The sequence below is a fragment of the Orcinus orca genome, chromosome X (genome assembly GCF_937001465.1).
Source record: "Orcinus orca chromosome X, mOrcOrc1.1, whole genome shotgun sequence".
In the NCBI taxonomy this organism is placed as follows: domain Eukaryota; kingdom Metazoa; phylum Chordata; class Mammalia; order Artiodactyla; family Delphinidae; genus Orcinus; species Orcinus orca.
Window position 1 is genome coordinate 114,304,646 of NC_064580.1, and position 288,358 is coordinate 114,593,003.

Here is a 288,358-nt window from a genome sequence, read left to right on the forward strand (position 1 = left end):
TAAAAATTATTAGAAATAAAAAAATTAAAAAGTAATAAAAAAAGAAAGAAAGAAGAGAGCATCCAAACCAAAAAACAAATCCACTGATGATAACAAGTGCTAAAAACCATACTAAAAACAGACAAACAAAAAACGGACTGACAGAACCCTAGGATAAATAGTAAAAGCAAAGCTATACAGACAATATCACACAAAGAAGCATACATATACACACTCACGAAAAGAGAAAGAGGAAAGAAATATATATAAAAAAAGGAAGACAGCAACCAAATCAATGAACAAATCTACCAATGATAATAAACTCTACATACTAAGCTAAGATAAACATAAAACCAGAAACAAATTAGATACAGAAAGCAAACTCCAAGTCTACAGTTGCTCCCAATGTCCACTGCCTCATTTTGGGATGATTTGTTGCCTATTCAGAAATGCAGGGTACATCAACTTGATTGTGGAGATTTAATCCATTGCTCCTGAGGCTGCTGGGAGAGATTTTCCTTTCTCTCCTTTGTTCGCACAGCTCCTGGGGTTCAGTTTTGGATTGGCCCCGCCTCTGCATGTAGGTCACTTGAGGGTGTCTGTTCTTTGCTCAGACAGGACAGGGTTAAAGCAGCAGGTGATTAGGGGGCTCTGGCTCACTCAGGCCATAGGGAGGGTGGGGTATGGGATGTGGGGTGAGCCTGCAGCGACAGGGGCCAGCATGACGTTGCAACAGCCTTAGGCGTACTGTGTGTTCTCATGGGGAAGTTGTCTCTGGATCACGGGACCCTGGCAGTGGCGCGCTGCACAGGCTCCTGGGAGGGGAGGTGTGGATAGTGACCTGTGCTTGCACACAAGCTTCTTGGTGGCTGCAGCAGCAACCTTAGCATTTCGTGCCCATCTCTGGTGTCCACACTGATAGCCGCACCTCATGTCCATCTCTGGAGCTCATTTAGGCAGTTCTCTGAATCCCCTTTTTGCGCATCCCAAAACAATGGTCTCTTGCCTCTGAGGCAGTTCCAGACTCTTTCCCGGACTGTCTCCCAGCCAGCTGTGGCACACTAGCCCCCTTCAGGCTGTGTTCACACAGCTAACCCCAGTCCTCTCCCTGAGATCTGACTTCCAAAACCAAAGGCTCAGCTCACAGCCCCCACTCACCCCAGTGGGTGAGCAGACAAGCCTCTCAGGCTTGTGAGTGCTGGTTGGCACTGATCCTCTGTGCAGGAATCTCTCCTCTTTGCCCTCTGCACCCCTGTTTCTGCGCTCTCCTCCACAGCTCCAAAGCTTCCCCCCACCACCCCCTGTCTCCACCCGCGAAGGGGCTTCCTAGTGTGTGGAAACTCTTCCTCCTTCACAGCTCCCTCCCAGAGGTTCAGGTCCCATCCCTATTCTTTTGTCTCTGTTTTTTCTTTTGCCCTACCCAGATACCTGGGGAGTTTCTTGCCTTTTGGGAAGTCTGAGGTCTTCTGCCAACGTTCCGTAGGTGTTCTGTAACAGTTGCTCCACATGTAGATGTATTTCTGATGTATTTGTGGGATGGAAGTTGATCTCCATGTCTTACTCCTCTGCCATCTTGAAGGTCTTCTCTGCATGTCTTCTTTGGAGAAATGTCTATTTGGATCATCTGTCCATGTTTTTGGTAAGGTTATTTGTGGGTTTATTTATTTATTTATTGCTATTGAGCTGTAAGAGTTTGTCATATATTTTTGATATTAACCCCTCATCAGATATATGGTTTGCATATATTTTCTCCTATTCTGTACGTTTCCTTCTCACACTGTTGATTATTTTCTTTGCAGAAGCTTTTTGTTTTGATGCAACACTGTTTGTCTATTTTTGCTCTTGTGCTCGTGCTTTTGGTGTCATATCCAAAAAAATCATTGTCAACACCTATGTCAAGAAGTTATACCCCTGTATTATCTTCTAGGAATTTTACATTTTCAGGTCTTATATTTAGTCTGTAATCCATTTTGAGTTGATTGTTGTGTATAATGTAAGAGAACGGTCCAAGTTCATTCCTTTGAATGTGAATATCCAGTTTTTCTAGACCATTTATTAAAGAGACTATCCTTTTCCCATTGTGTATTCTTGGCACCTTTGTTGAAGGTCAGTTTTGACTGTATATGTGTGAGTTTATTTCTGGGCTGTTAATTCTGCTCCCTTGGTCTATACATCAGTTTTTATGCCAGTACCATACTGTTTTAATTACTGTAGCTTTGTAATATGTTTTGAAATCAGGAATTATGATATCTCTAGCTATGTTCTTCTTGCTCAAGTTTGCTTTGGCTATTTGAGGTCTTTTGCGTCATGAATTTTTGGATTATTTTTTCTATTTCTGTAAAAAAAAAATGCCATTAGGATTTTGATAGGCATTGCATTGAATTTGTAAATCACTTTGGGTAGTATGGACATTTTAACAATATTAAGTCATGTAATCCATGAACATGGGTGTCTTTCCATTTATTTTTGTCTTCTTTAGTTTCTTTCATTGTTTTGTAGTTTTCAGCATACAAGTCTTTCACTTCCTTAGTTAAGTTTCCTAAGTATTGTATTCTTTTTCATGGTATTGTAATGGATTTTATTTTTTTGGCCATGCTGGGTTGCATGCAGGATCTTAGTTCCCCAACCAGTGATCAAACCCATGCCCCTTACAGTGGAAGTGTGGCATCTTAACCACTGGACTGTCAGGGAAGTCCCCTGGAATTGTTTTCTTAATTTCTTTTCTGACTTGTTTGCTGTTAGTACATAGAGAATGCAACTTATTTTTGTATGTTGATTTTGTATCCTGTAACTTTACTGAAATCATTTATTAGTTCAACAATTATTTTATTTGTTGTCGTTTTTTTGTTTGTTTCTTTGGTTTGGTGTGTGAAGTCTTTAGGTTTTTCTATGTATAAGAACATGCCATCTAAAAACAGAGACATTTTTATTCCTTCCTTTTTCATTTGGATGCCTTTTATTTCTTTTTATTGCATAATTGCCTTGGCTAGGACTTCCAATACCATGTTGAATAGAAGTGGCAAGAGTGGACATCTTTTCCTTTTTCCTGATCTTACAGTAAAAGCTTTCAGTTTTTCACCATTGAGTATAATGTTAGCCGTGGGCTTATTATATATGGCCTTTATTATGTTGAGGTAAATTCCTTCTATTTGTAGCTTGTTGAGAGTTTTCATCATGAAAGGGTGTTGAATTTCGCAAAATGCTTTTTTTGCATCTATTGAGAAGATCATATGATTTTTATCCTTCATTCATACACTGTTAATGTAGTGTACCACATTTATTGCTTGCATATGTTGAGCCATCCTTGCATCTGGAGATCAAGAAGGTAAGTAGGAAGTCTCAAAAAAAACAAAGTAGTGTGTTCGGCAGTCTCACTGTGCTAAGTAGATAAGGATTAGTGTTCAAGATCTGCCAAGGGTAAGGGCTTCGTTGAACACACCAGATTATCAGCAGAAAGTTCTGGACAGTAATGCCTTAGAAGCAGGGGCAAAAGTAAAGTAGACAGGCTTTACCAACACTGAACCTGGTTTTGATTCAGCTTAGTCACTGATTCAGTAAAGGTGATCTGCCCTTACTTGATCTGCTTAACAGAGAAAGGAGTGCATCCTCTCTGAGGGAAGATAACATCATCTGGAGCCTAGATAATTATTTATACACAATTGGTTAACACTCATTCAACACTATCTAGGAATTACAAGAGACAAGGTCATATGACTGAAAACCTAGGAAGAAAAACACACAGTAGACACAAACCCACAAGTGATCCAGATATTTAAGTTAGCAGATAAGGAATTTCTAATAACTACATATTCAAAGAATAGGGGAAAATGTGGAGAAAATACATGAAAAAAGAATTTAATCCAATCATTGGAATCTATAAAGAATCAAATGGCAATTTGGCCTGTGACTGGCAATAACCAATAGAATGCAGCAGAAGTGAAGTTGTGCCAGTTCTGGGCATATTCTTTAAGAGGACTGGCAGTTTCCACTCCCTGTCTCTTAGAACACTCTCTTTGGGGGAATGTTGTAAGAGGTCTGGCTCCCCTGCTGAAGGTGCCATGTGGAGAAGAGAGTCCTTGAACTTTTATGTACAGGAAGAGAGGGCCAGACATCTCAGAGACCCAGGTGAGCCTCTGGATGACTCCAGCTGCATCTGACTACAACTTCATGTTAGACCCTGAGTAAGACCAGCAGAACTGCCCAGTGGAACCCAGTCAACCCACAGAACAGTGGGAGAAAATAGATTGATGTTTTAGCCATTATATTTTGGGGTAGTTTGTAAGGTGACAATAGGTAATAGAAACACTGTCTTTCATAACTTCTCCATACCCCACACTATGAGGTAGGATAATGGAGATCTGATATCTGACCCTTCCTCAATGCACAAGGCCAGTTTTCCTTGCTGGAAACCTGTTCAACTCTACAAGAAAAAGGCTTTGCTCCTGGATCATCCACACTTCTGTGTGAGCCAAGCCTCAGTACAGTATCTTCCCAGAAGGTAGTATTCCAAATATCCTCTTGAGTTCTGCAAGAGAGACTTCAGTCCCAGATGCTGGCATTTCTAGCATCAATAAGCAGGTGAGGAAGATCTCTGAATGATCAGTCACCCAAATAGGTGGTCTCTTCCCTCTACTTGTTTGCCTGTCCAGAGGCTGATAATTGCTCAATGGTATTACCTTCCTAGGGAACCATATTCACCCACTACCACTGCATACCCTTACAGGTCCTGGTTTCACTCAAAAATTCTCCCATATGAATACATGATGTCATCTTGAGTTCTGCATCAGATTGAGTTCAGAGGCATAATTCTGCCTATTTAGAAGACATATCACTGCAGGCTTTATTTACTAATTTTCATTTCCCTAAGAATTCCACTTCAGCAGGTCCTGTGAAAACAATTTGCTGCTGTAATAATTTCAAAGTATCTTTTGGAGGCAGCTGATAGGCATATCATCCAAGAAGACCACTTGTATAAAGAAACCTTCCTTGAATTGTTTTACGTGGAATGCATGTCTTTATTTTATAAATATAGCCAACTCGGTTATCTAGGCTATTAAAGGGCTAGTGGTGTAAATAATCTAAAATATTGGATAAAAGCTCATTTATACCTGTTTTGGGACTGTAGTATCAATTTTTTTCCAGCAGCAGCAGGTGTTCCTAATTATGATTTTGCTTAGGCTAATACTAGAATGAACTCGCACACTCTGAGCATATATGTACCAAAAACATGTTGGTAGCTGAGCAGGGAGAGCTGACCCAAGATTCTTTTTTTTTTTTTTTTACATCTTTATTGGAGTATAATTGCTTTACAATGGTGTATTAGTTTCTGCTTTATAACAAAGTGAATCAGTTATACATATACATATGTTCCCATATCTCTTCCCTCTTGCGTCTCCCTCCCTCCCACCCTCCCTATCCCACCCCTCTAGGTGGTCACAAAGCACTAAGCTGATATCCCTGTGCTATGCGGCTGCTTCCCACTAGCTCTCTATTTTACGTTTGGTAGTGTATATAAGTCCATGCCACTCTCTCACTTTGTCACAGCTTACCCTTCCCCCTCCACATATCCTCAAGTCCATTCTCTAGTAGGCCTGTGTCTTTATTCCTGTCTTACCCCTAGGTTCTTCATGACATTTTTTTTCTTAAATTCCATATATATGGGTTAGCATACGGTATTTGTCTTTCTCTTTCTGACTTACTTCGCTCTGTATGACAAGACTCTTAAGAAGGTGTTTGTTGTACAGTTTGCCTACAGAATCTTGAATCCTCTTTTAACGGATCTATCACGTTTCCCATATGAACTGAGAGCTGGTCCTCATTTTGACAGGCTGCATACCTATTCCAAAGATGCTATCATTTCTCACATTCTCAAAATCTCTCTTCATGATTTACCTCCAAAATCTGCCCTCCTTGTTTTCCCCTGCAGTCACAAGAGAATCTGGGCTGCTGTATCTACTCATCAATTGTAATGTCTGTCCCTGATGGACTTTGGGGGCCAGTTGCGAGGCGTGATAGGCAGGCAAGGAAGGCTTCACTGGGATCAGCCATGAGCCTGCATGGCTTCAGCCACCCTCTTTATCCTGATTACTCCTAAATTCCTATACCTGGCTCAGACCTCTCTCCCGAAATCTAGTGGTGTGTGGATATGCCTATTTATCTCCACCAAATGTCCCACAGGACCTTCACCTGAACTTCTGTCCCTCACTCCCTTCCAAATCTGCTCTTATGTTCTTTACATCAGTGGCTGATACCACTATCCATCTAGTCCTCAAACTAAGAACTTAGGAATCCTCTTTGTCTTTTCCTTTTCTGTCCTTACCCACCTGCTCCAGTTCTTGCTGATTTACTCCCTGATTATCACTTCTGTCTGTCTACCCCTCTCCACACTCTTTTCCCCTCAGACCAAGCCTCTATTACCTCTTGTCTGTTCTGCACAAACATTCCCATAACTGGCTTCCTTGCATCGAGTCTTACTCCCCACCCTCATCCATCTGCCACATAGGAAAGACACAGAAGCACTGTTCTAATACACATATCTCATCAAGTCACTCTATGGCTTCCCATGGCCATCAGGACAAAGTTCAAAATCCTTGCCTTGCCTACAAAGGCCCTGCACAAATGTGACCCCTGCCAACCTTTCTAGCTTTATGTTATGTCTCTTTTCCCTTCTGTCTCTCCACTTCAGCCATGCTCTATTTTTCTCTATCTCAGAATATACCAGGCTCTCTCATCTCTGGGCCTTTTTCAGGGTCTTTCTCTATGTCTGAGGTACCCTTTCACTTTCCCCCTCATCTGGCTAAGTCTTCCTGCTTCTTCAGATCTGGATCCCAATGTCACTGACTCAGAACAATTTTCTCTGATGCTCTAGACTTTTAGGTCTTCTTGGTTTATGCTCTCATAGCACCCTGGACGTTTCCTTTGTAGCTCTCCTCAGACTGTGAGGGCCACAAGAAGATAGGACATGTATGTCTGTGTTCCCTGCTCAAGTCATTAGCACAGTGGTTGGAACAGAACGGGAGCTCAGTAAATATACTCTGAATGGCTGACTAAGCAATAGCCCCTTAACTTGTCTCCCTTCCTCCAGAGTCTCCCCTTCCAACCTGTCCTTTCCACTGCCCCCAGGGTGATCTCCTAAGCCTAGGATCTCCATTCAAGTCACACTTGAGCTAAAAAAAAAATCAATTCTCCCCCTCTCCTACTGAATGAAGTCCAAATGCTTTTGTATGATGTGACGTCAAGATCTTCTGTGATCTGGTTCTAAACAACCTGGCCAACCTTATTTGTCTTAGTTTCTGCTTAGAAGAATAGCCTACACTCCAGTCAAAAGGAACTGTGCACTTTTCCCTGCCCTCACCTTGCTCTTTCTAACCTCCGTGCCTTTGCTTTTGGTGATACATCCTCCTGGCAAAGCCCATACCGCGTCCTGCCTACTAAGTCCCATCTCTCCTTCATGAGCCCGCTTAAAAGCCTTCTCTGAAGTTTTGGCAGTTCCGCCTCCCAGCTGGAAATGACCACTTCTTCCTCCGAACATCCCCAGCCCTTTTTACCTCCCTCGTGGCACTGATCCCATTACATGCACACAAGGTGCATTCTCCACTAGGCTGCGAACTACAGGAGGGAAGGCCCTGGCCATTTCTGTGTGGCTGACAGAACTCAGGCAACAGGAGCGGTGCAGGGTCTATTTGCAGGCCTACTGCTTGCTTCATAGCCTCGTACTCTTAAGAGTGGTCCAAAGACGAGCTGCCTCGATATCATCTGGGGGCTCGTTAGTCATTCAGTCTTAGGCCTCTCAGGCTTCCCAAGTCAGAATCTGCATTTTAACAAGATCCTCAGGTGATCTGCATTTACATTAAAGTTTAAGAAGTCATGCACTGTTTTATTACACAAGGGAACGTGCCTCCTCCAGAAAAGACAAACACCACATCTTGTAGTTCGTTGCTCTCAGACCTGGGACCAATTTACAGATCAGCTGCACAGTGTGTGTTGCTGTTTCCATTACCAGAAGAGCCAATTTCATCAGGCTCTTAGTTTGGGACCCTCCCCTTCTCCCACGACTGGAGGAAGCTTATTTTAGGCAAGGGAAACCTTTCCTCCTATTAGAGGGCTGTGGATGCACAGAGCTGGCCCCCATCAGGGAGGGAAGCTGCGATTCTTCACAGCTTGCCTTAATCAGTTCAGTCTCTGGCCAAGCTGTGCATCAGGCCTGGTGTCCTCTGTTAATCATCAGTGAAAGGAACACCACGGAGTGATGTCAAGTGAGCTTTGGGGCTAACCACTCCTAGAAACATCTGGAGCTGGCAGCAGATCGTGACTATGAATACGGATGAGGGGAACTATTGAACAATTTGAGTTAATCATAGTTTTCTGTGTCTTGTACAAAATGTATTTGGGTTTTGATCTAAAGAGGCAAACAAGTAAGCAATACTTGAGCTTCCTAGGGTTTAGAAGAAAGGTCAAGACTCCATCAAAAGAACTTTCTTTCTCCCCAGATGGTTTGAGGAAGAACACCCTGTCTTCTTCCCTAGGCCTTACTTAATTATCAGCATAGCTCCAGTGCCGTACTCAGCGCCCATGTTGTCTACGGGTGCTGATGGGTCATGTGGAGCAATATTTCCCGCTTCCCTGCAGAGCAGCCTGATCACTGGAAGGGCCCTCAAGTCCAGGCAAAGAAGCTCAAACTGGGAAGCGGCAAAACCTGCTGTTTTTGCCTCAGGCGTGTATTTGCTGATGAATTCCTGCCCAGGAAACCTCCTCCAGCTCTCTTTGAGCTGCTTGGCTTCTAATCAGAACCACACCCAGACTGAGGCAGGAGTGGCTTCAGACTAGCTTCTGTCTGTCACTGGGAAAGAAAGACAAAAATGTCCCCTGCCACGGAGATGACAGGAAAAGCAAGGCTTGTTAGCAACCATGCTGTCACAGGCCCCTGACTGTGCATTTAATCAGCAGTGTCTATCGTCACATAGGGCATTGCCAGGCAAAGAAACAACGGGTTTAAATGAGAAAGTGGAAGATGACAAACAGGCCACTGATGGAAGCTGATCTTCTAAGAAAGCTGCCCCTGGACGAAATCGGGAAATAGACACATTGCACATTTTCTCTTCACCTATTTCCCTTTGCTAGGTTGATCGGGAATATATATATATATATTCCTATTGGTATGTATATATATCTTTCTTGAGAGAGAAAGAGAAAGAGGGGGAGAGAGAGAACAAATTGAGATTTTAAGGAGTTGGCTCATAAGCTTTTTGGGGCTGGCAAGTTCAAAATCCTTTTGGCAGGCCAGCTTGCTGGAAACTCAGGCAGGATTTCTCTGGTACAGACTTGAGACAGATTTTCCCCTTCTCCAGTACACTAAGGCAGTTCTGGCATTTCAACTTCATTTAGTAAAGGCCATCTTTTGGTCCATGTTTTATATAAACAAACTGCTAGACTGGGCTAGCGCCAGCTCTCCTTTCTGATTATTCAAGGTTGTTGGACTGGTCCACAGAGGAAATATCGTGGGGTTCCCTGTAGAACCAGGAAGCCAGGAAAGGTAGACAGGGACATTTGTCTGATGCCCCCAGCATGCACAGCAGGAATCTCTGGGGCAGTGTCAAGAGAGCCAAACTCACAGGTTGTCATGTCTGTCAGGAGACGTCCATAGTAGGCAGCGACTCAAGAGCTATTCTAAGGCCATCCTTTGCCTTTTAAGTCACAATAGTTTGGCCCTCCCTGTTCTGTACTGCCCGGCCCTGCTAAGCTGGCCAGCTTTTCTGAATTGAAAGAGTACTCACTAGTCTCTTCCAGCTCTCACTACTCTAGGGAGCCGGAGAGTTGATCTGACTGTGCCTGCCTGTTCCCAGGAGAAAATTGTTGTGATCTCAGGTTCGGTAGAGTTCTTAGATATAATACCCAAAGCACCATCTATAAAATTGAAGTGATAAATTGGTCTTCATCCAAAAAAAATGTTTATGCTTCAAGAAAAGGATGCCACCAAGAATGTGAAAAGATAACCCACAGAGTGGGAGATAACTTTTGGAAATCATATATCTGATAAGGGTTTATAACCCAAATAAAGAAGTCTTACAATTCAATTATAAAAAGACAACCCAGTGAAAATTTAGACAAGGATATGAATAGAAAATTCTCCCAAAAAAGATATAAAATGGCTATTAAGTACATGAAAAGATGCTCAACATCATTAGTCATCAGGGAAATGCAAATCAAAATGACAAGATACCATGTCACACTCACTAGGATAGCTATAATCAAAAAGAGATAGTGTGCGTTGGCAAGGAAGTGGAGAAATTGGGGCCCTCCTACATTGCTGGTGGGGATGTAAAATGATGTAGTCACTTAGGAAAACAGTCTGGGAACTCCTTAAAAGTTGAGCATAGAGTTACCACATCACTCAGAAATCCCACACATGGGTATACACCTAAAAGAAATGAAAACATATATCCATACAAAAACTTACACAAAAAAGTTCACAGCAGGGACTTCCCTGGCAGTCCAGTGGTTAAGATACCATGGTTCCAATGCAGGGGGTGCGGGTTCAATCCCTGGTCTGGGGACTAGGATCCCACATGCCGCACGGTGTGGCAAAAAGATTTTTTTAAAAGTTCACAGCAGCATTATTCATAAGAGCCAAAAAGTGTAGACAACCCAAATATCCATCAATCGATGAATGGATAAATAAAATGTGGTACATTCATACAGTGAAATGTTATTTGGCCGTGAAAAGGAATGAAGTATGTATACAAGCTACAACATGGATGACCCTTGAAAACATTATGCTAAGTGAAAGAAGCCAGTTACAAAAGACCACATACTGTATAATTCCATTTATATGAAAATATCCAGAATAGGCAAACTTATAGATGCAAAAAGTAGATTAATGGTTGCCAGTGGCTGGAGAGTGGGGGGAATGGGGAGTGACTCCTCATTAGTATGGGGTTTCTTTTGGGGGTGATGAAAATACTCTGGAATTAGATAGTGGTGATGGTTGCCCAACTTTGTGAATATACTAAAAACCATGAATCATATAGTTAAAGGATGTAAATGTGAATGTATGGTATGTGAATGATATCTCAATAAAACTGTTACCAAAGAACAAAAATGTCCACAGTTCTCTGTTGCTCTTAGCATTAAGTCCCGAGGTTCATTGCCTGGAACATTAGAGCCTTCACTCCTACATACATGTCCAATCCCTGGCGTGCATTGTGCCACACCTAGCCACACTAGATTGCTTTATCTCCATTCTCCCAACAGGCTGTGCATGACTACACAACTGTGCCTTTGCTCCTATCGTTCCCTCTGTTGTCTCCTCTGCCTTGTGTATTTGGTGAATGGCTACCTATTTTTCAGAAAGCAGCTCAAGTCTCTTCTCTCTCCCTGATCTCCACTCTCTTAGGCCAAGAAGGGTTACTCTTCCCTTCTCTCTGCCTCAACTGTTCACAGCACACACCTCTCTCATTGCACTTCTTTACATTGTGTGGCAGTTGTCTGTGTTTACCTATTTGTCTGTCTCCTTAACTAGGTGATGAGTTCATCGTAGGCAGGAACCATGTCGGATTTAGCTCTCTACATCCAGCACCTAGCAGAGGGCCTGATACACAGTAGGCTCCAGGTACATATTTGTTAGTTGAATGAATGAATTTAGGTAGACTATCAGTTACTCATATCCTCTTGTCACTCCATTTTATCAGAGTGATATCCAGTGACTCGGGAGCTGGCAACAAGGTCTGAACACATGGAAGAGGAGGGCAGACATATTTGGGGAGCATGGAGAAGGCAAGTCTGGCCAGAACACTGTAGTGCAGAACCCTGGGCAACCAGAAGGCCAACAAAGGCATGTGGCCTGGAGAGAGGATGTTGTCCGGGGGAGGGGGTCACTGGGGTTGAAAAAAGTGGATAGAAAGGGGAGGGAACATCAGCACCCCAGCCTTCTCTTAATCCCACTTGCCTGCAATCATTGACTCACTGGGTGGGGAGCTCCTCAAAGGCATGGATCGTGTCTGATTCCCTTCTGAAGGTCTGTGCCTAGCACAGAGTGGCATCAAATAGCTGTTTGATGAATGGAGGATCTTTGGTTGCCTCTCAGGGTCATAGCAAGTTTTCTTCTAGAAGTTTTAGAGTGTTGGCTCATACATTTAGGTCTATAATCCATTTTTAGTTAACTGCTGTATATTATGTACACTAAGAATCTGAATTCCTCTTTTTGCATGTAGATATCCAATTGTCCCAGACCATTTGTTGAAAAGATTATCCATTTCCAATCGACTTGCTTTGCCATGTTTGTCAAAAATTAATCACCCATAAATGGACTCTCAATTCTCTCCTACTGATTTTTTTTTTGGCCTACCCTTGTCCCAATACTAAACTTAATTGATTATTGCGGCATTATACTAAGTTTTGAAACCAGATAGTTCTTCGTTTTTCAAAATGGTTTTGGCTATTCTAGACCCTTTGTATTTCTCTACAAATTTTGGGATCAGCTGGTCAATTTCTACACAAAAGCCTGCTGTGATTTTGATAGGGCTTGCATTGACACTATACATCGATTTGGGGAATATTGCCATCCTGACAATATTGAGACTTCCAAACCCATGACCATGGATTCTATCTGCATTTATTAAGATCTTTATTGTTCTCTCACTATAATGATTTATAGTTTTCAGTACACTGGTCTCTTTCACATCTTTGGTTAGATTTATCCCTGAGTAGTTCATATTTTTGATGCTATTGTAAATGATATTTTAAAATATTTAACTTCTGATTTTTCATTGCTAGGATATAGAAATATAAGTGAATTTTGTATAATGATCTTGTATCTTGTGACTTTTCTAAACTATTTACTAGTTCCTATATTTTTATGGATTCCCTGGGATTTTCCACATACAGGATGAAGTCACCTGCAAATAAAAACAGTTTTACTTCCTCCTTTTCAATCTGGATGCCTTTTATTTCATTTGTTTGTTTGCTTACCACACTGTCTAGAACTTCTGATTCAATGTTGAATAAAAGTGACAAAAGCATAGACTCTCACTTTGTTCCCCATCTTATAGAAAAATATTCAATCTTTCACCATTAAGTGTGATGTTAAGATGTTGTTTTGTTTTGTTTTTGAAGATGATACCTATTAATTCTGACCAAATCGTTTATTCCTAGTTTGTTGGCAGCTTTTGTCATTAATGGGTATTGGATTTTGGAAAATGCTTTTTTTTTGCATCTATTGAGATGATCATGGTTTTTTCCCCATTATTCTATTAATATAATGTATCACATTAATTAATTTTCGAATGTTAAGTCAACCTAACATAGCTGGAATAAATCTCACTTGGTCATGGTTATAATACGTTTTATACGTTGCTGAATTTGGGTTGCTAATATTTTGTTAAAAATTGTATCTTGACAATGGGTGATATTGGTCTGTATTTGTGGGTTGTTTTGTGTGTGATGTGTTTCTCTGGCTTGGACTCAGGGTAATCCTAACCCCATAGATTGAGTTGAGAAGGGGTCCCACTACTATTTCTCGGGAGAGATTGTGAATACTTGATATTACTTCTATTTTAAATATTTGATAGAATTCACCAGTGAATCCGAGTCTGGACTTTTCTTTGTGGGAAGATATTCAGTTACTATATCAATTTCTTTACTGGGTATATGTTTAGTCAGACTTTCTATTTCTTCTTTAGTCAGTTTTGGTAATTCATGTCTTTTTAGAAACTTTTCCATTTCGGCCATGTTGTCCAATTTTTGGCATAAAGTTTCTCATGGAATTTTCATAATCTTTTAAATTTCTGTCATGTTGAAAGTGAAATCTCCTCTTTAATTTCTAATGTTGGCAATTTTTGTCTTCTTTCTTTTTTTTCTTGTCAGTCTAGCTTATTATTTGTCAATTCTGTTGATCTTTTTGAAGAATCAAGTTTGATTTAATTGTTCTTTAGATATTTTTACCTATTTTACTAATTTCTATGCTAATTTTAATTATTTCCTTTCTTCATCTTGCTTTGAGCTTAGTTTGCTCTTCTTTTATTGGTTTTATAAGGTGACACATATTATTGATGAGACATTCCTTCTTTTCTGATAGGCATTAAAAACTAAATTTTCTGCTAAGCTCTGCTTTAGCTGCAACCCATAAATTTTCATGTGTTACATTTTCATTTTTTCAGTTAAAAAACATTTCTCATTTCTTTCAAGCTTTATTCTTTGACCTATGAGTTATTTAGAAGTGTGTTGTTTAATTTTCTAGTATCTGGAAGTTTACCAGATTTCTCTCTGTTGTCAATTTCTCACTTAATTCCATTTTGTTATTAAATATACTTTGTATAATTTCCATCCTTTTAAATTTACTGAAGCTTGCTTTATTGTCTAGAACATGGTCTATACCGGAGAATATTACTATGTGTTCAAAAAAATATGTGTTCTTCGGTTGTTGGGTAGAAGTTCTTATATATATATATATATATATATCAGTTAGGTTGAGTTATTTGATAATTTGTTCATGTTTTCTACATCCTTGCTGATTCTCTGCCTAGTTGTTCTATCATTATTGAGAATGAGGTATTGAAATTTATAACTATTTCTCTTTTCAATTTTGTCAGTTTTCAATTCATGTATTTGGATGCTTTGTTATATAGCATCCAATTTATAATTGTTATAATTCCTGATTTATCCTTTTATCATTATAAAATGTCCTTAATTATCTATATAATATATCCTGTTTTAAGTCTATTTTGTATGATATTAATGTAGCTGCTTCAGTTCTATTATGTTTGCTGCTTGCATGGTATATCTTTTCTCATCATTTTACTTTAAAATTATTTGTGTATTTGAATCTAAGTTGTATTTATTCTAGAAAAAAACGTAGTTGGGTCTTGTGCTTGTATCCAGTCTGACAATATCTGCTTTTTGAGTGGAGTGTTTAAATTATTTACATTTAATGTAATTATTAATATGGTTAGATTTGCATTTACCATTTTGCTATTTGTTTTTTTTTTTTTTTTTTTTTGCGGTGCGCGGTTCTTTCACTGTTGTGGTCTCTCCCGTTGCCGGAGCACAGGCTCCGGATGCACAGGCTCAGCGGCCATGGCTCACGGGCCCAGCCGCTCCGCGGCATGTGGGATCTTCCCGGACCGGGGCACGAACCCGCGTCCCCTGCATCGGCAGGCGGACTCTCAACCACTGCGCCACCAGGGAAGCCCGCTATTTGTTTTATATATGTCTTTTAAAAAAATATTAACCTTTTGTGCTCTTCCCTAACTGCCTTCCTTCACATTAAATACATAATTTTGAACGTACCATTTTAATTCCTCCAGGTTTTTTAATAATATATTTTAACTGAGTTCCTTTATGATTTCTCTGGGGATTACAAGTACATTCTTTTAACTTATCACAGTCTACTTAAGATTAATATTAACTTAATTCTAGTAAAATATAGAAACTTTGCTCCAATATAGCTTCAGTTTCTTCCCCTCCTCTTTGTTATTTTATTGTCACATATACTGCACCTCTATATATGTTTTAAACCTAATAGTACAGTATTTTAATTGTTGCTTTATAAAGTCATGACTTTTAAAGAACTTAAGGGACAAAAAAAATCTGTGTCTATAAGGTCTTTTATGTTAACCTGCCATTTCTGGTGCTCATTAATTTTTCCTGTGCATTTAAACTCACTGTTTGAAGTAATTTCTTTTTGGCCTAAAGGAAATTCTTTACTATTTTATATGACGCAGATCTGTTAGCAATGCATACTCTCAGTCTTTCTTTATGTTGAAAGGTCTTTATTTAACCTTCATTTTTTAAGGATAGTTTTGCTGTATATAGAATTCTTGTTTTTTTTTAATTGAAGTATAGTTGATTTACAATGTTGTGTTAGTTTCTGGTGTACAGCAAAATGATTCAGTTACATATGTGTGTATGTATATTTTTTTCTTTTCATATTCTTTTCCATTATGGTTCATTACAGAATATTGAATACAGTTCTCTGTGCTTGTATATAGAATTCTTGACTGGCAGGGTTTATTTTTCCTCCAGTGCTTTGAATATGTCATTCCACTGCCTTTTGGCTTCAATTATTTAAGATGAGAAATCAGCCATTAAGAGTATTGGTGCTCTTTGGTATGTGACTAGTCATTTTTCTTTTGCTGCTTTCAAGATTTTATTTTTCTCTTTTACCAGTTTGACTATGATATGTCTAGATGTGAATCGTTTTGAGTTTATTCTTTTTTCTCTTCTTTGCGTTTATTCTACTTGGGATTTGTTAAGATTTTTAGATGTGCAGAATAAAGTTTTTCGTTAAATTTGGGAAGTTTTTAGCCATAATTTCTTCAAATATTTTCTCTCTCTTTCTCTTCTCTCCTTCTAGTACTCCAGTTACACATGTACTGGTATACTTGATGTTTCCCCACAGTTTTCTGAGTCTCTGTTCGTTTTTCTTCAGTTCTTTTCTTTCTGTTCTTAAGATTGAATAATTTCTATTATTGAGTCTTCTAGTTGACTGATTCTTTGTTCTGCCACCTCAAATTTCCAGAATTTTCCTTGAAAATCCAGTATTCCCATTTGGTTCTTATTATGACTTATGTCTGCTATTGAGAATTGAGAATCTCTATTTATTAATTTATTGTTGTCATTCTTTCCTTAATTATTTAAGCATACTTTCCTCTGGTCATTTGAACATATTTGTAATAGCTGCTGTATCATCTGCTAAACACAATGTCTGGGGACACTCAAAATTTCTGTTTAGTGCTTTTTTTCCCTCTTGACTATAGATCACACTTTTTTCCCCTTTATATGTCTAATAGGTTTTTCTGGATAACTGGAAATTTTCATTAATAGATTATAACAACTGTGGATTCTGATGTTTTACCCCTGAATGTCATTGTTGTTACTGGGTTTTGTTTGTTTGATTGTTTCTTGATTTAGTAATTTTCCTGGGCTAAATCTATGAAATATGTCTCCTCTACCCATTTGCAGTTGCTAATATCTATTTTTTAAACTTTATTTTTTTTTATTGTTAAACCTGGTTTTCTAAGGGTCTCCCTGTGTCTGCATAGGTTAGTGGTCATCAATCATTGGACCAAGATTGTGCTCTACGACCTTGAGCAGTACCCAGCTGATGAAACTGTGTGCACGTAAAGGAGCACATTAAATCTTTATGCTGTTTTCAAGTATGCCTTTACTTTTTCTTTCAGTTAGACCTTTACAGATCTCCTCTACACATTGTGCAGCTTCAGGTTCAGCCAGAAGTGTACGGTTTGAACTCTCTCGGGTCTCTGATGCACATGCGTGCCACCACAGTCAGGAATATACTTGTCCCAAACATGCAACTTCTGACTGGTAGAGATGTTGGCCCTCCTCACACCCTGGCTGCTCATGTGCTCTGTGATTGTTACCTGTACTAACAATACTGTTAGACATAGACATTGCCCATCACACTTTTGACCTTGTCTGAGAAGCTGCTAGTCCTCATGGTCTGCTCTATCTTGCAGAACTTCCATGCTGACTGAGCTGGATGGGAAATGGGAGCAGCTCCAGGCCAGACACAGATTTTATTGTTCTTACCTGAAGTTCAGAATTTTTTCAAACATAAACGCTTCTCAGATTGTTGTGTGACTTTTGTTGATTTCCAAGGCACTAAACTTGTTGTTTTTGTCAATTTTGTTCAGTTGTATAGTGACTTTTGGGGAAGATTTGCCTGTCTTATCATTCAGCCATAGGCATGTGGAAGGTAAAAGAAGAAAGTGACATGCAATGGTTTGCGGGGTTGAAAGATCAATCTAACCAACATATGGAGCAAGGCCTTTGTAGGACAAGTTTGAAAGCAGAGAGACCACTTAAAATGCTGTTGAAGTAACACAAGTGAAAGATAATAGGACTATGAATGGATTGTTGCCAGTAAGATGAAGGAAGGTGATGGAATTGGGCATCGATATCAAATGCTGAAGCCACAGGCCATTTTAGTAGTCCAGTTGAGAGGGTATAAGGCCAGAGCCAGGACAGCGTAAGTAGAAATGGAAAGTAAGAAATATTTTGAAGATATATTGCAAAGGAGGCGTTGCAAAGACTTGATGCCTGATGGGAAAACTGGAATGTGTTGAGAAGGAGGGAGGGGAGAGTTTGGGTCTGGATTACTGGTAGGATTAAAGCACCAGACACAGAAGGAACAAAAGAAGGACTGGTTGTGGGCAGAAGGAAGACAGTTTTGGAAAAATTTAGTTTTGGAAAGCCATGAGGACATCCAAACAGAAATGCCCAGTAGGCATAGGAGATTTAGATCTGTAGGTCAGGAGCAAGACAAGGCTGCAAATGTAACAGGACAAAAGACCTTTCACATTCATATTTGGATACAGTTGTCTCCATAAATCAGGACATCTTTGGTGTTACTGTTTTCAAAAACAATGTTTGGTCCTCCATATAGAATCTCTTTTTTTAAAAAAATTAAGATACATTTTATTACATCTAGAAGATAGGTGGTCACTCCCTCCTTTTCAAAGACAAGACCGTGAAGAGAGGTAAGAAGATTCTCCCAAAGTCACAGAGCTGAGTATCAGAGCGAGCATTTGAACGTAGGTGTTCTTATTTATTTCTATTAACCCAGATTTCCACATCTTTAAAAATGAGAGTGATGATGATATTAAATAAGATAAAGCCTTTGAAAGTGTCCTCTTCAATGGATTGTTGTTAGAGAAAAGGTTGGAACAGGTAAAACAAAAAACTGTTGAAAAATTCTAGCAGGGAGGCAGTAGGTTTCAGTGTTGGGAAGCCCACAGATCAAGATTCTTGATTTCAAAGGATTCAAACTGACTCTGGCCAAGTGAAGCAGCAAAGAAATTTGTTGGTTGGGCATTGAGTGGCTCCCAGACTTAGCAGGAAGGCTGGGGAGACTGGTTCAGGGAAGAGGCAGGAACTAGGGAAGCTGAGTGGCCATATTCACAGCCACAGGGACCTCCATAATCTCTTATATTTACCCACAATCCCAAGAAGGGTTTTTGTTGTTGTTTGGTTTTGTTTGTTTTTGTTTTAAGGGAATTGGCTAGAAAGTGGTCATGGGGGAGGAACATATAAAGATTAGGTAAAAGAGTGAGATAGAGGGAAGAAATTGGGATCATATGAGAAAGAAAGGACATAAGGCATACCAGAAGCTTCTTCTATCATCAATGTCCTAAATTGCGATGTGAGAACTAGACCAGAGAGCAATTGTGTTCATTCTCCCCATCCCTCACTCCTCAATTTTCAACAAAAGGTTCACCTAGTTTCATGAATATCTGTGTTTATGTCTCACTTGCTTTGGCCTTGTCTTTGTCTTTCTTAGTTTCAGGGGCTTTTTTCATTCTTCATCAGTTCAATATTTCATCCTTTGGCTGGCCCACGTTTCTCCAAAATGCTGGCAGCTCCATCTGAGAATGCAAGGGCCAATTGCCCCCAATATACCTCTGAAGTACCACTAGATGGCAGCGTCTGGGAACTCTGCTAACTTGGCCTAGATCTTCACAAGTGCCTGACTGCTGAGTGGTGGGGAGTTTCACTTCGTTATTCTGCTTTTACACTCTTGCAAACAATTGCTAACAAAAGGAATTATACCTAGCAGGATTCCTTTGTCCATCACAGAAGAAAACTGTAAAACACTCAGGTCTGGGAAATCCTGTTCTCTAAGCTGGTGTTTCCCCCCACCCACCCACCCACCCACCTCAATTCTCACACAAGTTCCTAGCTGCAAACCTTCCCTAGATGTCCTTTTATTACCTCTTCAGCTGTTGTTTTTTGTTTGGTTTGGTTTTGTAGGCAGATTCACTTCCCCTTCCCTCCCCAGCCTGGTCATCAAGCTGAGTTGATCCTCTTTCCTCACTTTGAGCAGGGGCTTGTAGAGTCATGTGGTGTCAAAGCCTCAAGGGTTCTTATACTTCACTGAGTCTAAACCTATCATTTGCAGACAGGGCAACTGAGGCATATAAAGGAGCAGAAACTTGTTCAAGGTCATATAAAGAATTCAGGGCAGAGTCATATGGGTCAGAGTCTCTTGACATACTTGTAAAAAAGATCAACAAAACAAACATAAGATCATTTTGATCCACAAATTGTGCTAGCAGAGCTATATGCCTGAGGAAGGAAACAGAGGCAAGAGTTGTAAGATGCCATCTGTCCTCCAGGCACTTAGAATCTAGTCAGGAAGCCAGACTTATATACAATAAAAAAGAGATAAGGTGGTAGAAAAATGCTAACGTGGGTGAGTTGGCTCAGGTATTCAGAGAAGAGAGAGCTCTAAGGGGAAACAGGGCCATGGATGGAGGCGAAGGGGTAGAGAATTAGGTAAAGCTTGGAGGTGAGAAATTCAACAACTATAATTATTCAGAGGTCAAGGCCTAGGCTGACTTAAGCAGATGATTCTCAAAGACAAGTAAGAGATAAGGCTAGAGTGGTGGGCTGGGACTAGACTATTCAGGCTTTTAAATGTCTGGCTAATTTCCTACTAATACTGAACAGGAAATTTCAAAGGCTTTGGATCTTCAGATTTTCTATTTTCAATGGGAACTTTCCACTAAGTTTGATTCCCTAAGAAGCAGCCTCTTCGCTTTGCCCTACTTTCCCCCAGTAGTCTCAGCCCCACAAAGATGAAGTTGAACCAAAAATTAGGCTGGTGCTTGTTTCCACTATACCTGTTTCCTAGCGACATAACCAAGAGTAATCTGGACATTCTCTGGCTCTAAACCCTATTTACTTCATTTCCATCCCCCACCCACTCGTAGGAGTCTGAGCAACAGGGCTCTGTATCCCACAGCTCCCTTTGTCACCAGGGGCCTTCCAAGAGAGTTGGAGAGCTCCTAACAGCTGAGCAACACCTAAAGGAGGTGAGCATGGTTTCACATAAATTCCAAAAGAGGCCTCCAAACAAAAGGTCTCTTTAAAAGCAGCCTGAACATGGGAGCAATACAAGAGCCCTTCCAGATTGTCAAGAGCACATCAGGGCCCAAGCAGTCTGACCAGCCACATTTCAAAGCAAAACAAGGCTGCTCTCTGAGCTCTCCCTTCATATCCAGGTCTGTTTTTCTACCAGGATACAGTAGATATTCCTACCTCAGAACCCTCCATCTAGTTTTACTCCTGCCATTTGCTGCCTCCCCTTCCTTCTCCCCAGAATACTATGCCTTACATCTTGGCTTCTGCTTGGTTCAGGGCCTGGCACATAGTAGGTGCTCAATAAATGGCATTCTCTTCCTTTAGACAGGTCTTAGAGATTATCTAGGCATTGGACTCCATGGAGTCACTTCAGGGGCCATTCGGGATACAGGTCATTGGGGAGCAGGCAGGCTGCAGGTCCCCATGCCTGAGTCAACAAAAGGAACTCTATTTTTATATGTTAAATAATAGTTTGGACACTGGATAGGATTTTGTTTTGGAGGGAAAGGGAATGTTCTCACTGATCTAATGTCTTCATTTTCTAGATGAGGTCAGTGAGGCTCAGAAGCACTTTAAGTAGAGTCAGGAAAACAATCCCATTTACAATAGCAATAAAAAGAATAAAATACTTAGGAATAAACTTAACCAAGGAAGTGAAAGACTAGTACACTAAAAGTTATAAGACGTTGAGAAAGGAAATTAAACAAGACACAGATAAATGAAAAGACATCCCATGTTCATTGATTAGATGACTTAATATTGTTAAAATGTCCATACAGTCTTAAGTTATCTACAGATTCAATGCTATCCCTATCAAAATCCCAATGGCATTTTTTTTACACAAACAGAAAATATCCAAAAATTTATATGGAAACATGAAAGACTCTGAATAACTGAAGCATCTTAAAAAGGAGAACAAAGCTGGGGACATCACATTTCTTGATTTCTAAATATATTACAAAGCTACAGTAATCAAAATAGTATGGCATTTTATACTGGCATAAAAACAGACATATAGATCAAGGGAACAGAATAGAGAGCCCAGAAATAAATCCCCACATTTACAGTCAGTGGATCTTTGATAAGGGTGACAAGAACACAAGATGAGGAAAGGATGGCCTCTTCAATAAATGGTCTTGTGAAAACTGGATAAACATAGAGAGAAAAATGAAATTAAACCCTTATCTCACACCATATAAAAAAATCAACTCCAGGGCTTCCCTGGTGGCACAGTGGTTGAGAGTCTGCCTGCCGAGGCAGGGGACACGGGTTCGTGCCCTGGTCTGGGAAGATCCCACATGCCACAGAGCGGCTGGGCCTGTGAGCCATGGCCGCTGAGCCTGTGCGTCCGGAGCCTGTGCTCCTCAACGGGAGAGGCCACAACAGTGAGAGGCCTGCGTATAGAAAAAAAAAAATCAACTCCAAATGGATTAAAGATTTAAACATAAGACCTGAAAATGTAAAACTGCCAGAGAAAAACATAGGGGAAATGCTTCTTGACATTGGTCTTGGCAATGATTTTTTTAGATATGACACCAAAAGCAAAAGCAACAAAAGCAAAAATAGAAAGGTGGGACTGCATCAAACCTAAAAGCTTCTGCACAGCAAAGGAGACAGTCAACAGAGTGAAAAGGCAACCTATGGAATGGGAGAAAATATTTACCAACCATATATCTAATAAATAATATGTAAAATATATAAGGAACTTGTACAACTCAATAGCAAAAACATAAATAAATAACCCAATTTAAAAAATGGACAAAGGAATTGAATAGACAGTTCTCTGAAGGAGACATACAAATGGCCAACAGGCATAGGAAAAAGATGCTCAACATCACTAATTATCAGGGAAATGCAAATCACAATGACAGTGGAATATCACCTCACATCTGTTAAAATGGGTATTATCAAAAAGATGAAAGATAACAAGTGTCGGCAAGGATGTGAAGAAAAGGGAGCCCTCGTACACTTTTGGTGTGAATGCAAATTGCTACACCTATATGGGAAACAATATGGAGGTTACTCAAAAAACTAAAAACAGAGCCTATCATATATACCAATTCTGGGTATATATTCAAAGGAAAGGAAATCTGTATCTTGAAGAGATATCTGCACCTTCCTGTTCATTGCAGCATTATTCACAGTAGCCAAGATGTGGAAACAACCTGAATGTCTGCCAGTAAATGAAGAGATAAAGAAAATGTGGTATAACTATACAATGGAAAATTATTCAGCCATAAAAATAAAGGGAAATCCTGCCATTTGCGACAACATGAATGAAACTGGAGGGCACTACACTAAGTGAAGTAAGCCAGACCCAGAAAGACCAAAATTGCATGATTTCACTTATATATAGAATCTAAAAGAGCCAAACCCTTAGAAGCAGAAAGTAGAATGATAGTTGTCAGGGGCTAGAAGGAGGTGGAAATCAGGAGATGTTGGTCAAGGAGTACAGTTTCAGTTAGGCAAGATGAATTAGTGCTGGAGATCTAATGCTCGGCAGTGTGAATGGCGTTAGTAATACTCTATTGTGTACTTGAAATATACTAACAGGGTAGATCTTAAGGGTTCTTACCAAGAAAGAAAGCAAGGAAGAAATAGAGAGAGGGAAGGAGGGGAGGGAGGGAAAGAAGGGGAGGGAGGAAGGTAGAAAGGGGAGAAAGGAAGGAAGGGAAGGAGGGAGGGAGGAAGGAAGGAAGAAAACGGTAACTATGTGAGGTCATGGATATGTTAGGTTGATTGTGGTGATCATTTAACAATGTATACCTGTATCAAAATGTAAGTTGTACACCTTAAATGTATACAATTCATACTTGTCAATTATGCCTCAATAAAGATAAAAAAAGGGAATTCCAAAGAATCTTTATTTCTGTTTACCACTGGCTTTTAAACTAAGAGCCTAGGATTTCCACTGTGTCCTAGTGGTTAGGATTCCAGGCTTTCACTGCCGTAGGTCAGGTTCAGTCCCTGGTCAGGGAACTGAGATCCCACAAGCTGCATGGCGCAGCCAAACAAACAAATAAATAAATAAAATTTAAAAAATAAACTAAGAGCCTTATAGCCCCCCAGGGCTTAGTGGAAATGCCTTAGGTCTTACTAAGAGAATGATTCTATCCTCTTCCCCACCCCCCATCCAAACAGCTTCACTTTTATCTGTTTTCTACATTGTAATTATACATAGAGTTCATTTAAACAAAGTGGTCCATGGCTAAACATGACTGTTTCTGCCCGTGAATCAGCTTAACCCTAAATACCAAAGGGAGAAATATCTAGACACCAAAATAGAAAGGGCATTTCAAAATCAGGGAGCAGACTGCCGCCAAGAGACCACCTCAGACATGATTTAGTAGACTGCTTAACCAACCCAATGCATCTGAGATAGGGGGCAGAAAAAAAGGTTAAGTAACTAAAAAGAAAGAAGTTATATTGGTGCCATGGCTTTATCTGGGAGGTAAATAGGATACAAATCTAAATGAGGAAGCAAGGGAAATGGGTACAGTGATGTTAAGCTAGGCAAGAATGACATTCATGGGGCCTGAGAGAGTTTGGATAGCCTCTGTCTGAAAATAAGCAAACTGAGGCTGTCACGGGCAGGGGCACAGGTAGCAGGAACTGCCCTTAATGTTCTTGCTTTGCCACACACTTGCTACCACACAACCCTTCCAATCCTAATTTTCCTCCTTTTCAATTGACAATAAAAATCCTTGTCCTTTGCCTCACAGAGATTGAGGGAGGCTCAGGTAAGACACTGGATATAAAAGAGCTAAAGATGCTTTGGAAGGCTGTGCAAATAGTAGCTACTATTATGGTCCAAGCGTTCTGTTCTTCAGCTGTTTTTGTTTGTTTGTTTCTTTGTTTTGCTTGGTTTTAAAGCTGATGTATAGGTGTAACTTGAATGTCTGAGAAGGGTTTCCTGCTGCAGACCCATCATATCCGCTGGTCTGAAGTCCCTAATTCGGCCATTCATCAGCTATTAACACTGTATCCTGATTGAGCTTATCACATAGCTGGGTACTGGGGGAGGGCGCTGGTTCAACAGTGGGAGAAGGGGATGCTGCCTAGAGAGGTGCCCTCCCTGGAGAATATTCAAGATCTGGCATCAGGGACAGAATCACAAATGGTCTCTCTCTCTCTCTCTCTCTCTCTCTCTCTGAAAGATATTTGCTTTATATATATGTTTGTGTGTATGGGTACAGGTATATATATACAAACATTTATAACAAAATAAGGAGGACAAAAACTGGTCACATAATCGTAGCTGTTATTTATAACAACCTTCTACTATTCATTCCACATTACTTTTGCCTTCAGCAAGCACCTCAGCTGGTTGTGGTTCTTTACCTGGTGGGGTGGCCCAAATCATTCCTGAAGGGTCTGTGCCATTATTAGTCCTGCCTGGATTGGGTGTTATAGTTTTCCTTTGACTTTAATCATAGGTCACAGTAATATTAAGAGACACTCTAAGGAATCTCCTGTATTACAGACATAGTCTTCCTTGCCTCTGTTGTGGAGGACTGCTCCAATTTCCCCTGGGTAGTCAGGATCACTCATCCCAACCAGTACAGTAACTGTCTTCTTTGCTTATGGACTCAGAGGCACAAGGAGCCCAAAATGGCTATATTGCTACAGCTGTCCTCTTTGGGGTAGTGCCTGTATATCATGCAGAACTATCCATAAACCAGAAGAGCCTTTTTTTCCTTTGTCAGCTGATCGTAGGGAGCTCCCATGAGGCCATAGGTACAGATTGGGAGAATAAGGTAGTGAAGCAGGATTGGGGACCATGGGCGTTTGGGCCACTTCTTTATGTAACTCACTTGTGCCTTCAGGGCCTGCTTGGGCCCAAATCATGTATATGTCACTTCCATCTGATGATGGATGCTACTGTGCACGCCCAACTTTATGGCTTGGTGGGTCAGATCACCGAGTTCATGATGGGCAGCTCAGGTCACATGGTAACTTGGTGGCCCATGGTTAAGCGTTCAGTCTCTACAAAGGCCCAGTAACAGGCTAAGAGCTGTTTCTCAAAAGGAGAGTGGTTATCGCAGAAGATAGTAGGGCTTTGCTCCAAAATACTAAGGGTCTGTGCTGTCACTCACCTGCGGTAGCCTGCCAAAGGCTCTACACAGCATCCCTATCTGCACTGACACTTCAGGCACCTTTGGACCTGCTGGATGCTCTGGCCCAGGTGGCAGAGCATCTTGCATGGCAGCCTGGACCTGGTGCAGAGCCTTCTCTTGTTCTGGGCTCCACTCAGAGCTAGCAGCTTTTTCAGGCTACTTGGTGAATAAGCCGGAGTAACACACCCAAATGAGGAATATGTTGCTTCCAAAGTCCCAAGAGACCCACCAGGTGTTGTGCCTCTTTTACGGTTGTGGGAGGGACCAGATGCAACAGTTTAGCCATCACCTTAGAAGGGGTATCTTGACATCCTCCAAACCACTGGAATCCTAGAAATTTCACTGAGATAGAAGATCCCACAATTTTTGTTGGATTATTTTCCCACCCTCTAACACGATGTCACTGTACTCTCTTTCCACTTACATAATGTCCCACCTGCTGGCATCTATATCTTTGTTCCTTAACATAACATGCTTTTTTCTCTGGCTGCTTTTCAGATTTCCACTTCATCGCTGGTTTCGAGCAAACTGATTATGATGTGCCTTGCTTTAGTTTTCTTCATATTTCATGTGCTTGGAGTTCATTGAGCTTCTTGGATCTGTGGGTTTACTGTTTTCTTCAAATTTGGAAATGTTTCAGCTATTAGTTCTTCGGATATTTTTTCCGCTCCTCCCCCCGCACCGAGGCTCTGATTATATTGTGTATTAGGCCACTTGGTGCAGCCCCAAGGTTGATGCTCTATTCATTAATTTTTTTCCCCTCTCTTCGTGTTTCATTCTGGATAGTTTCTATTGTTATGTATTCACATTCACTAATCTCTTCTGCAATGTGTACTTTGCCATTAATCCCAAACCACTGTATTTTTCATCTTAGACATTGTCATTTTCATTTTTAGAAGTGCAATTTGGCTCTTTTTTATATCTTCCATGTCTGTACTTTTTTAACATATGAAACACAGTTATAGTAACTGTTTTAATGTCCTTTTCTGCTAATTCTAACACAGTTATTCTCCTCATTATGGGTTATGTTTTCCTGCCTCTTTGCATGCCTGGTAATCTTTGATTGAATGCCAGCCATTATGACTTTTACCTCATTGCATGCTAGGTAATTTTGTATTCTTATAATATTGACTTTTGTTCTGGGATGCAGTTAAGTTACTTGGAAACAATTTGATCCTTTCACAGGCTAGCCTTTACAATTTGTTAGGAGGGTCTGAAACAGTGTGTAGTCTTAGGGCTAATTGTTCCCCACAACTGAGGCAAGGCCTTCCTGAGTACTCTACCCAATGCCCTGGAATTTGGAGGTTTTCCAATCTGGCTGGTTGGGAACAGGCACTATGCTGGCCCTGTGGGAGTGCTCAGCACTGTTACTCCTGATCCTTTTGGGTAGCACTTTCCCCAGCATCAGCTAGTTTCCTCACATGCCCTGTATTTGGTATTCAGCTGAATATGGTTGAGGAACCCTTTGTAGACACTGAACGTTCTCTCTCTCTGCAACCCTCTCCTCTCTGGTCCTCTGTTCTGAGAACCCTAGCCTCCTTACTGTCCCCGTATTATCAGCTCCATCTCCTCAACTCCGGGAGTCTGTCAGCCAGTGCCTGCCCCTTCCTGTGCCACGGCCTGGAAGCTCTCTCAAGGTAGTAAGCTGGGGCAATCACAGGGCTCACCTCATTTATCTCGCATAGTTCAGGCATTACTGTTCTTCATTTCCTGATGTCCAGTGTTTTGAAGAATGTTGTTTCATATATTTTAATCTAATTGTTTTGGTAATTTCACGTGGGAGGGTAAGTCTGGTTCCTTTTACTCATCATAACCAGAAGCAGAATTCCATCTTCAAGGAAAGTTCTTCTAAGAATCTCTCAGCTTCTTCATTCATGCTGCCGGTGATCTTTCTCTTGAGCTTTTCCCAGATCTTTCATCTAGTTGCAAACCCCTCTGTACCCATGGGCTACATTCAGGACACACACAGAACAGAGGCCCCTTTGTCTCTAAACAAAAGGATATATCGTACCTCTCCACCCTGATGGACACTGTCCTTGTCTCTTCAGATTGGCAAACTGACATCTCACTTGGCTGTAGGCTCTGACAATTTCCTCAGAATGAAGTTTGGTGCCTCCTCCCCCCAAAAACTGCATTCCTTGATTTTTCTAGTTTCCTTCCTTTTAACATCAGGCATACTTAGAAAATTACCAGGGGATTCCACTGGATGCAGTCACGTCACAGGGCTCCTAAAATTCTACTCCAACACCACCCAGTCCTAGAGGGGAAGGATGATGGAGGGGAAGTTGAAATGGAAAACTGTAGTCTTAACTGATTCAATTTAAACTACTTTACTTTTGCAAATTGTATATAAACATGTCCATGGGAACAACAGTGCTAGGTCCATTCCCAGGGCCTTGGAAGGAGTCTACACATGAGGGGCCCTGAAGATTTAAAGTTTATTAGCTACATGGTAAATGCACCTCAGCATACATCATTTTGACATTCTGCCTTAGTTCATATGCTGGAATCTTCCTTTTAGAGCCCATCTCTGTCTCTCCAGTGACTTCTTGCCAAGCAACTGATCTCCACATTTGAACTTTTAGTAATTTGTTTTGGCCACTCAACTACCTGCTTTCCAAAACACACAAAGAAGGTCATTTGCTCTTGATTAAGTTTTGAAAAACAATATGTACAAATGTGAGATGTCCTAAGATAATTTTCAAGGAGACAATGATCCATGTCTATGAAAAATTTTGTCTTTACCCACCCATCCTCACAGTGGTTATGGTGGACGAGTATGGAGCTTGGCTCTTGAGAAGATGGTAGGATAAATTCAAGAAAAACATCTTTGAAGTGAATACAAGACTAAAGAATAGAATAGACCAGTGTGAATGGCATGACAAGGGTGATAAATGAAGGATAGAGTCCAGGTTCAAGGACCAGGAAGAAATTGGATCTCAGTGGACGCATATCAGGAACAAGCACATATTCTTGGACACGAGTTAGTGTTCATAATTCATTTTTATGGGCCAATGGCTGTGTGGTAGTCTCATGAGGTTATTCAGTCCATTAATATAAAAAACTAGTCCATTCATGTAAACAAACCCCCACGTATCCCAAATCTATCCCTCTTCATGAGAAGTGAGCGTTATTACTCTTTGGCTCTAGCTTTTAACCACATCTCTAGAATGAACTTTAAGCAAATTAAAGATAGAAATTATTATTTCATCAGCAACTAGCAATGACTAGAAGAGAGTAAAAGTTTAGTGACTATATGTTGAAGCAAATTTATTACTCTGTATTTTACTGACTGTACATTCCTGTCTCTCCCACTACACAGGGGCCATTCTTATTTATTTTTCTACCCTTTTTGTCTAGCACTATGCCTGGAACTTTGTACATTCTTTTTTTTTTTTTTTTTTGCGGTACGCGGGCCTCGCACTGTTGTGGCCTCTCCCATTGCCGAGCACAGGCTCCGGACGCGCAGGCCCAGCGGCCATGGCTCACGGGCCCAGCCGCTTCGCGGCATGTGGGCTCCTCCAAGACCGGGGCACGAACCCGTGTCCCCTGCATCGGCAGGCGGACTCTCAACCACTGCACCACCAGGGAAGCCCCTGTACATTCTTGATAAATGATTTCTGAGTGAATGGGAAACCTTAAAAGTACAATGCAATGCTTTGTGAATCACTTCAAGGTCACAACTTGCAGCAGTGTTTAACACTCCTCCAAGAAACTAACCTAAAAATGTCCCCTCTACTTCTTGAGAAGGAGAGAGCTAGGGTTGATTTAAATAATAAGAGGGAAAATGGAATTACCTGAACCAGAATTTCAGGTGTGCCTTCCTCACTGTAGCTCACTTGCCCAAAAGGAAGTGGAGCCCATACTATAGTTAGCTGTCGTCACCTTCTTCAAGTTCATTGATCTTTTCTTTTGCAGCATATAGTCAGATATTGGCCCATTCAGTGAATTTTTCACTTCAGATATTGTATTCTTCCATTATAGAAATAATTCCATTTGTTTTTTTATATCTTCCATTTCTGTCCTCTTAGTGTTCATGTTTTCCTTTCATTTTTTACAATGAAATGCATTCATAATTATAATATTTATATTTATAATACCCTTTAAAAAGTCCTTGTCTGATAATTCTATCATCCCTGTAATTTCTGAGTCTATTTATATGGACTGATTTTTCTCCTGGATATGAGTCACATTTCACTGCATTTTCTGTGTTAGTAATTTTTTATTGAATGCTAGACATCATGAATAATACATTGTTGAGGGTCTGGATTTTGTTATGTGCCTGCAGAGTGTTGAAGATTATCCTGGCAGGAAGTTAAGTTACTTGTGGATCATCTTGACCCTTTCAAGGATTTTTTAAAGTTTTGTTCATATGGGTCTAGTATAGCCTCTAGACTAGTGCTAATTTAGCCCACTACAAATGCATGACCCTTTCATTCTTTTTTTTCTTTAAGGATAGTTAATTTATGATGTTATGTTAGTTTCTGGTGAACAGCAAAGTGATTCAGATATATATATATACACACACACATATATATATATGTATATATATATATACACACACATGTATATACATATATATTCTTTTAAATATTCTTTTGCATTATAGCTTACTACAAGATTTGAATATAGTTCTCTGTGCTATACAGTAGGACCTTGTTTTTTAAAATATTTTAATTTTATTGGCATACAGTTGATTTACAATGTTGTGTTAGTTTCAGGTGTACAGCAAAGTGATTTGGTTATACATATATTCATTCTTGTTAGATTTTTGTCTCATATAGGTTATCACAGAATATTCAGTAGAGTTCCCTGTGCTATACAGTAGGACCCTGTTGTTTATCTATTTTATATATAGTAGTTTGTATCTGCTGATCCCAAACTCCTAATTTATCCCTCCCCCTTTCCCATTTGGTAACCATAAGTTTGTTTTCTATGTCTGTGGGTCTATTTCTGTTTTGTATATAAGTTTATTTGTATCATATTTTAGATTCCACATATAAGTTATATCATATGATATTTGTCTTTCTCTGTCTACTTACTTCACTTAGTATGATAATCTCTAGGTCCATCCATGTTGCTGCAAATGGTATTATTTCACTCTTTGATGGCTGAGTAATATTCTATTGTACATATATACCACATCTTCTTTATCCATTCATCTGTTGATGAACACTGAGGTTGCTTCCATGTCTTGGTTATTGTAAATAGTGATGCTATGAATATTTAGGCAGATGTATCTTTTTGAATTATAGTTTTCTCTGGATATATGCCCAGGAGTGAGATCGCTGGATGATATGGCAACTCTGTTTTTAGTTTTTAAAGGAACGTCCATACTGTTCTCCGTAGTGGCTGTATCAATTTACATTCCCACCAACAGTGTAGGAGGGTTCCCTTTTCTCCACACCCTCTCCAGCATTTATTATTTGGAGACTTTTCGATGATGGCCATTCTGACCAGTGTGAGATGATACCTCACTGTAGTTTTGATTTGCATTTCTCTAATAATTGGTGATGTTGAGCATCTTTGCTTGTGCTCATTGGCCATCTGTATGTCTTCTTTGGAGAAATGTCTATTTAGGTCTTCTGCCCATTTTTTGATTGGGTTGTTTAGGGGGGGTTGTTTAGGGGGGGTTGTTACTGAGTTGTATGAAGTGTTTGTATATTTTGGAAATTAAGCCCTTGTTGGTCACATCATTTGCAAATATTTTCTCCCAGTCCATAGGTTGTCTTTTCATTTTATTGATGGCTTCCTTTGCTGTGCAAAAGCTTATAAGTGTGATTAGGTCTCATTTGTTTACTTTTGCTTATATTTCTATTGCCTTGGGAGACTGACTTAAGAAAACATTGGTATGATTTATGTCAGAGAACGTTTTGCCTATGTTCTCTTCTAGGAGTTTTATGGTGTCATGTCTTTTATTAAGTGTTCAAGCCATTTTGAGTTTATTTTTATGTGTGGTGTGAGGGACCCTCTCATTCTGCTCTGGGTGTTCAATATGGCCTCACCACTTTGGTAAGAATTCAAAAGTCTCCTAGCCAGTGTTAGTTCTGGGAATTATTCATATTACAGTTCCCCAGTAGTTTTTCCTTACCTGACCTTGTGGAGTTTCAGCATATGCATGTCAGCTTCATATTTAGCAAAAGACTCAAGGGCATTTCAAGCAGTTTTCTGGGGTGTTTTCTCTGCATAGCTCCCTCTTCTCTGGTTTTCTGTCCCATAAATTCCAGCTGTTTCAGCCTCAGTGAACTCTAATCTTTGTCTTCTTAACTTAGCAAGACTACTGTGTTCTGCTTGAGGTTCCCCTCCCTGAGCCAATGGTCTGGAAAGTACATCCAGTCAGAAGGCTAAGACAATCACAGGACCTTATTTATTTCCCAAATCTAAGTAATCACAGTTCTGCACTTTTTGTTGCCCAGTATTTGACAACAATTGTTTATATATTTTGTTGAGTTTTATAATTATTTATGCAGAAGGTCAAATCTGCTGCCATGTATTCTGTCATGGCCAAAAAGACTTCTGTCAACTTTAGAATTCATTGACCTACAAATTTATATTCAGAATCTTCTGTATTCCGAAAACTTGCACAAGCCTCTTAGATAGCCTCATCCACCAAAGGGAAAGAAGCAGAAGAAAGAAGAACTACAATCCTGCAGCCTGTGGAACAAAAACCACATTCACAGAAAGATAGACAAGATGAAAAGACAGAGGGCTATATACCAGATGAAGGAACAACATAAAATGCCAGAAAAACAACTAACTGAAGTGGAGATAGGCAACCTTCCAGAAAAAGAATTCAGAATAATGATAGTGAAGATGATCCAGGACCTTGGAAAAAGAATGGAGGCAAAGATCGAGAAGATGCAAGAAATGTTTAACAAAGACCTAGAAGAGTTAAAGGACAAACGAACAGAGATGAACAATACAATAACTGAAACGAAAACTACACTAGAAGGAATCAACAGCAGAATAACTGAGGCAAAAGAACGGATAAGTGACCTGGAAGACAGAATGGTGGAATTCACTGCTGCGGAACAGAATAAAGAAAAAAGAATGAAAAGAAATGAAGACAGCCTAAGAGACCTCTGGGACAACATTAAACACAACAACATTCGCATTATAGGGATCCCAGAAGGAGAAGAGAGAGCGAACGGACCTGAGAAAATATTTGAAGGGATTATAATCGAAAACTTCCCTAACATGGGAAAGGAAATAGCCACCCAGGTCCAGGAAGTGCAGAGAGTCCCATACAGGATAAACCCAAGGAGAAACATGCCAAGACACATAGTAATCAAATTGGCAAAAATTAAAGACAAAGAAAAATTATTGAAAGCAGCAAGGGAAAAACGACAAATGACATACAAGGGAGCTCCCATAAGGTTAACAGCTGATTTCTCAGCAGAAACTCTACAAGCCAGAAGGGAGTGACATGATATACTTAAAGTGATGAAAGGGAAGAACTACAACCAAGATTACTCTACCTGGCAAGGATCTCATTCAGATTCGATGGAGAAATCAAAAGCTTTACAGACAGGCAAAAGCTAAGAGAATTCAGCACCACCAAACCAGCTCTACAACGAATGCTAAAGGAACTTCTCTAAGTGGGAAATACAGGAGAAGAAAAGGACCTACAAAAACAAAGCCAAAAAATTAAGAAAATGGTCATAGTAACATGCATATCAATAATTGCCTGAAACGTGAATGGATTAAATGCTCCAACCAAAAGACACAGGCTTGCTGAATGGATACAAAAACAAGACCCATATATATGCTGTCTACAAGGGACCCACTTCAGACCTAGGGACACATTCAGCCTGAAAGTGAGGGGATGGAAAAAGATATTCCATGCACATGGAAATCAAAAGAAAGCTGGAGTAGCAATACTCATATCAGATCAAATAGACTTTAAAATAAAGAATGTTACAAGAGACAAGGGAGGACACTACATAATGATCAAGCAATCAATCCGAGAAGATATAACAATTATAAATATATATGCAACATAGGAGCACCTCAATACATAAGGCAACTGCTAACAGCTATAAAAGAGGAAATCGACAGTAACACAATAATAGTGGGGGACTTTAACACCTCACTTACACCAATGGACAGATCATCCAAACAGAAAATTAATAAGGAAACACAAACTTTAAATGACACAATAGACCAGATAGATTTAATTGATATTTATAGGACATTCCATCCAAAAACCGCAGATTACATTTTCTTCTCAAGTGCGCAAGGAACATTCTCCAGGATAGATCACGTCTTGGGTCACAAATCAAGCCTCAGTAACTTTAAGAAAATTGAAATCATATCAAGCATCTTTTCTGACCTCAATGCTATGAGATTGGAAATAAATTACGGGGGAAAAAACTTAAAAACACCAACAAACGGAGGCTAAACAATACATTACTAAATAACCAAGAGATCACTGAAGAAATCAAAGAGGAAATCAAAAAATACCTCGAGACAAATGACAATGAAAACACGACAATCCAAAACCTATGGGATGCAGCAAAAGCAGTTCTAAGAGGGAAGTTTATAGCTATACAAGCCTACCTCAAGAAACAAGAAAAATCTCAAATAAACAATCTAACCATACACCTAAAGGAACTAGAGAAAGCAGAACAAACAAAACCCAAAGTTAGTAGAAGGAAAGAAATCATAAAAGATCAGAGCAGAAATAAATGAAATAGAAACAAAGAAAACAATAGCAAAGATCAATAAAACTAAAACCTGTTTCTTTGAGAAGATAAACAAAGTTGATAAATCATTAGCCAGACTCATCAAGAAAAAAAGGGAGAAGACTCAAATCAATAGAAATAGAAATGAAAAAGGAGAAGTAACAACTGACAATGCAGAAATACAAAGGATTATAAGAGATTACTTCAAACAACTATATGCCAATAAAATGGACAACCTGGAAGAAATGGACAAATTCTTAGAAAGGTATAACTTTCCAAGACTGAACCAGGAAGAAACAGAAAATATGAACAGACCAATCACAAGTAATGAAATTGAAACTGTGATTAAAAATCTTCCAACAAACAAAAGTCCAGGACCAGATGGCTTCAGAGGTGAATTCCATAAAACATTTAGAGAAGAGCTAACACCCATCCTTCTCAAACTCTTCCAAAAATCTGAAGAGGAAGGAACACTCCCAAACTCATTCTATGAGGCCACCATCACCCTGATACCAAAACCAGACAAAGATACTACAAAAAAAGAAAATTACAGACCAATATCACTGATGAATATAGATGCAAAAATCCTCAAAAAAATACTAGCAAACAGAATCCAACAACACATTAAAAGGATCATACACCATGATCAACTGGGATTTATCCCAGGGATGCAAATATTCTTCAATACACGCAAATCGATCAATGTGATACACCATATTAACAAAGTGAAGAAGAAAAACCATATGATCATCTCAATAGATGCAGAAAAAGCTTTTGACAAAATTCAACACCCATTTATGATAAAAACTCTCCAGAATGTGGGCATAGAGGGAACCTACCTCAACATAATAAAGGCCATATACGACAAACCCACAGCAAACATCATTCTCAATGGTGAAAAACTGCAAGCATTTCCTCTAAGATCAGGAACAAGACAAGGATGTCCACTCTCGCCACTATTATTCAACATAGTTTTGGAAGTCCTAGCCATGCCAATCAGAGAAGAAAAAGAAATAAAAGGAATACAAATTGGAGAAGAAGAAGTAAAACTGTCATTGTTTGCAGATGACATGATACTATACATAGAGAATCCTAAAGATGCCACCAGAAAACTACTAGAGCTAATCACTGAATTTGGTAAAGTTACAGGATACAGAATTAATGCACAGAAATCTCTAATGATGAAAAAACTGAAAGAGAAATTAAGGAGACGCTCCCATTTACCATTGCAACAAAAAGAATAAAATACCTAGGAATAAACCTACCTAAGGAGACAAAAGACCTGTATGCAGAAAACTATAAGACATTGTTGAAAGAAACTAAAGATGATACCAATAGATGGAGAGATATTCCGTGTTCTTGGTTTGGAGGAATCAATATTGTGAAAATGACTATACTACCCAAAGCAATCTACAGATTCAATGCAATCCCTATCAAATTACCAATGGCACTTTTTACAGAACTAGAACAAAAAATCTTAAAATTTGTGTAGAGACACAAAAGACCCTGATTAGCCAAAACAGTCTTGAGGGAGAAAAACGGAGCTGGAGGAATCAGACTCCCTGACTTCAGACTATACTCCAAACTACAGTAATCAGGACATTATGGTACTGGCACAAAAACAGAAATATAGATCAATGGAATAGGATAGAAAGCCCAGAGATAAACCCATGCACCTATGGTCAACTAATCTATGACAAAGGAGGCAAGGATATACAATGGAGGAAAGACAGTCTCTTCAATAAGTGTTGCTGGGAAAACTGGACAGCTACATGTACAAGAATGAAATTAGAACACTCCCTAACACCATACACAAAAATAAACTCAAAATGGAGTAGAGACCTAAATGTAAGACTGGAAACTATAAAGCTCTTAGAGGAAAACATAGGAAGAACACTCTGACATAAATCACAGCAAGATCTTTTTTGATCCACCTCCTAGAGTAATGGAAATAAAAACAAAAATAAACAAATTGGACCTAGTGAAACTTAAAACCTTTTGCAAAGCAAAGGAAACTACAAACAAGACGAAAAGGCAACCCTCAAAATGGGAAAAAATATTTGCAAACGAATCAATGGGAAAAGGATTAATCTCCAAAATATACAAACAGCTGTATCAAAAAATGGGCAGAAGACCTAAATAGACATTTCTCCAAAGAGAACATACAGATGGCCAAGAAGCACATGAAAATCCCCTCAACATCACTAATTATTAGAGACATGCAAATCAAAACTACAATGAGGTATCACCTCACACCAGTTAGAATGGGCATCATCAGAAAATCTACAAACAACAAATACTGGAGAGGGTGTGGAGAAAAGGGAACCCTCTTGCACTGTTGGTGGAATGTAAAATGATACAGCCACTATGGAGAACGGTATGGAGGTTCCTTAAAAAACTAAAAATAGAATTACCATTTGACCCAGGAATCCCACTACTGGGCATATACCCAGAGAAAACCATAATTCAAAAAGACACATGCACTCCAATGTTCATTGCTGTGCTATTTACATTAGCCAGGTCATGCAAGCAACCTAAATGCCCATCGACAGACGAATGGATAAATAAGATGTGGTGCATATATGCAATGGAATATTACTCAGCCATAAAAAGGAATGAAATTGGGTCATTTGTAGAGACGTGGATGAATCTAGAGATTGTCATATAGAGTGAAGTAAGTTAGAAAGAGAAAACAAATATCGTATATTAACGCATATATGTGGAACCTAGAAAAATGGTACAGATGAACCGGTTTGCAGGGCAGAAATAGAGACACAGATGTAGAGAACAAACGTATGGACACCAAGGTGGGAAAGCAGCAGGGGGTGGGGGTGGGGGTGTGGTGAATTGGGAGATTGGGATTGACATGTATACACTGATATGTATAAAATGGATGACTAATAAGGACCTGCTGTATGAAAAAATAAATTAAAAAGAAAAAGAGTTCACATGCCACAACTAAGGAGCTCACATGCTGCAACTAAGACCTGGCACAACCGAAAAAAAAAAAAAACCACAGTAAGTTAAAACAGAAAGAATATTCATGGCCAGAAGCAGCCTGTCTCCCTACAGGGAACAATTAAACAGCTCACAGTTCTTGTCCCCTGTGTCTCCCTTTCCTGAATCCCATGAAGGCCACCGCTTTCTGCAGCCACATTTTTTCTTCAGATGGAGCCCAGTACCATGAATTTGGTTTTTTCTTTCTGAGTTATAATCTCCAACCAGGCATGCTTCCTTTGATTGCACTTGATTATTCCCAAGCTTCCTTAACACATCTGCAATTCCTTCCCCAGATGGTGCCTGTCATTCACTGTGCAAATTCACCACAACTTTCACTCCTGAGTGATGAACTTCCATCTAACCTCCCAGGAGGCCCTTTACTAGCTGTGTGACTTTAGGCAAGTTACCAAACCTCTCTGAGCCTTATTTTCATCATTTATATTGTTGATACTGCTTACCTTGGATGGTTGTTTGGAATTAGAGAAAATTGTAATAATAGTAACAGCAGCAAAAGTTTATTAAGTTCTCATTGTGGCAGATACTATGGTCAGCATTTAACATGCAGTTATTTGCTTGAGTCATCTCAGCAATTCTATCACATGGGATCTCTTACTATCCACCCCCCCCCCAAAAAAAAGAATCTTCTGTATTACCATACTGTGCTAAATCCCAAATTATATATAGAAGAGAAGTAAAACAGCATCCCTGACTTCGAGGAGCTTACAAATCAGCCAAAGGGAAAAGATAAACAGGTACGAAGTCACTGTTCCCTTTACTTGGAATGTCCTTTGTGCTCTGCCTTTGTGCCTGGCCAACACTTCCTCATCTAGCTCAAAGACAACTTCCTGTATGAGGCCATTCCTTGGGTAGGACCAATAATACTTTCCTTTGAACCTAACATTACCCTACACATTGTACCTTTGTTCTTTAAACACTTTCTAATATTTCTTTGTTTAAATATTTGTCTCCCTCCCTAAACAGTGAACTCCTTTAAGACAAAGGTCATGTCTTTTCCCCAGCACCCAGAAGAGGTGGAGCATGGAATAGACATGCAAGACAATAAATAGTAGTTAAATGAAGGAATTAATGAGTAAATATTTGGTTGTGAGCTAATTAATGCAAAACGAAATGCTAAACAGAGTAGTACTCACTCTTATGCAGTAAAAATTGAACAAAAAGAGAACATGGAGCATTAGAAAAATCAGGAAAGTCTTTGGAAATAAAATGATCTTGAATCGGTGTGGTTGGCAGAATGATGGTCTCTCCCAAAGACGTCTATGTCCTTATCCTTATAATCTGTGAATACATTGCCTAATAGGACAAAAAGGAATCTGTGGATATGATTAAGTTAAGGTCCTTGAGATGATTAGATTATCCTGGATTATTGAGGTAGGCCCAATGCAATTACAAGATTTCTTAAGAGTCATAGAAGGAGATGTGCTGAGGAAAGAAAAACAAAAAACCAGAGTCGCACAGTATGAGAAAAACTTGATCTGCCATTGCTGGTGTTGAAGATAGAGGAATAGAGATACTAGCCAAGGAATTTCAGAAAGGGAAACCTCTAGAAGCTAGAAAAAGCAAGAAAACGAACTTTCTCCCTAGAGCCTCCAAAAGGAACAGTCCTGCCAATACCTTGATTTTAGCTCAGCGAGACCCGTTGTGTACTTCTGACTTTTAGAACTGTAAGACAATAAATCTGTGTTGTTTTAAACCACCAAGTGTGTGGTAATTTGTTACAGAAGCAATAGGAAACTAACAGAGTTGGACGTAGATGGTTGGGCTGAATTTGTACGGGCCTACAAAGGAATCTGGGCTGAAGAAAGAATTGGAGACATTTGATGAAGATCCGTGGGATTATCAGAGCAGAGATTAGCAAGTCAAGTGGAAGGCTTCTGGACAACTGGAAATGAAAACATAAATAGAACTGGCCTCCAAAAGTCATGCAGAAGTCAGACATTGGTCTTGACAGACTTAAAATGCAGGCACACAGACCAATATTTCCATGTGCAGAGATTTCACAGAGGGCAAGAATAACTATTTTATTTCACTCTCTCTTTGGGGGAGTTTTCTGAATCCTTTTACAAAGATGAATTTCGTTGCAACCAGTCTTCTCAAAGTGTGCTGATAGAATATTCATTCATGTACTTATCCATCCTCTGCCCAAATATTGATGAGCCACTAAATGCTTTCACTGTGGAGGCATGGTCCCTGCAGTCTAGGAAACCATATCTAGAAGAAAAGATAGATAACCTGAATATAAGTATAGTGGACAAGGTTCTTTTTCTCCTTAACTCTCTTCATTTCTTCTCCTCAGTTCTAGTGGGGAGAGTGCTTTTAGTATAATGATGCATCAAAGTCTTGCCATTAAAGGTAGTTCAACATTAGCAAGAAGGAAGGTCTTGCAGACGTAGAGAATGGACTTGAGGACGGGGTGACAGTGAAGGGTAGGCTGGGATGAGGTGAGAGAGTGGCATGGACATGTGTACACTACCAAGTGTGAAGTGGATAGCTAGTGGGAAGCAGCTGCGTAGCCCAGGGAGATCAGCCCGGTGCTTGGTAACCACCTAGAACGATGGGATGGAGAGGGTGGGGAGGAGACGCAAGAGGGAGGGGATATGGGAACATATGTATACGTATGGCTGATTCACTTTGTCATACGGCAGAAGCTGGCACAACATTGTAGAGCAATTGTACTCCAAGCTGTTAAAAAAAAGAAAAAAGAAGAAAGGTCTTACGGCTGCCCTATGCTAAATGCTTTGAAAGACCCAAGCCTGCTCCCAAAAGAGACTGTAAAGAGCCATTGGATGGAAGGATCCACCATCATACCCCCCCCACCACCAAATGAAAAATCCCCAGGCTTGACTACACTGAAAGCTTCAGACCGTATGAAAAGCCTGCAGGATGGAGCTGGGAAAAGCTGAGGGGAGAAGAGGGAGATCAGGGACTCTCATCACAAATGGGCTTTGATTGGACTGAAAGAAAAGCCCATGGGTACCATCCTCTGGAATCTGAGTGTGTTTATGATGGGATACTCTTTAGAAATGGGATCTCCTTGAAGATCATTACAAGATGTTACATAAAGCAAAATGTGCCAAGTGTTATAAGAGTGACAAAGTGACATGGGGGGGGAGGTTCCACATTGATGTAATCAAAGAAGTGCCAAGCATGATTTCCAACCCCTCAAATATCTCTCAGAACCTGAAATTCTACCATTGATCCCTAACACATCTGTCTTAAGCATTGCTTTCTTTCCTCATTATCTATTTGAAAGAGCAAGTCTCCCCAGTCTTAACGAGTTGGTGGAATGACAGATGGGACTGATAGTAAGATGGAAGATGTGCCTCTTTGTTCTCATTTGAAAAGGCTCTGCTTTTCATCATTTATATATATCTCACTACTTACTGCTGCTGATGTGGTCTTTGCACTTTAGAATTCCCTGAATATGAAGTAGAATGCACATTAAAATAGAATGCAAATGAATTGCTCTGTGCTAGATTCTGGTCAAGGGAGAGATTGCTGCTCAGGTTTTGGTTCAGTTGAAAGTAAATTTCATACCTTGGGTAACAGACGCTACTGTTTCTTTGTTGAATAGTCAGTACATTTATTCCTCATTTTGGAGGGGGTGTTTAATCTTTTAAAAATAGATTTATTGAGGTATAATTTACATACCATAAAATTCACTAATTTTTTGTTTATTTTTATTAATTTTTATTGGAGTATAGTTGCTTTACAATGTTGTGTTAGTTTCTTGCTGTACAGCAAAGTGTATCAGCCACATGTATACATATATTCCCTCTTCTTTGGATTTTCTTCCCATTCAGGTCACCACAGAGCACTGAGTAGAGTTCCCTGTGCTATACAGTAAGTTCTCATTAGTTATCTATTTTATACATAGTAGTGTATATATGTCAGTCCCAGTCTCCCAGTTCATCCCACCCCCTTCCCCTCTTGGTAACCATAAGTTTGTTCTCTACATCTGTGACTGTATTTCTGCTTTGCAAATAAGTTAATCTCTACCATTTTTCTAGGTTCCACATATAAGCGGTATTATACAATAAAATTCACTAATTTTAAGGTTTGACTGTGCAACCATCACCACAATCCAGTTTTAGAAGATTTCTTTTAAAAATTTTTTTAATTTATTTTTTAGACCCTACTATTTTAAGTGCTACAAGATTTTCATTTTGTGTGCTTAAAAAACAGGTCTCTGAATAAAGTTGGCTACTCAGAAAAAGCATAGCCATGACATGAACAAAATGATTATACGACCAGAGCAGCTTTCATTGTCTGCCAGGAATAGTAGGCTAGATGCTGTCAGTGAGGGACTGCTTTTGATACTTCTAGATGAACTTTATTCAGATTTTCCCTTCAGACTCTCCTAGAATGTTAGTGCTCATCAAGTCCCACATGAAAGTTTCTCTTTCCCTCCTTCTCTTGGGGTACATATCTTGGGTGGCGTCTCTGGTGAGGTCTATGCCTAAATGCCCCTCTGCACTATTCATGGGCAGAGGAAGTACAGCAGAGAGTGTAGGGAGCAGCTCACAGGAGACTAGCAAATGACCCTCAGGTACCCCCACGCCCCAGGCTTCTTCCTCTTTCCACTCTCAATCACATCAATCCCAATAGAAGGGATCCAGGCCTGAGTTACATGATTAGAACAGACTTTCCTTTGTCAAATTTGGCACTATCCCTTAGTAACCAGGCAGAAAGTAGCCAACGGCAGAGTAGTGGAACCATAGAGGCAATTTAAAGATACAAAAATGCCTTCAGAGACCCATTGTTTCTGCCCTGCTGACCCCAACTCATCTGGCTCAGAGATTTCTTTGGGGTTAGGGACTTCAGGAGAGCCTTGGGAACAGTTGAAGAGATTGGGCATCAATGATCCCAATAACTTCATTTCCTTCCTTTGCCACTCCACTTTGTTCCCAAACAGAACCCAAGAAGTAGGATCATAAAGAGGAAAGAGCATTTCTCTGGATTTCAGAAGACTGGGTTCTGATGTCCAGGTGAGTCATTATTTAGTTGTGTGACCTTGAACGAATACCTTTCAATTCTTTGGCCCAGTTTCTCCTTCTGTAAAATGAGGGGAAGTGTAGGCTACATTGCTAAGGATCTTGAAATCTCTGACATTCCAAGACTCAGAATAAAGCATACACATTTGCTCTACCATTTGTATCTGGCCTTGGGCAAATCACTTACCCTCTTTGCACCTCGTTTCTCCATCAAGAATGTGAGAGGCTGGGGACTTCCCTGGTGGTGCAGGGGTTAAGAATCTGCCTGCCAATGCAGGGAACACGGGTTCGAGCCCTGGTCCGGGAAGACCCCACCTGCCGCGTAGCAACTAAGCCCATGCGTCACAACTACTGAGCCCGCATGCGTAGAGCCTGTACTCCACAACAAAGATAAGCCACTGCAATGAGAAGCCTGCACACCACAACAAAGAGTAACCCCCACTCACTGCAACTAGAGAAATCCCACGCTCAGCAACGAAGACCCAACACAGCCAAGAAAGAATGTGAGAGGCTGGACTATGTTGTCACTAAGAGCCCTGCCATTCCTGACATTGTGTACAACATTTCTGAAGGCCAGAGCAAGTGCTGACTATCTGAGATGGCAAGTCCTCATTAGGCATTTTGGGAGCAGAAAGTTGTCTCGCCTCCCAGTGCATGTGCTCACGTGTCTGGCATAACTCACTAGGTTGGTCCAATTTTCCAATAGTCGCATTTTTGCTGGTTTGATTTATTGTCAGGACAAGTGTGCAATCCATTCTGGGAATGTAATTAAACAAGCAGCTAGAGATTCCAGAGGTTCTGATTCTCCCCAAAGGAGGAAATACATTTGCAGTGGGAGCTAGATCCCAAGGGATGCCTCCCAGGAGCTAGTGACTGCCAGGCATGAGAATCAGCCTTGTGAGGAGGTGACCAGCTACATATTACGCAGTGAGGATTGCCACTGCATAATACCATCTTCTCAGGTGCTGTTATCATGCCTTCAATGCTCCCATTTAAAATCCATCCATTTCAGTATTTGCAGATTTCAGCCAGAGGTTGCAAACTGGTGTCCTGGAGGCTGACTGCAGCCTGCCAACAGAACTTACTTGGCCAATACAATTTTAAGGAAGATTTGAATTTGAATACCTTTAGGCAGAGAAATGGTTCACCTGTAGGCCATATCTTCACCATTCCTTTTTATATTGCAGCTCACTGTTTTACTGTGCCCCAGGATACCTTAATGCCAGTGATTTCTGTGAAGCCAGGTTTCTGCTCCCCGCTTGGTAGCTCCTCCCCAGCTGGGGGTTAGGTACTTGGGAAGCTGATCTTCTTCCAGCCGAGCAAGAGGGTGCTAGGTAGGAGTTTAAAGGTTAAAAGAGATCTTATATGTCCCAATGCCTTCCTGGATTCCAAGGAGGTTTTTTTTTTTTTTAACATCAAGGAGGTTTTTATATCCTGAAATAACCTACTTACCTTGCCTCAGCCCATCCAGAGGGTTTTAATCTGTACACCTTGGGGCCTAAATGTGCAGCTCCCTGGTGGGGGTGACTGCTGGCTCTGGCACGGAGGCTCAAGCAACTTCTCCCAAGCCCAGCCCTGACTGGGGAGGGGAACTTCTGGCAATGGCCTCTGGCAACAGAAACATGTCCCAGGACTGGCCTTTGACTGGAGAGAGAGGAAGATGACAAAAAAGCTTGAAGAATTATTCCATATTCTGTGTCATTTAAAATTCTGTTTAACTTCTCAGAGCTTGGAAAGAAGCCTCTGGAAATGCCTTTTGGACGTAAAGGTCAGATTTTCCTTGGAGTCAGGAGAACTCTTTCAGGTCATGTGCAAAAGTTTCCTTTCAGTTTACCAGTCACTTAACTGTTGAACTTGTTTTTCCAGCTCTGTGCCTTCAAGTTCCCTCCAAGTCATCCTGGAGAAACTTGACAGGAGATAAACAGTATGTTATTTAGGCTTGAACTGCTTCCCAGATAAACCTGTAGCTTACCTCCTGCTCTACAGAGGAAGGTCCATAGGGAGCAGACACTGGGAAGTGAGATTGGGGCTAGATGTAGGGAAGCTGTTAATGGCGGAAATGTTCTGAGAGCAAAAGAAAATCCTCTGAGTCAGAATGGCAACCTTCAGGACCATTGGCGTAGCCACTTCCCACCCATTTAATTAGCATTTTCTCATCTTTTTCCTGGATAAGGCTGAGGAAAACAATACTATTCCCCAGTAGAAGAGGCCTATAGAAATCCCTGGAAATCTAAAAATGTCTGTTCCCAGTGTTCGGCACCTACCTCTACTTTCTAGCCCTGCTGCCCTCTCTCCAAATTTCCATCTCTAGTTCCCTTTGCTCATCAGAAAATGTTTAATGATATTTAAAGAAAGCAAGTAACTGCATAATTCATTTAATAAATTCTGATAAGACTGGTTTCAATTAGAAAGAAAAGTTTGGGTTCTTAAAGTTCATGGCTCAACTGCCCAGGTAACTTTTCACCTAATTCGTGAATATGTGTTCATCAGGGTTCCAAATCTAGCCACCTTTCCTTAGCACTATTTGTACCTCAAATACCGTATTTCCATGATTCTAAAACATCATGAATTGTAAGACATTGAGTCAACAATAGCTTTACAAAACTTCACTGTAAGACGCATGATTATTTCAGAAATACTAAAAAGAAAAAAAAATGCTGCCTTAATATCAAGGAAATATGGTAGAGAGGACCTTCAAGATGGCAGAGGAGTAACCTGTAGATCACCTTCCTCCCCACAAATACATCAAAAATACATCTACATGTGGAACAACTCCTACAGAACACCTACTGAAAGCTGGCAGAAGACCTCAGACTTCCCCAAATCCGTGCAGTTGACAGGGTCTTGGTGCTCCGGCCAGCTGTCAGGCCTGAGCCTCTTAGGTGGGAGAGCTGAGTTCAGGACTTTGGACAACAAGACACCTCCTGGCCCCATGTAATATCAAATGGTGAAAGCTCTCCCAGACATCTCTGTCTCAATGCTAGGACTGAGCTCCACTCAATTACCAGCAAACTCCAGTACTGGTGACCGCATGCCAAACAACAGGCAAGACAGGAACACCCCACCCATCAGCAGAGAAGCTGCATAAAATCAAAATAAGGTCACAGACACCCCAAAACACACCACCAGACATGGTCCTGCCCACCAGAAAGACAAGATCCATCCTCATTCACCAGAACACAGGCACCAGTCCCCTCCACCAGGAAGCCTACACAACCCCCTGAACCAACCTTAGCCATGGGGACAGACAGCCAAAACAATAGGAACTATGAACCTGCTGCCTACAAAAAGGAGACCCCAAACACAGTAAGTTAAGCAAAATGAGAAGACAGAGAAATACACAGCAGATGAAGGAGCAAGGTAAAAACCCAACAGACCAAACAAATAAAGAGGAAAAAGGCAGTCTCCCTGAAAAAGAATTCACAGTAATGATAGTAAAGATGATCCAAAATCTTGGAAATAGAATGGAGAAAATACAAGAAACATTTAACAAGGACCCAGAAGAACTAAAGAGCAAACAATGATGAAAAACACAATAGATGAATTAAAAATTCTCTACAAGGAATCAATAGCCGAATAACTGAGGCAAAAGAACAGAAAAGTGGCCTGGATGATAAAATAGTGGAAATAACTACTGCAGAGCAAAATAAAAAAAACAGAATGAAAAGAATTGAGGACAGTCTAAGAGACTTCTGGGAAAACATTCAATGCACCAACATTAGAATTAAGGGGTCCCAGAAGAATAAGAGGAAAAGAAAGGGGCTGAGAAAATATTTGAAGACATTATAGTTGAAAAACTCTGCTAACATGGGAAAGGAAATAATCAGTCAAGTCCAGGAAGAGAAGAGTGTCCCATACAGGATAAACCCAAGGAGAAACATGCCAAGACACATATTAATCTAACTATCAAAAATTAAATACAAAGAAAAAATATTAATAGAAGCAAGGGAAAAGCAACAAATAATATACAAGGGAATCCCCATAAGGTTAACAGCTGCTCTTTCAGCAGAAACTCTGCAAGCCAGAAAGGAGTGGCACGACATACTTAAAGCGATGAAATGGAAAAACTACAACCAAGATTACTCTCCCCAGCAAGGATCTCATGCAAATTCCATGGAGAAATTAAAACCTTTACAGGCAAGCAAAGGTGAGAGAATTCAGCACCACAAAACCAGCTTTACAACAAATGCTAAAGGGACTTCTCTAGGCAGGAAATACAAGAAAAGGAAAAGACCTACAATAACAAACCCAAAACAATTAAGAAAATGGTAATAGGAACATACATATCGATAACTACTTAAATGTAAATGGATTAAATGCTCCAACCAATAGACATAGACTGGCTGAATGGATACAAAAACAAGACCCATATATATGCTGTCTACAAGAGACCCACTTCAGACCTAGGGACACATACACACTGAGAGTGAGGGGATGGAAGGAGATATTCCATGCCAATGGAAATCAAAAGAAAGCTGGAGGGCTTACCTGCTGCCACAGTGGTTGAGAGTCCACCTGCCAATGCAGGGGACACAGGTTCGTGCCCTGGTCCAGGAAGATCCCACATGCCATGGAGTGGCTAGGCCTGTGAGCCATGGCTGCTGAGCCTGCGCGTTTGGAGCCTGTGCTCCGCAATGGGAGAGGCCACAACAGTGAGAGGCCCGTGTACCCCCCACACCAAAAAAAAAGAAAGCTGGAGTAGCAATTCTCATATCAGACAAAATAGACTTTAAAATAAAGACTATTAGAAGAGACAAAGAAGGACACTACATAATGATCAAGGGATCAATTCAAGGAGAACATATAACAATTGTAAATATTTATGCACCCAACATAGGAACACCTCAATACATAAGGCAAATGCTAACAGCCATAAAAGGGGAAATCGACAGTAACACAGTCATAGTAGGGGACTTTGACACCCCACTTTCACCAATACACAGATCATCCAAAATGAAAATAAATATGGAAACACAAGCTTTAAATGACACATTAAACAAGATGGACTTAATTGATATTTATAGGACATTCCATCCAAAAACAACAGAATACGCTTCTCAAGTGCTCATGGAACATTCTCCAGGAGAGATCATACCTTGGGTCACAAATCAAGCCTTGGTATATTTAAGAAAATTGAAATCATATCAAGTATCTTTTCCAACCAAAATGCTATGAGACTAGATCTTAATTACAGGGGAAAAAATGTAAAAAATACAAACACGTGGAGGCTAAACAGAACACTACTTAATAACCGAGAGACCACTGAAGAAATCAAAGAGGAAATCAAAAAATACCTAGAAACAAATGACAATGAAAACACGACGACCCAAAACCAATGGGATGCAACAAAACCAGTTCTAACTGGAAAGTTTATAGCAATACAATCATACCTCAAGAAACAAGAAACATCTCAAATAAACAAACTAACATTACACCCAAAGCAATTAGAGAAAGAAGAACAGAAAAACCCCATACTTAGCAGAAGGAAAGAAATCATAAAGATCAGATCAGAAATAAATGAAAAAGAAATGAAGGAAACAATAGCAAAGATGAATAAAATTAAAAGCTGGTTCTTTGGAAGATAAACAAAATTGATAAACCATTAGCCACACTCATCAAGAAAAAAAGGGAGAAGACTCAAATCCATATAAATTAGAAATGAAAAAGGAGAAGTAACAACTGACAATGCAGAAATACAAAGGACCATGAGAGATTACTGCAAGCAACTATATGCCAATAAAATGGACAACCTAGAAGGAATGGACAAACTGTTAGAAAACCACAACCTTCTGAGACTGAACCAGGAAGAAATAGAAAATATAAACAGACCAATCACAGGCACTGAAATTGAGACTGAAATTAAAAGTCTTCTAACAAACAAAAGCCCAGGACCAGATGGCTTCACAGGCGAGTTCTAGCAAACATTTAGGGAACAGTTAACACCTATCCTACTCAAACTCTTCCAAAATATATCAGAAGAAGGAACACTACCAAACTCATTCTAAGAGGCCACCATAACCCTGACACCAAAACCAGACAAAAAGGTCACAAAAAAGGAAAAATACAGGCCGATATCACTGATGAACATAGACACGAAATCCTCAAGAAAATACTAGCAAACAGAATCCAGCAGCACATTAATAGGATCATACACCATGATCAAGTGGGGTTTATCCCAGGAATGCAAGGATTCTTCAATATACGCAAATCAATCAATGTGATACACCATATTAACAAATTGGAGGATAAAAACCATATGATAATCTCAATAGATGCAGTAAAAGCATTTGACATCAACACCAATTTATAATAAAAACTCTCCAGAAAGTAGGAATGGAAGGAACTTACCTCAGCATAATAATGGCCATACATGACAAACCCAGAGCCAACATCGTTCTCCATGGTGAAAAACTAAAACCATTTCCACTAAGATCAGAAACAAGACAAGGTTGCCCACTCGCACCACTATTATTCAACATAGTTTTGGAAATTTTAGCCACAGCAATCAGAGAATAAAAAGATTTAAAGGGAATCCAAATCAGAGAAGAAGAAGTAAAACTGTCATTGTTTGCAGATGACATGATACTATACATAGAGAATCCTAAAGAAGCTACCAGAAGACTACTAGAGTTATTCAATGACTTTGGTAAAGTAGCAGGATAGAAAATTAATGCACAGAAATCTCTTGCATTCCTATACACTAATGATGAAAAATCTGAAAGAGAAATTAAGGAAACACTCCCATTTACCACTGCAACAAAAAGAATAAAATACCCAAGAATAAACCTACCTAAGAAGACAAAAGACCTGTATGCAGAAAACTATGAGACTGATGAAAAAAAATTAAAGATGATACAAACAGATGGAGAGATATACCATGTTCTTAGATTGAAAGAATCAACATTGTGAAAATGATTGTACTACCCGAAGCATCTACAGATTGAATGCAATCCCTATCAAATGACCAATGGCATTTTTCACAGAACTAGAACAAAAAATTTCACAATTTGTATGGAAACACAAAAGACGCCAAATAGCCAAAGCAATCTTGAGAAAGAAAAATGGAGCTCAAGGAACCAGGCTCCCTGACTTCAGACTATACTACAAAGCTACAGTAATCAAGACAGTATGGTAATGGCACAAAAACAGAAATATAGATCAATGCAACAGGATAGAAAGCCCAGAGATAAACCCATGAACATATGGTCACCTTATCTTTGATAAAAGAGTCAAGAATATACAGTGGAGAAAAGACAGCCTCTTCAATAAGTGGTGCTGCGAAAACTGGACAGCCACATGTAAAAGAAAGAGATTAGAACACTTCCTGACCCCATTCACCAAAATAAACTCAAAATGGATTAAAGACCTAAATGTAAGGCCAGAAACTATAAAACTCTTAGAGGAAAACATAGGCAGAACACTCTATGACATAAATGACAGCAAGATCCTTTTTGACCCACCTCCTATAGAAATGGAAATAAAAACAAAAATAAACAAATGGGACCTAATGAAACTTCAAAGCTTTTTCACAGCAAAGGAAATCATAAATAAGACCAAAAGACAACCCTCAGAATGGGAGAAAATATTTGCAGATGAAGCAACTGACAAAGGGTTAATCTCCAAAATTTACAAGCAGCACATTCAGCTCAATAACAAAAAAACAAACAACCCAATCCAAAAATGGGCAGAAGACCTAAATAGACATTCCTCCAAAGAAGACATACAGATTGCCAACAAACACATGAAAGAATGCTCAACATCATTAATCATTAGAGAAATGCAAATCAAAACTACAATGAGATATCATCTCACACCGATCAGAATGGCCATCATCAAAAAATCTAGAAATAATAAATGCTGGAGAGGGTGTGGAGAAAAGGGAACCCTCTTGCACTGTTGGTGGGAATGTGAATTGATACAGCCACTATGGAGAACAGTATGGAGGTTCCTTAAAAAACTACAAACATATGTCCATGCCTCTTTATCGCTTTGTCACCGTTTACCCTTTCCCCTCCCCATAGCCTCAAGTCCATTCTCTAGTAAGTCTGTGTCTTTATTCCTGTTTCACCCCTAGGTTTTTCATGACATTTTTTTTTTAAATTCCATATATATGTTTTAGCATACGGTATTTGTCTCTCTCTTTCTGACTTACTTCACTCTGTATGACAGACTCTAGGTCTATCCACCTCATGTACACTACCAAAAGTAAGGTAGTTAGCTAGTGGGAAGCAGCCGCATAGCACAGGGAGATCAGCTCGGTGCTTTGTGACCTCCTGGAGGGGTGGGATAGGGAGGGTGGGAGGGAGGGAGACGCAAGCGGGAAGAGATATGGGAATATATGTATATATATAACTGATTCATTTTGTTGTGAAGCTGAAACTAACATACCATTGTAAAGCTATTATACTCCAATAAAGATGTTTAAAAAAAAAAAAAAAAAAAACTACAAACAGAACTACCATAAGAACCAGCAATCCCACTACTGGGCATATACCCAGAGAAAACCATAATTCAAACAGTCATGTACCAAAATGTTCATTTCAGCTCTATTTACAATAGCCAGGACATGGAAGCAACCTAAGTGTCCATCAACAGATGAATGGATAAAGAAGATGTGGCACATATATACAATGGAATATTACTCAGCCATAAAACGAAACAAAATTGAGTTATTTGTAGTGAGGTGGATGGACTTAGAGTCTTTCATACAGAGTGAAGTAAGTCAGAAAGAGAAAAACAAATACCGTATGCTAACACATATATATGGAATCTAAGAAAAAAAAAAAGGTGATGAAGAACCTAAGGGTAAGATGGGAATAAAGGCACAGACCTACTAGAGCATGGACTTGAGGATATGGGGAGGAGGAAGTGTAAGCTGTGCAAAGTGAGAGAGTGGCATGGACATATTTATACTACCAGACGTAAAATAGCTAGTGGGAAGCAGCCACATAACAAAGGGAGATCAGCTAGGTGGTTTGTGACCACCTAGAGGGGTGGGATAGGGAGGGTGGGAGGGAGGGAGACGTATGAGGGAAGAGATATGGGAACATATGTATATGTATAACTGATTCACTTTGTTATAAAGCAGAAACTAACACACTGTTGTAAAGCAATTATACTCCAATAAAGATGTTAAAAAAATCTACAAACAATAAATGCTGGAGAGGGTGGGGAGAAAAGGGAACCCTCCTGCACTGTTGGTGGGAATGTAAATTGATACCACCACTATGAGGCACAGTATGGAGGTTCCTTAAAATACTAAAAATAGAACTGCCATATGACTCAGCAATCCCACTACTGGGCATATAACCTGAGAAAACCATAATTCAGAAAGAGTCATGTACCACAATGTTCATTGCAGCTCTATTTACAATAGCCAGGACATGGAAGCAACCTAAATGTCCATCAACAGATGAATGGGTAACGAAGATGTGGCACATATATACAATGGAATATTACTCAGCCATAAAAAAAAACGAAATTGAGTTATTTGTAGTGAGGTGGATGGACCTCGAGTCTGTCGTACAAAGTGAAATAAGTCAGAAAGAGAAAAACAAACACTGTATGCTAACACATATATATGGAATCTAAAAATGAGAAAGAAGTTTCTGATGAACCTAGGGTCAGGACAGGAATAAAGACACAGAGGTAGAGAATGGACTTGAGGACATGGCGGGGGGAGTGTAAGCTGGGACGAAGTGAGAGAGTGGCATGGACATATATACACCACCAAATATAAAATAGATAGCTAGTGGGAAGCAGCTGCATAGCACAGGGAGATCAGCTCGGGGCTTTGTGACCACCTAGAGGGGTGTGATAGGGATGGTGGGAGGGAGATGCAACAGGGAGGGGATATGGTGATATGTATTTAAATATAGGTGATTCATTTTTTTATACAGCAGAAACTAACACAACATTGTAAAGCAATTATAGTCCAAAAAAGATGTTAAAAAAATAAAGTAAAATAAAAACTAAAAAATATATATATATTCACCAGCTGCATTAGACCCCCGCCAAAAAAAAAAAAAAGGAAATATGGTATCACTTTTCTGTTGATACTCCTGTATGATTTTTGTTCTTCTTTGTTTTTCTCTTTTTTTAAATTGAAGTAGAGTTGGTTGTGTTAGCTTCAGGAGTACAGCAAAGTGACTTTGTTATATATATTGATACATACACACACTCACACACACACACACACACACTCACACACACACACACACACGTATATATTCTTTTTCAGGTTCCCTTCCCCTATAGGTTATTACAAAATATTGAGTAGAGTTCCCTGTGTTATACAGTAGGTCCTTGTTGGTTATATGTTCTATACGTAGTAGTGCGTATATGTTAATCCAAAACTCCTAATTTATGACTCCCCTGCCTTTCCCCTTTGGTAACCATAAGTTTGCCTTCTATGTCTGTGGGCCTATTTCTGTCCTATATATAAGTTCATTTGTATCATTTATTTTTAGAGTCCACATATAAGCGATATTATGTGATATTTGTCTTTGTCTGGCTTACTTCCCTTATTATCATAATCTGTAGGTCCACCCATTTTGCTGCAGATGGCATTATTTCATTCTTTTTTTATGGCTGAGTAGTATTCCATTGTATATATATACACTGAGTAGTATTCCATTGTATATATATACCACATCTTCTTTATCCATTCATCTGTCAATGAGTGTGTTCCAATGTTGTTTCCATGTCTTGGCTACTGTGAATAGTGCTACAGCGAACATTGAGATACTCCTGAACTTTTTTCTGCCCCTCTGACCATTCTCCTGAAGTATATATCTAATGCCCACTGGAAATCTTCATTTAGCAATTATTTACTGAGGACTTATTATGAGCAGGTACTGTTCGAGTCACTGGGGATGTAACAAGAAATAAGACACATAAAGTAACTACTCTTATGGAATTTACAGTCTAGTGGTAAAGACAGATGAAAAGAACACGAATCAACCAATAATAGTAATCATAATAATTGATATGCAGAGAATAAGCCCTGCTACTTAAATGGAGAGTGCCGGAGCGAGGGGATGTTGTAACTAGGGTGGTTAGTGAAGACCTTTCTGGTGAGGAAACATTTGAGCAGATTTCTGAATTATCAAAAGGAGCCAGCTATTGGGTGATCCAGGGAAGAGCAGTCCTGGCAGAGTAAACAACAAGTGTAAAGGTCCTGAGGTAGGAACATGCATTGGCATGTTTGAGGAACAAAAAGAAAGTCAATGTGATTAAAGGGCAATGAGCAGTGGTGGTTATAGAAGAGGTAAGAGAATTAAGTAGTAACTGGGATAGGGCCCTGCAGGCCAGGATAAGAAGTTTGGATTTTATTCTAACTATTCTTCATATAAGCATTATTAATAATAGCCAAGAGTTGAAGACAACTGAAATGTCCATCAACTGATGACTGGATAAACCAATGTGGTATATCCATACAATGGAATATTATACAGCTATAAAAAGGAATGAAGTACTGATAACTGCTTCACAGATGAACACTGAAAACGTGTTGCTAAGTGAAAGAAACCAGACACAAAAGGCCACATATTACATGATTCCATTTACATGAAATGTCCAGAATAGAGAAATCTTTGGAGACAGCAAATAGATAAGTGATTGCTTAGGGCCAGGGAGTATGGGGGCAGGGGTTATAGCTAAAGTGTGCAGGGTTTCTTTTTGAGGTGATGAAAATGTTCTAAGATTGACTGTGGCAATGTTTGGAAAACCCTGTGAATATACTAAAAAACATTGAATTATACACTTTAAATGGGTGAATTTTATGTTTTGTGAATTATATCTCAAAACTGTTAAAATGAAGAGCTGGGTTTGGGACATATTAAGTTTGAGGAACAGGTAGAGATATTAGGTAGGCCATTGTATACGCAATCTAAGAATTAGAGAAAAGGTCTAGGCTGGAAAAATAAATACAGGAGTTCTTTGGATTTTTATTTCTTCTCCTCATTCCTAATGAGGAGAGAGATTTTAGTGTAATGATAAAGACTTGCTATCAAGGATTCAATATCAGCAAGAAGAGAGGTCTTAAGACTAATCCATGCTGAAGCCTCTGAAAGACATCAGAGGGGACTGCAAAGAGCCATTGGATGGAAGGATCCACCATAACTCTACAAGAGTGATGACTTTCCAGCCCTGACCTGTATTAATTTTTTCATAGGATTCTTTTCATAAGTTCCATTATGGGCTTGCTGAATATACCTCTTTGTTTTCACGTTAGGGGGTTGCTCTAAGATTTACCATATGCATCTTTTACTTATTAGATCCTCTTTTCAAAAACATGCTGTATCAATTCACATATAATGTAAGAACCTCAGAATTGACTTCCAATATACTTCCATTTCCCCTCTCACCCTTTGCACTATTGTTGACAAAGATTTAATTTACATATTCATAAACCATATAATATATTGTTATCATTTTCTCTTTAAAGTAAATTATCTTTTAAATAAACTAAAAATCAGGAAAACAATTTGCCTATGTATTTACCATTCTGGAACTCTTCATTCTTTTGTTTAAATCCAAATTTCTATCTGTTATACTTTCCTTTAGGCTGAAGAACTTTAATACTTCTTGTATTACAGATCTATTGGCCAGGAAATCTGTTAGCTTTTATTAGGAAATAGTCTTCATTTTGTGTTTATTCCTGAAGGATATGCTCTTGAAGGATATTTGGAAGTTTAAAGACAAGTTCCCTTCTGACTTGTGTTGGTTTTACCCAGAAGCCTAGTCGTTCTTATTTGTGTTCTGTATGTTGTGTCTTTTTCTTGTCTGGCTACTTTTGAGATTTTTCTCTCTATTACGGCTTTACAGAAATTTTATTATGATGTGTCTGTGTGTTGTTTGTTTGGTGCTTATCCCAATTGGGTATATTGAGATTCTTGGATCTGTTGGTTTATAATTTTCATCAAATTTGGAAAACAATTGGTCACTATTTCTTCAAATATATTTTCTACCTCCTCACGTTGCTTCTTCCTGGGATTACAATTATGCAAATGTTAGGTTGCTTGGTATTATCCCACAGATCTTTGTTATTGGATTTGTTTTTGTTTTTACTTTTTAATTTCTTTTCTTCATTGTAGTTAGATTCTATCGCTATTTCATCAAAGTCACTGATCTTTTCTTCTGCAATGTCTAATTTGCTATTAAGGTACAAACTCTCAACAGTATACTTCCATTTCAGATATTGTGCTCTTCATAGTAGATGTTGTATTTTTCAGATTTAGAAGTTACATTTCTTTTAAAATATCTTCCATTTCTGCTCTCATTATGCTCATATATTTTCCTTTATTTTCTTTACCATATTTAAAATAGCTATTTTTCAAAGTTATTGTTTACTAATCCCATCAGCTCTGTCATTTTTGGCTTTATTTCTATTGACTGACTTTTCTCCTAGTTGTTGGTTATATTTTCCTATTTCTTTGCAAGTCTAATAATTTTTGAGCTGAGAATAGTATGTTTGTTGAATGTCTGGACTTGTCTTCCTTCAAAGAGTGTCGGGCATTGTCTGGTAGGCAGTTATGTTACTGGCAGTTTATTATGATACTTTTGAGTCTTGTTTTTAAGCTTCGTTATAGCAGATCTATTGTAGACTTTCCTCAACGCTTGTTTAGCCCTAATATAAGATATGCCCTTTCTTGGGTCTTTACTGAATTCCCTGGGTATTCAACAAGTTGGCTCTCCTCTACCTGTTTAGAACTCAAATGTCTCCTACCCCTGTGTGAACTCTGAATTTTTCAGCTTACAGCACCCTGGTAGTTTCCCTTTGGCCTGTGTAATTTCACCATATGTGTGTATGTGGCTTAGCATTCAGCAACGGCCTCTGTGGTACCACTATTGCAGATTTCTGAATGTCTTTTCCTGCATGTCTCCCTCCTCTCCTGTGCCTTGTCCAACAAATTCAACTCACTTCAGTTTTCCATAACTCCAATCCCTGTCTCCTTGAACTCAGTGTGTCTCCTGTGTTCTGCTTCACTTCCCTCTCTTTGCACTATGGACAAGAAAGTAGGGCTCAGCTCGATTGTTCTATTCTCTTATGGATCACATTCACCTCTTTTGTCCAGTTTTCTAGATGTTTATGGTGGGGCAATTGGTTTGATAACAATTACTTCACCATAGCAGCAGCAGAAGCCCTCTCAAAGTATTATTATTTTTCAGAGTATTATTTTTAGAGCACATTTCTGACTTGGGTTCTTTCTGGTCTCTGTGCCTTTGCTCATGTCCAAATCATATCCATTCTTCAGAACTCAGTGTATGCTATCTCCCTGATGCAACCTTTCATTTACCTTTCAGTCAGAAGCAATCTCTCTTATCTTTCTTTACCAGAGCACATCTAAGCATTCCTTCATTTACTCAGTGAAAAAATAAACAATCATATAATGAGCACTTTGTATGTTCTAGGCACTGTGATACACTCTGGGGATATAGAAATACAAAGTCCCTCTTCTTTAAAAACTCACATTTTTTGAGAGTGGAAGACCATGTTGTGATAATATTTGTGGCAGAAGGATGCTCACTGGACCATGTGAGCTTAGTGGAGGGACACCAAGTCCACTGGGGGAATCAAGATACAGATTTCTCAGTAGACTGGATGATAGCTGGAAGAGGTGGGAACAAAGAATGTTCCAGAAAGGAGGAACATCATGTGCTCTTAGCACTTTCTGCTTTGTATTCTTATGTCTGTGCAAGTCTGACCCCCACTGTTACTTTTCAGCCCCCAGTGCCTTTAAGGTCCTGGAGTCCAGGGATTGTGTTCTGTTTATCACCTTCCTATCCCCAATACACGCACTATTCAAAACATAATGTGCAGCAGATAGTAACTATTTAGTAAATATTTCAGGTATAAAATTGGAATAGCTTATTTTTTCAGTGGTGGAGCTATGGTCAGAAAATGACTTGGAAATGCCAAATCCTCTCAAATGGGGTACACCACTAAGGTCCAGAGAAGAATAATTGCTCCCCTGAGACTCACTGATCCCTAGGACATAGAGGCTTCCCATTTTTGAGCTTTATAGAAGAAGCATCTCCTATATATGGCTGAGAAATGGTATCCCCACTTGGCTACTACAGATTTTTGCAATGGCTTCAGACAATCCCTACAGACATCTATAAGCCATGTCTACAGGGAAGCTCTCAGGCAGGCATTTTGTCTCAGGTCAAAATGAATCTGTCAGGCAGGATAAATAATCTGGCTAATTCAGCTCAATTTCTGTGTTTCTGTCTTAACTATCCAGGTGATTGCCTGAATCCTTTGCTTGGGTTCTGACATAACTTCATTGCATGTGTAACATTCACTTCTGCTGGCTCCCCTATGGCAATCAACATTCTGATTGGTGTGTTACACTAGAAAGGGGTCTGTTAACCTGGGTTCTGTTTTCAGCTCTGCAAGTCATGTCACCTCTCTGAGTCTTACTTGGGAAGATGATAATAATACTTAGAAGCTCATTAGTTATGTTCATGCCTCACATTTGATGTAAAAGTATTCAAATCATATAACCTGCTTCAAGATGTTTGGAGAATGCTTATATATAAGTATGTATGGTTTTGGTATTAGTAGAGACATTGTAGTATGGTAGAAAAATTAGTAGTCTTATGGTTGTGACTCTGTAGAAATGAGCTTTGTACCCTTGAGGAAGTCATTTTCCTCCTTTGAGACTTAGTTTCTTTATCTCTGCTTTGGGCCATTTCTGGGTACCTTAACTGAAATGCTTCTTACCCTGTGGCATACAAACTGCTGTTAGGATGCTAAAGTGGTCTAGTTGAAGCCCGACATTTTTAGATATGCAGGTCCAATATTTAGATGTTGAGGTTCAACATTTTAGCCTTTAGATGATAAGAAAAGGCTCCAAAAAAGGAAAAGGAAAACTGAGACTTTTCGAAATGCATAAGGCTGAATCTGTTGACCCAGAACCCGAAGATCCAGCTAAGAGTGCCAAGACGGAACTGTCTAGGGAGAAGAAAGGAGTGTGATTCTGAGGGTTAGGTTTGGAAAGTGGATTTTATTTCACAAAGTCTAAAATGGAGGAGAGGAATACTTATGTCCAACCTTGCCCCATATAAATAAGAACTTTACATTAGACCATCACAAAAATAATAGGAAAATTATGGCTGGAGGCTTCCCCACACAGATGTGAATAAACCAGTGTCACAGCTTTGAGGAACATCAAAAGGCCAGCTAGAATCAGTCCACATGACCGCATTTGGGAAATAACACCTCCCAGAAAGGATGACTATTGGGAATTTTAATGGTAACAATAGGACTTGGAATGTTCAGTGACAGTTGGTATCAACAATGGCAAAAAAGCAGTCAGTTTGAAACAGACAGGAATGAAACATTACACAGCGATGAGGTGGATTCCCTAGAGCAACGGGTGGATTCCTCCTCACCCTTGGCATTATTAACATTTTAGGCCTGATCACTCTTCATTATGGGGAGCTGTCCATGCATTGTAAGATGTTTAGCATATACCTGGCCTCTACCCAGCAGAGGCCAGTAGCACTCCCCTAGTTGTGACAACCAAAAATGTCTCCAGGCATGGCCACATGTGCCCTGGGAGGAAAAATCCTCACTTGAGAATCAGTGCTCCAGAGAAGGACAGAAGAGTGAAGGTGGATTGAAGCTCAGGGCATCAAGTTGAAACATAGGTTCTTTGGGGCACCTGTTTTTGCACCCTTCACCTAGATGACTTAGGAGAAGTTGAGAAAACGACTGAGTAAACTAAAAGCCAATAATAGCCAACTGCAAAATGGAGAAGAAAGTAGTGAGTAAGGTATTGTAGGAGTCTCTCCTCCCTGCAAGCCAGGTGGAGAGATTTCTATTGTATAGTAGAAAGACTATGGGCTGAAGATTCAGACAGACCGGTTTGTAATCATAACATTCTAGTTGTTTAGTCCTAGCCAAGTGACATCGCCTCTCTGAATCTCAGTTTCCTCATCTTACCTACGAAAATTGGATTTTTATTTTAATATTTATAATCATAACTTCCTACTAAGGAGGGCATATCTTTTTATTTTATTATATATTTATTTATTAACATCTTTATTGGAGTATAATTGCTTTACAATGTTGTGTTAGTTTCTGCTCTATAACAAAGTGAATCAGCTATATGTATACATATATCCCCATATCCCCTCCCTCTTGAGTCTCCCTCCCACCCTCCCTATCCCACCCCTCTAGGTGGTCACAAAGCCCCGAGTTGATCTCCCTGTGCTATGCAGCTGCTTTGCACCAACTATCTATTTTACATTTGGTATTGTAAATATGTCCATGCCACTCTCTCACTTCGTCCCAGCTTAACCTTCCCCCTCCTCGTGTCCTAAAGACCATTCTCTACATCTGCGTCTTTATTCCTGTCCTGACCCTAGGTGGATCAGAACCTTTTCTTGTTTTTTTGTTTGTTTTAGCTTCCATATATATGTGTTAGCATACAGTGTTTGTTTTTCTCTTTCTGACTTACTTCACTGTGTATGACAGACTCTAGGTACATCCACCTCACTACAAAAAACTCAATTTCGTTTCTTTTTATGGCTGAGTAATATTCCATTGTAGAAATGTGCCACATCTTCTTTATCCATTCATCTGTCGATGGACACTTAGGTTGCTTCCATGTCTGAGCTATTGTAAATAGTGCTGCAATGAACATTGTAGTACATGACTCTTTTTGAATTATGATTCTCTCAAGGTATATGCCCAGTAATGGGATTGCTGGGTCTTATGGTAGTTCTAATTTTACTTTTATTTTTATTTTTTTTTTATTTTGTGGTACGTGGGCCTCTCACTGTTGTGGCCTCTTCCGTTGCAGAGCACAGTCTCCAGATGCGCAGGCTCAGCGGCCATGGCTCATGGGCCTAGCCACTCCGCAGCATCTGGGATCTTCCCAGACCAGGGCACGAACCCGTGTCCCCTGCATTGGAAGGCAGACTCTCAACCATTGCACCACCAGGGAAGCCCTATTTTTACTTTTTTAAGGAACCTCCATACTGTTCTCCAATTTACATTCCCACAAACAGTATCAATTTACATTCCCACCAACAGTGCAAGAGGGTTCCCTTTTCTCCACACCCTATCCAGCATTTATTGTTTGTAGATATTTGGATGATGGCCATTCTGGCTGGTGTGAGGTGATACCTAATTGTAGTTTTGATTTGAATTTCTCTAATGATTAGTGATGGTGAGCATCCATTCATGTGTTTGATGGCAATGTGTATATCTTCTTTGGAGAAATGTCTATTTAGGTCTTCCGCCCATTTATGGATTGGGTTGTTTGTTTTTTGATATTGAGCTGCATGAGATGCTTGTATATTTTAGAGATTAATCCTTTATCAGTTGCTTTGTTTGCAAATATTTCCTCACATTCTGATGATTGTCTTTTTGTCTTGTTTATGGTTTCCTTTGCTGTGCAAAAGCTTTTAAGTTTCATTAGGTTCCATTTGTTTACTTTTATTTTTATTTCCATTTCTCTGAGAGGGGGGTTAAAAAGGATCTTGCTGTGATTTATGTCAAAGAGTGTTCTTCCTATGTTTTCCTCTAGGAGTTTTATACTGTCTAGCCTTACATTTAGGACTTCAACCCATTTTGAGTTTTTTTGTGTGTATGGTGTTAGGAAGTATTCTAATTTCATTCTTTTACATGTAGCTGTCCAGTTTTTGCAGCACCACTTATCGAAGAGGCTGCCTTTTCTCCATTGTATGTTCTTGCCTCCTTTAGCAAAGATAAGGTGACCATATGTGCATAGGTTTTTCTCTGGGCTGTCTATCCTGTTCCATTGATCTATATTTCTGTTTTTGTGCCAGTACCATACTGTCTTGATTACTGTAGCTTTGTAGTATAGTCGGAAGTCTGGGAGCCTGATTCCTCCAGCTCCATTTTTCTTTCTCAAGATTGCTTTGGCTGTTTGGGGTCTTTTGTGTTTCCATACAAATTGTGAAATGTTTTGTTCTAGTTCTGTGAAAATTGCCATTGATAGTTTGATAGGGATTGCACTAAATCTGTAGATTGCTTTGGGTAGTATAATCATTTTCACAATGTTGATTCTTCCAATCCAAGAACATGGTGTATCTCTCCATCTCTTTGTATCATCTTTAATTTCTTTCATCAGTGTCTTATACTTTTCTGCATACAGTTTTTTTATCTCCTTAAGTAGCTTTATTCCTAGCTATTTTATTCTTTTTGTTGCAGTGGTAAATGGGAGTGTTTCCTTAATTTCTCTTTCAGATTTTTCATCATTAGTGTATAGGAATGCAAGTGATTTCTGTGCATTAATTTTGTATCCTGCTACTTTACCAAATTCATTGATTAGCTCTAGTAGTTTTCTGATAGCACCTTTAGGATTCTCTATGTATAGGATCATGTCATCTGCAAAGAGTGACAGTTTTACTGCTTCTTTTCCGATTTGGATTCCTTTTATTTCTTTTTCTTCTGTGATTGCTGTGGCTGAAATTTCTAAAACTATGTTGAATAGTAGTGGTGTGAGTGGGCAACCTTGTCTTTTTCCTGATCTTAGAGGAAATGGTTTCAGTTTTTCACCATTGAAAATGATGTTGTCCTTGGGATTTTCATATATGGCCTTTATTGTGGTGAGGTAGGTTCTCTGTATGCCTGCCTTCTGGAGAGATTTTTTGTTTGTTTGTTTGTTTGTTTTTTGTGGTACGTGGGCCTCTCACTGGTTGTGGCCTCTCCCGTTGTGGAGCACAGGCTCCAGATGCGCAGGCTCAGCAGCCATGGCTCACGGGCCCAGCCACTCCGCGGCATGTGGGATCCTCCCAGACCAGGGCATGAACCCATGTGTCCTGCACCAGCAGGCAGACTCTCAACCACTGCGCCACCAGGGAAGCCCTCTGGAGAGTTTTTATCACAAATCAGTGTTGAATTTTGTCAAAAGGTTTTTCTGCATCTGTTGAGATTATCATATGGTTTTTATCCTTCAATTTGTTAATATGGTGTATCACATTGATTGATTTGTGTATATTGAAGAATCCTTGCATTCCTGGCATAAACCCAACTTGCTCATGGTGTGTGATCCTATTAATGTGCTGTTGGATTCTGTTTGCTAGTATTTTTTTCAGGATTTTCATGTCTATGTTCATCAGTGTTATTGGCATGTAGTTTTCTTTTTTTGTGACCTCTTTGTCTGGTTTTGGTGTCAGGGTTATGGTGTCCTCGTAGAATGAGTTTGGGAGTGTTACTCCCTCTGGTATATTTTGGAAGAGTTTGAGAAGGATGAGTGTTAGCTCTTCTCTAAATGTTTGATAGAATTCGCCTGTGAAGCCATCTCATCCTGGGCTTTTGTTTGTTGGAAGATTTTTAATCACTGTTTCAATTTCAGTGCCTGTGATTGGTCTGTTTATATTTTCTATTTCTTCCTGGTTCAGTCTTGGAAGGTTGTGGTTTTCTAAGAATTTGTCCATTTCTTCCAGGTTGTCCATTTTATTTGCATATAGTTGCTTGTAGTAATCTCTCATGACCTTTCTATTTCTGCAGTGTCAGTTGTTACTTCTCCTTTTTCATTTCTAATTCTGTTGATTTGAGTCTTCTTTTTTTTCCTTGATGAATCTGGCTAATGCTTTATCAATTTTGTTTACCTTCTCAAAGAACCAGCTTTTAGTTTTATTGATCTTTGCTATCATTTCCTTCATTCCTTTTTCATTTATTTCTGCTCTGACCTTTATGATTTCTTTCCTTCTGCTAAGTATGGGGATTTTCTGTTCTTCTTTCTCTAATTGCTTTCATTGTAAAGTTAGGTTTTTTATTTGAGTTGTTTCTTGTTTCTTGAGGTAGGATAGTATTGCTATAAACTTCCCTCTTAGAACTGCTTTTGCTGCATCCCATAGATTTTGGGTCGTCGTGTTTTCATTGTCATTTGTTACTTGGTATTCTTTGATTTCCTCTTTGATTTCTTCAGTGATCTCTTGGTTATTTAGTCATGTATTGTTTAGCCTCCATGTGTTTGTGGTATTTCTGATGTATTTGTGGGGAGGAATGTGATCTCCACGTCTTACTCTTCTGCCATCTTGAAGCTCCCAGATATTCTATTTTGTCCCTTTTTCCTCTTGAGAGTACTATTGTACCCCACCTATTACTTTAAAAATTCTTCCTTTAATTCCCACCTCCACCTGCCATATTGACAGAGGATTATCAGTCTCTGATGTGACCTTTCAGCACTAAAAGGGTAACTTTGGAGACTCAGTTTCTCTCTTCCTAATCTTGTTCCCCTTGCTTACCATGGTGGCATTTCTTTGATGTGCACCTTGCAGCTGTACCTGTAAGATATTATCCACTGTGTCTCTACCCCTTCCCCAAGCCCTCAGCCATCTGGAAGGATGATTGCTTAATCCTTGTGCTCCACCCTCAGTTAAAGTCAGAAACCTTTGATCTGTCCTGTTCACTAGATCCTATATCATGACATATAAAACTCCTGACAACTACATTTTTATTAAATTTGCTTTCCTGGGTTTTAGTCGTAGCACTAAAATTCAGTCCCAACATACAATTATTTTTTAACCTATTATCAGTGTGATTTTACAGTTACTATAGCAGTAAAATCTGCACTCAACAGCATTATTACAATTTTCCCTTACTTAGAGGATATATTTGGTTCATGTTTTCAAGCCAAGGAAGGAAAGAAGTAAATAAAATGATTGCCATCAACACTACTGCAGTCTTTTGTATCCTTAACAGTCATCACCCGTGATACATATACCAACAGATTTCCTGTAAACACACAAAAGCCCTTCTTGGAAAAAGTGGGCTTTTTGTTTCCATCATGGTGAAGGCCAGGTCCTTTGGCAGGACAACTGATGACAAAGATAGGAAAGGATGAGAAGACCTACCTTTGTGCACTCTACACCAGCACCCTGTAGATACATGAACATGAACAGTGGCCTGACCCCTCTTAGCTTCCCGAGATCAAGTGACCCGGACTACAATTTGCTATTGATGAGTGGAGCAGCCCTGGGCTCTGGCAGGAGCAAGTGGGTGATAGAATCTTGCCCACTCTTAATTAATCTTTCATTTTACAAAATATTCCTTTGTGCAGGATGTTTAGGGGATGGTAGACTTGGCCAAACTTTTTATGCCTGTGAGTCTCAGTTCCTATGACTCCTGAGAAGCTGGGTGTCTGGACCTGGTCTGGTTCTCCTTTCTATATACCTGTAGAGGAGCAGGGATTATCTGTATGGAGATGGCTAGTTTGGAGAGTTGGTTTCTGGGTAATCCATGCTAGAATTGGGATATTACATCTGAAGCAACATGGGAAGCATTAGACAAGAAAATCAGTTAATACTAATGGAAAAGTCCAGAAGGCCAGTGGCAACATGAAGATTGAGGTTTAGTGTCAGTGAGAGACAGCCAATGGGTCCTCTTGGGTCTTTGCCCATAGCCTTGCAGATAGGTAGATGCATCGTGTGTGGGTTGCTTGGGTTGGCTTGGCTTATGGCCCCTGTGCATCTAAAAGCCTTATTATTTCAATTCTGTATATCTACTGCCTAGCAAATATCCACTCATCAGACTCAACACTAGGATTCCTTCAGGAAGGCAAAAAAGAGGCTCATTTTAATGGATTCCCTTCTACTGTTTTCTTTCAAGAATAAAACCCATGGCTCAATACCTTTGTTCTCAACTTCCCCATTCCTACCAACCCCCATCCGCAAAATTTGTTTCAGTTTCAGTATCGTAAAACAATAACTGTTTTTGGTTATTTTGAAAGGCTTTATTACATTTAAACTCTTAAAATATTTCTTTCTTTTTCATATTCTTCTCAGAGCAAAAGTGGATCAAAAAGAGCTAAGCAGGAAAAATGGAAACTCCACTTCCCTTCTGTCCTGTTGGAGGCCCCTGAAAAATGAATTGAAGTCTTGCCACAGAACTTCCATAGAGTTGATTCTAGATAAAGTTTTCATTAAATCGGACTCACAAATACTGAAACCCAAAGCAGGAAATAAATTAGTGTTAAAAATTTTTCAAATGTTGTATGTCAGAAAAATAATGCGTAGATGTGTGAATGATGTGACTTTGTGTAATAGAGGTGAACATCTAATCTACAAATACAGACTCATGTAAAGTTAATTAGTATAAGTAAGACATGCTTCTCCATGGCAATCTAGACTCAGGAACAGTCAGAGGCTTTAACACAAGGTCAGTGATATTTGGCTCTGAGCCCCACAGATTTTGGTTAATAGACTACAACCTTCTTCTTTGTCTTAGGCCTCTCATTTTCTGTTATAATCAAGGAGCTCTTTCTTGGCCTGAACTACCACTCTCTGTAGTTTTGCACTTGCTCTATTGGTCCGCACCTCCAAGGTTCCACTTCCAAGTTTCTACTTCACAACTTTCAAAGTTGGAGCACAATCATTATCCTTCATTGATTTCAGATTTCTTGGTCAAATACAAATTGTCTAGCATTCAAGAGACTACAGATTTAAGCTCCTTCTGTCCACTCTCCAACCCCCAAGAGTACCTTTCAACTTTATGGTCTTCTTTGAGGAACATTGGACAAGTTCACCATGAACCATTTGTGGGGACATTTTAGTGACACCTCTTCATGCTGCCCTGGGAATATTCCTCTCATCCTCCCTGACCTGGAACCACAATACAGGATGTTTTGACTTTCTGACTCCATGGTGAGTGATCTGACTTCTAAGGATACCATTCCATCCTCCTTCCAGAGGTTTTATTGAAAAGTCTTTTTGTGAATTGCTTCTCAGTGCTTAAATCCCCTTCCCTCTTGCTGCCAGGGTGCCCCTTGTAAATTGGAGTCCATTTGGCTGTTCCCTAATATCCTCAAGTTTCTAATGTATATTTCAAATTAGGGCCCCACACAAGAACCTTGCAGTAGTCTCCTCCACCCAACCTGTGACACTTTTACCGTCTCTTTAAAGCTTTCGCATTCACCCAATATCTCCCCTTTTAAATGATGTCCTTGGAAGTGTTTCTTTAACTTCACTATCCACTCCTAACTCTGCATCTTGGCATAGAGTAGGTACTCAAATATTTGCTGAATGAATCAATCAGTGATGAAATGATGGAAGGAAGAAATGATTGAAACAGATTTCCAAATGCCAAACAGTACTGAATAGGCACTAGAAGTGAACCAAGACAAAGGTTCACTTTGGGGTTCATCCTTCCCTATCTTTGTGTTTTTGTTTTGTGAAACCACAGTAGAGGGAACCCTAATAGTTTCCTAGTTTAGAGGTATGCTGTACCCTGCCGAGGTGGCAGTAGCTATTTCAAAGTTGACAGTGTTTTCCATAAATTAAAAGGTTTTCCTGATTCAAATCATTAGTCACTCCAACATTCTTGAATTTGTTCCCATAATCACTCCCTAATTTCAAGGTAGCCACAGACTGTGACTGACATGTTCGACTCCTGGTTTACAACACCAAGCCTAAGGGACCAAAATCCTAGATTAAAAATATGGCAAAAGACAATTAAGGCAAGGTCAACTTCACTCTCTGTGCTGATCCCATACCCTGATTCTTTTACCATCTCTTAATAAAGGCCATTGAGTTCAGACTGAAGAGAAACAGAGAGATATTAATGGTCACAGCCTACTTTCCCAAGGGCCAGGGAGATGTGGACCTCATGCTTTTCTACTATTTTGACTTCTCCCAGACACACCATACCTTCTGAAACACCAGGGGTAAATTCTGATTGCTGATGCATCCAACCAATAGATAACAAGCATTATCACAGTAACAACATAACAGTAAGTTTTCCTCAGAATTACTTGCTCTGTATATTTGAGTAATGCCTTCTCAATATCCATTTGCTCCTTTTTATTAAAAAACAGAACTCTTTATTCAGGGCAGCCTACCCTGCATATTAGGGGTAGCCATATTCAGAGCTAAGAGGGGTAGCCAGTTAAATGTAAACAGAAGTCTAATAGATAAGGCTATCAGGAAAGCTGTTTTCCTTCTAAGAAGATAGAGATTCAGCTATCATACACAGTTTTGCCTTTGCTCTTTCCCCCTTTTCCTTGTCTGGACCATGGATGCAGTGCCTGGAGCTACAATAGCTACCTTAAACCTACAGGAATAAAAGACAAATAGTAAGAAAGACAGAAAAGGAAGATTGGATCAGGACTGCTCTTGAGCAACTAAACCAACCCTGGGATGCCAATCACCAAACTTGTAAAAGGAGAAGGGAAAACTCCTTATTTGTAGCCAAACACTCCTAAGTGATCTCTCTCTTTAACTCTGAGAGCCAACGAATTCTTTCTCAGGGCGAATCTCTGCCATGCAAAGTTCTCACCTTCTCTTACCACCAAGAAAGGCCCTGTTGAGAGTTTCTGTGGCCATCTCAGTTACTTTTGTTGTCCCTCTTTTCACTCTTTTTCCACAGGTAGTTTTGTTTTCCATGGAAAGAGGTTGAGAGTCACACATTCTTATTCCACAGGGGGCGCTTCCACTGAAGTTGAGGGAACCCAACCTCAATCTAATACACAGACTCCCATTATCTATGGCAAAAGTAGAAAAATAGTGATTTGAAGGGGAAGATAATGTCTGTAGAAATATTTTGTGTTGGCCTGCTCAGTGTTTTAAGGCATCTGAATCCATTGCCAAGAATTACAAGTCATGGGCTTCCCTGGTGGTGCAGTGGTTGGGAGTCCGTCTGCCGATGCAGGGGATGCGGGTTCGTGCCCCGGTCCGGGAAGATCCCACATGCCGCGGAGCGGCTGGGCCCGTGAGCCATGGCCGCTGAGCCTGCGCGTCCGGAGCCTGTGCTCCACAACAGGAGAGGCCACAACAGTGAGAGGCCCGTGTACTGCCAAAAAAAAAAAAAAGACAAGTAAGAATATTTTTCATAATTTCTGTATTTCCAGCATCTCATGAAAAATCCAAAGAACTGACAACACTGGGCCCTAATGGCAACAACTGACTAAAGTAGCACCTTCTCCATTGAGAAGGGAGTATGTACTTTCCAGATTACCAGAGTTCCCAGCTCTCCTCCACATGGCCCGCTGTCTACTGACTGTGCTCCCTACAGCCAGTGGCAGGGGGTAGGGTGGCGGATGTGCTGCCTGGCTGCATCTCCAAAAATGTGTGTACATATTTGTCAAAACTCATTGAACTACATACTAAAGTGTGTGCATTTTATTGTTTTTGTTTCTGTAAAAGGAAGGAATGTTGAACAGATTAGACAGTAAGCATGTATGTCAATATAAGTAAACATTTTATGTATAAAATATTAATCATGTCTAATTTATTGGTCTAAAAAAAAGGACAAAACAAAATATTGGACCAAACGGCCTGTTGTTGGCAGGCATGGGAGGAGCATTGCTTGGAGTTAAAATGTACTAACATCCATGTTTTTTGTGGAGGAGGGAGATTAAGGTATTATTTTCAACTTTAGGCTGTGTTATGAAAGAAAACTGTACTGATAACGACTTAAAGAATATTACTTGAGGGACTTTCCTGGCCGTCCAGTGGTTAAGACTCCACACTTCCACTGCAGGAAGAACGGGTTCGATCCCTTGCCAGGGAGCTAAGATCCCGCATGCCACGCAGCATGGCCAAAAAAAAAAAAAAAAAAAAAAAAAAAAAAAAGAAAAAAATAGTACTTGATATATAAATTCAAACTGTTACAGGAAAAGGGAGTGGAATGTGAAAAAGAATAAAATACAATAATTTTACCATAACAATCATAAGAGAGAAAGAGAGAGAGAGAGAAAGAATTAGAAGAATAGAAAAAGAAGTTTGAATAGAAATGAAACAGTAAGATGGTAGAGATAAATCCAAATATATATAATCTCATTAAATAAACATTTCTAAGAAGGGTTGAAATAATAAATTATCAAAAGATATACCAGAGGGGGAAAAAGATGTACGAGGCAAAAGAGTAGAATAAAGAAAGCTAGGATAGGGGCTTCCCTGGTGGTGCAGTGGTTAAGAATCTGCCTGCCAATGCAGGGGACGTGGGTTTGAGCCCTGGTCCAGGAAGATCCCACATGCCGCAGAGCAACTAAGCCCGTGCACCACAACTACTGAGCCTGTGCTCTAGAGCCCGTGAGCCACGACTACTGAGCCTGAGCACCACAAATACTGAAGCCTACAGGCCTAGAGCCCATGCTCTGCAACAAGAGAAGCCACTGCAGTGAGAAGCCCGTGCACCGCAACAAAGAGTAGCCCCTGCTTGCCACAACTAGAGAAAGCCCGTGCACAGCAACGAAGACCCAAAGCAGCCTAAATAAATAAATAAATGTATTTATTTATTTATTTAAAAAAGAAAACTAGGATAGCAATATTACTAAAAGATAAAAAAGACTAAGACAAAAAGCATTATTAAGGCTAGAGATGGTCACCACAGAATAAAGGCTAAATTCACCAGAAATATATAGTAATTCTAAACTTGCTTGCATATGTATATAGCCTTGAAAATTCAGCAGTGGAGGAAGAGAGAAACAAACAAAATATAGAAAACAAATAGCAAAATGGCAGACACACAGTCCCACCTTATCAGTAATTATATTAAATGTAAATAGATTAAGCACTCCAAAGAAAAGGTAGATATTAGCAGAATGGATTTTTAGAAAATGATCCACTATATGCTCTCTAAAAAACACACACATTAAATTCAAAGGCACAAAGAGTAAAAGGAGAGATCAATGACCTAAATGTATGAGCTAAAACTATAAAACTCTTCAATGAAAACATAGGGATAAATCTTTGTGACCATGGGTTAGGCAATAGATTCTTAGAGAAAACACCAAAAGTACAATGTCAACAGAAAGAAATAGTGAAACTGGAATTCATCAAATTAAAAACATTTCTGCTTCAAATGATGCTATTAATGAAGTAAAAATTAACCCACACAATGGGAGAAAATATTTGCAAATTATATATCTGATAAGACTTGTATCTAGAATATATAAAAAATTCTTACAACTCAACATTAAAAGCAAATAAATCAGTGCTAAACTTGGTTTCTGGTTTCCCAAGTAAGGAACTTGAAAGTCACCACTACATCCTAACAACAGGTAAAAAGCTGAACAGACTGAAAAATCAACAACTTTTCTTAGATACGTAATAGAGAGGCGAGGACACAGGACAAACCGCTGCCCCCATGACTGGAGAGGCAGACAGGCAAATACAGGGAGTCATGGCTCACTAGAGCTGACTCACAAGTGAAAACTGCCGCGGCGGTGCCAAGGTAGGAAAACCCAAACTGTAATTGACAAATTGCTCGAGGTTCAGTGTAGACAAGACCGAAAATTAAAAACTCCAAGGGGGCCCAGTCATAGAGAGAACCCCGTGCTTTTGTGAGTTTTACATCCAGGAACTCAACCAAGTTCTCACAGTAAATGTTGGAGAAAAATTCTATAAAAAATTAATAAACAAAAACCTCAATTAAATAGAGTTAGGGGACCAGAAGGGGGAGCTCCTGTGCCCTGTGAAGATAGCAGAGCCCAACAGGAAGAAGAAAGACTCCTATTCTTTCCTGGCAAAGACTCAGCCAATGAAAACACATGGACTCTTTGTTTATTATAACCCTCCCAACTTCCTTTTCCTCTCTGTAAAAGAGTTCTCCTTCCCTTGCCATGCAGGACTTAGCTTGCTATGGTCGCAGACTTCTGAATTGCAAGTCTCTGCTGATCCCAAATAAAACTATCTTCCCTGAACAAATATCTGGCAGTCTGTTTGTGTCAGGTCAGCAATTCCCTTGTTCTTCTGGCAAGGGGAGAGGAAAAAGAAACCATTTAGAAATATGCCAGACATTCTGTTTTTCTTTCTTGTTTTTTTTTCTTTTATTGACTATTATATGTAGGTATAGTTTATTTTTTCTTTTAACATCTTTACTGGAGTATAATTGCTTTACAATGGTGTCTTAGTTTCTGCTGTACCACAAAGTGAATCAGCTGTATGTATACATATATCCCCATATCTCCTCCTTCTTGCGTCTCCCTGCCACCCTCCCTATCCCACTCCTCTAGGTGATCACAAAGCACCAGGCTGATCTCCCTGTGCTATGGGGCTGCTTCCCACTAGCTATCTATTTTACATTTGGTAGTATATGTAAGTCCATGCCACTCTCTCACTTCGTCCCAGCTTACCCTTCCCCATCCCAGTGTCCTCAAATCCATTGTCTACATCTGCGTCTTTATTCCTGTTCTGCCCCAGGTTCTTCAGAACCATTTGCTTTTTTTTCTTTAGATTCCACATATATGTGTTAGCGTATGGTATTTATTTTTCTCTTTCTGCCTTACTTCACTCTGTATGACAGACTCTAGGTCCATCCACCTCACTACAAATAACTCAATTTCATTTCTTTTTATGGCTGAGTAGTATTCCACTGTATATGTGTGCCACATCTTTATCCATTCATCTGTCGATGGACACTTAGGTTGCTTCCATGTCCTGACTATGGTAAATAGAGCTACAATGAACATTGTGGTACATAACCCTTTTTGAATTATGGATTTATCAAGGTATATGCCCAGTAGTGGGATTGCTGTGTCATATGGTAGCTCTATTTTTAGTTTTTTAAGGAACCTCCTTACTGTTCTACTTAGTGGCTGTATCAATTTACATTCCCACCAACAGTGCAAGAGGGTTCCCTTTTCTCCACACCCTCTCCAGCATTTATTGTTTATAGATATTTTGATTATGGCCATTCTGAGTGGTGTGAGGTGATACCTCAGTGTAGTTTTGATTTGCATTTCTCTAATGATTAGTGATGTTGAGCATCGTTTCATGTGTTTCTTAGCAACCTATATATCTTTTTTGGAGAAATGTCTATTTAGGTCTTCTGCCCATTTTTGGATTGGATTGTTTGTTTTTTTGATATTGAGCTGCATGAGCTGCTTGTAGATTTTTGAGATTAATCCTTAGTCAATTGCTTCATTTGCAAATATTTTCTTCCATTCTAAGAGCTGTCTTTTTGGCTTGTTTATGGTTTCCTTTGCTGTGCAAAAGCTTTTAAGTCTCATTAGGTCCCATTTGTTTATTTTTGTTTTTACTTCCATTTCTCTAAGACGTGGGTCAAAAAGGATCTTGCTGTGATTTATGTCATAGAGTGTTCTGGCTATGTTTTCCTCTAAGAGTTTGATAGTGTCTGGCCTTACATTTAGGTCTTTAAGCTATTTTGAGTTTATTTTTATGTATGGTGTTAGGAAGTGTTCTAATTTCATTCTTTTACATGTAGCTGTCCAGCTTTCCCAGCACCACTTATTGAAGAGGCTGTCTTTTCTCCATTGTATATTCTTGCCTCCTTTATCAAAAATAAGGTGACCATACCTGTGTGGGTTTATCTCTGGGCTGTCTATCCTGTTCCATTGATATATATTTCTTTTTTTGTTTCAGTGCCGTACTGTCTTAATTACTGTGGCTTTGTAGTTTAGTCTGAAGTCTGGGAGCCTGATTCCTCCAGCTCCGTTTTTCTTTCTCAAGATTGCTTTGGCTATTGGGGGACTTTTGTGTTTCCATACAAATTGTGAAATTTTTTGTTCTAGTTCTGTGAAAAATGCCATTGGTAGTTTGATAAGGTTTGCATAGAATCTGTAGATTGCTTTGGGTAGATTAGTCATTTTCACAATGTTGATTCTTCCAATCCAGGAACATGGTATATCACTCCATCTGTTTGTAACATCTTTAATTTCTTTCATCAGTGTCTTATAGTTTTCTGCATACAGTTTTTTTGTCTCCTTAGGTAGGTTTATTCCTAGGTATTTTATTCTTTTTTTTTGCAATGGTAAATGGGAGTGTTTCCTTAATTTCTCTTTCAGATTTTTCATCATTAGTGTATAGGAATGCAAGAGATTTCTGTGCATTAATTTTGTATCCTGCTACTTTACCAGATTCATTGATTAGCTCTAGTAGTTTTCTGGTAGCATCTTTAGGATTCTCTATGTATAGTAGCATGTCATCTGCAAACAGTGACAGCTTTACTTCTTCTTTTCCGATTTGGATTCCTTTTATTTCTTGTTCTTCTCTGATTGCTGTGGCTAAAACTTCCAAAACTATGTTGAATAATAGCGGTGAGAGTGGACATCTTTCTCTTGTTCCTGATTTCAGAGGCAGTGGTTTCAGTTTTTCACCATGGAGAATGATGTTGGCTGTGGGTTTGTCATATATGGCCTTTATTATGTTGAGGTAAGTTCCCTCTATGCCTACTTTCTTCAGGGTTTTTATCATAAATGCATGTGAATTTTGTCAGAAGCTTTTTCTGCATCTATTGAGATGATCATATTGTTTTTATCCTTCAATTTGTTAATATGGTGTATCACCTTGATTGATTTGTGTATATTGAAGAATCCTTGCATTCGTGGGATAAACCCCACTTCATCATAGTGTATGATCCTTTTAATGTGCTGTTGGATTCTGTTTGGTAGTATTTTGTTGAGGACTTCTGCATCTATGTTCATCAGTGATATTGGCCTGTAGTTTTCTTTCTTCGTAACATCTTTGTCTGGTTTTGGTTTCAGGGTGATGGTGGTCTCACAGAATGAATTTGGGAGTGTTCCTCCCTCTGCTATATTTTGGAAGAGTTTGAGAAGGATAGGTGTTAACTCTTCTCTAAATGTTTGATAGAATTCTCCTGTGAAGCCATCTGGTCCTGGGCTTTTGTTTGTTGGAAGATTTTTAATCACAGTCTCAATTTCAGTGCTTGTGATTGGTCTGTTTATATTCTCCATTTTCATTAATATTGTTTGATCATCCTGCAGTTTATTTTTTCTCTAACCCTTCTTCAGTATTTCTTACATGGTCATAGTTCTTCCGTGTACATCAGTCATTTACAGCTCTAAAAATATTAATCTCTTTTTTTCTTAATTGTGATCAAATACACATAACATAAAACGTACTATCTTAACCACTGTTATGTGTACAATGCGGTAGCGTTAAGTACATTCACACTGTTGTGCAACCAATCTCCAGAAGTTTTTCATCTTCCAAAACTGAAACTTTATACTCATTAAAAAAATTATCTTACATTATAGGTTATTACAAGATATTGAATATAGCTTACTGTGCTATATAGTAAATCCTAGTTTCTCTCTATTTTACATATAGACTTGCAAATACTTTCTCCAATTCCATAGGTTGCCTTTCCATTTTGTCTAGACAAATACTGTATGGTCTCACTTATATGTGGAATCTAAAAGAAAGTGAATTCATAGAAACAGAGATGAAAACGTTAGCTAACCTTTTTATGGTAATCATTTTGCAACATATACATATATCAAATCATCAAATCATACACCTTAAACTTACATATGTCAAATATGTCTCAATAAATTTGGAAATAAAGAGAAAAAAAGAAAAGTAAAAAAGAAGAATAAAACATTACTTCTGGTATCCGAATATTTACAGGCTAACTGGGAAGGGGACAATGCATGCCTTGAAAATAATCAGCATGGGAGTAAAAAGAAAGGAATGATTTGTGTCATTCCAATGCTGAGTTAGTGGATTTTGAGATAGGCAAAAACAGTGTGGATCAGAAAACCACAGAAGTGAGAGGAATGGCTCTAGAGTTGTCAGTAAAGAAGGTATTTTCATCAGTAGTCTTTTGTTTATGATAGAAGTCCTACTCTAGGTGTTTAAAAAATTATGTGGAGAAAGTTTTTTCATTTGTTCACACAGTTAAAAAAATTCTTGGAGTCAATCTGGCTTAAAGAAAAACTGGGTTTGGGGGCTCAATGATATCATCCAGGTGTTCCCCATGTTTCTCCATCTTGCATTGCCCACATCTCAGCTCTGCCTTTCCTTATGCTTACATCATTATCAGGCAGACTCTTTCCACATGATGACAAAGATGGTTATCTGCACCTCCAGGCTTAACAAACCCAGCAGAAACAGAGTGACATTTATTTCCTAATAATTCTATCGAAGTCCCACGTGTGGCTCATTTTGTCACGACTTGTGTCACCTCTCCATCTCTAAATCTGATACAGTGCCTGTTTGGTCTGTCCTGGGTCATATATCCCCCTCTGGAACTGGGTGGGGTATGGGGTAGGGGTTTGAACTCTGCTACAACTCTATTGATTGAGTTAAGAGGAGTTGGGGTTTCCCAGAGGAAAATCAGGATTTTGTTACTTAAAGAGGGGGAATAAGATGTTGGGCAGTTATAAATAGCAGTTGTTTATTTACAGTGTCTTGACAAAACATAGCCCCAGATTTGAGTCACTTACAGACTCTTTGGGAATAGAAGATTGTTAGAGGGAGCATTTTTCTTCCTTGTGTCTTCCTTCCAAACTTGGTCTATAAAAAGAGGGACTTTCACCCCTTCATCAATATTGAATAGAGCTTATGCTCTTTTTTCCTACCTCTCACTCACTGTTTCTACCCAAGAGGAATGACTTACATGTTTGGTGAAATTGGGAAAAACGATTGAATTTGGTTAGTTCAGACCTGCCTTCCCCCAGTGTGACAATCTCTAGGTCCACGTGGCTGCAAATGGCATGAGCAATGTGGTAAATGCACTGAGACTAGGCTTCTTTGTTCTTTGTCTTGGTACCAAGTCAGTCCAGTTTGATGTGGGAGAGGGGCAAAGTGACAGCCATTAGAATCCCATTTGTGGCCACAGATCCAGGCCACATTCTCCAGTCAAGCCTTAGCAACAATAAAGCTGATTTTTTCGTCTCTGACTCCTTATCTATTTTTCAGATGTTTCTAAATGAAGGTGGTCAAAGGGATATGACCAACCCAACTGGAACTGGTGTGCAGGGGTAAGAAGTATACCAAGTTGGAAATCAGGTGACCTAGGTTTCCAGACAAGCAGGTAGGCCATGTCTCTTCTCGGGGATTCAGTTTTCTCATTCATAAAACAAGTGAGTGAGCTTTGGAGAGCTCTAAGGTTATCTCCAGATTTAGCATGTCATGATTATCACTGGGCGATAACCTGAGTCCTGAAGGCAATATATGATTCAGATTTTGAAAGATAAAAAAGTGAAAAGTTGGGGAGAGGCTAGCAGGGATGAAAGCAGCAAAAGAAGAGTTAGCATGGTAAATATGAAGAATAGAAAGAGGAAGGACTGATTGTCCAGCCCAGGCATTTGCAGACTGATTCACCCTGACAACCATTATAGTTTACATAATCACATGTAGGAGGAGTTTCACTGACGCATGTCTTGAAAAATCTTCTACTGATCTGATGAGCTTTATGATCCGATCTTAATAAAGGTTCCAAGCAGGAAGATGAAAAGTATCACTAAATATACTTTAAATCTCTATAATTCCTATCTTAAAGAACAGCAAAGGGATGGGATCATGGACTAACCACTTGTGATTACGTTTTTTGCCTGGATTCCTTGTCTAATGAACATAGCAAGTTTTTTCCTTAGGCTCCATTTCATGAGTTTAACATTCATTATATCGGCTTCTCTGACCTTGTCCTGTCTTTGATTCTGATTCCAGATCTAACATGTCACTGTTATCATTGAGCAATGATAAGAAAGCAGAATAAAAGATATTATATATAGTTATATATAATATAATACAATGTATTATAATATATAATATATATCATGATACAATGTATTATAATATATTATATATCATATGTATATTAATGATATTGATAATATAAATATAATAAATGAGTATTAAAAATTTAATATAAATATAATATATATTATAATATATATATGATATAATCTCAGCTTATATTTCTTGCTTACTCAAGTCCTGCACCTAACAGCTCTGAGGAGCCCATTTGGGTACATCACACTCATTCACCGGAAAAGCTATGAATGTGTTGATCATGTCTCATCATGTCTTCATATCTTCAGGCAAAAGTTCTGCCTTCCTAACCTAGAATCCTTCTGGCTGGTACCAGGGTATATTCAGAGACATCTTTTATATTCGTCTTTAGTATTTTTAATTATTGATTTAATGGTTATAAGAACTCTTACTTGAGGCCATAATCATCATTTGAAGGAGAAATAGTGGCAAGGAGGCATTTGTTCACCAACAGAACATATTATTAAGTTGGGAGTTCTTTCTGAAAAAGACAGCATCTTACCACTGTAAGATGTGTGGAAGGGAGGGCCTGACCCGCTATGTAGCCTGACCTGATACTAGAACACTTCCTAAGCTCCAGCCAAAGCTATTTTCAAAAAAAATTTATTGGAGTATAGTTGATTCACAATGTTGTGTTAGTTTCAGATGTACAGCAAAGTGAATTAGTTATACATATATCCACTCTTTTTTAGATTCTTTTCCCATATAGGTCATTACAGAGTATTGAGAAGAGGTCCCTGTGCTATACAGTAAGTCCCTATTAGTTATCTATTTTATATATAGTAGTGTACATATGTCAGTCCCAGTCTCCCAATATATCTCTCCCTGCCCCAACCCCAGGTAACCATAAGTTTGTTTTCTACATCTATGACTCTATTTCTGTTTTGTAAATAGGTTCATTTGTATCATTTTTTTAGATTCCACATATAAGTGATATCACATGATATTTGTCTTTCTCTGTCTGACTTACTTCACTCAGTATGACAATCTCTAGGTCCACATTGCTGCAAATGGCATTATTTCATTCTTTTTTATGTCTGAGTAATAGTCCATTGTATATATGTACCATATCTTCTTTATCCATTCCTCTGTCAATGGACATTTAGGTTGCATGTCCTAAATGTCCATGCAATCATGTCCTCCCAGCCAAAGCTATTAAGTGTTCATTATTTACCATGATCCTGGGCTGTAGTCTTTGACAGTCCTAGTGACTAGCACTCCCCCAGCCACTTTCTGAAAGAAATCAGCCCCAGGATTCTTCCTGCATAAAGTTGCAAGAGCCTATGCCATATACATTGAGAGCAGCTAACCCTAGGAATAGAGTTAGCTCCAGCCATGATATGTTGAACAAGAGATTTGCACATAATTAAGGATAACTTTATCTAAGACTGTTTGGCTTGAAACACTGCCTTATAATAGTGTCCTATATTAAAATGTACTGGTAACAAGGGCTAACATCTATAGAATAGATGTGAAGACTATCAGTCCTTTTGTGGCTTATTGAGAAACCTGGTCTTACAGGTCCTATAGATGTAGAGGAGGTAGAGAAGAAGAAGGAGTCTCTAAGGTTCTGAATGAAAGCTGATAATCATCCAAGTCTAGGGATTACTGGGATCTAAAATACCTTTGTGGATAAGATGATAAGTTCCATTGAGAAGCAGTAGAGCCTAAAGGTGGGGTGCAGACTCAGGAGCCAAACTGCCTGTGTTTGAAGACTAGCCTGCCAATAGATAGCTATGTGATCTTATGTAAGTGCCATCAATTCTCTGTACCTTAATTTCTCCATCTGGAAAACTGGTATAATAATGGTATCTGCCAGACTGAATTGTGAGGCTGCAACAAGTTTGTACATGTTAACGCTTAGAACAATGGCTGGCACATAGTAAATGCTCAAAAAGACAAAAGCTCTTAGTATTATTTTATCCTGTTTCTTAAGTGAGGCAAAATTACTTGTTGAGGTGCTGTGTTTCTTTTCCCCCTATTTTCCCTTTCCTGTATTCTAAAGAGGACTCCAGGTCCTTTGTTCTCTCTTTCCTGGGGAGAGAGTGGGTTGGGGTTCAGGGCCTAAAGTCTGTCTTCCTAGCTTTTGTTTACCTGGAATCCTGAGCCTATTGTAAGGATTGTGCTCAAAGGAGAGGAAGGAAGTAGTTGACTTTAGAGTAGGCAGAAGGACTGTGATTTCTCCAAGCCTTGGGAAGAACTGACGGCTGCTAGTTTGGAAGTAGTAAGGATCTGGGGCCCCTTCCTGGCAGAACCCCTGCGGGTGATGTATCTGTGGTCAACCTTAGGAGGCTAACTAGACTCTAGGTACTGTGGCTTTCACCTAGGCATGGGAGAAGTGTAACTGCTTGCTTTTCCAGTACCATGCAGACTTGGACTAAAAAACATGATGGCCTGAGGATTAGAGATACTCTTCCTGTTTGACACTTGCAATGCAAATCTCCTGATCCTCAAGAGGGAAGAGAGCTCCAGGAAGTGACTGGAATTTAATTTTTTGCAATTCTGGAAGTGCAGAGATGTGGTGTTGAAATAAATTTGATTTAAAGAGAATAAAGAAATATAATAGTTTTTGTATACTCAAATCTGAGGAGTACATCGAAACCAATTACACAATAAACCATTATTACCAAAAGTAATTTAGTTTTTTATAGGGTCTTTTTTGTCATATTAGAAAGACTAAATGATATATAATTTTGTGCTAAGAAATAAATTACAAAGAAAAGATCCTTAAAGGGAATGAGAGGCCAGAGGGGTGGAGTGGGTAGCATCAAGGATCTCCCCACTTGAAGTCATTGTTTGTAATGGTGGACTCATTGATGAAGGTTTCCTTCAGAGTTAAGGTCAGGCTTTGGGGCACATGGCATCTGTCACTTTAGAGTATATATTAGTTTCCTAGGGCTGCTGTAACAAGGTACCACAAACTGGGTAGCTTAACACAACAGAAATTTATTCTCTCACAGTTCTGGAAGCTGGAAGTATAAAATCAAGGTATCATCAGGGCCATGCTTTCTCCAAAACCTCTAGGGGATAATTCTTCTTTGTCCCCTCTAGCTTCTGCTCTTTGCTGGTAATCCTTGGCCTATCTTGGCTTACAGATGAATCATTCCAATCGGCCTGCATCATCACTTCCATGAAGCTTCTTCACTGTAAGAAATGTCTTCTTCCTTTGCACTGCTATGACATCTAATTCTCAACTTTCTTGTGGTATATATGTTATAGCACAGTTATTTATGATTATTTCTGTAGTAGGCACCTTTTCAGTTGTCTGCTCAGACAACCAAATCTCTTCCTTGGAAATAATAGTACAAAACAGCAAGGGAGAGTTCTGTCTGCCATATTCATAGTACATGATCCTTGGCCCCTGATCGTAGCTCATTTGATGAGGGGTGGACAACTGACCAAATTGAATCAGTAAAATTCTCTCCCTAGGGAATTTGAAACTCAGGGATTCTGGTGAGTCTTAGTGCTTTTGATTAAACTGAAGATATGTTAACCCAAGCATTGCTAGGACCAGCAGAAAGCTCAGAGAAACAAAGAAAGTTTTTCTGAACAAACGAGAATGAAGTAGAGGTGCAAAGAGGGATGGCTGTAGTGTTAGGAGAAATTAGAGGGAAAAAAATCAAGATGTTGGCATTTACTACTTACCTTCTGTTGCTTTCACCAAAGTTCTACAGGAGAGGAATTAACTCAAACTAGACCTGAGGAGGTCTGCAAGTAGATATAAAAAGAGATACAGTATTTCTAAGATAAGTACTTTCTGCCTATAGACTGTAGTTTAAATTGACTGATTGTCCCATAATTTGGAGCCTTACAGGATTGTAAAAACCACAGGCTCCTGTATCTCAAAACTGAAGCTGGCACAATCAGTGGCAAAGAATGGCAGGCACAGCAGAGGATACAATTAGTGGTCTAGGCCTTTCTCAAGCAGGTTCTGTTAAAAAATCCTCTGCCAGACCAAAGGGAAAACTCTGTTGACAATGACCCAGATATGAATGATGTCTCATCAACCAAGGTTATTTTAGGCCTAGGGAAATCCAAGTGCAGAGATGAGTAGATAAAAAAGAGATACTTTAAAAAAAAAAAAAGAAAAGAAAACACAGTGGAGCATAATAATAGGGCCTGGAAAAATTCAGATCCCCCTGGTATCCCCCAAGCACCTACTTTTATCAAAAGGAGAGCCAATACCTCAGATGCCTCTTAAAATAAAGGGGAAGATTAGCTGTGCCTCTGCTACCCTAAGGTAATTGAGGGACTAGGGGACCTCGGCAGAGTCCTAGGGCCTGTTGCTAAACTTAAGACAGAAATTTCTAGGCTAGTGTGAAGATTCAAGGACGTGAGTTGACGACAACTCTTCCTTTGACTACCACCCCATGGAAGAGAATTTAAATCAAATCTATTGTGGTAGAAGGTAGAATTTTAATTGCCTACCCCAACATCTATTTTCTCCTTCTTTAGTAACAGATTCCCGGTTCTTATCTGGGCATATTGCCATTTGGAATGAAAAACTAGACAACATTTCCCTACCTCTCTTACTTAGACAAGGCCATGCATTTAAGTTCTCGTTAATGAGACATAGGCAATAGTGTTTTGTGGGCCTTCTGAGAAATCTGCTTAGAAGGGAGGAGGCTTTCCCTTCTTCACATTTCCCCATCCTACTGCCTGGAATGTGGATATGATAGCTGGAGTTCTCTCAGCCATCTTGGGCCATGAAGATGACAGCCATACCCTAGGGATAGTGGAACAGAGAGCCAAAAGGAAGTTGTGTACTTCATACCAGCTCTGGATGATTTACCTCCAGACTTATGAAGGAAAGAAACTTTAATCTTGAGTAGGACACTATTCTTTGGGTTGTTATCTTATAGGAAACTAAATTTAATACTAAGTGATATATCTACTAATTTTAAGGAAGTACATTGCCAGACAAAAGCAAAGCCTGGCCAAAACAAACAAACAAAAAACAAACAAACAAAATACCCAAAGGCCTATGATTTTTCAACCCCTAAGGCAATCCCCAAGTCACTGAACTCACATCTACAGGAAGTGAGTTGCTGAAATGGTACAGTCCCCAGAAGGATAAACCTTCCCAATGCCCCTTTCAGGAGTAGCCAAGTAGGAAAATGGACAAGGGAGATACTCTCAGAGAACAGAATCTGAGATATCCAGCTGGTTTGAACAAGAACTCACTCTATTGCCAAGTCAAGGAGCTCTTACTATTCATGTATATGGTACATAAATGGATATGATATTGTTTAAGTAATCTTTGTATATTGTATCAATTTTTTTCCATTTCCAAATGGGAGGTTTTATTTAGTTCATCCTGTTTTCCCTCTAAGGAACCAGCTCTCTCTCTTTCAATCCACAGGTTTGAGCAGAGATGTCCCATTCCCTGTCCCATTCCCTGGTTCAAAGAGTAGGTGCATAAACTCTAACCTGGCTTCAAGAATGGGCATGTGATCTAAGCTGGTATAATCATGTGCCCAAAACTAGGCCAGTGAACCAGCCCTTGGAATTACAGTGGAACTATTGGGAACAATGCACTCTCTTCTTCTGGATTGCTAATCTAGTGAGATCTAAGTGTGGACCTTCCAGTGATAAACACAGAGCTTGAGCACCAGCATACAGCTGTGCCTGAAACTAAACCATCCATGGACCTTTCAACTATATGACCTAATACATGCCCTCCTTTTTTAAACCAGTTTATTTTGAATTCAATCGTTTATAATCAGAAGAACTCTGACAAATAGACACCCATATCCTCGTAATGCACCCCTGCCCCCATTATACTTATGCTAAGAATCATTTACTGATAGTAGCTTGTGGTTTTTTCTCAGGGCTATTGGTATTTTTCCCTTCCATATTTATTCTTCCTTGTCTGATCTGCTTTTTTTTTTAAAAAAAAAAAAACATCTTTATTGAAGTATAATTGCTTTACAATGGAGTACAATTGCTTTAGTTTCTGCTGTATAACAAAGTGAATCAGCTATACATATACATACATATATCCCCATATCTCTTCCCTCTTGCATCTCCCTCCCTCCCACCCTCCCTATCCCACCCTCTAGGTGGTCACAACGCATCGAGCTGATCTCCCTGTGCTATGCGGCTGCTTCCCACTAGCTGTCTATTTTACTTTTGGTAGTGTATATGTCCATGCCACTCTCACTTTGTCCCAGCTTACCCTTCCCCCTCTCCGTATCCTCAAGTCCATTCTCTAGTAGGTCTGCATCTTTATTCCCATCTTGCCCCTAGGTTCTTCATGACCATTTTTTTTTTTAGATTCCACATATATGTGTTAGCATACGGTATTTGTTTTTCTCTTTCTGACTTATTTCACTCTGTGTGACAGTCTCTAGGTCCATCCACCTCACTACAAATAACTCAGTTTCATTCCTTTTTATGGCTGAGTAATATTCCATTGTATATATATGCCACATCTTCTTTATCCATTCATCCGATGATGGGCACTTAGGTTGTTTCCATGTCCTGGCTATTGTAAATAGAGCTGCAATGAACATTGTGATACATGACTCTTTTTGAATTATGGTTTTCTCAGGGTATATGCCCAGTAGTGTGATTGCTGGGTCGTATGGTAGTTCTATTTTTAGTTTTTTAAGGAACCTCCATACTGTTCTCCATAGTGGCTCTTCTGATCTGCTTTTAAGCCACACGTGAGAAGCCAACTCCCATCCTGTTTGTTGATGCTGCTTGTTTTTAAGCATTGCCTTGTGTAAAGAACTATTCTGGATAGTCCTAAAGGGAGAAAGAATAGAGGTGAAGGCTTGGAGATGCAAAAGACAGAGAAGGCAAAATGGGAGGAAGGTTTGGAAAACTTCCTGGGAGACCTAGAAGACCAAACAGGAGGAAGGGTATTCAATTAGGAAGCTATTGCTATTTTGTTGTGCACTCTGTACCCTCTCAGTGCTCTGGGGGATATGGCAGAACCTCGGAAGGAAATGACTGGGTGGTACAATGAGGGAGGCAGATCCTAAGAACTGTGGCTCCCAGTCTTGCAAGTGGGATTCTTATGTCCAAGCTTAGAATAGAAGTAGCAGTGGATTCATGTGCTTTTTTTTTTAATTGTGGAAAAATATACATAACATAAAATTTGCCATCTTAAGATGAATAAAGAAAAGGTTATATATATATATATATATATACATATATGTATACATATATAATGAAATATTACTCAGCCATAAAAAAGAAGGAAATCCTGCCACTTGCAACAACATGGATGGACCTCGAGGGCATTATGCTAAGTGAAATAAGCTAGACAGAAGAAGACACTGTATGATCTCACATATATATGGAATCTGAGTACATTGAACTCATAGAAGCAGAGAGTAGAATGGTGGTTGCCAGGGGCTGAGGGGTGGGGAAAATGGGGAGATGTTGGTCAAAGGGTACAAACTTCCGGTTATAAGAAGAATAAGTTCTGGGATCATAAAGTACAACATAGTGACTGTAGTTAATACTATATTGTATGCTTGAAAGTTGCTATGGTAGTAGAGCTTTCATGTTCTCACCATGACAACAACAACAAAACGGCAATTATGTGCGGTGAAGGATGTGTTAATTAACCTTATTTTGGTAAACACCTAGCTATATATATGTGTATCAAATCATCACATTGTACACTTTAAACTTACACAAGTTATACAACAACTATATCTCAATAAAGCTGGAAAAAATTTACTATCTTAACCATTTTTAAGTGTACAGTTCAGTGGCATTTAAGTTCGTTCATGTTATCGTGAAACCATCACCAGCATTCACTTCCAGAACTTTTTTCATCTTTCAAACCTGAAACTCTGTACCCATTAAACAATAACTCCCCAGTCCCTGGCAGTCACCATTCCATTTTCGATCTCTCTAGGTGCCTCATATAAGCAGTATTTGTCCTTTTGTGACTGGCTTATTTCACTTAGCATAATGGCCTCAAAATTCATCCATGTTGTTGCATGTATCAGTATTTCCTTCCTTTCTAAGGTTGAATTATATTCCATTGTATGTATATGCCACATTTTATTTATCCATTCATCCATTGATGGACATGTGTTGCTTCCACATTTTGGCTATTGTGAATAGTACTGCTATGTACATGGGTGTACAAATATCTGAGTCCCTGCTTTCAGTCAAGTCATTTACTTTTAAAGAAACATGAAAGCTTGGATAAAGAGCATATTTGTGGCGACTAGTGTGGACATAAGACCAGAATACCTCTCTCTGAATGTTTATGGCTCTGCAAAACACTCAAGGTCCTTGAATGAGCATCTGGGGTAGGGGGCAGTGGTGGGGGAGTTTTTAATTCTTTACCAGTCCATCAGGTGGGGACTCAGAGAAGATTAAATTTAAATTGGAGAAATAGGGAAATTCCTTATGCCCATTTTGTAGAGTATTTTCATAGCTGCTATACTGATTTGACTAAATTTTCATTACTTGCTGCAAAACGAGACTTGACTCTATTTTCTCCTCTCTTAGTCTATAAGGTCTTTGCAACAGAATCCAAGTCTGAGCAGTTTCTTTTTATTCCACATAGGAGAAGTATCACACACAAAAAAGGTTAATTGAAAAAAAATAAAAAGTTTAATTGTATGACATGCTCCTAAGCGATCAGTGATAAATCTCAACTCTAAAGCTATCAGAGAGGACAAAGGGCCATTCTATGATCTTTCATTCAACATAGGATACTACTTTTTAAAAAGTGTGGTTACATATGTTTATAGCGTAAAATTTTAACAACTTTAAGTGTACAGTTCAGTGCACTACATTCACAGTGTTGTGCAATCATCACCACCATCCAGATCCAGAAATTTTCCATCATCCCTAATAGAAATCCTTTACCCACTAAACAATAACTCGCCATTCCCCGCTCCCCCTACCCCCTGGTAACCCCTATTTTACCTTTTGTCTCTATACATTTTCCTAATCTAAGACCTAATGTAAGTGGAATCATCCAATGTTTGCCTTTTGTGTCTGGCTTATTTCACTTAGCATAATGTTCTCAAGGTTCATACATGTTGTAGCATGTGTCAGAATTTCATTCCTTTTAATGGCTGAATGTATTCCATTGTACATATGTACCACATTTTATTTATCCATTCATCTGTTGATGGATAATTGGATTATTTTCACCTTTTAGCTATTGTGAATAATGCTGCTAGGAACACTGGTGTACAAGTATCTGAGTCCCTGCTTTCAAGTCTTTTGGGTATATACCCAGGTGTGGTATATACTGCTAATTCATATGGTAATTCTATGTTTAAATTTTTGAGAAACTGATGAACTGTTTTCCAAAATGGCTATACCATTTCACATGGCTACCAGCAAAGCAGAAGGGTTCCAATTTCTCTACATCCTCAGCAACACTAGTTATTTTCCATTTTAAAAATTATAGCTATCTTAGTGAGTATGACGTGGCAGCTCATTATAGTTTTGATTTGCATTTCTCTAAGATGATGTGGAGCATCTTTTCATGTGTTTATTGGCCATTTGTATATCTTCTTTGGAGAAATATCTGTTCAAGTCCTTCCTTTGACCATTTTTGAATTGAGTTATTTGGTTTTTTGTTGTTGAGTTGTATGATTATGCTTTTAAAATCCCTAAGTTAGGTGCTGGAAATATAGCAATGGGTAAGACACAGACTGTGTCCTCAAGAAACTCACAAGCTAGTGGGAGAAGCAGACAATATTCTAATGCAGTGTGGTGAATCCAGTGATAATTGTATGCTCAAGGTATTATGAGAGTTTCAAAGAGGGGTACACTAGTGGAGGTGGGAAACAGACGTGGAAGTTTTCTTGGGCGATATGGTACTTAAACAGAGTCTCAAAGGATGCTAGCCAGGCAAAAAAGGGGTGGGGTGCACATTCAGGCAGAAAGGAAGTGATGAGCAATGGTTTGCAGGCATAGAACAGTAGGGGATGTGCTGGAAACTCCAAGCATTTACCTGCTGTTGAAGTGGCAAGTCCAATGTAGGCAGTGGCAAGGGATGAGGCTGGAGAGCTAGACAGGGACTGGTCATGCCAGATGTTGTAGGCTGTTGTAAGGTGTGTTTATGCTTTATCCTGAGAGCTATGGAGAGTCATTCAAGGGTTTTAAGCAGAGGAGTTATATAGTGAAACTTGTGTTTTAGATCAGACCTTTCCAATCTTTCTTCATATTCCATCATGGTATACATAGCATGATGAGATTTGTGTGGCATTCTGAGGTAGGTGTACTTGCAGCTGCATGCTGCTGGAGATGACAGGACCAGACTTTAGCTGCCCCAGGTCCAACACAGCTGTCTCAGGAGCTAAGGATGGGAAGGTGTTTTAGATAGATCATTCTGACAGTCACGTGAAGAACAGATTGGAGGAAAACAGCACCGGAGGCAAGCTATCAACCAGGTATAGTAGGGATAGAGAAACTAACTAGGAGATAGAACTGATGGGACTTGCTAGATTAAAGATAGAGGGTGGGGGAGGAGGAGTCAAAAGTGATTCCCAGGTTTCTCGCTTGGACCACTGGGTGGAGGAGCAGCATATTTAAGAGGGAAGATTATGATTTTAGGGCTGGATGTAAAGATTTGATTTACTTTGAGATGACTGGCTGGAGATGCCCAATAGATGGTCATTATGTTCTTATTGGCTCTATTGGCTATGGAGAATTGAGCTGCAGAGACCAAGAATCCAGTTCAGTGTGGAAATTCTTATGGGAATGACTATACCAGAGATCCACCTTCTTTGAAAAGTTTTCCATTCCACAGCCTCAAAAGGGCAACCTTTTGTATATGCCATGTGACTTCACACTTTGTCCACAGCTGCGTGTTATAGGGAGAAACATTTGACTCATCATTCAAATGATCTCTCATGAGAATCAGGCATTGGGGCCCCATGACTTAGTCAGTTTGGTGGGGAACCAAGCTTGAAGGTCCAATAGATCCATCATTCTCAAATTGCATCCCCAGATTATCAGAATCATTTGAGAACTTGTTAGAAATTCAAATTCTCATACTTCATCCCCTAGCTACTGATTCAGAGACTCTTGAATGGGTCCCAGTAATATATGTTTTACAAACCTCCCTTCTGGTGCAGGCTATCATTGATAGAGACTCTTGGGATAAGACTGCCATTCTGAGAGGAACCCTGATGAATCACCCAAGTGCTGATAAGTAAGCAGAGGAAGCTGGTTTGCAGAGAGAAGCAGGAGACTGAAAAGAGACAGACAGACAGATAGACACAGAGAAACAGAGGCAGAGAGACAAAGAGAGGAGAAACAAGCTACCTGATAACTTCCCGGTAACATGAGTCCCAGTTGTTCTTCCTGCAACTGGAATTTGTGAAATTTCCCTGCATCACTGCATAAATCCCTTTTATTTGAATGGGGTTTTCTTCTTTATAATAAAAATGCCCCGATTTCTTAGTCGATTATTTTTCCAAAAACATATTGTGCATTTACTGTGTGGCCACTGTACAAGACATCATAAATGATAGCAAGGTCGGGCTTCCCTGGTGGCGCAGTGGTTGGGAGTCCGCCTGCCGATGCAGGGGACAGGGGTTCGTGCCCTGGTGCGGGAAGATCCCACATGCCGCGGAGCGGCTGGGCCCGTGAGCCATGGCCGCTGAGCCTGTGCGTCCGGAGCCTGTGCTCTGCAACGGGAGAGGCCGCAACAGTGAGAGGCCCACGTACAGAAAAAAAAAAAAAATGATAGCAAGGTCAGCAAGGGTTATTGCCCTTGAGAGGCCCCGTTTAATGTAGGAGGAATATAGATAATGTTAGAAGCCCTGTAGGGGAGGTGGCTGCTGAGATTTGAGATTACTTGGTAAGAACTAAATAAATACAGATCTTCCTTAACTTACGATGGAGTTACACCCCCATAAACCCATTTGAAGGTGAAGATATCATAAGTCGAAAATGCACTTAATACACCAAACCCACCAAACATTGAAGCTTAGCCTAGTCTACGGTAAACGTGCTCAGAATGCTTATATTAGCCTGCAGTTGGGCCAAGTCATCTAACACAAAGCTTATTTTATAATAAAGTGTGGAATATCTCATGTAATTTCTTTAATATTGTGCTAAAGGTGAAAACCAGAACAGTCTTATGGGTCCAGAATGGTTGTGTTTTGGATGGTCACCCTCGTGACCACGTGGCTGACTGGCATTGTAAGATCAAAAAATCGAAAGTTGGGAACTATCTGTAGTAGCTGCATCTCAGTGGTATCTAGTAAGGTCAGAGGAGACTCCAAGGAAGAGGCGATAGTTGATATATACCTTGAATGATGAGGGCAAAGAAGAGGAGGAAGAAGAGGGGAAGATGTTCCAAATAGAGAGAAAAATAGCACAAAGATATGGGAACCGATGGGGTGCGTGTGGGAAACGGTGAGTGGTGTAAGGGCAAATTCAGATTAAAACTAAGATGCTTAGTTCTCCTTGTTGAAAATAAGTGAGGAGATGTCTCCCATTTCTTTCCAAATTTCTTTCCCTGTCCCTTACAAATGAATGTAAATCTCAATAATGGCTAAATCAACCTCTCGATAGTCTCACAACTCCGGGATGTTTCCTCAAGGATCTGGGAGCCATCTCTTTGAAATGCAAACATCAAGGGGGATAGAGCCCCATCTTTCAGTTGCTGTGGGAGTTTAGGAGCCTAACTTCCCTGGGCACCTTGCTCCAATTTGCAAGAGTATCTTTGATAAAGATATGATAAGTTTGTTTCTCCTACAGATAAAGTCAACACAGGTGGCCTCCCCAGTGGATGAGAAAGTTAGGATGAACTCTGAATGACCACAGGTGCCGTCAAGTCCTCTTAGTTGAGGACTAGTTATTGTTTACCCCGAAAACAAGTATGGAATGGGTTGTATCTGTTTGATTACATGAGGGGGGTGAGATTCCTTTCTGTCTCTGCAATCACTTAGTGGGGTGCCTCTGATGCTCATCCCATTCCACTTTAATGTTCATTCAATAATAAAAATGTTTTCTTTCATGACTACCTTTGTGGAGAGGATTTGGGCATTGGAAGATCTCATTTTTTCAATTTCCCCAACAGAGGTTTGGTTTGTCTAGAGTGTACAGGTTACAGAAGGCAGGGGAGAGATGAAACGAGAAGGTGAGCATAAGGCCAGAGCACAAGTGTGCTATGTGAGCAGGTCAGTGTTATTCCACAGGCAGGGGGAGGAGCTATGGGAGAATTTCAGTCAGGGAAATGACGTAATGTTCGACCTTAGAAAAATGACTCCAGCAGTAACATATAGGGTGGGTTGGAAGGGAGAAGGGTCTAGTGTCATAGCACTGCATGTGGACACAATAATAATTGAAAAATACTAGTTAAGGGCTTTCTTAGTGTGTTACTACTCATAGGTTATTCTTGGACTGGCCTTTCCCTAAGCCCCCTATGAATATCTGGATTTTTGTTTTGTTTTGTTTTGTTTTGCGGTACGCGGGCCTCTCACTGTTGTGGCCTCTCCCGTTGCGGAGCACAGGCTCCAGACGCGCAGGCTCAGCGGCCATGGCTCACGGGCCCAGCCGCTCCGCGGCATGTGGGATCTTCCCAGACCGGGTCACGAACCTGCGTCCCCTGCATCGGCAGGCGGACTCTCAACCACTGCGCCACCAGGGAAGCCCTGGATTTATATATTTTAATCAGGGACATTTCTCCAGGATGTGGAGAGTAGTGTCTTCAGGAACTAGACTATCTCTGATGATTTCCATCAGGAGAAGAGGAGTTGCTTATTACAGTGGTCTCTGCCATTGGCTGGTGCTGAGTTTATGATAAACACTTGCTTGATATTCAGTGAGGTCCTATACACCAGCCAAACTGCGGTGTGCCGGTTAGCTCAAATGCCTCATTTATTGGCAACCCCTGCTGGAAGCCCCCAACAGTTACCATTGATTCATGTGAGTTCAGGCTTTCCTAGTATAACAACCCATAAATGGATTTCGGCACCTGGGACTTTGTAAACAGAAATTGAGAAGAATCAAAACACTGTGAATGAACTACATACACATTTATTAAATAGTTAACAAAGGCACATCAATAACCACTTACTATATATATATATATATATATATATATAAAACACAGATATGATTCTTAACTTCCAATTTCCTCAACAAAGAATTGTCCGACTCTTCAGGGCACGAAGGCTAAGGGCAAAGTCTCAGTCCTGACCTTATTATTCCCCGCCCTCTTCTTGAGAACTGCGTTGATCTTCAGAGTTAACCATCATTTTCTGTAGCCATAATGTCTCTAGGAGCATGCTGGCTGCAGAGACTCCTCAGGTTCTTTCTCCATCCTCAGGTCCAGTTCACGAACAGGCTGTGTCTGCTTTAACAGGTGCTGTCGCTACTGCTTGCTGCCATTCATCCAGTTACTCTATGATTTTTCACCAACTTCTCTCTTTGCACTCGGACATGCATGCTGTGCACTGAATCACTTATGGGGTGAAACCTCCCTCTCTCTCATCAGGAAAATCTCTGATTTTTCTTGCATCTATCCGTTTTGCCCCAGGTGTCCTGCCTGCCTTTGCACTGCACTCTGTTTACGTGCAAAACACGAAAATGCTGGGCTGACCAGAACTTCCTTCTCATACCAATTGCTACATCCACTTTGGAATGGGGCATCTATTTGAAAGGACAGGAATCAAATCTCTGTTCCTTTCACAAACCTCACCTTTCTGTCTGGGTGGCTGCCCTTCTTATCAGTGGAGCCCTTGGCTTTTGTTCCCCAGACTCCCACTGTCCTCCTGCTGAAGGGAGAAGTCTAAGTCCAGGCACAGAAAGGAAAAGCTGGGAGGGCTCAGTTAAATGGGCACTTCTAGTACAGGGAAGAGTCAAGTAAAAAGTCAGAGTATGTTGGATATTAGCAAGCACAGGCATGAGGCTACTCCAGAAATGTGACCATTTGTCAGGCCCATCACTCTGTTATGCTCTTTACTACAGAGGTGGACCATGGCGTGGATTCAGGTCTGTGGAATTCGGGGATGCTCAGTATCAAGTCAGTATTTTAGGTTCATTATGGTATCAGAACTTTCCTGACAATAACAAAATGACAGGAGCCTTCCTTTTTCGGCCTTCTTGATGTGGTGAATGACGGTACCACCCCTCCATGGGAATTTGGTTGCTGGTTAAATGCTGTGATTCAAGTGCCCAGATTTTTGCTTCACTAAAGCATTTCTCCGTCATCTACGCATGTGGCCGTCTGATATTTGAACACTGGAGAGTCATGACTTTTTAAATACAAACACTCCCAGGAGGGGCCGTGCATTAAGCACTTCTGGTCTATAACACCTTAGTGTGATTTCTCTTAGCAGCTATGAGCTGCTCTCCATAGCCTGAGATGCCCACCAGGAAAGTTCTGAAGGAAAAAAATCCATTATGTATCTGGGGAAGCAGGCCTGATAAGCTGCTACCATGGGGCTTCTAGAAGGCCAGAGGCCACCATGGGGATGAGAAAAGGAGGGGCTTAAAAGGATGCTGGGAAAAGGCTGAAAAGTGTCAAGGTAAACTTGGTTGACATCTGGTTTTGCCCCTGAGTCAACTTTCTTCTGACCAATAGAAACTCCATTTTGATGACCATGGAGAATGCCTGCCCTGAATTCTTCCTTCTATCATTCAGCAGCTTCAAAGAGAGGGACATTAGCTGAATTATTTAGAGGCTAAAGACCTCTTGTAAATGTCTATATACTGAACTGGTTTTAGTGCTGGAATTATGAGAGTCACAGAAACATATCAAACACGTCAAAGGGCTCAAAGTTGGCTAATCAGGAGATGCCACAGCGGGAACCACACTTAGAAATAGTCAAGCAGGGCACAAAGGGCAAGGCAGCTAGTAGCTCTGTATGATTCAGCTGATATTGGACAAGGACCCAACCTCCTCCCTGGCCCTTTTTACTGTTCTAGACACGTGAATAATACTTTACTCTGTTACAACCTCTCATCCAAAGTCTCTTCACATCACTTTTCTATCAGCCTGACTACTGAACAGCAGCGATATGGAGAAGTTCCTGATTAGTGTTTTTAAGTGTTTACAAATCTGACCGGATAAAGAATTACCAAGTTACATTTTGCTTTCTTTAAAGAACAAAACCGATTATCCGTTCATTCCTGTGCCATTTGTTGGAGATAACCAATTTTAAGTGAGATAAAACATTTTAATGGAAAAAGTCATGCATCCCGTTGTTATGAGACCATTGATGCCCATCTTGAAAAGAATAAAATGAATGACACTGGTTTCATATGTTACACTCAACATGCAGGATAGAAATGAATAATAGGAAAATACAAACTAATAATAATAATGTATCTTAGAATATGCCTCAGAATTTCTGAAGCACAATAGAAACCAGTAAGCGTTATCACAAAATTTTTAGTGTTCTTTTGCTAAAATATAAGTGTGTCTTTCTTGTGTATACATCTAATACAATGGATGTATTAGCTATATAATTCAAAATACTGAAGGTATATATTTAGTAATAAATTTATTCTATGTATGAAATATAGCACTGAACCAAATCAAATCTTATATTAGAATTACTATTAGGATTAATATACTAGAAGACAAATAGCTTTTAGGTGAACTCGTAATGTGTGAATATGGATTCATAAAAAAAGACAAAACCAAGAAATTTACACATTTTATTGAAAGAACAAAAAATAAACAACATAGAAATAGCATACTAAAATGAATTCCATAATGCACACTTCTAAACACAAACAAGCAGTACAGCACTATAACTTGGGGAAAAAACACCCCAAAATCAAAGCATCTGCCCTATTGATAGCAGTTGAGGGAATGAGCTATTGCATTTTGGAGGCAAAACATTATGGGAACAGTTTACATTTATTAAATACAGTGATCATTATTTAAATCTATAAGTGTTGCACAGGGCTAATAATTTTCTTATTGATAAGTATTTTTAAATTGGCATTTTTCTGCCCAAAATATGTGCTTCCATTTTCTGCATTATACTGGATTGTTGTTATACAAATGCATAAAATTAGCCCTTTAAAAGAGTATATTTTGGAGCCTCTTTTAAAGAAAACTTATTTAAATTATTGTAATTTGGGGGCATGTCACAAATTGTTCATTTTCTAATAATTAAAGCAACAACAATAATAAAAGGAAACTTATTTTGAAAAGGGCAATCCCAGAGTCCAATGATATAATGGTCATGTAATTCTCTCAACTGCTAGACACAAAAGACACAGCAAGAAAATAATTTGGTTTCCATCATTAACAAACAGCATCTGTATACCGGAATAAAGCTTTGGAATCATGCAGTTCTGTGACAGATCAATGTTGTAGGTTGTGTGTTTGGGGAGAAAAGAGCACTGCTTAAAGTTGGGTTACTTTTAGGTCTTGTTACAGGGTTTTTTTTAAAAATTAAAGTAATAATGATATACCTGTGACTTATTTCACAGTGATATGCTATAATTGAGGATGGGTTCTATTTAAAGATAAAATTCCTCTGGAATAACCCTGCTCTGGAGTATTGATGGGTGGTTCTCTTTCAGGAAAGAACAAGTGGAGGGGCTGGAAACTGAATTAGTCAAACTAAATCCTTTCCTGGGCTTAATAATAGAGGTCCTTTCATTCTCTAATTTTACTTACTTAAAAGACAGCACTGTGTTTAAGCTCCAAAGAGTGTGACATAGTGGCTGTCAGTATGTACCACATGCCATCAATTAACTGGTTATCTTTTGTGATGCTTCTAGGTTCATTCTTACTATTTCATAGGTGATTCTGCCTGACTTAAAATCTTACTATATTTCTATTGACCTTATGAAAATATATTCGTGTGGCTTATAGTTTCACAAGGAAATGTCAACACAAGAACATGGGTTAAGTTGGGGAAATATGTTGGTGATAAGGTTAAAGTTGGAGTTCCTAACTACAGAAGGAGTGAATGCTTACATTTTCTATCAATGGAAATACGGGTCAGATGGTCAGGCTGTTAGCTGTATGGCTGACTCTATGTGGTTATGGGCTCAAGGGGGGGGGGGAAAGGACATTTCTAACCAACTGGCCCTGAGCTATTGGACAACTGTAAGGCTTGGATTGCTTTCTGGCTTTGGCTTATTTTCCTGTCTCTGTAAGTGAGAACTATCAAAATGGGTAGCAATAGTAATAACAACTCCCTCAATCCCAAGATGGGCTCCTTCTCCAGGGCAAGGACAACAGGCCTCAAGATGGGAAGGACTCAAAGCCCTCATGGTGATCTATCCTTAAACCTTTCTAACCTCGACCTTTTCTAGGCCTCATCGCCTGGAGGCAACAAAAAGATAAATGGTGATCTGTAGGTGATGTGGGAGCTGAAATTGGCAGAGGTGATCTGATTGAAACATTCTTTTACAGCTCTGATGTACACAAGATTTCGGCTAGTTCTCTTCTGTTTCGTTAAAAGAGTAGGAGGCTGAAGTGGCACAGTGAAGCGCTGTCTCATCTGGTAAAGGTAAGTCAGAAAACAGCCGTTTCTAAAATTGTGCCAGAAGCATTTTTTCCTTTGCTGAAGGGAATGAAATGCTCTGTGCTGGCCATACTTAACTGTTCAATTACACCTTTCAGTAGTTGCCAATTTGGTTTCGGCTTCTGGATCTTGAAGGGGAAATAGTGGCAAATGTTAGCAATTTGTCACTTAAATACATATTGATCGATGTAACCGATATATCTCAATCGACCATTTTCTGTGAAAGATGAAATCTATGTAGATCAGAATGGGAATATCCATCTTGCAATTTACAACTCCTTGCAACCATTGAAAAAAGACCTCAGCCAGAAACCTGCTGCCTGTGTGTGTGTGTGTGTGTGTGTGTGTGTGTGTGTTTACAGTGAGGATTAATTTAAAAACAAACGATCTCTGCTAGCAATCTTGCTAAAAGCTGAAGTACCTTAACTTTTGTTTAGTGCCGTTAGCTCAAGTTGACGTGTTAAACTGTAACCAGTCTTGTCTTATGACGAGCCCTAGCAAACTAGAAAGCCTCCACAACAGCAAAGCAACATCATGTTTTAGTTAAGTCTTGTAGCAAAAAAAAAACAAACCCTTCTTCTCAAAGCCTTAGAAATAACTCTCTCTTACTAACTTTTCCACTATTATCACAGACTTCTTATATCAAAAAAAAAAAAAAGCTCCAAGGATCGCTCTCATGGACTATGTACATAAGTGCAAAAAAGGTGTGTCTCACACGTTCGCACCCTAACTGAGACCATCAGTTAACTGCAGCATATGTCTCTTCAACACTGTTATGGGGTCATTCCACAGTATCTGTATGGATGGTTTCACAAAGATGAATTAATTTAATCTGTGCTTTTGTCATTCTTTAACCCTCATTTGGATAGATTTGTAAAAGAGAATTTTTGTAGCTACAGCTATGCCACTTGAATAGAATGATTCTGAATAAGTAAGGTTATGGAAAGAGATCGGGGCATATTATAAATACGATTGTGTTTTGGAGTCTAAATACTGTGGAATAACCCTATCCACACAACAAATTCTATCAGCTCTAAAGCCTGATTCTAGAATCCAGATGTTGTAAACTTTTTGCTCAAAAAAGTCACACAAGGACACAAATTCAGTTTTCACATGGGAATTTGGATTAAAAAGAAAAATCCACCATATCTATTTCTGAGCTTTGAGCTGTATCTGCTACATGCTCACACTGTCAAAAACCACAGAGTTTACAAGTAAAATTTTCACGCACAAAAAAATGTCTAAAGGTAGCCATGTTGTAGGTTTGTTGCTAAAGCAACAACTAAATACAATTAGTTAAAAATTATTATTTGTATATAAAGTTAAGTTTGTTCTTCAACTGTGAACTGTAAGGAATAGTTATGAACTATACTCTATACCTTGTTGTTTTTCAGTGTCAGTTGAGGACCTATCTAGGCGGGTTGAATGCCTGTAGTAAAATCTTAAAGCTTCTCTAACTCTCCTTCAAAATTAAATTCATACTAATGATACTTAAAGATATGAAAAGGGAATAAAATAAAAACTTTAAAAAGTAATAAGAAAAATGAAAACGTGGCACCAGTTAGTGAGTTGGTGCCCAGAACCTCTATTTGTCATTATATTTACAGTTTGATTAGGCTGTCAACTAAACTTGCAAAAAAACTTGTCATACTCTTTTACATAGTGTTTATTCTATTGCCTTTGACAGGCACTGGTAAAATTAAAAATGAGGCCACTATCTTCCTAAATCTATTCAACAGAATTGGGAAATCATATTTCCCTCAATCATATTTCCCTATTTCTATTTCAAAGTGTGTGAAATGTAGAAGAGATCAAAGAAAGAAGATTCCAGTTTCAATTCGTTCTGTGCATCACAGCCTACCCTACAGACTGAAATAACTTGAAAACGTGTGGCTGCATTTTACCTAAGAGCATCCTCATGTACTCTCCAAAGGAGTGGAGGAAGGACCAAATAACATTCCAAGTAGCACACAGGCCTTCCCTACGTACTATTTAATAAAATTTGATGTCAATGCTGTCCTTAATCAGACATCACTGTGCTTACTGGTCATGCCATGAAAAAGAGATTCATGTTGTAAAGATTAATTTTATTTGGTTCCTGCTGATGGTAAGGAGGAGGTACTTGCTTTGCCCCCATTGGAGAGCTGGTGAGCTGAGGCTGCCCATTAGTGAACACAGCCTAGTGGTGGAGGACAACACTTATGGCAAGATCAAAGTGCTTTAGCGTGTTCAGAAATGGATGGCAAAGACTGATGGAATAGGGAGAGGATAGCTTTTCATATCATGATTAACTACAAATTAAAGACTCTAATTTAGACAAATGCAATGAAATGCGACAGCTAGTTGAGGAATCATGCTCCAATTGCAAAAGCAAATACTGCACGGATTTTATGAATCCATTTAATTTAAGTTTCTTAATCCTCTTTAGAATATACTTATGTTGTGGTCACATAGTGCTTTAAAAAATCTGACACTACTAAAACCCTCTTAAAAGAAAACCTTTAGATTATTTTCTCTGTATACATGACCTGTTTTATCCAAGTTTCAGCACGCTTGCGTATTTTTGCAAAAGGCTGAGAGGAATGGACAAAAACAATAATTTTGGATAAATAAAAAGAGGCCCTTGTAAATTAAAAAGCTTATAAAATGTTAACTAAGAATCACAAGTGATTAGAATTTTATATATACAGTCCATCCAGTAAATTGTTGTTTAGAGTCACTGATTAGTTTTGTGACTTGTCTTTTTCACCAGAAATTTATAGTCTAATGACTTCTTTTCTTTTCTTGAATAAAGATCACTTGAATAAGTCATTGCACAACTAGTTAAAGAGTGCTATCTTAAAATTGCATTTTTGTCAAAATTCTTTCACCTCTGATCAAAACCTTAGTGCTTTGAGTTTTCTTTCTTTAAATTCACTCACAAAGCAACTTTTAAAATGCCAACAATATCAAAAATTGTTGCACCAAAAATACCACTACCCTGAATATCTCTCACTGAACCTCTTACTAAAAAATACATCATTATTCATATCTTCCAGTGCTTAAGGCAACATGCAAACAGCTGTACTCTAGGTTTACTGTCCATGTACATCTTTGTCAGAAGTTTAAAAAGTTAAGTGAGACAGTATGCTGTATCAAAATGTGAAATGACAAAAAAGTTCATTTCACACTGAAAATGTCTCTCTTTTAAGGAATATATCTAGAGTAGCTCAGGTGCATCCCTCCTGGATTCATGTGATCAAATCTGCCCTTCCTGAGAGGCACCAGCACAGGTTTTACAAAACTCAGTTCCAAACACAAGTAATTTCACAAAGGCATATTCTACTTTCTTCTCTAGCAATGTCAAGATTTTGGGAAACAGAAATTAAGTAGTTCAAAGGACCAAAAGGTAAAAGTCAAGACACCTCTTGCTCTCTAACTCCAGACAATACTGTTAGCAGATGACAATGGCTCAGTACAAGCAAGACCATTTAGAAATCCCTGATGATCATGATTTGGATTGATAATTAAGATCAACAGGATATCAGCTACTGAGGAGTTAATTTTGCTCTTTTGTATTCTGAGCCAAAATGATCTGCTTTGGGATGGAGTCTCAAATGTTCTGAAGCACAAACAATGTGAAAAAGGTGAACAACCAGGAGTCAGGAGATATTTCTGGGTCCAGCTGCTACCAAGTAGTTAGGCAGCCCTGGGTGAATCACATGCCCTGGCTGTGAAAAGGTTTTGCCAGTTCCACTGTTCTGTGATTCAAACACTACTAGCCGGCTTAAGGTATCCTAAATCAGATTTTCCCTTTGCTTGTCATTTTCATGAAGGAGAAAAATAAACTTGGTATGAACATCAAATTTGATGATTTTATACTTTCCAGTGAGAGAACACATATTTAGTAGAAAATATTAAATCTATCTAAATCAATGCAAACTATCATATGGTTCTACCACTGATTAATAATAGTAACTTTAATTACTGAGTAGGGTGGAAGAAGTATGTGACATACCATGGGAATTAATTGCTATTTTACTTGGTTATACAATTATTTCAAAAGTATTAGTAATGTGAATTCAGGTCAGCTCTGTGGAGTGTAGCCACTCTGTCTCATCCAAAGGGTGTTACAAACCTCTCTATTCGTCTCTATTATGATTTTCAAAACATATAAAAACAAAGAAATCCAAACAAACAAAAAAAGAGGCTTGGTTATGATATGAGAGATTCTGCTGTTAATAAAGTTTGGGAAGGGCAACACTTAACATATCACAGGCACTTGCTCCTTCACTGAAATGTTTAACAAAACTGGAAACTCAGCTGAACTGAGGCTAAAGACAACTGTGGACATCCTTCTTAGAACTTTTAAATAAATCGAAGAGTAATTTCAAATGGCTCCCTCCCTCCCTCCCCAGTCCCGCCATTTCTCCAAATCTATACTCAGATTCCAGCTGTGATGAACAGAAGAGACTGTCCATTTGGGGAGGAAAGGCCTCACTTGGAACCAATTCTCCTTCACCCTGACTGACTTTTCCAGACTGCATCTTACTTATTATTCAAAGAGTAGTCTAAAGAGCGTGAGCCATTTGCATTCAGAAAGTGGCACTTGTATCAAAGGTTACATTGCAATGGTTTTTACACACTTTCCTCCAATATGTAAAAACTAGCTCCAAGCCCCCCTCTCTCTGCTTAATTTATAACCTGTCATTAGAATACCTTTAAGCTTCCAAGAACCAATTTTTCAGCTGAAAATGACAAATGGCTCCGTTTTAGACACTCAACCTAGAAGACAGGATCCTTGAGCCACAAAAAATGTAATGGGCACTTTACATAATTTTTAGTATATACGCTGAGAAATTCACTTAAAGGTAAATTCTAGTTTTTCAATCTACTTAAGGAGTGAAATTCGGGTTAATGTTTTAAGAAGTTCCCTGTTATTTTCAGGTAATTATTTCTCTCTCACAAAAAAAATCCAGTAATGTGATTGTACTATGCAAGGTCAGATCTACAGGTACAAATTATACACGTGCACGTTTATGAACAGGTTTTGGACACACTCAAAAGTGAGGCCTTTTAAACGTCTGCCTCCAGAAAACTACAGAAATATTCTAGAGAGAGAGAGCATATCAACATTAACCTATCATGTTTTTCAAGCACATGTGTTTCTGTTTCCCATTAATAGCATTTTAGTTAAAATCAAACACCACACATTACAGCAAAACACTATAGTATGTAAAAACCTAACACAACACACCACAATACAATACAATGCAATACAGTAATGGGGAAAATGGTATTGGATATATTTGTTACATCCTGAATCAAACCAACAGACTACTGTGTAAACAAAATGGTAAGGTAACACTTCCAAACAGACTGAACATTTATCCACCAAGAATGCACAATAAGCCAGCAGTCCACTGTAGAGATTCACTCAGCATAATGGTTATTGGAAAATCACAAAGAATAGTGTGATAAATTACAAAATGTTATGCTGTTCTACCTAATAATTCAAATAAGATAGACAGATGGTAGTTGTTAGTTTTCTGTTGGTGTTTTAACATCTCCATTGATTGTTTGATGCTTTGTTTTTTATTCGAATTTGTTGGTTGGTATGTTTGTTTTGTTTAATATATTGACTGCACCATGCTTATTGTTGTGTTGGTAGAAGAGGACATACGTGAATATACATAGAAAGGCCATATGGAGGTTCTCACGGAGAGATTCTGATACTCCATAACTCTGTTGTTCAGAATTTCAACTGAAATGGAAGAAAAAAAAGAGTGAGAAATATTGGAGGGTTATTGAAGTAGGGGTCAGGATACTTGGTTCTTGTTCCAGTTCTGTGTGTGAACCATATGCCAAGATATTCCCCACTCTGAATCTACGAAAATCGAGCTGTTGGAAATGCTCACTAAGGAGTTACATAGCATGACAGTCTGATAGTCTATGGTTCTCACTGAGTGACAGTGTGGACAGTTGCCCTAAGTTAACAGAGATACACTCGGTTGTTTAAGGCACTGTCTACACCATGAACATCCACCCATCCATCCACTTCCTCCAACAAGCATATATTGACAAAACATACTGGATTCCATTTTGAAATATGCAAATATTAAACAAACTTTAAACTTTTTATCTGTATGTTTTGGAGCAGTGCAGGAATAGCCTAAGTGTGAATTCTCGGTATACAGTATTTTACAAAATTACATTTTTGCACTCTGGAGAAATTTTCAACATCTGTTACATATTGCAATGATTATGATGTGCCAAATACCTCTAAATTTTCTAATGGAATCAAGTAAAAAAGAATCACTATTCCCAAACATGTTCTGTTGGAAAGTTAAATATATTTGACCACTTTTGTTTACCTTGATGTGAAGCAGCCCATGAGAATCAGGGAAGTGTTTACAAAGCCTATTATTCTCCTGTTCGTTGCTATTCCCAACTTGCCACTATCCAAAATGATACCCCTGAAAACTACTACAATATACAGCTACTTCAGTTATTCCGTGTACTCAAAGATGTCTTTTTTAAAACGCTCCTTATGATTGAAGGGACCTGTTATCTAATGTACAGCTATCTATATGCTCTGTCCAGAACAGTAAGTCTTCTGGGCCTGTGTGTCCTCAGCAGGAAAGAAATGCTAGCCAGGTGCTGGGGAACTAGTCCATCAAGAGAACAGAACTGTTGCCTTCTTCAACCAAGTGAAACACTCCAGGTGTGAGAACTTCAAGCTTTCAATGACTAATGGATGCAACTCAGAATCAGTGTATTTGTTTAATAACTCCCTATAATTATTAATTAAGATGCCTCAGCGTCTTGAGTGACTTTAAAAGTCACATGTTCCAAGTGAACAACTGCTCAAATTAAGTGTGTTGCCATTACAGGCTCTGGACCAGGCAAAGGAAATCAAAAGTGAAGGGGGAAAAATCCGAAAACAACAACAAAAATTACCAAAAAAAAGGTGCCATGATGTGAGTGAAAATAATGATTAAATTATTAAATTATGTCACTCAAAATTGAAAACAGCTGGAGCAATTCTGCTAGACTTACATGGGAAGCAACACAAAGTGGCAGAATGTGAAAGCGCTATTTTCCATAATGTCTTTAGAAAAAGCATACTGCCTACTGTCTTTAAGATAACCATCTTAATCAAATTGTGACAAAATTACTTTGCTTTATTTCAATTAAAATAAAACAAAGCTAGAAAAATGTTAAAAGATTAAAATTCAAAATCGATCTGTGCCTTTGGCTAACCAATCATATCCCTTTAATAATGGGAAAACATTTGGGAATTTGTAAGCTCATTGGGAAAATACAATACCAGCTGTCATTTTCATATTAAAAAATCGCATATTTGCTGTCCATATTTCATTGTGGAAAATTTGGAATGCTTAAATCAAGCTCTAAGTTATAAGCAGTGCCTATTAATGAAAATATTTACCAAAGTCTTTAGCAAATGCAACTGTGTAGATAAAAGATATAACCTACAAATATTATATTAATACTTAAAGAGACTTACTGTTCTACTGGTAACTTCTACATCTGTGAAACAAACATGCTGCTATTCAGTTCATCTATTGATAATGGGGGTATCTATAGTAGTAAAAAAGATTTTAGATTAAAATAGTTTCTTGAGAGAATTCCATTTATTTTGTTCACTGCTTGGACATGGTAATCAATAACCGTAACCAATTTCACAGAAAAATTTAGACATACTAACCATATCCAATAATAGTTAACTTTGCAAAAAGCACAGGTTAGAATGTGGATTGTTTCCCCAATGGATTAATGCTCTGTGTCCTAAATGTTTATCATACTTGTAATTGAAACAGCAGTGGAACTTGCAGTCTTTAAGAGTGGTTACCACTTTAACAAGGCAAAATGGCCATAATATTACACAATAATTATTCTAAGTATCTCCTTATAATTTCAAGACTCACCCCAAATTCATAATTTGCCTTGTGACTGCCTGTAAAAACCTCAAGCAAATGAAAATTAAAACAACACAAGCACATCTCATGTCGGTATGAGAAGGAATTTCGGATGTAATCACTGGGTAATGATAAGCGTATCTGTGCCTTGGAAAGAAATGTGTTATCTTTCTTTCCAGTAGATCTAAAGGTAAAGGTGATGATAGTACTAAGTGAAAGTTCAAACGCAATAACCAAAAATGGTAGTCAACTAAAATAAATTCTCCTCTCAACCAATGAAGAAACATTTAAAAAATATTCAGTATATACCTTTGAGGATTGGTGTGGTAGCAACAACTATATATATAAGATGTCAAGAGTGACATCTGTAACCAATTAAAAAAGAACACTCTGCTGACTCATCTCAGGATGAACAGCAAAGCAGGAACATCCCTCTAGAATATACACAAAAAGAGAAATTCTAAATGTAACAATGGCTAAAGAAACACTTAAGAATAGGGACTAATGTCTCTCACCAATCCCAAAAGCATATACTGTGCCTTACCAACACACCGTAGTTAGCTAGGTCTGAACAGGTGAAATAAATGGCCAAACCTGATTGATTGTAGCTGTTGCAGCGAAGGGAACGCTGGTGGCAGGTGGTGTTGCTGCAGACACAGTGGTAGGTGTAGCACCGTGCATCATGGGCACTTTCAGTAGGAAATCATGGAAGCAACACACGAGGGGGTGGAGCATTTACGTAACCGTGACATACACGATGGAATGGGGCGTGGCAGGTATCACAGCAACAAGCCATGTAACATCATCATGATGGATACACCAGGGTGCAACATGCAATCACAGTCAGTGCAAAGCAACACAGCATGGAAGGGGGAAATATTTAAAAAGAGAAAAGGGGAAAGCCAATTATAGTTACCATTAAGGAAAATGGAATCATTCTCAACATTTAGTTAGTTTTTGAGCAGAATCACACTGTAGTTGACTTCAAGGGCCAAATTTTCAGAAGGGGTTACAATGGGTACCTATGACAAATCTGAGTTTACCAAGGCTATCTCTGTGGACAGCTAGTCAGGCAGAAATCGCTATGAACAGCTAGTCAAGCAGAAAAGTAACTGGGCTGTGCATTCAGAACGGGAGTAGGGAACTGTGAATTGGTGTTTGGTTTCGCTAACTCATGACAGACATGAGTGCTGTTACTGGATTTGCAGGTGCAAAGATATACTTACCTGATCTGTATACAAAAAGATCATAGTTTGCTTGGTGGGTATGTGGTAGGGGAGCAGATAAAGAATACAGTGGCCTATGCATGCAGGTTTTTCAGCACACCTCTGGCAAACCCCTTGCAAACTTAGGCTACTTATGAAACAACGTAGGCCATTTATTTATTGTTTCATAAATAGCCGAAATTTCCAAGGGGTACTTCATAGTCAATATCCGACAAAATCTTGTCTTCACTGCAATATTACAGCGACAATGACTAGCAGCTGCAACATCTCTTTCAGGCTGATTTCTCTTTGCCTTTTCTAGTTTCTATGTCATTTTGAAAGCTGCTGGGATGCTTTCCTTATTTCTAGCTCATTTTGGATAGCAAGCCAAGGAATTAATGTGTGAATGGCACGTGTGCATATGTGATAATTTGTATCTATAATATATCGATTGAATTCAGATTTTCTGAAAGTCTACAGAGAAAGTGAATGGCCTGGAGAGAGGAAAATCAACACATGCAACGTCACAGAAACCACAAATGTACCCCAAATGGTGATTAACAGAAACTCTGTAGTTATCTCTCATGCTCATCTCTAGTTATCCATTACCTATCAACATCCCTTATTGTAGCACATGCCAATTCTAAAAACACTCTTGTTTTCCCTTTGGGAGCACAAGAACTGTGCAGAAAGCAGCACCACTGAAGCATGCAGTTTGCATTCCTACACTGAGCTCTTAGGTGAAAGGACAAGGGAGCAGAGTCACAAAATGGGAAGATGGAGACACATTTCACGAACTTGCAGAAGTATGCTCTTCTAATCGTATGCATATGATGCTTCTGTTAGTACCAGTGGAAATGTTTTTAATTCTGACAGAGCACGGCTAATAACAGGGGCCTCACCTGTTAGTGCTACTACTATGTAGTTGTCATTTTGACTTTTTTGTTTTATCTTGGTAAACCTGTTAGTCCCTTTTGGGTTCTGCATCGACTTTGGTTGACCAATGGGATGGTGGTCAAGCTGTTGCGAACTCTCAAAAAGAATAAAAGGAACTGGATTGATATGAGATGGTGGGGTGAGGTGGGATAATTCCTCCCTGTATGGAACAGAGCTATTTTCTCCTGGTCTGTTCCTGGTGCCCATGGAAACTATAGGAGCTGTGAACTCCCTAGGAGTTCTGAGAGGGAAACAAGTCCCTTTCCTTGTCTTCTTCGGTGTTAGTGATGTACAAAATGGTTTCGAGATGGCTACCATATTGGATAGGTGGCTAATTAAAGGATCTGTGTGTAACTGGTTATTAAAAATCACATACCCCCAAAGAGTCATTTTGAAATGATTCTGTGGTGCCTGGTTTCCGTGCAGATAGCACTTCATCCTAGAACACTATAGAAATCATCACAAAACACTACAGAGTGCTCTAGCTTTGCTTTTTTGCAACATCTGAGTATTGAATGATTTTGATCTTATGGATAACTTTTTTTTGGAGGAATTGTTGTGTTGTACTTTACAAATTATACATTTAAAATATTTTAAATATTTTACAATTTCTTAGTAACAGATGTAAAGCTAAGAATAAAACTGCCCATTCTGGCTAGATAAGGAAATGTTTCAAAATATTTCAGCTACTATTTTTAGGGTGAAAATACAGAAATGGCAGGGTCGGTATTTGACCACAGTGGCAACCAACTGTGAGAGTGTAGGACTGTTGTGATTCCACAAAGACATGTAACAGACAGCACCATATTAAACCTTAAATACTCAGAAAATGTCCAGCCACGTCATCCAGTTGCTTGTCTCTTTCATAGTCACAACAGAAAAACACTTTTTTTCAGACTGTAAAAAGTTGAGAATTTTTGTACAAAACCTACCAATACTTGAAGCAGGTACCATGCACAGTATTGGCCCTGTACACCATGCAGAAAAGCGTGAAAAGTAAAGAAAAGAGATATTTCATTATTGAAGTTTTACTGATAGAAATAATTTCTAACTAGAAAGATACTCTTAGCAATATTAATCAATCAGCACATGCATATCCAGTAATCTCCCATGCTCACAATTACAGCTTAAGATCCCAAACCCAGGTAATCAAAGTAATTCTTGGATTCTTAGGTATAAAAATGAACATTAATTTTTCTTTAAAGGTATTAGCTCACTTAAATTACATATTTATTCTGGACGAATACATCCTAAGTGATTTTTATTATGAAAGGCAGAATTTTAATTTATTATACGTACAATTTTCAAAATATGCACCAGGATCTGGCAGCTGGTGCCAATAAGTTGTACTTAGGGCACTAATCTATTATCATTGCTTTCTCCACCTCGCAACCAAGGACTTGACTGTGAACATATGGCAAACAGGCTTTTCATCAAGAGGGGGCTCTCAGCCTGACAAGTTTTTCTTTTGCTATTAATTAAGGAGAAAGGGATTCTTCTGATGTTTTTGCTTGTAAATCTAGATTTTAAATTAGCCAAATCCAGCCCAACAAGTCTAAAAATTGTGTTTTTAAATGATATCATGAGGAACTATTGTGGTTAGTTAACTAGACAAAAGACTGGATTTTTATGGCTTCTTTCAAAATTAATTAACTGATTAATGTATCAGTTAACCAATGGGTTTCTTCAAGTCCAGGCATACAATACCATGTGCTTAGTATGTTTATAATTAACAAGGTTTCTAAATTAATTTTTAAAGCATGTAACTTTCATTTAACAGTTTCCAAACTGGGGCATTTATGATTCTGACAAAAAAAAAAATCTACCATACTCCCAGGGGTTAGTATTTTCAACTTATGCCTAAGAGACTATATGCTTGTTCTTAAAGTACTGAACCACTGGAAGAAAAGTAATTCCCCTCATATATGATATTTGTTTGACCTCAGCTCTTCTGCTTCTGGGCCTGCATGAATGCTGGTTTGAGACCATATCTGGTCATGGAAATAATTTCATTTTGCCAGCTACAAATCAACCAGCGGCATGTGGGATCTTGCCGGACCAGGGCTCGAACCCGTGTCCCCTGCACTGGCAGGTGGATTCTTAACCACTGTGCCACCAGGGAAGCCCCCTATGATATTTATTTGAAAAAATTATGGCTTAAATTTTTCTTTTCAATTTAGTGCAAAACTGTTATGCTATTAAATATAGTTGAATGTAGGAGGTAATAAAATATGCCACAAAGTGTCAGGAAAATGTGATAAACTGCTATATATTTTATATTAACTGGTTTAAGAGTTAGAGGCTAAAACTACCTGTTTTATATATATACTACACTGTATTATATTGTAAATGCAAGGGTAGTTTTATTATAACTATCTTTGGCATATCAAAGATATATGGACTACCTATTTTTGCAATGCTGAAGCTTGGAAACTTTCTTTTTTTTTTTTGAGGGCAGACCATTGTCTTTGAAAGTGATACCTAAGAATCAAGGAATTAGTTTGAGACTGAAACAAGTGAATCAAACATGAGAAGCAAAAATTAGGAAATGCTCAAAAGAAAAATGTTGACAGTGTTTCCTAGTTTGATTTCAAAACCATTAATTATCAGGAATCATAGGAAAACAGTTTGTTCAGTATACAAACAGATTGAGCATAGCTGCCTTGTTTTATTTCTAACCACAATATCTGTTGACCGTTCTCACATAAATGCTCTTTGGAAGCTGGTGGGCACTGTATTCATTCGCAACATCAAGCAACTCATGGTGCCCAGAGCCCAGTTCTCACCTGCAGGGATAAATGCCGGCTGCGGGAGTTGCAGGTTAGCCAGAGCCTGCTGGCAGTGGAAAACACTGGGATTAAAGACCGGGGTGGCACCATTGGTCTTTTCAAGTGCTGATCTCTTTGGTATCAGTTGAAGTGCACCGGGCTGCAGGGCCTGTGAGGGAAGGGTGGATTAATAAATAGTATTAAGGAAAGTAAAATATGTACACAAACCAAGCAAGCAGCAGTTAGATAAGGTCTGGCCTGGGAACCCTTTGCAAGGGTCGCCATTGAGCAACGTAACCAACTTCAGAGATGAAGCCGTTGACTATATGAGTACATACTCAGTCCAAAACAGAAAATAAACATACAGGGGGGAAAAGAAGCTTTTCAACTTCACTAATTTAGACAAATTAATGAAGCTGAAAAGGACCTCATCGTGTGGGCTGGATGTGACAGGATGCTGTTGACAGCAAATAATCATTTAAAATTAACATCTAAAGGATGCTCATCTCCTAACCTATTAAAATGAGATTAGCAGAAGCAACAGATATAGCAGGAAAGAAATTTTTGCCAGTTACAATTCCAATATAAATCTAGGAGATAAATGGTATGTAGGTGAAAACACAGATGTGAGTAGATCAGAGGTTAAAGCTCCAAAATCCAAAATTCAATTTATACAAGGATTTCAGGTCCAAACCCTATAACTGTATATTTCCCAACTAACATGTAAGGAAAAAGCAAATGAATTAATCTGCCCCCGCCACCTCACCCAGATACCATAGATAGCAAAATGTATGCAATTCTCACTTAGAGAGACTTGCCGTGCATTTCGATATGTATTGCTTGCTTTGTTGTAAGGTTTAATTCTGAAACCTCTTAGCGTTTTAAAATCCTCCTTTCATGTCTACAATTCTTTCAAAATCCCACTGTGCTTAAAATATTCAGTCAAAGCTCCCCCTGGATCAGATTCATTGGAGAAATTTGACATTACTTTACATTTTTTCCTCAGCAAATTGCACAGTACTTTAAAAACTTGTCCCAGCAACAACGATTGGGTATGCTCCAAATTCTTAAGGAGACGGGCACACTTATGCTGAGTATCTAGCCTTCCACAAGCCGAAAAGGGGCATGCCGTGACCTCCTTATTCCTATGGACAAGAAGGCCTAATGGTACCTCTATTTTCATTTGGGAAATAAATATCACCCCTTCAAGTCTTTCCTTTTAAATGCATACAAGCTGCTTTCAGTAAAGACAACCTGAGCTGTGCACATGAACACGAACAGGGTAAAAATCTCTGCTTCACAAAGCATTTCAACTCTGAATCTTTAAAATATAGAAAGCTTAAATTTCTTCATGCAGCCTCCTTTGTTTAATCTTACCTCAAACAAATTCCTATGGGCCAGTGTTACTTTACCTTTAAGACGCTGCTCTGATCAGTCACTCAGAAAAGAATTCTATATTGACGTTCAAAAGTACCAGTTGAAGACCTTACTATATATAGTATGTTTAACTCTCTACATGGAGATTTGGGGCTGACTTATATGCATTCTAACAAACACACCAAAATCATCAGAAATAGGCACATACATACGAAGGCTCCATGACTGAGCATTGGACAGGTAGGTACACCATGGCACAGGCACGGTATTCCTTGTACATCCCATGCATATGAGAACCTTTATTTTTAGGGGGCCAACTGTATTCCCCTCCTTTACAATAGGGTGCATTGTTTCTGAACTGTATGCCACCAACAGAAATAACCTAACAATTGGAGGCTTAAATTCTGCATTGAATATTCTGGATACCTTCCTATTTTCATAGCTTAAAATTCCCTCATGCAAAATAATTTAAGACAAAAAATATTTGGTGAAGTCTTTTTTAACGTTCGTTAACAAATTCCGCTGTCCAGATCAAGGCAGAAAATAAGTTTGTTCTATTTTGGTACTCAGCTCTTTCACAAAGTATTGGGTTCAGTTCTGAGAGAGCAGGGGTACTGAGAAAGAGAACAAGTCCAAATTTGGGGTGTTTGGCTTAGGGAAAAGACATGAGAATCAGGCTCCTATGAAATAGGGATTGGCATGTTTTGCAATAAACTAAGTGTAAGTTCCAGTTACAACAAGGTAGATTTTAACTTAGTATGAGGAAAACCTTCTCAACAAATAGGGATGTCTGAAAACAAATGTATCTCTTTTATGAAAAGGAAAGGTCTCTGTCATGGGCTTCAGGGTCATGGAGGTGATTTTTTTTCCACAGCCGGGAAAAATGAGGTTTCCTCAGGGTTTTGTCCCTTATTGGGGTTATACCCTATTACATGAGGAAAAGCCCAGACTATAAAAGAAATGAATAGCCCACAGCCTATCAAAATAATTGACAGCTGTGACAAGCGTAAGTAATCATAATTCCTATTTTTTAACCTATCACACTATAGTGTTATGCAAATAGTTTCCTATCTCCTATCTTTTCGTGGTTCAGTAGGACTAACTTTTCCCCCAAATTTACTAACTAGGGCAACTCAATAGCCAGGCCTCTTCTCCAACCATGTAGAAATTCTCCCCCCCCCACAGCCTTGGCTGGCTGCTGACTTGAAATCATTAACCTTTGGGAAATTAGAACCTATTTTCCACCCCATCCTCCAAGTCCTCTGTTTGTGAAAGGCATTAAGGATGTTACCAGCAAAGTGACCATCTAGGTGGCTCACGGGGCAGAAAGGCAACTTTCTGCCTTTTTACGATATTAAGGTTAGTTAGGCTATAAAAACCACTCCAAAATAATTTACTGTTTAAGTTGTATAATTTACTCTTTCTTAAAAAATGGGAGAAAAAGCACAGTAAGTTAAAATCATTAGGAAAGATTTTAAATAGTTATCTTTAGAAAATTTTAGTGAACTAGAATAAATAGGTTCTCTCTTTTCCAGCTTATAACCTGGGCAATTCATTTTAAGGTCCCCTCATGACTATCCAAGATCATGGTTCCAGGATATTAGACAAATTGAGGGATATAAGAATCATTTATCCCCAAACAGTCGACGAGTCCTGGCCTGTTCTTACCATGGCAGTGGCAGCTGAATGGTTCATCTGGTGATGAGCTGCCTTGAGTCTGGCTTGCAAGTGCGCAGGAGGATGAAAATACTTGCATTTCTCCCGGGAGCATCGACCTTTGATATAATCCATGCAGATGGTCACGGTATTATCACTTGCCTCAATCATGGAAACATCAGTAGGGTGAGCATAGCGGCAATCGTTCTCACCACGGGTACAATTTCCACGCTGAAATTCACGGCAAACCTTAAAGAAAAAAAAAAATCACATTGACGCTTGGAAGGTGATTAGCTTTTATTTATTTTGCCAGTGAATGTATAAGAGCAACAGTATACATTCTTTTGTCATCTATTTAGGAAAAATTCTAAAAGCTGAAGGATAATGTCGAGCCATATTCACTATGAGATGTAAACCTAAACAAAATTTCTATTCCGAGGAAGAAAAACTCCAATCTTCCCAAAGGAAAAGTTTGTCTGCTTTCCTTACATTGAAATGCAAGTATTGTTGAAAACCAGTTTTTAATCCTCCACTTGATACACAGCCTAAAGTGTAATTAGCTAAGTTTGCAAGAGGGGGTTATTTTGTTAAGCTCCAAGATGTGTCTTTATTACACAGCAATGTGCTTTCTTTTTTTTTTAAAATTAATTAATTTATTTTTGGCTGCATTGGGTCTTCGTTGCTGTGCGGGGGCTTTCTCTAGTTGTGGCTAGCGGGGACTACTCTTCATTGCGGTGCGCGGGCTTCTCATTGTGGTGGCTTCTCTTGTTACGGAGCACGGGCTCTAGGTGCGCGGGCTTCAGTAGTTGTGGCTCGCGGGCTCTAGAGTGCAGGCTCAGTAGTTGTGGTGCACAGGCTTAGTTGCTCCGCAGCACGTGGGATCTTCCTGGACCAGGGCTCGAACCGTGTCCCCTGCATTGGCAGGCAGATTCTTAACCACTGCGCCACCAGGGAAGTCTGGCAATGTGCTTTTTACAAGCAGACTTGTGGACCATGACTAAAGGACATGCACAGATTCCAGTTCAATACATGGCAAGGCATTTAAGGAGCTGCCAGTGGAGCTGACTTTTTGATTATTCTAGCAAGTAGAGACTCATCAACGAATACAGTAATCCCACTCTGCAAAGCTGGAGCCTGGCTGAAAGGAGCATTCCCACCAGACTTTCTGTGCCATAGCAAAGGAGATGCACAGTCTGCAGCTGGGTACACTAAGACATTGTTTGACCTACTATACAACCGTGCACTTCATAACAGGGTAAAATTGCGGTAATAAAATGTCTAACATTTCTCTGAAGTTATATTCCATAAGCTTAAAATTCAGATGTACTTACTTAAAGCATTGAAAACATTGGGCTCTAAGAATGTTTATGCATAAGGTTAATATCTACCCCATAGGGATTTATATATTTCTACACAAATACCTCCAGTTTATCTGAACGCATCGGTTTTGGACCAGGAGCTCCTGGCAGTGGGAGAGGCGGGTTTCCAGAAATCAGCACAGGTGCATTTGGTAAAAGTTCGGCAGGGACCAGGCCCATCCCAGGATGAGGTAAGTAGGGATTGAAAGCCATGGCAGGATTAGCTGCCAGGGATGGAGTCACAGGAAAAGAAGTCTGTATGATTAAAAGAGAAAAAAAGGTGTTAGAGATCAATAGAATATTCCTATTATTACACAAGGAAGCATTCTTTCAAAAAGCTCAAGTCATATCAAAAGTTACCATTGTATTTTCTGCTTTATTTTTAGTCTCATACTAATTCCCATAAAGGAGGAGTTCCTTTTAAAACCACAAATCTCTTTGAGTAACAAATTTATTGGTAAGCTGATAAGCCAAGCCACATAATTTTAAGTCATAAGTAAATTAAATCCCACTGATGGAGTCTGTTCCAAATGTGTTTTCTCTAGCACTTCCATTTTTACCTAAAAACCATGTCACCAACGATATCAAATACGTGGGCAATCTGCCTTATCTCCTCACACAAGCATGGCCTTTGCACACAGACTTCAGGTTCCCCCCCTTCATGCCACCCTCTTCCTTCCCTTCCCCTTCCTCGCAGTACTGCTTGGCTCCAAAGCTGCTGGTCCTACCATGGTTCCCAACTGCCCTACCAAACACTTGCTTCTTGGCCCACTATCAATTAAGGAAGAAAGCAAGAAGGCAGGAAGAAAGGGGTAGATTTTGAAAAGTGAGAGCTGTAAGAGCTTCTTGCTGTCTATCTAAAATGAAATTAGTACGGTCATTTTTTTTAGAGGTCTTATTTTACAAATGAATCTGACTTGCCTAGCCTTGTCTTTATCTGAGGGATCAGATGATGTGCACAGTTAAAAAGGGGGCCCTGAACATGCTACGAGAATCCCTATTAGGCAGGAAGAGATAACAGGATTATAAGGTACATACACTAGAGTATAACTTGTAAAGAAAAGTCTTGGAAATGCAAAGGAATCTTACTGGTTTTTCTATTTTTTTTTATTAACAGGTTATTTTATTTGACTCAAATCTTATTGTAAACATCACAAAAAATGTTAATCTCCATAAATACTCAACCTTTATGGAGACAACAAAAAACTAATTTAGGCTAATTGAAAATAAATTCTGAACTGACAAATACATATAATGTATGGTAACACAGCATAGTTATAAACACTTCACTCTAGATGATACACAGTTTTGTTATTAATTCTCACTTAATCTAAATGGAAATTATTGAAAACTTTTAGTCAAATGTTTGGTTTTTCTTTTTTTTTGACATCTTTACTGGAGTATAATTGCTTTACATTGTTGTGTTAGTTTCTGCTGTATAACAAAGTGAATCAGCTGTACATATACATATATCCCCATATATCCTCCCTCTTGCGTCTCCCTCCCACCCTCCCTATCCCACCCCTCTAGGTAGTCCTGATCTCAAAGAGTTTCATATATGTACTGCCTTTATTATCTGTAACCACATAATTTATCACTTTACTGTGCTGTTTTCCAGTTTGTTCCCTATGTGGGTGTCTTTTCTTCTCAATGTGGTCATAATTTCTTTGATAGTTCTCTTGTCTCCCCTATAGTACCCAATATATAGTGAATGACTGATATAATCAATGACATAATTTAAAAATAATGTAAGCATTTTAATGAATGAATAACAAATCATGGTTAAATATAGTACATTTCTAATAGTGACTTTATAAGGTAGGTAGCGCATTGTCATGCAAATGGTGATGTCTCATGTATTACTAATAGCATTGTTCTTTCTTGCTTTCTTTTTATTTCTTTCACTAAAACAATAATCTGTTGCACTGCCAAGCTATGCCCACACCTTCTGCTAAATCACATTAATAGGAACAGCTCTAAATGCAGGCAGAATAGAAGTCTATTGAGTATGAAGTGGGGGGCGATCTATATTCATGGCGCCACACCCTAGTCGGACTTGAAACTTTCAATAGCACAGCCTTCTCCGTGAAACCCCTGTTATAAACAACATTCAGCTTGGAAGGAAGGACTTCCCCATTAGCACTCTACCTTAGATGAGTTTATCATTAGCTAACTGGCAAATTTGGAAGGGCAGAAAGAGCATGCCCCCTCCTCCCCAAACTGGCAAGACTCACCAGGGTTAAGCAGAGAAGGCATGGTGGCCAAGAGCTTTAAGAGGAAAGGGGTGACGTCAGGTGGCAGGAAAGATGATGGGGCAGTCAGGGAGGTGCTTTAAGGTTTGAGGACAAAAGCCGAGGGCTGACCCAGCCTAACTAGCGCTGTGATGTAACAGGGAATAGGGACATGTCATACTTCTCATGGAATGAAAACTATTGAATTAAAAGGAAAACTTGCAGGTGAGTGAATTTTCCAGATTAAAAAATCATTAATCACTAATAAATAACCGATCAATAATATTTAAGAATAATGTACATGTAAGCAATGCTTCCTATTTATAATAGCTCTGAACTTCTGTATTTTTTCCTTCCTTTTTTGGGGGAAATTTCCTGGTTAACTTCTGCTTTCTTTAGAATATGTTTTAACCCTCTCACGTTTGTTATATGTTCCAATTGTATGAAAACAAGCTGAAAATGAAAAGTCTATATAAATAGTGCAAGGGACTTGCTGAAAAAGTTTAGGGTTTGTAAGGTTATACTGTGCCATGTTTAGGTTTTAAAGTTAGTATTGTAGATTTTATAACCATTTTCCTCCTTGGTATAAACTTCATTCTATAACTCTGTTTATTGAGAAGAAGCAGGTTTTTTTTTATTCCCAACCCTCGGGCACAGGGAGGAACTCCTGAGTTTCTTATTTATTTTCAAATGGACATTTCTGTTTCTCACCACCACCTCTGCCCCAGGGTAACCACTCCATTTTCATGAATGTGAACATTCAAGGGCTTAGCTTTAGTTAACAGCCACCTGTTATATCAGGCAGCCTGCAAGTTCACACATTCAATTTTAATAAGCGACTTTAATCCTTCCTATACCTGTATTGCAGCCTTTGATGTCAGTTGAGCTAACATGAACCAATTAGTGGGGTAATCTTAATATTAAAGAAAAAGGTTCCTAACAGGTTGAATCTGATTTCTATTTACAACCTGAATGGTCTGGGCACTTAAATATGTTTCAGATATTCACTCAAACCTAAATTATTTCCTAAATATTTGAAAATATGAGAAAACTTTCCCTCCTAGAACAGGGGGTATGGATTTTCATCTTTCTCTGAGACTTATAAAACCAACAAGAATGATGGCGACAACTGACTATATGAATAAAACGATCACCTAGACAATTATTTACCCTCAATGTCTCTTGCAGTATTAGCTGCTAGGGTAGGAATTCCCGCGAGCTACCAGTTACTTGCACAGTACCTAGGAACTATCAGGGCCTTAGGAAATGCTTTCTAAAATTTGGTGAATTGCCTTTAGAACAGAGACACCTAATCTTTTTCGAGTCCTGAACTTCTCTGAGAGTCTGATGAGAGCTGTAGACCCTGTCCACGGAAAAATTCATATGTGCATAAACTGCATGTGATCTCAAGAAGTTCAAGGACCTCATGAAACTCACCCCTGGTGTGGGGTTATGGACGACTTACTGTTTAAGAGCTTGTGTTCTAGGGTAACGGTTGGCAAACCACATCTCCTGAACCAAATCCAGCCTGCCCTGTTTTTGTATGGCCAGAATGGTAAGAGTGGTTTCTACATTTTTATTTTATTTTTTTTTAAATTTTATTTGAATTATAGTTGATATACAATGTTGTGTTAGTTTCTGGTGTACAGCAAAGTGATTCAGTATATATATATATATATATATATATATATATATATATATATACACACACACACACACACACACACACATACTACTTTTTCATATTCTTTTCCATTATGGTTTATTATAGGATATTAAATATAGTTCCCTGTGCTATACAGTAGGACCTTGTTGTTTACGCATTCTATACGTATTAGTTTGCAACTGCTAGTCCCAAACTCCCAATTCAACCCCCCCACCCCTCCCCCCTGGCAACCACAAGTCTGTTCTCTATGTCTGTGAGTCTGTCTCTGTTTTGTAGATAAGTTCATTTGTGTCACATTTTAGATTCCACATATAAGTGATATCATATGGTATTTGTCTTTCTCTTTCTGACTTACTTTACTTAGTATGATAATCTCTAGGTCCATCCATGTTGCTGCAAATGGCATTAATTCATTCTTTTTTATGGCTGAGTAATATTCCATTGTATACATATACCACATCTTCTTTATCCATTCATCCATTGATGGACATTTAGATTGTTTCCATGTCTTGGCTATTGTAAATAATGCTGCTATGAGCATAGGGGTGCACGTATCTTTCCAAATTATAGTTTTGTCTGGATATATGCCCAGGAGTGGGATTGATGGATCATATAGCAACTCTATTTTGTAGTTTTTTGAGGAACCTCCATACTGTTCTCCATAGCGGTTGTACCAATTTACATTCCCACCAACAGTGTAGGAGGGTTCCCTTTTTTTCCACACCCTCTCCAGCATTTGTTTTTCTCTACCTTTTTAAATGGTTGAAAAAAAGTACAAGATAAGTAATATTTCATAACACATGAAAATTATATGCAATTCGTGTTTCAGTGTCCATAAATAAATTCCACTGCACTCACTCGTAGACCTATATAACAAAAAGTGTGGATATCTGTTTTCTCTCTTGTTACAGAAGTACCTACATAATATCCTCAACTTTGTTTCTTTCCCACAAATCCTCAAATACTTTTATTAGTCATTTAGAGAAAATTTTGCTGACCCTCATTCTAAAGGATTCCAAAAAATAAAGCACTCCATCAATTTCTGAAGTAAAGCACTAATTATATAAAAATCTATTGGTGTGAATTTAATACTTGTAGCAAGATTCCATAAGCTGAAGAAGTTAAACTTTAGAAACAGATACTAAAGTATTCACTAAAATGTTCTTTTACATAGTTAGTAAAATTCATGTTCTTAACTATTTGTTTATAAAACAATAACTACTCAGTGACTAAGAATGGGGAGATAGATGGACTCCTGTAAAGGTAAAATTTTAGGAGCCACCACATTTTGGCCTTAAAGGATTCTGAAGCACCTCTGAATAATAATACAGCTCAGTGAAAAATGATGCCTCAAATAAATATGTCTAGTTCACATATACATCTTAGTAACACGGATTTATTACTTAAAATGAGTTATTCCTCAAGCTAGTATAAAGAAAAAAAATTAAATGTTATGCTAAATCCATCTCTGTATCTCCCCACAGCCTAGATCTATTTGTAGTTACTTGAATAATATCCAAGGTCAGTTACAATTATTGTTGGATGAATGCAAGACACTTAAGTCTCTTAGGCTAATCCTGGCCTGAAGTCAACATCATAATTGAGGTCTCCTCTCTCTAAATTCCTGTCTAAAGGTGGACAACTAAACATTTTCTTTTATAGGATGGTAAACATTTGGTAACAATTTGTTGACTTGATTTTAATACCAGAAAAATAGCACTCTTAACTTTATCACTCATAAGACCTTAATTTTATTACTCATTTACAAGCATTTATACAGTACAAAAGGAAGCCCCTTTCCCCAGTCACCATGCATATTTCTATCCTTAGATAATCCCAAAGCACAATGAAATGTATCATTTTTGTTTCCATCAGACTTTACTAGCTGTTGATGAGGAGCACAACTGAATCGTTTTTGTTTCACAGTTTTTGCTTGGTCATCTCCACATTCTCTGAGCGTTGTTCTAGGGGGACTGAAGTGGCCAAAAGGCACACTGCAGGAGGCCCACATAACCTCCAGACTAGTTAATTGGTCCCTCAATAATTGAGAGTGAACTTTATAAACAGATGCAAGCCGATAGTGGTGTTTATGTACTAATCACACTTGTTAATGAATAAGTCACTGTGGCCCAAGAGAGAGTGAAGAAAAACAAATACATTCAAGGGTCAAAGTGAATAGTTATCTTCACCTAGACCTGGCTTTTCTGACCTTATTAATCATGGAAGTCTCCAAATAAGGGGGAGCATTGAAGGAAGACAGGTAGGGGAAGGGTCGATAGATTATTGTGCGTATAAAAGGTGTAAAGTATCACAAGAAAGAGGGAACAAGTCATGGTTTGGATCTGCCTGTAGGTGGTGGGAGAAGCTGCAGAGCAGGTCAGGAATTATAATCCACAGCTGATTCCTAGAGGTAAGGATCTGGCAGAAGGGTAAATGACTTCTTCCTCAGATGGGTGAGGGGATTTTAACTTTGCTCCTGAGACGTGAACAAGAACTGCCCTAAAAATTATTTGTTGGTGAATCACTATGTAATAACAGTGACAATTCAATTAACTTTAGTATACCACTAGGAAAGAAAAAGTATTTAAAAAATCAAGTGGTTACCCAATTTTAACAACGGGTATGAAAAAAGGAAGGGTTTGGGGGGAGGGGGAAATGGCAAGAGCTGAGAAAAGCAAAGAACCCACAGGAAGCCTGGAGACTAGAGACATCTCAGTGCAAATCCAGGATAAATGGATGCAAGGGGTTATAATTATCAGAGGTTCAACAAAGCACCACCACCACCGCCACCAAAACAACAACACAAACTGAAACGAAACCTTGCATGGCTAATATAAAAATACTCTACGGAGGAAAAAAGAAAGCCCAAAGCTATAAAAATACGGAGGATCAGGTACAAAGCAGAAACGATGGGGATCACGGAAACATTAATCCACCATTTCACTACTGTTAGATCATATATTCCTAGAGGGTAGAGACTGTTTCTAATTCACCTTTTAATCCATCTCTTACTCTTATAAATGCCTGGCACAGAGTAGATGCTCAAGAAATATTTAGTGAATTGAGTCAAAAGGGATTCCTAAGCCATTGATTACTTTTAGGTTTACCAGTTAGAAAAATCCAAATCAAAAATCACCAAACAAAAGAAACACTCAGGGATCGAAAGTTAGTGGCAGAGAGACTGAAAAATCCATCAGTTTTGGTCTCTATCGGGGAAAACTTTAAGCAGAAGGCCACTCCCAAACGGTCTTTTGAAATGCTAAACAGTATTAGAAGCACAGGGTACTGTATAACACATACACATGCATGTGCACATGCACGTACACACACCCACACATATGTATGCGTGGCAGTTTTTAATTGGAGTGGCTAAATCATCAGTATCAAAAGGTATCCAATGAAGAGTCTGGAAAAAAAAACGGTTTAGTGATACTACAGACTGAAATATGCAACTTCTTATTACAAAATGTGTGGTCCCAGGGGACGATTGAATTGCTAATGTTTCTGATATCCACAGAACGGTTTAAGAGTGGAGACTAGGTGAAGAAGGTTTTCAAATAATATTTAGTACATCTATAAAGATTATTATGGCAGATCAGGATTATTTGGGGGAAAGATTATTATCAGGTGGGGAGGGCAACCACATTTTTTCACACTAGGTCTCCTGATGGCCCTCTCAGTGACAAACCACTGAACTCTACTGATCTGAGCAAGAGGATGGTGATAAGAAAAAAAATATCATCCTCTCTAGGTGAGATTGCCAAGCATTGGCTTTGGTTCTCGTTGCTGTTGTGATTTTTTTTATCCTCCGTCAGGGAAAACGATTTTCACAGATCCTCCCAACTTCCTTGCCTTCACCTCACTGGTGATGAACGGCAAGCCATGCTGAGGTAGCTGCTGGAGCTTAGACTGTGACCGCAAGCAGGAAAGCTAACGGGCCCACACGGTCTCATTAGCACCAGCCTCTCACCAACCGAGCTAACCAGATCCAGAGGAGGACACAAAATGGGCCTAGAGGAGATTACATTTTAATTTATCTCCTGGGAATATATGAGGGAGGATAAAGGGAGAGTGTTGAGATTCCTCACTATCAAAGAAGCTGCGCACTGTAAAGATATCATGTACAAATGCCCTCTGTTTGACAGCAAAAGTACAGCATTTTCATTTCACTTTTTAAATAAACAGATTTCACATTGTCTATTAAGCCGAGTGGGGCAAGGCAGCAAACCTCCAGCTGGTGTGATTTATTTTGCTTTACTCTAAAAGGAGCTTTAAGCTGTGTGACATGCACAGCCTCGGGAAAGGACCTGAATAACTACTCTACTTTGGACAAGTAATTGCAATCAGGAGTGAATCCAGGATCTGTGGGGCCCCAAGTTTAGGCCTTCAGAACAAAGGATACACAAATATCTTTGGCAAATTTTACAAACACACTGTAAACACATTGCTACGCCTCCTCCCGGGGCCCTGGCACGACACCACGCTAATGAGGGGCCCTGAGCCTTCACTAACCTCAAGGTAAGCCTACACCTGGGAACAATTTGTGGAACAAATACATAATATTAGGTCTCAGTTGCTACATCTAAAAGTAAAATCTTTTCTAATTTTTTAGAAAACTTAGTAAAATCTTGATAAAACTTTGGGCTTTTAGCATGGTATCACTCCAAACACTCCTGTGATATGATCTGCTCAACCTCGGTCAATGTGGAATTTCACATGATAATGACAGTCATAATTATATCAAGAGCATATTAATCTTATAATTACATAATGCCCGTCGTCCACTGACTTGAACATTTTGCAAAAATCACTTTACAAAACACCGAATGTCACCACATTGAGATGAAAGACGTAAAGGTTGTCATTCATCGTTTCATGAGTAGGTAAACTGAGAGACTCACTGAAGAATCTTCATTAAAATTCACTGTAATTTCTGTATTGACCATGAGACTGGTAATCTGGGAAATGGATAGAATTTCCTTTTCCATTAAATCTACAAAATGTCTTGCTCACCTTTTTAATGATAATTTTTTAATAGAAGAGCCCTGACAACAGGGAGATAGCATATATACTTCAGTCAATCAAACTAGGTTATGTGAGCTAGAAAAACTATAACTCTGGATGAATATGCAAAATGTAGAATGTATCTTGGTGAGGGAAGGATATTATCCTTTCATCTTTAACTACAAAATCATTTAATATTTTCGAAAGTTAAAAAGTAAATAAATATTTTGCAATTTTACTTCTATTCACTTAAATCTGTCCCGGTCCAAAGTTGCATGGAGTAATATAATATCTTAGAGGTCCTATTTAATTAAAGAAGAAAAACATTCAAAACACGGGAGCCTAAAAATACTGAAATTATTCACTAATTAGTATATCTCCCTTCCTCTTATCTACTGCAACTTCCTATTTTTCCCCATTTGGTCCTGAAGTGTTACATCTCCTTCATTCCTTACTATATTAATGTCAGACAGACATATAAGCTTGTTTCTGAGAAATATATTTGGTAAATAGAATTGTAAAAATGATGCAAAAAGGTGGGGAGGGTCCAGACAGACATGAGCTGATTCTATCTGTGATAAAAAGACTGAAGTCCCGTGTTTATAGCCTCTGTGGTTTGGAACACCATGACTTGGCCACAGGAATGCAAGTCATGAAAAGCATACAGCAGACCAGAGGACTTGGCACACCGTGATGGATGATCCAGTAATCTCTGTATGAATCATCAGGTGAATACACCCGACTGGGTCAAGTTTACCTGCGTGTAAAGAACTGGTTCCACGTGAATCATCACATTCAAACAGAGAAGCAAAAGGAATTTACTAGATATAGACAGGTCTAGATTATACAAAATGTCTGAGCCAAAAATATTTTTAATAGCCTTCTAACATCATATCCACCTTTTACATGCATATATTACATCCAGCAGTGAGAATCCTTCCTTGGAAATTTCTTTCTGTAATGAAGATTCCAAGTTGTGAAAAGACCTGAAGTTTTGAAACATTAGCTTTGCTTGAGAGTTGGAATCCAATGTGTCTGCTTGCCCTAAAATTCTTCTCCAGTGCTCGTGTTTGCCTCTTAATTATGCCAAGGGGAGTTCTTAATTGTACAATTTTTTGCTGTGAACATCAGCAACTATCTCTCTTAAACTGCACTGAAAAATACTAGGGAGTCACACCCTTTGCCTCACTTGCTAAACTTCCTCAATAAAGCTAACAAGAGCTTTCTGAGGTGGAATTTTATACGTGCAAATGTCAATTTAGACCTGTTAGATACAGTGAACAAACTTGCCTGCTACAGCAAGCATTCTACCCGAATTGACTAGGTGTGGCTTTTATTCATTGCTCAGTCACACTGAACAGAATCTGTTCTCTAGCTACATTTAGGTTGACGTTCCCTTTATCTGGGGGCTTATAATAAGCAAAACAGACTCGATTTTCCAAAAGCAGATGTGCTCTTCTGTTATCCTAGAAACAGATCAAAGTGTGCTTTGTGGGAAGACCTGAGGTTCAAGGCAGTGATACCAAATGGGTCTTAATATGCAGCCAGACAAACAGCAGGACTGGAAATTTAAACAAAAGCTTGAATATTTTAGAGAAAAGAATCAGATGATCAGGGCGGGAGGGGGGTGCGGTTAGAAGGGATAGAGAGTTGTTTGGGGAAGAGTAGGTACCAAGGAAATGAAGTAAAATTATACATTGCTTCCATAGTAAAATCAAGATCCATAATAAAGAACAGTTCTTTCAAGTCAGACTGGTAAATGTCACTTAAAATTGCTCACACTAGCTCAATTACAACATGCCCACAAGGCAGCTTTCTAGACCACAAGAGAAGATCATATCAAACATCTCGAGGTTAGCTTTTTGTACACAGAGTAACTACAGAAATCAATCTTTTATCAGTTTATCACATCACAACAGCTACTGTTAAATAATCTACAAGGTAGAAAAGCAATTTCCAATTGTTCCCTGGGGTCTTCTAAGCAATGTCTTGTGTCTTGTGATATGCTATAAAATAAATTGTATTCCTGTGAGTCATATCAGTCATATTCTGCAGCCTGAAATTACCCTCATTGAAGAAAAAAGGGAAATGTATTCTGTTATAGAAAGCATGGAGGATCAAATTAGAAAGCACAAGAGGCTGAAAAACTCCATGAATCTCTCACTGGACTCTAAAAAGCCACTCCCTAATCAATAATGCATGAAGGGTTGAGACTTGGCATGGAGATACTTGACTGGAGGCTGAAGGGAAGATGAATAGTCTGCCTTCTGTCTTTACCCCTATTTTACCCCAGGCCCTTGCTCTATGATTCCCTGAAATAGGGTAGTTGACTGATGTCCCTTGACCTATGAAAAAATATATGCTCCAGCTGTATAGGAAATGCTGGGCTCAGGTGTGTGATAAAATCTGGCTCCTATTCTTTGCTCAGTCTGAAATTGGGACATCCCACAAGAGGCCAAGAGGAGTAATGGTGGGTTAAAGGCTCCCTTGCTTTATTCCCCATCTACTCACATTTTCTGGACTCACCAAGCATATTCATTTCTCTGTGGCTTTGTTCATACTATTCTCAGTATCTAGAACACTTTCTCTTCCTTATCCCTTCAGGAGTAAGGACAAACTGAAATACTTCAGTGTTTGAAAGCTAAGGACAGAGTTTGAAGGAGTTCAACCATGTAGAGTATTACTAAAGATCAAAGGGGAACTCCAGGGAGCTCACTGGTGACCTTCTGGGAACGAATTTATCAATGTAATTAATCAGCACTGAATTCCAAGGCAAATGTTTTTGGCAAATGAATAGCGTAAAACATGAAATCTATTTATGCTACTTAAAATTTTCTAGACATTCTGGAAAGAGTATCATGGTACAAAATTTTAGTGACTTGTCAATGCCTCAAGCACCTGCTTTTTGCATTATCTATAAAGATGTACCAATTAAGGAGTGCCCTATCTATACAGATGTCCTTGAATTCTGAGAAACAACTTTCTAATGAGATACACTTTGCTGAGAGCAGATGGACCTATTCCCACATTTTTGCTGCATCTAAATACAATATACATCTTTCAGTTTTCAGTGTGTTCATTATATAGTCACCAATGAAGTGGGTTACAAAAAAGAAAACATAAGCCTTTCAAATTAGTATCCGGATAATGGTTAAAAGGAAATAGGCCAGCTGGAATTAGAATGAGACACCATGGAACTAAATTTGAGACCTGGAAGAACTCAGTAGCCAGGGACAGTTTTCAATTCCCCCTTAAAACTCTAAGACCAAACTACAACTTTATATTTTAAGGTATCAGGACAAGATGAATTCTCCGTAGGACAAAATTACTTTTTAGGTGATCCATTTAAACTCACTGATCCACACAAATACTAGACATTGGTCTAGAATGACGCCAAAATATTATTAATTTCAGCAAAGGGAAACTGTGGCTAGATTAAGTTAAAACCCCCATCAACTACCTGGCCAGTATTCCTCAAGACTGTCAAGGTCATGGGAAACAGGGAAAGACTGAGAAATGGTCACAGACCAGAGGAGAGAGGGGAGACAGGATTCAAATAAATGCGCTGTGGTATCCTGGATTGGACACTGGAACAGAAAGGGTACACTAATGGAAAATCTGGTAAAGTCTGAATGAAGTCTGGAGTTCAGTTAATAGTAATGTGTAAATGTCAGTTCCTTAGTTTTGACAAATATACCATGGAAATATAAGATATTAACAGTGGGGGAAACCAGGTGAGGGGTAATATGGGAACTCTCTGTACTATGTTTGCAACTTTTCTTTAAATCTAAAATTATTTTAAAATAAAAAGTCTATTAAAAAGTCACAACAAAACTACCATCAAAGAGCAAGGAAATTTGTTTGAATTAATATCCTAAAATTAAAAGGGTTATATGTAATAATAATCAAACCTCTTCCTCCTCTTAAAATGTCCCTGCTCCTTTATTAATATTCTTCTATAAACTACATTCATGGTTCCTGCAACCCAGGTTTTAAATCCAACGCACCCGATTGCTCCCTTCATGTGCACAGCAGCTTTGTAGTGTCAATTACCTATCAGCCTGCATCCTCAATCCTTTGGTGACTAACTTCCCAAAGGCCCTGCAAGGTTATTCCAATGTAGATATATATCCTTAAAAAATAAAAGACATACGTATGCAATTTTGAAAAAGCAGCACTGTGACTTACAAGTGATGGCATTTGACCATTTTGGAGCATAAACTGCATCTGCTGGGCAAACATGGCTGCAGCAGTCTTTTGTTGAATCAGATTGTTCCGTCCATTAATTTCCAGCTGCGTTTTTAAATGCGGTGGAGGGTGAAGGTACTTGCAGTTCTCTCTAGCACACCGACCCTGAAAATGAAGGATTAGATGAATTTACATTAATATTTCTAAAAATCTGGTGTGGCTAAGAAAATAAGAAAAGTTTATTAATCTCTTAGCATATGTGATGTACTTATGTATATGTCATAAGTACTTTACTTGAATGAATGCATTCAGTCTTCATACAAGGCTGCTAAGACTGATACTCTCATAATCTTCATCTTCCAGGTGAGGAAACTGAGACTGAGAGAAGCTTGCACAGCTAACATGTGACAAAACCAGAACTAAACCCCAGTTAGTCTAGTCTGATTCCAGAACTTATTCTCTTAGCCACTTTGCTCTGCTCTACTTTGATACGCATCAACTTATGTTTAAAATATAAAACATTAGGAATAGTGTATCATCATAACATTACAGATTTATATAAAAATTTCCCAACGTGAGACATCATGCATGTTAAATATGATTTAGGGTGTGGATCTACATATACAATCAGGAAAACTGAGGGAAAATGTTACATATATATACATAAATGTATCTTAAAACTTTTAGATCCATTATTCTGGACAATTTTGGCTCTAAAGTTTTTTCCTGAATCCATACAATGTGAGAAACATCCTGAAATCCACTGATATTTTGTTAATCAAAGAATAAATTTCTACCTTGGGGCTATGCTGTTCTGTAGATTCCAGAGGCACTGGCCCTGGATCACTTGGATAATTGAGACCAAAGTGTACTTGGGAGTGTCCGGTATTCAAATGTTTTATGGATGGTTTAAGCACTTCCAGACAGGATCATATGTCAGTCCTGTGGAACCAAACATGCGTTTGGTATTACCTAAATGCTGATATGGCTGATAATTATGGTGTTGACTATGTGGTAGCAAAGGATGTCACTGAACAGGTATTTATCACATTCTCAAATGTGACCTGTTGTGTTTGTTTAACTCTTGAGCACTGGGCAAAGCAGCTAATGATTCTCTCATTTGGATTACTAGGTCTGCCATAATCCTTTTAAGATAAGCACAACTGCAAGCCATTCTTTTTCCCACAGTTGCTAAGATCCTTCATAGTGCGTGAGCTTACTGGAGGGAGGGGTGGGAAAAAAAGGCAACTTTTTTTTGAACCCAAGAGCGCAAGTTGCTAGGCCACCCGAATTCCCAGGAGAAAGTCAGTCAGTTCATCAAGTGTTTTCAACACATGCTACGAATTTTCCCTATTTATGATGCCTTAACGGATTATGTAATCACTTCTCCATATTTAGTTATCTTGTTATCCAAGCATTCCTATAATTTCACTGAGAATCAAGGTGTGTCCTTCAAAATTTTAGAGAGTTACCTATAAAGCAAAACCAGATGCACTGCAACTGCTCTTTTAAATATCAGATCAGTGGGACGAGGTGGCTCTTTTATTTTATCTCCCCTGGCAGGAAGCTGAGTATAACTTAAAACATAGCTTGAGAAGTCAAGGAAGCCACTATTGTTTTCCGTCAGGCTTGTCCTGTTGTTTCTCCAGTTTGATCAAATTTTTAATCAAATTATTTATAAAATCAAATAATACCTTAGTTTCAATGTGCTTTTATATTTCTCTGGAAATCCTGGAAAAGGAAGAATTTCTTGGTAGTAAGAGTTGAGGGTGGTATGAACCCAGTCTTCCTGAACTCATTAAGTAGCCTAGGAAACAGCTACATAATTTTAGTACATATAAGGACTATAAGGAAATCCTTATATGGGCTAAAAATTGCGGTAATGGAGGGTTCCCCCCAGTAATGTCCCCCCTAAGAGAAAACATAAGCTTCTTTTTTTTGTTTGTTTTTTGCGTTACGCGGGCCTCTCACTGTTGTGGCCTCTCCCGTTGCGGAGCACAGGCTCCGGACGCACAGGCTCAGCGGCCATGGCTCATGGGCCCAGCCGCTCCGCGGCACGTGGGATCTTCCCGGACCGGGGCACGAACCCATGACCCCTGCATCGGCAGGCAGACTCTCAACCACTGTGCCACCAGGGAAGCCCCATAAGCTTCTTTTTACACCTACTACAACCTGCATCAAAGCAAAGATAGTCACAAGGATTTTAGTTCCCAGATTCTCCACCCTCTACCCAGTATAACTGGGATTATCTGGTTCAGAATTAACAGCTCAGGGGAAGTAGTGACACTTGGTGGCTTCCAGGGCCAAGCATGGTAGTTTATACTTCCGGGGTTTCTCTTTTCCTCCCACACCCTAACATTAAAGATTTCCCCAAGGTACAGTCCTAAATCCTCTGCTCTCCTCCTTAATCTCTTTCCCCTGGAGAAATGAAGTGCTGGTAAAATTTCATCTCTCACTGCAATTGCTCAGATCTTAAATCTCTATCTCTACCTCTGACCCCTCTTCTGAATTTCAGGTCTTTTTTATCACTACCTGCAGCTGCATTTGGAAATCCTGCCCCCTAACCAGGTCTAAGCAACTTAGTCCTGACCTTCCTTCTCCTTAGACTATCTTTCCTCTTGCTGCCTACTAGCATTTAGGGCCATTGCTCCAATTCCCAGGCTTTGGGACAGTTGCATAGCAGCCCTGAAAAAAGAAACCAGGCACCTGCTGAGCAGGATTGCCTTAGGATCACAAACCCACCTTGATAGCTTTCCCAGACAAGTGGCAAACACAACCATAAACATTTAAACAGAACACAATTTGTAACCCACTCCCTGCGCCCCCAAAATTAGATGAGGACTCTCTCTTACATTCAGGAATTCCAAACAATAGATCAGTTAAAAAAAAAAAGGAAAAGGAATACCTTAAGATTTTTGCCATTTGTTACAGTTTAGAGTTTTAACGTCATTTACACTGAATGTCATCAGAGAGGAGAGGAGAATGGAAGGGAGTGAGAGAACATGGTGTATTTGGCACATTTCCTGCCAATCTACAGATAAAGAATTGCTACCTGCCTTTGTGCTGTTATGTTACTGTCCTTTATATATAATAACTTTTCTTAAGCTTTTTCTTGGGAAACTAATGACATTTTTACAAATCAAAAATGGTACACAGAAATAGAAAAAAAATTACACTTTAAAAATTACATCAAGTTAGGCTCTAAAACTAAAGTATGGAATATGAGGCAGCATAAGATTTTAAAAAACTTATTCATCTTAGTTATGAGATTTTACTTGATTTATAAAGCATTCTCTTCTGAATGACAGAATCCATCATTTAATTCTATAACAATGCAAATGCACAGAAACACTACCTTACCAGAGACTGCTTCTTATGTTAAAGAAAGCTTATAAAGAAAAAAAAACAACCTGCATTTTCTATCCAAACAATAGATGAGAACAAATAATTTAACATCAATGTTATCTGTGGAACACAATATTTCAAAAGAAAGCCAAGCCCCTCAAGTTTTTTCAAAACGACTTTAGGACTCAGGATAATATATTTATATGCACAACACTTGGTGATAACAAATCTCCCCTGTATTAATTCTTCAAGATGCCCAAACTTAATTACAGGCCAAAATACTTTCATTGGAGCTGGGGAGAGGGTGGCAAACTTTGCTCTTGACGTTTGCTAACATTTGCTTTTAGTCCTTGGAGGGGATTAAGGCTTTGGTAAGCAAGTATGAATGGGATGGGGTGGAGGCTGAGGAGGGATCTGCCCAGCACAGTATGTAATCACTTATTGTTTTTGTCCTTTGGAAAACCAGAGACTATGGAGTAGAAAGGTTCCAATGTTTTCCTGAGGCCAGCTAAGCACTCTTGAATGGGCCACAAGACTCCCTATCACATCAGGTCTATAACAGCCCAGAAACCATCTTGCGCTGAAAAAAAATCACCCATTGTGTTTCCCAAGCCAAGTCAATGTTGTCCAAGCCCTCCTTCTAGAGCCACAGGTTCAGAGTTGCCATGTGCTCAGTGCAAAGTAGGACACCATGTCATAAACGACTCTAAATGTCGTACCTGTGAAAATTGCCATCCACTGGTAGAGCTGGCTCTATCCTAAAAACAGCAGCTAAGGCTGGTCAAGATGTGTAAACCTCTCTCCCTCCCCTCCACAGACACACAAAATTAAAGCATTGAAGAGATTAGAGTGCAAGCTCATTTAGGCTTGCCTCAATTTCACTCCTTTTCCATTTCCTTTGGCCTCATTGGGTTTTTCACTGTGATACGGAGTCAAGAAAATAGCAAGGTGATTCAATGGGAAAGTGATTCTCTGCTGAAATAAGCACTAGTATATCTATGAAGCTTCCCTCTCCCCTTTCCCATCTACTCTCTTTGAAAAAGCACCCGAAAAGCAGCAGGGGAATAAATGACCAATGAAATTTCTGAAATACATCAAAAAGTTGATGACAGACAAAGGAAAAAGTTGCAGAGCATTCATAAAACCTCCCAAATTCAATCTATTTCCTTTTTCCTACCTTCAGGCTTTTCACAAATGAGCACAAAGAGTACTTGAGTGAAAGAGAAAAGTAGCATTGTAGAGATTCAAATCCCACCCAAGTCTTGGGAGTTATGAGAGTGAGAGTCTGTCAGAGACAAGACTTCCCGGGCACTTGGTGGTAGAAACCCCCTGTGAAGTGTACTTTTTTTATGTTCATGAGAGAAAGCTCTACCATCCATCAGAATAAGAAAAGGACCCCAGGAAGCTGAAAATTACCCTTTGTCAATCACCAGTATATTAACAGGAACAGCTGTTTGCAGAATGACTTGCTTCTTCAAATACATTAGGAATTATGGGGGGAAAAAGCTCTCAAATACAGTGGTAACTGGATTACTTTTTCAAAGACATCTCACTGCTCTGCTAGACTATCAAGAGTTAAGAGTTAAATGTTAAATAAAGGCAATGAAGAGATGATTTGATTTCTATGAAAAAAGTTATTTCATTTTAATGATCATGTGTTAAATGAAAAACCCTCTTGATTATACTGCCCCACTGAAATGTACTTACATATGCATAGACATGGCTTCTCAGAGGAAGTAACAGTAATTTTAGAATTACAAATGATACGTAGTAGGTTGCCTGGTTCCTACAACCATCACGGACCTATTAAGGGCTAGGAACAATCTGAAATGGCTAAAAGTGAGGCAACATGAACATAAACTGAGTGTTAGCCAGATATCAGTATAGTAAAGGCAAACTTCCCACTTTCTTCCTCTTAGAGTTCTGTCTTTATAAAAATGGATATCCTCCAGTATTGTACCATCTATGAATATTGACATATACGCACAAAAAGCATCCTTAAAATCTTGCATACAACTTTTAATTTAAATTTGGGATGCAGACAAAAAATCCTTTTAAAAAAGTCTTTTTTTTTTTTAACATCTTTATTGGGGTATAATTGCTTTACAATGGTGTGTTAGTTTCTGCTTTATAACAAAGTGAATCAGTTATACATATACATATGTTCCCATATCTCTTCCCTCTTGCGTCTCCCTCCCTCCCACCCTCCCTATCCCACCCCTCCAGGCTGTCACAAAGCACCGAGCCAATATCCCTGTGCCATGCGGCTGCTTCCCACTAGCTATCTACCTTACTACGTTTGTTAGTGTGTATATGTCCATGACTCTCTCTAAAAAAGTCTTTATTAAACCATTTCCTGAGTTTATTGAAGGCAAAATGAATGAGCCAGCCAAGCACTCCCCCACTGCAGTCAGCACTGCATCTCTGCTGCACTCTGCCTTCCTCTTTTTACATTTTATTGAAGTATAGTTGATTTACACTGTCATGTTAATTTCAGCTGTACAGCAAAGTGACTCAGTTATACATATGTATACATTCTTTTTCATACTCTTTTCCATTACGGTTTACCACAGGATATTGAATATAGCGCCTTGTGCTGTACAGCAGGACCTCGTTGTTTATCCATCCTACATATAGTTTGCATCTGCTAATCCCAAACTCATGAACTCTGCTTTCTTGACATCCCATATACACATATACAGGGCAATGACTTCGGTGCAAACCAGACACCAAGTCTGAATAGGTAAGAAGCTGGAAGGAGGGCAGAAGAATTTTCTCGCCTATCTGCCTCAAGAAATCTTGCAAGTGGTGACCTCCAAAAGATGAAGGGAGGAGTAGGCTCAACAATCACACCATTGTTCTCTGCAGCAGCCCGCTAAGATAACCTGATTACCAGAATCGGAACATTTAGGGCTGAACCGGATTTTAAGGAACATCTGTGCACTTTTATCTTACAGAGAAAGTGAAGGCCAAATTGATGAGATGGCTTGTCCTAATTAACAAGCAGCTCAGTAAGGACAGAAGCCAAGTTTGCAGACTCTCACTACCCAATATGGATTTTCACTTCAAATGACTCTTTCTCTGTAAAGATCTTCCTGAACCCCTCTCCCCACCCCACCCCCACTTCCCTCTCCCTCTCCCTCGTTTGTGTCTCCAGCTGCGTCTTGTACTCCCTTTTATCATAGCACTTATCACTGTGTACATTGATACATTGTTTGCATGCCTATCTCCCCATTCCACCTTGAGTTTGTCTAAAGGCAGGACTATATCTTACTCATCTTTGAACCTCCAGGTCTGTTTCTGTGCCTGGTGAATAGTGACCACTCCATAAAAGTTTGCTGAATGAATGAATAAACTTTGTGAGAATAATTTTATAGGGCATCACACTAAGTCGGCCTTAGAGGCCTAATTGCTTCTCTCGCCATTTCCTTTCCTAAGTTCTTTCTTCTTCCTCCAAGAAGAGAACAAGAGGCAACATATGACTGAGGCTGTTCCTGGTTTTCTGTTGCAAATGAACCGTTATTCTATTCAGGTCCAGAAAATAGCTACTTCGTAACAATTTTTTTTCTATGAATATATACTCTGGGGTGTGTGTGATCATCATGGCTGAAAAATCCTGGTAATTCAGTATAACTGAATCAGAAATGTTAGGAACCCATGAGGCACAGACACAAACCCTGGTCTAATTCCCAGGGGTCTGTGGTCACAAGAACCCCCAGGATATAGCGGCCCACAGAGCAGAATAAAGGAACCTGCAGCAGATTCACATTTAATCAGCACCTGGGCCTGCCCAGGGGGAGCACTGCATTTCTAGGGTCAGCTTAGAATAAACTGCCTTCTTCAACTGCTCCATCCCCACCCTGCATTTCTCTAACCAGCTGCAAGTCAAATTCCCTGAAGCCACTGAGACAAAGGTGGCTTCAGGATAATCACATGGAGTGGAGCCTTCTTGTGCATCTCTATTGCATATGCTGACTTCTTACAAGAAAAATGTTCCCGCTGTGCTTTAAGACCCATGTTCAGCTGCATTCACATTAAACATTTATTTTCAAATAATCATTAGCTTGAAAATTTTTTGAAGAACAAATAACACCAAAAATCATAGTTGCGGCCATAGTGAAACCAAGCCTGCCTCCCCAATACCCCAGATCTGCTTCCTGCCCACCCCCCAATTTTTCCCCTCTGGTCTAATCAAATACCTTCAACTGCTTGAGAAAAATATTAACTGGATATCTGTTCAATAATATGCTCCTCAGGAATGTATGATCTCTGTTTACAAAACAGCCAACCAGAATCAAATTAAAACCCAAAGACAACTGAAGCACACTGGTGCCGAGTTACCGAAAGTCAGAAGTCGTTTCCAATGCTAAGGATTCACGGACGCTGTCTTTAAAGTAGCTGATGGCTGCCAGTGTAAAATGTCATTAAAATACAGAAAAAAAGGAAAGAAAAAAAGAATGACATTGAATGTTACTCCAAGAAAACAAATACACAAAATCATGCAACTTCAAGAAGCTACTTACTACATAGGCTTTGTTACAAAACAACATAAAGGGGTCTCTCCCTTGGCCCTTAGGCAGTCAAATCTCTGGCTCCCAGGGTTCTCACGGCTTCCTTCTCCGGACACCCCATCCAGTCACTAACCACAGTGATTTGGAACCAGGACAAAAAGGATGCCGGCTGCTTGCACCCTTTCTTCCCAGCTAGGGCTTCTGCCTGGGATCCTATCTAGGGTTGCCAGATTTATCAAATGAAAACACAGGATTCCCAATCAAATTTGAATTTCAAATGAACAAGGACTAATTTTTTAGGATAAGTATGCCCCATACAAAATATTATACGGCAACCCTCTTCCTATCTATTCTCCACCCTTGTGAGTTGAGCTAAATAAAGTCAAATCCTCAAAAACCCATTTTCATCCCGTTACCTTAAGGTCATAAGCAGCCCCCTCTATGGAATCAGCCCAGGCTCTACTAGGCCTTCAGTTGCCCGGAGCAAAGCAGAAGGCACTCTCAGCCCCAGCTTACCTGACCAGCTGCAAGGAATTTAAGGAAGTTGACTGTTGGAGAAAGCAATTTTTTATCCCCTGGCTCCTCCCACCAAAAGCTTCGCACGTCTCCCTACCCAGTCAGCCAGTCCACTTTCCCAACCACCGTGGCGCAACTGTATATTCAAATGACTTTGATGCCTGCCTGCCGGAGCTCCTCCTTTAAACTGGGATGGGGGAGGGTGTGGTGAGTGACCACCATGCCGGAACTCCTGACTCTAAATTCATATACATTTTTGAACATATGAGTTATTACAGGAAGATGAGGCTTTTATGTTTTTAAGGTTTTTGTTAGTGGGGGGAGGGAGAGGGGGACAGGTTAACCTTAATTTCTTCAGTCCTGTCGGTGGTATTCTTAAATTCAAGCAAAAGTCATCCATTAAAGCCCAGGAAAACATCTGCTTAAGTATTATGTTTCCACATGCACACATAAGATCGATGCAGATACATATTCAAAACCTGCAAAAAATGGCATGAATAGCCATTATTTGCATAGATGTCTTTTTCAGTCAACCCTTGATTACTCATATTAAAAGAGAGGGAGATGTAGAGGGGCATGGTTAATTCTAATGAACAAAATAATATACTCAGCAAAAATGGCAATCCATAACAGCCCCACATGACAGAACAGGTATATCACAAAAGTGGCAATGGTGAACATTTAGGAATCAGTTATTAGACACAATCCTGAATTTATTTTTTATTAAGATTGCAGTCTCCTTTGTTGGAATTATCAAAGAGTCAGAATTAGTAAGGTCAGAGAGAATGAAATTGTACTTCACTGGGGAAGCTTATATGTTATAGACAACATGTCATGGAAACATTAAAGCTGGAAAGGCTCTTAGAGATCCTTCAGTCTGTGTACCACAGACCACTATTCCCAAGAGAGGAGCCTCAGAAACTGAGCTTCCTGGTGAAATACTTGTAAGGAATGGTACCCTCTATTCCCCTCTTGGAGATTAACAGTCCACCGGAGCATACTAAAGGTTCCCCCTCACATGTCTTAGAGTAAAGAAACCTGCTGACTTCTGTTAACTGAAACACAGTTCAATCGCAGAAACCATTCCTCTTTTTTTTTTCCCATAAAATACCTTTTAACATATCTCGTTAGAGAATCGTTATGAAAATACTGATTTAATTCAACTCCCTCCTACTAAAGCTCAAAGCAAGCCCCATGGCATACAGTGAACTCCAAGGAACTGGATCGTCCGTTGAAATGACATTGAACACTCCTGCCCATACTCGATCTCTGCACAGCTAACAAGATGTAGATTTTTCCTATGATGGCTACAAAGAAAGATCCCACAGTCAGCTTCCCAGCGCTCCTTGCCAAAGCTGTGAGTTCTGCCAGAGCTTTCCAAATGGCTGCCGGGCCTTGCTTCTTTTGTTTGAATGCTTCAGTCAGGTAACTTCTGAAATCACAACTTCAAGCCTTCTCTGTCTAACTGGCTTTCCTACACTGTGACTTCTATCCCTTGAAACCATGCCAGTTACCTTAGGTTTTCCATGACTTAAGGGTCTCAAGTGAGTTTTAACGGCACTAAAACTTGGGAAGTAGGAATGTATTTGGCAATCCCTCCAATTCCTAAGGGTCTTAGTTGTGCACTAAACTTAAACCTTGCGGTTTCCACCTGGCAAAGTTAAATTTCCTGTCTCCAAGCAAAAAGAAAATTTCAAAGAAGAATTAAATGTAGACAAATATCTTGCAAACTTAAGGGGAGTAAAAGGTGAGAAAGGCACTGATTATTGTTCAGATGTAAACAATTTATCTTTGCAACGCTCAGTATGCTGCTAAGAATAAATTAAATAATTACATCTCTAGAGCCAGCCATGTACCCCTCCACCCAGAGGTTATATAAAGGGCAGATACGGTTATTGATTTACCTCTGCATTTTTGAAATTAGAGGCACAGAGATAAAAATCAGTCCTTTTTTTTTTTTGCTAGACATAAGTTTTCTTTCAGATAAAGAAATTTAAAAGCATGATACCAAATGGTTGTTTACAGGGTCTTGCTAAATTCATAAGTAGAAATCATGTTTCAAACGCCAGAGCCAAATGTATCCACTTTAAAATACGCATTTTTCTCACAATCCTACCCAACTACCAAACTAATACCAAATATGCAATTTCCAAGCAGAAAGGTTTACTTGGTGACATGGACTGCATTAAAATGCTTTGAGGCATGGACTAGCTCTACATTTCGTTAATGATAAATATATTTTTATCACCAAAAGCCTTACTGAAACCTTTATGCTAACTTGTTATTAAAACTGTAGGCATTTTAGAGTATCAGACAAATCTCCAAAGAAAACTCCAAACTCCAAATGCACTGTGTATTTAAATAAAGTGGGTTTTTTTTTTTTTAGCCAAGTGATTCTTTATTAGGCCAAGTTGCTGTTTGTTTCTGTTCTGACATAAAAGCAAGCAATTTATTGATATAAATTCTTTCTCTTTTAAAAATAAAGATCTATTCTGCCTGGCCTGATTATTTACCAAATATATTAAGTTTCATCCGAAATGTATTTCAGAGATGTGAACAGAACTGACAATGCTCTAGATGAAACTACCGAGACTACTTTTTTAAAGAATATGTTTAAAAATGATCCTCTCTCAGTCTTAGTAAATATAGCAACCTTTTTAAACTCACCTTCTGCTTTCAGTGAGCAGTTAATATTTGATGATGATGAAACTGTTCCTGGTATTTAAAGAACTAAACAAGGCCATCCACAAACAATGTAACTAGAAATGGGGTTGTTTAAAGAAGATAGAATGATAAATGGAAGTTTTACATTTTAAAATAAATCAATCCCTCAACCATAAATGTCTCATATCTTTACAGAGAAGAAGTTGAAATATGACCCCTGCCAAAGAATGCCTATCTCCAAATCTAAAACAAAATAAAGCAAAGGACAGCGAAAGTTAATTAGTTTTAAAAATCTATCAATTGTTCTCCGCAAGTCAGTTTAAGCAGCTAGAAGAGTTAGTGGGTGAACAGTGCACTTGTAAGGATGCAGTGTTTCTTAAAACCATAAACCCTCTATATTAAGCACAACAAGGTTTCTAAGGTCTAGTCACTGCCTTTTAATTAGTGGAATCCTTATTCTGGTGAGGGGAAAAATAGGAAAAATAAAACAAATCCCTAGCTTCATTGTGCCTTCCCTGAAAATCAGAATAAAATTAGAAAACTTCAGAAAACATGTCTTTCTGGAAAAAAAAAAGAGCCCAGTTTATATGTCTCTTATACAAGGTAAATCAAATTCTATTCTAGAAAAATATTTGATCAAGTGATAGAGAAATAAACTAGGCCATATAAAACATCGGTGTGCCAATATTTCACAGTTCTTTTTCTACTAAAGGTAACTGGAGCATTTAACCGTTTTTGTTTTGTTTCATGTTTTACAGACTCTAGTATATAAGGTCAAATGACCCTTCAGATGTGAACTAATTCTGACCATTTATGAGTGGGCTACAGAATAACTGTATCTACAGGTTTAGCTCATGTAACTTGGCATGAGATGATTGTTGACACACATTTAGAGACCACGTTGAGGCCCTTGTAAAATTATATTTTCCATTAATATCATGAAAGTAGTCATAATGACACAACTCATTTGAGGGAATTATTGAACGCTGTGGTCAGGTTTGCATTTTTTTTTTTCACATCATGACCACCTGAATAATAATAACAACTGACTTTATCGTAGGTATATTTACCATGTGCCAGACACTGTTCAGAGTGCTTTACGTGCATTACCTCATATAGTCTTCACAATATAACCCTAGGAAGTCAGTGTTTTACTGAAGAACTGAGGCACAGAGATGTGAAGAAACACGCTCAAGGTAACAGAACAAATGTCGCAGAGCTGTGATTTGAACCCAGGTGGACTGAGTCTGCAGCTCACATTCCTAACCCGTACACTAATGCCTCACAACACCATGGTGTGCTAAACTGAGGAATGAGCTCGTTCAAATATTTCTAATGGTTGGGTCACTATTTTCCTTCTAAGATTATAATAAAGATTGCATACCAACTGGCCGTTAGGTATGTCTAGAAACTATTTAATAGATAAATGTATGCCAAGTGGGATGTTTTGTTAAGCACCTGGGGATCATAGGTGACTTGAAAACGAATAAGACAAGATAACTGAGTGTCCAATGTTTTTTACACCACATCCACCCGAATAACTTTACTGTGTATTTACCATGTGCTGGGCACTGTTCAAAGTGCTTTAAACGGATTATGAAGTCTTTCATCCTAACCAAAGCAGAACAATTAGTACATATATCTCATCTCTTAGCACAGCTTTTTAGCAAATGTCTACATGATAGAATTTTGCCAGTTGGTCTGGGAGAAGCAGTGTCCTGGAATCAGGAGTCGGGTTATAAGAGCTTAAGCACAAATGACCATGGCCTGACAAAAGTAACAGTCCTGCAAAACCCCATGGACATAGAGAACAGATGGAAGTGGGGCTCAATGAAAGGGTTGGTTGTGTGCCTTTTTGTGACTATTATTATTACCACTCTAAAAGAAGAATCTTAAAAAAAAAAACCACCACGGCAGTGCCATTTAGAAGCAGGTTTACTCAGACCATAAATGTCTGGGTGCTGTAGGTTCAACACTATGACAAAGCAGAGAAAATCCCAAACGATGACAAAAGATCAACCTTATCACAAAGAAGTACAAAGTGTTCTTCTGAAGCATTTCATTCCACAAAGAACAGACAAATAAGGATTCACACACACCATACATACCATCTCACAAAAGACTACGCCACCAAAAGCTCAGTTTTAGTGGGGATTTGACTTAAATGACTAGAGAATGTATAAAAATATATAAACTTATACATGGGTGCATGTATAAAACACATGCACCCCATGTGCAACATGGGGTGATGATTTGTGGGCCTGGAAACTAGGATTTGACTTTTTCAGTGCTTCAACTCTGCCTGTGAGCAAGTTATGTTTATTTATTTTCTTTTCTATATTGTCAATTTATTTTTGGTTAAGTAAACATTATTCACAAAATAAGACTAAAGACTTCAAATGCAAATCAACATGTAAATGCATCAGGTAAACATATAAACATGATGTAAACATATCAATTCTATTCACTCTAACTTAGCATTTAGGTTTTTCCACAGCTTTTAAAAGACAAAATATTCTAGGTATTTGCTGATGATGTAGTAGGGAACCTAGATCTTATATAAGTGACTAGACAATTGAACGTGTAGAATCCAAAAGGGTACTTATACTTTTAAAGACAATTTGATGGGGAAAATAATAATGATAAACAAATCCAAAGTTGAAATGAATCAGCTGTTTGGAATCAGGTTGCAGGCAGTTCATACTCTGACTTCTAACACATTTATTCTGAGACAAAGCAGGAACAAATCTAAATTTTTAATATGAATGCAGTATTTTACTAAATACGAATGCAGCATTTTATTAGGAAGAGGGCTAAACTGGGATTTAAGTGTCCTGGATTCTAATTACCTTTAGATCATGGCTAAATTATTTTCCAATTCTGTTAATCAGTTTTTCTAGGAATAATTCCTGCCCCTACATACTTCATAAGTACTTTGAAAGAATAAAGGGAAAAAGTGAAATTTAGTATGCTTTGGAAGTAAAATCAGTAAAAAAAAAAATATTTATTTTCTTTATTAGTTAGTTAGAACTAAAATTGCTGCTGTGAATTAAGTATAAAAAATTCAATAGATTACAAATTATGTTTTACCATTTTACCTCCCCACAGAAGATAATGCACTATTATATGAGGAATCCTTGATTTTGTGAGTAATATAAATTATCATGTGTCTAGAGAGGGAATTTATATACAATGTTAGAAAACCAAGGACACTTCTCTTCTTAGAACCAGATATTGTTACAGTTGCTGCTCCCACAACTCAGTAGTAATGGTAGGTGAAAGAGCAGAGGATAAAGAAGCAGATCCAAGCTTTAATCTTATCCTTGCAAATAACTGAAAAGAGAAAGGAATTATTGCTCCCTTTACAACTGGCAATAAGCCAGTGCCTACTTAGAAGACCAGTTTACCTAGTCAAGAGGCACTTTTCTACCATCACAAGCTTCTTACTTTAAGATCTCACATAATGAAAATTCACTTTAGAATCATAATGAATAGAACATTCAAAGTAATCTCTATCATATGAAAAACTTGGGAGCGTCACATTTTTTGGTTGGTACTTTTTATATTTTAATTTTGCCAAAACTGCTGTTATATTTTATTTATAACACATATTAAAAGGATATAAAGAAATCAAGCAAGTCATTTTTTTCCTGGTAAGTTAGGAGGATAAAGCAAAACAAGCTTTAGGCTATAAGAGAAGATGTTAATGGTGCTTAAAATACTAACAAGTAATTAATTATAGCAAAGGGATTTTGAATATTATTTATATAAGTTGGTAAAATAATAATGAATCTCATTATAAAACTGTTTCTAACTATTTGAACAGATTTTCTTATTTTTCATCTCAACAGGCCCAACTGCTTAGAAGCCAAGATTGACTCATATAAATGTGAAACACGTTGGAACATATATACTTATACATTGAATATTCTTATTGTACTGAAAATTATATTGAATATGTATTTCTATTGTAAAGAACTAATAATAAATATATATTATATACAAATATATATTATATATGTTATATACATATATAAGCCCTTTTTGTCCCCACACTTGCTGCATATAAAACTTTGAAAGTCCACTTGTGGCAGCTAGTAACACCTACAATAGACCTTTTGGGGTATAAAAAAGTCACTAATCCTTCCAAAGGGTTACAAGAGACAAGTGATTAAAATAATCTTTTTCTTCTTGGTTTCACACATTTACACACCAATGTTATTCTTGTCCAGCTACCTGTGATGAGATGTTCAATGGGAAGTTTCTATGTGCTCCACAAAAATAGGGTTTCTGTGGTAAAAGAATTTTGAGAAATGTTGAGCGTAACAGAAGTAAACTGCTCTTTCGTGCAGTACGTCTCAGAGCCTTATCTCAGCTAATAAGCACTGTGGTGCTCCCTAGGGAGAGAAATATAATAAGTTTCCCGAAGATATATAAGTCTTCCAGAACAGATGTCATTTTCTTTCCACCAGATCTGAGTATAAACAATAAGCCAGAGTGCTGAGAATTCTGAAACTGAGAAACATTATCTTTAGTTGATACTCTCTTGGACTGTTAGGTTTTTCTCTAAACCAGTGGTCCTCAAACTTGAGTGTTCATCAGAATCACCAGGAGGGCTTTGTAAAACACAGACTGTCAGATTCACCTTCAAAGTTTCTGATTCAGCAGTTCTGGGTAGGGCCCAAGAATTTGCATTTCTAACAAGTACCCAGGTGAAGGTGGTGCTGCGAGTCAGCCAACACTTTCCCAACACTGTGGGAATGGCTGTCTTATGGAACAATAGATTTAGCTATTTACTAAGCATTTTCTTATGTCGCTGATAATCAGTTTCTAAAAGGTCATATAGACGGGGTTTTGATATCTTAATTCCACATCTCTGACCTCAGTAATGATGTTAGCAGTCGTATAAAAGAAGGCCAGTCCAGGTCACACAAAAAAAGGATTGGACCTCTCAAGATTCTATTCTACTACTCCTAGAAAACACATTCATTTTCTGTTTACAAAGTAGTGCTATTAGTTATAAAGGTAAGTATATAAGAGCTCTGTATTACATGTTGCCTATGTTTGCTCTACAAATCTCCCCAGAGTGTTTTTCAAAATGTTTGCTACATACCCAAATTTAAGCAGATAAAGGATTTTCTAGTAAACTCTCCTCGGCTCTCTAATAAATTAATACCTTTACTCACTGCAGAAACCACACTCATTTGAAAGTACTACCTCTTCTCCTCACCCCCAAAAAAGGTATCTGGAAAAAAGACAAGCTCAAAGGAGGGAAATACTTTTCACATCAAATAAGCAAACAACCCAATGTTGACCACAGCATTTCAACATGGATAACCAAAAGGTGAAGTATTGATAGACTCCCAAACCTCAAAGCAAGCACCAAATACAAAGTTCATCCGCTGTACCCTGCAGTGATGCAGTAAGGAAACAGGACATCCCATACAACACTTTGTCCTTTTCATTGTGAAGAAAATAAATACCTGGCTAAGGAGTTCCAAGTATTTGTTATCATTTCCTTTCTGATTAAGAATAGTCTCAGCAGTACTCGGTTTACTTCTATCACTGGCAGCCTATTTAAATCTGAAGCCCCCAGTTTGCAATACCATAATGCTTGCAATACATTGGCACGTCTAAATGAAAAACACTCAAATAGCTTAATAAGCTGTAAATAAGAAATTCAGAAATAGAATTAGCCCCTTCCCTTGCCCTCTCACTAGGTATACAACTCCATTCTTCCACAAGGGCTTGGAAACAACTTACAGGAAAGACACACTTCCAAAAACACCATTATCATGGGCCTAAAGAGTAAGAGTGATATAATGGGGAAGGTGGTGATAATTACCTCAAAAACTTCAAAAATCTAGATAAGGTTAATTGCTTCAGCTGGGCCCTAAATGTAGCTCTGTGCTTTCTGGCAACCACTGTAAAGAGGAAAATGTATTGAACTGCATTGTTCTTATTGCTTGATAAAAGAAAGTACACTGGTTAATAAGCACCTCTCGGTAAAAGAGACTGCTGGATACTATGGAAGACAATGAATAGGGCAGGGAACCTGCCCACAAGGAGTTTGCCTATCTTATCTCTTCTGCAACTGCAGAGGCCTGAGGACTGTTGCTGAGAGGGGCTCTAGCACTTGACATTATGGGATAGAAATCAAAGGAAAACAGTGGGGTAGAAATCAAAGGTGACTAAACTAGGGGTCTAGAGGTGCTATTGAGGAGGAGGAGAAATTTGATGGGGAGAATGAGACGTCTCTGAGCCATAATTAATCACAGCTCTTCATTTTTGCTTCAAGGAAAGCCAAGGAGTTTATAATGTGTGATAAAAATGGCACAAATAATTCTCTCTCTGGCAGAGTCTCACTTTCTCTATCACCACCCCCCCCTTCATTAGTATGTTATTTTATTCATTACACTTTCATTCTGGTTTCGCTTCAAATACATTATTATTGGAGCTGAAGTATTTCAGAATGAAAAGCTTTTCTCAAATAGGTGTCTCCGAATTTCTTCTTTTTTTCTCTACAATCTCCGGCATGGAAGTAATGTCATTTTTTTCCTTAAGTGTTTCTCTAGTGAGGAGAATAGGAGATCTGGGGGAGGAATAGTGAAATATGATTAAATACATTTTATCAGCAATATTTCGTAGATGGAATAAATGTCATGTGCCACCGGAGTGAGGCCTTGAGAATTTGGGAAGAGTGAAAGAGGGTCTTGGTTTTGTCTTAGCTGTCAGTTGCCTATTAAAATATGCAAGTCACAATTATGGATATTATTGTAAACTATTAATGACATCAGCTGAATGCTGCTAAATACTTAAAACCATTTTAAGTTTCCTTCTTTGTTGAAACATTTTTCTAAAATGGTCCAGGTACTTTTCTTATTTTTGAAGTAGAGTCAGTTGCCCAAACCTGAATCACATCTCGATTACTAAGGATTGCACCCAAGGCCTCAGGATGTCTGTCCTGAAAAACAGAAATCACTATGCCAAATGGAGATGAAGATGGAGAAGGTATAAGAGATTGAGCTGACTGCACAAATACCAAGGTACAGCTCATAAGCCTAGAAATCCTTTTTTAAATTCCATCTTGAAATTAGTTTCCCATTTCTTATTACTTTCCCATTTCTTTTAAAAAGCAGATTGCTAGGTAAGTTTATCTTAAAAAGTCAATGCACAGGCTCTCTCTCTAAGAATTTTTCTTTGCCTTTCTAGGCCGAAACTCTTCAGACTTTTTAAATATCACTGTACATTCGAATCAATCATTATTGATTAAACTTTAAATATATATTTTTACTGGATTAGGCAGTCACCTTTTACACAAAACCCTTTTCTGCAGATTATGACCTGGTACTTGACTCAGAATGACCTTATTAGTGCTAATCATGCTTCCAAGAATACCTTTATTTGCAAGCTAGCCACTTGCTGTAAAATTCAACTTCAAATACTTTAAGGCAGAAAATGATGCTTGAATATTACTAGATTATCACACTAATTACTTTAAAATAATATGTAACAGTGGCCATTCAGTAAATTTTTTAAAAATCCACATAGAGGGTAAAAACACTCAAATGCTAAATTTGGAGAGTATCCAAGGCGTTTGGCCAATGAACATTTCTATAATGCCAAGGGACAGAATTAAATTCACAAAAATCAGCAATCTGTAGGCCATGAAATCTAGGTTAAAATGTGGTTGAGTGAGGAAAGTTGGCACATGGGTGTATACAATTTTCATTCATATTTAGGTAAAAACTGAACTGGGAGTAGAAGTACAGATGCAGGTGGAGAGATGACTAGGCACCTTGCAGGGGAGCCCATATTGGTTCTCCCTCTGTCAAAGCGATTCAACAAGCTCATGTTTCATTCAGGGAACGCTTTTCAAGCTCCCAATATTTACTATGTGTGCTACGCACAAAAGCTGTGGTGGTGAACAAGACACCGTCTAATGTGAAACCAAAAAAAAGTATGACAAATCTTCATTTCAAATTCAATGAAATTGGATATTAAGGTGAACACAATAGCAGTAGGTGGAAGTAGTATTTCAACCAACCCCCTCTTACTTAACCATGTTGACTTGAGCAGCATCTCAACTCCATCACTGGCTTCTCCTTCCCACGGCCACCCCCTAATTCAAATTCTTATCATTTCATACCTTCAATATGAAGCTTCCTAAGTTTCAATAGCAGCTTTCTAAGAGGTCCCCCTGTGGCCAGTCTCTTTTGCTCTATTCATTCATCTTGCATAGGCTGATGATGCCATTTCTCTACTCAAAATTGTCAGATTCCTCAGCGCTACAAAATCAAGTTCAAGCTCCTCACTTCCTTTTAAGGCTACTCCTCTACCAACACAGGCTCTATGCTTCAGCCAGGCTGACTTAACACTCGACTCCCCAAATCCACACTACAGTTTTTTCCCCTCTGTCTTTGCTTAGGTTGTCCTTTCTGCCTGGAATGTCCTCCTGTCTCTCCTTCCAAGACTATCTCACACGGTACCTCTCCCATGACTACTTCTTTAACCACCAAGCTGGATATAATCCCAGCCCTCCCTCCTCCCTTGGACTCTTTTAGTGGTTCGTTTGTACCTGGCTTATGGCACATAACACAAGCAGCTTCATACTAAAAGGTCAGGCAGGGACCATATCTTCCATAACTTTGTATTCTGTGCAGTACTCAGCCCTGTGCCTAACAAGTAATAGTTTTCAATAAATGTCTGTTGAATGAATCATTTCCTTGGGGAATTGAATGTATATAGATAGAACTCTTAATGGATTTAACAGGACTTTCAGCATTAAATGACCCCTGACATTTATAAAATCCATGTAGTAAACCACAAGCAATAGTCCTGCAAATTGAGTACTGCTGCTTGCTCTTGTATGAAGAGAAACAGAGGTAGGTAGGATTCTCATGACTTCCTCAAGGCCACACAAGGAGCCTTGGTTAGAGCTGTTATTACAAGTCAGCATTTTCTATGTTTATGCCACTTGCTGATACCATGCTTCACATCAAGCATTTCCATGGTTACATCTGTTGTTCACCCAAGAAAGAGGCATTTATCAAGACTACCTCTAAGGCCTCTATGAAAAATAAGACAATATTCCAAAATACATACAATGGAATATTATTCAGCCATGAGAAAGAAGGAAATCCTGCCTTTTTTGGCAATATGCATGTACCTTGAAGGCCAGACACAGAAAGACAAATACTGTACAATTTCACTGATATGAGGAATCTAAAAAAGCTAAACTCATAGAAACAGAGTAGAATGGAGGTTACCAGGGACTGGGGGTGGGGAAAATGGAGAGATGTGGTCAAAGGGTACAAACTTCCAGTTATAAGGTGAATATGTTATGGTAATCTAAGATACAGCATCGTGACTATAGTGAACAAAACTGTATTATATACTTGACAGTTGCTTAAGACAGTAAGTCTTAAACTGTTCTTACCACAAAAAGAGTAACTATGTGGGGTGGTCATCATTTCCCAATATATACTTGTATCAAATCATCATGTTGTACACCGTAAACTTACACAATGTTATATGTCAATTAAATCTCACTAAAGCTGGAAAAAATCCTTCCTCTAGTGGGGTACTAGCAGAATAAAAATGGACAATTTAAAAATTTTTTTTCAGTTACTTGGAAGTAAGTTAAGATTGAATTTGTTTCTATATAGAATGCTTTTCCGGCTAATAGAAAAAGCGAAATAACCAGGAAATGGCAAAACAAACAAACAAACAAAACACCTCTAGAGATTATGTTTTTATACAAGTTGGAAAAAATTTAAGTTTGTTGAATAAAGTATGTGATAAATATAAACATTAACAACAGAAAAACAACTTCTGGGATAAGTATTTAGCAAACGTTTTAAAACCACACAGAGTTCTTAAATATATTCAACGTTCTCAAACGGTTACTTCAGGGTTACTATTTTTTCATAAATAGGATGAACAATTTTAAGGCAATATGACAATGTGATCTTAAAACAATGTCATCTTAAAAATATAGTCTCCAAAATGTATTTGGAATGGAATAAGAGATGATTGATACTATAATGCTGCCTACTCAATGTACCTAGACACATATAAAAGATGGGTTAAGAGTTTAAAGTCACAAAGCACGTGACCGCCTGGTGGGGTGGGATAGGAGGGTGGGAGGGAGGGAGACGCAAGAGGGAAGAGATATGGGAACATATGTATATATATAACTGATTCATTTTGTTGTAAAGCAGAAACTAACACACCATTGTAAAGCAATTATACTCCAATAAAGATGTTAAAAAAAAGAGTTTAAAGTCACAGAGAAAAAGGTTTTCTGTTTGCATTTCTGCATCCTAGAGACAGAAATTAGAACCTTAGTACTATCTAGTTAGCTGGCAAATCATGGCTGACACATAGGATATCTCTTACTTAGTTCAGGAAATTTGCCATATTTAACACAGTTATATCACTGTGACTCTATGTTTTCAAGCTGTTGGATGGTTTTCAGTGTGGAAACTGCCTTCACTGTCTACCCACAAGAACATGTGTAGGAGCAAAAGGCTAATCTCTTTTCTACAAATTCCCAGTGGGTAAATAAAAATCTGAGTTTCAACAACAACAAAAAATATGTCCATTTACAATAGAAAAAACAGTCCAATTGAAAGCATACATTGACATGCCTATGACCAAGCAACAGCCGCAAAAACCGATGGATCGTTTTGTCACATCTACTTCTGTACGTAACAGAGTTTGACATGACACTAAGCCATATTATACAAGCTCATCAGGAATAATATTGGAAAAATAATTTACTCCAACTCTAGACAACATGGTTAAGTCCAAATAGTGGAGATGATTTACAAAACAAAAGGTCGTAGACCAAATGGAATCATTTACTGACTTTTAAGAAAACAGTATCAAGAAAGACAGGAAAAAGCACGAGTTAAACTTCTCATTATGTCTAGCAGTAAAACTTGACTTTGTGGTGAGAACTGAAGGCACAGAAATAAAAACATTGAAAACCTAAGCAGGGTTGCAAATCTGGATTAGACAGCAACAGCAACAAAAACCATAAATTTGGGGCTTCCCTGGTGGCGCAGTGGTTGAGAGTCCGCCTGCCAATGCAGGGGACACGGGTTCGTGCCCCAATCCAGGAGGATCCCACATGCCGTGGAGCGGCTAGGCCCGTGAACCATGGCCGCTGAGCCTGCGCGTCCGGAGCCTGTGCTCCACAACGGGAGAGGCCACAACATTGAGGGGCCCGCGTACCACAAAAAAAAAAAAAAAAAAAAAAACACATAAATTTAAGAAAACAAAGACTGATTACACAGTGGAGGAAATACAGAAAAAAAATGAAAAGATTATTTAGAGATAATGAGGAAAGAACAGATGGCCAGATGGCTAAAATTCCTCTGGAATATATACCCCTGTAGGTCAACAATCAAGCGGCCAGCTGAGATAGAGGAAAACAAGGCAAACCTGGGGACTTTACAATCAGAAACCTAATCTGTAAGGGCAAAAACAGCAGTGAGTAAATGATGTTCTATGAATAAAGTCATGTTCCTAGAAGAACTAATTGCTATTTCCAGATGCACAGAAGTACCTTGTATCCACATTTCACAAAAACGTGAAGTAAAGAAAAAAACAATATTTATAATGACTTCATATAGCTATGTGACATGAGAGAATTATTATATGATCAAGTAAGATCAGACATTTCCATAACATGTAAAGAGCTTCTTCCACACAAAAGAGTTGACATATAGTAGACAGTTCTCAAACTTCAGCTATTCAGATCTCTCGTACTAAATGGGGTTCCTGTGACAAAGGGTCCATCTTAATGGTACCAAATTTTGGTTGAAGAATACATCCCTGGCCATATCACAAGTCCTTTCTTACCAGGTAGCCAATTGCAGCCTTGGCTGCAAGGGGGAGAGAGAAATGATCTTGAGCTATGCTTCCATAAAACGTTTTAAATTCATTGGATTAGATTCCAAATTCTTTTACAAAACTGTATTTGACCCATAACAAGGCTGAGCTGCTACTGCAATATTTTCAGTTAATCTGTGACAGGTACCTCCCTAGCTGGCCAGGACTTTGTACTAATGAGTATATCTATAACAGCATCAGACATCAAAGAGTTTCATGCAGTGAAGATATACATGATCCACAGCCCGTTACAATCCCCGACTCTGGCTAGCTAACTCAGCAATGCAGGGTGTGAAGAAAAGGATGGACGAGGGAGTAGAGACAGCTCAGTGTTCTGACTCTTGGTGCTTAAACAAAGCTTAGTATCACTAAGTTAGATAACATGGTCTAAAAATAAAAACACCCTGCTTCTCTTCCTCCTTCTTTTCAAAATTAATAGCCCAAATGACTGTCAGAGAACTAAATACGAAACTTTAATTAAAGTCTTCATCTAAACACAATGTCATGAAACAATAAATGAGGGAGAGATTAGGAAAGGGAAAGTTGACTTTTTCCCCCTTTTGAAATAACAGAAAGTGAAGGAGAAACACAAAACGTTGAAAACAGGGCATCCCAATGTCATGTGGGACAGTCTGACGTGATAAGCACTGGATGCTTTTGGTTTAGTAAAACAATAGCCCAGTGCTTGCTTCGACAGCACATATTCTAAAATTGGAAAGATACAGAGAAGACTAGCATGGCTCCCGCACACGGATGACACGAAAATTCGTGACGCGTTCCATATTTTTGAGCAGTATGTTTCTTCTCTTAGAATTAAACGAATGCTGCAAAGATCAAAAACAAACAAAACACAATAAGCCCAAATGATGTTTTCTCCATCTCCTTCTTCACCACAGGAAAAAAGACTGAAATGATTGGAAGAACACTGGAGTTCTCAGGATCTTTTGATAACTGCTTATGTGACGTTGGACAAGGGACTCTCCCTCACTGGATCTCCAGTTTCCTATCTGTAAATGGTGACAATCTGAAATGAATGTTCTACATTCAAAATTTTTGATTTGCTAGGTTTGTGAAGCACTGTTATGGGTATGAGTGCTTTCTTAACTATTTAAATTATCCAACCCATCTAGTTAGTTGAGGTTAGTCCCAAGACCAGCCACTCCATGCCTTTCAGAGTTTTCTCATTACCACACCCAAAGTTTAAAAAAGAGAAGAAAGAAAAAGTAAAAGAAACATTAGGACTTTCCTGGTGGCACAGTGGTTAAGAATCCACCTGCCAATGCAGGGGACACAGGTTCAAGCCCTGGTCTGGGAAGATCCCATATGCTGTGAAGCAAATAAGCCCGTGCGCCACAACTACTTAGCTTGCGCTCTAGAGCCCGCGAGCCACAACTACTGAAGCCTGTGCTCCGCAACAAGAGAAGCCACAGCAATGAGAAGACTGCGCATCGCAACCAAGAGTAGCCCCCGCTCGCCGCAACTAGGGAAAGTCCGCACACAGCAACAAAGACCCAATGCAGCCCAAAATTAAATAAATAAATAAATAAATTAATTAATTAAAAAGATTTTTAAAAAGAAACAATAATACTCCACTGTATTTCTGAGCATCAAAAGACAGGAGATGCATGTGCAAGACTAAGAAAGTTCTTTTTAAAACATTTAACTTTGAAATAATCTTAGACTTACAGAGAAATTACAAAAATAGTACAGAACGCCCCTGGAGACCCTTAACTCAGATTCCTGTAATGTCTACAACTTACATACCATACATAGCACAGTTATCAAAACCAGGAAATTATCTTTACTACAATACCATTAAATAAACTAGAGACCTTATTTGAATTTCACCAATTTTTCCCCTAATGTCCTCTCTCTGCTCCAGTATCCAATCCAGGATCCCATATTGCATTTACTTGTCATGTTTATTTAGTCTCCTCCAATCTGTGACAGTTTCTCAGTCTTTCCTCATCTCTTGGTCCATTTTCTCCTCCCTCCCTTTCTTGACTGACAGTTAGTAGAGAAGTGTGTTACCCATCACTTCTAAGATGGACACTTCCACATTTTGACAGCTTGGATATTGGGATGATCCTTACCATCAATGGTATGTTGAGGAGATGTTGAATAAATGAAGAAGATATTTATCGATTTTCACAAGAGGAAAACTTTACAGCACAGAAACCCAGCAGACACCATCTTTATCAGGTGATTAAGGTTAACATGAGAGAGAAGATACATCAACATCAAGTACCCTCGAATATGACGCACATCATTTCTATGGTTTTCTTGCCCAAAATGCATGACCTCAGTCAAATCATGAGAATGCATTTGACAAACCCAAACTGAGAGGCATTCTACAAAATAACTGACCAGTACTCATCCAAAGTGTCAGGGTCATGAAAGACAAGGAAAGGCTGAGGAACTGTCACAGATTGGAGGAGACTAAATAAACATGACAAGTAAATGCAATGTGGGGTCCTGGAGCAGAGAAAGGACATTAGAGGGAAAATTGGTGAAATTCAAATAAGGTCTCTAGTTTACTTAATGGTATTGAACTAGAGTTATTTCCTGGTTTTGATAACTGTGCTATGTATGGTATGTAAGTTGTTGACATTACAGGAAGCTGGGTGAAGGGTATGCAGGAACTCCTTGTACTATTTTTGCAACTTTTCTGTAAGCCTAAAATTATTTCAAAATAAAAAGTTTAACAAGTGAGGCTGAGCTATCAATATGTATTTCATTGGGTACTGACTGTAATTCCATTTTTCTTTCAAAAGAGATTTTTGAAATGTCCAAAATAGCATTGACTTTTACCGGTCAAAGATACATCCTTTTTAAGGTCAATAATAGAAGATAGAGATCCTTAAGTAAAATGTTATTTTCCTTGAGTCTCAGGATGACAGGTGCTGTCTATGTATCTTTATAATACAGGCAGACCCCTCTGATCAAGCTCATAAATGATTATAAATCTTGCATAATTCAGCAACCCTTGGGATTATGTTGCTAGGAGTCTTCTGCTCCCAGTAAGTTTTCCCTTAGCAAGCAGGGATGAGGTAAATATTCACTCAAAAATAATCAAATTTTAAACTGGTGAAAACTGCTGTGACTAGTGATACTAGTACAGAATATACTGGTAACTCAGGACAAATTGACCTACAAGGATAGATTCACACCCATACGTCTATAAAACCAGTTTCACTTGCCAAAATATTATTATGCTTGCGATCAGATGTGATGTTTGAAGACATAGTATGGGGCTGTTTTGTGTTTTCCTCACCCAGTCCTCTGACCATGCCTGCTGCTAAGGCCCTTGCCAGGAGATTTTTGTCACAAAACTACCCAAGGTGGTGAGTGCAGTGGGCAGATGTGATGGGTGTTGATCTTTCATAATTAAATAATGACAGCATTTATATCCTCCCTAGATAACAAGTGGCAGGTATCACAGTGCTTCAAGTATGGAGAAGAAGGTTTAAGACACATGAAATTGCTGAAGCAGAATACATGAAGACAATATTGGCTATGAAAACAATCACAGATTCTAGTATTTTCAGTATTTTCTAGTATTTTCAGGAATGATCTTTTGTTAAAGTCAAGGGACAGTCGCTAAAAATACCAACCTAGATCAATTGCAAACTGTAATATCAAGAAATTGGCACAGAATGGGTGAAGCAATACTTTGGAGAGAAATTCTGAAATAAATTGTGCCAAGCCGACTAGGCAATTGAGTCAAAAAACAGCTGCATATCAACATGACACAAGACTCTTTTACGTAGCTGGAAATTAATCTATGGGCTGTGCTATCTAGATCTCTATCTGAAGATGGTGCAAACTTCATCCCTGAACACTCAACATTCATGGAGTGATGGGCACAGCACTTCAGCACAATGCACAATTAGCCATCAAGCTTGCCCTCCTTATTTTCATAACATTCCCTCATTATAAGGTGAGTATAGGATATTGTTAACTATTGTGCCTATTACGAAGGCAAAGAACCATCACCATCTGGTAGAGTACCTAGCGCTAATGGAATCCTTATAAAAACAACAAAAACAAAAGCAGCTGCCCAAAACTCATCAAGTGATTGCTTGTTATTTAACCACTCATGGAAGAAGAAACAGTGCACAGATACATCTCAAAAGTGTTTCAAGCACAGAAACTCAAAGTGGGTAGCAAATGCTGCAATAACCATCGAGGTATGTTATTTTGTTATTTGTGTATTATAGATATGATAGTAGTACAACCCACGTAGGTCAACTATTGTCAACTTGGTATAGTTTTCATGCTTATCATGGATAAGGAATAATATAAGAGAACTACAAAGCTTTTATGCAGACGTGGAACTGTGATGCATGTGCTATCTAAATGACTAATTAATTGTTTGAAAGGCACTGTATGTTTCAAATACTAAGATTTTCATTAAAATTTGAGGATGTAAGGATTATGTAAATCGTCTTTATCTTGTGCGACTGGTCATCAAGATTTTAACATATGAAAAATTATTTTAAAAACACTGGATATACTGAGTAGACAGTGTATTTAAATAATTAAGTGGCTTATTACTATTCATTGGCCATTATCTATTTAGTCTCTGAATTAAACATTTTCCAAGCTTTAAAGTGGTAGTGCAGTATGCATTTTGTTAACAATCATGTTCCATATTACTTTTTCAAAATGTTTCCATTATGGCATTCTTTTGCCTTTAAATGGGAGAACTGATCTGAAGTATATCAATGATTAGTAATATCACACATCTCTTTCCGCCAGACACCTGAAAAGACAGAATTTACAAAGCCTGCAAGGAACTCTATATCTAAGAGTAAGCCATAAAAACAGTGATACTTAGCTTGAAGAACTAACATCACACTCATGGCAACTGGATGTGGGCATGTCCATTTGAAACATTAATGTGTAGTTTTAGATAATAAAACCCTAACTAAATAGAACTGTTTTGAAGAACTCCTAAAATAAGCATCTTAGTTAATAGTAAGAAGATAACTTTTCATTTAATTCACTTTTTTTGGGGGGGGGGGCCACGTTATGCGGCTTGCAGGATCTTCCCCAACCAGGGACTAAACCCGGGGCCATGGAGTCAAAGCGCCGATTCCTAACCACTGGACTGCCAGGGAAGTCCTTAATTCACTTTTATAGTGATACATGGCTTTTCATTTATGTTATCTCATTGGAATCTCCACAATATTCATGGAAGTTAGGTAGAGAAGAATTATCCATGCATTACAGATGAAGCAACTCAAGCTCTGTCAGATTAAGTAGCTAAAGTCAAAAACAGTAGTGGGGCTGGGACTCCTGAAACAAGATTTGTAAAGTGACTAGTGCAGTGCTGGACACTCTATATGAACTGGCTAAAAGACATCTCCTTTTTTCCCCCTTAAACTAGTCCAGTGCTCTTTTCCATTTAAGGCACTGCACAGTCCTTGATTTAAGTAATACACAGAAGATTTAAATAATACATAAAATAATTGTAGATGAAACCTGAATGAAAATGAAATGAAGAAAACAGAATAAGCCCTTTAGTCATAATATCTGCTACAAAAAAGAGCAATTCAGACATTTTCAATGTTAGGAATTGCCATTATCTTTATAACTAGTTCCCATTCTTGAACTGGAATGGTCTGCAACAAAAACTAGCAACCACGAAATAAGCAAAAGTAACTACTTAAGTAGGATATCATGATAAAATGTTTTCTGAATAAATGATCACAGGAAGGAATACATCTCTATTAGCCAAAGCAGCCATAAATAAAAATGTGAATGAGGTAAAATTGGTCATGATGAGGATAAAACAATATCAAGAAATTGAGGCTTGGTTGGGCAAGATGGTGGAAGAGTAAGACGCAGAGATCACCTTCTTCCCCACAGATACACCAGAAATACATCTACACGTGGAACAACTCCTACAGAACACCTACTGAACACTGGCAGAAGACCTCAGACCTCCCAAAAGGCAAGAAACTCCCCACGTACCTGGGTAGAGCAACAGAAAAAATAATAAACAGAGACAAAAGGATGGGGAAGGGACCTGCACCAGTGGGAGGGAGCTGTGAAGGAGGAAAGGTTTCCACACACTAGAAGGCCCTTCACGGGCGGAGACTGCGGGTGGCGGAGGGGGGAGCTTCGGAGCCGCAGAGGAGAGCACAGCAACAGGGGTGCGGGGGGCAAAGCGGAGAGATTCCCGCACAGAGGATCGGTGCCGACCGGCACTCACCAGCCCGAGAGGCTTGTCTGCTCACCCGCCGGAGCGGGCGGGGCTGCGAGCTGAGGCTCGGGCTTCGGTCGGAGCGCAGGGAAAGGACTGGCGGCTTGAACACAGCCTGCAGGGGGTTAGTGCACCACGCCTAGCCGGGAGGGAGTCCAGGAAAAAGTCTGGATCAGCCGAAGAGGCAAGAGACTTTTTCTTCCCACTTCGTTTCCTGGTGCGCAAGGAGAGGGGATTAAGAGCGCCGCTTAAAGGAGCTCCAGAGACGGGCCCAAGCCACGGCTAAAAGCGCGGACCCCAGAGACGGGCATGAGATGCTAAGGCTGCTGCTGCGGCAACCAAGAAGCCTGTGTGCGAGCACAGGTCACTATCCACACCCCCGCTTCCGTGAGCCTGTGCAGCCCGCCACTGCCAAAGTCCCGGGAACCAGGGACAACTCCCCCGGAAGAACGCACAGCGCGCCTCAGGCTGGTGCAACGTCACGTTGGCCTCTGCTGCCGCAGGCCCGCCCCGCAGTACGTGCCCCTTCCTCCCCCCGGCCTGAGTGAGCCAGAGACCCCGAATCAGCGGCTCCTTTAACCCCGTCCTGTCCGAGCGAAGAACAGACACCCTCCAGCGACCTACACGCAGAGGCGGGGCCAAATCCAAAGCTGAGCCCCTGGGAGCTGTGAGAACAAAGAAGAGAAAGGGAAATCTCTCCCAGCAGCCTCAGGAGCAGCGGATTAACTCTCCACAATCAACTTGATGTACCCTTCATCTGTGGAATACATGAACAGACAACGAATCATCCCAAATTGAGGAGGTGGACTTTGAAAGCAAGATTTATGATTTTTCCCCCTTTTCCTCTTTTTGTGAGTGTGTAGGTGTATGCTTCTGTGTGAGATTTTGTCTGTATAGCTTTGCTTCCACCATTTGTCCGAGGGTTCTATCCATCCGGTTTTTTAAAAATATTTTTTCTTGATAATTAGCTTTTATTTCAATAACTTTATTTTACTTTATATTCGTTCTTTCTTTCCTTCCTTCCCTCCTTTAGACAACGAATCATCCCAAATTGAGGAGGTGAACTTTGAGAGCAATATTTATTATTTTTTCCCCTTTTCCTCTTTCTGTGAGTGTGTATGTATATGCTTCTGTGTGACATTTTCTCTGTACAGCTTTGCTTCCACCATTTGTCCTAGGGTTCTATCCATCCGTTTTTGTTTGTTTGTTTGTTTGTTTTTCTCTTAATAATTATTTGAATAACTTTATTATAGTTTATCATACTTTATTTTACCTTATCTTCTTTCTTTCTTTTTTTCCTTCCTTCCCTCCTTCCTTCCTCCCTCCCTCCCTCCATCCTTTCTTTCTTTCTTTCTACTTCTACTAATTCTTTCTTTCTACTTTTTCTCCCTTTTATTCTGAGCCGTGTGGATGAAAGGATCTTAGTGCTGCAGCCAGGAGTCACTGCTGTGCCTCTGAGGCGGGAGAGCCAACTTCAGGACACTGGTCCACAAGAGACCTCCCAGCTCCACATAATATCAAACGGCGAAAATCTCCCAGAGATCTCCATCTCAACACCAGCACTCAGCTTCACTCAACGACCAGCAAGCTACAGTGTTGGACATCCTATGCCAAACAACTAGCAAGACAGGAACACAACCCCACCCATTAGCAGAGAGGCTGCCTAAAATCATAATAAGTCCACAGACACCCCAAAACACACCAACAGACGTGGACCTGCCCACCAGAAAGAAAAGATCATGCGTCATCCAACAGAACACAGGCACTAGTCCCCTCCACCAGGAAGCCTACACAACCCACTGAACCAACCTTAGCCACTGGGGACAGACACCAAAAAACAACGGGAACTATGAACCTACAGCCTGCAAAAAGGAGACCTCAAACACAGTAAGATAAGCAAAATGAGAAGACAGAAAAACACACAGTAGATGAAGGAGCAAGATAAAAACCCACCAGACCTAACAAATGAAGAGGAAATAGGCAGTCCACCTGAAAAAGAATTCAGAATAATGATAGTAAAGATGATCCAAAATCTTGGAAATAGAATAGACAAAATGCAAGAAACATTTAACAAGGACCTAGAAGAACTAAAGATGAAACAAACAACAATGAACAGCACAATAAATGAAATTAAGAATATGCTAGATGGGATCAAGAGCAGAATAACTGAGGCAGAAGAACGGATAAGTGACCTGGAAAATAAAATAGTAGAAATAACTACTGCAGAGCAGAATAAAGAAAAGAGAATGAAAAGAACTGAGGACAGTCTCAGAGACCTCTGGGACAACATTAAAGGCACCAACATTCGAAATACAGGGGTTCCAGAAGAAGAAGAGAAAAAGAAAGGGACTGAGAAAATATTTGAAGAGATTATAGTTGAAAACTTCCCTAATATGGGAAAGGAAATAGTTAATCAAGTTCAGGAAGCACAGAGAGTCCCATACAGGATAAATCCAAGGAGAAATAAACCAAGACACATATTAATCAAACTGTCAAAAATTAAATACAAAGAAAACATATTAACAGCAGCAAGGGAAAAACAACAAATAACACACAAGGGAATCCCCATAAGGTTAACAGCTGATCTTTCAGCAGAAACTCTGTAAGCCAGAAGGGAGTGGCAGGACATATTTAAAGTAATGAAGGAGAAAAACCTGCAACCAAGATTACTCTAGCCAGCAAGGATCTCATTCAGATTTGATGGAGAAATTAAAACCTTTACAGACAAGCAAAAGCTGAGAGAGTTCAGCACCACCAAACCAGCTCTACAACAACTGCTAAAGGAACTTCTCTAGGCAAGAAACACAAGAGAAGGAAAAGACCTACAATAACGAACCCAAAACAATTAAGAAAATGGGAATAGGAACATACATATCAATAATTACCTTAAATGTAAATGGACTAAATGCTCCCACCAAAAGACACAGATTGGCTGAATGGATACAAAAAGAAGACCCATATATTTGTGGTCTACAAGAGACCCACTTCAGACCTAGAGACACATACAGACTGAAACTGAGAGGATGGAAAAATATATTTCATGCAAATGGAAACCAAAAGAAAGCTGGAGTAGAAATTCTCATATCAGACAAAACACACTTTAAAATAAAGACTATTAGAAGAGACAAAGAAGGACACTACATAATGATCAAGGGATTGATCCAAGAAGATATAACAATTGTAAATATTTATGCATCCAACATAGGAGCACCTCAATACATAAGGCAAATACTAACAGCCATAAAAGGGGAAATGGACAGTAACACATTCATAGTAGGGGACTTCAATACCCCATTTTCACCAATGGACAGATCATACAAAATGAAAATAAATAAGGAAACACAAGCTTTAAATGATACATTAAACAAGATGGACTTAACTGATATTCATAGGACATTCCATCCAAAAACAACAGAATACACATTTGTCTCAAGTGCTCATGGAACATTCTCCAGGATAGATCATATCTTGGGTCACAAATCAAGCCTTGGTAAATTTAAGAAAACTGAAATTGTATCAAGTATCTTTTCCGACCGCAATGCTATGAGACTAGACATCAATTACAGGAAAAGACCTGTAAAAAATACAAACACATGGGGGCTTCCCTGGTGGCGCAGTGGTTGGGGGTCCGCCTGCTGATGCAGGGGACACGGGTTCGTGCCCCGGTCCGGGAAGATTCCACATGCCGCGGAGTGGCTGGGCCCGTGAGCCACGGCCGCTGAGCCTGCGCGTCCGGAGCCTGTGCTCCGTGGCGGGGGAGGCCGCAGCGGTGAGAGGCCCGCGTACCGCAAAAAAAAAAAAAAAAAAAAAAAAAACAAACACATGGAGGCTAAACAATACACTACTTAATAACGAAGTGATCACTGAAGAAATCAAAGAGGAAATAAAAAAATACCTAGAAACAAATGACAATGGAGACACGACGACCCAAAATCTATGGGATGAGCAAAAGCAGTTCTAAAAGGGAAGTTTATAGCAATACTAGCCCACCTAAGAAACAGGAAACATCTTGAATAAACAACCTAACCTTGCACCTAAAACAATTAGAGAAAGAAGAACAAAAAAACCCCAAAGTTAGCAGAAGGAAAGAAATCATAAAAATCAGATCAGAAATAAATGGAAAAGAAATGAAGGAAACAATAGCAAAGATCAATAAAACTAAAAGCTGGTTCTTTGAGAAGATAAACAAAATAGATAAACCATTAGCCAGACTCATCAAGAAAAAAAGGGAGAAGACTCAAATCAATACAATTAAAATGAAAAAGGAGAAGTAACAAGTGACACTGCAGAAATACAAAAGATTATGAGAGATTACTACAAGCAACTCTATGCCAATAAAATGGACAACCTGGAAGAAATGGACAAATTCTTAGAAATGCACAACCTGCCGAGACTGAATCAGGAAGACATAGAAAATATGAACAAACCAATCACAAGCACTGAAATTGAAACTGTGATTTAAAATCTTCCAACAAACAAAAGCCCAGGACCAGATGGCTTCACAGGCGAATTCTCTCAAACATTTAGAGAAGAGCTAACACCTATCCTTCTCAAACTCTTCTACAATATAGCAGAGGGAGGAACACTCCCAAACTCCTTCTACGAGGCCACCGTCACCTTGATACCAAAACCAGACAAGGATGTCACACAGAAAGAAAACTACAGGCCAATATCACTGATGAACATAGATGCAAAAATCCTCAACAAAATACTAGCAAACAGAATCCAACAGCACATTAAACGGATCATACACCATGATCAAGTGGGGTTTATTCCAGGAATGCAAGGATTCTTCAATATACACAAATCAATCAACGTGATACACCGTATCAACAAATTGAAGGAGAAAAACCATATGATCATCTCAATAGATGCAGAAAAAGCTTTTGACAAAATTCAACACCTATTTATGATAAAAACCCTGCAGAAAGTAGGCATAGAGGGAACTTTCCTCAACATAATAAAGGCCATATATGACAAACCCACAGCCAACATTGTCCTCAATGGTGAAAAACTGAAAGCATTTCCACTAAGATCAGGAACAAGACAAGGTTGCCCACTCTCACCACTCTTATTCAACATAGTTTTGGAAGTTTTAGCCACATCAATCAGAGAAGAAAATGAAATAAAAGGAATCCAAGTTGGAAAAGAAGAAGTAAAGCTGTCACTGTTTGCAAATGACATGACACTATACATAGAGAATCCTAAAGATGCTACCAAAAAACTACTAGAGCTAATCAATGAATTTGGTAAAGTAGCAGGATACAAAATTAATGCCCAGAAATCTCTGGCATTCCTATATACTAATGATGAAAAATCTGAAAGTGAAATCAAGAAAACACTCCCATTTACCATTGCAACAAAAAGAAAAAATATCCAGGAATAAACCTACCTAAGGAGACAAAAGACCTGTATGCAGAAAATTATAAGACACTGATGAAAGAAATTAAAGATGATACAAATAGATGGAGAGATATACCATGTTCTTGGATTGGAAGAATCAACATTGTAAAAATGACTCTACTACCCAAAGCAATCTACAGATTCAATGCAATCCCTATCAAACTACCACTGGCATTTTTCACAGAACTAGAACAAAAAATTTCACAATTTGTATGGAAACACAAAAGACCCCGAATAGCCAAAGCAATCTTGAGAATGAAAAACGGAGCTGGAGGAATCAGGCTCCCTGACTTCAGACTATACTACAAAGCTACAGTAATCAGGACAGTATGGTACTGGTGCAAAAACAGAAAGATAGATCAATGGAACAGGATAGAAAGCCCAGAGATAAACCCACGCACATATGGTCACCTTATCTTTGATAAAGGAGGCAGGAATGTACAGTGGAGAAAGGACAGCCTCTTCAATAAGTGGTGCTGGGAAAACTGGACAGGTACATGTAAAATATGAGATTAGATCACTCCCTAACACCATACACAAAAATAAACTCAAAATGGATTAAAGACCTAAATGTAAGGCCAGAAACTATCAAACTCTTAGAGGAAAACATAGGCAGGACACTCTATGACATAAATCACAGCAAGATCCTTTTTGACCCACCTCCTAGAGAAATGGAAATAAAAACAAAAATAAACAAATGGGACCTAATGAAACTTCAAAGCTTTTGCACAGCAAAGGAAACCGTAAACAAGATGAAGAGACAACCCTCAGAATAGGAGAAAATATTTGCAAATGAAGCAACTGACAAAGGATTAATCTCCAAAATTTATAAGCAGCTCATGGAGGTTAATAACAAAAAAACAAACAACCCAATCCAAAAATGGGCAGAAGACCTAAATAGACATTTCTCCAAAGAAGATATACAGACTGCCAACAAACACATGAAAGAATTCTCAACATCACTAATCATTAGAGAAATGCAAATCAAGACTACAATGAGACATCATCTCACACCACTCAGAATGGCCATCATCAAACAATCTAGAAACAATAAACACTGGAGAGGGTGTGGAGAAAAGGGAACCCTCTTGCACTGTTGGTGGGAATGTAAATTGATACAGCCACTGCGGAGAACAGTATGGAGGTTCCTTAAAAAACTACAAATAGAACTATCATATGACCCAGCAATCCCACTACTGGGCATATATCCTGAGAAAACCAAAATTCAAAAAGAGTCATGTACCAACATGTTCATTGCAGCTCTATTTACAATAGCCTGGAGATGGAAACAACCTAAGTGCCCATCTTCGGATGAATGGATAAAGAAGGTGTGGCACATATATACAATGGAATATTACTCAGCCATAAAAAGAAACGAAATTGAGCTATTTGTAATGAGGTGGATGGACCTAGAGTCTGTCATACAGAGTGAAGTAAGTCAGAAAGAGAAAGACAAATACTGTATGCTAACACATTATATGGAATTTAAGAAAAAAAATGTCATGTAGAACCTAGGGGTAAGACAGGAATAAAGACACAGACCTACTAGAGAATGGACTTGAGGATATGGGGAGGGGGAAGGGTAAGCTGTGACAAAGCGAGCGAGAGAGGCATGGACATATATACACTACCAAACGTAAGGTAGATAGCTAGTGGGAAGCAGTCGCATAGCACAGGGAGATAAGCTCGGTGTTTTGTGACCGCCTGGAGGGGTGGGATAGGGAGGCTAGGAGGGAGGGAGATGCAAGAGGGAAGAGATATGGGAACATATGTATATATATAACTGATTCATTTTGTTGTAAAACAGAAACTAACACACCATTGTAAAGCAATTATACTCCAATAAAGATGTTAAAAAAAAAGAAATTGAAACGGTTATTAAGGTGAATTCATTTCCCCCCCATATCCATTTTAACATATTTTGAAAAAAAATCTAAAATGAATCACAGCAAATCTTACTAATTCAACCAGGAATCTATTATCATTTTTTACTCCTATGTTTTAATTTGTATGTTTATGCTTAATTTAAGAATAACCATGGATAAAACATGAAAATCAGTGCATTTTTCATTCTGCAATCATATATGTTCTATTCTACATAATATCTCACCTGTCCTCATATTTTGTTTATACTCATGTACATAATATTCAGGTTTGATGACCTTGGCAATAGACCTTTTCTTATAAAATGTGCTCACAAATATGAAATTGGTCAATCAGTTGCTCAGGAAGGAAATTACATGAACCTAGTTTTGTAGCAAATATGTTTAAGTTAAAGGTTCAAAATATCCTTTAACTAAGAAAATTCAAAATGCCATCATTTTCCTCCTGGATGGTGAGATTTTCACCTTATACTTTCTCTGTCTGACTTTATTTATCCTCTGATTGGTCCCTGCCAAGTATATTTTGATAATACAGATAATAAGCTATATTTCAGTGAAGGACTTCTCTATGTTGAGGACTATGACCACTGTATTAAAATCTAAATAATATACACAGACGTAAAGTACAGCAAGGCTACAACTTCTCACTCCTACATAATTCTTGAATATTTTTTTATTTAAGTCTATCTATCTCAGTCAGTGAGCTTTGATTGGTGAGCTTTAGTCTGGCTTAGCTCTACAAAGTCTACATCCTGTCTTAAAAAACAAACAAACTTACTGCTTTCATGCTATCATTAACTTGACTAATTTCAAGGCACAACGTATTTCAAAAAAAACCCAGAGAAATCAACAAGTTTCAATTAAAAATGATGTGCATTTAGATGAGACTCACCTTTAAAGAATCAAAACAAGCCATCACACGACCATTTTCCACATGGCAAACTCTTGGCGGATGGGCAAACTTGCAATCTGCATCAGCTCGAGAGCAGGTTCCTCTCTGAAATTCTCTACAGACTTCCAAAGTCAGCCACTTGGTATCACGAACCAGGGCAACATTGACAGCCGTCATATTGAAAGCAAAGTTAAAATCAAGTGCACCCTCTCTACAACACTATTATTGCTGTTGTTGAAAGGTTAAAAATAAATTCAAGCTAAATGTGAAGAGACAACTGGTTGCTTTGGTGAAAGGTTTCTTTGTTAGCACTTAAGTTTTCATTTAAGTCAAATTTGGTGGTCTAGTCAAACAAAAAGCCCACTATAAAATAAAAATTGTATCAGAATAACTAAAAATCAAATTAGAGACCAACTCCTAAGAAGCCAGCCGTCAAGGTTAAGATATTGAGTGCTTTATTTTTTTCCTCTGCTGAAGTTACTTCAAATAACTGGCAGAGTTTCAAAAGGATTCTGTGCTCTCCAGTTGATATTTTCAATTATTCTCGCAAAAAGCATATGCTGCTGGCTGCCTGTCAATGTGTGGAATGGTCTCAAGTCAAGGGGAGAAAAGTTTTTTTACCTATCTCTTGGCTTTAAAGATTAATAGGATGTTACAACTGCAATTTTTTTTTTTTTTTGCTGCAAAATCGGGAGGAGGAAAAATGACTATGAAAATTGAGAATCAAAGAAAAAAAGAATGAACGAGTTGCTGAGAATGAACTACAAGCACACCAGGGTTTTTTTTTGCGGGGGCAGGGCGGGGAGAGGTGGCAGTGATGGTGGTAGGGAGAGGGGTTTATAAAGAGGCAGCTCGAAAGTGGAATCCAATCAGCAGAGTTTTCAGAAAAGGCACTTTCCAGAAACCTGCAAAAAATAAAATAAAATTAGCTAATATAACACATTGCTTCCGTTTTAAACTCTAGATTTGGAAAAGTAGTAATATATCCTCTTTAAAACAGGAAGCATCTAGATACTGACAGTGCAACGTAGGAGACAGTCAGCCATTGTCAATAAAAAGGGCATTTCCCAGTGTAGAACTGTACATAGTAAAAGGAAGCAACCACTTCGATTTACTGTTGAAATACAAGACTGGGCAACAACCCAATTAAAAAGAAAAAAAAGATTATTTCATTTTGGTCTGTTTGGGGGCAGAAATTCATTCAGGGGTCCACTGCACAGAAAGAGCCAGAGCCTGACATGTCAGCGCTTTATGTAGTCATGATCCACCTGTGTGTCTTCAGGTTTTAGAGGCTACCAAAGACCTGCCATTAAACTGGCTTTACTATGATCTGATCGAAGGCTTGATGATCTGCTCTCAAAATCCAGAAAACAGAAATTGCTAGGAAAATTTAAGATGCTCCAAGAGGTAACTGTGTATTTGAAATGTAATTGTTGATGATCACACAAAACAGATATGACATAACTAGCTGGAGACCCACTGCAAATGAGGTAGGGGAGAGACTGTGAAATGTAAAATGTGCTTCAGATCAAGAAAGAAATCCTTTGAAAAGATGCTGGATTTTTTTTTCTGTGTATGCTCTATTAGTTCTTAGTCTTTATGAAGGGATATTGGAACAACTCAGAAGGAGGTTTCAGCATGGACAAATAAGTGAGACCGAAAGCACTGTTCATACACTGGTCATACATTAAATACTGTGCAGCTTTAGGGTTTGTACTTTAAACCAGTGTCGACCAGCAACAATTTCTAGGAACTCAGCTGAGAAGATAGATTAAATGTTAATTTATTGGCATTATGCCATGAACACATACCAAAATAACAGGGATTTTCTAAAGCAAAAGTAAGCTCTGAGTATCAGACAAATCAACTAATTGTTAACTTCATCAAAAAAGTAGAATTAAAGTTCTTGAAAACATTTCATTTACTTTTTTAAACAGTTTCTTCAATAATTTTACAGAATCTGAATTTTTGCTTTATTCTTTCCGCATTCAAGATGAAACTCAATATCACCTAATTTTTCAGATACCATTAGGAAATTAAGTATATAGAAAATTCATGCAGGCTTATCCATTTAAGAGCAAAACGTGTTTCTCTAAGTCATTCTTCATGGAAATATTTCTAAAATGTATTATATGTAGCTTTGCCTTCTTAAAAAATACTGAACATAATTTGGGCTCTGGTTGAAGACTTGGGGTCATAAAATGCCCTGGGAAGTATTATAGTTCTCTTTCAGTGGCAGATTGTTAATTGTCACTTCTACTGTCACTTCCCTTCCTGCCACAATATCTGCCATGGTGGATTGTCCAGCTCCTTTCTGGAATACATAATAGCTAATCATGAGCGTTGAATAAGAGTTAGTTACTCACTGTATGAGGGGCCTGCGGGCAAAGTGCAGGGCTTTCATGCAGAAGGTCTGTGACTACTCTTACTGGTTTGGAAACCCTTTTGCAATATGTTCCATTCAGGACCACGTTCTAGAGGGTCAAGGTTGCCAGGTGAATGACCTCTAAAAATATTTAAAATATATATCTATTTTAAACAGCCAGATGGGGGAAATGCAAATGAAAATCACAATGTGATACCACTTCACACCCATTAGGATAGCTACAATAAAAAAGAAAAATTGGAGGGGTTTCCCTGGTGGCGCAGTGGTTGACAGTCCGCCTGCCGACGCAGGGGACACGGGTTCATGCCCCGGTCCGGGAAGATCCCACATGCCGCGGAGCGGCTGTGCCCGTGAGCCATGGACACTGAGCCTGCGCATCCGGACCCCCTGTGCTCCGCAACGGGAGAGGCCACAACAGTGAGAGGCCCGCATACCGCAAAAAAATAAGAAAAAAAAAAAAGAAAAATTGGAGAAATTGAAACTATCGTACATTGCTGGTGGGAATGTAAAATAGTGCAGCTGCTGCAGCAGTATAACAGTTCCTCAAAATGTTAAGCAGTTACCATATGACCTAGCAGTTCCATGCCTAGGTATATACCCAAAAAAATTGAAAGCAGGATCTCGAAGACATATGTGTACACTCATGTTCATAGCAGCACTATTCACAATCGCCAAGAGGTAGAAACAATCCAAGTGTCCATCAGCGGATGAGTGGATACACAAAATGTGATACGTCAACACAATGAAATATTACTCTACCATAAAAAGGAATAAAGTACTGACACATGCCACAACACGAATGAAGCCCCCAAAAATGATGCTAAGTGGAAGAAGCCAGTCACAGCGGCCACATATTGTATGGTTCCATTTATATTAAATATCCAGAATAGGTAAATCCGTAGAGTCAGAAAGCAAATTAGTGGTTGTGAGGGCCTGGGGAAGGGGAGAAAGTGGAGCAACTGCTGAATGTGTATGGGGTCTCCTTTGGGGGTGACGAAAATATTCGGGAATTAGACAGTGGTGATGGTTGCACAATTTTTTGAATATACCAAAGCCCATTCACTAAACTGTATACTTTAAATGAGTGAATTGGATAATATGTGAATTATATATCAATAAAGCTATTTTTTAAGTCTAAAGAGACATGACAACCAAAAAAAAAAAAAAAAAAGCTTCATAAGTGATGGAATTGGCTACCCCAATCTTTTCTTTCTTAGATTCTTCTTAGACACACATTCTTCTAAGTAGTGTTCTGAAGTTGAATTTCAAGAGTAAATTCATTTCCACGCTTGTATTATAGAAAGTACTCTAATAAAAGAGTATGTTCTGTGAGTTTGTAAGTTTAGATTTAAAGATATATTCAAATTTAATCCTATAACTAAATTACATGGGCTGCCTGAACACATTTGAAAGAAAAATAATGAAAAAGAAATATATATATATATATATATATATATATATATATATATATATATATATATATATAAAATGGTTTTTTTCCTCAGAACATAAACGGTGAGTGAGGGTCTGGAGAAAGATTTTTCTACAGAGGTCTATCAAGTATAGAAACAAATAATAAATTTGAATTTTAAACTTTTACAAATGAAAAAATACAAACAGGAATTGAACTCTGGCCCTGCATTTTATGTAAAACAGGGGGAATGGGAGAAGGAATTTTCTTCATTTTTAAAATTGACCTGTAACCTCTGATGGGACCCTGGCCAGCTCCTCAAAACAGTTCTAGCCAGCGCATATCTGCATGTCTTCCTTCAAACTGGAACTATTTTTGGTGCTGGCACAGAAGAAGCTAGGTGCAACAACTAAAAAGAGCTGGTGTGACAGTGGAGAGATGTTCCGTTCCGTCCTACCGCGCTGCTCATCTCTGCATAAAAGACGGGGAGGGGGGTCCATTTTAAAGATCAACTTTGTTTGGGGGACAACTTTATCTTCACTACTTTAGACTTGAGTAATAGGAATACGAGTTTGCTTTTCATGATTTATAGTCCTCTAATGTAGAACATGAAAAGTTACCGTTTCTTAGTACATTTGTACTTGTATGGTATTCGCAGCTTGCAAGCGTTTTTACTTCATTGATCTTTGGAGCTCTAAAAAATACTCTAAACCATGGGTGATAACCCAAAAAGACCAATGAAGGAAATGAAGCTCAAGGAAGTTAAATTACTTATATGAAGTTACAAAGCCTTAAGTGGTAGAACCATGGCTCCAGGCAAGATCCTCTGACTCTAAATCTCATGCTTAGATCCTGGCTGAGAAATGTAGCAGTGATCATTTCTTATCTCTTGTCTCTCTTGGGAATCTTAAACAACGAAAGCCAGTCATTTTTGTGTAGTACTTATGATTCCTTCTCAAAATTACGTTCATGCCTGTTGCAGTGCCATCTTCATAATATTCCTGTGTTGTGCTGCACCAACATTTATCCACATCCACTATATGCCAAGCACCGTTCTAGATGTGGAACAAGACTGATAAGGTCCCTGCTGTCGTAGAACTTCCTATGCTCATTTAAATAGAGAAGAAACCAAAGGCATAGCAAAGAGAAATGATTATGAGAGTTTATGAAGGGGTGGAAGCAGACTCTAGGTATTCTGATTCCAACACAGGTCTCTCATTCTCCCATGAATGGTACACCAAGCACTCTAACTTAACAATACTCTTAAACACACACTCAAACACTATTGCATAGAAACGAGTCACTAAAAGGAACACCCCAGAAATTACCACACCAAGTCTTACTGCTCTCCGGACTCCTCTTGAAGACAGTACTACTGTTCCCATTTTACAGATGGGGAAACAGAGGTGGAAAAGGGTTAAGTCTTGCACAACTTCATGTAGCTACCCTCAAGCCATGGTTCAAACCCAGGCAGTCTGCGACCAGAGCCCACCTTCTTAGTCATGTCATGATACTGTGTCTCCCTTATGGCACGGATCACATTCTTATTATAGGCCCTTAAGTTTTCTCCCTTATCAGACTGTAAATTCCATAAAAGTAGAGATCATGTTTTACTTAGTTTTGCTGACTTTACTTAGTTTTGCTGACTCTATCTTCTCATTGGAAGTTAGAGCATGACAGCATTTCTCAGGATTCTTACTTCGAAAGGTCAAAGATTAAATGGTAACTTAACCCTTCCAAGCAAGGATTTTTGTCAGTTGAGCATCCTCTAGGCTGGCTGAGCTTTGGCCACCTCTGTCAGTTTCATATCTATCAGATCTGTAAAGTTGAGTATTTTCTCATAATTCTAGCTTTCAAATTGAAATGTTAATACCTGCAATTCTTGATGTATAGAGCACTCAGTTTCGATAAAGAATGGTCTATTCCTGCTCTTTTGGTAACAGCAAGATCTTATCTTGGATTTAGAGTAAAAATATGAGATAACCAAATGACTTTTCTCTATATCTTTGGATAGTAGGTTAATTTTTGGAATGTTTTTGCCCAAGAATCAGTGTGATGAAACTGAACTGGGAGTGAGGTGAAGGAGATTTCACTTTGAGCCACAGGAAGAAACAAGAAACATCCCCAAAGTACATATTTTTCCTTGAAAGTAAAAGAGTTATTTTTGAATTTTAATTAATGCTCCTTTACAAAAATTCTATATTAGATTAACATAAGGAAAATAAAAAATGTTTTTACTTCAAGAAAACAATCCCTTTTAAAAATCACATTAAAAACACTTAGGAATAAACCTGACCAAGGAAGTTAAAAGACTTATATGCTGAGAACTATAAAACATTGATAAAGGGAATTGAAGATGATTTAAAGAAATAGAAAGATACCCCATGTTCTTGGACTGAAAGAATTAATCTTGTTAAAATGACCATACTACCCAAAGAAATCTACAGATTTAATGTGATCCCTATCAAAATATCCATGACATTTTTCACAGAACTGGAACAAATAATCCTAAAATTCATATGGAACCATAAAAGACCCTAAATTGCCCAAACAATCCTGAGGAAAAAGAACAAAGCAGGAGGCATCATTCTCCCTGACTTTAGGCTATACTATAAAGCTACAGTAATCAAAAAGCATGATATTGACACAAAAAACAGACATATGGATCAATGGAACAGAATAGAGCCCAGAAATAAACCGACACACTTACAGTCAATTAATTTTTGACAAAGGAGGCAAGAATATACAATGGCGAGAAGACAGTCTCATTGCAGCACCATTTGCAATAGCCAAGACATGGAAACAATCCAAGTGCCCATCAACTGATGACTGGACAAAGAAAATGTGGGGTGTGTGTGTGTGTGTGTGTGTGTATATATATATATATATATATATATATATATATATATATATAAAATGGAATACTACTGAGCCATAAAAAAGAATGAAATATACCCATTTGCAGCAACATGGATGGACCCAGGGAATAGCATATTAAGTGAAATATCAGACAGAGAAAGACAAATATCATATGATATCACTTATATGTGGAATCTAAAATATGATACAAATGAACTTCTTATTTACAAAACAGAACCAGACACAGAAAAAAAACTTATGGTTACCAAAGGGGAAAGGGAGGGGGAGAGAGAAATTAGGAGTTTGGGGTTAGCAGATACAAACTACTATATATAAAACAGATAAACACAAGGTCCTACTCTATAGCATAGTGAACTATATCTAATAGCTTATAGTAAGCTATAGTGGAAAAGAATATATATATACACACACCTGAATCACCTTGCTGTACACCAGAAACGAACACAACATTGTAAATCAGCTATACTTCAATTTAAAAAAAGTTTTTACTTTAAAATTACATACACACTAGATTCATTATTAAGTAGATTATCTATATTTTTAAGGATTCAAACATTTTCTCATGGAGTTGTTCTTGATGGTAAAACAAAATAAATAAATATTTTCTACTGATATAATGGAAATAGTACCTTGTTCCAGAGTGGCTTGCAAGGCCACTGCCAGCAGTTACTTTTGTCCCACTTTTTCTTACACTTTCCTCGTCTCCTCCTTTCTTTTGCCTTCCCTTCACAAGCCAGCACATAACATAGAAACATTGCCAGTGTCTGGTCCAGAAGATCACAAAGACGCTCTTTGGCACCTAAAGCAATATCTGAAGAGGCATTTCTTTAAATGTATTTATCGACCTCCAGAATAAACAATGAAAACAATGTTTTCTTTCTTTCCATTTTAAGCTTTCCTTACATCTGTATTACCACAAGGAATTCCTTGTGGCCATTTATTTTGGCTCTACGAATATATGACACGCCTGCTACATGCTGCTTGAATTGGCAGGCTAACAAGGCTTAAAAGATTACAAGTTTTCTAATTTGCTTCAAGTTCTATTTCCCTCACATATTTAGCTTAGTGGTCCACCAATCCAGTTCTTTAAGGCATATGAGAGGTCCTCAGCACTGTAGATGGAAGCCATGATTTCACAAGCATCCTATAGAAAACTGAGTTTTATGTCTGAAAAAAATAAGTGTGAAAATAAGGACATTTCACCTATGTGCAGAACTTTTTCATTAAGCTTTTCTTTTAAGTTTCATTGAATTTTTTTCACAATATTCCCAGGGTAACAAATTTATCTTTTACAAAAAGCAGGTAAATCAAGTTATTCTGTTTCATAAAGCAATTAAAAGACCCACCTCAGTGCATATATATGGTCATAAAAAGAAAAAAAAAACAGGTGCTACCCTGTCTCTTTCAAACATAGCTCTAGCAACAAATGTGATTGGTTTTGTTAGTCAGAGGAGTTCATCTTTTTTTTAAAAAAAGATATATCTCTTTTAAAATAATATATGAAATTATGAGAACTTGCTAATAAATGCCATTTAAATATTTTAAACTAATCCAATTTAATATAAAAATAACCCAAAACCTAGATTCTGCACACAGTTGTTATCAAACAACACTGGTTAATTGCTTGCTTATGTCCATGGGACAGAAATCCCAGAGCCATTAAAAGATCACCAAAAAACTGGATTTAAAATTGAAGACAGTAGGAACTTAACATATTTGGCAATTTAAGTCCTATAATGCTCAAGCATTTGAGATGAGAGAAATACAAAATGTCATAAGACATTGCATTTAATATATGCAGGGTGATTTTGCTGAAGATTCATTCAACAAATATTTATTGGGCATCTAATATGACCTAGGCACTGATCTAGGTGCTGGGGAGGCAAAGTTGAACAAGAAGATTAAATCCCTGTCCTGAGAATCATACATTCAATTGGTTGGCCATGAATGGGGATGGGGGGGTGGCGAAAATAAATAAAAAATCATATCCGTCATTCATTTTATCCATTTAACAAATATCTATTATGATTCCCTAAAATTCAAGCCAATGAGGTCTTTAAAAATGTTCATGTGGAATAACAAATGTTGGTGAGGATGTGAAGGAAAGGGAACCCTTGTACACTGTTGGTGGGAGCATAAATTGGTGCAGCCACTATGGAGAACAGTACAAAGGTTCCTCAAAAAACTAAAAACAGAACTACCATATGATTCAGCAATCCCACTCCTGGGCATATATCCCAAGAAATGAAAACACTAATTTGAAAAGATACATGCACCCCAATGTTCAGAGGAGCATTATTTATAATAGCCAAGATATGGAAGCAACCTAAGTGTCCATCAACAGATGAATGGATAAAGAAGATATAGTATACAATATACAATGGAATACTACTCAGCCATAAAAAAGAATGAAATGTTGCCATTTGCAACAACATGGATGGACTTAAAGGGTATTATGCTTGCTGAAATAAGTCAGAGAAAGATAAATACTGTATGTTATCACTTATATGTGGAATTTAAAAAATAAAACACACTAGTGAATGTATCAAAAAAGAAATAGACTCACAGATATATAGAACAAATAGTGGTTGCCAGTGGGGAGAGGAAAGGGGGAAGGGGCAAGATAAGGGTAGGGGATTAAGAAGTACAAACTATTATGTATAAAATAAGCTACAAGGATATATTGTACAGAACAGGGAATATAGCCAATATTTTATAATATCTATAAACGGAGTATAATCTTTTAAAAATTGTGAATCACTTGTTGTATACCTGAAACTTTTATAATATCGTAAATCAACTATATCTCAATAAATAAATAAATAAAAATGAAAATGTTCACGTGGGAAAGTGTCAGTTAATCAACAAACATTTATTGTGTCCACCAACAATATGCACAGACTTGTGTCACACGCTTCTGGGGAACCAGACGAGCTTTAAAACACTGCCTGTGTACTCAAGAAACCTCTTTTGAGTTGGGGAGACAAGAACAACATAATATGAAATAAAAGCAAACAATGTAGACAATTAAGAGCAAGATTTAGTAACATTAACAACAAATGTGATGAGAGTTCTGAGAAGAGGATGTCACTCAGGCCTGAAGTTGTCAAGGGAGTTTTCCAAGAGGAGAAAGTGGAGCTGGGTCTTAAAGAATGAGAAGGACCTAGGTGAGGATGGAGGGGCAGAGAGACTTCCTGGAAAGAGGAACAGCACAAATGAGGATGAGATGAGAAGATTAGGTATCAGGTATTTGTAGGATGGTGAGCACACATGGGCGGGCTAGGATGGCAGGTTCATACTGTGGAAGACAAATCATTTGTGGGTTGTTTCTGAAGATCCTTGAAAATGGCTCAAGGACTGTAATGTTTATTATAGAAATAGGAGCCGCTCTCAAAGATTTTAAGCAGAGTAGAAACTTAGTGGCCATAAATGCAGTATGGTAACAATGATCTGCCCTTGCAAAATTGTTTTATTTAAGGAGCCCACAACACACAATCAGAGCAAAGTTTACACATCTGACATACTCTGGAAGAACAAAAAATGAGAGAGAAGTGGGTGGATGTCAGAGTGTTTCTCTAGTTCACAGGCTCTGTGAGGACAGGACAGGCAGTGATTCAAGTCAGGGTGTCATGAAAAGTGGGTAAAAAAACAAACTGAAAAGTACAGCTTCTTGCTTTCATTTTGCTAATTACACATTTATCAATGACCCCCATCATTAAGGACACATAACTGTATTCCTATTTTACGAAGTGACTCAAATGTTTTTCAGTCTTACTCTCTGCAAGGTAAATTCCTTTTAAAAATGTAGTTGAAACTTCAGCAAGAATTTCTTTTCTTCAGTTAGATTTTGCTACAGAACAAGCTCATGCCAGGAGTTAAATTTATATAGCAACTTTTTGGCTGTAATGGCATCCTGTAAATTCCTGCTACAGGACTTTAACCAGCACCCCAGTGGCTGGAAAGTGTTCGTGCTCCTCCCAAAGTACATACTGAATTGAACTCAATTCAATTTTCAGGGCCAATTTACTCACTAATAAGATTTGGTTGAACATTCACTATTCACCAACACACACACACACAAACACACACACATTGGAAAACAATCATCAGAAGCTATCACAAAATGTTTATTTATCCTTTAAATACTTGAACAGCTCAAGTAACTCTCTAGTCAAATTTGTGAGTCACATAAGTATGACTATTTGTCAGAGAGGTAAACTAAACTAGCATCTAAGTGATTTGATCATGTAAAGGGATTCATCACTGTATCTAGTAAGCATCCAGTGAGGGCTTCCTTACCCGACTTCATCACTGGTATTATGCCCAATAAATTCAGATTCTCAATCTCAGCACAAAGCCTCCAATCCTTATTAGGAGCACTTATAAGACTAGTAAAAGATTGAGGAAAAAAGCTTTATGGCTAAAAAGTTGGGAGAGGACCAAAGGTACCCTGATTTCAAGGACCAAGTAATTTAATACATCAATGCCAAAAGTTCTAGTAAGACTTGAAGAGAGTTTTCTAGGAAAGTAAATTTCTTAAGCAAGTATACACAAGAGTTCTATCATCTATGTCTGAAGTTACTGTTGCTAGAGGCATTATTTCACATTCATATTATACACAACTGTGACATATCTGTAAGCTAACTGCCTAGAGTTAATTGGAAAGCTGGGTACTTTAGTAAAGAATTATTCATCAAGAAAAAATACGGAGACGACTCAAAATCAGAAATAAAAGAGTAGATATTACAACTGATGTCACAGAAATACAAAGGATTATGGGAGTACTATGAGGAATTATATGCTAACAAATTGGACAATCTAGAAATACTGGATAAATTCCTAGAAACATACTACCTACTAAGTCCAAATCATGGTGAAATAGAAAACCAGAACAGACCAATAACAAATAAGGTTATCAAATCAGTAATCAAAAGCCTCCCAACAAACAAAAGTCCAGGACCAGATGGCTTCACTGGTGAATTCTACCAAACATTCAAAGAATTAATATCAATCCTTCTCAAACTCTTCCAAAAAAATAGAAGAGAATGGAAGTCTTCCAAACTCATTTCACAAGGCCTGCATTACCCTAATATCAAAACCAGTCAAAAATGCCACAACAGGATTCCCTGGTGGCGCAGTGGTTAAGAATCTGCCTGCCAATGCATGGGACATGGGTTTGAGCACTGGTCCAGGAAGATCCCACATGTCGTGAAGCAACTAAGCCCATGCACCACAACTACTGAAGACCTGTGCTCTAGAGCCCACGTGCCACAACTACTGAAGCCTGTGCGCCTAGAGCCCATGCTCCACAACAAGAGAAGCCACCACAATGAGAAGCCTGCACACCGCAACAAAGAGTAGCCCCCACTCGCTGCAACTAGAGAAAGCCCACGCACAGCAACATAGACCCAACACAACCAAAACTAACTAACTAACTAAATAAATAAATAAATTTTAAAATGCCACAAGGAAAGAAAATTACAGGCCAATTTCCCTGATGAACATAGATACAAAAATTCTCAACAAAATATTAGGAAACTGAATTCAACAATATATTAAAAGGTTCATACTCCAAGATCAAGTGGGATTTATTCCAGGGATGGAAAGATGGTTCAGCATCTGCAAATCAGTCAATGTGGTACACAACATTAACAAAATGAAGGGGCTTCCCTGGTGGCGCAGTGGTTGAGAGTCCACCTGCCAATGTGGGGGACACGGGTTCGTGCCCCAGTCCGGGAGGATCCCACATGCTGTGGAGCGGCTGGGCCCGTGAGCCATGGCTGATGAGCCTGCGCTTCCGGAGCCTGTGCTCCGCAACGGGAGAGGCCACAACAGTGAGAGGCCCGCATACCGCAAAAAAAGCAAAACAAAAAAAAAAAATGAAGGATAAAAATCATATGATCATCTCAACAAATGCAGAAAAAGCATTTGACAAAATTCAACACCCATTTATGATAAAAACTCTCAACAAAGTGGGTAGAGAGGAACACAGTAAAGGACATATATAACAACTCAATGGTTGAAAGCTTAAAGTTTTCTGCTAATATCAGGAGCCAGAGAAGGATGCCCATTTTCAGAAACTTTTATTCAACATAGTATTGGGAATCCTACCCAGAGCAATTATTCAAGAAAAAGAAATAAAAGAAATCCAAATTGGATGGGAAGAAGTAAAACAGTCGCTATTTGCAGATGACATGCTATTACATATAGAAAACTCTAAAGATTCCATCAGAAAACTCCTAAAACAAATAAGAGGATTCAGTAAAGCTGCAGGATACAGAATCAATACACAAAAGTCTGCTGTGTTTCTATACACTAATAATGAAGTATCAGAAAGAGTAATTAAGAAAACAATCCTAAAGTAGCAGGACACAAAATTAATGAACAGAAATCTCTTGCATTCCTATACACTAACGATGAAAAATGTGAAAGTGAAATTAAGAAAGCACTCCCATTTACCATTGCAACAAAAAGAATAAAATACCTAGGAATAAACCTACCTAAGGAGACAATAAAACTGTATGCAGAAAATTATAAGACACTGATGAAAGAAATTAAAGATGATACAAATAGATGGAGAGATATACCATGTTCTTGGATTGGAAGAATCAACATTGTGAAAATGATTCTACTACCCAAAGCAATCTACATATTCAATGCAATCTTTATCAAACTACCACTGGCATTTTTCACAGAACTAGAACACAATTTGTATGGAAACACAAAAGACCCCGAATAGCCAAAGCAATCTTGAGAACGAAAAGCGGAGCTGGAGGAATCAGGCTCCCTGACTTCAGACTATACTACAAAGCTACAGTAATCAAGGCAGTATGATACTGGCACAAAAACAGAAATATAGATCAATGGAACAGGATAGAAAGCCCAGAGATAAACCCACACACATATGGTCACCTTATCTTTGATAAGGAGGCAAGAATATACAGTGGAGAAAAGACAGCCTCTTCAATAAGTGGTACTGGGAAAACTGGACAGCTACATGTGAAAGAATGAAATTAGAACACTCCCTAACACCATACACAAAAATAAACTCAAAATGGATTAAAGACCTAAATGTAAGGCCAGACACCATCAAACTCTTAGAGGAAAACATAGGCAGAACACTCTATGACATAAATCACAGCAAGATCCTTTTTGACCCACCTCCTAGAGAAATGGAAATAAAAACAAAAATAAACAAATGGGGCCTAATGAAACTTCAAAGCTTTTGCACAGCAAAGGAAACCATAAATAAGATGAAAAGACAACCCTCAGAATGGGAGAAAATATTTGCAAATGAAGCAACTGACAAATGAGTAATCTCCAAAACATACAAGCAACTCATGCAGCTCAGTATCAAAAGAACAAACAACCCAATCCAAAAATGGGCAGAAGACCTAAATAGACATTTCTCCAAAGAAGATATACAGACTGCCAACAAACACACGAAAGAATGCTCAACATCATTAATCATTAGAGAAATGCAAGTCAAAACTACAATGAGATATCATCTCACACTGGTCAGAATGGCCATCATCAAAAAATCTACAAACAATAAATGCTGAAGAGGGTGTGGAGAAAAGGAACCCTCTTGCACTGTTGGTGGGAATGTAAATTGATACAGCCACTATGGAGAACAGTATGGAGGTTCCTTAAAAAACTAAAAATAGAACTACCATACGACCCAGCAATCCCACTGCTGGGCATATACCCTGAGAAAACCATAATTCAAAAAGAGTCATGTACCAACATGTTCACTGCAGCTCTATTTACAATAGCCAGGACATGGAAGCAACCTAAGTGCCCATCATCGGATGAATGGATAAAGAAGATGTGGCACATATATACAATGGAATATTACTCAGCCATAAAAAGGAATGAAACTGAGCTATTTGTAGTGAGGTGGATGGACCTAGAGACTGTCCCACAGAGTAAAGTAAGTCAGAACGAGAAAAACAAATACCATATGCTAACACTTATATATGGAATCTAAAAAAGAAAAGAAAAAAATGGTCAGAAGAACCTAGGGGCAAGACGGGAATAAAGATGCAGACCTACTAGAGAATGGACTTGAGGATACAAGGAGGGGGAAGGGTAAGCTGGGACAAAGTGAGAGAGTGGCATGGACATATATACACTTCCAAATGTAAGATGGATAGATAGTGGGAAGCAGCTGCATAGCACAGGGAGATCAGCTCGGTGCTCTGTGACCACCAAAGGGGTGGGCTAGGGAGGGTGGGATGGAGGGAGATGCAAAAGGGAAGAGATATGGGGACATATGTATATGCATAACTGATTCACTTTGTTATAAAGCAAAAACTAACACACCATGGCAAAGCAATTATACTCCATTAAAGATGTTTAAAAAAAAAGAAAACAATCCTATTTACCATTGCATCAAAAAGAATAAAATACCTAGGAATAAATTTAACCAAGGAGGTAAAAGACCTATATATTGAAAACTATAAGACATTAATGAAAGAAACTGAAGAAGACAGAAATAAATAAAAAGATATTCTGTGCACATGGATTAAAAGAATTAATATTGTTAAAACGTCCATACTAGCCAAAGCAATATACAGGTTCAATACTATCCCTACCAAAATTCCAATGAGATTTTTTACAAAAATAGAAAAACAGTCCTAAAATTTATATGGAACCATAAAAGACCCCAAATAGCCAAAGCAATCTTGAGAAAGAACAAAGCTGGAGGCATCACACCATGGTCCTTGATTTCAAACTATATTACAAAGCTATAGTAATTAATGGTATTGGCGTAAAAACAGATACATAGATCAATGGAACAGAATAGACAGCCCATCAATAAACCCACTCATATATGGTCAGTTAATTTATGACTAAAGAAGCCAAGAATGTACAGTGAGGAAAGGATAGTGTCTTCAATAAACAGTGTTGGGAAAATTGGACAGCCACATGCAAAATAACGAAACTAAACCACTATCTTACACCACACACAAAAATTAACTCAAAATGGATTAAAGATTTGAGTATAAGACCTGAAACCATAAAACTCCTAGGAGAAAACATAGGTAGTAATAAGCCCCTCGACATAGGTCCTGGCAATGATTTTTTTGAATCTGACACCAAAAGTGAACGCAACAAAAGCAAAAATAAACAAGTAGGACTACATCGAAATAAAAAGCTTTTGCACAGCAGAGGAAACCACCAATGGAATAAAAAGGCAACCTACTGAATGGGAGGAAATATTTGCAAAGCATATATCTGATAAAGGGCTAATATCCAAAATATATAAAGAACTCATACAATTCAATAGCCAAAAAACCCCCAAATAATCTGATTTTAAAATGTGCAGAAGATCTTAATAGATATTTTTCCAAAGAGGATATACAGATGGCCAACAGATACATGAAAAGATGCTCTACAACATTAACCATCAGAGAAACCACAATGAGATACCACCTCACACCAGTCAGGATGGCTATTATCAAAAAGACTAGAAATAACAAATGTTGGTGAGGATGTGGAGAAAAGGGAATCCTAGTGCACTGTTGGTGGGAATGTAAATTGGTACAGACACCATGAAAACCAGTATGGAGGTTCTTCAAAAAATTAAAAATAGAACTACCATATGATACAACAATCCCACTTCTGGGTATTTACTCAAAGAAAACGAAAACACTAATTTGAAAAGATATATGCACCTCCGTGTTCACTGCAGCATTATTTACAGTAGCCAAGGTATGGAAACAACCCAAGTGTCCATGGATGGATGAATGGATAAAGAAATTGTGATATATAAGTAGATATAATGGAATATTATCAGCCATAAAAATGAATGAAATCTTCCCATTTGTGACAACATGGATGGACCTTGAGGGCTTTATTGTAAGTGAAATAAGTCAGACAGAGAAAGACAAATACCATATGGTTTCTCTTACATGTGGGAAAAAATACACACACACACACACACACACACACACACACACATAAAATCCAAGTGTTCATACATATAGAGAACAGATTGATGGCTGCCAGAGGTGGGGGATGGGAGTGGGAGAAATGGGTGAATATTTTTGTTTGTTTAAATAAATTGAATTTTAAAAAAAGAATTAGGAGTGAAGAGTTCAGAGCACAGACAGGTCAGAATCTTAAGTTCTACATTTCCCAAACTTCACACTGGCCTGAGAGTATCCTTAACAGCCTCTAAAATAAGAATTCCACTTTTCTCTTGATATTTCAGAGTGATTTATACTGGATTGGAAATTATGGGTGTCTCTTTATAGAAAAATTTAGAGAAAATGTAAAATGGGCTGTCTTTTTAACATCTTTTAACTGAATTTTGGACAAGTAGTCAATGCCCTTGCTAACACTAAAGAAAGGTGTGTAACTATAATACTGTCATTATAAAGTTGTCTTCCTGGCCCAGATAGAATAGTTCTCCTCTATCGTTCAGTCAATCTCAACAAATCTCAAAGGAAAGATTACAAAACTCCCAAAGCAGAGGGGGGCGAGGAAGAAGATTGCTTCAATTGTACCATGAAAATGGAAAGCAACACCTAAACCCTGAAATGTAATACTCATCTTCTATAAGAACAGTTCTGTGAAATCTATCAATTTCAACTCTGGTTTGCCTCAATAAATGGGGAAATAACTTATGTTCCTACTTCTGTAAGGTATATAACTTAAATCCAGATTTCAGATTTTAAAAGGAAGGTATAGAAAAATCAAGCCCACATCAAATATGAAAATACCCCAAATAACTGTAAATGTGGTCACAGCAGAATTATCAAAGCCAGGGCTTCCCTGGTGGTGTAGTGGTTAAGAATCTGCCTGCCAATGCAGGGGACAGGGGTTCGAGCCCTGGTCCGGGAAGGTCCCACATGCCGCGGAACAACTGAGCCTGTGCACCACAACTACTGAGCCTGAGCTCTAGAGCCTGCGAGCCACAACTCCTGAAGCCAGTGCTCCTAGAGCCCGTGCTCCACAACAAGAGAAGCCACTGCAATGAGAAGCCCGTGCACCACAACGAAGAGTAGCCCCCGCTCGCCGCAACTAGAGACAGCCCGTGCACAGCAACGAAGACCCAACACAGCCAAAAATAAATACATAAAATAAATACATAAAATAAAATAAAGTGAAAATAATTATCAAAGCCAATGAGGAGCAAAGTAACCTATTGATTATTTCAACCTTGAACAGTGGCCCAGAATGGTTCATCTACTTGGCTAAAATGCCTGAAACTGTTAGTGTACACATGAAGAGCACATGGTCCGATTTCATCATATCTGATACCTTGTCCATCTGCGGTCAGAATGGGTGGGCAGATTCCCAAAGTTTAACCCAATTGTCCTGATTCATTTAGTTTCTTTCACTGACAGCACATATCCATGTTTGAGCTTAATTCCTGGCTATGGATGAATTTCACATTGCTGAAAACCAGAAGGGCACTCTCTGAAGCTTTGAATCCCTGGGGAAAGGCAGTCCCTTGCCACTGATATTATAAGGATTTATTAACCCCTGTGAGTCTGTGTCTTCCATTAATTTCAGTGCAACTGCCTTGACACCCTCTTTCAGTTTCAGAGACCACCACCTTCTTTACACACGATTTTGTCCCAACTGCCTCTCTACTGTAGACAAACTTTAGACTCTACTTTTCTATGATGGTCTACCTGGTCTTCTTTAATTTCTAAAACCTTTTAGAATCAGAATCAGTGTACCTGCTTATAACCATCTACTGACCCTCCCGGCCACAGTCTGTTGCTAGCCAAAACATATGATCTGAAATATTTCTCCTGCTAACCAAATGTTTGGCTTTGGCTTCTCTGTTCCTATTTCTACCTATGAGTCCATTTCTCCTGCTATCCTCTGTGGTCAGGATAAACATAAATACCAACTATTCCATTAAGAATATTCTCTATATCAATTTCGAATCAATTGAGACACTGGGAATTTTACTGAGTAAAAATTCCAAAAGTGAGTTTAGGGTTCACAAAATAACCACTGAAACACAATAAGAAGGATAAATTTGCTTTGCTGAGCAGATTTAATGATGTATTCTAAAGTGGTATCTTAGTTATTAAACAACTGGTACTTCTAGAGGTTAATCATACTTAACATTTATGGAGCTCGTATTCTGTGCCAGACACTGTGTTAAGAGTTTTATATTCATTATCTCATTCAATCATCCCAATACTCTATGAAGTAGATAATATTAAGGAGCAATGTTAAAGTCTAATTTCAAAACAAAATCTGTCACAAATCTCAGTTCCAGACTTGTCACCAAACAGTAGTATTGAGTTTTTCAATATTTAAAGTTCTCAGATGTCATAATAATAGAGCTATGGGCACTAATTTAAAAATCTCCAGTTTCTCAATTTTCTTCCCAGCTTCCTGTAATTACAATATGAAAGCTCATTACTTCCTATCCATGGAAGCCAGAGGATCCTGAATTGCTTATAATTTTTTGAATATATCTTTTCATGCATGTCTGGCAAATAAGTTAGAAAATGCTTGACACATTGGGTTTAAAATCTCCCATTCAAAAGAACATGTGGTCCAGAAATCTGGCATCCAGCTGGCAGAAGGGAAGCATAAAAGCCTTTGGGCATACTAAATCCCTCCCCCAATAATAAAACTCTCTACAAAAAAAAATGCTTATCCAAATCAAAGTGAAAACTTTGAACCAAGATTGAGAAATTATGAAAAAACTGTGAAGCTATAATACTATAGCAAAGTAGCCAGCACCTATTAAAACTCTCTCTGTTGCTAATTTGTAAGCTTGTTATATCAAAACCTGGAGTATGCAAATCAAAAGGAGAAGACAAAATAAAAAAGATTTCTCCACATGAGGATTTCACGACATGATCTGAGTAAGAGCCTGAAAAGAAAGCAGGATTTGAAAATAAAACTCAAGGAAAATGCTGAAGTCAAACCAGCAAGGAAGTCTGTACACTAAGGTAAGCACCAACATATATGGAAACTAAGAAAATACCTATAGATAAGAATCATTCAAAAAATCGACTCATTTTTAAATGGCCAAGCAAAAAAGGAGGAGAAGGAGTAATGGCTTAAATATTGGATTAAAGAGAGCATTTACATTTATACTCAGGTGAACGGAATCCCATTAAAACTGATAAATTCTATACTGTAGTTACCATGTTGTATTCATCAGTTTAAAATCATGTGAGTACACCTTATAGGAATGATGAGGAAATTAGGTTAACATGATATCATCTATATCACCAAGTACTGAATGACTAAAATGATTAAATTGGACTGCCATATAATTCAATGTATCAGTGAAGGAAACCAAAATGCCTTGATTCTATCTTAAATAACAGTATATCTCACAAAAGATCATAAAGTTCTCAGCATAACAGAAACTTCTTCAACTCACACTGACATAAAACTGAACTTAAATTCCCAGGGTCCAAATACGGATGATATCATCAATCACATGTACTTGTTCCACTAAAACCATTCAAGCCTCAAGGAACAAAACAACTTTCACATTAGTAATCACTGAAACAATACAGCTTGGGTTATTAGGTTTGTCAAAAGTCAAACAAGACTCGTTCATCAAAGGATAAAGACTTTAAGAATGCTAGAGTTGCAAGTAATCCTGAAAGATCAAATCTAGCTCATTACCTTCAGGTAAGTAAATGAAGGACTCTAAACCATTCAGGTAGATGGCTCATATCCAGTTATTGAATACATATTGATAGTAGTTCTCCATAACTTCTCTTTCATAAATACATTCTTCAAACAAACATTTATTAAGGACTAACTTCAGGGACACATAACTAGATGTCAAGGGTATAAACACAGATAAGCCACAGCTCCTCGTGTTTGCATTTTATTTTTAAAATTTCAAAAAAATTTGGAAAAGATAATCTTAGTGGATAGGTGACATGATTTCAGGAATCCAGATGTTATATAACTTTCATTTAAAAAAACCTTATGTTTAGGCCCACAAGGTTACTGATGAATAGGCCAAACCATAATATCCTCAGGAACTCATTCACTCCGTGAGTGACCATGTTTCTCAGGAATCTTCCCATTATTTCTTTTAAAAAAAATAAATTTATTTATTTATTTCTGGCTGTGTTGGGTCTTCATTGCTGTGCACGGGCTTTCTCTAGTTGCAGCGAGTGGGGGCTATTCTTTGTTGTGGTGTGTGGGCTTCTCATTGCGGTGGCTTCTCTTGTTGCGGAGCATGGGCTCTAGGGGCACAGACTTCAGTAGTTGTGGCTCGCGGGCTCCGTAGTTGTGGCTTGCGGGCTCTAGAGCGCAGTCTCAGTAGTTGTGGTGCACGGGATTAGTTGCTCCGCAGCATGTGGGATCTTCCCGGACCAGGGCTTGAACCAGGCGGATTCTTAACCACTGTGTCACCAGGGAAGCCCTTCCCATGATCTCTTGAGCTGCAATTCTGTCTCTCCCACAAACATCCATGCAACTTTTCTACAGTTCACCTCTGCCTCTCTCTCAAGGAAGGCTTCCTAAGCCTTCATTGCTGGAATATCTTCAAACTGATTCCTCCTCTTCCTCACTCTCAATCACTCCTGCACTCACTACAAGATGGATTCCATCTCCACCATTCTATTAAAACTGTTCTACATTCTACAACTGCATTCAAGAACAATGCTAATTTGAATTAAACATTGCTAGAGCTGTAGGTACGTTCACTGTTACCTTCCCTAGCACAGTACCTAGCACAACTAGGTTCTCAATAAGTGTTAGCTGAGTTGAAAATTATATAAATAACAGAGGTGGCAGTAGGCATAAGATAGTAGTTACTCATTAAAAAATCTTTGAATTGTCAGTCGTGTGTAGGTAAGAGTCCATATATTTACAAAAATGTCTTTTTTCCTTCATTCATCCTCCAAATATGTATTAAGTACTATATACAAGGCACTGGACATGGTTCCTCTTCTCATGGACTTTAGTAGTCTAGCAAACTATAATTGTGATGCCACACACTTAAACCTGTTTATAGAAAGAAGAGTACAACATGATTTTTTTCAATGTATCTATTTTATGGTAGAATAGAATTATAGAATGTGCTTCTTTAGAAAGGGAGAAATCTCACTTTTTCCTCTAGGGGCAGCTTCTCACCTCTACCAAGAAGAAGGCATCACCGGGTGCTCAAACAGAACTCTCCGCCACGAGCTTATTATGTCATAGTTGTGTAGCTATTTCTGTGAACCACTTTTGCGCAGGACCTAGCCTGGTACGTGACGCTTAATGGGCTCTCAATCCATTTGTTTTCATTGCACAGATGAGAAAACTAAGGCCCAGGAAAGTGAAGAAAGGCTAGTTGTTCTGGACTGTATAGAATGAGCTTTAGAATCACAAAGACCTGGATTTGACCTTTGGTCAAGATATTTAACCTCAGCATCTCAGTTTCCTTGCAGGATTAAATCATATGACAGATGTGAAAATCCCTGGTGTGAGGTAGGCACTCCAAAAATCCAAGATCCAGGTTAATGACACAGAACTGGTTTTAGACATGGTAGGACAGTTGTTAGGAATTTAAAGAAAGTGAAAAATATATAAATGAGCAAATTATGGTATTTATTTGATGTTTTAGGCTTGAGCCAAAGCAAACATTTAAATAAATTCAGTGTAGGAGAGTGCAAAAGACCTAGATGGAAAAAAGTAGAGCTTCCCTAGGGACAGAAAACAGAGCTGATGTAACAGCATCCTTAGAGATTGGCGTAGAAATTTCCCAGATATTAGCAACATCAGTTAACTAAATCGGAAAAAGTTTTATATAATCAAAATAAAGGTATAGTGCTTCAAGGTGGCAAAAACAAACAATAAATGAAAGATCTTTAAGCAGTACCTTTTCCAGACCTTTAAAAAGGAAACAATTTTAAATAAGTCTCATGAAAAATTGGAAACTTTAAACAGCTAAGTACTAATTTATGAGAATGAAAAAGAGAAAAAAATTAAATGACCCAGCTTAAAAAATAAATTTAAAAAAACCCTAAAAGATATCCCATCTTTGCCTAGTGGTTGAGAATAGGATTTTGGAACAAGAAGCCCTTATTCATAATCTTACCTCTTACCAGATGAAAGATCTTGGGCAAGTTATCTAAATCACCTGTACTTCAGTTTCCTCATCCATAAAATGGTGTCAATGACAGTATCAATCTCACAGGGTTGGACTGTAGATTAAAGTGTGTTAATATTTATAAAGCACTCTGAAGAGTGCTTGGCACTAAAAAGTGCTTCTGAAATAAATCATCAGAATTCATTTTGTTCAATATGGAAATAGGAATCTCACAAACCTCATCCCATGACTACAATGGCTAAAAAATTTTTTTTAATGTTTTGCTATGTATTTACTCTGAAGCCATCAAGTTCCTTATATAAATACTTAGGAAATGAGGAACTCTGGAGATGAACAGTATAAAGGCAAGCAGTTGACTTGTTTTCTGTTTCTCCAGAAGGATCTAGGGGTGAAAATATATAGAGAGACACATGTTAGCTCAACACAGTGAAGGACCAGCTCAGAGCTTGAACTGTCCAACAGTGCACTGACCTGCTTTGCTAGGTGGTGCGCTCCTCTGCACTGGGTTTCTATCACACTGAATGGGAAGTTGGACTAGAAACATCAAAATCACCATACGAGGCTAAGATGCCATGAGTCAGTAACTTTTTGTCAGAGAGAGGAAGTGCACTGCTAACTTGTAGGCTATGTGCATAGCACTGCATTTGGTCTTTGAGCGACAAAAAAAATGCATATAAGATAGATTCTCTTCCCTCAAGGAGTTTATAATCTATTTGAGGAGACAACTCACCTCTCCAAATTATTAGAGGTAGCATACGACTAAGTTCTGAATGTCCCTTGCTTTATAACCACAAACTCCTAGAAATACAGAGAGAAGCTGTGCCCTCTTAGAATACTCTCTCTTATCCAAAGGTAATATTTCTTGTAAATCAGAATGACTGTGTCTATGTGAATGAAAGAAATAAGCATCCCAGGGTTCCTGTTTTCCTTTAGTGTGAATATGAAAGTGTTATATCTACCAGTGTCTCCCAAATGTGAAGCACTGCCTTGACAGCAGCAGGTCCAGGCAATGCAGGAAAGGAGAGGAGAAAGAGTGAACCTATACATTTTTATTACGCATAAAAATCTGTGCCTTTTATTGGTAGTTGAGTTGTTTAGTCATGAACTCAAGCAGACCTGAAGCTAAGATACATTCCCCACATTTTTGCTTTAATACGAGCCTGAGTCACAGACTCACAATGTGGGCAATGATGATCTACAGGCCAATTCCTTCATTTTCCAGACAAGATAACAGGACTATAAATGAGAAATCACTTGGTCACAGTTACAAGAAAGTTAGTGACACAGCCAGCACAGGAGCTCAGTTCTAACAACCAAAATTGAATACTTTGTTCTACATCTTGGAGAAGTTTTAATATCTTTCTTTTTCTTTCTTTCTTTCTTTCTTTCTTTTCTTTTTTTTTTCTTTCTTTCTTTCTTTCTTTCTTTCCTTTCTTTCTTTCTTTCTTTTCTTTCTTTCTCTTTCTTTCTTTCTTTTCTTTCTTTCTTTCTTTCTTTCTGTTTCTCTCTCTGTCTCTGTCTCTCTCTCTGTGTGTCTCTCTCTCCTCCCTTCTTCCCTTCCTCCATCAGTATCATTCTCTCTCTCTTTCTTCTTTCTCTTCATATTTAAACTCTTAATTTTCACAGCATGAGAACACATGTGATCATAACTGAAGCCACTATGTCTCTACTTAAAACCATTCTATTTATTGAAAGGGAAGTTGAAATAAATGCTTTCAAAGGTTCAGAAGAAATAGAGTAATGGCATCTTTTTACAAAGCAGACTATAAAACTGCCAGGAACTTGCTAGGGAAGTTAATAGATGATCTTTACTATTTGATGCAAATTAGCTTTTAAAACAATCCAAGCATCAAAGTCCAAAGGAAAGCAGGAGTTAGAATTAGTGACAGTGGCTGGCAGCTAGCTGGTGGAAGAGAGACCACCACGGGATTTTTCAGAGACTAAAAGAAGTTACAGCCACTTATCTACATGTGTATATTATACTGCTGGAAGCCAATGCATGAAGGGAGGGAAGGGTGCACGCACTCGGGGTGTGTGTGTGTGTGTGTGTGTGTGTGTGTGTGTGTGCGCGCGCGCGCACGTGTGTGTGTGTGTGTGTTGTTGGGTAAGGGATAGAATCTTATGACTGCTGGCTAAAAGGGGGTTAAAACTAGTGAGACTGTACTGAATACATGACATGGTTCTTTCCTATATAAAAAGTGCCAAGAAATAATACTTCATCTGAGACCTAAAGAAATCAGACCTTAGTCATTTAGGGCAACTAGAACTAGCAGCAAAGCAATTAACTAGGGCAGTAGAAGAGAAAGCTATAAGCAGAAAGCCTATGGGAAGCTGTATAAAGGCATATAGCCCAAAGCTTCTTAATACACAAAGTTAAAAGGAAGAGAAAAATTCTCCCTAAAGGAAAAAACCAAAGAAAGCATATGAGGTTATTAATAACAAAGTTTGATGGGAGAAAGGTACTCATAGTCATGCACTTTCATTTCCTTAAATATTACTAAAAATGGTGTATCAACCTGTCTATAATAGGTAACTGATGGAATATTTATATCGATCATTTTAATAATTAATTTTCATTGAAAAAATCTGATTCACTTGTGTACTATAAACCTATTCTCACTGTTATTCACACGTGGGAAGCCCAGATGGTTACAATTTACAAACAGGCATGACCTAGTGTCAGCTAACAGAATTGAAAGCATAGTGGCTTGCCTGAATAAGGCTAGCTGTACAAGCATAATTTAGGAAGAAATATGTAATATCTCAAAAATGTCACCAAATAACTAAGGCTATGTCTTTACAATAACTGCTTTTCTCACTTTGGTAGAATTTAAAATACATTCATATTATTACAGCTGAATCAATTGCACAGCAATTTCTATCAATGGATAAGATTTAGAAAATGAGTGGATTTCTCATTCATAATCAATCAAACAAACATGATCTGTATAGATGGTAAATTAAACAAAGGTCCAGCCATCACTGTACCTAAAAAGAGGTTGGCTGAAATTTTTTTAAGGGATAAGAGGAGAATAATCTGGCATTAAATTGTGAACATAAAAAATGACTGGGGCTTCCCTGGTGGCGCAGTGGTTGAGAATCCGCCTGCTAATGCAGGGGACACGGGTTCGAGCCCTGGTCTGGGAAGATCTCACATGCTGTGGAGCAACTGGGCCCATGAGCCACAACTACTGAGCCTGCGCGTCTGGAGCCTGTGCTCCGCAACAAGAGAGGCTGCGATAGTGAGAGGCCCGCGCACCGCAATGAAGAGTGGCCCCCGCTTGCCACAACTAGAGAAAGCCCTCGCACAGAAATGAAGACCCAACACAGCCAAAATAAATAAATTAATAAACTCCTACCCCCAACATCTTCTAAAAAATAAAATGACTGCATGAGAAGAAATAGCTTTTCTTCATCAGTTTTATGAAAAGATAAAGCACACTATTGTCCAAAATCTATAGCTCATATAAAATAGATTCAATTAATAAAAACACTGGGTGATCCTTTTTATTTTTTTATATTTATTTGCTTTTTATTTATTTACTTTTTTTTTTTTTTTTGTGGTACGCGGGCCTCTCACTGTTGTGGCCTTTCCCGTTGCGGAGCACAGGCTCGGGACGCGCAGGCTCAGCGGCCATGGCTCACGGGCCCAGCCGCTCCGCAGCATGTGGGATCTTCCCAGACCGGGGCACGAACCCATGTCCCCTGCATCGGCAGGCGGATTCTTAACCACTGTGCCACCAGGAAAGTCCTGGGTGATCCTTTTTAAAAGTCATGGTTACTAGAAATCACTTTGGTAGAAATCTTTTCAATACATGTCCCCCTTTTTTTTATTTTTTGCTTTTGGTCTTAATAAACAACATACAGTAAACCTAACTAAATCTTTCTTTCATTACTAGAGATATTATAATGGCTAAAGGCCAGCATTCCTGGACATCAATTCTTCTCAAGGTTAATAGAAGCTGTTGGGGTTTGGCTTGAATATGAATTGACCTTAGACTACAACACAGGTAGTTTTTTTTCTTATAATCTCTGGTAAATTCATATTTTATTTCTCCTAATGATCAAATGCAGATAAAATTCTTATTGATTGTGGGTTTCAGACAGTTGAGTTCCATTTAACAGTTCACTGTATTTCACAAAATGTATCAACAACCCTCAGTAAAAGGAAAATGATGATCTTACAATGTAAATTCAAAATTAAATATATCTTATAATGTTAGCTAAAATCAAGAAAAACTGCTCCTTAGAATTGCAAAGGTTGATAACATAAAGAATGGAAGAACATTCAATTTTCACATCTAGTAGGAACTAGAAATGAGACTTAAAACCTGAGAAAACAACTCATTCCATATTCCATTTCTTTACTAGGTTATTCATACCAATAGATAAATCAGGAAAACGATTAGTAATAAGTGGAATAGTGCTGTACCTACTAAATGGTATACTGTGTTTGCTATCCAAATATACCAGTTATGCTAAGCAGAGGTAAGAAGAGCATGCTTTAAAAACTATCTGATGCAACAGAAATGCCGTTTCCTAAAAGCAGCTGTAAGCTGAAATGATAAAACAGGATCAAAAAAGAAAAGGGAAGGGAGTAATGCAGAAAAAAGGGAGCTAAAACAGACTTTTTAGTGCTGAGTGCATAGTAGGTTTTCACAAATACATGTTAGTGTAAATATCGAATTCTAACATAGAGCCAATCAAAAAGCCTCCCTCGAGTAAATTACTTTGAGTATATATATTCGCACCTAGAAAACTCTATTTAGGGCACATCTTGTAAACTACTATGTATTTATTTTGTTATGATAGCAGTAACTCTCTTAAATAAATTAGAATATTTGTTGCTCATTATACTGTGAATGATACAAAGCTGAACTTAACTTTGAAAGCTCTGCTTCTGAAGAAAATGCATGCGGTTTTCCGCTAAGCACACACAAGCGACATTTCCATCTGTATGGTATTCTTTTCAGGAGATTACTCCCTCTAACACAGGGTAGCACGAGCATTCCATCCACACAGAACTTGAAAATCCTTGCATAAGCAAAGTGTTACTGTTATTTGGAAAAACTTCCACTGGCAAACTGAAACTCAAAAAACATTGTAAAGTGTTCATCTTTATTCTACTTTTAGCCCACATTTCTATTTCTAAACAATGAACAAATATTTTGGAGTGTGTATGATACTGATGAAAGAAAATAATCTTCCCTCCAGATACAAATGCATATTTATTTTTAAAAAAAGGTGCACACGCAAAAATTCAGTGGTGATACCAGTTTTAGACTCTTTTTTACCAGGCTGCCTTATACTACTATTAGTGAGAAAATAATTCTTCAATTATATTTCATTGAAAAAGAGGACACAGAAGATTAATATTCTGTATTCTTTCCCCCCAACAAACTCTATGAATTTGCAAGTGCTTAAACTGAAAGCAGCTACCTCTTTTTGATAATGATTCTGGTCCCAAAGTAATTTTCTCAATGCTATAATTTCTATGACAAATGATTTTTATTAATATTGCTGGCCCATCAGATATTACAAAAGTCCATAAGTTCACATTAGGGTCTTGTTACAATAACACCTCATTTATTGGAACACTATCGGGCAAGGAGGTATTCAATAAAATTGAGATTTCAAAAAACAAAACTCTTAAACATGAATATTTGTCTCATCATCGATCTGGAGACAAATCTTTCTGAAATGTTTTTAAAATTTTGTTGCTTCCTTAGACTTAAGACAGTAAAAAAAAGAAAAGTTATACTTTTTCTGATAATTCTAGGTCATCATTACAAAGAAACATTAGTCATGCCTTGAAGGAAATGTTGAGCACTTTTTAAATGTCCCAAATGCCTGTGTGCTTGGAATCCTCATGCCTACTTTTATAGTCTGTCTGTCTTCCTCCTCACTGGCAAGTATTTATTAGCTGTGACTTCAAGAGTACAACTGCCTCTGTTACCTGCCCTACAAACACACTGATTAAATTTTCTGTTTTACAAAACCAGATTCAATCAAAGAAAACATAGCAGACAACTGCTCTGTGTAAGGTGTTAACTCAAACATGCTAGATTTGTGTCTTGAAATACAAATGACGTGGGCTCTGGAATGCTCTTAGGGAGCGCTTGGGGGCTTCTCTATGAGGGCAGTTCAAAAGCTTTAGGATCTGGCTTTCATGAGATCTCAAGTGTCTGTTTAGAAGCTGAGGTCTGGAAGTAGTGCCCCATCTCTTTATGGGACATGACTCTTCTCTCAGAATGCTAGTTAGCATTTAAGATGCAACCGGGAGGAAACAGTCCATGAAAAGACCGTGAAGGTCTTAGAGCTCCAATGGCATGGGTGGTGGGAAAGGGATAGATCTCACAATTGGCTATGAGCCAGGAATGATATCCAAAATATTAAACAACACTTCTAGGATGGGCACAAGCCAAGCAGGACTGATGCTACTCTGCTAGGAATTGCCTTTTTTTTCTCCCCCTGAATCATGGGGGTGACCAGGAAGTGAGCAGTGGAAAGCGTGCTCTGGTCAGTGCCTATTTACCAACTAATAAGGAATTATTCCAATAAATATTTCAGTAAGATATGCCCATACGGATGTATACTGCTGGACTATCACACTGATACTTTGTGCTAGGTGCTTGCTAACGCATGCCACATGCTCAGATCCCTTGACATTACGTGCACAGTGTAAAGGGATGTACAAAAGCTTGTTTGAACTTAAGTTGTTGAGCGAGAGGGAGGCTTAGATTTTCCAGGAAGCCAAATAAGAGAAAGCATAGTTTGGATTCCTAGGGAGAGACAGAGCCCTTCTTAAATCTAAAATATGACTAAAAGGCATGCCAATGATTAGGAAATACAAGGGAACTGGTTATTGCTGCTTCTGTTTATTTATCTTAGTACAAACTTTGGAGAGTTAGTCACTTGAACACATGATGATTTCTAGAGATAATTACAGTAGGTTATAAAGACTACTTGTGGGTATATTTCTAAGCCCAACTTCACTGCTTACATATTTTATTTAAGGGAACTTCAGATTAAAAATTGATAATGACCATACATGTGAAAGCTATAATTAACCCATTTACTTATTGCTACTGAGGAAGCTTTCTTGGTGGGCACAATATTAATATGTTTCCATTTAATGACAAAGATAAAATTGTAATCTAAGTATAATGATGAGGACATTGCAACAACTTGGTCCATAAAGGCTGGAAGAACAAAGTGGATTTCCCCTGGACCCCGGATGAGCTGCACTTAGTATAGCATCTAGTCCCACCAGTCTTCTGTTTTCTGTGCCAAACTGGCTCCCTCACTCCTTCCTGTCATTTTCAGCATTTTTTTCATGTGCTTAATCCTGAAAATGACTATATCATCATTGTAATAGAAATAATAAATGTGACATAATATAGAAAGATGAAAGGCTAACAATAATGTGAACTAAGGCAAAAACAGTAATCTCGATGTTAGTTTATTATTATTCTAAATGACTTTGTATTTGTCAACTGTTTTGGCCAAGCAGAATTCCAAAACACTGCCAAAAACCTTTATCAGCAGTAGGAGACTGAAAGTCACCACTAAATTCTGGCCCCTAGACAGCATATTGGCCAATGATGCTAGTGGCTGACTAAAAAAATGTCCACATAAATCACAAGACTGGCAAACAGAATGGCATCAATGCAGTCAAGAAATGTAAATCCAACTCTGTTGTATGCTTTATTTCTTGGGGATTTTAAACTACACATCAAACATTCTAACAGCATTGATCCCTTAGCACAAGCTAGTGCGTGAGCTACAGAAATTTTATCAAGATAACTGATAGGAGATAGTCACGTAATTTATTGTAAAATGCTGTGGCCTTGTAAAAGGAGCAGAAAGGAATGTCAAAGTTGACCTCTCGTTTCCAAGCAGAGATAATAGAGAGCCTACTCGGCTTTTGGTGTGAAAAGACTCAAAGGACTATAGACTCTGTGTAAGAGAAAAGTTCACATCAATTTCTAATTATCTGAATTTCATTTAAAGGTGAGTGTGTATGATTTATGAAAAACAGAGTAATAAAGCATGAAAGTTCAGATGAATTGAAAATATAATAACAGGAAATATGCACACTGTGTTTACTACGTGCCTGGCACTAACCTTAGCATTTTCACGTACATTATTTACTGTTCATAACAATCCTATGAAGTAGATACCAGCATTTCCCCCATTTTATAGATGAGGAAACTGAGATACTGAAAGACAAGTAATTTGGTCCAAGGTCATACAGTGGATGAGTGGAAGAGCCAGGTCAAATTCAGGCATGCTCTAGAATGCTTGCTGTCAATCACTACTCTGTACTGCCTCCCATGGGCACAAAAGTGAACAAACATAACCTAAAATTTAAAGGCTTATTCCTAGGTATATATTTTGGCACAGAATGAATCCCAGAACCTTTAAGTTCTATTAAGATATAATATGATTTCTGGAGGTGCCAAGCAATACTAACAACAGCTCTACTTAAGTTTTATTTACAACTGAAATATGTAATTGCATTGCATTCATAGATTTAATGTCAAAATACATGGCATTTGGTAGATTAGAAAAATGCAGTTTAACTTCTTCTTGGTAAAAAGTGAGTGCCTTCTTATTGGATGTGCTCCAATGTAGGGGAGAATGCCTCAGATGGGATATGCATATCAGATGAGTGGATGAATGAGATCCAGACACCGAACCATACTCAAGGTTTCAGCATCCCCATCAAACATGCCTGGCCACCTCCATCTCAACACTTGTCACACTATAGTGGAACCCTTGCCTCTCTGTTTGCTCGAATGTCAGCTCCTCAAGGGCATGTGTTATTCATCTTCAGTGTCTGCTCAATACCTCATATATACTAAGTTCCTAACAAATACTTGCTAAACCAATGTAAGTAGTGAACATCTGCTATATGGAAGACATTGTGCTGGTGGGCAAACAAAGATTTGGTCCACATGCAGGGTAGCAAGGCAAAGTGCCCAGTATATGGTGGGACCAATAAAGGAGGCACCCCAAAGAACAGAAATGGTCAGCGTGAGTCTTTATGTAAGAAATCAACTTTCCCCATAAAGGTTACAGAATAAGTGGGAATCCCAACATGTCCCAATCCATTGCTTCTCTTTAAAAGTAGATCAACAACCCCCTTCCACTTCTAACAATACATAGTTCTATAACTTGGAAGTGTATTGCAAAGTCTACAGCATCTGGTCATTCCAGATGTTTACTTCCTTCAAGCAGCACTGTCTTTATCCAGTGCTCAGTCCTAGATCACTAATACATAATGAAAGAGACAAGCAGCAAACTCAGGTTCCCAATGAAGCCTTTTTTATGTTTCCATAATATAGCCACAGGGGTTATAAACATAGACTATGGAGTTAGAAAGTTAAGTTCAAGTTTGGATGCTGCTGTTTACTAGTAGAATGTCTTTGGGCACGCTACCTAATCTCTCGGAGCCTGAGGTTCCCCATCTGTAAAAAGGAGATAAATAATAACACCGACCTCACAGGGTTGCAATGAGGATGAGATGAGATAATATGTGTAAAGTGCTTATCACAGTGCCTGGCACAAAGTCAGTAGCTGTTTCCATTAGAAAAGAATACAAAATTACATCACCTCTTCCTATCACTTCTTAATATGGTCTTAATATTCGTTTTATCTTCCTTTTTTCTCCCTAGTAAATTGTTCTAGAGTTAGGCCTTCTCTGCAACTAAAAACTGGTTATCAATTAATGTTATATTTAAAGAAAAAGGAATGACTGTTTTATTTTAGGTCAGATATTACATGGGAAGATATACTTGAAAAAGATCCAAAGATACTACATATCTATAATACAACCATAATCTACTCCAGAACTCAGGTTTAAATAGAAGTTAAAACTGTTCCTGTGTGTGTTTGTGTGAATATGTGTTGGGGAGGGAGGCATTTAGTACGTAGGATACCCTATTATAAACTCCTAATAAACACGTAATCGTAAATATGCTTTTCAAACAAAAAGAAGATACACTAAGATATTTTATTGTTGAGGCAATTTTCCAAGGTTGTACATATAGTGATTTCCTGGTCAAAGGCTGCTTTGGAGGGGTGCCAGGGTTGATATGCTGTAGAAAATCAACTGCAAAAATCACACATAGCTGGTGTACCTAATTTTTCTCCATGCATTTTTTGCAGATTCACTTTTTTCATATGAATTTGTGTAGCTTGTTGACTGGAGTCAAGATAAATTGCCCCCTTTCCCCTTTTTCTATCTACTGCTCTGCACATATAAGAGTACAGTGTTCAATTTGAATATTGGAAGAATCAAATTCCTTCCAAGAAAAGAGGCTACAGATCTTTGGATGTCAACACGGATATTTAGGAACATTAATGTTGTTCCAGGAACTGAGGCTAAAGGGCCAAACTTAAGCTTACCTTTTGAGATAAGAGGGAGCTCCGATGATGAACAGACACAAAAGAAATCGAATAGAATTGGAATCTGAAGAAATGAGTAACTACCTCTCAAAGTTGGCAAGTCCTTTCTATTAAAAAAAAAAAAAAGACAGCAAGTCCGACAAAACCAGACTTCCTTAGCTTTGAAAAAGACAAGGTACTTGGCATCCTAAAGTAAATTAAATGTTTCTCACAACTTAATGCAGCTGGGCAGAAGTGGAGGCAAAGGCTTTTACTGAAAAGCCATTTTAAGAGAGGTCTGTTTGGAAATACTCTCTCATCACTCACTTTTGTCTTCGTTGCTGGAATTTTTCCACTTGAAGCTCGACAAACAAGTCGTTAATCATACAGGCAAACACACACAGAGACACACAAAGATAATGCAGTAAAGACTGGGAAAAAATACATTTTCTACATGTATTTTAATTATTTAAATCATTAATTATTAAACATTCAAATGAGTGTTAATAATTTTGCTTAGTTAATTTCAATGTGTAAAGCTTGTTGTTAAAAAACATAATTTCACTGAGCAAAAGGACTCTGGGGTTGTTATTATTGATACTATACAAACCCCAAAAGAATCCATTTGCAAATTCAATGTCTTTACTGAATCCAATAAATAATTATCAACCAGAGAGCAGACCCCGGGTAGAGGAGCTGGGATACCTGAGAGGTATAGTTAATTGGTAATACAGAACACAGCCTTTGAAGAGACATCAGATTAAATTAGTTCGTTAAGAGATGCATAGAGTTCACAACTTGATTACCAAGCTGTCTGATTCTCTCAAAACAATAGCCTTAATTGAAACCAACCATATAAACTTGCCTTCGTTTGCAATTCTTCCAATTATCAAGCAAAGAGTTGAAAATTGTTGATCACAGATTTAATCAGCCCATCCAGGCTATTATTTCAAGTCTGGATCTGCTGCCTATTTTTACCTGAACAGAGTAAAATATACTCTCAGTAACTGAAATGTGAAACCATTTGGTGTGCTTCTCTATTTAGGATAGTACAGAAATCTATTTTCTCCAGTACAAAATGGTAAGGAAGAAGTTGAAGCTACAAATCATAAACAAGAAATTAAAGGCAAATTCTTCATAGTCATTTTAGAATTACACTTAACATTTTCCCTGCAGTAGGGGGAATCTTTTAATCTAAGTTACTGCTGACTTTGTGCAGTGTGTTCTCTTGGCAGGAAGATGTTATTAAACCATTTTGATTCCTGTTGATGGAGTAGTCTTAAATTCTTATCAACAAGTCATGTTTGCACAGTAATTTGAAATGCAGCACAAAAAGCCAAAAGCTGAAAAAAATTATATACATATATACACTCACTCATATATGTATGCATATATGTATACATATATGTGTGTGTGTATAAATATGTATGTGTGCGTGTGTGTGTGTGTATATATATAGTTTAGGGGGGAAGAGGGAATGTAGCTTTAGTACAATTTAATCCTCAGAATATGGTATTCATTTTAACCATCAATTCCCAGGCATTCCACCTAAGAAGCCCTTTTTTACTTCCTGGAATATATGGCAAAATAAACACAGTTTAGGAAATCCTGATTTAGATAATTAGTACCTTTACAATAACTTCAAAGATTTAAGTTTTTCAACATGTCACAAAATTTGCATCATCTTCTCTATAGAGTAAAAAGCATTTTCAGAACCTCAAAGCAGCAACCATTTCTTTTTGACTAGAATCAAACATCACCCTAGACATTATATACAAGGCTTACATTAGAGATATTTGTACCAATAATCATCAGCTTCTAATAAAGGAAGAACAAAATATGTTCAAGAAGAAAGAACTGGGATAGTGATTAAAACGAGGGGAATTGAATCTGGACCCAAGGTTTACTTTTTAAATTACATGTTAAAATATAAAATCCACAAAAAACTGAAGTTGCCAGATGTGACCCAGGGAAGCTGCTGCACATGTTAAAATTTCTAACTTGATGAAGGACTGACACTGAATCTTAGTCTAAAGGGAAATCATAGAGTAAAAGTCCATCCTTGACAGTTATATTGGAATCCTTATTATTTTTTATAGCTTTTCCCACCTTCTCTTTTGTTTTCACTGAGCCTGACCTATAGAAAGATGCCAGTCACATTTTCACTAATTCAGTAGCACTGACTTGTCTCTAAAGCCATTTAAAAACAATCTTATCTATTATTTTGGGTGAATTCCACTGTCTTTTTTTTTTTTGTCCAAAGCTATCCCAGTTCTTTAATGACAAGCTTAATCCTTTACCTTAAGGGCAAAACGAATAAACACCAGAGCTCTTCACAGATTAATCAGACTGCACAAATAATACTGTGCATATTAACCGAGAGGCTGGGCAAGTAATATAGGCACTCGATGCATATTTGGTGATTTACAGACATTTCTACACTTGATGAGTAAAGATAAAATGAAAGCTCTGCTTCACCTCTGCGTCCCTGTCAGCACATCTAAGTCACTCCTACCCTAAAAACAGCAACAAGAGAGGGAGGGGAAGATGGCGGAAAAGTAAGATGTGGAGATCACCTTCCTCCCCACAGATACACCAGAAATACATCTACACGTGGAACAACTCCTACAGGACACCTACTGAACGCTGGCAGAAGACCTCAGACCTCCCAAAAGGCAAGAAACTCCCCACGTACCTGGGTAGGGCAAAAGAAAAAAAGGAAAAACAGAGACAGAAGAATAGGGACGGGACCTGCACCAGTGGGAGGGAGCTGTGAAGGAGGAAAGGTTTCCACACATTAGGAAGCCCCTTCTCGGGCGGAGGCTGCGGGTGGCGGAGGCGGAAAGCTTCGGAGCTGCGGAGGAGAGCGCAGCCACAGGGGTGCGGAGGGAAAAGCAGGGAGATTGCCGCACAGAGGATCACTGCTGAGCGGCACTCACCAGCCCGAGAGGCTTGTCTGCTCACCCGCCGGGGCGGGCGGGGCTGCGAGCTGAGGCTTGGGCTTTGGTCAGAGCGCAGGGAGAGGACTGGGGTTGGCAGCGTGAACACAGCCTGAAGGGGTTAGTGCACCACGGCTAGCCGGGAGGGAGTCCGGGAAAAGGTCTGGAGCTGCCGAAGAGGCAAGAGACTTTTTCTTCCCTCTTTGATTCCTGGTGCGCGAGGAGAGGGGATTAAGAGCGCTGCTTAAAGCAGCTCCAGAGACGGGCGCGAGCCATGGCTAAAAGCGCACAACCTCAGAGACGGGCAGGAGACGCTAAGGCTGCTGCTGTCGCCACCAAGAAGCCTGTGTGCAACCGCAGGTCACTATCCACACCCCCCTTCTGGGGAGCTGGTGCAGCCAGCCACTGCCGGGTTCCCGGGATCCAGGGACAATTTCCCCGGGAGAACGCACAGCGAGCCTCAGGCTGGTGTAACGTCACGCTGCCCTCTGCCGACGCAGGCCCGCCCCGCACTCCGTGCCCCTCCCTCCCCACGGCCTGAGTGAGCCAGAGACCCCGAATCAGCGGCTCCTTTAACCCCATCTTGTCTGAGCAAACAACAGACACCCTCCAGCGACCTACACGCAGAGGCGGGGCCAAATCCACAGCTGAGCCCCTGGGAGCTGTGAGAACAAAGAAGAGAAAGGGAAATCCCTCCCAGCAGCCTCAGGAGCAGCGGATTAAATCTCCACAGTCAACTTGATGTACCCTGCATCTGTGGAATACATGAATAGACAACGAATCATCCCAAATTGAGGAGGTGGACTTTGAGAGCAAGATTTATGATTTTTTCCCCTTTTCCTCTTTTTGTGAGTGTGTTATGTGTATGCTTCTGTGTGAGATTTTGTCTGTACAGCTTTGCTTCCACCACTTGTCCTAGGGTTCTCTCCGTCTGTTTTTTTCTTAATTTTTTTTCTTTCTTAATAATTAATTTTAATTTTAATAACTCTATTTTATTTTACTTTATCTCTTTCTTTCTTTTCTTTCTTTCTTTTCTTCCTTCCTTCCTTTCTCTTTCTTTCTTTCTTTCTTTCTTTCTTTCCTTCCTTCCTTCCGTCCTTCCCTCCTTTAGATAACGAATCATCCCAAATTGAGGAGGTGGACTTTGAGAGCAAGATTTATGATTTCTTCCCCTTTTCCTATTTTTGTGAGTGTGTATGTGTATGCTTCTGTATGAGATTTTGTCTGTATAGCTTTGCTTCCACCATTTGTCCTAAGGTTCTATCCGTCCGTTTTTTTTTAAATTTTTTTCTTCATAATTATTTTTTTATTTAATAACTTTATTACATTTTACTCTATTTTTTTTTACTTTATCTTCTATCTTTCTTATTTCCTGCCTTCCTGCCTTCCATCCTTCCTTCCTTCGTACCACCGTACCACCCTCCCTCCCTCCCTCCTTCCTTTCTCTCTTTCTTTTCTTCTTTTCTTCTTCCTTCCTTCCTTCCTTTCTTTCTTTCTTTCTTTCCTTCTTTCTTTCTTCCTACTTCTACTAATTCTTTCTCTCTACCTTTTCTCCCTTTTATTCTGAGCCGTGTGGATGAAAGGCTCTTGGTGCTGCAACCAGGAGTCAGTGCTGTGCCTCTGAGGTGGGAGAGCCAACTTCAGGACGCTTGTCAACAAGAGACCTCCCAGCTCCACATAATATAAAATGGCAAAAATCTCCCAGAGATCTCCATCTCAATGCCAGCACCCACCTCCACTCAACGACCAGCAAGCTACAGTGCCAGACACCCTATGCCAAACAACTAGCAAAACAGGAACACAACCCCACCCATTAGCAGAGAGGCTGTCTAAAATCATAATAAGTCCACAGACACCCCAAAACACACCACCAGATGTGGAACTGCCCAACAGAGAGACAAGATCCAGCCTCATCCACCAGAACACAGGCAATAGTCCCCTCCACCAGGAAGCCTACACAACCCACTGAACCGATCTTAGCCACTGGGGATAGACACCAAAAACAACGGGAACTACAAACGTGCAGCCTGCAAAAAGGAGACCCCAAACACAGTAAGATAAGCAAAATGAGAAGACAGAAAAACACACAGCAGATGAAGGAGCAAGATAAAAACCCACCAGACCTAACAAATGAAGAGGAAATAGGCACTCTCCTGAAAAAGAATTCAGAATAATGATAGTAAAGATGATCCAAAATCTTGGAAATAGAATAGACAAAATGCAAGAAACATTTAACAAGGACATAGAAGAACTAAAGATGAAACAAACAAAGATGAACAGCACAATAAATGAAATGAAAAATTCTCTAGAAGGAATCAGTAGCAGAATAACTGAGGCAGAAGAACGGATAAGTGACCTGGAGGATAAAAGAGTGGAAATAACTGCTGCAGAGCAGAATAAAGAAAAAAGAATGAAAAGAACTGAGGACAGTCTCAGAGACTCCTGGGACAACATTAAAGGCACCAACACAGGAATTATAGGGGTTTCAGAAGAAGAAGAGAAAAACAAAGGGACTGAGAAAATATTTGAAGATATTATAGTTGAAAACTTCCCTAATATGGGAAAGGAAATAGTTAATCAAGTCCAGGAAGCACAGAGAGTCCCATACAGGATAAAGCCAAGGAGAAATACGCCAAGACACATATTAATCAAACTGTCAAAAATGAAATACAAAGAAAGCATATTAAAAGCAGCAAGGGAAAAACAACAAATAACACACAAGGGAATCCCCATAAGGTTAACAGCTGATCTTTCAGCAGAAACTCTGCAAGCCAGAAGGGAGTGGCAGGACATATTTAAAGTAATGAAGGAGAAAAACCTGCAACCAAGATTACTCTACCCAGCAAGGATCTCATTCAGATTCGATGGAGAAATTCAAACCTTTACAGACAAGCAAAAGTTGAGAGAGTTCAGCACCACCAAACCATCTTTACAACAAATGCTAAAGGAACGTCTCTAGGCAAGAAACACAAGAGAAGGAAAAGACCTACAATAACGAACCCAAAACAATTATGAAAATGGGAATAGGAACATACATATCGATAATTACCTTAAATGTAAATGGACTAAATGCTCCCACCAAAAGACACAGATTGGCTGAATGGATACAAAAAGAAGACCCATATATTTGTGGTCTACAAGAGACCCACTTCAGACCTAGAGACACATACAGACTGAAAGTGAGGGGATGGAAAAAGATTTCCATGTAAATGGAAACCAAAGGAAAGCTGCAGTAGCAATTCTCACATCAGACAAAATAGACTTTAAAATAAAGACTATTAGAAGAGACAAAGAAGGACACTACATAATGATCAAGCGATCACTCCAAGAAGAAGATATAACAATTGTAAATATTTATGCACCCAACATAGGAACACCTCAATACATAAGGCAAATACTAACAGCCATAAAAGGGGAAATCGACAGTAACACATTCATAGTAGGGGACTTTAACACCCCACTTTCACCAATGGACAGATCATGCAGAATGAAAATAAATAAGGAAACACAAGCTTTAAATGATACATTAAACAAGATGGACTTAATTGATATTTATAGGACACTCCATCCAAAAACAACAGAATACACATTTTTCTCAAGTGCTCATGGAACATTCTCCAGGATAGATCATATCTTGAGTCACAAATCAAGTCTTGGTAAATTTAAGAAAATTGAAATTGTGTCAAGTATCTTTTCCGACCACAACGCTATGAGACTAGACATCAATTACAGGAAAAGACCTGTAAAAAATACAAACACATGGAGGCTAAACAATACACTACTTAATAACGAAGTGATCACTGAAAAAATCAAAGAGGAAATTAAAAAATACCTAGAAACAAATGACAATGGAGACACGACAACCCAAAACCTATGGGATGCAGCAAAAGCAGTTCTAAGAGGGAAGTTTATAGCAATAAAAGCCCACCTTAAGAAACAGGAAACATCTCGGATAAACAACCTAACCTTGCACCTAAAGCAATTAGAGAAAGAAGAACAAAAAAACCCCAAAGTTAGCAGAAGGAAAGAAATCATAAAAATCAGATCGAAATAAATTTAAAAAAATGAAGGAAACGACAGCAAAGATCAATAAAACTAAAAGCTGGTTCTTTGAGAAGATAAACAAAATAGATAAACCATTAGCCAGACTCATCAGGAAAAAAAGGGAGAAGACTCAAATCAATAGAATTAGAAATGAAAAAGGAGAAGTAACAACTGACACTGCAGAAATACAAAAGATCATGAGAGATTACTACAAGCAACTCTATGCCAATAAAATGCACAACCTGGAAGAAATGGACAAATTCTTAGAAATGCACAACCTGCCAAGACTGAATCAGGAAGAAATAGAAAATATGAACAGACCAATCACAAGCACTGTAATTGAAACTGTGATTAAAAATCTTCCAACAAACAAAAGCCCAGGACCAGATGGCTTCACAGGCGAATTCTATCAAACATTTAGAGAAGAGCTATCACCTATCCTTCTCAAAATCTTCCAAAATATAGCAGAGAGAGGAACACTCCCAAATTGATTCGACGAGGCCACCATCACCTTGATACCAAAACCAGACAAGGATGTCATAAAGAAAGAAAACTACAGGCCAATATCACTGATGAACATAGATGCAAAAATGCTCAACAAAATACTAGCAAACAGAATCCAACAGCACATTAAAAGGATCATACACCATGATCAAGTGGGGTTTATTCCAGGAATGCAAGGATTCTTCAATATACGTAAATCTATCAATGTAATAAACCATATTAACAAATTGAAGGAGAAAAACCATATGATCATCTCAATAGATGCAGAGAAAGCTTTTGACAAAATTCAACACCCATTTATGATAAAAACCCTGCAGAAAGTAGGCATAGAGAGAACTTTCCTCAACATAATAAAGGCCATATATGACAAGTCCACAGCAAACATCATCCTCAATGGTGAAAAACTGACAGCATTTCCACTAAAATCAGGAACAAGACAAGGTTGCCCACTCTCACCACTCTTATTCAACATAGTTTTGGAAGTTTTAGCCACAGCAATCAGAGAAGAAACGGAAATAAAAGGAATCCAAATCGGAAAAGAAGAAGTAAAGCTGTCACTGTTTGCAGATGACATGATACTATACATAGAGAATCCTAAAGATGCTGCCAGAAAACTACTAGAGCTAATCAATGAATTTGGTAAAGTGGCAGGATACAAAATTAATGCACAGAAATCTCTGGCATTCCTATACACTAATGATGAAAAATCTGAAAGTGAAATCAAGAAAACACTCCCATGTACCACTGCAACAAAAAGAATAAAATATCTAGGAATAAACCTACCTAAGGAGACAAAAGACCTGTATGCAGAAAATTATAAGACACTGATGAAAGAAATTAAAGATGATACAAATAGATGGAGAGATATACCATGTTGTTGGATTGGAAGACTCAACATTGTGAAAATGACTCTACTACCCAAAGCAATCTATAGATTCAATGCAATCCCTATCAAACTACCACTGGCATTTTTCACAGAACTAGAACAAAAAATTTCACAATTTGTATGGAAACACAAAAGATCCCGACTAGCCAAAGCAATCTTGAGAAAGAAAAAAGGAGCTGGAGGAATCAGGTTCCCTGACTTCAGACTATATTACAAAGCTACAGTAATCAAGACAGTATGGTACTGGCACAAAAACAGAAAGATAGATCAATGGAACAGGATAGAAAGCCCAGAGATAAGCCCACGCACATATGGTCACCTTATCTTTGATAAAGGAGGCAGGAATGTACAGTGGAGAAAGGACAGCCTCTTCAATAAGTGGTGCTGGGAAAACTGGACAGGTACATGTAAAAGTATGAGATTAGATCACTCCCTAACACCATACACAAAAATAAGCTCAAAATGGATTAAAGACCTAAATGTAAGGCCAGAAACTATCAAACTCTGAGAGGAAAACATAGGCAGAACACTCTATGACATAAATCACAGCAAGATCCTTTCTGACCCACCTCCTAGAGTAATGGAAATAAAAACAAAAATAAACAAATGGGACCTAATAAAACTTCAAAGCTTTTGCACAGCAAAGGAAACCATAAACAAGACCAAAAGACAACCCTCAGAATGGGAGAAAATATTTGCAAATGAAGCAACTGACAAAGGATTAATCTCCAAAATTTACAAGCAGCTCATGCAGCTCAATAACAAAAAAACAAACAACCCAATCCAAAAATGGGCAGAAGACCTAAATAGACATTTCTCCAAAGAAGATATACAGACTGCCAACAAACACATGCAAGAATGCTCAACATCGTTAATCATTAGAGAAATGCAAATCAAAACTACAATGAGATATCATCTCACACCGGTCAGAATGGCCATCATCAAAAAATCTAGAAACAATAAATGCTGGATAGGGTGTGGAGAAAAGGGAACACTCTTGCACTGCTGGTGGGAATGTGAATTGGTTCAGCCACTATGGAGAACAGTATGGAGGTTCCTTAAAAAACTACAAATAGAACTATCATATGACCCAGCAATCCCACTACTGGGCATATACCCTGAGAAAACCAAAATTCAAAAAGAGTCATGTACCAAAATGTTCATTGCAGCTCTATTTACAATAGCCCGGAGATGGAAACAACCTAAGTGCCCATCATCGGATGAATGGATAAAGAAGATGTGGCACATATATACAATGGAATATTACTCAGCCATAAAAAGAAACGAAATTGAGCTATTTGTAATGAGGTGGATAGACCTAGAGTCTGTCATACAGAGTGAAGTAAGTCAGAAAGAAAAAGACAAATACCGTATGCTAACACATATATATGGAATTTAAGAAAATAAAATGTCATGAAGAACCTAGGGGTAAGGCAGGAATAAAGACGCAGACCTACTGGAGAACGGACTTGAGGTTATGGGGAGGGGGAAGGGTGAGCTGTGACAGTGCGAGAGAGAGTCATGGACATATACACACTAACAAACGTAGTAAGGTAGATAGCTAGTGGGAAGCAGCCGCATGGCATAGGGATATTGGCTCGGTGCTTTGTGACAGCCTGGAGGGGTGGGATAGGGAGGGTGGGAGGGAGGGAGACGCAAGAGGGAAGACATATGGGAACATATGTTTATGTATAACCGATTCACTTTGTTATAAAGCAGAAACTAACACACCATTGTAAAGCAATTATACCCCAATAAAGATGTTAAAAAAAAAAAAAGTGAGCAAAGAGCTGAAGGTGCAATTTTTAGCCTGATATCTATTCATGCCAAAGAGAGTACTTGCCTGGCTAGAACCAATTGCATTTCATAGCTAGGGAAAATATTGTCATAACAATAATGAAAGCACGTAGCAGAGCATCTGGCTACAGTAAGTATTCGATAAATGTCAGTTGACTCTAAACGTCTATTATAGGACATTTTTACTGGGCCTGAAAATGGGAGTTCAAATTTTATTCCTATATATAAACTCCTGCCTACAGATATTAAGATTGGAGGCGAAGGTGGTAGTAAGCACTGCCACCCAAGAACTCCAAGAGCCAATGTCTGGGCCTGCCAGCCTAAGAAGGTGTCAAGGGAAGTCGCAGGCCTCTGACATCTCACGTGGTTAAGTTCTATGCCACTATTCACACCCAGCAAATCAGAAACGGACCCTCAACGACACAAAAGCAATGGTTGTTGATTCTACTTTCTGACTTCTTTTTTTTTTGGCGGTATGCGGGCCTCTCACTGCTGTGGCCTCTCCCGTTGCGGAGCACAGGCTCCGGACGCGCAGGCTCAGCGGCATGGCTCACAGGCCCAGCCGCTCCATGGCATGCGGGATCCTCCCGGACCGGGGCACGAACCCATGTCCCCTGCATCAGCAGGCGGACTCTCAACCACTGTGCCACCAGGGAAGCCCTCTGACTTCTTATTACCTAAGTTCTGTCCTGCTCTAGGAAGCTAAAAATTTGAAGACTCTGAAGTTTGCATGTGTGCTTCACAACACTCCTTCTACAGGGATTCAAGGAAACCCAGCTTATTTTCACTTAAGAACAAACCAACCAACCAACCTCTCATTTCAAGAGGGGTTTGTCTTGTCTTGTTTGAATTATTACTCAACATGAGGAACAACAGGAACCAGAGCTCCTGTCCTGGAGCTGAGATGACCAGGCTTTTGTTTTTCTTATGTCCAATCGTTGCAGGCTTCCTGAAAGCACTAATGGTGGTGATTCTTAGAACCAAGACGTTTTCCTCACTTATCAGTTAGAAAAAACTCTGCCAACAGCAATACCAACATCTTAATTTTCTTTTGGCCAATAGGGTCCCACGAAAATGATGAATATGATAAAAGGAATTATCCAAGCAAAAAACTAGCAAATCTAGCATCTCTTTCTTTCTTTCCATCTTCCTTCTTCATTCTAGAAGACAGTTTGCCCTCACAGTCTCATTGCCTTCTGAGGGAAATTTTCATTCACAATAAACAAAATAAACTCACCTGCCGAAGGTCTTGTGTTCCATGTATACCTTGAAGTTTTAAATGAAATTTGACAGATGTGTTACACAAGGGATCATAATATTTCACAGACTGAGAAAAGCGAGGATGATGTGTAAAATGAATGACAGCTTGGGGTTTAGTTGGATTTAGCACACCTTCTTCCATAGCTTTTTCTTATCACTATTAATTTGCCAAGTATTCACAAAATAGACCCACAGGGCTAAAGTGAAAAAAGTAGCTAAGTGTTCATCAACAGATGAAAGGATAAAGAGGATGTGATATGCGCGCACACACACACACACACACACACACACACACAAAATGGAATACTAGTTAGCCACAAAAAAAGAATGACACAATGCCATCTGCAGCAACATGGACGGACCTAGAGATTATCATACTGAGTGAGGTAAGTCAGACAGATAAACACAAATATCATATGATATCACTTAAATGTGGAATCTAAAAAAATGATACAAATGAACTTATTTACAAAACAGAAACAGACTCACAGACTTCAAAAACAAACTTATGGTTACCAAAGGGGAAAGATCAGGGAAGGGATAAATTACGAGTTTCGGATTAACATATACACACTACTATATATAAAATAGATAATCAACAAGGACCTACTGTATAGCATGGGAACTGTATTCAATATTTTGTAATAACCTACAGGGGAAGGGAATCTGAAAAAGAAATTTATATATATATATATATATATCTCACTTTGCTGTACACCCGAAACTAATACATTGTAAATCAACTATACTTCAATAAAATTTAAAAATAAAAATAAATACATATATTGCAATACGACTCAGCCATAAGAAAGAATGATATTTTGCCATTTGCAACAACATGAATGGACTTGGAGGGCATTATGCTAAGTGAAATGAGTTAGACAAAGACAAATACTGTATAATATCACTTATGTGTGGAATCTAAAAAGTACAACAAACTAGTGAATATAACAAAAAAGAGGCAGACTCACAGATACAGAGAACAAACTAGTGGCTACCAGTGGGGAGGTGAGGGGCAATATAAGGGTGAAGGAGTGGGAGGTATTGGGTATAAGAAAGGCTCAAGGATGTACTGTACAACACAAGGAATATAGACAATATTTTGTAATAACTGTAAATGGAGTGTAACCTTTAAAATTGCATAAAAAATTTAAAAATTTAAAAAAGTAGCTGACACCCCAAACCAATGACTAATTTTGTTTGCCCAAAACATACAAACAACCACATGCTTGTTGCAACTGAAAATCCTGAATAACTCACACTTAAACTGCCCACATCTTATTCTACCTACTCTACGCTACTAAAATGTTGTTTATGGTGAAACAGATGCTATAGGCAGAGTTATCCTGTGGCCTAAAAACATACATATTAGTGCTCTCTAAACAGCTTTAACAAACAGAATAAGAAATAGTTAAAACCTGTCGCTCCAAAGATCGGGAAATGTACGCAGATTAATCCATCATTTTTTAGTTTTTATCATGATGAATAGAGTAATGCATGCAACATTTTTGTCGGTGATGGTATAACACTTTATTATGATGCTTAATTTGTTTTACATCCCATTTAATAAATTGATTGCTAATTACACAACCATTAGATGTGTAAGCCTTTCTCTATTCTTAACAAGTTTTAAATATGGTATATCTGAAGAGGGAGATAAGAACTCATTTACAATTGACAGAATTTAGTTACCAACTGATTACAGCTGAGATTGTATTTTATTTCCAGAGTAGTAAGTTAAGTTTACCATTTAAATGTCTGCGATGAAAAGCCTAATTTCATTTCAAATTCTCCGTGTGGAGAAAGCAGCAGTGCATTAAGGCTCTGAAAGATGTCCACAGTAAAAGACCTTTGGGAATGAAGTCAGCATGTTCAGCCATAAAGGAGATTTCATGGCACTGGCAGAGAACTGGGGATGGGGCTGGGTGGGTAAGGACAATATCCTTATGATCGTACGTACTGGAGAGATGCAACAGTACCCCAGAAGGCAATATTTTCCTCCCCCTCACAATGATCTAATTCAAAGGAATATGCACAAATTGTCCAGATTTCTAAGGTGGTCTCCAGTCTCTTAATGGATTATACTCAGTACCTCATATGAGTAAATCTTTTTTTTTCCTACTGCTGGGCCTAATTCTCATCAGTACAAAAAAGTAATTAGAAAGGCTATGTTACTACCATTGTCTTTATTTGTGTAATCATTCCCATCTATTGATCTAGGTATATTTAACAGACTCTCGGCTTATGCCTCCCATCCACAATTTTAAAATTCATTTTAATGTGTGCCTTTTCTCACTGCAGAAGAAAATAGCCACCCACAGGTTTTCTTCCAAACATGGTAAATGTGTACATTTATATTTATTTAAAAATCAGCTTTCTTCTCTCTTGATATGACCATTTTAGATTTGTAAAAATCAAAGCCAATTTTTGAACTCATTAAACTCATATTAATGTGGGCTTTTTTCTACATTTAAACTTTTTAACCATTCTTTTGCTGCTACAAGCACCTCACACCCAGCCATCCCAAGATTTTTAGTTATTGTTGTTGTTTTTCTAAGATGTCTTTTTTTGTTTTCTGTTCCTAGCTAGCATTATTTTCTGTGTCTCATGGTCTATCAATAACACTTGGTAAATACATAATACTTACATAAAGTGTATACCCTCGGGACTACAACATATCATAGACGTTAAATCTTACAGCATTCCTACAGCAATATGTCTCACTTCTCAGTTTGAAAAACAGACACACAACTGTGAAGGAACTTAACCAACATCATTCAGTATGTCAGCACCCAAGACCCCAGTATCCCTTGACCACTTTCCCTTCAAAAAAAAGAGGAAAAAACATTTCTGACCTGGTTTGAAATAACATCTACTAAAACACTGACTTTTAAACCTTTTCAACAGCAACAAATAGTGAGAAATACATTTTACATCCTAAGTACATATGTGCATAGATCTGAAATAAGTCTCACAAAAAATATCTAAGCCTACTACACGATATAGTCTGATGTTTTCTTGCTGTATATTTTATTCAATTTTGTTTAAAAGTAATGTTAGTCATAACCTACTAAACAGACTTCATTATGCACTAATGACTTATTGCCCACCACTTGAAGACTACGCTGATAGAACAAATAGACTTTTCACATGCCACAAGGTAATGGTATTGGCTTCACTTATAGTAGGGTAAATCTTCATTAATTTTGAGGCCACTAGTACAGACTGTGGTAACTGAATCCCAACCAGCTTGAAATATATTTGGGGATAACCTACAAAGAAAGGGTTTGCTAAACAAAACATGATGTCAAGAAGATGGACGGGGTACTTAAACTCCTAGAACAAGATACTTCTAAGGTTTCTGGATCATTATTTAAATGCAGCTGTGTTGCTAATTACAAATGTGTGTTAATTCAGGTAATAGGACATCTACTCAGAAGAACCTTATTTGTTCTTAATCCAAAACGTTTTGTAAATCAGAATATTGTCTTTAATCTGAGCTCGCAGAATTTTAGTGTATCTTAACATTCAAATGCAAGAATGCTCAAAATAATAAAATCATGTTTTCAAATTTTTTTTTAGTTCATCCAAGTCATTTCTTTGTTTATAAATGTGCTCGAGGCCTCATCTAATAATAACAACAGTAATTGGTATACAGTTCATTTGTAGTGTTTTAAACTTTGGAAAACTTTTATTTTTTGAACTGGTTATAACCAGCAATCTTTGGATTACTGAATATTTTAAAAGCATGTAATGACATTTTCCAGACCCAAAAATGAAACTTAATATTTGGTTTGTGCCGCCTGTGACAGATTTCTCAATCCCATGAAGAAACCCAGGTGTCTGGCCTATTATGATTGCCCGTATTTCAGAGGTTCAGTCCACCCCTGCCATCCCCGCACCAAATCTGATAGATATGAAAGAAAATTTCAAGGTAAAGGACCAAGCCAAGTTCTGAAGTCAGGGTGTCCCACAACCTCCCTTATGTGGAGGTATCTATTAAAGAACTTAGAACAGATGTTTATCCTTTATAAACATTTAACATTTTAGCAAATTGAAGGCTTAGGAAGCTAAGGGAGCAAAGGACAGGCCAGGAAGTCAGTAATTCCTGGATGTGAACCTAATCTCGGTCCTATTCTGTTTTCGCTCTAAATCAATGCCAAATTCTTCACACCTCAGCTGCTTTATAGCAGGCAAGAATTATACTGCGGACAAAACTGTTTCCTGGGAATGTCTTAGGTTAAATGGTTAATATTACAGCCCTCAAAGGTGCTTCCACAAGAGGCAAAGCATTCTTCATACATATTATTTACCTTTTCTTTATATTAGGGAATTGAAACGGAATATCGGTGTCCTGCTAAACTGACCTTGAAAAGAGATCATTCTTTCCATCCCTAAATTCTTGTCCACTTTGGCAATGATCAGTTATTCAACCAATTAGGAAATTCAACCATGTGATCTTAAAGGTTTTTAAGGTAGCTGTAACACCTGTGAGTTGACCATTTTCAGGCAGCTAATACTTGGCAAGTTCAGGGCCCTTATCTTTATTTGTCCCCTCTCCACTGGGTCATCAACCTGAAGGAAATGCCCTCCTCACCCACGTCTTGATTTGGCACCCTGTGGGAAAGTCAGTTGGTCCCTGTCATGAAAAGAAGCTCCGTTCTTCATACCACAAGGCAGCACATCCATATCTGGTTCTGCCGGCGCTGCTTTGGGCTCTTCAAAAGGCAGACTGCGTTTTCACTTTCTCCTAACCACTTCGTGATAAAAGCGCCCTGGTCCCTTAGTGGCATTTAATGAATGGTTGTCTCTCCCTGGATTTGGACTGTTGGCCTTTCTGACCAGTCATTAACTGGCAGGAAATGCCCTTCTCAGCAATCACTATTGTGTAAATAGAGCTATAAACTTTCAAAGGCCCATGCAACCCCAGACCCTAAAGCTGCACGTGTGTGTGTGGTGGTGGTGGGGAATCTTGACTGTAAAAGCACTGCCTTCCAAATTAAACTCAAACCACATGATAGTCCATAAAATATATAAAACATGCAGTCCAGTGACAGATTTATTGTGGCCCTAAAGAATAAAGCAAAAAAAATCTCTATACAGAAAACACTGCTACTTTTGACCCAAGTAGCCCCCAAACAGGAAGTTAAAATCAAATCAGCCAGCTGTGGCCTCACTAAGTTATGAAGGAGACCAGCGCAAACGGCATTTCCTGTCATTGCTTGTCACCATTTCTCACTGCCTCTGTCTGAACTGTTTTCATAGGTGGCTAAAAATACTATGGAAACTTATTTGGGGATAGATGGAAGGGCAATGAGGAGGGCTATTAGATGATCTAAGCTTGCAAGTGAAAAAAGTAACTTTTCCAAAAAATTTTCCTTAGCACAGGTCATACAACCAGTCACTTGAACTTCTGCACTTTTAATGAATACAGGAATAACAGACCACATTAGGAAAAGTAAAAGTGCTCAGAATCAGACATTAGATAGCCTAGATGTTTCCTGTTAATTTTGGGTTTATTTTCAGAACCACAATTTGCATGCATCTGATTAGTAAGAGAAAACTGCAGACTACAATATCCCAGAGAAGAGGAACTAGCTTCGTAAATTTGGTTTCTCTCTCCCTCTGACTCTCTGTCTCTTTCTCTCTCTCACCAGCCCACAACATGACTTGTGCAACTTCAAAGTATGTGCATGTATGAGAGCTCTCTAAGGGAATCACATTTTAGATCCTTTATTATTATCACCACACTCTTCACAACATATGGAGGTATTCTCTTCTTTTTCTAGCACTGTGAAATGCCAAGCCCTGTGTCACATTTCTCCAGCCTGTCAACTTCTCAGTCACAAAAGAGCTTTGGAGGGGAAGTTTCAGTCGGGAAGTACAAGCATTTTGCCCTCGTATTATTGCTACAGTATGTCCGAATGAGTCCCCCAGCAAAACCAGGTTTATCTCTCTGAGAAAGAGGATTAATAAATGGTAGCAGGGCAGCTAGTTGGCCAAAGTTCCGCCAAACTCTAATGTCTTTCTCAAAAAATGCCTTCCCTTGGGGAGCCTGTCAACCTGATTCCAGCCCAGACCCTGGCTTCAGAAAGCCGCAGAGCACTTATTGACACAGCCCGTGTCTGTGGCTGAGGCCACTGCTATAGGCATTCATGAAACAGATCAGATTACACGGCACCTCCTCGACCACGCCCCCCCCATGTTTTTCTGCATTTGAAGACTTTAGACATAAAATGTGACCCTATAATCTGTACTATTTTTCACTTCATACTTCTGCGTGAGCTAATAAGGTTTTTCTTGGTGCTATCCAATTACTTAGGAAAAATGCTGACATCAATGACTTAGGAGTTTAAATTTTTCTCAAAATCACTTCTGAAAAGAATCCACTTCTCTTCTTTGGAATCCTCATCTATCACAGATTCCAAGAATTTGGGGAAACATCAACGTGTTCTTTAACAAAATAGCACCCACAATTGGGCCAGTTATTGAATGCCTGCTTTTCAGAGGACAAACGCAAACTCCAGTTGGGTGCTGAGGTGAAATGTGATCTCTGCCACTGTGCCATGCCTCTGGTTGAGCGCGTTTCTCTATACGTTTTAAATAGAACTCAGAAAAACCACTATATAGTACATGAATCCAATAATAATAAAGCAGCCACCTTAACATTAGGTGACAATCTCATTTTCTAAGTTTGTAAAGCAAACAGCTGGGGAATTATACTATGGGATGTATGCCCAAGCTAATATTGTACACGGTGCTTTTGTTCTGCTTTGTTTTGTTTTCCCGCGTGAAGGTTGAAGACTAAAAACAAAAGGTGAAATGCAAGCTCTCTGGTTCTTTCACTCTCATTTTTTGCTAACAGGCCACCCCCCCCAAAAAAAAAAACCCACCCCCTTGTTTGGTTTCTTCATGCCGCTATATAAGGAGAGGCTACAAAAGCTGTACCTAAAGACTGATGGTCCTCCGGGCACAAAAGATGATTGTGGTGGATCTGAAATGGCAGCTCTTGTCTCTTCCACTGTGTGGACTTTGCTTTCTGGACACAGTAAAAAGAGGCGCTATTCATACCTGTATCTTGGTAAATAAAAACCTATGCAAATTCACCCTCTAAATGGGCAATCAGTGTTTGACTGAAAATGAGACAGCTCTCAGTGTCCTTTTTGGGTTTTGTCTCACTTCATCACTTTCTAAACTATACATGACACGAGGCATCTGAGTCACGGTATTTCTGATTTTGTTCCTTTTTTTATCTGGTGAAATGATTTGAAGGACTGTTGCTACATAACTTCTTGTTGCAGACTGATTTCTCTGGGATGTGCTGGAGATCTACTAAATGCAACTACAGGTGACAGAAAAAGAGCAACTGGTTTTCAGGCTACTCCTCGAGGTCTCAGCCCAAAGGTTGCCATTTCTTGCTTTTCCCTGGACTTGTGAGAGAGCTGTTATCAACGCCTCCAGCAGGATATTCTGTTTGTTGTTGGGTTAATTTTTTTTTGTCAATCAAAAATAGATAACGCTACCTGAAATCACAGGAAGGCTGTTCATAAAATAAAAGAACAAGTTAGAAAGACTATTCTCCCACTTACTTAACCAAGTTTTACTGACAGCCTAGTATGTGCCAGGCACTGGTGATATGAGGTAAGGAGACCCAGGAACTTGCCTAATAAGGAGTTACTCATACATTCAAGGAAACCTGAAGAAGCCTTAGAAACCATTTTCAGATTTCCACACCAGTTGCGGGCAATGCCAAGAAGCTCGAGATTCAAAGAATAACTGTTGGGGACAATTTTAAGCTAATTTGAGTGATCCACACTGGAAAACAAGATCCGCCAAACTGTCAGTCCCTAGGATGCCCCCATGGCCTAAGGAGATCACAGAGCCTGCTGGAAGTCTAATACCAACCTCCTGCAATTCTGCCCAGACTGCCTTTCTCAACTGGAGGCCCTTCACTTCTGGGCCCCTCAAGTTCACCCACTGTGTGGGCATAAAATGAACTCCTGCCTAACATCAGAAACAAAGCACTCCTTCTACTCATGAGCCAACTTAATGCTGATGGAGGAAGGACTTAAGAGTGGACATAATATTTTAACAAGCGTGCCTAATTGATTCCTAAATCTCTCATTGGTCTCCTTTTTACCCCTTAACACTTTGTTCTCATGGCTATTATAAAGAGTTCTGGGGTTACTATGCTTGAGTTTCTTGAAAAGGATCATATATATATAGAGGGAGAAAAAAGTATATATATATACGTGTGTGACATACGTATGTGAATATACACAACATACATGTTATATACAATGTACATGTTATATACATTCATATGTATATTCACTTACATATACACACACACACGTGCTTAAAGCAAGCTTCCTTTCATTTCTGTTTCCTCTTGAGTTGTGATCAATGTATCCTTTCTCTGAAAGTTAAATGACTGGAGTTGAACATACAGAGCCTCAGAGAGAATCATGTAATACAAGCATTTATTATGAATGCTTTTAAAAAAAGAAGCATTTTTTCTTTCATTCTTAGAGTTGGAGGATTGCTGTAAAAATAGGTATTTTTCCCATAATCTTCCAGGAATAAATCAGTGCCTGGCTGTATAAATTGTCGTAAAATGAAGACTAGTTTGCACATGTGTGTGCTTTCATGTGTCCAGACAACTTGGGAGTACCTTTATTTCTCAAATAAAAATAAGGTCCCTCTTCCCAGATTGCATTATTTCTCCATCACTCTTTTAAAAACACTGTCACTCTATTTAAAACCAAGTAGAAGTAAATGATGGTTTTATATTGTCTTTACTAGAATGATCTGGAAAAAAAACTTTTCTGACCCCTTTTAGGTCACATGGATGTCATTAACACCCGGTAATGTAACTGATAACTTATTTATTCTAATTCTCGAAGTTGCCTTTCCAACATTGTCATTTGGCTGTCTTGAGGCAATATATAACCATTGAGGACGAGCAGAATGCCACAGACCATCTGGATTCCTTAAGATCTAAAAGCCTACATTAATACAGATTTAATTGCTTTCTTTTGGATCATAATTTGTATTTGTTTGTTTTGGGTTGGTTGGCAATTAAACTACTTGCTCCCAAACAGTTTATTCTCTTAGAGGAAAAATGCCCACGTCATTTTATCTGAGGCACGGGTTTCTTTCTATCTTTTGGATCGAGAACTGCGTCACACGTAGGGAGAGGCAAATTCCCCCAAAGAAACAAAACTTATTTCTACTTTCTTGACATCACATACATTTATAATGGGAAAAAAAATCCATCTGTTCACCCTACTAGACATTGTTATAAGAAAACTCAACTGTATGGAAGCACCTTAACGAAGTCAAGGTGAGTGTAGCCTGACTGCTCTTTCAGACACTTGATAGTTTTAACATGGCAGTGACCATTATCTAACTTTAATTACAGGATCAAATTACTTGTCAAACATGGACTGTAACTTATTCTTGTCTGCTAGGCCCCAATCCCTGTTTGTAATCCTATCAGACAACGTGATTTATTTCGAAACAGAACAATTCTGCCACCTTCCTGAATTGACTGCGCTGTTAAGCAGGATAAGTGTACATTTTTCGGAAAGAAAATCTTCATCACGTTAGGGCTTCTCACTCTCTTCTTTCCTTCCCTTCCGTCTCGCATATAAAGACAGTTGGGTGGAGAACAAAATTGTACTTCCGACTACACTGTCAGCATCTGAACAGCAGCCCACATATGGCCACTGTTCCAGCACGTGCAGTACTGTACAGCCTCCAAAGACAAAACCTTTCTTCCCCCGGCTGCTGTGATTACTTTTTCATATGGTAGAGCTGGGCAGATAATAATACACCTACTGGTCAGAAGGATGAATTACACAAGTGCCTAGCACTGCGGTGAGAAGCAAGAGAACCCATTTGAGGCAAATAAAATGCAAGCAATTAGGGGGAATGCTGTTCTAAATTACTTCAAATTTTGAGGTTCTTGCCAGCTCACAAAAAACAGAAAATCTTCTGTTTAAATTAAAAGCTGAGCACGAAATCTGCTCCTCTGTGAGTTTACCGACTACTCATTTTTCTTTTTAACTCCACATTTATTAAGCACCTAATTTGCACAAAGCATTGCTTAGGTAAAAGGTAGGTTCAGGAGATTACCAAAGAGAATTCAGATACCAGCTCAGAATCATAGGTTTTATCCCCCTTAAAAAGCAGCTGTTGTGAAATGCCTTCAGTGGACAGTTAAGGGAAAAAAAGGGACTTTATAATAGTCCTGGGAATCATTATGAGGGCTTAAAGCAGCGAAGGAAATTAGAGAAATGAAGTAGCTCTTAGAAATAGAGCGAAACATTCAGTCACCACCCCTAGCCCAGCACTATATCAATTCTCTCTCAAAATATTTTTTTTTCTGACAAACTCCTTCACCTGTTTTCACACAAGGTCTCCAATCTCATCACTATATGAAGCCGCAGAATGTTTAACTGGCAAAATGTCTTCCTAATGTCTCTGACACTAGTTCAGCTTGTCTGTTCTGGGCCCAAGGTTTAGCACCCACCCCAGCACCCCCTTTTTAAGGATGCATTTGGTCCAAAGTCATTCAGCAACGAGGCAGCACATGAGGAAGCAAAGCTTCATGAGCTGAAATCTAAGGATGTAATCACTAAAAACGTGGGAAGCTGCTTTTGGTCACCCCTGCTCTCTTGCAAAAATGCAAGTATCTATTTCTCTACCTGCAGGAGGAACTCTCCTTTCAGATGTGAAGCAATGAACTGCCCCAAACACTTCTCCCAACAATAATCTGGAAAACGGATTACATAGTAACTCCACTGGAAACAGTTAAGTTCTTTTTAGGCACACTACAGCATCTGGGCAGGAAAACTGCACCATTTCTAATAAGTGCAAAACAATCTCTTTTCCCCCCGCCACTCCCCAGAAGCTTGCTTAATTTAATAACAGGAGAATCTGCCAGCCAAGTAGCTTCTACTGCTTTGGGAGAAGTCGAAAGTGGACAGAGGTAGAATAGTATCAGCTGAGCTGTGGGCAGAAGCCCTTTTAGGCTATGTTTAGGGAAGTTTCAATGAATATGAAAGCATCCCCCCAAAGTATTACATATTGAGAAACATTTTTTAAACAACTTTTAAAAGTATTTAAACATTAAGGGGCTTCCCTGGTGGTGCAGTGGTTAAGAATCCGTCTGCCAATGCAGGGGGCACAGGTTCGAGCCCTGGTGCGGGAAGATCCCACATGACAGAGCAACTAAGCCCATGCGCCACAACTACTGAGCCTGCGCTCTAGAGCCCGCAAGCCACAACTACTGAAGCCCTCACGCCTAGAGCGCGAGCTCCGCAACAAGAGAAGCCACTGCAATGAGAAGCCCACGCACCGCAATGAAGAGTAGCCCCCGCTCGCTGCAACTAGAGAAAGCCCGTGCCCAGCAACAAAGACTCAACTCAGCCAAAAATAAATAAATAAATTTATTTAAAAAAACCATTAAGGACTAGATTTTCATAGGCAAAATGGAAAATGTGAATGTAACTAGAAAAATCTGAGGTCTCTGTTAAGCTTCATTGACAATATGCCTTTCATCAAAGGGAAAAAAACCTCAGGTCAATTGTATTAAACACCGATGTCTAGTCTTTTGTACAGCTATTTCAACAGTCTACTTTCCAACCATTATATCAGTAACCACCCAAAGACATTAAACCAGGGAGTCAACAGAGCGAAAAATTATCAACCATTTCAAAATTAAATCTTGCAATAGTTTTGTTTTAATTGATGGTTTCCCATGAACTCAATACATGTGTAGCGTTAGGCTGTGGGGATCCATGCCCAATTCATAAACACTAGCATTTAAGGAACATCTAAGAAAAAAGAACTTTTGGAAAACACACTACCTTAATTACAGCGACAATAAATTCACCCTCACTGTTGTATCAATCTATACCAATCAATAGTCAGAAAACACACAGTAGGTCTACTAATGATAAAACTACACAATTGAATCACCTGAATGTTAACTTGGGTTGCTCGTCTTGATTTAATTTCATTTTCTGACCATAAGAGCTATTTGTGTGAACGCTAAAAATTAAAGTTACCTTTTCAATAGTCTCCTAAAATCTACCTTCAGGCCCTTCAGATGCCGGTAGTAAAAGCAAGCTGCCCAAATGTGTTGATCCAGAGCGGCAAGAGACACGGCTCAGCATGAAAGCTGGGGCACTGCCCACGATATCGCATGGCCACGGGGAAATGAGTGGCTAGAAGCATTTGCTGATAATATGCCACGCAAGTTCCTTTAAATTACAAAATGTATATTATATATAGGTTATATATGCAATATATATAAAGGAAGAAGTAAAAAGAAAGGGAAAAAAGAAAGAAGGAAGCAGAACAATAAGACAGATCAAAGCCCTAAAATTGCAAAAAGTTGCAGGATTACTTTTCCTTCTCTTTGCCATTTTGAAAAGTAAAGTTTAAAAGGCATTCGATTTCGTCGGCGTCCTAGGAAGGCAGCCACGCTCAACAACCCCAACTCCTCGCCATCCTTACCTTCGGCTGCTACTGCGAACCCAGAGCCTAAGGGGTCCCGCTCTCAGCGGCAGCGGCGGGGGCAGCGGCAGCAACAGCAGCACATGCCATCTGTTAGCGGCAGAAGCAAAAGCAGCGCTGCGCGAGGTGGCCCCGGTGCCGGGAGAGCCTCTAGCAGGGGTGGATACTCAATGCCGCCATTTTAAAGCGAGGCTCCTGAAATCATTAGATATAAGCAAATTAAAGCCCGCCCCACCTACAGAACTTCAGGGCTGGGACGGGCAACCCGGCTCCGAGTCGGCCGCGGTGGGGTATAAAATGTCAAGCGAGAGACACGCACACGGGGACTCCAGGACGGAGGCGACAATCCCTCCGATCCCCTCTTCCCCCCACGCCCCGTGCTTTGGCGAGCCTCCTTTCGGGCCCAGAGGCCAGAAGATTTTCTTTTACTCGACTACTTCGGGGCCCTTCCCCGGGGCCGGCCGGCGGGCCGGGGAACAGCGGGGAACCCGGGCCGGCCCTCCCCGCGCCTCCCTAGCGCTTGGTTTAGTCCACTTGGAGCACACCTAGAGCTCCCCGGCTCCCCAGCGGCAGGCGGGCGTGGGGCTCCGGGCCGGGCTAGCGGCTGCCATGGCAACCCCGGTCCAAACCCCGCCCGGCCGCAGCCAAAGGCGTGCCCTCCGCCCGCCTGCCCCCGGCAGCGCCAGCTGACCCGGCGGCCCAGGCCTCTGCGGCGGGCAGGCCCTCGCCGCGCCCAGCGCCGGGCACACGCGCGGCGCGCCGAGGGCATGGCGCCGGCGAGGGGGCTTCGGGCGCCCGAACGGCAACTCCCGCCAAACTCCGCCGGGCAGTGGAGCGGCGCGCGGGCGCTCCCGGGCTGGGAGGCGGCACGCTGCCGCCCTCGGCCGCCCGGCCCCGCCCCGCCCGGCCAGGTAGCGTGGCACACCACGCACCGGCCCCGCCGCCGCCGCCGCCGCCGCCGCCGCCGCCCTCACCTGGTCCGGCGCGCGCCGCTCCCAGCCCCGGACGCGTGGGAATGGGGCTGCGTGCTGCCCCCGCTCCCGCGCCCAGCCCGGGACTCTCTGTCCTCCGCCTACTTCTCGCTGCTCCCGGAGAGCGCCAAAAAGTCGCGCGCCGGATCCCGCTCTGAGTGCGGGCACTTTCTTCCTGTAGGGCGCTGTTCCGTCGCCAAATATATTCTTTGTGTGGTTCGTTCATTCGTGCTCGGTTCTCCCGGAGCGAAGCGCGGGCTTTATTCTCAGGGGGTGTGGCGCCTTTTCCCCCCAACCCGCCGGCCCAGCCCCCGCTGCAAAGGCTTTTTATTTCATTGTTAAGGGAAGGGGAGGGGGGACAAATCATAAGGCTCAGGTTTTACAAAAGCGAGAACAAACAGAGCTTGCACACAGCCCCGGAGGGGGCGGGGGAGGGAGGCAGCAAAGTTTCTAGAGCTGCAGGAACAGAAGTGCCAATGAGAAATGCAGTGTGGTTCAAAGCTGTACTTTTATAGTCACTTTGGATACAGGTAAGGTGAAATAGGTAATTCCAAAAATGACCTTAGTGAATAAATATGTCGCCCCACTGAAGGCAAAAAAAATATATTTATATACACACCAATACTCAACACCTGCCTTCCTGGGTCCTGTCCCTTCTATAAATCCTTTATTTCCCTTTAAGACGCTAACCTCAGAAAGGGAATCATTGATCTGTGCGAATAGTTCCCCCTCTCTAACGGAGTTTGAAGGGTAGGAGGAGCCCTAAGGTAGGGTACCAGATACTTTTGAATGACAAATGTACAAAGCAAATGCAATTATATATTTTGACTTAAAATAATGTACATCTGGATAGCTAAATTACAAGTTTTGATTTAATGCAAGTGTAATAGGAACACCAGCTGTCCCTTAATTGGAGCCCCACAATAATAAACGCATGCTTTTATTTAATCTTAGGAGGACAGTTGTAGCTGAAAACACACACATATGCAGGATCCTCAGTGACAAGCTCATAGCAATTCATGGGCTGCTTTCCTGCAATGAACTGCTTTACCCCAGTACAGAGTTCTACATGCTCGGCAGAAAGTGCAAAAACATTACAGGAGATATTTAAGCAGCAGTGAGATAGAAGAGTGGAGTGAATTCTCAGGCTCATTACGTTTTAAAAAATTCTGCCCGACTGATCCAAATAGAATTCTCCAGCTGATATTAGGCAAGAAATCAATCACTGTTAAATGTGGGATAATAGGAGCAGTTTGTGCTCTTTAAATAATTGAGAAAAACCCTTTGTGGCATCTAACAAACACTGTGAAAGTTATCAGGACAACGTGCAGGGGCGGTGTCTGATAGGTTTGTAATAGTGGGTAGAATCGTAGCATAAGTCAAACAGAAGGCAGGAGTTTCTAGTTATTTGAAAAAAGGGAAAAAAGACACTTTCATTCCTAACCACCTTTCCCCACCTCCCTTCCAACTTGCCAAATGACCTGCCCTACTCTAAAAGTCAAAGTTGGCTGACATATAGGAAATGGCTTTTGCAGTCCAGGAACTGCCATAGCTAAAAGTAGGAGGTGTTGGCTACCACAGTAGGCTGGAGAGAAGGGCAAGGCTGAATTATATAACTTTATACCCAATGATCTAACAAATGAGGAACTGTTATCACAGCGAGTCAACAAAGGAGTCTTTATGCTAAACATAACTTGGGTCAACACTGGTTCCCTTACCTCTGCCCACCGTGGCAAACCACATCTCCTGTGGGACACTCTGGCTTTCCCTAATCCCACACAAGCTGGCTTGATTTTGTTGTTATTGCATGGCTGAAATAATTGTTTTATCATAAATTTCAAGTCACAAGTAGGTCAGTTTGCTGGTTCTCAGCATAGCACAGCTTCAACACTGTCTCTTGCTGGAAATTTCTGACCAGTGAAAGTTGCAAATGAGACTTTATTATTCTCTCTTTTCCACACTGAAGGGGAGAACAACCTTATAAACAAATTTGAGCCTGGTAAACTGTCCCCCTTGTATCCAGGGTGGTGTGACAAATGAAGCTAGGCAAATTTCCATGCCACCAGGTCATTAGGGAGTGTTTTCAAAGGCAGTAGGAAATTGCTGTTCCCTCCCCTCAGCATTTTAAAAGGGCCCATTTGCTCTCTGGGGTAGACTCACCTTGGAATTACTTTCCACTTTAGTGGAGTGGGTAGAGCTAGACAACGTTTTCTTTTCTTCTCTTTTCCTTCGGCGTGATTGGGGTCACGACCCAGGAAAAATCAAGTTGTGTACTCACTGACCCACTAGATGAGTTCTGAAAACAATGTATGTACATTATAGTCTCTGAATAACTTACACTTCTCTCGTTGCATTTTGGGACAGCCTCAGAACCACTGCTCCTAATGGATCTTCAAAGGTCAGTGCTTCACATTACTTGGATTTAAATTTTCACTCCTGTCCCTCTCCCTGCAGCCAGTCAAATACAGCAGGTAAGCAAACATTTAAATACACTTAGGGAATGTACTCTCGTTATGTCTTAACACACATACAGATGTAAAGCTAAGACTGTAGGTAAGGATGCAGCAGCCTCTCAAGTGGCCTGTTCTTCCAATAAATCTAATTAACTTGGATGGATACAGGAAAGAATTCTAAAAGTTATGTAATGGTTTAGTAACAAAAGGATTATTGTAATCCATCATCAAACAAATGTTGCTGTGTTTTTAAAGATGATGAAAAGTAAAACGCTCTCAGATATCAGTGCCCCATGGTTTTGAGGGACTTTTGAACTCTCAACTTATTCTACCAGAATTATGTTTTTACTCCTCTGCGAAGGCACATAACTCATTTATTATTCTTTTTCAAAGATGGTCAACTGATGCTACAGTATTGGACATGCGGGCAGGGTCGTGCTATGCACAAAAATGTGAAGCACCTCCTTTCTCTTTTGAACCTGTGGAATTATTGTCACCACCTAATGTCATTAGCAAATAGTCCTGTTTGCTGCTGCTGTTCTAGCAATGGCTCCACAGCCTGCAGCCCCACGACATCATTTGTGGCCATTCCATACAGAAGCCTCTGGCTATTTAAGGGTGGTTGAAGGGCTATAGACACTGATTATTAATCCATTTCTGACAAGCCTTTTCCATTTTCCATTCAGAGCTGGGAATTGGGGGGTTGGGGTTCACACAAAGGTTCTGATTAGATAAACAGGAAAAAAAGGCAGCAGACTCTCATTTTTAAAAAGGTTTAGACAGTCAAATAAATGTCAGCTTCCAAGGTAACCCCTTTGTAAAATGATGCAGACTGTATTTCTTACAGAAGGAGTGATGAGGCCATCCAATAACTAGTTGCATCTTGAAATCATTGCAAACATAGATAATGACTAGATCAACATTCTCAGGTTGCAGAGAAAATTTCTGAAATTCATATTTTTCTTTCACTTGGACAAAACTGTCAGAATTATCTGAATACGTTCTAATAAACGCAGAAGAAAACAGGAGAAATATTAAAGACTCACACGCTCCAAAACACACCCAGGCCAGATGGATTTATAAGGTGATTTTCTTCCCCAGGCCTTTGAAGGATATGTTATACAAATTATCCTTGAGTACTGAAACGTATGGTATATTTCTTAAAATTCTCTTCAGAGGGAAATGTGGTAAGACTGATACAGATAAAAACGATACAAAAACGTAAGAATAGATTCAAAAGATAAGAATGATATAAAAAAGAAAAACACGGCTTATTATCACTTAAGCATATGATCTTTATAATAGCAGCCATTTACTATGGAACTACTCCATGCCAGCCACTGTACTAAGCATTTTTCACAAGTTAGCTCATTTGATCCTCACAATAATCTCTATAAGGTAAATATCATTATGTCCCCATGTTAAGAACAGGAAAGTGAGGCTCATCCAAAGTAACGAATTAGCAAAGCTATTAAGTGGCAGAACCAGGATTCAAAGTTAGTTGTCTCTGCCGCTTATGCAGAGACATGGGGTGATTATGGGGTCCAGCTGGATTTGAACTCAGACACTTGCTATGCCATACTGCCTCTCACTGATATGGTCATTTTAATCAAAATGATGCCAATAAAATATAGAAACTTACTAAAATCATTTTAAGCCTTGATCAAATATTGTTTATCCCAGATATGTAAAGATGATTTAGTCAAAAATATCAATATTATGGAAAAATGTATGGTCATCTCAGTAAATGCCAAAAAGGCATTTGAACCATATGCTAACACATATATATGTGGAATCCAAAAAAAAAAAAAAAAGGTTCTGACCAACCTAGGGGCAGGACAGGAATAAAGATGAAGATGTAGAGGGCTTCCCTGGTGGCGCAGTGGTTGAGAGTCCGCCTGCCGATGCAGGGGACACGGGTTCGTGCCCCGGTCCGGGAAGATCCCACATGCCGCGGAGCGGCTGGGCCCGTGAGCCATGGCCGCTGAGCCTGCGCGTCTGGAGCCTGTGCTCCACAACGGGAGAGGCCACAACAGTGAGAGGCCCGCGTACCGCAAAAAAAAAAAAAAAAAAAAAAAAAGATGAAGATGTAGAGAATGGACTTGAGGATATGGGGAGGGGGAAGGGTAAGCTGGGACGAAGTGAGAGAGTGGCATGGACATATATACACTACCAAGTGTAAAATAGATAGCTAGTGGGAAGCAGCTGCATAGCACAGAGAGATCAGCTCGGTGCTTTGTGGCCACCTAGAGGGGTGGGATAGGGAGGGTAAGAGGGAGGGTGACGCAAGAGGGAGGGGATATGGGGATATATGTATACATATAGCTGATTCACTTTGTTATAAAGCAGAAACTAACACACCATTGTAAAGCAATTATACTCCAATAAAGATGTTTAAAAAAGGCGTTTGATAAAATCCAACTCCTTGTTATGGTTGACATCTTTTAAATATAGGAATAGTGAACTACCTCTTTAACATGATAAAGGATGATAAAGAATTAATCTGCCTATTGGAAAAACAAAGTCATTTCCTATAAACTGGACCTAAATAAGGGAGCTTTTACTCATGTATAAGCTTAGTGTTTCTGGAAATTCTTGTTTTGGTAATAAAGTATGAAAATAAATTAGAAGTGGGGCTTCCCTGGTGGTGCAGTGGTTGAGAGTCCGCCTGCCGATGCAGGGGACACAGGTTCGTGCCCCGGTCCGGGAAGATCCCACATGCCGCGGAGCGGCTGGGCCCGTGAGCCATGGCCGCTGAGCCTGCGCGTCTGGAGCCTGTGCAACGGGAGAGGCCACAACAGTGAGAGGTCTGCGTACCGCAAATAAATAAATAAACAAATTAGAAGTAAATATTGGAAAGGAAGAAACTAAAGATAGAGAATTTTTAGATAACATTAGTATATACCTAGAAAAGCCACAGAATTAACTTCAAGTGATTAGACAAAACTACAGAGTTCAGCACATCAAAATATCTATCAGTAAGGCAAAAAGGAGAAAAGGTAACACATTTCAATAAAGAAAAACACTAAAGTATTTGGAAATAAGTGTGAGAAAAAGAAATAATATGAAAACTTAATGGCAGAAATAAAAATATGGATAAATGTAAAGTCATGCTACATTTCTGAATGGGAAGACTGATAGTGTGAAGCTAAGACTTCTTCACAGATTGATTTATAGATGTAGACAATTCAAATGAAACTATCTCTTATTTCAAAAAAGATACCACATTCATTTGTAGTAACAATTGTGCATGACTATCCTAGAGAAACAAAAGTCTAAAAGAATTATCAAATATTAGAATGTGCTATAAATTAACACTAGTTGAAATGGCAGAATTCAGATGCAAATCAGAAATATCGATTAGTAAACACGAAAGTGAGACCACGAAAAGGCTCTAATAAATGTAAGAATTGAATCTGTGATGAACAAAGCATAACAAAACAATGGGAAAGTACCCATTATGAAGTAAATTCACCTGGGTTATCTGGTCATGGATATGGAGAGGAATTAACATAAGGCTTTATCTCTTACCATATATAATGATTCTTTCTACATGAAATAAAAAATTAAATAGTTAAAGAAAATTTTAAAAATTAGGAATTGACTAGAGTATTTAACTTAACTATAGGAATTTTAAAAGTTTTGAAGTAATAGAAAACACTGCAAAGAAAAGACTGGTCAGAGAGGACAACATAATACAAAAATGTAAAACCATTATCGAAACTAAGATTAAATGGTGGAAACGCTAGGAAGATCATAGATATATGACTAGCATCTAAACTGTAGACAGAGGTGCTATACAGGTACAAGACAATTATCAGATACCCAAGGGACAAATGGTCAAAGAACATCATCACCCTAGAAGAAATCTATATTGTTCTAACTAGGAGACACCATTTGATACTTAATTTAATTGCCCCAAATAACAATTTATAAAACCCAATACTCTACAGGCTTTGGAAGAATAGGCTCATTCAAGTTGCTGATGGCATTGCAAATTGGGTCAACAGTCATAGAAATGTCCATAGTCCTGGAACAAGGAATCCCAATCCTGGGAAATTACTCTAAGGTAATAATTCAACAGAAGAAGAAAAAAGCAGCCTTAGTTTGAATATCAAAAGCCTTGAAGCAACCTAAATATCCAACAATAGGGGAATGATTGAGCTATTTATTATATATTAATACAACGAAATTATTTAAGCACTGTAGAAAAACAAAAAATTGTACAGGAAATAACATTAATAAAAGGTTACACTGCAAGATGAGATTTTCACTTTAATTGTATCCATGAGTATTCATAAGGATAATGATCAGGAGAGCCCAAAGATTTATATCTAGGTTTTTAAAAAGCTAATAAAACTGGGGAAATTTTAAAAATTTTATTATTTTTGCAAGCTAATAAAAACACTATTAAATTGGAGAAATATTTGACTTCTATTTCAAATAAACTGCTTCTATTTTTCTCACCTTCTGCCATTTCTTTCTGTCTTTCCCTGCATTTCTCAATGTCTGTTCTTTAACCTTCTATGAATATTTCTCTGGCCCTCTGTCTCTTTCTTCATTTCTCTCTATTTCAACTCTCTCTCTTTTCCTCTTCTATCACCCCCTTTACTCCACCATTTTTCTTTTTATTCTCCTTAGCTTTTTCTGTGCTTCTGCTCTTCGAATGGTTAAAAGAAGAGACAGCAATGTATTCTATTTGTTTTACCTGTTGAAGTAAACATTGTTTTTGTTCATTTTAAAAGTGAATGAGAGAAATTCATTAGGTTTGAATTCCCTTTTAAAAAGGCATCCAAATTGAATTGTCTTTTAATGATGTATGCATGACCAAGGCCAAATCAAATGCTTCTACAAGGCCTTAAACGATGTCAAGTGGAAAACACTCCATATCATAATTTCATTAGATTTATCACCACAGAAAGAACAATAAACATAAATATGAAAGATTTATATTCACATGTATAGGAAACCCTTGCTATTCCAATTTTCAAGGTTTCAAATATCTAACTTTTAGTCATGCTAAAACATGCTCTAACCTCCATGCAACATGTTGATACAATAATTACAATCTCATTGCATTCTGCATTCGTGATATTGTGAATAAAATATGGTTATGGACCGGTACCCTTAATCATGGAACCTGGGATGATACTGAATGGTAATGAACAAATGCAGAGAATGGGCAAGAAGCTAAAAAATATCTATTGGTAATATAGTAACCTTGGACAAGTTATTTAATCTCTCTCAATTTCCTCATAAATAAATCCAGATAATTCTAGAACCTTCCTTGTAGCATATATTGTAGTAGTAAATATGACAAAGGGGGACTTCCCTGGTGGTGCAGTGGTTAAGAATCTCCCTGCCAATGCAGGGGACACGGGTTCGAGCTCTGGTCCGAGAAGATCCCACATGCTGCGGAGCAACTAAGCCCACGCGCCACAACTACTGAGCCTGCGCTCTGGAGCCCACGAGCCACAACTACTGAAGCCCGTGTGCCTAGAGCCTGTGCTCTGCAACAAGAGAAGCCACCGCAATGAGAAGCCCGCACACCTCAATGAAGAGTAGCCCCCGCTTGCCACAACTAGAGAAAGCCCATGGGTAGCAACGAAGACCCAACACAGCCAAAAATAAATAAACAAATAAGTTTACTAAAAAATATGACAAAGGTTTGAAAGCCCTTACAGGGCCTGCAACATAGTAAGTGCTCCATTAGTGAAAGAAGGTGGAGGCCATTGCAGGTTTGGAGGCATAGTGTGCACATTGGCTTAGAGGCAGGAATGCGGAGGGCTTGTCAGGGACAGTGAAGAGACTGGCTTGGCTATAGTCATACTGGAGGCTTAATTTGGCACATCTTCCTTTTACTTTTAGAAAATAGGATTAGTCACACTTCAACGGATCCTTATCAAACCTTCAGAGCAGCCACCAAGTTTAAGCATTCCTTCCCCTTTTGGAGTAGAGTGGGGAAGGGAGGGCTTGAGAGGCAGTTCCTTGTCAGTCTTGTGCAACACAGAAAGGAAGAAAGTGATATCAGCCCCAGAGTAACTCGGGCTCCTACTAGCAAGGTCAGAGTGCCAGATACGTGACCTGTCTCTGCCCTGCCAAAGAGGGGGACATGGCATGAGAATGTGTGTCTCAATGGTGAGTCTCTGTGAGCCAGTGACTATGTCTGGTCCATCTGCTGATGCTATTCAGAAAGGGGGAACTTGAATTTGGGATGCTGATGAGTATAATATGATGATTAAAGGCATGGATCCTACAGCCCCACTGCCTGTGTTCGCAAGTTACTTCCCCTCTCTGTGCCTCAATTCTTTTTTAAAAACTGGAGACAATGATAGTACCTACTTCGTGGCGTTTGTGGTGAGAATTAAATAAGACAACATATGTAAAGCACTTAGAATGCTGCCTACCAGATCATGAGTGCTGGCTATTTTTATCCATGGACAAATAGCTCATTTCCCAGCTTCTTCCTGGGTCCAGAGGGGAAACATCCCAAATACAAAAGAAGAGGATCATGGGTTTTTCCCTTTAAATCACACTTGGGTGGGGCCTATTAAAAGCCATAAGACAGTGGCATTGGCACCAGGCAGATTTTGTAAATGGCCATAGAAATCAGACGAAGGCTAATCCTGAAAGCCTGGGTTGGAAGGGGGCATTCTCTCCCTCCCCAGTCTGCAGTGAGACCTGAACTTTCCTGCCATCATGCCATAATGTCTTCAAAACCCCCTCTCGAAATGAACAAATTACCCAGGAAGAATAACACATTAACCTGTTAGCTTGATGAACACTTTAGCACAGGTTACTTTTATCAGATTATTTAGCTCCTGGAAGCTGGACCCTGAAGCCAGCAGATGAAGGATGGCTAAACGGTGCTGGGAGGGAAGAAAGAGGGAAAAGGAATCTGGAAGCAGCCTGAGGGCTGCTGAGGACTAAAGCTGGACGAATCCAATGTCTGCATGGGCCCCTGGATGGAGCATAGAACTCCCTGACCCCTACGGTCTTCCCTACTCCCTTTATCCTCTTTTATTTTCCTCTTCTCTTTTTTTTTTTTATGTGTGTGTACCATACATCACATAGCACAGGGCCAGGCACACAATCAACAGATATTTATGAAGTACCTGCTGAGTAAATAAATGCCTATAGTGGACAGAAGTCTCCAATTGCTGCAGGGATGTGCTATCTTGAACACAATTAGCTATGGTTCTATATCTACTGACTAGGAGGGCTTATATTCTGGAGGTTTACCTGCTCCATACGGTGAGGCAGGCACTTGAGGCTGGGAACTAACATGTACTTACTAAGAGAGTACTCAAAAAACAAGTGGGATATAGTGATGGGCTCGAGAATCAAGCAGGGGTAGAAGATCCAGGAAGAAAGGCAGTACACATTCAAGAAAATACCAAGTCAGGATTCCTTCCAAGAACCAGGAAAAGGCTGAGTTTCCAAGAGAGAGGAAATTAAGAAGAGCAGCAGCTTTTTATTGAGTGCCTTCTTTGTGCCAGTCACTTTTACTGACCTTGCCTAAATTATTCCTCACAATCGGACCAAAAGGAATTATTGTCTCTATTTTTTAAATGGGAAAACAGATAATCAGAAAAGCTGGGCAAATTGTAGCATACTGTAGTGGCTAAGTGCATTGACTTGGATCTGAACTACCTGAATTTGAATCCTGGCTCTGCCACTCATTAGCTGGGTGGTCTTGGGCAAGATTGTTAATCTCTCTGTTCCTCAGTTTCCTCTTCAGTAAAAATGAGAATAATAACAGTGCCTACTTCCTTGGATTATTATAAGGCTTAAATGAGTTACAAAGCACTTACAGCTGTGCCTGCCACATATGGAATGTTACATGAGTGTATGTGAAATAAATAAAATAAACTTGCCCATGTTTATGTGACTAGTATGAGAAAGAGGCAGGACTTGAGCCCAGGTCCAAAACCTTCAGTCCTAGCACAATTCTTAACTCCTCCATGGAACCCAAATCTTACTTTTCTTCAAGGACTCCTTGAAGTCCTCAATCCCCCAGAACACTTTCCCTGACCACTCCCTACTTTGACTTACAGCTTAATACTCAGTGACAGACTGCTTGCCTAATGATTTGGGGGTTTTTCCTGCACGTATCTTGTTTTCCAAACTAGCTTATACAGCTCTTCTTAAGGATTTGATTTACCTCTTTTTATGCCGCAAAGTGCCTAGCATTTCTCTGTGTTTTGAATTGAAATCTTGCCCACAGCTCTTGAGACAAGTGGTGGTCTTACAAAGTTTTGAGTGGGACAAGTGTATTGCAGGTCATAATCATTCAGGAGCCTTTGGTGTATGAAGCACACATTTTCCACATCTGCCCATTTGTTTTCACAGTTTTGGTTTCACTCTAACCAGCGGATGTAGAAATGATACTATGGTTTCTAACCTATTCAATATAAAGTTTTAGCATGTCTTTTCTGTGGGATTTTTTTTTCTTTTTACCGGTACACGGGCCTCTCACTGTTGTGGCCTCTCCCGTTGCGGAGCACAGGCCCCGGACGCGCAGGCTCAGCGGCCATGGCTCACGGGCCCAGCCGCTCCGCGGCATGTGGGATCTTCCCGAACCGGGGCACAAACCCGTGTCCCCTGCATCGGCAGGCGGACTCTCAACCACTGCGCCAACAGGGAAGCCGTCTGTGGGTTTTTTTTAATGATTTTCTCAGTTGTTATCATTTTAAAGCATTTGCTGAAGTGTAGTTAATAAGAGATAGAGACAGAGAAACAGAGAAGCAATATGGTACCACCAAAGTTCCAGTAAAAACATAATTTTCTGTGTTATCCCTTTCCAGGCATATGGCACTGAGTCATAAGAAATAATAGCAATGGAAAATGGCCAAATGCACACTGGTGTACTTGAGCTAAGTACAAAAGGAGATATAGAGTTATTTTTAAGATACAATCTATTTCTAAAGTGCTTTCTGAGCCTTAAAGGTACTGTACAGTCATATCTCTGAAAGAAAAGAGAAATGTACCTAAGTTCTAAAAACACTTGCTGAGACAATAAATGAATGTGCTCGATTTCCCTGATCAGAAACCTTCATTCCAGTTTGATGCAAGCCATAAATGAAATGACTTGGTTGATTATAAGTCAGTCCCCCATGAACATTTGTTTACATCTGAAAACCACTACACATAATTGCTGTCTCTGCTCAGGGGAGGCCCAGCTGGAATTACAAGAAGTGTTGCAAGGTTCTACTGAGGTGTTATCACCAGTTACGGCATGAATCTGGCACCACATGTCCACGCTGTCTGTCTTGGCAGCTGGATCCATCAGTCTCCCTCTTTCACACAAGTAAAATTAGCCAAAAAGACAGCAGAAGTCTTGGGAAAGAGAACATAGAGCAGTAAATAACATTCAGATCAGGCATATCCTCTTTGCTCCTGACACATAGTCTGAGACACAGTCTGTAACACAGTAGTTAGCATGTTCTTTCAAAAAGCCAGTGATAGTACGTTTTCATTGTCAAAGAGGAGGGCTTGGAGAAAAGTCAAGATCAAGGATGTACCATAAATATTGATTTCCCAGAAAAATTACAATTGGCAATTTTTCTTAATCATCTTTTTTACCTTTTATTATTGTGAAAGCAGTACAGGTTTGCTTTTTCTAAAAGAAAAACAATTTATTGAGTTATGTTTGACATAATAAGCTGGACGTACTTAATGTATACAAATTGATGAGTTTGGGGATAATTTATATATCCATGAGACCACACCACCATCAGGGCCATAAACATATGCATCACTTCCTTAAGTTTCCTCTTTATTTTTTATTGTTGTTGTTGTTTTTGTTTGGTGGTCTTACTATAAGATCTACCTTCTTAGCAAATTTTAAGTATATACTACTGTTAGCTACAGGCACTATGCTGCACAGAAGATCTCCAGAACTTATTTTTCTCACAAGCTTTGTACCCTTTAACTATCACCTCCCCATTTCCCTCTCCCCACAGGCCCTGGAAACCACCATTCTACTCTCTGCTTCAATGAGATTCAATATTTTACATTCCACACATAAGTGAGATCACACAGTATTTGTCTTTCTCTGTCTGACTTATTTCACTTAGCATAGTTCCCTCAAGGTCCATCCATGTTGTAGCAAGTGGCAGGATCTCCTTCTTTCTCCTGGTTCAATAATATTCCCTCAAATATGTATGCCACCTCTTCTTTATTCATTCATTCATTGATGGACATTTAGGTTGTTTCCATATCTTGACTATTGTGGATAATGCTACAATGAACATGGGGATGCATATATCTCTTCAAGATGTTAATTTCATTTCCTTTGGATGTTTACCCAGAAATTGGATCACTGGGTCATGGTAGTTCTTTTTTAAATTTTTTGAGAAACCTTCATACTGCTTGCCATAGTGATGGTACCAACTTATGTTCCCACTGACAGTGCACAAAGGTTGCCTTTGTTCCACATCCTCATCAATACCTGTTATCTTTTGTTGTTGTTTTTATTGTTGCTTTAATAATAGAACATCCTAACAGGTGAAGGTTTTGATTTTAATTACCTTGATGATTAGTGATGTTGAGCACCTTTTCGTATATCGTTGGCCATTTGTATGTCTTTTTTAGAGAAATGTCTACTCAGGCCTTTTGAGCATTTTTAAATCAGGTTATTTGTATTTTTTTTGCTATTGAGTTGTATGAATTCCTTGTATATTTTGGATATTACCCTATCATCAGATGTATTGTTGGTAAATATTTTCTCCCATTGCATAAATTTTCCTTCACTTTATTGATTGTTTCCTTTGCTTTGCAGAAGCTTTTTGTTTGAGGCAATCTAACTTGTTTATTTTTGCTTTTTTGCTTTTGGTTTCATACCTAAAAATCATTGCCAAGACCATGTGAAGGAGCTTTCTTCCTATGTTTTCTTCTAGGAGTTTTACAGTTTGTGGTCTTAAGCCTTTCATTCATTTTGAGTTGATTTTAGTGTATTGTATAAGATAAGGGTCCAATTTCATTCTTTTGCATGTGGGTATCTAGTTTTCAAAACAACATTTATTGGAGAGACTATCCTTTCCCCATTGTGCATTGTTGGTACCCTTATTGAAAATTCATTGATCATGTATGTGGGTATTTATTTCTGGGCTCTCTATTCTGTTTCATTGGTCTATGTGTCTGTTTTGAATGCCAGTGCCATATTGTTTTGATTACTATAGCTTTGTAATGTAATTTAAAATCAGTATGTGTGATGCCTCCAGCATTGTTCTTCCTGCTTAAGATTGCGTTGAATACTCAAGAAATTTTGTGGTTTCATACTAATTTTAAGATTGCTTTTCTTATTTCTGTTAAAAATGCCATTGGAATTTTGATAGAGATTGTGTTGAATCTATAGAACACTTTGGGTAGTATAGACATTTTAATAATATTAATTCTTTGTTCCATGAGCATGAGATATCTTTCCATTTATTCATGTCTATTTTAATTTCTTTCATCAACGTTTTATAATTTTCAGTGTACAGATCTTTTACCTCCTTGGTTAAACTTATTCCTAAATATTTTATTGTTTTGGTGCTATTGCAAATGGGATTGTTTTCTTAATTTATTTTTCAGATAGTTTATTGTTAGTGTATAGAAATGCAACTGATTGTTGTATGTTGACTTTGTATCCTGCAATTTTACTGAATTCATTTATTAGTTCTAATAGTTCTTTGGTGGAGTCTTTAGGGTTTTCTAATATAAGATCGTCATATGCAAACAGAGATCATTTTAATTCTTCCTTTCCAATTTGGATGCCTTTTATTTTTTTTCTTGCTAATTGTTTGGCTAGGACTTCCAATACTATGTTGCATAGAGGTATTGAGAGTAGGCATCCTCATGTTGTTCCTGATCTTAGAGGAAAAGTGCTTTTAGCTTTTTGCTATTGAGTATGATTTGGCTGTGGGCTTGCCACTATGGCCTTTATGTTCAGGTATATTCCTTTTGTATCTAAATTGTTGAGAGTTTTGTTTTTTTTTAATCATGAAAGGGTGTTGCATTTCTCAAATGCTTTTTCTGCATTTATTGAGATGTTCATATGATTTTTATTCTTCATTTTTTTAATGCGGTGTATCACCTTAATTGATTTGTGGATGTTGGACCACCCTTGCATCCCAGGAATAAATCCAACTTGTTCATGATATATGATTCTTTTAATGGGCTGTTGAATTTGACTTGCTTATATTCTGTAGAGGATTCTTTGCATCTATGTTCATTAAGGATATTGATCTGAAATTTTGTATTCTTGTAGTGTCCTTGTCTAGCTTTGGTGTGAGGGTAATGATGGCCTTGTAAAATGAGTTTGGAAGTGTTCCCCCCTCTTCAATTTTTTGGAAAAGTTTGAGAAGGATTGGATTAATTCTTCTTTAAATGTTTGATAGAATTCATTGGTGAAGCCATCTGGCCCTGGGTTTTCTTTGTTGGAAGGTTTTTGATTACTGATTCAATCTTTTTACTATTTATGCTATTGGTCTGTTCAGAGTTTCTATTTCTTCATGATTCAGTCTTGGCAAGTTGTATGTTTCTAGGAATGTATCCATTTCTTCTAGGTTGTTCAACTTGTTGGCATATAATTGTTCATAGTAGTCTCTTCTTATGATCCTTTGTATTTCTGTTTTACAAGTTGTAGTGTGTCTTCTTTCATTTATAATTTCATTTATTTGAGCCCTCTCTTTTTTTCTTAGTTTAACCGAAGGTTTGACAATTTTGCTTATCTTTCTGAAAAAAACCAACCCTTTCATTTCATTGATGTTTTCTAATATTTTTCTAATCTCTACTTCATTTATTTTTGCTCTATAATTGTTATCGCCTCTCTTCTGCTAACTTTGGGATTAGTTTGTTCATCTTTTTCTAGTTCCTTGAGGTGTAAAGTTAGGTTGTAAATTTAGATCTTTCTTTTTTCTTCATATAGGCATTTTTCACTATAAAATTCCCTCTTAGAACTGCTTTTGCTGCATCCTGTAAGTTTCATTATGCTGTGTTTCCATTTTCATTTGTGTCATGGTATTTTTTAAAAATATTTTTAAATATTTATTTATCAAACAACCCATACATTGTTAGTATAGACATCGTGCAAGGTTAAAACATATTCAAACATCAAGATCCACATTCAGGGTTTCCCTGGTGGTGCAGTGGTTGATAGTGCGCCTGCCGATGCAGGGGATGCAGGTTCATGCCCCAGTCCGGGAGGGTCCCACGTGCCGCGGTGCGGCTGGGCCCGTGAGCCATGGCCACTAGGCCTGAGTGTCTGGAGCCTGTGCTCCGCAGCGGGAGAGGCCATGGCAGTGAGAGGTCCACGTGAGTTCTAGAGGCTGGAAGTCTGGGGTGAAGGTGCCAGCGTGGTTGGGCTCTGGGAAGAGCTTTCTTCTTGGCTTGCAGATGGTTGCTTTCTTGTTGTGTCCTCACATAGCAGAGAAAGAGAAAGAAAAAGAGGAATAGGAAGAGGAAGAGGAAGAGGAGTAAGAGAGAAAAAGAGAGAGAGAGAGGGATAGCTGTGTCATTGTATCTTTTTAATCTTCTTTTTGATTTCTTCTTTGACCCTTTGGATGTTGAGGAGCATGTTGCTAAATTTCTACATATTTATGAATCTAATCATTTTTACTGGAAAAAAATTAGTCTATTCCATTTGAATGTGGAATGATTATGGGAGAGTAACATGTAACTGCTTCTTTATTAACAAATTTGAATTTAAAATAAACTTGTTTAATGTCTGTAAATTAGGGATATAATATTATATACCTCAAGGGTAGTTGTGAGGATCAAATGAGTTTACAACTTTCAGAAGTTATAGAACGCTGTAAGCGCATAGAAAGCCCTATGTAAGTGTTTGCCATATAAATAGAAAAATAAAATCTGAGAAGAAAAAACTAATAAACATTGTAATCTTTCATTTTTTTACGACTGTTGTTCACATGTAAATGACAGTATGTAAAAAAGGATTTTTGTGGTACAGAATTCCTCTCATCGCCTAGCTATATAATATAGATGCATGACATATTCAATTCCATATTTTACACACATGCTTTTATTTTCTATTTGTAATGTGACCTAAAAGATGTTAAATCTTGCCTTGAGAGTCTGTATCATTGCCTCCAGCACTACCGATTTATTATATATTCCATATTCTTAGAAAAATCATCAACCATCTTATTCCCTCTGATATATGCATCTTATCTCTAAAAGGGATATGGGCCTATTTCACAAATATGCTTCGGAAAGAATTGAGCTAATTATTCCTTACCCTTGTCTTTATTATTAACAAGTAATGATAAAAACAGGTTACCAGATTGGTTCTGTTGTTGCTGTTATTTTTCTTAATGTTCAAACCTTGTGAAACAAAACCCTCTGATGAAGCCTTCATAAAAAGAGTCCCTTGAACTTGGTCATGTAAGTAACTTGAGTAACATTTCCAGAGGGTGTCACGGTTGGGGAATGAGGTGTTTGGATTAAAGTAGGAGAAAGGAAGACGCTTCTCGCTTTGTGGAGTAAAGCTGCTCCCTACTGATCCTACCCCAGCAGAGTGGACTCCTCTTCACTTCCAGATGAGGGTGGCAAGTGCACTAATTGGTCTAAGCTCTCAGCTATGGATGTTTAGAAATACAACTCTTTACCAACCCTAAGACTTCGCTCTTATAGCTATGCCATCACCCCTGGTGACAGCTCACTTAGAAAGAGATCTATGAAGATCCAAAATCTAGGCTGTCTTGGGTAGATCTGGCTAAGCAGAATAAGCCCGTGGAGAGGTAAAAGGAAGAAGAGGTAAAAGGAAGAAGAGGTAAAAGGAAGAAGAGGTAAAAGGAGAGGAAGTACTGATCTTCCCTCTAATCATTCTCTCTAGCATCCTGTGTTCCACAGGAGACTATAATTTTGTTTCTGTGTAGTTCTTTCAGTGAGTGGTTCAGGTATCCTCAAGTATGTATAGGAAGAAGGCCAAAACTTGCTATTACTGTGCTGACGTGTGACACCAACAAGGCTTTAGGCAGCTCATCTCCCTTCTCCAGGCTTTGTTTTCTTCATCACTAATGGTGTCACCTGCTCTTTGGATTATTATTATGTTTTAAACTTAGTTAGGCAAAAGTGATCATTCTCCCTAGGCTACAAACTCTTTCTGAGCAGGGACAATGTCTTACTTATATTTGGATCACTGTCACTTTGAATGTAGTGAGCGTTTTAAAATGTTTGGTGAATAAATGAATGAAAGAAAGAACAAATTAAAGAACAAAAGAATAGTGAAAAGGGTTGGACTAGGTATCTTCTGAGAGCTCCCCATGTCATGCTGAATCAATAACTCCCCACACCAATGAAAACCAAATTTTGTATGGGTCCAAGAATAGATAACAGAACGATTCAGAAGAACATAGGAAATTATAGGTGAGTTCATTAAATCTCTCATATTCCTTTTGCCGTCTTCCCCAATTCTCACACCCACTCTTTGTCCCCTTCATCCTAAAGGCTAAGATTTGCTTTCCTATTTTCTAAGGCAAACAGAGAAAAAAAATTGACATTTGCACTTCTCCACTGGCCTGTGTCACTGTTTACTCAAAAAAAAACACCACTTTCTAGTGCCGTAAAGACAGTCCATGTATGATGCAATATGTCTTTGGTAAATGCAGCCCTTTTTATACTAATCTGAACCCTTTCCCTCAGGTGCACAAAAACCCATAATGTGCCACAACCAGCAGAAGAAAGCCACAGAATCCCTTCAGTTCCAAAACCCTTGATGGTTGCAATTAGCATATGCGAACTATTTCTAAGCAGCTTCAACCTTTCCCCCCAGTGTGGGAAGACTTAGGCAGCCAGCTTGGGAACGCAGGCATCCTGGGCAGTGCTTCGCCAGATTTCACCTGCAATGGAAACCTCTGCCAGTTGCTTGAAGGTTCTAGTTGCCTCGGGGAGTGTGACTATAATACTGTTTAGACCTTTACGTTTTACACTAAGGTCAGGGGAAAAGGCAACTTTTAAAATGGCATATACTTAAGTTGTACATTTATCAAAGTTTTTTTTCTTATATACTTCTGGTATTATGTGAAATTGAAAAGCTCCACACATTCAGGTAAAATAGAAGACCTCATAATGCAGGTGATTTTGAGAGAGAAAGAGAAGGGAAATGCGGAGATATCAAAGGACTCTTGGTTTCTCTTAATGCTGTTTCCAAGAAACAATTCCTTTAATTGACCTAGAAAGGAAGACCAAGGAGGACAGTATGAGGAAAGGCAGTGGAATTTAAATCGATGGTTCATAATAATGTGTAATGAATGACTAAGGCTTAGATCAAAGCCCAGAAGGAAAAGAGCAGTCCATCCTTGGCTGTAAAAGTCACAAGTCAAAATGTAAATTTGCGGTGGCCCTCTCTGGACAGTACCATCCCTCTGTATGGCTCTTTCTCTTTTAAGGAAACATATGCCACAGAGCAAACTCGAATCACTCGTGGACATTCTTAAAGGAGTAGCTGTGTGCTCCTTTGCTGCATAATGGTTCAGGAACTGAGCCTCCTGACTGTGTCATTGCATAATATAATAGAAAAACCCAAAGCTGGCAACCCAGGGTTTGTAGCTTCTAAGAACCCTAACCAAGTCTAATTTCTATATGCTTGCACTTTCCAGACAAAGCATTAGAAGGAGCGGCATCAGGGCTTCTTCACAAGAGTATGAAAATCTGGTGACCCTCAGGAAAGGCACTGAAAGTTTCTCTCCTTCTCTTCGTCCCACTCCTGCTGTGCCATGTGCTGTGTGCAAGTGGGCTGCATGCCCTGCCACCAAGAGTTGGCTGCATTTCAGTGGCAAAGAAGATGCCACAGAGCTGTGACTACTCCTTACTGCTTCTGAATATGATTTCTCCTGAATCCCATTACGTATTTTTCAGCATGTTTCAGTCACTGGACCCTTAAAGTCCTTTTTCACACAGTGGCCACCCAGCATTAAAAGGATGCTGAATATTGCCAATTACATTTGTTGCTCAGTCCTGAACTGAGTTCACCGTTCCTACTAGCGCAGTATAATCTGCATGAAAGCAGATTTTTTATATTTGGAAGATTTGGAGTAAGTTACCTAAATTTTGAGATTCCTCAATCCAATCAACAGAGATGCTTCATTAAGATGTTTCCTATATCAGTAGGACATTCAGTTCATTCTTCATTTTGATCCAATGCCTACTAAGGGGACTGAAGAGGCTATGTGTTATTTAAGTAGGCAAGGCCTAGGGTTTTCAAAATAAGTGACTCCTACTGAGTAGTTGAAACCTTTGTTCTACAGAAGGTGTGGTCAGTGAAAGTAAAATTATACTTAAATCATCAGCGAACAGGCTTGTCCCCTACCCTGTAATGACCACTGCCTGCCTAAAAAGCAATGAGACTACTGTGTTTCAGTAGTGACTTTTGTCTTTCAGAAGTAACCTGTTCAATGCCAGTATTTCATATTTTGGAACACCTTGGGAGAAATGCCTTTGGAGCTAGTATCTGAGTCATACAAGAAAAGCACACTTATACCTTCAGATCCACACCTAATCCTTAAACAAAAACAGCATTACCCAGTTTGATCCACCCCACAATTGCTCATAAGACTTGGCTTTCAAAGACCGTATGCCCTTTCCAAAGATTAAATCCATTCTCAAAAGACCAAATTTTTATACCACTGAGAGTCATAAGAATAGGCCCTGAAGGCAGTTCCCAAAATAGTGGGTCAAAATATGGGGAACCCCAGAATCCTACTGGAGTAAATGCGTGGTCTCCAAAGGGACAACCCTCATTTCTATGTTTAAAATATAGAATGTTACTTAAATAGTGAGGAAGGGGTAAGAAACCTCAATTTAAAGTAGATTTAAAAAATCTAGGCTCCCTCATTTTTAAAGACAAAAATTGGGGTTAAAAACATTGATTTCAAAGGGCTACTGTGATAAATAAATGAGATAGATGGATCCATTTTATAGACCCCAAAGTAGACATTCAGGAATAAGATGGATGTGTATGTAGACAAGTAAGCATAAGTATTTATACATAAAATCAAATCTATTATATTCCTGTCTTATATCCATAAGGGAAACACGAGGAAGAGTTAAAGAGGATAGAAATGAAAGGAATGAGCATTTGAGTTTAGATAGATTAAAAGAGTAGAAAGGTGAATGTAGTTTAAAAGTAGAATAGGAAGGCTTGAAATTTACTAATGATTCACTTTTCCTATCTTGATGCCAAATGGCGCTATTAAAAAATAAGGTTAAACCCTTGAAGAAGAGAGGACTACATTTAAATATAATGAAAAAGGAATTCTCAGTAACTGCTAATGGTGCCTAATTACTCCCAAATTGACTTAGGATTTCTTATTCTTCTTATACTGGTATTTCAGTACAAAACACATTTAACCAAAGGAAGCTAAATGAATGGAGTAGCTTAATTTTAGTTCATTTGAACAAAATTTTACTGGATGAATTTCCTTTGCAGAAATATAACACTTGATGCCACTCAAGACCCTTAAAATAAAAAGTAGAATACAGAATTTATCACAAATCTTTGAGTGAATGATTTGTTTTTAATACTTTTCTTTTCCTTTTCAAACTATACACTCAAAGAATCACAAGGATATTTCTCAAGTTAAACTCATCTCTAAGTATATTGGTGGTAGGTAAAAACTCAATTAATTGGAACTCAACCAGTTAGAACTCTCAAGTTACTGGAATGTTACTGTTATTAACTTGTACTCAGAAGCAAGTAACAAAAAACAAATGAAAGTCAGCCAATTTAGTTAACAAATACTCCCAAATCTTTTGGAATGGAGGGTCTCTTAGTTTTACACTGAGCCCCAGTTTTCTACAATTTTCCTATGATAGCTATATAAGAAAATAAAGAAAGCAATAAAGGTTTATGAAACACTTTCTGTGTGCCCATCTGTGTGGTCTGGCCCTGGCTAACATTTTGTATTTATTCCCTCACATATCCTCTCTTCCAGTCATCCTGAACATCTGCCATTTCGTTTAATCTTGACAATAACTCTGTTTTAAAAAGTCACATATTTTAATTTTACAGATGAAGAAACTAAGGCTTAGCGATGTTAAGTAACTTGTCCGAGACCATGAAGTTAAGTCACTTGTCCAAGTTCACATAGTTAGCAGTAATAGGCCTCGTATTTGAATCCAGGTTAGTTACACACCTTAGCACATATTTGAATGATGACCCTTGAACATTGTAAAATCCTCAACCAGCGTAAAAATATTGTATAGGCATTCATTAGTATCTCTGTCCTGAGTGGCCTATGAAAGTAAATTTATATATATAAGAAATATTTTCAGCAAAAGATGAAATTAAAACGGCCTTCCATTTAAACTTCAGTTAACTATGGTTTCTTCTAATTCTAAAATTCCAAGTTAAAAGAAAAACGTCCATCAATTAACAAAATAAAGTTATTCATATGGAGTAAGTACCCATATGATCACAATGCAATAATATTAGACATTAATAACAAAATTCTCTCAAAACTTGATACTTAGGAAAATATTTAAATGTCCTTACAGAATGAGTCAAGTAACATCAACAGAAATGACAGAGTGGGGGCCTCTGAAATTCTTTCCTAAAAACAATGAAAAAACTGGCAAAAGCTTTCAGAAACAGCTTTTTCAGAACTCTGGATCGCTGAAAGCCTTTGTTAATTTCCAGAGTTCTGTAAAAAGATATACCATACAAATGATAACAAACAGAGAGCTAGAATGGCTATGCTAATACCAGACAAAATGGACTTTAAGACAAAAATTGTTAATGGAAAAAGGGGGACATTTGACTCATAATGATATATGAGTTGATCCTTCAAGAATATATAACAATTATATATATAGGCACCTAACAACAGAAGACACCTAACAGTCCTAAGATACATAAAGCAAACTGACAGAACTGAAGGGAGAAATTGTTCAATAATAACAGTTGGAGACTTCAGTGCCCCACTTGCAATCATGGATAGATAGATCAATAGAACAATAATGGACAGATCAACAAGGAAATAGAAGAATTGAACAACACTAAGCCAACTAAACCTAACAGACATCTATAGAACATGTCACCCAACTACAGCAGAACAAACATTCTTCTCAAGAATTCAGGGAATATTCTCCAGTATAGACCATGTGGCAAACCATAAAACAAGTCTCAATAAATTCAACAGGATTGAAATCACACAAAATACATCCTTCAACAAGAGTGGAGTGAAAGTAGAAGTCAATAACAGGAGAGAATTTGGGAAAGCCACATATATGTAAACATTTAACAACACACGCTGCATAAACAATGGGTCAGAGAAGAAAACAAAAGAGAAAGTATGTTGCTATGAATGTAAATGAAAACACAACAAACAAAAACTTATAGAATGCAGCAAAAGCTAAGCTTAATGGGTAATTTATAACTATAAACACCTTATTAAAAAAACAAGAAAGACCTAAAATAAATGACCCAGACTTCCAACCTAAGAAACTAGAAGAAGACGAGCAAACTAAACCTAAAGTATGCAAAATGAATGAAATACTAAAAATTAGAGCAGAAATTAATGAAATGGAGAATAGAAAAATAATAGAGAAAATCAACAAAACCAAAAGTTGGTTTTTGCAGTGGTAGAGAAAACTGGCAAAAGTTTAGCTAGATTGACCAAGAAAAAAAGAGAGAAGACTAAAGTTACTAAACTCAGGGTTAAAAGAGAGATATTACTACCAATCTTACAGAAATAAAAAGGATTATTATACAAGGATACTATGAACAATTGCAGGACAATAGATTAAATAACATGGAAAAGGACACCAACTACAGAAAGTGACTTAAAAAGAAGTAGAGAATCTGAGTAGACCTATATCAAATAAATAGATTGAATTAGTAATTTTAAAAATACTACAAAGAAAAGCACAGTCCCAAATAGCTTCACTGGTGAAATCTCCCAAATGTTTAAATCAGAATCACCAATACTTCACAGAGTTTTCCAAAATATCATAGAAGACAGTACACTTCTCAGCTCATTCTATGAAGCCAGTTATTACCCTGCTAACAAAGCCAGGCAAAGACGTTGTAAGAAAAGAAAACTATAAAGCAGTATCTCAAAAGTTTTATTTCCATATGAGAAAGGAAGAGAGGAAGAAAAGTGAGAAAACAGGACTCCTTCATACAAAGGACAAGTACCATACGGGACAACTCACCCATCTACTCCATTCTCAGGTGACTTCTATGATTTAAAATTACAGTGTTATTCAGGTTAACTTCTGTGTATTGAACATGCAATATGAGCCAGGTCTAGAGCTACAAGGATGAATACAGCAGTTCCTGGCCTCTAGGAACTCATAGTTCAGTGAGGGTGACAGGCATATTAATGAGTAATTACCCAACAATGGAATTAGGGCTTTAATAGATGTGTGAACAAAGTGCTGTAGGTTGGGGCCAGAAAATGGAGGGACTTAACTGCATCACAAAGAGTTTGTACTTTGTCCAGCAGAGAGTCCTTGCTTTGTGAGCAGGGAAGTGACAAAGTCAAATAAATGTTCTTAAAAATCTGGTGGCTTTGTGTGGTAGGGACAAGGATATGGGAGAAATTATAAGAAAGAAAATACTTAGGAGACTATTTAATTAATTCTGACATATGACAAGAAGGGTTAGAAATAAAATAGTGATGGTAGTAAGTGAAATAAAAGAACATATATAGCATTGTTTGTTATTTCAATGGAAAAATTGGAATCAACAGGGCTTGGTGCTTGAGGGGTTGGGAAGGACAAGGCAAGAATGTTTTTGTGTCTATGTAACTGACAGTGTGGTGGTGCCATTGATAGAAATGGAAAGTTTATGAGAGGAGAATATTTTTATTGGGGTATAGTTGTTTTACAATGTTGTGTTAGTTTCTACTGTACAGCAAAGTGGAGTTCCCTGTGCTATACAGCAGGCTCTTATTACTTATCTATTTTATACATATTAGTGTATATATGTCAATCCCAATCTCCCAATTCATCCCACCACCACCACCACCACCCCCTTTTCCCCGCTTGGTGTCCATACATTTGTTCTTTACATCTGTGTCTCTATTTCTGCCTTGCAAACTGGTTCATCTGTATCATTTTTCTAGATTCCTCATATATGCGTTAATATACGGTATTTGTTTATCTCTTTCTCACTTACTTCACTCTGTATGACAGTCTCCAGGTCCACCCACATCTCTACAAATAACCCAATTTCATTCCTTTTTATGGCTGAGTAATATTCCACTGTATATATGTACCACATCTTCTTTATCTGTTAGTCTGTCATACCATTCTACTTTCTGTTTCTGCGAGTATGACTTTTGGAGATTCCACATATAAGTGATATCATATAGTATTGAATATGTGTCTTGCTCTGTTTTTTCTATTTCATTTAGCACAATGCCCTCAAGTTCCATCCATGTTGTCACAAATGTCAGGACTTCCTTCTTAAGGCTGAATAATATTCCTGTGTGTGTGTGTGTGTGTGTGTGTGCGCACATGTGTGTGTGTATGTGTGTAACATTTTCTGTATTCATTCATCCATTAATGGGCACTTAGGTTGTTTCCACATCTTGGCTATTGTAAATAATTCAATAAACATGGGAATGTAGATATCTCTTCGATATCCTGTTTTCATTTCTTTGGATATATAACTAGAAGTGAGATTGCTAGATCATATGATAGTGCTACTTTTAATTTTTTGAGGAACCTCCATACTGTTTTCCATAGTGGCTACACCAATTTACATTCCCACCAATTTACATTCCCACCAATGGTGCACAAGGGTTCCCTTTTCTCCACATCCTTTTTAACACTTGTTATCTCTTGTCTTTTTGATGATAACCATTCTAACAAGTGTGAGGTTATATATCATTATGGTTTAGATTTGCATTTCCCTAATGATTAGTGATGTTGAGCACCTTTTCATGCACCTGTTGGTCATTTGCACATCTTCTTTGGAAAAAATGTATATTCAGGTCCTATGTTTATTTTTAATTGGGTTATTTGTTTTTTTGTTATTGAATTGTATGAGTTGTTAATATGTTTTGAATATTAACCCCTTATAAGATATATCATTTGCAGATATTTTCTCCCATTCCAGAGATTATCTTTCATTTTACTGTTTCCTTTGCTGTTCAGAAGATTTTTAGTTCAATGTAAACCGATTTGTTTATTTTTCCTTTTGGTGTCATATTAAAAAATTACTGCCAAGACCAATGTCAAGGAGCTTTTATGTTTTCTTCTAGACGTTTTATGGTTTCAGGTCTTACAGTTAAGTCTTTAATCCATTTCAAGTTAATTTTTGTGAATGTGTAAGATAGGGGTCCAATTTCACTTTTTGCATGTGGTTATCTAGTTTTCCCAACACCACTTATTGAAGAGACTGTCTTTTCCCCATTGAGTATTCTTAGTTCTCATGTCAAATGTTAGTTGACTGTAAAAAGTTGGGGCTCATTTCTGGACTCTTGATTCTGTCTCACTGGTCTTTGTGTCTATTTTTATGCCAGTCCCATACTGTCTTGATTAGTTAGCTTTGTAGAACAGTTTGAATCAGGAAGTGTGATGCCTCCAGCTTTATCCTTCTTTCTCAAGATTGCTGTGACTATTCAGGAACTTTTGTGGTTCCACACAAATTTTAAGATTGTTTCTGTTATTTCTGTGAAAAATACCATTGGAATTTTGATAGGAATTGCATTGAATCAATAAATAGCTTTGGGTAATATGGACATTTTAACAGTATTCGTTCTTCTGATGCATGAACACAGGATATTTTCCATTTGTTTGTGCCTTCTTCAATTTCTTTCATCAGAGACTTGTAGTTTTCAGTGTAGAGATATCTCACCTCCTTAAATTTATTCCAAAGTATCTTATTGTTTTTGATGTTATTGTGAATGGGATTGTTCTCTTGTTTTCTTTTTCAGATAGTTCATTGATAGTGTATAGAAATGCAACCGATTTCTGTATGTTGATTTTATATCCTGTAATTTTATTGAATCATTGATTGGTTCTAACAATTTTTTGGTTGAGTTCTTAGGATTTTCTATGTAGAAAATCATATCACCTGCAAATGAAAATAATTTTACTTCTTCCTTTCTGATTTGGATTCCTTTTATTTCATTATCTTGCCTGATTATCCAGTACTATGTGGAATAAAGATGATGTAAGTAGGCCCCTAGTCCTGTTCCTGAACTTAGAGCAAAAGCTTTCAACCTTTCACCATTGAGTATGTTGTTAGCTGTAGGCTTGTCATAGAGGGCTTTATTGTGTTGAGGTTATGTTCCATCTATTTGTTGAGAGTTTTTATCATGAAAGGATATATTTTGTCAAGTGTTTTTTCTGCATCTATTGAGATGATCATGTGATTTTATCTTTCATTCTATTAATGTTGTGTATCACATTTATTGATTTGCAAGTTGAACGATCCCTGCATCCCAGGGATAAATCCTACTTGATCATGGTGTGTGATCCTTTTAATGTGCTGTTGAATTAGGTTTGTTAATATTTTGTTGAGAATTTCTGCATCTATATTCTTCAGGGATATTGGTCTGTAGTTTTCTTTTTTCTTGTAGTCACCTTATCTGGCTTTGGTAGTAGGGTAATGCTGGCCTTGTAAAATGAGTTTGGGAGTGTTCCTTAACAGGAAATAATTTCAGCATTTCCTAATTATTGCCCTCTGTTCTTCCAATTATGGTGCTGAAGAAAAAAGAACAGATGGATAGGCATTGAGAGGAAACATTAAGTACCAGGAGAAATCAGATCTAAGAAATTAACTTCTCAACCAAGCAAGGACAATGCTGAATTGACTGAGTATTATTATTTTGCTCCCAGCAGTGAAATATTCAAATTACCCCTTAAAGGTAAAAAAAAATTAAATCAGAAAATAGAACAATCTATTCATATATTTTAAAGGGAAAAGAGCAGCTCCTCTTGGGTCAAAGGAGAAATAATTATTTGGAAAGCTATAGCTGTGCTGCTACCTATAGTCATGTTTTCTTGGTGCAAATATAATAATAGTGATTGGTAGTAATAATGATAGTAATGATCATTATTTGAGTTATTATTATGTGCTAGGAATGCTGCTAAAAAGATTTTCATTTAATCTTCACAATAACCCAATGAAGTAATTATTAAGACCCCCCTTCCCTTTTACAGAGGAGGAAAGTAAATCTTAAATAACCAAATGACATATCCAAAGTCACATAGCTTCTAAGTGGCAGAGCTGGGTCAGGAACCCAAGCAGTCCACTTGCAACAGCATGGATGGACCTTGAGGGCATTATGCTAAGTGAAATAAGTCAGACAAAGAAAGACAAATACTATATGATCTCACTTATATATGAAATCTTAAAAAAGTAAACAAAGAAACAAACGCATAGTAAAAGATTTGTGGTTACTAGAGGCAGGGGCTGGGGATAGGCAGAATTGGATGAAGGTGGTCAAAAGGCATAAACTTCCAGTTATGAGATAAGTAAGTACTAGGAGGGAGGTAGTGTACAACATGATGACTATAGCTAACACTGCTATATGATTGCTAAGAGAGTAAATCCTAAGAGTTATCATCCTCATTACAATAAGTATTTTTTCTTTTTCTTTCTTTTTTTTTGTTATTTATATGAGATGACAGATGTTAACTAAATTTATTGTGGTAAACATTTCACTATATATGTAAGTCAAATCATTATGCTATATACCCTAATCTTATACAGTGCTGCATGTCAATAATATCTCAATAAAACTAGGGGAAAAAAACCCAGGCAGTCAATCCTAGAGTTTGCACTGGGGACACAATTGTAAGCCAGCACTGACATGGCCCCTGCCCTCATGTGATGCAAACTGAGAAAAGTTCTGAGAAGGAAGTGTGCCAGTGAGCTGAGATTGTACATACAAGGAACTTGACTGGTCTAGGGAATCAAGACTTCACTGTATTAAAATCTGAAGTGTGAGCAAATGCTAAATAAGCAAACGTGGTGCAAGGCAGGGACATGTTTGGGGAGAACATTCCAAAAAGAAGGATTAGCCCAGGCAGAGGAAAAGTCCTGTGACTACAGTACATCCCAGTAACAACAATGATGACGTCAACGATGCCAAAAATGGTTGTTGTGGCTGGAATATAGTGAGCATAAGAAAGTATGATCACACCAAAATCAGAGATGTGAGCAGAGTTCAGCTCCTGTAAGGTCTTACAGGTAAAGAACTGGGATTTACTTTAAGGTGGTGATTATGAACTGCGATTTTGCACACTCCTCTGCCCCAAAGGATATTTGGCAATGTCTGGAATCATTTTTGGTCATCACAACTGGGGGTGGGCTGCTACTGACATCTAGTGATTAGAAGTCAGGGATGCTGCTAAACATCTTACCATGCACAAAACAACCCTCTACAACAAAGAATTTTGGGCCTGAAATAGAAATAGTGCTGAGGTGAGAAACACTGTTCTAAGGGTAATGGGAAATTATCAAAGCATTTTAAGTAGGCAACTGGTCAAATCTTATCTGTATTTTAAGACTGATGTCTTATATCTGATGTCAGTGTGGAAAAATGATGGTGGAGAGATACGACTGGATATAGGTAAACTAATTAAGAGGCTTTTGTAGAATTCCAGGCAAAAGGTGACTATGGAATTGCCTATGTTTAGAAGTGGTAGCAGAGAAAAGTGAAAGGATTCAACTTCTACTTTAAAAGTAGGTACTAGAGGACTTGCTGAAGGACAAAATGGAGGTGGGTGCAGAAGGAAAATGAGGAATCAAAGATGATACCCACATTTCTGGCTTTAACTGATGGGTGGATGGATGGAGTTATGATTAAGGGAGAAAAAGAAGATTGAGGGAAGCAAAATGTGGAGGGAGAGATGACTTCAATTTTGATGATGGTAGTTTTGAAGTTCCTGTTTAATATATAAACGAAGACATCAAGAAAATAGATATATGAGTTTGGAGCGCAGAGAAATCTATGCTGGAGAGATACATTCATGAACTGGAAAAGTCTGGAATGTCTGGGGGCAAGTCTTTACCTTCTGAAAAGAGTGTCATGAAAAGATATTGTTGCTCTCTCCTCAAAACTCTCTTGGTATCACAACTGGGTCATAGGGCTTACAGAGCATCAATTTCTTATATTCTGTAAACCAATATTCATGTTACTTAAATGAAAACCAAGCAGTTATCATTTCCATAAATCATGAAGTGTCAAAGATGAACACGATTGTATGGGTATACCATTTCACACTTGAAGCTAATAAAGTTCTTGTAGATTGGGCATCTTAGGTTTAATTGTCTGCCTGTCACTCTAGAGTTCAATTCAAATCACTGTATCTAGAATGGTAGGGTATGAGGCACAATTTTCCAAAGAAAAGTCCTATGTTGCTCCAGATTTCACTACATTAATTGATCAGTGAATCTGTCTACCTCTCTCCACATCTACTGCCATCATGCTGGGGCAAACTACCAGCAACTCCCTCCTGGACTTCTGCAACAGGCTGATATTTGGTCTCCTTGTACTCAATCCATTCTTCAGATAGCTGCCAACATTGATTATTCAAAAACATAAATTAGAGCTCATTACTTAAGTCCTTTAAATTTTTTCCAGAAGTTTCCCATGGCACTTGTAGTACAATCAAAATCATCACCAAGGCTTTGTATGATGTATAAGTTGCCTACCTCTCCATCATCTCGTACACTCTCCCCATGCTCACCATGTTCCAGACACAGTATTCTTGTATAGGCCAATGTTGCTCTTGCCTCAGGATCTTAGCACTTGCTGTTACCCCTACTTGGGCTGTTCTTTCCCCAAATATTCACATAGCAGGTCTTAGTCATCCCCTCAGAGAGGGCCATCTCTGACTGCATTTACTTAGCTGTGTAGCATTGGGTAAATTGTTCACTTTTCTAAGCCTCAGTATCCTCATCAAGGAAATGAAGGTAAAGAGAGTTCTTATCAAGAAAGATGGAAATTTTCATAAATGGTTCTGAGGAAACTGGTTACCCATTTGGAAAAAGAATAAAACTAGATCCATAATTTAAACTAATTGCAAAGATAAATTCTATATGGATGAGAGATCTAAATGTAAAAAATGAAAGCAAACAAATCCTAGAAAAAAACATGGGTGAATTCCTCTTTAACCTGGGTGTGGGGAAAGGCTTTTTAATTATGGCTTAAAATGAAGAGGCAATAAAAGAAAAAATTGATAAGTTGGATTACATTAAAAAACTTATGCATGTAAACAACAACCCCCCATCACAATCAAGATCAAAAGGCAACTGAGAAAAACTGGGAAAAAATATTTGCTACACATATCATAAACAAAGGGCTGATATCCCTAACATATTAAAAAATTCTTAAAAATTGAAAGAAAAGGCTGAAGACCTGTTAGAAAAATGGGCAAATGACATGAACAGAAAATTACCCCCACATTTTTTAAATGGCCCTTAAACATATGAAGAGATATTCAATTTCCGTCATGACAGAGTAATGGAAAGTAAACTTACACTTGAATACCATTTCTCATGTATGAGATTGGCAAAAACTAAAAAGTATAAAAAATGACTCTGTTGGTGAAGCCCTGAGTAAGCTGGCATTCCGATGCATTGCTGGTTGGAATGCAAATTGGTACAGCTCTTCTGGAGGGGAATTTAGCAATAGTTAACAAAGCTACATGTGCATTTGCTTTTTGACCTAGCAAGCCCACTCTACCTTGAAGATTCACTTCCAACAATAGAAAAATAGATATTCACAAGGTTATTCATTGCAGCATTGTTTATAACTGCAAAATATTGTAGCAGTTGAATAAACTATGATGCCTCCATACAGTGGAGTACTATGCAGTTTTGTAAAATAAAATTTTTTGGAAGAGAATGAAGACGATGGTGAGAAAAGCAAAGTGTAAAACAGCATTGCAGTATGCTACATTTTGTTTAAGGAAGAAGGGGAAATAAGAAAATGTACAGGAAACTGGTCATTTATGCAAAAGACACAGGAAAAACAGGCTTTCCAGGCAGGGTGGGCCGGGAACTACCCTCAGCCTAGGCTCTGAATTAATTCCCCCCATCTGGGTGGTAGCACGGGAACCCACCACGCAGTTCTGGCTTTTTTCGGGAGGCTGTCAGCCCCACCCACCCACCTCTCAGCTACCGCACTGTTGGCTGCGCAGCTTCCAGGTGTCTGCTCCTCTGGTGAGACGGGGCTGGGAGATGCTCTCCTCAGCTCCTTGCCTGAGTGAGCAACTCAGGCGCTAGGGCCGACAGAAATCCTCGTTTCAGCGTCCCCGTGAGTTCCCTGGTCAAAGTGCTGCAGCTGAGCGGAGCGGCTACTTGGGACTACTGCTCGGGCACTGCAGAAAGCCTTCTTGGAATCTGACATGTTATCACGTTGGGACCGTTGGCCAGCTGCTCCTGACTTGGCCACATGAAGGCTCAGATTGTCCCAGTATCTGAACTGAAGATAACCAACACTATTAGCATATCTCTCACCACCATGAATGCAAAGTATTTCAATGAAGAGTATCAGAAGGACATCTAAAAATCCCAGAGTGGCATGTGCAAGTTCTGAGGAATGCTGGAATAACCCAATGGATCTGGGTGACCTTTGGAGACAGCTGAGACAGAGCTACAACAGGGCAGTGGCTGACACCCAACTCATAACCCATCTTCTCCAGCTGTGGGGCGGACAGGGTCTTGGTGCTCCGGCCAGCTGTCAGGCCTGAGTCTCTGAGGTGGGAGAGCCAAATTCAGAACACTGGTCCACCAGAGACCTCCTGGCCCCACGTAATATCAATCGGCAAGAGGTCTCCCAGAGATCTCCATCTCAACGCTAAGACCCAGCCTCACTCAATGACCAGCAAGCTCCAGTGCTGGACACCCCATGACAAACAACTAGCAAGACAGGAACACAACTCCACTCATTAGCATACAGGCTGCCTAAAATCATAATAAGTTCACAAACACCCCAAAACACACCACCGGATGTGGTCCTGCCCACCAGAAAGACAAGATTCAGCCTCATCCACCAGAAAACAGGCACCAGTCCCCTCCACCAAGAAGCCTAAACAACCCACTGAACCAACACTACTCACTGGGGGCAGACACCAAAAACAACGGGAACTATGAACTTGCAGCCTGGGAAAAGGAGACCTCAAACACAGGAACTTAAGCAAAATGAGAAGACAGAGAAATACACAGCAGATGAAGGAGCAAGGAAAAATCCCAACAGACCAAACAAATGAAGAGGAAATAGGTAGTGTACCTGAAAAAGAATTCAGAGTAATGATAGTAAATATGATCCAAAATCACGGAAATAGAATGGAGAAAATAAAACAAACATTTAACAAGGACATAGAAGAACTAAAGAGCAAACAAACAATGATGAACAACACAATAAATGAAATGAAAAATTCTCTAGAAGGAATCAGTAGCAGAATAACTGAGTCCGAAGAATGGATAAGTGACCTGGAAGATAAAATAGTGGAAATAACTACCACAGAGCAGAATAAAGAAAAAAGAATGAAAAGAATTGAGGACACTCTCAGAGACCTCTGGGACAACATTAAATGCACCAACATTTGAATTATAGGGGTTCCAGAAGAAGAAAAGGAAAAGAGATGGACTGAGAAAATATTTGAAGAGATTACAGTTGAAAACTTCCCTAATATGGAAAAGGAAATAGTCAATCAAGTCCAGGAAGCACAGAGAGTCCCATACAGGATAAATCCAAGGAGAAACACACCAAGACACATATTAATCAAACTATCAAAAATTAAATACATACAGAAAACTATTATAAGCAGCAAGGGAAAAGCAACAAATAACATACAAGGGAATCCTTATAAGTTTAACAGCTGATCTTTCAGCAGAAACTCTGCAAACCACAAAGGTGTGGCAGGACATATTTAAAGTGATGAAAGGGAAAAACCTACAACCAAGATTACTCTACCCAGCAAGGATCTCATTCAGATTTGACGGAGAAATTAAAACCTTTACAGACAAACAAAAGCTAAGAGAAGTCAGCACCACCAAACCACCTTTACAACAAAGGCTAAAGGAACTTCTCTAGGAAGGAAACACAAGAGAAGGGAAAGGCCTAGAATAACAAAACCAAAACAATTAATAAAATGGTAATAGGAACATAGATATCGATAATTACCATAAATGTAAATGGATTAAATGCTCCAACCAAAAGACATAGACTGGCTGAATGGATACATAAACAAGACCCATATATATACTGTCTACAAGAGACCCACTTCAGACCTAGGGACACATACAGACTGAAAGTGAGGGGATAGAAAAAGATATTCCAGACAAATGGAAATCAACAGAAAGTTGGAGTAGCAATTCTCATAGCAGACAAAATAGACTTTAAAATAAAGAATATTACAAGAGACAAAGAAGGACACTACATAATAACCAAGGGGTCAATCCAAGAAGATATAACAATTGTAAATATTTATGCACCCAACATAGGAGCACCTCAATACATAAGGCAAACGCTAACAGCCATGACAGGGGAAATCGATAGTAACACAATCATAGTAGGGGATTTTAACACCCCACTTTCACCAATGGACAGATCATCCAAAATGAAAATAAATAAGGAAACACAAGCTTTAAATGATACATTAAACAAGATGGACTTAATTGATATTTATAGGACATTCCATCCAAAAACAACAGAATACACTTTCTTCTCAAGTGCTCATGGAACATTCTCCAGGATAGATCATATCTTGGGTCACAAGTCAATCCTTGGTAAATTTAAGAAAATTGAAATTGTATCAAGTATCTTTTCCAACCACAACACTGTAAGATTAGATATCAATTCAGGAATAAAACTATAAAAAGTACAAACACATGGAGGCTAAACAATACACTGCTAAATCACCAAGAGATCACTGAAGAAATCAAAGAGGAAATTAAAAAATACCTAGAAACAAATGACAATGAAAATATGACAACCCAAAACCTATGGGATGCAGCAAAAGGAGTTCCAAGAGGGAAGTTTATAGCAATACAATTCTACCACAAGAAACAAGAAAAATCTCAAATAAACAACCTAACCTTACACCTAAAGCAAATAGAGAAAGAAGAACAAAAAACTCCAAAGTTAGCAGAGGGAAAGAAATCATAAAAATCAGATCAGAAATAAATGAAAAAGAAATGAAGGAAACGATAGCAAAGATCAATAAAACTAAAAGCTGGTTGTCTGAGAAGATAAACAAAATTGAGAAACCATTAGCCAGACTCATCAGGAATAAAAGAGAGAAGACTCAAATCAATAGAATTAGAAATGAAAAAGGAGAAGAAAGAACTGACACTGCAGAAATACAAAGGATCATGAGAGATTACTACAAACCACAATATGCCAATAACATGGACAACCTGGTAGAAATGGACAAATTCTTAGAAAAGCACAACCTTCTGAGAATGAACCAGGAAGAAATAGAAAATATAAACAGACCAATCACAAGCACTGAAATTGAGACTGTGATTGAAAATCTTCCAACAAACAAAAGCCCAGGACCAGATGGCTCCCCAGGAGAATTCTATCAAACATTTAGAGAAGAGCTAACACCTATCCTTCTCAAATTCTTCCACAATATAGCAGAGGGAGGAACACTCCCAAACTCATTCTACGGGGCCACCATCACCCTGATACCAAAACCAGACAAAGATGTCACAAAGAAAGAAAACTACAGGCCAATATCACTGATCAATATAGATGCAAAAATCCTAAACAGAATACTAGCAAAAAGAATCCACCAGTACATTGAAAGGATACTACACCCTGATCAAGTGGGGTTTATCTGAGGATTGCAAGGATTCTTCAATATACACAAATCAATCAATGTGATAAACCATATTAACAAACTGAAGGAGAAAAAGCATAGGATCATCTCAATAGATGCAGACAAAGCTTTCAACAAAATTCAACACCCATTTATGATAAAAACCTTCCAGAAAGTAGGCATAGAGGGAACTTACCTCAGCATAATAAAGGCCATATATGACAACCCCACAGCCAACATTGTTCTCAATGGCGAAAAATTGAAACCATTGCCTCTAAGATCAGGAAGAAGACAAAGTTGCCCACTCTCACCACTATTATTCAACATAGTTCTGGAAGTCTTAGCCATAGCAGTCAGAGATGAAAAAGAAATGAAAGGAATCCAAATCGGAAAAGAAGAAGTAAAACTGTCAGTGTTTGCAGATGACGTGATATTATACATAGAGAATCCTAAAGATGTTACCAGAAAACTACTAGTGCTATTCAATGAATTTGGTAAAGTGGCAGGATACAAAATTAATGCACAGAAATCTCTTGCATTCTTGTACATTAATGATGAAAAATCTGAAAGAGAAATTAAGGAAACACTTCCATTAACCATTACAACAAAAAGAATAAAATACCTAGGAATAAACCTACCTAAGGAGACAAAACACCTGTATGCAGAAAACTATAAGACACTGATGAAAGAAATTAAAGATGATACAAATAGATGGAGAGATATACCATGTTCTTGGATTGGAAGAATCAACACTGTGAAAATGACTCTGCTATCCAAAGCAGTCTACAGATTCAATGCAATCCCTATTAAACTACCAAAGCATTTTTCACAAAACTAGAACAAAAATTTCACAACTTGTATGGAGACACAAAAGACCCCAAATAGCCAAAGCAATCTTGAGAAAGAACATCAGAGTTGGAGGAATCAGGCTCTCTGACTTCATATTATACTACAAGGCTGCAGTAATCAACACAGTATGGTACTGGAACAAAAAACAGAAATATAGGTAATGGAACAGGATAGAACGCCCAGAGATAAACCCACACACATATGGTCACCTTATCTTTTTTTTTTTTTTTTTTTTTTTTTTGCGGTACGCAGGCCTCTCACTGCTGTGGCCTCTCCCGTTGCTGAGCACAGGCTCCGGACGCGCAGGCTCAGCGGCATGGCTCATGGGCCCAGCTGCTCTGCGGCATGTGGGATCTTCCCAGACCGGGGCACGAACCCGTGTCCCCTGCATCGGCAGGCGGACTCTCAACCACTGTGCCACCAGGGAAGCCCTGGTCAGCTTATCTTTGATAAAGAAGGCAAGAATATACAATGGAGAAAAGACAGTCTCTTCAATAAGTGGTGCTGGGAAAACTGGACAGCTACATGTAAAAGAATGAAATTAGAACACTCCCTAATGCCATACACAAAAATAAACTCAAAATGGATTAAGGACCTAAATGTAAGGCCAGACACCATCAAACTCTTAGAGGAAAACATAGGCAGAACACTCTATGACATAAATCACAAGATCCTTTTTGACCCACCTCCTAGAAAAATGGAAATAAAAACAAAAATAAACAAATGGGACCTAATGAAACTTCAAAGCTTTTGCACAGCAAAGGAAACCATAAACAAGACCAAAAGACAACCCCGAGAATGGCAGAAAATAGTTGCAAATGAAGCAACTGACAAAGGATTAATCTCCAAAATTTACAAGCAGCTCAATATCAAAAAAACAAACAACCCAATCTAAAAATGGGCAGAAGATCTAAATAGACATTTCCCCAAAGAAGATATACAGATCACCAACAAACACATGAAAAAATGCTCAACATCACTAATCATTAGAGAAATGCAAGTCAAAACTACAATGAGGTATCACCTCACACCAGTCAGAATGGCCATCATCAAAAAATCTAGAAACAATAAATGCTGGAGAGGGTGTGGAGAAAAGGGAACCCTCTTGCACTGTTGGTGGGAATGTAAATTGATACAGCTACTATGGAGAACAGTATGGAGGTTTCTTAAAAAACTAAAAATAGGGCTTCCCTGGTGGCGCAGTGGCTGAGAGTCCGCCTGCCGATGCAGGGGACACGGGTTTGTGCCCCGGTCCGGGAAGATCCCACATGCCGTGGAGCGGCTGGGCCCGTGAGCCATGGCCGCTGAGCCTGTGTGTCCCGAGCCTGTGCTCCGCAACGGAAGAGGCCACAATGGTGAGAGGCCCGTGTACTGCAAAACAAACAAACAAACAAACAAAAAAAAAAAACAAAAAAAACCCCTAAAACTAGAACTACCATATGACCCAGCAATCCCACTACTGGGTATATACCCTGAGGAAACCATAATTCAAAAAGAGTCATGTACCACAATTTTCACTGCAGCACTATTTACCATAGCCAAGACATGGAAGCATCCTAAGTGTCCATCGACAGATGAATGGATAAAGAAGATGTGGCACATATATACAATGGAATATTACTCAGCCATAAAAGGAAATGAAACTGAGTTATTTGTAGTGAGGTGGATGGACCTAGAGTCTGTCATACAGAGTGAAGTAAGTCAGAAAGAGAAAAACAAATACCGTATGCGAACACATATATATGGAATCTAAAAAACAAACAAACAAAAGGGTTCTGAAGAACCTAGGGACAGGACAGGAATAAAGACGCAAACGTGGAGAGTGGACTTGAGGACCCGGGGAAGGGGAGGGGTGGGCTGGGATGAGGTGAGAGAGTGGCGTGGGCATATATGGATGTAGAATGGATGGCTGGTGGGAAGCAGCTGCATAGCACAGGGAGATCAGCTCAGGGCTTTGTGACCACCTAGAGTGGTGGGGAGGGAGACTCAAGAGGGAGGGGAAATGGGGATCTGTGTGTACGTATGGCTGATTCACTTTTTTATACAGCAGAAACTAAGGCACAATTGTAGAACAACTATACTCCAATAAAGATGTTGAAAAAAAAAAGACACAGGAAGAATAAACTAGAGACTAACAAGATCCGTTCCCTACAGGGTGTGGGTGGGAACATGGTTGAAAAGTAGATACGAATGGAGTAGGCGTGACACTTCTCTGAGGATTCCTTTTTGAACATTTCTAGCTCTTGGAACCATGCTAATGTTGCACATACTCAAAAAAAGAAAATCAATAAAATCAACAAGGATTGGGGAAAACCCTACAGTGGAACACAAATAGTAACAAATGTACTGAACTTTATATTTTTTAATGAATAACATAACTACACTAATTCACATAACTTTTTTCTTTCACACATGAGGTTGTATTGATTGTCTTGAAGATCAGCACACAGATATTATAAACAATTTGTTCAAATTTTAATGAACACACCAAAAATATACAAAGCCATGTAGTTGTAAATCTTTTCTAAGTAGTTATTTAAGTGACTTTCAGTTTAAAATTTGGAGGCAAATTTTCCTTAAGAGGATATCAAGTACCAATACCTTCAAATGTTTGGTAAGCTGCTACACTGTAAGTCTCACTAATTCACAATTTAATATCATACATGCTACATACACGAATTTTCAACCTTTCACAGCATATAACAAAGTTATCAGGAAAACTGGACTACCATAACCAAAAATACATTACAAAGTGCAAACAATTCTGACAGGGAAAGCCAAGGTAAGGGGGTGCTTTTCTTTAAGAAACAATTCCATTAAAAAATGACATGGAATAGAAATCATTTAAAATGTTGAAGACATTAAATGCATGACTGTGGCTCCAAATTGCCATTTCATATGCTCTGTATTATAGGATGTATTTAAATCTGCCTCTTCTCAATCTACAGAATGTTAAGTTTACACCCAAGATAGTCAAACCTGCCCATAATTCAATATTGCACCATTTTCTGTTTGCACCCAAACAAAAAACAAAGCAAATAGAAACCAAAAAACCCACCCAGCAAATGATTTCACTTCTTGAATAAAAGCATTTACACTTAACAAATGAGATGAAGCAGCATTCCCTTCTTAAGAAGTTTCCTAGAGCTACAAAAAAAAGCTTGCATTTACAAAATAGTTGAGAAAGATATTCCTATGATAGTACAGAGATACAGGGCCCACTCATACAACTTATAAACAGACTTGGCTTCTTTCTCTCCTGCTTCATTAGAGGCTGGATTCTTCTTGGTTTCAGTTCTTTTTCAGCAGGTCAATCTTTAGTTGCTCCGTTAGTCACTTAGGCCTGTTTGCCATTTGTTTCCCTTTTCGCTTTTGTTTGCGCTTTCTTGCCTGAGGATTTATTCTTTCCTGCTGCCTTCTGGGGATTCATTTTCACATTTGCAGGAGCAGGTTTAGCTGACAACCTCGCACATCTCTTGGGCTCTCTCTTCACTGCCCTTTGGACTGAACTGACTTTCCTCTGGGGCATCTTGGCAGCGGAGGGGTGTATGCCCGGTGCCTACAGGCCTCTTAGTGCAGAGAACCTTCTTGAAGCTGGGCTGCCAGTCTGCTGTCCCTCCTTCCGCCCTCCAATAACTTTTGAACACGGTATTTGGACAATGACCTCAGAGTAAAGATAAAAAGAACTCTAAAAAAATATTAAACCCTAGTTTGTAGGCTTCTTTTTCTCAGAGGCATGGGTTAGCCATACTGAATTACTTTCTGTGTATTCTAGGATTGACCAAACACATAGATATACTGTGGATAAAGCCAGCCAGGTTTCTCCTTGTCACTGAAGGGAGTCACAAATACAAAAAATTGGAAAAAAAATATAATGAACACTGTATTGTTGCATTGGATTTGGAGGTATCAGTGTGACCAAATGGATGTTAATATATAGGTATGTAAATAGATATAGATGTATATGGGTGAATATATGTGTCTACCTTCTAGCTTTGCTCTCAGAGGGGGCCTAGAAGGAATGACACCCAAGAAACACTGTGCACATCTAATGCCCAGATCTTGGTTTCTCAATACTCAAAGGAACCTGAACTCATTGAATAAATGGCTGATTTCAAGGCTGGGGAAGGAAAAGAACAAGATGAGTCTGTAATACCTTGGTGTGCCAGAAACTGTTCAAACCATGAAGGGAATATGTCAAAAGGAAATAGGAACCATTTGTTAGGGGCTTCCACTGACCAAATGAAGGATAATTTGAGTTTCTAAATAAATGATAGTAAGAGATTTTATTTCATTAAATAAAATAAGAATTCATGAGTCGATATTAATATACTAAATAAATAAATAAGAAATGAAAGGAGAATGGGAAAATCCTTCTTAGACTAGAAAGCCAACTAATAAAGGTAGAAGTAAGCCAGACAGAGAAAGACAAATATCATATGATATCACTTATATGTAGAATCTAAAATATGACACAAATGAACTTATCTAAAAAACAGAAACAGACTCACAGACATAGAGAACAGAATTGTGGTTGCCAAGGGGGAGGAGGGATGGGGGAAGGATGGGTTGGGAGTTTGGGATTAGCAGATGCAAACTATTATATATATAGAATGGATAAACAACAAGGTCCTACTGTATAGCACAGGGAACTATATTCAATATCCTGTGATAAACCATAATGGAGAATAATATAAAAAAGAATTATATATATGTACAACTGAATCACTTTGCTGTACAGCAGAAATTAACACATTGTAAATCAACTACACTTCAATAAAAAAATAAATTAAAAAAATTAACATTACCAGTAATGGAACTGATCAACATCATGTGTCCCCTGATGTGATGCACAAAGAACCCAACTTCACTTCAGAGTTATTCCTGCCCAAATTGCATAACCTGAATATAATTAGGAGTAAACATCAGACAAACCCAAACTGAGGGGTATTCTATCTAGTCAGTGCTGTTAAAAACGTCTTAAAACATAAAGAAAGATTGTGTTTCAGGTTAAAGGAGATTGAATAGACATGACAACTGAATGCACCACGTGTTTCTGAATTTTGTTTCTAAAAAGAGCATTATTGGGGCAATTGGCAAAACCTGAATGAGGTCTGTAGATGGATAAATAATATTGTGTCAATGTTAATTTTATGATTTTGATCATAGTACTGTTGTTATATCAGATTCTGTCTTTGCTTTTAGGAAATATACACTGAAGTATTTAGAGATAAAGGGCCATTATGTCTACAACTTATTCTCAAAGGGTTTGGAAAAATAGACATAATAATATGTATATAAAATAATAAGTGTGTATGCATATATTATATGTATATATGTAATATGATGTGTATACAATATACATATATGTTACATGTACATGTGTAGAAAAGTCCTTACTTTGTAGAGATATTTTAAGGATTAAAAAGAAAGTTGTATAAAGGGATTAGTACCGTGCTTGGTACACTACAGATGCTGTATACATGTTAGCGATTGTTGTCATTTTTGGCACTTAGAATTTAGTTTCTTCACCTCTAAAATGGGATCATTTATGCATACCCCAGAGGGTATTAACCAAGATAATATCTGTAAAAGTGATATGTGAACTCTAATGTTCTCTGAAAAAGTAGTCATCATTACTAAAATTATTTTTAAATTTTTTGAGTACTTCCATAGCACTTATTGTGTAGCAATCTTGACTCATTTAATCCTCACAGCAACACTTTTGAGGTAGATACTATTGTCACCCCATTTCACAGAGGGGCTAAGTAACTTGCCCAAGGTCATACAGCTAGTAAGTTGTAGATACAAGCTTTGAGACCAGGCAAAATGACTCGTTTGTATTCTTAACCACTAGTCTATGCTGATTGTCATTTCTTTTACTACTTCATTTTAATTTCATGTATCCTAACACCTTCTTCTCCAGGTTTTAGGATGAGGTATTAGACTGCTAATATTCCAGGATTTGCTGACAACCCCATGGTGGCCTTCTCTATACAACTTAACACAGTGCCATTTTGAGTTTCATATATATATATATATATATATATATATATATATATATATATATATATTTTTTTTTTTGGTACGCGGGCCTCTCACTGTTGTGGCCTCTGCCGTTGCGGAGCACAGGCTCCGGACGCGCAGGCTCAGTGGCCATGGCTCACAGGCCCAGCCGCGTTCCCGGACCGGGGCACAAACCCGCGTCCCCTGTGTCAGCAGGCGGACTCTCAACCACTGCGCCACCAGGGAAGCCCTGAGTTTCATATATTTTTTATACACTCCTTTTCTCTTCATACTGAAAGCACCTTTTCTCTTTTGTATGTCATTCTGCTACTCTCCCTTATATAAAATTATGAGCAAACTTTCTCATTTCATTTTCTTTTTCTGAATCTTCCCCAGAGCTGCACATAGTGGTCTACGTGTGACAGAATTATGATTTTATAGAAGAAATGAAGCATGATGTTTTCCATTTTGTTTCCAGTCCCATTTCTGAAAATGACCAGCCTTTAGTCAGTAATTTGGGAGGATAAGCTGTTAGGTAACCTGCCTTCAACAAAACTGGTGCTCTTAATCCTGTCTCTGGGAAAACTATTAAAATAGGACTCTGAAAGTGACTTAGGGGAGGAGTCTAGAAATAATTTGCTTCTCTCATGCTTTACCTTTTGCTTTCTTGGTTAGAGTTAATTATTCTAATTATTCAGTTTTATATGTTTAAACATGATAACTAATTTCTAGAAAGGTGACAATAAATACATAACAGCTATTGAAGTTTGTAAGAGATACTGCAACAGTGAAATTGCTGTTTACCTAAAATTCTGAAATATGAATTAAATTTTGGCAAATTTGCTCCTAAATGCTAGCTTTAGAAATCTACAACTTAGCTCTTCTCCCAAGGGACTGCTCCTTCAGTTCACGAATTGGCAAATATATGAGGCAATCATGGCTACAAGTAACAAAAAAATCAACTATTGTTCTTTTAAGCCTGTCATAAAACAGTTGTGTTTTAACTATTTCTCTTTTAGGAAATTAGGAAGCATGACTGTTTGGGTGTTTTCATCCTCACTCTTAAAGAAATAACCAGCATAAAGTGAAAGCAGTAGGGAAATGATTAAGACAACAACAGTAGTTTGGTGTACTAAATGATGCTCCACACTTCCCTGAAGATCTGTTCAATTTTCTTCATTTTAAAATTCTCTGTTCTTCAGATTGCATGTTGTGATCTGAATGTTTGTGTCCCCACAAAATTCACATGTTGAAATCATAATACCCAATGTGACAGTATTAGGGAGTAGGGACTTTGGGGGTGATTAGGTCATGAGGATGGAACCCTCATGAATGGGGTTAGTGCCCTTCTAAAAGACACCCCAGAGATCTCCCTCCCATCTCCCACCTTGTGAAGCAGAGCTGTGGAGCTCTTCACACTCATGGCTTGCCTTTCCCTCTGGACAGAATCCCTATGCCACTGCGTTGGAGCTGGGGCCAGTCAAATTTTCCTGGAGTGAAAACCTCACCCTGTGAGACTGGTACTGGGCAGTGGTGGCAACCTCTGATCTTCTTCATTTCCCTCTCCGGGCTTAAAACCTTCACCCTGTGAGCAAGCTGGGTTGATTCAGGCCAGTATCCTTGGCTTGCTGCATGTAGCATAGAGCTTCCACCCTACAAGTGGGGCCTTGGTGGGAGAAGAAGACCCACTTCTTTTGGCCACATCTGCTTGGAATAGAGTTTGTACAACATGATCCAGGGAGATGAGAAACACCAGTATCTCGACCCTCCCAAGTCAAGTCCCAGACTGGAAACTGTGGGGAGAGGGAGCTCCTCTCTTCCTGGTTGCATGTCCCCAAGTCAGAGCTTCCATAATACAGAGCTGCGAGGGGTGAGCAAGGCTTTTGCTATTCTCGCAGACATTTAGTAAATTTGCTTGAATGAATGTTTCTCAATTTGGTGTATACCCTTAAGACACTATCCAGAGATTTTAAATGACTGCTTGATGTAAATTTCAACAGTTTGTTTTTTGCTGGAGAGGGTTCACTGAGTTCTTTGTTCCATCATTCCAGAAGTCCTATTCCCCACACCCTTTTTTTTTTTAACAGGATGAAACTGAAGTCCAGAGAAATTGTAAATTGCCTACACAGTGATGGGGCTGGAACCAGAACCCAAATCCAATATTTTTTTCAGTATTCCAGGTGCTTCAGAAGGGTAAAATGCCCATTTCTGTTTGAGTCATAGTTGAGTAGATGTGATCCAAGTAAAGGGTCAAAATCATAGATAGATCCAGTAATCCAAGTTCAAATCTGGTTCACTGAAGTAACGTGTTGTCAAGTGACCCTACTGTTTCCTTGATGCTTTTCTTCTGATTCTTTTGTGATTCACTGATCCTCCCTCTCTCTACTTTATCTCTCACCTCACCCTTTTCATAAACTACACAGGGTCCTTGGGCAGTGGTGAAATTTCCAGAGCAGTTATTCTACTGAGAAGGCACAGGTAGCTTTGAGTCTTTCTGGTGAGTATTGGTTTATCAAACATAAATTTCAAACTGGTGGGTTGATGTAGTAAATAGAATATAGGTTTTGACATCAAACTCAGTTTTATTTCAGATGGGAATGGAAAGTTTATTAAATTGGTAAATGTTATATATCAAAAACTTACAGTGTACCTCATAATTTATGAAGAAACTTTAAGAGGCATTCCCTTCAGAAACAAAATCAGGGACAAAATTACTGTTAGTATTTAACAAAGTATGAGGTATCCTGCCCAATGCTATAAAGAAAGAAAAAGAAAGAATATATTGATTGGGGGAAAAAGAGAGAAAACCATCATTATTTGCAGATAATATAATCCTCTAGCTAGAAAAAAACAACAATCAGAAAATTATTATAATTAGTAAGATAATTCACAAGTCTGTCAGTAAGGTCAACTTACAAAAAGTAAAAGCATTTTTTCCTCACCAACAGTAACCAATTATAAAGTGTACCCAAAAAAAAACCAAGATATCATTCAGATTATAAGCTGTTTTAGACCACAGCTTGCCCACTTTCTGGTTGGGTGTTCTCTGGCATGTTGGACAACATTTCGGAAGCTCAATTTCCTGCATCTGAAAAATGGGAATAATAATACCCTACAGAATGTTGTGAGGAATCAGTGTAGTCAGGTGTGTATAGAATTTAGCCCAGAACAGAGACTCAGTCTGTGGCAGCTCCTTTCCATTCTCAACATCTTTGCTGTTAAAGAAATGTTGGTTATCAGGGTTTCACTCACTGCTCCTTTTCTGCTGATTGTTGCTTAGTTTCTTGTTCCTGATGGTATCTCTTTTGGACATTATGTTGTTCAATTGACGCACGTCCTTAGTACTTTACATAATATAGTGCTTTACCTCATATTAAATTCAGTACATTACATAATATTAAAAGGGCAGAACTACCTTGGAGATAGATAGAGTCTGAATGTCTGGTCATTTTGTCCTAGGCTGTGAATTTGGTGTTCTACTTCCATCCAGCCTCTTATCTGTTTGTGTGGCTGTCCCATTAACCTCAGTTATCAGAGCATCTAGAAATAGTGAAGTAATTCACTAAATTAGTAGTCTGTAGTTCAAAGGGCAATTGTTTTATGTAAATGTTTTAAAAGATTCATATCCTCCCAAATGTAAGCAATTCAGTAAATCTGTCCAGTCTAAGTGTGTTATGATTAGGCTGGATTAACCTCCTTCCATTAAAAGAAAAATGCAGAACTTTGTCCTGCAGCCAAAGGGAACTGGTTAATGTCCATCAGGGATCGACAAAGTAGTTGTTTGGTCCTAGGCTGACATTTCATTTCCCAACTTCGGAGTTTGTTCATAAAATTGGTATGAGCCTTAGAGTCTGCTGAGAGTGCACAAAGAATGTGTGTGTGTTTGTGTGTGTGCATGTACTTCAGTAGGAGGGGTCTACCTGTGACCTTGAAGGTTCATAGAGAGGTCATGACAGGTCATCAAGGATCATAAAAATAATTAAGAATTACAATGTGTTTATAACGCTGAGGCCCTATTCTAATTGCTTCCTAAGTCTTCATTCATTTAATGCTCACAACAATCCCATCAGGTAGTTATGATTATTATTCCCATTTTTTTAACTTTTTATTTTATATCGGGGTATAGTTGATTAACAACATTGTGTTAGTTTCAGGTGTACAGCAAAGTGATTCATTTATACATATATATGTATCTATTCTTTTTCAATATTCCTATTTTATAGATGAGAATCCTGAGGCACAGAAAAGTGACTTGCCCATGGTCAAACAGAGTTGGTGTAGAAACTAAGATGGTCAGCTTCGAAATTGATACTGTTAATTACTATGCTGCCTCTTGCATAACGACGTGGGCTATGAAGCATTCAAATGGATTTCATTATCCCTAAAGCTGCATTCTTACATTTTTTTCAAAATTTTTTGTGGTAAAATACATATACTATAAACTTTACCATCTTAACATTTTAAGTGTACAGTTCAGTGGTATAAAGTACAGCTTTTCTTTTTAAATTTATTTTTTTCTTTTTTTTCCTCAGCTTTATTGAGGTATGACTGACAAATAAAAATGGAATATATGTATTTAGGGTGTACATTCTTCACCCAAGTAGCCTAAGTAAAGGCTGCCCAGTGAGCAGACAGCAAGATATACTCCTCCCGAACCTTGCCACTGACAGTGGAAGTCTGGCTCAACAAGGATGTCTCTCAGTCAATCTGGGTTTGAAAGTTCTGCTTATCTCTCTTATGGGAAACTGAGAAGATGTTACAGCGAAAGCAGCCACTTTGAGAGCAGCCTACTGACAAGGAGCTCAGCTGGGAAGCAAGGGCAGTGCTCCTGGGCACCTAAGATGCTGGAGCAACGCTTCCATCTAAAGTCGACCTTAGGGAGGACCCACATGCCAAAAGCTATCCCAACTCTGAGCCTTCTATTGGACAAGTCCACGTGTCTTCCAACACACAAGATATGGCTGCTGACATCATTAGCTGCTGTTTGTCAATTTAAATGGCATCGGTATGCATAGGATGCATTCTATTTGTGTTGAATCTTTTATTCCTGAGGCTAGTTGCTTGTTTCTTACTTTAAAAAGTATTTCTTTGATGTGATGTAGGCCCCTAAAGAAAGTAGCTAAATAAACCATTGACTACAGAACTCAGATTCAACACAAGCATATTGTGATAATTTGCTGACCATCAATTATAGATTTTTGTCTGCCATTTGCTCTGTTGGGAGAGAGATGGAAAGGGAAAAAAACCTCTGAAAATCCATCTTAAATTCATCAGTAATTGTACCAAAGCAAATGCTGGAGGGGTATTTTCTACCCTGATCTTCAGCTTCATGAGAGACCTTTGCTTTCTTGTCTACACATTAGAAAGTGTCTTTCCTGATAGGATATTGTATCTTATGCCTTGAAGAGGGAAGGAGAAAAAATTGTATAATAAACTAGAGTTACACACATCTAAGATGTCATTCTCAACTGTTAATTCAAGCAGGGGGCTTATCTAGATTTTTGTCTAATGGAATGAAGCATTTGATACATTGTCTATATTCAAATTGACTTCCTCTTACAAAACAGCAAGTGAAAATGACTGCTCAACATGGATTGATTGATACCATACCTCAGGAGCCACTGACGGAAAATCCCACCTGTTGAGAATCTCAAAAAAGATTTTGTCCCACCGTGGAATCCCAGTGGGGAGATGGAGAGCAAAGGAGCTTGTTCAACTCCCACCCCATAGAAGGGAGATAGGAGAAAGGAGATAGACCCGCTTTGTGCTCTGATAGGTTTTGCCGGGACCCTAATGGACCCTGTGCTGATAGGGGTTTCTGTTCTCTCCCTTCCTCTGCCGACATCCTCTCCTCTTAAGCCCTCCACATCCTTCTCCATTTCGCTTTCTCTCTCTTGTCTTTACCTTTCTTCCACTGGCTCCTTTTCTCAATTTCTTCTTTTCCCTTGCCTTTTCATTTCGAGTTTTCCCTATTGTCATGATGGAGTTTAATTTGCATTTACCTAATGGATAGCCATGTTGAACATATTTGCATGGTTTATTCGCCATCCTTATATCTTCTTTGCCCATCTTTTACAATTAGGTTGTTTGCTTTCTATTGGTGGAGTTTGAGAATTCCCTGTCTCTCTGTGTCTCTTTCTGTCTCTCTGTCTCTGTCTCTATAGATAGATACACAGATACTTAAATGGATAGATATACATATATAAAATCTATATCTATGCACTGGATCCAAGTCCTTTGGCAAATATTTGATTACAATTATTTTCTCTCATTCTGTGCTTTGTATTTTCATTTTCTTAACATTTATTTTTGAAGAACAGAAGTTGTAAATTTCGATGAAATCAGATTTATCTATTTGTTATTTCATGTTTTGTGTTTTTTGGTGTCATATCTGAAACTCTTTGACTAATCACGGTCCCAAGGATTTTTCTCCTATTATTTCCTGACAGAAGGTTTTATAGTTTTAGGTTTTACATTCATGACAATGATCTATTTTGAGTTAATTTTTGTGTATGGTGCAAGGGATGGATAAAAGTTTATTTTTTTCACATATGGATATCCAGTTTTTCCAGCACCACTTGTTAAAAAGTCTATCATTTCTTCACTGAATCACCTTTGTGCCTCTATCAAAAATCAGTGCAGCATATATGTGTAGGTCTGGATTCTCTATTCTGTTTAATTGTTCTATTTGTCTATCTTTATGCCAATACTACAGTGTTTTGATCACTGTAGTTTTATATTGAGACTTTAAAACAGGTAGTGTTAATCCTCCAACTTTGCTCTTCCTTTTGAAAGTTACTTTGTCTATTCTAAGTCCTGTGCATTGTCTTGTGAATTGTAAAGCAGCTCATCAAACTCTGCAGAAGTTTGAGTGGGATCACATTAAATTCATAGATCAATTCTGAGAAATTTGACATCTTAACAAAATTGAATCTTCTAACTCATGAACATGACATACCTCCCCATGTATCAATAATAAAGCATAATATGCTGAAAATGTTTTCTTCCATCTTCAATATTAAAATGGCTACACAAAAATTCACCAATTTTGATAAGTTTTTTTAAATGCACACTGATATGACAGCTGTCATAATATAATCTAACAAAATTGTTTCAAATGAAGTTAAAGACAACTAAGTGCTACTAGAGCCATCTTACGGAAAAAACGAACAAAACTTTTAGCCAACCCAATACTTTGCAACCTTACTAACCTCACTGATCAGTTTCAGGAGCTTTTGTAGATTCTATCATGATTTCTACGTAAATGATTATGCCATCTGCAAATAAGGACAGTTTTGCTTTTTCCTTTCTAATCTGTATTCATGTTATGTCTTTTTCTTGTTTATTGCATGGAATAGAACTTCTAGTACAATGATGAATGGAAATGATGGTCTTTTACTGGCCTTAAAAGGAAATCGTTCAGTTTCTTACTATTAATTATAATGTCAACTATAGATTTTTGGCATATGCCCTTATCAAGTTGAGGAAGTTCCCTTCTACTCCTAGTTTGCTCAATATTTCTATCAAGAATGGTTGTTGGGTTTTGGCAAATGCTTTTACTGCATATATTGAGATGATCATATGGTACACATTTTTTGTTTAATAGATTGAATGAATTACAGTGATTGACTTTCAAATATAAAACTAAGCTTGCATTTCTGAGAAAATCTCACTTGGTCATAATATATTATCTTTTTTATATATCAGTGGATTCAAGTTGCAGAACTTTTGGAAATAATGTTTGTGTTTATGCTCATGAGAGATATTGGTCTGTACTTCTCTTATAATGTCTTTGTCTAGTTTTAATATCAGGGTAATGCTAGTCTTAAAGAATTAGTTGAGAAGTATTCTCTCGCTTCCATTTTCTGGAGGAGTTTATGTATAATTAGCATTATTTCCTCCTTAAATGTTTGGTAAAATGTACCAGTGAAGTCAACTGGGCCTGGAGTTTTCTTTGTGGGAAGGTTTTTAACTACAAGTTCAATTTCTTTTATAAATATGGGGCTATTAATGTTATCTATTTATCCTTGAATGAGCCTTAGTAGTTTGTGTCCTTCAATGGATTTGTTTATTTCATCTCACCTGTCAAAATTATTGACATATAGTTCTTCATGATATTTCCTTATTACCCTTTTCAGATCTGTAGTATCTGTAGTGATGACATCTCTCTCATTCCTGATATTAATAATTTGTGTCTTCTCTTTTTTTTTGATCAATTTGGCTAGACATTTATCAATTTTATTTCTCCTCCAAAAGAATCAGCTTTTGGTTGCATTCATTATTTTATCTATTGTTTTTATGTTTTCTATCAATATTTCATCGATTGATACTCTGATCTTTATTACTTCCTTTGTGCTGGTAACTTTGTTTTAATTTGCTCTTTTATTTTACTTTCTTATGGTAGAACCCGAGGTCATTGATTTGAAGCCTTCATTCTTTTTAATGTGAGCATTTAGTGCAATAAATTTCCCTCTAAATACTTCTTTAGTGACATTCAACAAATTTTGATATAGAGCATTTTTACTTTCATTAATTAGACTTAATGTGTAGGTTGCTTTAGGCAGTGTAGACACCTTAACAATACTAAGTTTTTAAATCTACAGATACGAAATGTCTTTCCATTATTGATTTACATTTTTTAAGAGATTAAACATTTCCAAAGAGTATTTCATGTAGGGAAATGCTTTTAAATTTTAACTTTTTATATACAATGCACTGTGCAAATGTAAGGAAATGTAGATAAGTGAATGCAGAAATAAAATATCCTGCAGTTCCACAACTTATAGAAAATCAGTGTTAATCTTTTGGGGTATGTACATATCCAAAATATTTTCTATGCAGTCACACCTCTAGACATCCATTTTAAGAACTGGAGTCAATTTTAAATGCTATTTTTATAACCTGAATTGTTACTTAACAAAGATCATAAATATATCGTAGTAATGGCAAATAGAGATTTATGCCATCACTGCCAATAGCTGCAGAGTATTCCATGTTATTGTCCCACCATACTTCTTTTAATCACCCTTTATTTAAAAAGTATTTCAACTGTTCATTTTCAAACAAAGCTGTAATGAAAACATTTTTAAAAATAGGCTGGATTTTACCTATAATAACAGATAATAGTACCTCAAATTCATTTGCCTCTGGAAACCACAAATACACACACACACACACACACACACACACACATAGAATGCACCACTTAACTGTGTACCCCTTTCTGGCATTTGGCTCAACTGTGCACGAGTTCAGAGAATCATCCCAATTTGTATGATCTGAGCACACACCAGTCCTACGAAAAAAGGGATTTGAATGCCCTCCACCACAGAGGAAAATAAGTAAGTACAAAGCATAAATAACCCCAATATCATTCACGCAATCATGATAGAATTAGTAGAGAGCACTAATGTATAAGAATAAAAACACAAGTGGCTTTTACTGTTTTATTTTTTTAAAACCCTCTCTTTACACCATGATCAGGTGGGGTTTCTCCCAGAAATGCAAGGATTCTTCAGTATATGCAAATCAATCAATGTGATACACCATATTAACAAATTGAAGGAGAAAAACCATATGATCATCTCAATAGATGCAGAAGGAGTCTTTGACAAAATTCAACACCCATTTATGATAAAAATCCTCCAGAAAGTAGGCATAGAGGGAACTGACCTCAATATAATAAAGGCCATATATGACAAACCCACAGCCAACATAGTTCTCAGTGGTGAAAACCTGAAACCATTGCCTCTAAGATTAGGAACAAGACAAGGTTGTCCACTCTCACCACTATTATTCAATATAGTTTTGGAAGTTTTAGCCACAGCAATCAGAGAAGAAAAAAGAAATAAAAGGAATCCAAATCGGAAAAGAAGAAGTAAAGCGGTTATTGTTTGCAAATGACATGATATTATACATAGAGAATCCTAAAGATGCCACCAGAAAACTTCTAAAGCTAATCAATGAATTTGGTAAAGTAGCAGGATACAAACTTAATGCACAGAAATCTCTTGCATTCCTATACATTAATGATGAAAAATCTGAAAGAGAAATTAAGGAAACACACCCATTTACCACTGCAACAAAAACAATAAAATACCTAGGAATAAACCTACCTAAGGAGACAAAACACCTGTATGCAGAAAACTATAAGACACTGATGAAAGAAATTAAAGATGATACAAACAGATGGAGAGATATACCATGTTCTTGGATTGGAAGAATCAACATTGTGAAAATGTCTATCCTACCTAAAGCAATCTACAGATTCAATGCAACCCCTATTAAACTATCAATGGCATTTTTCACAGAACTAGAACAAAAAATTTCACACTTTGTATGGAAACACAAAAGACCCCAAATAGCCAGAACAATCTTGAGAAAGAAAAACGGAGCTGGAAGAATCAGGCTTCCAGACTTCAGACTATACTACAAAGCTACAGTAATCAAGACAGTATGGCACTGGCACCAAAACAGAAATATAGGTCAATGGAACAGGATAGACAGCCCAGAGATAAACCCACGCACATATGGTCACCTTATTTTTGATAAAGGAGACAAGAATATACAATGGAGAAAAGACAGCCTCTTCAATAAGTGGTGCTGGGAAAACTGGACAGCTACATGTAAAAGAATGAAATTAGAACACTCCTTAACACCATACACAAAAATAAACTCAAAATGGATTAAAGACCTAAATGTAAGGCCAGACACTACCAAACTCTTAGAGGAAAACATAGGCAGAACACTCTATGACATAAATCACAACAAGATCTTTTTTGACCCACCACCTAGAGAAATGGAAATAAAAACAGAAATAAACAAATGGGACCTAATGAAACTTCAAAGCTTTTGCACAGCAAAGGAAACCATAAACAAGACCAAAAGACAACCCTCAGAATGGGAGAAAATATTTGCAAATGAAGCAACTGACAAAGGATTCATCTCCAAAATTTACAAGCAGCTCATGCAGCTCAATATCAGAAAAACAAACAACCCAATCCAAAAGTGGGCAGAAGACCTAAATAGACATTTCTCCAAAGAAGATATACAGATTGCCAACAAACACATGAAAGAATGCTCAACATCATTAATCATTAGAGAAATGCAAATCAAAACTACAATGAGATATCACCTCACACCAGTCAGAATGGCCATCATCAAAAAAATCTACAAACCATAAATGCTGGAGAGGGTGTGGAGAAAAGGCAACCCTCTTGCACTGTTGGTGGGAATGTAAATTGATACAGCCACTATGAAGAACAGTACGGAGGTTCCTTAAAAAACTAAAAATAGAACTACCATTCGACCCTGCAGTCCCACTACTGGGCATATACCCTGAGAAAACCATAATTCAAAAAGAATCATGTACCACTATGTTTATTGCAGCTCTATTTACAATAGCCAGGACATGGAAGCAACATAAGTGTCCATCAACAGACGAATGGATAAAGAAGATGTGACGCATATATACAATGGAATATTATCCATAAAAAGAAACGAAATTGAGCTATTTGCAGGGAGGTGGATGGACATAGAGTCTGTCATACAGAGTGAAGTAAGTCAGAAAGAGAAAAACGAATACCGTATGCTAACACGTATATATGGAATCTAATAAAAAAGAAAAAATAATGGTCAGGAGAACCTAGGGGCAAGACACGAATAAAGATGCAGTCCTACTAGAGAATGGACTTGAGGATATGGGAGGGGGAAGGGTAAGCTTAGACAAATTGAGAGAGTGGCATGGACATATATACACTACCAAATGTAAAATAGATAGCTAGTGGGAAGCGGCCGCATAGCACAGGGATTTCAGCTCGGGGCTTTGTGACCACCTAGAGGGGTGGGATAGGAAGGGTGGGAGGGAGGGAGATGCAAGAGGGAAGAGATATGGGGACATATATATATGTATAACTGTTTCACTTTGTTATAAAGCAGAAACTAACACACTATTGTAAAGGACTTATACTCCAATAAAGATGTTTAAAAGAAGAAAAAAGAAAGAAAGCGATTAACCACAGAAGATTGGGAGAAAACATTTACAAAACATATATGAGAAAGGATTTGTATCCAGAACACATATAAAACTCCAGCTTTTACATATACATTATTATTTTCTATAGGCACTGTGTTGCAATTAGATCTCTAGGACTTATGTTGCATAACTGAAACTTGTACACTTTGATTAATAGCTCCCCATTTCTTCCTCCCAGAGCCCCTGGCAACCACCATTTTACTTTCAGTTTCTATAAGTTTGACTGTTTTAGATAGTTAATAGTATTGTATACTTTATTTATTTATTTATTTATTTAATATTTGGCTGTGTTGGGTCTTTGTTGCTGCATGTGGGCTTTCTCTAGTTGCCACAAGCAGGGACTACTGTTCGTTGAAGAGCACGGGCTCTAGGTGTGTGGGCTTCACTAGTTGTGGCACGTGGGCTCAGTAGTTGTGGCTCGCGGGCTCTAGAGTGCACGCTCAGTAGTTGTGGCACATGGGCTTAGTTGCTCCACGGCATGTGGGATCTTCCCAAACCAGGGCTCGAACCTGTGTCCCCTGCATTGGCAGGTGGATTCTTAACCACTGCACCCACCAGGGAAGTTCTGTACACTTTAAAATTGCCAAAAGTGTAAACTTTATGTTAGGTGTCCTTATCATATAAACAAAGAAACAGATAAATAAATAAAAAAGGTGGGAGAGAACTTTTGGAGATGATGAATATGTTTAAGGCATTGATTGCGGTGATGGGTTCAATGGATATATACTTATCTCCAAACTTATAAAGTTGTATACATTATATATGTACAGCTTTTTATATGTCAATCATATCCCAATAAAGTGGTTTTTAAAGAAAAAGCTGCACTTTATAGCTTACTAATTCCAAGCAACAGTGGACAATAACAGGACTAGATCCTCTGATTTCATTATTATTGAATTTGACCTGTGTGTTTTCAGGACTGCTCTGAGAGAAAGGAGAGTATTCCTGAATAGATTACTGGATTTCTCTAGAATTAAAGGAAAAATCTTACAGGAGAATATACCTATTTTCTCTCACAACTTTAGATTTCCAATGAGTAATTTCATGCTAGAAATACCAAAGAATGTTATTTTCAGTTAAAAATATGTACATATGCCATTTAAAAGTATGTACACATATATACACAGTCTAAATAATCTTATATCTATATATCTATGTCACATCTATAGATATAGATATTAGATTAAGATTAAGTTACTAAAAATAGAAACATAAAATCCAGGCTGCAGCATTAGGCACCATAATGTGCAGTGAACATAATACAGAGGATATTTATGTCTCATTTTATTTTATGTCATCTCATCCTGTTTACATTATTGTTTGATGTGTTCATAGGATATAGATTACCTTCAAACATTCTTGTCAATGACATTTTCTAAAGAGACGCCAACATTCTAGGAAATCACTGTTGTACTTGGAGTTGCAAGGATGTTTTAATCTGTTATGACTCTTCACCTCTTATCAAAAACTCCTAGATCTTATTGAACCAGACTGTGTAGATTCTTCTTCTGCCAATGTTTAGTTTGCAAATTTTTCCAGCCATAAAAAGTAAATTACTTCTTTAATGTGAATGAATAAATATGTAGCTTTGCTTAACTTACTTAGCAGTTCTGCAATTAGTCCAGACATATTCCAGTTGTAATTTTACAACCTTATCAATATTCAACAAATATTTGAATATTTGTCAATTATTTACTATGTGTAAAGCACTGTATTAGGTGCTAAAATGGGTGTTACAAAGGTGCAAATGATGTCATCCCTGGAATCAAAGACACTAGTAAGGGAGAAAACATGTATGCAAATAACTTTAGTAAAAGCACTAAATTGTAGGTGGGCTCCAGTAAAGTACTACTGAAGTTTAGAGCAGGGATCAGGAAATGCATAATGCACGATATGACTTTTGTTCATGGAATGGCAATAGCCACTGAGGCTGAAACGAAGGTTGTGTGAAGATGAATACATTGCCATCAGGCTAGAAATTTAGATTGGTATCGACTATGAAAAATCTTGGCTATCACAATAGAAAATCGGACACAAAGAAATTAGATGGTTTTCAGTACACAAGATACTCAGTCCCTTCTGCTGCCATTGACCACTTTCCCTCATTCACCAAAGACTTTGACTCACAGCCTTCTTCTCCATTCCAAACCTTGCCACCTTCATCATTGGTTACATCAATGTCCACAATGGACAACCCTTCTAATACGCTGGCCTCTCTATTCCTTAATCTTTGTTAACTCCCCACTTTAAATCCCCACTTCCATGGCAACATTCTGGACTTTTTCATTACCAAAAACTGCTTCATCTTTGAAATCTTAAATTCATATTTCCCACTCTATCAATAGACACTCATTTTTCCAGTTCTTTCATTCTGTTGCTCTTATTACACCTGTACTTTGATGACACCAAGAGCTCTATCAGGTCGCTCCCATTACTCCCTTTTCTATGTAGCCTGGATCCTATGGTTCATAACCTCCATATTCTTATTAGTAACTTCACTTACTTGATACATAATTTTGTATTTACACCTCCTGGCAAAAATTGAACTTCTGGATCAATCAATTTGCTTTCTCTACATCGATACCAAGGTTGCTGAAAAAAAATTCTCCAATATACAGAACAATTTCATGATACTTTCCTAATTTTCTATCCCAACTGGCGCTTCCACATTACTTGGCAAACCTTCTGTATTTCCCTGGTCTGCTGCTTTTCTCTTTTCTACCTCCAACTTATGCTCTCTTTTTCAGAATATAATCTCAACTCCTCCTTCACAGAGAAACTAGAAGCCATCTCAAGGAAATGTTCTCGATTTCCTTGTATGCCAGCTATGAACTTAATCCTCCTCCACATCCAGTATATAGTTGGTAACTGAAGCCATGAGAAAGACTAACATTGTCTAGGAGATAGTGTGTAAATTGAACACTGATTTTCAGTATTTAAGGTATATCTTGATCACCTAGGATGCTGAATTAAAATGCAGATGCTAGGATGCTGTGAGATTCTGAAATGGTAAGGGGCAATTAAATTTGCATTTCCACTGAGCACCTTAGGTCATGATGACACAAGTGATCCCAGAATCACACTTTGAAAAATAACAGTGTGGAGTGAGTATAGAACGGATCTGAGAGCAGAACCTTGAGGCATACCACCATTTAAGAGGAACCCGTATGAGTGATCCAGTAGGGAAGGGTAGAGGGGAAAATCAGGAGAGCATTATACCATAAAGAGGGGGAAAGAGGGAATTTAAAGTAGGCAGATGAGGTCAATAATGCCAAACATTCCAGAGATCAATAAATAAGACTAAATAGGTCTGTTTGATTTATATTAAAAAGGTGGGGGAGATAAGTTGATGGTTTGGTAAGAAGGATTTCACTATGAGGAAAATGGTATATTGCAGTAGTTTATGGAGAGATCTGGAGATAAGGCAGCATATGCAATGAATATAGACTTTTCAAGAAATGCAAGTACAAAGTTGAAAACATTAGGGCAGCATTCGGAAAAGATCATGAGGTTCTAGACGGAAGACTCTTGGAAGGCAGGGGCTGTGTTTGCTTTGGTCCTTAGGATCCAGTCCAGTCCCACTACATGTTTGCTGAATAAAATAAAATAATTCTTTCAATTGTATGTAATTATGTGTTTCTCTCTGTGATATCAATTTGATTGGAATAGTCCTCAAAGACACTTAGTGGCAAAGTCTGAGGAGGTAAAGAGTTGATGACCCCAAACCGCTTAAACTCACTAGTGACTGAGGAAGGAGGAAGGTGGGTATTTCATTTACAACAGCTGAGGGTCTAGCTCATGGGGCCCCTACTGCTTTTTTTTTGTTCAATTAATGACTGAGTCAGAAAATACTCAAAGAGAGAGTAGGAAGAAATAAGTCTTGAAATGTGAGTGGGGCCAGGTCACAGAGAGCTTTGAATTCCAGGTAAGAAATTTGTTATGCCAGACAATTAAAGGTTTTTGAGCAGAGAAGTGACAAAATCCATAGGTAGTTAAGCGGATGTTCCAAACTTAATTGTCTTAGCTCCTACCTGCCTCATGTGAAATATACCTCTTTCTTTTTGCTCACGGCATCTCTAGCCATATGCTGGGAGCCAGTGGAATGGGCTGGTCAAAAGCAGGGGCTCTAGAGACAGACAGACTTGCTTTCATATCTGGCTCTACCATTTACTCATGGGGTGTTTTAATGAGTCTTCGTTTCCTCATCTTTAAAGTCAGGTTTTGAAGATTCAGGGAGATAACGTGTGCAACATATTTGACATAGGTTAAACACGAAATACAGGTTGGCCACTATTACTGTTATTATGGAGAATTATAGGTAAGTCCTGCTGGTGTGCTCTCTCTCCAGAGAGCACCTACTTCTGAGCCAGAAACAACAATTTTCTTTTCTCAGAGCTTTACACCTTTCGAGATGGCAAGGGCACAGATCCTTTTAACTGTTACATTAAATGCATCTTAAACATATCACATGATACCCCACATGAATAATTAAGGTGAAGATAAAAAGCAATTGTTGCTGAAAGCTTGATTACCACTTTATCACTTCACAAAATGGAGTTGTGATGCTTCCATTCTAAGCACTTTTTTAACGTTTCTATTTCCAGAAAGCTTGTAAGAGACTCAGGCAATGTTGGCCAGCATTATTTTTCCTATCTCAGCTGACACACACATGCTCAAATTGAGAAAGTTAAAATATAATCCAATATGGAGTAATTTTTTGATGGTTGAATTTTAAAAAATATTCTCCTGTAGATGGTCTGTGCGCTGGACAGCTGAGATGGCTATGTAAGAATCCCCAATGCCTTGCTTCCATATTTGTGTCAGGAAAAGAGGATGGATCTGTCTTTGCATTTAGTAGGGCATTAAAGTGTCTGCTAGTTATACATTGCCCATCACCAAATTTTATGTATTGTTTTCAAAGGATTGAGCTATAAAATGCTTTTTGTGGGCACATAGCGCTTAAAGTGAGCATCTTCTTAATGATTTGTTTAGCTGATTGCCTTTAGCTAAGATACAATTACCCATCAGGCTCTGTTTCAAGCCCTTGGACGTCAAATGGGGATTTTTAAGCAATTAGAAGGCAGCACCTCTTGCTTTTGGGATCCCTGAAACAATAAGCTGATGCTTAAACTATTTATTATTCAGTAGTGACTGAGAGGACAATTTGCTGTGCATTTCTTGTAACACAACCACATCAGGTTTTTTTCTTTAGAAATTCTTCAATTGTGCTGGGATGGCTTCAATGATTTCCACTTCTGGTATGGGTTCTAAATCCTCAAAATTACTTAACGAAAGAATTGTTAGGTCTTTGGTTAAAAACCCATTTTCAGTACCAAAAAACCAGAATTTTGTGATGTGAATCATAGATATAAAGCAGATTCATCTTAAAAAAAAAAAAACTAACAGTGAGGGAATGGCAAAATCTCAGAATAAGGTCTTTAATCTGGGATGACTTTTCTAATAGATGGACCAGTAGTTTCAAGAACTGTTACAGAAACTACTGTAGAACATAAAAATAATGGCAACTTTCTAATAGTTTTGTTTTAATCAGGCCATGTTTTCCTCTTTTGAGCCTTTTCCCCATCCTTAAAAACTCCTTGATTATGAGCTTCTTAGCTACATAAATTGTGACATCGAGTACAAAATGAACATGTGAGATCCCTTGCTCAAAAATTATTGAGTTCCAAGATGGCAACAGATGAGCATGAAACCAAGTGCAGGGCCCTTCTAAGTGTGAAACCGTGTGTGACTGCATAAGTCACATACTCATAAAGCTAGCCCTGTTCCTAGCTTTATAGAATCCCAATGTGGGAAACTTTGCAGATAAATGTCACCTTTTCGTTGAGTCAACAGTCCAATGATCTTCAAATTTTTGCAATGACTAGGACTTCTATTACCTCTTTCATCTCCTCTCCTTTTCTTTTTTCTTTTTTTTTTTTTTTTGCGGTACGCAGGCCTCTCACTGCTGTGGCCCCTCCCGTTGCGGAGCACAGGCTCCGGACGCGCAGGCTCAGCGGCCATGGCTCACAGGCCCAGCCGCTCCGCGGCGTGTGGGGTCCTCCCGGACCAGGGCACGAACCCGTGTCCCCTGCATCAGTAGGCGGACTCTCAACCACTGCGCCACCAGGGAAGCCCTCCTCTCCTTTTCTTAATGGCTCTTATGATATATCTTGAAATAGAGCAATGTGCTTATTTTGGTATTGTAAAAATTTTCTATGCTTTGCTTCCTTTCAGATTTTTGTCTTTGATCCTTGTGTTTAAAAATCTTGGAAAATATCCCTTGGGTGTGCACTGAACTTTGATGATAAAGCCCCCACTCAGTAAGTGTTTACTGTCATTGAGACTTTTCTTCCTCCTAGTTGCAAGGTTTGTGCTAACCAATTAGATGTTAGAGTGCATATTTTTTTTTCTGTTTGCTTTTCTAATCAAGAAACATATACAACTCTTCCTTTGTTTGTGAGTATGAGTATTTAAACTTAGAGCTACTTGTCTCACTTTTAACCTAGGAACTTCCTTTTGATGCTAATCCTGTCTCTATACATAGCTTTATGGGCTCTAGCTGTTACAGCTCAAAGCTTTGAGATGATTTTCATCAATATTCAGTGATTGGATTGGGGATCTGCCTAAGTTTTCATATAACAGATTGGCTTAGTTGAATATTTTTTCCAGGTTGAGTTAATGCTCTCATTAGGAGCTCTTGAAGCACAGGTTAGTCAGCACTGGTATATTCATTTGGAGAAAACTCTGTTTGCATTGTTCAAAGATAAAGTAGGAGTGTTCTTGATATCCCTGATAATGTGTTTTCTTCATTGACCTTTCATAGATTTGTTTGTTTAGAACTTTATTTTATTTATTACTTTTCTGTATTTTCACTATCTCCACACACACTGCCCTATCATATATCTCAATATCCATGAAGCTTTTTTTTTTAAAGTAAGTCTCATTTTGCCTAGTAAAAAACTACACATGTAGAGAGTTATCTGGGAAGAGTTCTTTTAAGGTATGTTAAATGCAGTGATGCTCTCAGGAAAAACCTTCCATGGGAACACACTACTTATGAGAAAATTGATTTTTCTTGTCCTTCTTTAACTTCATAGCAAAGAACCCAGGCTCCACCTTTGCTTCAAATCTGAGACCAGACTTTGTAGGTAGTTAAGAGTTAATCATTACTCCTAAGTGGAATCTTACTCATCAGTATTTCTGAGATGAACTCCATCACTTCCACTTCCCAGTACCAACAAAAGAAACTCGTACCAACAAAAGAAACTCGTAGTAGAGCTCAGGCTGCTGGTCACAAGTGTGGAATACAAAGCACAGTAGAAGTGGTGAGGTCCACAAATAAATCAGCCTGGGTTTGGGGCTCCCTGTGAATGTTACGTAGGCATATTAATTGCTTACTGTACCCTCACAGGACACTCAAGGTCTTTTGCTTTTTCTCTGGCTGTCAATTCAGCTCAGATTCTCCAAGGTTCACCATAATTTCAAAAAGCAAGTGGATCATGACACATGGTAGTACAAGTCTGACACTCTTATAAGGCTCAGTGTATATTTGGTAGAAGCCATATATTTGTGTCATAAATATAAAAAAAGCAAGGACTCTAAGCGGCCCTCTGAAGGTGGTTCCCCCCACCTTCTTGCTTTCCCCCACTTGCTAAGCTCAGGGATTGGGGTGAAATTTTGGGTAGAGATCGATTACGGAGGAATTCCATTCATCTCATTGGATAGCAAGGGCAGTCACTGAAGGTCAGGGAATTTCAAATAGGTTTGGGAAATTCTGGGAACTGTTGACTACTCTGCTTTCAGGTGAAGCTACTGTTAAGATGTCTAATTCCTATGACATTAAGGGAGTTGCGGCATTTATGGTTTTACCTAATGCAATTTGCATGATAAAAAGTCTGAGAGGGCTCCCAAGCTTGGCTCAACAGCTGTTTCTGATCATCCAGTGGAGCAGAGGTGTATCCATGGTGATCTTCTTGTTTCAGCCAGAATAGAGATTCCCATAGGGCTTAATGGCCTGACATATTTCTAGCATCCTTAGTAAATAAAACACTGCATCACACAGGGGAAAATCTGAAACATCCTTTCAGAGAGAGGGTGAAGGTAGTGATATTTGCTATATTATGTCAGTCGGGGGTAATAGTAAGAAGAGATTCAAATTGGAGGTTATTAAAACACTTCTACTCTTTGAAGGGTCTCATTTTCTCCATTCTTTAATCATGTAAATGACCAATGATTAACGTTCCCAGGGGTATGCGGTTGATTGCACATTACAAATGATGAGAAGGATGCCACGTTGAGGGAGACAAATAGTAAAAGAAGCAAATTTGATGGAGAGGCATTTCTCATTTTATATCCTGTTAGTGTGGGAACATTTAGGAGAGGGGGGAAATGACAAACGTGTGACAATTTGGAGAGCATCTGTAGCTGGGTATGGGTGAGCATAAGCCAGGGATTTGATTATTTAAAGCATAATGGGAAAGATATTAAATCTTTCTCTCCCTCCCTTTCTCATCTATTCTAGGATATATTTCCCAGATGAGGCAACAAAAATGGTACTGGTGTTGGGGGGGGGGGAAGAGAGAGAGAGAGACTGTAAAGTAAAAGGCATGGTCATTGGCGATCCTAGAGGGGAAGATGGCACAAGAGTAAGACGCGGAGATCACCTTCCTCCCAACAGATACACCAGAAATACATCTACACGTGGAACAACTCCTACAGAACACCTACTGAACGCTGGCAGAAGACCTCAGACCTCCCAAAGGCGAGAAACTCCCCACGTACCTGGGTAGGGCAAAAGAATAAAGAATAAACAGACAAAAGAATACGGACGGGACCTGCACCAGTGGGAGGGAGCTGTGAAGGATGAAAAGTTTCCACACACTAGGAAGCCCCTTCGCGGGCAGAGACTGCGGGTGGCGGAGGGGGGAGCTTCAGGGCCGCGGAGGAGAGCACAGCTACAGGGGTGCGGAGGGCAAAGCGGGGAGATTCCCGCACAGAGGATCGGTGCCGACCGGCACTCACCAGGCCGAGAGGCTTGTCTACTCACCAGCCGGGGCGGGAGGGTCTGGGAGCTGAGGCTCGGGCTTCGGTCAGAGCGCAGGGAGAGGACTGGGGTTGGCGGCGTGAACACAGCCTGAAGGGGGCTAGTGCACCACAGCTAGCCGGCAGGAAGTCCGGGGAAAAGTCTGGACCTGCCGAAGAGGCAAGAGACTTTTTCTTCCTCTTTGTTTCCTGGTGCGCGAGGAGAGGGGATTAAGAGAGCTGCTTAAAGGAGCTCCAGAGACGGGCACGAGCCGCGGCTAAAAGCGCGGACCACAGAGACGGGCATGAGACGCTAAGGCTGCTGCTGCCGCCACCAAGAAGCCTGTGTGCAACCACAGGTCACTATCCACACCCCCTTTCCGGGGAGCCTGTGCAGCCTGCCACTGCCAGGGTCCTGGGATCCAGGGACAACTGCCCCGGGAGAATGCACGGCGCGCCTCACGCTGGTGCAACGTCACGGCGGCCTCTGCCGCCGCAGGCTCACCCCGCACTCCGTGCCCCTCCCTCAGGCGACCTACACGCACAGGCAGGGCCAAGTCCAAAGCTGAGCCCCTGGGAGCTGTGAGAACAAAGAAGAGAAAGGGAAATCTCTCCCAGCAGCCTCAGGAGCAGCGGATTAAAGCTCCACAATCAACTTGATGTACCTTGCATCTGTGGAATACCTGAATAGACAACGATCATCCCAAATTAAGGAGGTGGACTTTCAGAGCAAGATTTATGATTTTTTCCCCTTTTCCTCTTTTTGTGAGTGTGTATGTGTATGCTTCTGTGTGAGATTTTGTCTGTATAGCTTTGCTTCCACCATTTGTCCTAGGGTTCTATACGTCCGTTTTTGTTTGTTTGTTTTTCCTTTAAAAATTTTTTTTCCTTAATAATTTTTTATTTTAATAACTTTATTTTACTTTATCTTTATTTTATTTTATCTTCTTTCTTTCTTTCTTTCTTTCTTTCCCTCCCTCCCTCCCTCCTTCCTTCCTCCCTCACTCGCTCCATCACTCCCCCCTTTCTTTCTTTCTTTCTTTCTTTCTTTCTTTCCACTTTTTCTCCCTTTTATTCTGAGCTGTGTGGATGAAAGGCTCTTGGTGCTGCAGCCAGGAGTCAGTGCTGTGCCTCTGAGGTGGGAGAGCCAACTTCAGGACACTGGTCAACAAGAGACCTCCCAGCCCCACATAATATCAAACGGCAAAAATCTCCCAGACATCTCCATCTCAACACCAGCACCCAGCTTCACTCAACGATCAGCAAGCTAGAGTGCTGGACACCATATGCCAAACAACTATCAAGACAGGAACACAACCCCACCCATTAGCAGAGAGGCTGCCTAAAATCATAATAAGGTCACAGACACCCCCAAAACACAACAGCAGATGCAGTCCTGCCCACCAGCAAGACAAGATTCAAGCCTCATCCAGCAGAACACAGGCACTAGTCCCCTCCACCAGGAAGCCTACACGACCCACTGAACCAACCTTAGCCACTGGGGGCAGACACCAAAAACAAAGGGAGCTACGAACCTGCAGTCTGTGAAAAGCAGACCGGCAAACACAGTAAGTTTAGCAAAATGAAAAGACAGAGAAACACACAGCAGATGAAGGAGCAAGGTAAAAACCCACCACACCAAACAAACGAAGAGGAAATAGGCAGTCTCCCTGAAAAAGAATTCACAGTAATGAGAGTAAAGATGATCCAAAATCTTGGAAATAGGATGGAGAAAATACAAGAAACGTTTAACAAGGACCTAGAAGAACTAAAGATGAAACAAGCAACAATGAACAGCACAATAAATGAAATTAAAAATACTCTAGATGAGATCAAGAGCAGAATAACTGAGGCAGAAGAACGGATAAGTGACCTGGAAGATAAAATAGTGGAAATAACTACTGCAGAGCAGAATAAAGAAAAAAGAATGAAAAGAACTGAGGACAGTCTCAGAGACCTCTGGGAATTAAACACACCAACATTCGAATTATAGGGGTTCCAGAAGAAGAAGAGAAAAAGAAAGGGACTGAGAAAATATTTGAAGAGATTATAGTTGAAAACTTCCCTAATATGGGAAAGGAAATAGTTAATCAAGTTCAGGAAGCACAGAGAGTCCCATACAGGATAATTCCAAGGAGAAATATGCCAAGACACATATTAATCAAACTGTCAAAAATTAAATACAAAGAAAACATATTAAAAGCAGCAAGGGAAAAAGAACAAATAACACACAAGGGAATCCCCATAAGGTTAACAGCTGATCTCTCAGCAGAAACTCTGCAAGTCAGAAGGGACTGGCAGGACATATTTAAAATGATGAAGGAGAAAAACCTGCAACAAAGATTACTCTACCCAGCAAGGTTCTCATTCAGATTTGATGGAGAAATTAAAACCTTTACAGACAAGCAAAAGCTGAGAGAGTTCAGCACCACCAAACCAGCTTTACAACAACTGCTAAAGGAACTTCTCTAGGCAAGAAACACAAGAGAAGGAAAAGACCTACAATAATGAACCCAAAACAATTAAGAAAATGGGAATAAGGAGATACATATCGATAATTATCTTCAATGTACATGGACTAAATGCTCCCACCAAAAGACACAGATTGGCTGAATGGATACAAAAACAAGACCTATATATATGCTGTCTACAAGAGACCATTTCAGACCTAGAGACACATACAGACTGAAAGTAAGGGGATGGAAAAAGATATTTCATGCAAATGGAAACCAAAAGAAAGCTGGAGTAGCAATTCTCATATCAGACAAAATAGACTTTAAAATAAAGACTATTAGAAGAGACAAAGAAGGACACTACATAATGATCAAGGGATCGATCCAAGAAGAGGATATAACAATTGTAAATATTTATGCACCCAACATAGGAGCACCTCAATACATAAGGCAAATACTAACAGCCATAAAAGGGGAAATCGACAGTAATACATTCATAGTAGGGGACTTTAACACCCCACTTTCACGAATGGATGGATCATCCAAAATGAAAATAAATAAGGAAACACAAGCTTTAAATGATACATTTAACAAGATAGACTTAATTGATATTTATAACATTCCAACCAAAAACAACAGAATACACATTTTTCTCAAGTGCTCATGGAACATTCTCCAGGATAGATCATATCTTGTGTCACAAATCAAGCCTTGGTAAATTTAAGAAAATTGAAATTGTATCAAGTATCTTTTCCGACCACAACACCATGACACTAGATACCAATTACAGGAAAAGATCTGTAAAAAATACAAACACATGGAGGCTAAAAAATACACTACTTAATAATGAAGTGATCACTGAAGAAATCAAAGAGGAAATCAAAAAATACCTAGAAACAAATGACAATAGAGAGACGACGACTCAAAACCTATGGGATGCATCAAAAGCAGTTCTAAGAGGGAAGTTCTTAGCAATACAATCCTACCTTAAGAAACAGGAAACATCTCGAATAAACAACCTAACCTTGCACCTAAAGCAATTAGAGAACGAAGAACCAAAAAACCCCAAAGTTCGCAGAAGGAAAGAAATCATAAAAATCAGATCAGAAATAAATGAAAAAGAAATGGAAACGATAGCAAAGATCAATAAAACTAAAAGCTGGTTCTTTGAGAAGATAAACAAAATTGATAAAGCATTAGCCAGACTCATCAAGAAAAAAAGGGAGAAGACTCAAATCAATAGAATTAGAAATGAAAAAGGAGAAGTAACAACTGACACTGCAGAAATAAAAAAGATCATGAGAGATTACTACAAGCAACTCTATGCCAATCAAGTGGACAACCTGGAAGAAATGGACACATTCTTAGAAAAGCACAACCTTCCGAGACTGAACCAGGAAGTAATAGGAAATATGAACAGACCAATCACAAGCACTGAAATTGAAACTGTAATTAAAGATCTTCCAAAAAACAAAAGCCCAGGACCAGATGGCTTCACAGGCGAATTCTCTCAAACATTTAGAAAGGAGCTAACA

General features: G+C 38.7%; 1 protein-coding gene and 1 non-coding gene across 9 annotated transcripts; one reads left to right on the forward strand and one right to left on the reverse strand.

Moving 5' to 3' along the window:
* Positions 1–93,733: 93,733 nt before the first annotated feature.
* On the reverse strand, positions 93,734–221,492 carry MBNL3 (muscleblind like splicing regulator 3). 8 transcript variants are annotated; one of them, XM_033416215.2, is made up of 10 exons: positions 221,269–221,492; positions 163,214–164,118; positions 125,888–126,052; positions 112,862–113,053; positions 111,453–111,689; positions 108,426–108,576; positions 106,572–106,607; positions 104,093–104,187; positions 103,087–103,160; positions 101,182–101,322 (listed from the first exon to the last, which is right to left on the reverse strand). In XM_033416215.2, the coding sequence occupies exons 2-9, from the start codon at positions 163,388–163,390 to the stop codon at positions 103,104–103,106; spliced, it is 1,110 nt and encodes a 369-aa protein (XP_033272106.1). In that variant the 5' UTR covers positions 163,391–164,118; positions 221,269–221,492; the 3' UTR covers positions 101,182–101,322; positions 103,087–103,103. The 8 variants fall into 8 exon arrangements, 7 of the variants coding, with proteins under 7 accessions (XP_033272108.1, XP_033272109.1, XP_033272106.1 ...); XM_033416213.2 differs by lacking the exon at positions 221,269–221,492 and adding an exon at positions 220,295–220,778; XM_049704968.1 differs by lacking the exon at positions 221,269–221,492 and adding an exon at positions 219,755–220,288.
* On the forward strand, positions 149,506–149,612 carry LOC117198683 (U6 spliceosomal RNA). The gene has a single exon (XR_004479904.1). It is a non-coding gene; the product is annotated as a U6 spliceosomal RNA (small nuclear RNA).
* Positions 221,493–288,358: the final 66,866 nt, after the last annotated feature.

Bases quoted from the DNA above. Each gene is read 5' to 3' on its own strand.
- MBNL3 (XM_033416215.2), bottom strand. From the start codon at position 163,390: ATGACGGCTGTCAATGTTGCCCTGGTTCGTGATACCAAGTGGCTGACT. The intron at 104,188-106,571 runs GTAGGTTTTGTA...TCCTACTGAAAG, and splicing joins GGTACCTGCTTCAAGTATTG to TGCCCATGATGCACGGTGCT. The intron at 103,161-104,092 runs GTTTGGCCATTT...TTACTACTATAG, and splicing joins CAACAGCTACAATCAATCAG to ATACCCCCATTATCAATAGA.